Source organism: Lithobates pipiens, unplaced genomic scaffold (genome assembly GCF_037356315.1).
Source record: "Lithobates pipiens isolate NorthernLeopardFrog02 unplaced genomic scaffold, aLitPip1_a1.2 Scaffold_19, whole genome shotgun sequence".
Taxonomy (NCBI): Eukaryota; Metazoa; Chordata; class Amphibia; order Anura; family Ranidae; genus Lithobates; species Lithobates pipiens.
Window position 1 is genome coordinate 55,658,160 of NW_027507764.1, and position 249,619 is coordinate 55,907,778.

Below are 249,619 nucleotides of genomic sequence, written 5' to 3' on the forward strand. Positions count from 1 at the left end.
GTGTTTAAATTGTTCGACTGACAGCCATAGGTGTGCGCAGCCTACTGCATTAGGGAATGCACCCCAAAGCTCAAACACGCATGCCTTTCTCTGCAGGCTCAGCTACATGGACAGTGAATAAATGGGAAGTGCTGAATGGCTTCCTGTTCATTCACAAACTGAAGCATAGTAAACAGTTTACTATGCTTCGGTTATGAATGAACACAGTGAGTGTGTTCATTTAGAAAGGGAAGGGGCTGGTAAATTATTTACTAGCCCCTTCCCCTGCTCTCCAGCCTCAATGGAGGAGAGGAGGGAAGCCAGCAGCACTGCGGGGGCAGGTGGGGTCAACATGGGGAAGCCCAGGCAGTAGGGGGAATCTACACTGCACATAGTGATTAGGGTGTGCCCGGGTACACCTGGCACACCACCTGTGCACGCCTATGCTGACAGCACTGTACAGTGCAGAAAACGCCCTGGTTGGCTCACAGTGGTGTCTTTCCTTCTATGGTGTTGTATGGATGATTACAAAAAAGCTGGTGTAAGGACAAAATTCAGGTTCTTCTACAAGATGAATGTAAAATAGTAATTTATTAAATGGTGCTTTCATTTCTGCCTGTAGTTCAGCCTCTATATAAGTCCTTAGTACACGTTTTGGTCACTAGAATTACCCGTGTCCCTGTGCCCGGCCTGCAGCAATACGTTCAATGATGTATGACTGACATATAGAAGAGCTCCAGAATTTCATAGTAGATAAAGTATATGTTTCATATTCTACATAGATTTATATTCTTCATCTTTTATTTTCCAACAGCAAAATCCCCCGACCAGCCTATAAATATGGTGTACGTTCCGTCTCACCTCTACCACATGCTATTTGAGCTTTTTAAGGTAAGGCTGTAATGAGCAATGTTTATATAGGGCACAATATATTTTGAAGTAGATGTATGCTGTTTTTGATTTCTTCACTACTAAAGTGAACCTGTGATTTCCCCATACAGGGGGGAGATTTAGTTCCTTAGATCAATGGTTCTCATCCCTATCCTCAAGTACCCCCAACACGCCATGTTTGCAGGTTTTCCTTTATCTTACACAGCTACTTTAAATCCGAGTCAATGGCTTGGTATTTTGGACAGCTATTTTATCTAAGAAATTCCAAAAACATGGCCTGTTGGGGGTACTTGAGGACTGGTTTGAGAACCACTGCCTTAGCTGGCTCTTCTCCTCTTTGTAATTTTTTTTCCCCTTTCCATCTCTTCGTTCACTGGTCAGGAGTGAAACGGAAGACCTGTTAAAGCCCAGACTTAAAATTATCCCTTGCAGTGGGGCTGTGCCTGCTTTGCAAGGGTTAAAGTCATTCTAAAGACTAAAGTTATTATTATTTTTTTTTTAAATGCATGAAGGTAAAAAAAAGTCAGTATTTAGCCACCCCCCCCCCCAGCTCCCCCTAATGCTTACCTGAGCCCCATCTTGATCCAGCAATGGGCATGAGAGCATATGCTCTTCCAGCTCTCTGCCTCATCAATAGCTCAAAGACTGCAGCAGGAGCCATTTGCTCCTGCTGCTGTCAATTATTTTTTATTTCAGTTACTTATTGCGCCATAAATTTACGCAGCGCTTTACATATACATTGTACATTCACATCAGTTCACAAATACAACCAGTGATGAGGTAGCGCGGGGTGGGGCCCATTCAAGCAGCTTGCTATGGGGCCACTCAGCAAGGGGAGAGGAGCCAGGAATGCTGACGGGACCCCAGAAGAGAAGGATCGGGGGGTCCTGGGCTCAATCTAACGTGCACAAGAGTAACTGCTCTCCCGGCTCTCTGCCTCCTCATTGGCTCAGACATCAGTGGGAGCCATTGGCTCCCACTGCTGTCAATCACAACGAGTGTTGAAGGAGCAGGGGGTGGGGCCAAGCCCCATTCTGTGTGTCTTATGGACACAAAAGTGGAGCTCGGGAGCGAGTATGCACGGGTGTCCCAGTAGCAAGCAGCTTGCTATTGGGACAATCAGCCGGGGGGGGGGGGGCGGGTAGTCATGAGCGCAGCAGGGGGGACCCCAGAATAGGAGGATCTGAGCTTCTTTGTGAGAAATTATTACACAGAGCCATGTAAATGTGATTTTTCAATTCTAACTGAACTCAACTTAAAATAACTGTCTTAAACAATATAAAAATAAACAAGATAAAATACTTGTATGTATACAATGACATTTCTCATAGTACTCTCTACTGCAGCATTATAATAATTCACTATAACTACACAAACTTCATAAATCATATACCCCCATGTCCAACCTTAAATATAGCAATAATATACATATGCAAAAAAATCTGATTAAAAATGTGTATCATTAGAATGAGGTATCCTTATCCTGGTGTGTTGGCTTTTTAAATGATTTGGTTGGATTGGACCAGGTCTATGGCTAACCTTTGGGCTTGTGTGCTCAGTACATTTACTCCTGCATGCTGGGCCTATCTGTCAGCTGTCGGTGACATTTTCAAGATCCCTCCATATCACGTATCGTCCTTAGAGTAACGCCATCACAATTCACATGCCCTGTCCTGTATCTGGCTGCCTTCAGCTAAATTTAGTGCCTTGGCTTTCATACTTGGCATTTCATAGTGACACAGGCGGGCCAAACCGAGGACATTCAAGTTCAATGTGTTTTCGGAGCCCAGTGACTATATTTCTGGATGTTTCAAACATCATTCATTAAATTTATTTTTAATTTGACTTATCAGTCTCTTTGCAATCCCTTGTGCAGCAGCGCTCAGACCCGAGGTGAGAGGGGAGGTACTGGGAACCATTCAGGTTTATGTAACTATACGTAGAGGGTTCTTTACTGTAAGAGCGGTAAGGATGTGGAATTCCCTTCCACAGGCGGTGGTCTCAGCGGGGGGGCATTGATGGTTTCAAGAAAATATTAGATAAGCACCCGAACGACCACAACATACAGGGATATACAATGTAATACTGACATAAACGCACATATAGGTTGGACTTGATTCTTTTTTTTTCAACCTCTCATACAATATAACTACGTGCCTCGCATTCATATGCGTTCATAAAGAGCTTGCTGGCAGAAGGGTAAGGCAGAAAGATGACCACCATCAGTCTGCAGCTGCTGCTTCACTGTCCACTCACAGGCTTGGGAGCAGGGAGGTGACCTCGTTTTATTGGTGAACTTCATCAGTAAGGAGTTTGGTCACAAGGCTGGATGGACTGTGTAAAGCCGGCTATACACATATAGTGCTGAATGGAAAAAATAGAACAGATTCCTCCATCCATTCTACACAATGCGGACGGATGAATATCCAGTTTAACAGCAGGCCCCTCCAGTAAACCAAATACCTGAATGATGCCTGCATCTGATTGGCAGCAATTTTCCATCATACGCCTTCAATGTTTTTATTTTTATGGAAGGATGTCGGGTGGGAGGCGGCTGACAAGACCACCCACTGATGAACTGCTTGAGATTCACTTGGATTAAAACAGCTCCTATGTACAGTATATGCTTTTCAATAGTGTATTTAAAATGGAATTCCACCAAATTTTTAATTTTTATTTTTTTAAGTCAGCATCTACAAATACTGCAGCTGCTGACTTTTTAAAATAAGGTCACTTACCTGTCCAGGGCGCCCGCAATGTCTGCACCTGAAGCTGACCTGGCTCTCAGGTGGAGGCGCCACAATCCATTGGTAAGGGACCAAGGCTTCACTTCCTGGTTCCCTACTGCGCATGCGCATCTGGCACTGGGCGATTCCACTGGTCCCTGCTGTCTCCCGGGACCTGTGTGTCTCCCAGAAGACAGCGGCGTAAATACCTGCGGGTGGCACGGCTATCTATGCCCAGAAGTGGGAGCAAAATGCCTGTATTAGACAGGTATCCGCTCTCCCCCCCGAAAGGTGCCAAATGGGGGGGGGGGGGGGATTCCGAAAAGCGGAAGTTCTATTTTTTTAGCGGAACTCCGCTTTAAAGATGCATTTCAAAAATGGTATATTGTTACGTTGGTCCAGTTTCTTACAATGTAACCGTGTATATACCATGCCACTGAAATCACTACTCCAGTGATCTCAGCTTGCTTCCAGGTCCCATGCCAAGGCAGAGCCTAATGCATTTTGATCACAGGAGGTTGGCCACTTGCCTTGGATGCCATTTAGAGAATGTTTTGCAATTTCTGAAAGGATTCATTCAAAGAGTTGTGTTTCGAAGAGACAGAGCGTTCTCTGATTGGACGGGGTGGAGAGGCAAGGTGGTAACATCACGCTCTGCATCTCATCCAATCAGAGAACTCTTTGCTTTGTATCCTCTCAATGATGCCATTCTATGAATGGCACCTTGTGCAGAGCGGGTGACCTTCTGTGACACTGGACCTGGAAGCAAGTAGAGATCACTGGAGTAGCGGTGTGTGCTGTCAGTGATTTATTTTATTTATTTTTTTTTTTTTCCAGCTTCCGGGGCATTGGCCAGGTATGGTATATGCATGGTTGCACTGATCCAAGCTGGACCAATGTAACTATGTAAAAATTATACTGTTTGCCTGAAGATCTTGATTGGCATGTGCAAAGCACCGGTGTTTTTGAAACAAAATGCAGAATCTAGTAGTGTACATACAGTATAAAAAATGAACGGGACCCCTGAACAACTTTTTTTTTTTTTTTTTTTTTTTATATATATATATAAGTTAAAAATGGAGGTGACGGGGGCAAAACAAATTAAAACTCTTTCTAGATGTGCCCCGTGGAGTCTGTTTTCCATGAGCAACAGCAGTAGGTTTCCTGCTTCAGAATTTTTAATGCAGCTCCCCTGAATGCCGATGATGATAATAAATATTAAAGTATAATACAGGATTTATATAGCGCCAACAGTTTGCGCATCGCTTTACAACATGAGGGCAGACATTACAATTGCAATACAAGTCATTACATGGGAATATTTTTGTTTCTGCAGAACGCCATGCGAGCCACCGTGGAGAGCCATGAAAACAGTGTGTCCCTCCCACCTGTTAAAGTCAATATTGTTCTAGGAAATGAAGATCTGACGATTAAGGTAAGTGACTGCCTAGAAGAATGACACTAGACAAACACATTTGCTCTTTGTCCCCACGCATGGTGCATTATCAGTTCAGCTTTACTAATGACCAGATCCGTGAACAGATCTTTACTATGACAGATCACAAATAAGCTGTGTTACTTCTATATAACTTTACCTTCAGAATACTAACAGGCAGTTCTTTTAGACCCCTTTCACACTGGGGCGGTGGGCCAGTCGGCGGTAAAACGCCGCTATTTTTAGCCGCTATTCCCATTGCACTGCGTGGCTTGCGCATCCGCAGTAGGGAACCGGGAAGTGAAGCCGCAGAGCTTCACTTCTTGATTCTCTCACCGAGAATGGCGCCGGCAGCAGCCGAGAGCCGAGCGATGCCTCGGCTGCCGACATCGCTGGACTCCAGGAAAGGTAGTGCCCATTTATTAAAAGTCAGCAGCTGCAGTATTTGTAGCTGCTTTTTAAAAAAAAAAAAAAAAATGCAGAATTCCTGCTTTAAAGTCCAATTAAATCCATCAGATAATTGCATTCTAGGTTCATCAAAACAAAAGGTGGACAAAAATTTTAGTTTTGTTTCAGCAACAACTGCAGTAAAAAAAAATATCATAAATAAACTTTCTCCTGCCAGCATCTGCGGAGTAGGACCATTGGTTTCTGTACGTAATCGGTCACCTCTCTGCAGAGATCCACCTCATCCCTGCTGAATCAGACCTATAGCTCTACATTCAGCAAATCTCTTGCTACGTCTTCTGGTTGGAGGTGTCAGACCTGTGGAAAAAGACTACTGCTTACCCGCAGAGAGCAAGGATCCGTCTTGGCAGCATGCTGGCAGGGATCAGACTTTTCTACAGACTCTGACTGCTTTCTGAAGAAAACAAAACTGTCAGATTTGTAACATTTTGATTGGATGCACTTTGAATGTATTCAGCTTATTTTATGTAAATTGAAAGTTGATTGGTGCTAAAGCCCAGCTCCAGGATTTGCAGAGAATGAAGATTTTACCCCAGTGCCTCTTAAAAGAAAAAATACTCTCCAATTCGTTCAGCATTATTCTACATATGCTAGTCTCCATCCTTCTCCAGCTACTGCCCCTATAAGTTAAATGACTCCAAGCATTATTCAACCCACTTCCTGTGAGCCCTGCCGGGGGGGGGGGGGGGGGGGTGCGGAGACCAGAGAGGTGGAAAAGTTATGTATACCCAACTAGGATTCGGACCTAAGAAACAGGGGAATTGGTTTGAGGAATAACATGGGTACTTGCACCTCAGCACTATTGTTAATGGCTTGGGCCAGGTCAAGTCATGGATAAGACAGGTATATGATCTAGATCAGCCTTTCTCAACCTTTTCAACACAGAGGAACCCTTGAAATAGTTCTCCGGTCTCGGGAACCCCCGGCTAAAAATGTGAAATCTACAACTCATGATAAAATAGTGTGATGGTCAGTGGGAAGCATGGTCCTTACACTTGTGGTCATTGGGAAGAATTACCTCCTTACAGATGACTAAAAAGATCAATGGTGTCGGTGGGAACTTATCTGAGAGGCAGAAATTGCCCAATGCTGAAGGAACCCCTAGCAACCTCTGGAGGAACCTTGGTTGAGAATCACTGATCTAGATAATGCAAAGATATAGAAAATATCTAGCTCTAGATGGACAGAGATGTCTATCTATATATAATCTCTCTCTATCCTCTATCTCTCTATCCTGTCCTAATCCACTTCTAAATGCATTCTAGGGCCAATTTTTTTTTTTTATATATTTTTGCAAAACAGCCAATTGGGCTACCAAAATTTGGCTTGCAGATGGTGTCCTACTCCTGACTGGTCTGCAAGATGTAAGAGCTAACCACTAAAATACACTATATTGCCACAACTATTGGGATGCCTGCCTTTACACACACATGAACTTTATTGGTTCAATATTGAGTTAGCCCACCCTTTGCCACTATAACATTTTCAACTCTTCTGGGAAGGCTGTCCACAAGGTTTAGGAGTGTGTCTATGGGAATATTTGACCGTTCTTCCAGAAGCGCATTTGTGAGGTCAAGCAATGTTGGCTGAGAAGGCCTGGCTTGCAGTCTCTACTCTAACGCATCCCAAAGTTGTTCTATCGAGTTGAGGTCAGGACTCTGCTGGCCAGTCAAGTTCCGTCATCCACACTATATTGCCAAAAGTATTGGGCCACCCCTCCAAATCATTTGGTGGGGTGGGTTATATTGTGGGGTTGTTTTTCAGGCCAGTCAAGTTCCTCCAGCCCAAACTCACTCATCCATGTCTTTATGGACCTTGCTTTGTGTACTGGTGTGCAGTCATGCTGGAACAGGAAGGGGCCATCCCCAAACTGTTCCCACAAAGTTGGGAGCATGAAATTGTCCAAAATCTCTTGGTATGCTGACGCCTTAAGAGTTTTCTTCACTGGAACTAAGGACCCCAGCCCAATCCCTGAAAAACAACTCCACACCATAATCTCACCTCCACCAAATGATTTGGAGGGGTGGCCCAATACTTTTGGCAATATAGTGTGAATGAGTGAGTTTGGGGTGGAGGAACTTGACTGGCCTGCACCTCAACCCCATAGAATTGGGATGAATTTGAGCGGAGACTGTGAGGCAGGCCTTCTTGTCCAACGTCAGTGCCTTACCTCACAAATGCTCTTCTGGAAGAATGGTCAAACATTCCCATAGACACACTCCTAAACCTTGTGGACAGCCTTCCCAGAAGAGTTGAAGCTGTTATAGCGGAAAAGGGTGGGCCAACTCAATATTGAATCCTACGGACCAAGACTGGGATGTCATTAAAGTTCATGTAAAAGCAGATGTTCCAACCATACTTTTGACAATTATAGTCCTCCCCTCTCCTGCATGACATACAGGACACTATGCATGCCATGCACCAAAGACATGTTGGTTGATTAGGTTGCATTTGGTAAGAATTTGTATTTTATGATGATAAATATCTATAACAGATGTTCTGCTTGTTTTCCAGATCTCTGACAATGGAGGAGGAGTTCCTTTAAGAAAAATAGAGCGTCTTTTTAGCTATATGTATTCCACAGCCCCAATGCCCATGATGGACAATGCTCGTAACGCACCATTGGTGAGCGATGGTTATTTTGCTTTCTCCTCTCACACATTGATGATCCCGATTTGTTTATGTGGTTTGATGAATGAAGCTGTGATTGTGCAGAGCTATAGCAGAGCGCAGCTGCTCCAACTCCCTCCCAGAAGCATGCAGACTGTTCCAACACTAATGAATTGCCCTTTTGTTGACGAGGAACATTTAATAAGTATAAATTGTTTAGCTGGGATGTGGGCCGAGGACAGGTCATACGCTGCTGTGCTAGTGTGTAAGTCTTGAGCTGGCACGGGGGAATTGGTCCTATTTCTCAGCGATTAAATCCTCGGGATTATGCCTCATGTCACATGCCAATCCATCATGTAGGGAGGTCCTCCCCACCCGGTACAACATCCTGCCAGCTTCCCTCTTAGTTTTTAATGTATAACAAGGCAAACTCTTTTTTTATTTTTATTTTGGATAGAGTGGAAGTGAATTAGAACCCCTGTTAGGTTTTTATTGCTGTCTGTGTCCCCGTTAGGGAAATTCACCCTCTCTATTCGTCTGGTTTACCATTATCATTAAAAGAAAATCCCAAATTTTGGGTTGTCCCCAGAAAAGTAATAGAGGGGAGATCTTAAAGCGGTGTTCCGCCACAAAAAGAAAAAAAGTCAGCAGCTACACACACTGCAGCTTCTGGCTTTTAATAGTAGGACACTTGCCTATCCTGGAGTCCCGCAATGTCGGCACCGCAGCTGATGTTTCCATCAGCTGTCAGGTAAGAGAACCCGGCAATGTAGCCTTACGGCGACACGCTGGAAATCCTACTGCGCATGCGCAAAGCCCCGCTCCTCTCTCCTACTGGCCCGGCGACAGGAGGGGAGCCCCAGGGTCATGTCACGGGCCGCGGCCTGGACTCCCAGAAGTGGGAACATGTCACGGGCCGCGGACTGGACTCCCAGAAGTGGAAACAGGATACCGGTCAAAGAACTCCGCTTTAACGGGGACACTAGTTCTGGTGATTTGGGGGGCCCCCAAGGAATTCCCTTAATTTGCAGGGGTTTCTTTCCCTTTCCTGTTTGGCTATGCTACAGGAAGTGAAGGGAAATCTCCCCAATGGGACACAAATCATGGGGGAAAAAAAATATCTGACGGGGGTTATAACCCTCCCTTACTCTATCCAAAATGAAGAAAAGTTTATCCTATAGTTCTACTTTAAATGTTCCAGCCCTTGGCTCTTTCTGCACAGTGCTTCTCTCCCAAGCCTTGCCAATGGGATTGTCATTAATCTATATACTTTGAGATTGTGGTACAATTGTCTCAGATTTTTTTTTTTTTTTTTTTTTTGTGAAACCATCTCTCCCTGGATTTTGTCTCTGGTGGATGACCTATTTTTTATTTATTTTTGTCCTGGAGGTTGGAGGATTTACTCCAGGAGTCTCTGGCTGGAAGTTTTGGGCCGTGTCCGTTCTTCCTTTTGAGACAGAAAAAACACTTGCGCATAAGTAAGACAGCCAGGCTCTAGTGGGAGGTGGGGCCCCTGCTGCCTGATACTTTTGGAAGGATTGTCCTCCTTAGAGCCTAGTTCCTTTAACCAGCTTAAAGTGGAATTGCAGCCAACATCTTTTAGTTTTAGAGTAAGGACACTCCTGTGTCCCCCTTTATTCTATTCTCCTCACTTCCTGTCCTGGTGACGGGTCAGAGATCCAGTCAGGAAGGGAAGATAAATCTCTCCAACAGGAATACTGAAAAATTCCCCCATGACCACACAGGAAGTGGGATTTTCATTTTCTTGTGACCACACAGGAAATGAGGGTTTCTCCCAGCAGGGACATGGGATAGTAAAACATAAAAAATTCAGAGGTTTTTAGAGCGGCGTTTCTCAACCCTGTCCTCAAGTACCCCCAACAGGCCATGTTTTGGGAATTTCTTAGACCCCACTTTCACACTGCCGAGTCCATAGCGTCGGCGGTAAAACACCACTATTTTTAGCAGCGTTTTACCGTTGGATTTGCAGCGCATTTCGCCCGCTAGCGGGGCGCTTTTACCCCCCGCTAGTGGCCGTGAAAGGGTTAAAACCGCCCGCAATATGCCGCAGTAGCTGTGTTTTGCCGGCGGTAATGCAGCGCTGCCCCATTGATTTCAATGGGGAGCAGCGGTAAACACACGGCTCCTTCACCGATCCAAAGAAGCTGCTGGCAGGACTTTTCCTGACATCCTGCCAGTGCACCGCTGCAGTGTGAAAGCCCTCGGACTTTCACACTGGAGTGAATGGTGCAGCAGTTTGAGGGCGCATTGCAGGCGCTATTTCTAATGCTATAGCGCTTGCAAAATGCCCTCGGTGTGAAAGGGCTCTTAGTCAATGGCTTGGTATTTTGCAAAGCTATTTTGTCTGATTTTAAAGCACCGGTGCATGATAAAGGAAAACCTGCAAACATGGCCTGTTTTGGGAATGCTTGAGGTCGGGGTTGAGAACCACTGCTTTAGAGCACACAAGACCAGCAAAATAAGTTCTAGACTGGGTGCAAATTGCCCTTTTTGTTACGAAATAAAGGCAGATTTTAGACCTGTTTTTTTTCTAATCCTCTAGGCGGGCTTTGGATATGGTTTACCCATCTCTCGACTTTATGCCAAATATTTCCAAGGTGATTTAATGCTACATTCGATGGAAGGTTTTGGAACAGATGCTGTCATTTACTTAAAGGTAATTAGTATATTCAATGTGGTATATGCGTGTGTGTATATATCGTAGTTTGCTCTCCATAAGGCGGACCTGACCATAAGGCGGACCTGACCATAAGGCGGACCTAGGTTTTATAGGAGGAAAACGAGAAAAAAAATATTCTGACCCAAATAGTGTATTAAAATATTTTCCATTGCCACAAACGCAGCCTTGCCTGATGTCATCCCATCCGCTGACAGAGCAGCCGAATTCTGTGTTTTCTGTGTCTGGTAGAGCAAGGGGACCGCCCGGTGCCCACGGGGGGGGGGGGGGGGGGGGTTTAATGTCTTTCCCCTGCCTCTCCAAGTGGTGGTTGGGGGGGCTGTGGTGCCTGACTTATATTCACACCATAAGACGCAGAGACATTTTACTCCATATTTCGGGGGGGGGGGGGGGGGATGGTGTGTCTTATGGTCTGAAAAATACAGTAGATATGATATTACAACATTTTTAGGCAGGGGTGAAGAAAGGCTATAAAGTAAGAATGCTTTAAAAAATATATATACATTTTTCTTCCCCCCCCCTCTATCTATATCTCTCTATAGCTGAACTTTGGGATAATCCTTGTTCAAATATAAGAGTCATGTGCATTCTTGTATACATCTTGATGTGCTCTGTGTAAAAAGAAAACGATCTAATGTCTCGTACACGCAGTCGGATTTTCCGACAGGAAATGTTTGATGTGAGCTTGTTAGTAATTCCGACCATGTGTGTAGGCTCCATTGGACTTTTGTTATCGGAATTTCCGCCAACAAATGTTTGAGAGCAGATTCTCAAATTTTCCGATGACAAAACCTGTTGCCGGAAATTCTGAGCGTATGTACACAATTCCGACGCACAAGTCCACGCATGCTCGGAATCAAGCAGAAGAGCTGCACTGGCTATTGAACTTTTTTTTTTTACATCACCACGTTCTTGACGTTCGGAATTTCCGACAACATTTGTGTGTATGCAAGACAAGTATGAGCCAACATCCTTCGGAAAAAAATCCACAGTTTTGTTGTCGGAAAATCCTATCGTGTGTACAGGGCATAATCGTTTAAAACTTGTACTCCTATATTGAATTCTAATATTATTTTGAACTAGAGTTAGTTTGACCGCATTGTAATACTGATGGATTTGTCATTGAATTGTCACAGGCATTGTCCTCGGAATCCATCGAGCGGTTACCGGTTTTCAACAAGTCTGCCTGGAAACACTATAAGTTCTGCACAGAAGCGGACGACTGGTGTATTCCCAGCAGCGAGCCAAAGAACCTCGCCATTTAGAAAGTGCGCGGAGCTGAAGAAAGGGATCAAGCACTTAAATTGCCATGGACCACTACCTGCGGGTGTCAGAGAAGACAGAGGCAAACTGTACTGTGCTGGAGCTGGCCAGGGATGCAATAAGGAGAGACAGTAAATTGTCACAAGAGGATGAAAACATTTAACATAGTTGTTGTGTATTTTGTGCTCATTTCTGGTGCCTCATTGTCCAGAAGTCAGAATAGTAGCAGTGTGTACCACTGCATTCATATTCTCAAAGAAAACCACCTTTAAGAAAAAAAAAAAAAAAGCAGCAAAGAATCAAGTGCACGGTTTGTGCCATGAGATTTGACGGCATCCATTTTTATTGTCCTCTTTGGAAACCTTTTCGACAAGGAACGAGGTTTGGACAAACCACAGATCACTCTGAAGAAGCTACCCCTTCTTGAACTGATAGTCATTCCCCTTCCTGTCTTCCCTCAACTGTCAATAATTGTATATGCCAGCCTCTGTAAGAGCTGGAAGGAGAATTATTCACTATTGCCAAAATGAATATAGGGTTCTCAGGAAGTCGTTTTTTAGTTTTGTTTTTCTTGTATGTAGGGTTCCAGTTAGGTCACCACTGTGCGGTCATAGAATGATGTGGGATATGAAGATAAAAAAAGCATGGAGCAGTGTAATAAAAATTGAAATTTTTTCTTAGGTTGAAAAAGATATCACAAGTGTGTGTGCATTACGAAAATCCCTTTAAGTGTAGAACGTATGAGCAACCTAGAAAGTTTATTCAATGCACAATTTAATACACAATTGAGAATTGCCCTGGGTTAATAAATACGGCACCCATTCACTTAGCCCAGGGCTGGACAAATCCCAGGAACCAGGGAGCCAATCCTCCCTAAAAATACAGCTGGCGCCCAACTTTTGAGGTTTTCTCTAAGACTGCAATTCCCAACCTTTTTAGCCAAGGGGAAACCCTAAATGAGTTGCCAGGCCTTTGACGAACCCTTACTAAAACCAAATCTGAAGTCACTGGCCCCTTATATTGGTGGTCAGTAGGAATAATACAACACTTACAGACAACTAAAGATAATTGGTGTTTTGCTGGCTTTGCCAAGTGTTGTTGTTCTGGGAACTATGCAGGCTCCATCAAATGGCAGGTCAACCAGCCACAGCTCAAGGAACCCTTGGCAACCTCTGGATGAACCTTGGGGTTCCATGGAACTGTGGTTGAGAATGGTTGCTCTAAGGCAGGGGTCTCCAAACTTTCTAAACATAGGGGCCCGTATACTACCCCTCTGATTTTACAGGGGCTCTACTGTGGCCAGTGGGAGTAGAAAATGTCCTGGTGTCGGTAACACACCATCGCTGGCGTCTGTGAGAGGACTATTGCCCCATCGCTGGCGTCTGTGAGAGGAACAGTGCCCCAATATTGGTATCAGTAGGAGGAATAGTGCCCCATCACAAGTGCCAACGACAGGAATTATGCCTCGTTGTTGGTCGGAGGAATAGTACTCCAAGGGCCGGAAAAAGGCAAGCATAGGGCAGAAGTTTGGAGACCACTACTCTAAGTCCTCATTCACACAGGGTGTACTACTACCCATAGAAGGCTGTGTTTATCAGCACAAGTGGTCCTTGCATCCCCATGCAGGCCATTTATATTGACACAAAGAGGCTGCTCCAAATCTGATGACACGTGTGCGCACAGCCCCAAACATACACAGTCTGTGTTTGGGACCAGGTAACTGCATGCAATGCCTTTGTGTCCTGAGCGGGTAGACACAGACCTCCACGGCTTTAGTACACCCCATGTGAATGAGGCCTAATCATCAATGGAGTTGCCTCCCAAAAAAAAAAAAAAAAAAAAAATCCTACTGGTTTCTGTATTGGACAGACTGGCTCATGAATTCCATATTCATTTGTCCACCTCTGTCTTGGGCTGACCATACTTTATACAATTATCTTTTAGATTTACCAAAACCATATAATATGAGGTCAAACCTAAAACCTTTCAATATGTATGCAGTAAGGCAGGCCCTGGCACTACATAGTTGAAGGTAAAAAAAAGGAAATGGAATAAGAAAATTGTATAATGTATGGCCAGCTTTAGCCTTTTCATGTTTCTGATGTTCATAGAGACGGCCTACATCCACATGACAGATCTATATGAAAGGAAGTCATCTCTATGGTGCTAGGGCGTTCCTTATACTAGGTGCAGCAGGACACGCCTCATCTTTCGAACCTGTGTAGGATTAGAGGAGATGTTCACCTTGAAACTTTTCCCATTTTTGTGATGTTCTAAAATCCTATTTCTGAAATACCGCTATAAGCAAAGATACCTTATGTGAAAGTCTTGAATGTGTTCATCGCTGGACCTATAAGGGCTCATTCACATGGGTGCAGAGGCCCGTACAGCACGTGGTTTTATGTGCACGGGATTGGACGATGTTCTGTGCATTCTGTGTCCAGGGTTGTGCAAGTGTCCCCCTATGGATGTAAATGCTCAGGTGTGTGGGAAGTTATACAAAGATTCATAACACTGATTTTTAACAGGTAGCTAGCGCCAGCTGCATGGAACATCTGGCACATAAAAACACATGCTGTACTGGTCTCTGAATTGGTGTGAATGAGCCTAAGCCTCTCAATAGAATTACTTGAGCTGAAGATTCTGTATTGCAGTATGACTTCTCTTTGGTGTACTTAAAATGGAAGTAAACTAGACATGTGCAATATGTTTTAGTTCTGAATTCATTTTTTAACAAATTTTTACAAACTCGTTAACTTCCAAATTTCTGGATTTTCGGAGATCTGGGATTTCAGATTTTCAAATAAAGCAAAACTAATGAAATTGTAAAGTAAATCCTCCTATTGTTTTGAGCCAAGGAAGCTGCCATCTTGGCCTCTGTTTGATCTACAACTGCCATGATGCTGCACATGTGATCAGCTATGACACCACTGGCCATTGGATGGTTTGACAGTTTGGTTGAGAACCCGACCAATGGGAGGTTTACATTGCCAGCATGTGCCGGAAATGTAACTGTTTTTTTAAACTGTTAAATGGATGGGTTTACTTCCGCTTTAAAATACTTGGTACTGTTGCTGTTAAGAAAAGCAGTAAGCCTTTTGAAGCCTAGCATGACTTACTATGAATTTTATATATATATATATATATATATATATATATATATATATATATAATATATATTTTTGGCAGTCAAGTGACAGCACATTGATATGAAACCCTAATGGGTGCTCAATGTGTGCCCTCTCCAGCTGTTTGAGGAACTAGAAGTCCCACCATGCCCCTGCCTTTGGGAATCATGCTTGTAATGCCTCATGGGACTTGGTGAACAGCTGGAGGCCCACAGGTTGAGCACCCATGCATTGGTGGGGGAGTAGTGAGGCTCTTGGGATGTTGCCACTGCCTGTGATCCCGCCCCCCCCCCCCCCCCCCCCCCGTTCAGCACATTTATTTTATACTCCTTTCCTGGAGGACAAAAAAGAAAAATTCCCAATGTGCATGTGGGTATGATGACCACTCTCAAAGCTATTTCTTCACTTCCTGTATGATCTCCAGGTGGGGGAAGGAAGAGGGGCAGTCGCCACTGCAAAGGGCACAGACAGTGATAAACACCATACAGAGGTTCTAAGCTTTCCGGGAAAATAACATAATGACTAATAATGAACATTAGAATTTGTGCCTGGGGTTCTGCCTAGCTATCTTTAAAGAAAAAAAAAAAAACATTGCAACTTACCAGTCCTTAGGTGTGGTGGCTGCATGGCTAACGTCAAACGGGGACAGTAAAACCTGACGGTTGATCTACATTTTTATTGTCCTCTGACCGCCCACCTACAGAATTGCTTGGAGGATGCTCGGGTCCTTTAACGTTGCAGTGGCCATGATGGTGCTGCAAACTTAACTTGGCTTGATGCGCTTAGCAGGCATTCCGCTTATTAAAGGCGCCCATTGAAGTCAGTAGGACTGTGTCGCAACTGCATTCCAAGTGCTTTAATATGTAAAATCCTTTTATTTTATGTAAAATACTCCGGTGCAAATAACTTTTATATCAAGTGCAATAAAATGAATATCCTATATACCAAGTGTTGCTGCTGAGTGCAAAAAAATGATAAACTGCCATGCAGCATAAAGCACCTCTGATCATTCTTGGCAACAGCATTCCTCCTAAAACCATGCAACTATGGTGTAGAAAAATTTTGCAAAAAAAAAAAGAAAACCTGTATTGTATGTATTGATACTCCTATTATACTTCATGGTACTTGCACATATGAGTATTGACACGTGTGTGTGTGTGTGTGTGTGTTTGCGTGTATATGTGTGCTGATATTTACTTTTATTATTTTATATATATATACAATAGTTCGTAAATGTAAACTAGAATACCGTAAACAAAGTGTGTGTGTGTGTGTGTATATGTGTATATGTGTATATGTGTATATATATATATATATATATATATATATATATATATATATATATATAATAAAAAATTATTGACATTTTTTTTTAGATTGTAGGCTCTAATGAGCAAGGCACTTCCTCTTGTGCCAAATTGTAATGTAACTGTAATATCTGCCTTAATTTTGTTAAGCACTGCGCAAACTGTTGGCGCTATTTAGATCAAGTACATTATTAATTAAATATATATATATATATATACCGTATTTATCGGCATATAACACGCACATTCATTTTAAGGGGAAAGTTTCAGGAAAAAAATGTAATTTTAAATAAGGCAGCTAAAATTGTAGTATTGGTGTATAACACGCACGCGCTATTTGCACCCGATTTTCATGGTGAAAAAGTGAGTGTTATACGCCAATAAATAGTGTGTGTGTGTGTGTGTGTGTGTATGTATATTATTTTTTTTTTTTATAATATATTCATTTTTTTTACACATTATTTGCATGGTCTAGGGAGGAATATTGTTGCTAGTGGTAAGATTGCACATATAGTGAGTGGTGCTTTATGTTGCGTGGCAGTTTATTATTTAATAAAATGTAAAATTTTCATTGGTATTGTAAAAAAAAAATTTTTTAAAACGGGCAGTATCGCCTCATCGTGAACACCTATTGCCTCTGAAAGGTGATTTATTTTATTTTTTTTCTGGCTCTTTTTTTTTTCTTGATTGCTCACCCCCCCCCCCCCCCAAATGACCACACTCCCTGTACCATATCTATGGAGAAGCCGTGTTGTCACCCCTGGGCTTCTCTTCTGATTTGGACCATAAACAGAAAATGAATGCCGCCACCAAATGGAAGGACTTCTAAGCTGTGAAATTGTTGCATTTCTATTCTTTTATTTTAGGTGTACTTTAGAGACTTGTATAGGCATTTATACATCTGTTTGTTAATGTTAAGCAAGTCTACCAGCAGCTCTTTCCTATTAAGCAATCCTGTGCTTTGTGTTTAGCGGTTCTTTAAACTGTAGCTGAACATCGCTATTATATGGCTCTCGGTTCTTAGCTGGCTGAGAGTAACTTGGCTGTCGTAAGTTCATGGAGTGGATCAGTATTTGGAAAGTTGATATTAACGTGTATATATAATAGATCAATGTCACTTATAAGCTGTGATCGGAGTTTGAATAGACTCTTCCCTATACACTGTCCATATCTAGAGCAATCTGTGCCTCACCAGCAGTTGTAGAATACGTAAGCCCCATCATGTCTTTCCTCCAGCTAGCATGGCATGCTGAGAGTTGTAGTTCTGCAGCAGCTATAGAAATGTGGGTTGCTAATAATCACATCACTGTATTTTTCATTCAAATCTAGTTAAACAATGGAACCATTACAAAATTAATGTTACCCATTTCACAAAAAAGCCTTATACGTTTGTTCATTACCATTGTCGCTTCACAAGGCCTTTTTAGTGCCCCGCGATGCAACTTTACTTTTTCTTTTTTCTTATTTAAAAAAAATAAATAAATTTTTAATTTTATGACCAGATGTCATTGTTTTGTTTTATTTATTAAAGGTATTACATCCAGCATCCTTTGTCTGCCTCCATCTTGCATAACATAATTTTTTTTTTTTTTGGCTGATACAGTCACTGCGTTGTAAAGTTTGTTTTATGTTTTGTTATGCGATTTGTTAGGATGTTTTCAATAGAAAATAAAAGTTATCTTAACTTAAATCTAATTTGTCTTTTTTTGGTTTTTTTTTCATGGACAGTTAAATTATATATTTCTCAAAACTGTTACATTCCAAGCCATGCCGTGAATGGCAACGGTCACAGTTGCTCGTGCTCTCAACTGAGCTATCAAGCCATTAAGTGGCTGCTGTCATAACTGATCAAATGTGCAGCACCAGGGCAACTGCAGATCAGACATGGGCTGCAATGGCAGCTTCCATGGCTGTAAAAAGACAGGAGGGTTTAGTTTTTGTTTTTTTTTTACTTTAAAGAGTTTATTGAGGCCGGTAATAATACAATGTGAACAAGAGGGTTTAGTTTTAGTTCCACCTTAAAGTGTTACTAAACCCGGAACCTGCTTTCCCTATATCTGGTCTCTCACAGAACATGGAAATGCAATTATTTTAATAATTATAAGCTGCTAAATAACATTTTGCATCAGAAGTAAAGTCTTATGACCCCTATCAGTGTCTGGTTAAATCTTGTTGGAGGAGTTTTCATTCTCCTCTGACTGTCCTATGAGGCTGCAGGATCCCTGACCCTCTGTCTGGACATTGCCGATTGGCCCAGTGCTGATCACATGCACCCTCCCACGGAAAGAAAAACTCTAGCAATATACACCAAACTGAGCATGTGCAGCTTGTCCCCTACCCTCTGTATTATCTGGAGCTGAATTTAGGACACTGGAAGAAGGGGAGGATCAGAGAAGACAGGATCAAACAGCCTTTTTACACAATTTTGGAGGATTAACCCCTTAGGTTCCACAGTGCGTATAACAAGCATGCTTTGCTGCATATACAGACTGATTTTACTGTTGTCATTTTAGTAACCCTTTAAAGTCCTATTCCATGAAACTTTATAATTATCCTTTTGCAGCGGGGCTATGCCAGCACTGCTAAGGTTAAATATTTGTGTTTTTTATTTTTTTTTCCTAGGGAATAGAAATGTTTTACTTAACCTACCACTGGGGGGGGGGGGGGACATGGAAAATCGAATTGGGTGTCGCCGTGTCACAAACTCTCTACAAGTGGCTGTTCATCTCGCACATTTTAATTCACAAACTTAAAATGACACAAAACTGTTTTCAAATAAAAAAAAAACAAAAAACATCCCAGCATGTATTCTTAAAGCGCTTCTAAAGCATTTAAAAAAAAATAAAAAATTAAATAACAGTTTATATTTGCCTGTTCTGAACCTCTTCTGCTGGGGTCTCCCGCTGGCACTGTCTGCTGCTCCTCTTCTGTGTCTGCCCCCATAGCAAGCTGTGTGCTCTGGGGGCAGATGTGTGCAGGTTTGCTCCTAAGCTGGGCTGTGTGTGTCCATAGATTGATAATTGATACAGGACTCCGGTTTGGAGGGAGCGGCGTGGGCACAACAAGTGTCAAAACATTATCATTAACCACTTGCTGACTGCAATACATACATATGTTGTGGTATACCGGGATTATGCCTGAAGATAGCCATAAACCCGGTATTATTTTTTACAGCTGATGGCTGGCACGCCCATTAAAGCGACCTACCCATCCCCCGCCCCCTCGCCATTATTTTTTTCTCGGGCTTACCGCCAGTTTCCCCGAGATATGATCAGATGGTGCCGCTGGCTGCCCACATAGGTGATCAAAGAGTAGATCTTCTTTGATTGCCTCTATGACCTTGGAAGCCTGAAGTGACACCATAACGTCACTTGTGGTCCAGACTTGAGGTAAACACATTATTATTTTTTTTATTATTTTGATCATTTGCTTTTAACCACTTCAGCCCCGGAACATTTGGCTGGCCAAAGACCAGAGCCCTTTTTGCGATTCGGCACTGCGTCAATTGCGCGGTCGTGCGACGTGGCTCCCAAACAAAAATTTACATCCTTTTTTCCCCACAAATAGAGCTTTCTTTCGGTGGTATTTGATCACCTGTGCGGTTTTTATTTTTTGCTCTATAAACAAAGTGGCAAACATTTTTGAAAAAAAAACAATTTTTTTTGCTATAATAAATATCCCCAAAAAATATATAAAAAAACATTTATTTTTTCCTCAGTTTGGGCCGTTTGTATTCTTCTACATATTTTTGTTAAAAAAAAATGGCAATAAGCATTTGGTTTGCGCAAAAGTTATAGCGTCTACAAAATAGGGGATAGTTTTATGGCATTTTTATTAACCGCTTCAGCCCCGGAAGATTTTACCCCCTTCCTGACCAGACCACTTTTTGCGATTCGGCACTGCGTCGCTTTAACTGATAATTTGTGCGGTTGTGTGACGTGGCTCCCAAACAAAATTGACATCCTTTTTTTTTTTCCCACAAATAGAGCTTTCTTTTGGTGGTATTTGATCAACTGCGGTTTTTATTGTTTACGCTATAAACAAAAGAATAGCGCCAATTTTGAAAATTTTTTTACTTTTTGCTATAATAAATATCGGCAAAAAAATATATATCTTTTTTTTCCCCCTCAGTTTAGGCTGATGTGTATTCGGCTACATATTGTGTTTTTTTTTTTTTTTTTTTAGATTTGTAAAAAAATTAATAAATATGCGTATATTGATTGGTTTACGCAAAAGTTATAGTGTCTACAAAATAGGGGAAAGTTGTATGGCATTTTTATTTTTACTTTTTTACTAGTATTGTGACTGCGACATTATGGCAGACAGATCAAACACTTTTGGTGCTGTTTTGGAACCATTGTCATTTATACAGCGATCAGTGCAATTAAAAATGCATTGATTACTGAGTAAATGTGACTGGCAGTGAAGGGGGTTAACCACTAAGTGGCACTGTAGGGGTTAAGTGTGTCCTAGGGATGTGTTCTAACTGTGGGGGGGGGGGGGGGAAGGGCTACGTGTGACACGACACTGATCATCGCTCCCGATCACAGGGAAGGGTGATCAGTGTCATTATGCAGAAGGGGGGAATGCTTGTTTACATTAGCATTTCCCCGTTCTTCCTCACCATGAGACAACTGCGGGTATCCCCGCGGACATAGTCTGCGGGACCCGTGATCACATTCACGGAGCTCGCGACGGGCACCCGCACGCCGCTTCTTAAAGGGCAACGTACAGGTACCTGATTCTCCCTGTACGTTTCCTGCTGTAGTATATGTGCGTGAAGCAGTCAGCAAACTGTTAAAGGTAAAGAAGAGATTTGCGGTCTTTTTGACCCCAGATCTCTCCATAAAGAGGACCTGCCATCCTTATTTCTATTACAAGGGACATTTACATACATGGGAATAAAAGTGATCCAAACAAAAAAAAGAAGAAAATTACAGGGAGAGTGTAAAAATAAAAAGTAAAATAAATAAGAAAAAAAAATCTATTTTAAAGCACCCTCGTCCCTCTCGTGCGCATATGTAAAATGTATTCGCACCACACACATGAGGTATCCCGCGAACGATCGAGCGAGAGCAATAATTCTACTTTTCATAATAGTTCTAGTGCTAGACTTCCTCTGTAACTCCTAAACTCCTAATTTTTTTTAAGTACCGTAGTTTGTTGCCGTTACACGAGCGTGACAATTTTAAAGCATGACATGTTTGGTATCTATTTACTTGGTATAACGTCTTTCACGTTTTACAAAAAAATAAATAAATAGGATAAATATTGTGCATGCCATCCCCCATACAGTTAGTAGACACGCCCAAAGAACACAGTTCACCCCTTGATTGCCCCTGATGTAAACCTCTTCCCTGCCAGTGCCATTGGTACACTGTCTGTGCATATTTTTAGCACTGATTACTGTAATAATGTCACTGGTTCCCCAAAAAGTTTCAAAAATGTCAGGTGACCGATCTGTCTGCCGCAATGTTGCAGTCCCTCTAAAATCTGCGGATCACCGACATTAATAGTAAAAAAATAAAAAATAAAATGAATTAATAATAATAAAAATGCCATAAATCTATCCCCTATTTTGTAGATGCTATAACTTTTACACAACTTTTAATAAATTGATGAATAAATTCGATTTTTAAAATGTTTTTATTGAGGGGGGTTTTATAGCAGAAACATTTTTGGGGATTACAAGTAATTTTCTAGCAAAAAATATTGATTTAAACTTTTAAACAAAAAGTGCCAGAAAAAGCCTGGTCTTCAAGTGGTTAATGCAGGGAATGCATAAGACCCCTTGCACACTGGGGCGGTTTTCATGCACTTTAGAGCAAGAAATAGCCTCTGCAAAGCGCCTGAAAACCGCCTCCCATTCATTCTAGTGTGCTTTTTCACACTGGGGCGGTGCTCTTGCGGGACGTTCCGAAAAGTCCCACAAGCCGCATCTTTGGGGCAGGTTGGGAGTGCTCAGAAAACTCCCTGTCCATTGGAATGAATGGGCAGCGCTTTCAAAGCCCTACAACAGTGATGGCGAACCTTGGCACCCCAGATGTTTTGGAACTACATTTCCCATGATGATCCACTACACTGCAGAGTGTCTGAGCATCATGGGAAATGTAGTTCCAAAACATCTGGAGTGCCAAGGTTCGCCATCACTGCCCTACAAACATGAGTTTTTAACTTCTATTGGGGGGTAAAAGTGCCCCGCTAATGGGCGAAAAGCGGTGCAAAAGGGCTGCTTAAACAGCAATAAAGCGCCACTAAAATGAGGGGTGCTTTAGCGCTAACGGCCAACGCTTTCAGAGTGAAAGCAGCCTCAGGCTACTTTGATACTGGGGCATTGGGGGCATCAGCAGTAAAGAGTTGTTATTTTTAGCGGTGCTTTACTGTCATTTTTGCTGAGGTTTTCAGCCACTAGCAGGGTGCTTTCAACTCCTGCTAGCGGCCGAAAAAGAGTTAAAACTGCCCCCAAATCGCCGCTGCAGTGGTGCATTACTGGCGGTTCAGTGTTGCTGCCCATTGATTTCAATAGGCAGGGGTGCTTTAGGAGCGATGTATACACAGCTCCTACAGAGTTGCAAAGATGCGGCTTGCAGGACTTTTTTTAGCGTCTTGCCAGCGCACCGCTCCAGTATGAAAGCACTCGAGCTTTTACACTGGAGTGAGAGGAGAGGCTCTTTCAAGACGCTTTGCAGGCACTATTTCTCTTACGTTCACTGACTGACACAGCTCCTTTATTCCTGAACATTGGGTTGTTACGCCACCTTCAGGAGAGGATTAGGCAGAACATGTTAACATGTACAAAAAAAAACGTTCTAGTTCTGACCAAGGAGGCGGTCCCTTCAGCCACAATCCTCCAGCCTGCTGCCTGCAGCCTCAGTTTGCCTTTTGTGCAAGATTAAGATCCTGTGATCCGCTATCAACAGCCAGCTGGGTATCAGGCTGGATACCCTTATCTTTGTAGTCTCCCCAGCCTGGCAAGCGAGCGTGTGCAGACCAGAGCTCCGCACCGGGTTGGCCACGACATGCCCTCCATTCTCCAGGTGGCGGCCGGTGAGCGTAATGCTCCAGGGCACACAGATGACCAGGCTACTGATGTGTCAAAAACCATGAAACAGACTGAGACAGAAGTACAATCAAATCACACTTGTTTATTAATAAAAATAAAAAGGTAAATAGAAAAAGCGTAGTCAAGCATAGCCACAGTCCTGTAGCCAGATTGGGTAGTCAGCCAGTCCAAAGTTCATTAGACAGATCGGTAATCAGCCAGGCCGGAAGTCAGGGATCCAAGGAGAGCAACCGCAGGATAAGAAGCCAGGTGGGATGTCAGCAAGCCAGTCTTGAAACAAACAGCAGGAGATGGTTCCCTGTGATGTGACCAACGCGAAGGCAAATGAAAAAGTGAGCAGGAAGGCTTTAAACAGGCAGGTCAGACGAGCATCATCGGGAACAGCTGGTAACTGTGGAAAGAAAAGAGAACTGGCAATTAGCTGACAGCTGAGCGGCCAGCCTGGAGGAGGAAGGGCTAAGCCAGCCCTGACATGATGTCTGCGTCACAGTGTGCAGGGCCAGCAGCCTCCCCGTACTGAGCGGAGAGTGGGTCTGTGATGGAATGTTCCCCAGCTCGTCAGGGCTGGTAAGTACAGCTTTCCCTGTCTCGGTGGGGCTGAGCCGCTGGGCATTCCCTGGGAGGTCGATTCGGGGGTCCCTCTCCTCTCTCCCTGTCCCTATCTTCCCTCCCCCCTGTGGGGGATGCTGCATGGGCTGCTGAGCGGTGTGTGTGTGCCACATAGACAGGGGCCTGGTGGGGGGCTGCGCTGGGTGGCTGTGCCCTGGATGTCTGTTGTCACTCCCCTGGGTGTCTGGAGGTCTGTGTCTGCTGATCGCTGTAGCGCTGTTTGCTGCCATTTCCTCTACCTGTGTTTCACTGTCCCTCTCTGTATACAGTGTTCGGCGTCCATTTTTGGCGTGACCAGGGAGAAGCATGGTCAGTAACCATCTTTCTGTAGTTCAGCGGCCATTTTCCCTGTGATTATGCCCTTTGTACTAGACGCTCGGCAGCCATTTTGTTGTAGCCTAAGCACATTTTTCATGCCTCAGCGCTGTTCCCCGAGGCTCAGCACAGCACGGTTTTCTCTTACAAGCACCTGGGAGCTGACACAGGACACAGGCACACCTAGTTGTACAGCACAGAACTCAGACAGGGTGGTGAGTCCTGAGGTGGGAGCCCCTCTGCCTGCAACAGTTAGGAGGGTGGGACCACCACTGTCCTAAGTCCCCAACAGGTGGTAGACAGGGTAGGGTCAGCATGGCTTCAGAAACTGGTGTTTCTTCCCCCGAAATCCAGGCAATTGCAACGGTTCACCTGCAGACAGTGCAGTACCTCTGGACGCTTGTCGGCGGTCCTTAACATGTTCTTTGCCAAGATGGAGGCGGTGCGTGGGCGCAAGGGTGGTAAAAAGCAGCCCCTGCCCCCCCCCCCCGTCCTCCAGGGAGAGCTCTGACGCAGACTCGGGCCCCGCTGAGGCTGGTGACCCCTGCTCTGTTGTTTCAGATGACGCTGACCAGGACCAATCGGACAGTGAGGATGAGTCCCCGTCCGGGTCCGCGCGCGACAAAAGCGCTTGTTGGAGCACTTATCACAGCTGTGCGTGATACCCTGGAAATTCAGGACACAGCAGATTCCTCTGCTGAGGTAGCGGTCCCTGTTGGGTCCCGTAAGCCAGCCCGTACACCTAAGGTGTTTCCGTATCTGACTTATTTAGATAAGTTCATTTACAGAAATGGGGGTGACCGCAACCGACCTTTTTAGGTCCCAAAACGCATGTCAGTGCGTTCCCCCTTGAGGAGACCCTTCCTAAATAATCGTCGGCTCCTTCGGTTGTGGACCCAGGTTAAATAAAAGTAACCACGATCCCGGTAGAAGAGGTTCTTGTGTTTTAGGACCCCACGTTCCTTATTCACGGTTGGGGGGTCAGCAATACGACCAGTACTAACCACAGCACTTGTGTCGCAGACACTTACTGAATGGGCAAAACTTTTGCACCGCAAAATGGAGAAGCAGCAGGCGAATCCCGTCTGCGTGGAACTAGCAGACCAGTTAGTGCACAGTCGTAAGTACATTGGAACGTGGCTCTGGATACGTTTCCTCTGCTATCCAGGGTTTCAGTGTCAGCAGTGGTGCTGAGGCGCCTAATTTGGCAGAAAGGCTGGTCGGCGGACCAGGCAATTTAAAAAAGCTTTGACGGATTTACCCTTCCTCGGTGAGCGGCTCTTTGGAGCCTCGTTGGATGACATTATTGAGAATGTCACAGGTGGGACACAGGCCAGGAAGACTAAGGAGCCACGCCACAGGCAAAGGCCCTCATTTTCCACTCAAAAGAGGCTTTCCGTCAGTCCGGGACTTCGGCAAAATGCTCCCAGTCCAACAGGATGACCCTTGGGGACGAAAGCGTGAAAAGTGTTACCGCATGAAGGTTTGCACCCGCCCGTCATACAAGTGGGGAGGTCACCTTCAGGAGTTTGCAGCCCGGTGGGCCTCTCGCTATCTGGCCAATGGGTCTGCAAACTGATTTCCTTGGCTACAAGATAGAGTTCCTCTCTTGGCCAACAAACAGATCTTCCCTTCCAGCATACCCTTACTCCTGGCTCTCTGGGAGGCCCCATGGGGGCAGTATGGGACCTGCTAAACCCCAGGTTGATAGTGTCTGTTCCGGTGTCGGAAAGTTTCCAGGGGTTCTACTCCAATCTGTTTGTAATCCCCAAAGAAGGAAGGGGTATGTCCAATCTTGGACCTAAAAAGCCTCAATTGCTTTGTTTAAGTGCAGAGGCTCAGTGAGGAATCAGTTCGCTCAGTTGTCGCTGCACTCCATCAGGGGGACTCCCTGGCGTCTTTGGACATCCAGGATGCGTAACCGCAGGTATTTGGGTGGCTGTTGAACCTAAAAAGTCGGTGTTCATACCTATTCAGCGCTGGATTGCCTAGGCTTACTGCTGAACTCCATGAAAGCGAGAGTTTTCTCCCTTCAGACAAACTGCAGACTCTCAGAGCCGCGGTAAAACTATCGCTGAACTGCAGGTGGTCGTCGCTGCGTTTCTGCATGCGAGTTCTGGGCCTCATGGTGACCTCCTTTGAGGTGGTACCATACGCCCACTTTCCACCAGAGTCTTGCAGAAGGAGATGTAAACACAATGGGACATATCTCCATTATCCCTGGATCAGCAGATTCAGGTGAGCCAGTCAGACAGGGACTCCCTGCTCTGGTGGCTGAGGTCCCCGGGACTCCAGTCCGGGAAGTCATTCCTACCTCTGCATTGGGCTGTGATCACAACAGATGCCAGCCTGACCGGCTGGGTGGAGTACTGTCGACCCAGGGTCTCTGGTTGGGTGAGGAACCCAAGTTGCTGATCAGTATGCTCGTACTCCGAGCGATCAGGCTTGCCTCTCCACATAGTCGATGAGACTACGAGGGCGTACGATCAGGATCCAGTCAGACAACGCCACGGTGGTGGCATATGTCAACAATCAAGGAGGAACAAGTAGCTCGGCTGCAGCATGGGAGGTTGTTCACATCCTTCAGTGGACAGAGTGACAGGTACTGACCTTGTCGGCTATTACATCCTGGGAGGAAGAAACTGGCAGGCGGACTACCTAAGTCCCATATGCTGGGACCAGGAGAATGGGCATTGCATCCAGACATGTTCAGGCTATTGTGCCTGCGGTGGGGCAAACCAGATGTGGATCTCCTGGCTCCCGACTTAATCGGAAGGTCCGAGATTTGTATCCAGGATAAAAGAGATCCTTGGACAGATGCGTCAATCGCGCTGGCGGCTCCATGGGATCAGTACCGGCTGATCTACGACTTTCCTCTGCAAAAGCTACTACTACCACGTCTACTCCGAAGAGTGGAGGCCGAGGGGGTTCCAGTAATACTAATACCCCAGATTTGCCTTGGCGTCCCTGATGCGCCGACCTAGTACGCCTGGTTGCGAAGGCTCCCTGGCAACTGCCGTTGCGAGAGGACCTTCTGTGTCAAGGTCCGATTCTCCATCTTGTTTTACCATAGCTGGTTTTAATGTTATGGCTGTTGAGAGCCAGATCCTAAGATGCTATCGGACACTGTGATCTCAACTATGTTGAGAGCATGGAAATCTTCTCCTCGGAAGACATACCGTCGTACCTGGAAGGCATACATCTCTATGTGTGAGGGGAAAGGATGGCATCCGTGCACCTATTCAGTTTCCAGGATCCTGCTGTTTCTACAGCGAGGAGTAGACCAGAAGTTGGTTTCAAGCACCATCAAATATCAGCCCTGGCTGTCTTTTTTCAGCGACCCCTGGCATCTCACTTTCTAGTGAGCACTGTTGTTCAGGGGATCCGACTCATAGTTCCTCCAGTGCGTCCACCGTTACCCCGTGGGATCTGAACCTGGTGTTATCGGTGCTTCAGAAACTGCCATTTGAGAACATCAGAGGAATTGCCATTACATCGGCCAGGAGGGTTTCGAAACTAGAAGCCTTTTCTTGCAAGTCACCCTATATGGTTAACCATAAGGATAAGGGGGTGTTTTGCGTTCGCAACCTTCCTTTCTGCCGAAGGTGGTTTCGGCACTCCACATCAATGATGATATTTTGTTACCATCTCTGTGTCCTAAACCGACACATCCTAAGAGGTGGTCCTTTATTCCCTGGACATGATCAGGGCTACAAAGATATATTTGTCTGTCACGGCTCCTACGCCTTGAAGGGGCAGGTGCCCCCCTTTCCTGCCATGGCCCATTCCACCAGGACAATTGGGGCTTCTCGGGCTTCCGACATCGAGTGTCAGTCGCTCTGGTGTGTAAGGCGGTGATTTAGTCTTTCTACAGAGTGGATGTAAGCGCATCATCTGATGCCTGCTTGATCGCACGTTTTTTCTACAGAGTGGATGTAAGCGCATTGTCTGATGCCTGCTTGGCTGAAAGTTTGTGGGCGGCCATGATGATGATGTGGAGAAGTAATATGATGGTGGGCAGAGGAGGAGACTACTGTAAGGGGGACACTATCATGTCCGCAACCTCTGTCCACCTCCTGTAGTATGTCCGCAGCCTCTGTCCACCTCCTGTAGTATGTCCGCAGCCTCTGTCCACATCCTGTATCATGTCCGCAGAGGAGGTCAGTGACAGCGCCGCCAGGCCAGTCTGTAAGGGTGGGGTAAATACAATAATGTAAGGGGACACGGATATAAAGGTTACCCCCCTATATTAGTAATCCCCCCCTTACCTTAGTGTATTCACTCTGCGGAAGGTGCTCTCTGGTCACCATCCTGCAGACTCTGATGTAAGGGAGAACTCTGTGCTGGCTGGGTTATAGTATCCTGACCTTCATGTAAATTGAGAAATATGTTTTTTGACTTTTGTTTAACTTAAACACATTGCTAATAGCACTAGCTATGTGTTTATAGTTCAAATATTCATATTTGCAATGTTTAGCACTATAAACAGTCATTTTAGGTACTTTTTTGCAGTGCCAGTAAAGAATGTGGATCCGGCAGTAAATTTCATTAATTTTTGCCAGTAAAAAATTGGCGCTGTTTGTAAATTTTGGCGTTCTGCCAGTAAATTTCACTTCGGGGGGTTGACAACACTGTTACAGGGTAGCTATGTTTGTTCACCATTGTGCCCCTGTATGTTGGAATGTAGCCACCCTCTCCTGCTCGCTCCTGAAATGGACTATGGGATGTGGAGTGTGTATAGAGCAGTGCACGTGACCACAATCAACGTGCACTGATAAGTGCTCTACTTAATGACATTCCATTTATCAATAAGAGGGAGTTGCTTTAGGCAGGCCATACATGGGTCGAATTTTGAAAGAATTTTCTTTCGAAAATCCTACAAGAATTTACGTTCGAATTTTGCACCATTAGTGTGCTGCAGCAGCAGACGATTTTTGTGCTGCCATCGAATTTGAATATTTGGGCATGTTGGAAATTTTCTGACAAACAAACAATTTTCTAATCATGATGAGAGAATTAAATGAGAGAAATGAGAAATGTAATCCAAAAAGAAATGTGCATGTGCAAGTTAAGAAAATTCCCGTAAAGAAAAGAAGATTCCCAGCCACAAAAATTATTTTCTGTAGCAACAGGAGGTGAAATTAAAGGCTTGGTTGGCCGAATTTCGAAATCAAGGGTGGCACCATCAGATTACAAAACGCACAAAATTTCAGATTTATGAAAGAAAATTCTTTCGAAATTCGACCATGTACGGCCAGCCTAAAATGCTGGATGTACACTATACAAAAAAATCTGCCAAAATTCAGTGATTTAGACAGATTGTTTGTTTTTCAGCCAGTTAATGCGCACAAAATCAATAATCGTTGGGACGTTTTTGAGCCGAAAAAACGAAGGACAAGTTTGGAAATTTTCTGCCGAACAAACTATAAATTGAAAGGTTAATGTGTTTGCTGTCTGAACTGTTTGCACTAGGTATATGTAAAAAAAATGAACAAAAAATGCAATCATTTATGTCCACTGAACGATTTATCGGTCATTACATGCTATCGTTTGCGCTCACAGATTTTTGGTATAGTGTTTGGCCAGCATTAGTCAATGCTGAGGTTTGCACATGCTAATGTGGAAAATGCTACATCAGCACCACCAATAAACCTAATGGGTGTTTATGATGAATATTTTTATCAACACCCATTATTATGAGTCAGTTATGTTAAGTAGGCCAAACAACAAACCAACATTTCTACAAGGTGATGGATAAGTAGTTGGCAGTGAGTCATACAAGGGGTTGTGAACGCTTGGCAGGACTCAAAGTTCTATAATCACACAGCTGACCCTGTTTTTTTCTGACATTTGTTGTTTACAAGTAAAAATCTGTATTTTTTTTGCTAGAAAATTACGTAGAAATGCCAAACATTATATATATATATATATATATATATATATATATATATATATCTCAATTTATTTATTTTAGCAGAGACCCTAGAGAATGAAATGGTGGTCATTGCAATATTTTATGTCACAACATATTTGCGCAGCAATCTTTCAAAAGCAATTTTTTTTTAACCACTTGCCGCCCGCCCTATAGGCAATTGACGGTGGCAAAGTGGTTGCATAATCCTGACCGGACATCATATGACGTCCTCAGGATTATGAGCCGCTGCGCGCCCCCGGGGGTGCGCATCGCGGCGATCGTTGTTGCGGGGTGTCAGTCTCCGATCTCGGTAAAGAGTCTCCGTCCAATCACGGCTGATCACAGTGTAAATGGGAAGAGCCGGTGATCGGCTTTTCCTCACTCGCGTCTGTCAGACGCGAGTAGATCCTCTGACAGGGGGGGTCTGTGCTGATCGATTATCAGCACAGCCCCCCCAAGGATGCCCACACTGGACCACCAGGGACGCCACCAGACCACCAGGGAAAAGGCAATCCTCCCTAGACCACCAGGGATGCCAGTCAGCATAATGGATGCCAATCAGTGCCCATAATGGATGCCAATCCGTGCCCACAATGGGCATCACTGATTGGCATGCATTATTGTTTGGCACTGATTGGCATCCATTAGTACAGTATAACACCAATGCCGCCTATGAGTGCCCACCTGTGCCCACCTGTGCCGCCTATGAGTGCCCACCTGTGCTGCCTATGAGTGCCCACCTGTGCCGCCTATCAGTGCCCACCTATGCCCATCTGTGCCACCTATCCATGCCCATCTGTGCCACCCATCCATGCCAATCCGTGCCAGCTATCAGTGCCAATTTGTGCCACCTATCAGTGTCCATCCGTGTCGCCCATTCGTGTCGCCCATCAGTGCCGCCTATCAGTACCGCCTATCAGTGCCGCCTATCAGTGCCACATATCAGTGTCCATCAATGCCACCTCATCAGTGCCACATCATTGGTGCCCATCAGTGCCGCCTTATCAGTGCCCATCAGTGTAGCCCCATCAGTGCCCATCAGTGAAGGAGAAAACGTACTTATTTACAAAGTTTTGAAACTGAAACAAAAAAAAACATTTTCTTTTTCAAAATTTTCGGTATTTTTTTATTTGTAGCGCAAAAAATAAAAACTGTAGAGGTGATCAAATACCACCAAAAGAAAGCTCTATTTGTGGGAAAAAAATGATAACAATTTCATTTGGGTACAGTGTAGCATGACCGCGCAATTGTCATTCAAAGTGCGACAGCGCTGAAAGCTGAAAATTGGTCTGGGCAGGAAGGTGTTTAAGTGCCCGGTATTGAAGTGGTTAAAATACACTTGAATTTAAAAAAAAAAAAAGAAAAAAAGAAAAAGGTTAGTCCATTTTTTATATAATATAAAATATGATGTTATGATGTTACGCTGAGTAAATGGATACAATTTAAAATCATCAATGGAACTCAACATGAATTAAAGAAATTAATTAAAAATATCACATTTAATCAAAAGAAAAGCACAGAAGTAAAATCATTAATATCCAGCATAACAGTGAGGGATACACTTATTGTTCAGTCAGATAAAAATCCAATGTAGGAATAAAGCAAAAACAATAGTTCCTTCAGAAAACAAGGGGTTAACTCTCGGCTATAGATATATTAGCAGATAGTCAAAGCGTAGAGGACTCATAGCTCCATGTTGCAGTAACTTGGCAATTCACTTATCGCAGGCCGCTGTCCACTTAGAAAACATGTGGGCTATTTTAGACTCAGGTTGGGATGGCCAGGGATCAGACAGCGCCGCACCAAGACAGTTAACAGAGTACCTCTATTCGCGATTATCGGTGTCCTGTAGTATATGCCCGGGAGACATCGGGTTAGCGTCCCATGATGTCCGCCGTGTGGTGAAGAGGGGGAGAAGCCTAAGGCCGCGTACACACGCGGGGACTGTTCGCTGAAACTGTCCGCTGAAACCAAGTTTCAGCAGACAGTCCGCTCGTGTGTGGGCTTTCAGCGGACAGTTTCAGCGAACAGTCCGCTGAACAAGGTTTTTCAGAAATTCCGAAAAACTGTCCGCTGAAACCTTGTTTCAGCGGACAGTCCCCGCGTGTGTAGGCTTGTTCGTCAAACAAAGTTGCGCGCATGCTCAGAAAGGATTTTCACGCCGAAAGTTATAATGCAGTGTATAGGACGTCGTATTTTTCGTCCCGTCGTACGTGCCGTTCACGTCATCGCGCACGGTTTCAGCAAACTGTTCGTCCGTCGTGTGTGGCCATGTCCGTCCATGCTAATTTTGAGCGGACTGTTTGCCGAAACTGTTTGACGGACAAAGTTGGGCGAACAGTCCCCGCGTGTGTACGCGGCCTGAGTCGCCGGAAACGGGCGGAAAAGGCCGACCACTACCATTCGGAAAGAAGGAGCTGCCGTTCGGAAGGAGAGGGCGGTCAGTGAAGCTCAGTCAGTTGCCGTGACGACCATGACTGACATGTTTCATGCGCCTGCGCTTTGTCAAAGTCACGGGAGTCACTGGCAGGGTGGAATATAAAGCATAACCATCATTGGGGGGAGGACCGATCAGCTGTCTAAAGTGACCTTAGACTTAACCCCTTGTTAGATGCTTCATATACATATGAACCAAGCTGAATCTAAAAGGTTAAATTAATTGGTGAGAGAAAAAAACATATAAATTAGATTTAAGAAATTATATATTTTTCATGTAAGATATACTGGATAGTGGGTGGCTTAATAATATACAAAAAGATGAGGATACTATGATTGCTGTTAGAACGAAAAAGCTAGAGAGAGATGTATTGGACTACAAATCCGGCCACATTTACGAGTGGAAACGCCAGACGTTGGATCTATCAGATGGAAATAGGCCATCTGAGTGTGAAAACGCTAGGGGTTTCCACCAACCCTCAACTAACAATAAGGTGAAAAAATCCATACAGTTAGTTCAAAAGAAAAAAGGTGAAATGAGACAAACTAAAAAGAAAAACCCAGTGGAGAATAGAAGGAACAATAAACATAACAATAAACAAAGTAAACAACAGATGAAAAAACAAACGCATTATTAACATGGTGACCTGGTTTCATCTAATGTACAACCTATTCCTTGTGTCAATCCCATGATTTCGAGTGAAGCTAGTCTTTCACAATCACTATCGGTTCCTATGGGCTCTCCCCCAAACTCAAATACGATGTGAGCTGAGACAGATCTGTTATGTATCGATCCCTCAGTGCCACTATCCAATAGATATAGTCCTCTCTCTAGAGATTTGGACAAATATATAAAAGAAGGGGCCCAGGGCCGTCTTTAATATTGATTGGACCCTGGGCAAACATTTTCTTGCCCCCCCCCCCATACAATTTCGCTCTCCACCCACAATAAATAGCAACTAGACTTAATATCAGTTTACTGTATCAGATCATGCAGCGATTGCGATTGGTTGCTAGCGGTTACAGCACACATTACGGCTCACTGATTAGCTAGATGTTACAGCACATGATTCATGCATGATTCATGCTGGTTGATTGGTTGCTAGAGATTACTGTACAGTGATACTGCTCACTGATTGGTTGCTAGAGGTAACAGCACAACCTCCTCACTGCAGGGGGCATGCTATACATATGAATGCCGCCTTTATTTACATATCTATGCTGCCGGATGCAGCTATTTACATATGAATGCTACTGCTACTTATATATGAATGCTGGTTATTTACATGTAAACACAGGGTCTGCAGGTGAGTCATCTGTACACAACAAGAGGGCCGAGCTGGGCAGCATTAGTCCTAACACTTCACACTGAGATATTGGGACACAGCACAGGACTAAAACTTCAAGGGAGGAGGGAATTTAAACTGGGATAGTTGGCAAGTATAAGGCAGCTGCTTTGGGCCCTACAACAATTGCCCTGACTTAAAGACGACCCTGCTCTGCTCCAATGTCCACTCACTCGCCTCAAACAGAAAGTTCTACACTACCAGTCGATGATACTTTTTTTCCCAGATCTCCAAAAGGGAGGACTATCACAGAAAGAAAAAAGAAAACTAGACGAGGTAGAAGAGGTGGTAGACGTTTTGAGATCAAACAAAAAAGAGAGGATAGACACGAGGGAGGTGATAGTACTATAAAAATATTTAACCTATCTTCACATAATTTAACAGTGGCAGAATTATGTTTATTAAAGAAGGGTTTAGGTTTCTCTCCCTCGCCAGGCCTGAATAAATTTGGTCTGTTCAAGGACTTTGATAGGTTGTCTCCAATAAGGCCAAAAAAATTTAGTGCTGGAGTTTTGTGTTGCTGAGTAAATGGATACCTAACATTAAACGCTTTAAAATTGGGAACGCTCATGGAATGTCAACAAACTACGTTAGTTAAAAATCTCCATAGGCGACGCTTTAAATTTGTTTACAAGTTACCTGTTTAGAGTTACAGAGGGGGTCCTTCACTAGAATGATTGCTCTCGCTCTAATGATCGTGACGATACATCAGTGGTTTTAACACCGTTTACATATGCGGACACGACTTACGTTTGTGTTTGCTTCTGTGCGCGCGTGGAGCAAGTAAAAAAGCATCAATATAAATAAGCTAGCCGTATTACACGAGCACTCGCCCTTCTGGGCTCAAACAACGCAGAGTCAGGAGGGCCGCGCTGACGTCACCACGTTGTTTGATCCCGGAAGGACTGGTGTTCGTGTAAGCTGGCCTGCTTTTTTATATTGATGCTTTTTTACCTGCTCCTTGTGTAAGTGCATTACCATTTCTAATAAAGGTGCGGTTGGTTTTTACACTGTGGTGAGCCTTCTTCTTTTTGGGTCACTCTGGTTGCTCTGATGTCTATGACCATTGAAAACGGAGTCCCTTCTATATCCATATGAGAATATTGTGACCGATGCCTGGCCTCAGTGGTTGGAAGGAGTCTTCCTTGAACCGTTACCTGATTCTTTCTCTGGGAAAATGCCCTGGCTGACATGCTCCCTCTGCGTTTCTTCCGGGTATCGCGGCACCGGCGCTGTGAGTGGCCGGAGCCGCGATATCGTCACTCCCGCGCATGCGCGCGGGAGATTTCAGTCCGGCCGCTCGGACGCTGCCGGATTTTGACGGCGAGAAACCCCTTGTGCGCATGCGCCGCTGCAGTCAGCGGCGCATACCGAGGGGAATATCTCCTAAACCGTACAGGTTTAGGAGATATTTTTTTTTACCTACAGGTAAGCCTTATTATAGGCTTTCCTGTAGGTAAAAGTTAAAAATGTGGGTATACAACCACTTTAATTTATTTAAAGTGGATGTAAACCCGAAATGTTTTTTTTTTTATGTCATAATGTAGAGTAGAATATTTCCTATCATTTGAGCCCAGTCTTGCCACTAAGAGTTAATCCAGCTCTAAGCAATCCTCTTTTATTGTTCAGTCAGATAAATCTTGACAAAAAGAGAAAATCTTTGTCAAATCCTCCCCCTTGCCGTGAGTGACAGGTGATTTACATATCTCGTGCACTAGCCTAAGAAACATGCATTATGTTTTAATTCCCTCCCACTCCTTTCTTCAGCTGCTCTCCCAGGATTGGATGTTCCCCACCTCAGCATAATTGGGCATGCTGACGTCATGTGGGGACTTTTCTGGGTTTTGACTGGATGTTAGTGATCATAGCAGAAGTTCAGTGTAAGAAATACACAGGAGAAAATGCATGTTGACAAGGGGAGTGTAGAGGTGGGCGGGGATTCTACTGACATCACGACTCCACCCACTGAGCCCTGGAAAACAGACCCACCCACAGAATCTGCAGTTTTTCGGGTCTCATTGCAGACAAAGGGGAGACATTTGACAGATAAGTATACATGCAGGAGGCATGTATATCCTTCTAGATAAACAATTTTGCAGTAGTTTAGAAAGGATGAGAGTGGGTTTACATCCACTTTAACCACTTGCCGACCAGCGCACGACGATGTACGTCGACAGAATGGCACGGGCAGGCAAATGGGCGTACATGTACGTCCCTTTAAATTTGCCGCCCTGCCATCGGGAGCGCGCCGCCGCCGGCGCGCTCCCATGCTGGTCGGGACCCCCGTGAGTCTGGTCGCGGGACCCGCGGACTCGATCGCCGCGGGCATCCCCGCGATCGTCTCACGGAGCGGCCGAATGGAGAAGTGCCGTTGTAAACAACATTTCTCCATTCTGCCTAGCAACTAGTGACGCTGATCTCTGCTCCATGTGATTGGAGCAGAGATCAGTGTTCACTAAATGAAAGCCCAACCCCCCCACAGTTAGTAACACATCCCTAGGAACACTTAACCCCTACAATGCCACCCACTGGTTAACCCCTTCACTGCCAGTGTCATTTACACAGGAATCACTGCATTTATATAGCAGTGATTACTGTATAAATGACAATGGTCCCAAAAATGTGTCAAAAATGTCCGATGGGTCCCCCACAATGTCGCAGTCACAATAAAAATCGCTGATCGCCGCCATTACTAGTATAAAAATAAATAATAAAAAATTATTAAGAAAAATGCTATAAAACTATCCCTATTTTGTAAACGCTATAACTTTTGCGCAAACCAATCAATAATCGCTTATTGCGATTTTTTTTTACCAAAAATATGTAGAAGAATACGTACCGGCCTAAACTGAGGGAAAAAAATGTTTTTTTATATATTTTTGGGGGATATTTATTATAACAAAAAGTAAAAAATAATGCGTTTTTTTCAAAATTGTCGCTCTATTTTTGTTTATAGCGCAAAAAATAAAAACCGCAGAGGTGATCAAATACCACCATAAGAAAGCTCTATTTGTGGGAAAAAAAGGACGTCAATTTTGTTTGGGAGCCACGTCGCACGACCGCACAATTGTCAGTTAAACCGACGCAGTGCCGAAACGCAAAAAGTGGTCTGGTCTTTGACCAGCAAATTGGTCCGGTCTGAAAGTGGTTAATGTATTAGCGCAGCTACAATACTTGGGTATCTGTTTTCTGTTTGTATCTCATGGTAGAGCTGCTGCTTGACTGTGCACTGTTTAGTGCAGTATTTTTTCTATTTACCTCATAGCAAGCTGTTTGCTGTGGGGGCACTCGGTAGGAGGGAGGGGCCTGAGAAGAGGAGGATCTGGGCTGCTCTGTGCAAAGGCCGGTGGCTCCTGCTGCTGTCCATCAAATCCTGTGAGCAGGGAGTGGGGGGTGGGCCCAAGCCACGCTGTATGTGTCTATCAATGCACACAGCCTGGCTCGGGAAATAGCCTGCATGTGGGCCCCCCATAGGAAGCAGCTTCTTATGGTGGCACACGGAAAAGAGGAGGAGCCTGCGGGGGACCCCAGAAGAGGAGGTGCGGGGGTGTTCTGTGCAATACTATTGCACAGAGCAAGTAAGCTTAAAAAAAAAAAAAAGTTTGCCTTTACAACCCCTTTCACAACCTGAAAGTCACGCGACTTTGACATGACTTAGACACAACTTGAAGCAATGACTGTGTAATCTTGAGGTCTACGGACCTCAAGTCGCATCAAAGTCAGGCAAAGTAGTGCAGGGACTACTTTGAAGTCGCACAGATATGAACGGTACTCATTAAAAATTATGGGGTACGACTTATCATGCGACTTTTGCAGTGACAGGACAAGTCGCACAAGTGTGAAAGGGGCCTAAATCAGCTGCTGAAAGTGCGTAACAAAGAAAAGGCAATTTTTATTTTGAAAAGCCAGTATAAAAAAATAGTAGTGGTGAACAAAAAAAAAGCACTTGCGCGTTTAATACATGTTTGCATATTCATTCTATACAGTCATTGCATGGCGGGGATGTGTACTTTGTCTTCACAATTTGTACTAATATGTTTAATTTTTTTTCTTATCTCAGAATGTTGGTAAGTATGAGACTTGCCTGAATGGTGACCACCAGACTTACCTGGCAACAGAGGAGATGGGTCCTGACCAGGAGCATGCTACTGTATTAGTGATACTTAATGGAAGTCATATTTGTAATCTGCAGCTGGAAAGTTTGTCCATCTATTAGCTAAATTGATCATTAGAGGATAACTTAGTGTTCCACACGTATATTTAAAGTCTAACTCCACAAATGATTAACTAAGAATATAATTTTCTTTTTAACTAACCTGGCATGGAGCAGCTGTGAAACAAATGGGGGGGGGGGGGGGGATAAGAGATAGCAATCAGAGATTAGAAATCCTTCATTATTTATTCTGCTGACTGACTCAGGCCCAAATTAGGGAAGCCTAGTAAACCCCCTATTACTTTACTTCCATTGTTGGTTTTGTTAAATCTATTGGAAAATTGTATGTGTAGCACCCTCTAGTGTGTGCTAGACGTGAGTGTGGGAAAACCATACTCTGACTCACATTTAAGCTGGTTCTTAATTGGGTCAGGGTTTATTAGAGGACATGGCTGGATGACTCCTGGCAGCTCTCTGGTGCCTCCCCCTGGTCTAGAAGGTTGGAGAATCTTCTAGAACTAGAGAGTGGGGGTTAGGAGGAGCTGTCTTGAATATTTATGAGGCCTCAACCAATCCCCCAGGAGTGGGCTGGCAGGGGACTGAGTTCACCTCATAAATAGACATAGGCCATGCCAGCAGGGGCAGTCGCATAGAAGATGGAGATGCAATGTTGAGGAGGCTGTCGGTGGTCCTTGAGGTGAACCTCCTAGTCTGGGAGGGGTGGTGTCCTGCTTCAGTGCCTGGGCTCGGGTGCAGTAAGTATCCTGCTAAAAACACAAAGGGAAGAAGCTTTCCTGGAGGCACAGGAGCAAGAGAGGACAGATTGAGTAGTGGAACACTGTGGGGACTAACAAAGTAGCGAGACTGCCACATGTAGCTAGTCTCCCTTATTCTGATTCCGATTGTTGTAAAGCGATTTATCCCATATGAGACCTCTACGCCTGGCCTGTATAAGATTTAATCACAAGGACAATCCTCATCAGATAGCTTGAACTCACCAAATACCGATTCCATCCACAAAGGTGTTTTTATTCTGAACATCAGGTTACAGCAGATGACAGGATACAAACAGATGAATAGGTTGTAGTATTTATGTGGTCAAAAGATGATAGTGTCTGTAGCTTACTATGCAGAATACATGTGCCCCGCTACATGTGGCCTGTTAGCTGCATCCATGACACAGGAAGTACAAACTCAGGAAGAAGGGTGGAGCATTACATACAAAGGAAGTATGTCATAACATTAGGAAAGGGAACATGGGAAAACAAGTGCATTACCACAAAAAGTCACTAGATGGCAACATGTGAACTAAATATAAATGTCCATAGAAAATGGTTAAGAAAACAATCTATATAAATTCTATGCACTGTTGGGGTGGTATATCCCTTGAAGACAAGGGGGGGGGGGGGTGGCAAACAAATCTGTTGCTGGATCTGGAGTAGGGCTCCTAGAAGCTTTAAGAGGCTGTTGCTGACCCTCCTCCCCTCATCCTGCTGCTCCTCGCTCCAGCTTGCCGAGGGAAGAGGCAGGGCCGTTATTTCTCCTCCCGGTCCTACAGGCGTTGGTTCTCCTCCCAGCCGAATGGGAAGTGGGTCCTGAGACCCGATTGGCCGGGAGTCCTAAGACTCCTCCTTTAAGACTCCCTGGCCAATCGGGTCTCAGGACCCGTTTCCTGATTAGCTGGGAGGAGAAGTAGGAAGACATTAGAGATTATTAATTTGCTAATTGTCACACGACTGGGTGGGCTCAGGGTGCAGTGCTTTGCACCCGGAGCCCACCCTTTTTGAAGCCAATTAAAGCCTCAGGCTCTAGTCATCTGCTTTAAAAAAAAATTGAAATCCATGCATCTATCGCCCTGCATGTTGATTAGGGGTTGAAAATGTAAATGTATTTTATTGGGATTTTGTAATGGACCAACACTGGGTGACACATAATTGTGAAGTGGAAGGAAAATGATAAATGGTTTTCAAAATGTTTTAAAATGAAATATGTGAAAAGTGTGCCGTGCATTTGTATCCCGCCCCCTGAGTCAATACTTTTTAGAACCACCTTTCGCTGCAATTACAGCTGCAAGTCTTTTTGGCAATGTCTCTACCAGCTTTGCACATCTAGAGAGTGACATTTTTGCCCATTCTTCTTTGCATCAAAAGCTCAAGCTCTGTCAGATTGGACGGAGAGCGTCTGTGAACAACAATTTTCAAATGGATTTAGGTCTGGACTTTCTAAAACATGAATATGCTTTAATCGAAACCATCCCATTGTAGCTCTGGCTGTATGTTTAGGGTCATTGACCTGTTGGAAGGTGAACCTCCACTCCAGTCTCAAGTCTTTTGCAGTCTAACAGGTTGTCTTCTAATGCCATGTACACACGGCCAGACTTTTTCGACAGCAAAGGACGAACTAATCCATCTAACAATTCGTGCATGGGCTTCATCGGACCTTTGCTGTCGAAAAATCAGACAGACTTTAGATTTAAAACATGTTTCAAACCTTTCTGACGGACTTGAGTCCGGTCGTAAAATCCATTTGTCTGTATGCTAGTCAGACGGACAAAAACCGACGCTAGGGCAGCTATTGGCTACTGGCTATGAACTTAGTTATTCTAGTCTGGACGTACGTCATCACGGTTAAATCCATCGGACTTTGGTGTGATTGTGTATAGACAAGCCCGATTCGACGGAAGTCCGTCGAAACTCCGTTGAAAAGTCAGACGGAATTCAGTCCGTCGAAAAGTCCGGTTGTGTGTACACGGCATAAGATTTGTCTGTATTTGGCTCCATCCATCTTCCCATCAACTCTGACCAGCTTGTACCTGCTGATGAAAAGCATCCCCACAACATGATGTTACCTCCACCATTTTTCACGGTGGGGATGGTGTATTCAGAATGATGTGCAGTTAGTTTTACGGCACACATAGCATTATGTTTTTAGGCAAAACAGTCTCATCTGACCAGAGCACCTTCTTCCACATGTTTGTGCCCCCCAAAGTACTCATACTGCAATCGGGACTTCTTATGGCTTTCTTTCTACAATGGCTAGCTTCTTGCCACTCTTCCATAAAGGTCAGATTTGTGGAGTACACGACTAATAGTTGTCCTGTGGACAGATTTTCCCACCTGAGCTGTGGATCTCCGCAGCTCCTCCAGATTTACCATGGGGCTCTTGGCTGCTTCTCTGATTAATGCTCTCCTTGCCCGCCTGTCAGTTTAGGTGGACGGCCATGTCTTGGTAAGTTTGCAGTTGTGCCATACTCTTTCCATTTTGAGATGATGAATTGAACAGAGCTCCATGAGATGTTCAAAGCTTGGGATATTTTTTTATAACCTAACTTCGCTTTAAACTTCTCCACAACTTTATCCCTGACCTGTCTAGTGTGTTCCTTGGCCTTCGTGATACTGTTTGTTCACTAACGTTCTCTAAAGCCCCATACACACTATCAGTTTTTCTGCTGAGTTTTTCCTTCAGATTTACCAAAACCATATAATATGAGGTCAAACCTTAGGAGTTTCAATTTGTATCCAATCAGGCCGGCCCCTGCACTACATGGTTTTGGTAAACCTGAAGGAAAAACTTAGCAGAAAAACTGATAGTGTGTATGGGGCTGTACAAACTGAGGGCTTCACAGAACAGCTGTATTTATACTGAGATTAAATTACACACAGGTGAGACCGAATATTTTGTGTTTTGCTGCGGTCTGTAGCCGCATCAGAGCGTTTGCCCCTGTGTGGGTACTGTTGGCCCGTGTGTGAGCGATTTTCTGTACTATTAAAAAACTCAATAAAAACGATTTTGCAAAAAAAAAAATTACACACAGGTGGACTCTATTTACTAAGTAGGTGACTTCTGAAGGCAATTTGTTACACTATATTTGAGTTAAGTGTATCAGAGTAAAGAGCGTTGAATACAAATGCGCGCCACACTTTTCAGATATTTATTTGTAAAAAATGTTGAAACGCATTTATCATTTTCCTTCCACTTTACAATTATGCGCCACTTTGTGTTGGTCTATCACAAAAAAAACCCAATGAAATACATTTACGTTTTTGGTTGCAACATGACAAAATGTGGAGAACTTCAAGGGGTATGAATACTTTTTCAAACCACTGTACATGCAACTTCCAATGAGTTCAGACTAAAAAACTAATTCCAAACAGACCTGATCAGACAGCTCTTGTAAAGAGGTTCTAGTCCCATTTCTCAGCTTCTGTGATTTGCCAATTCTCATCCAATGACAATGTAATTTCGATTCCTCTATTACCTTGTTTATGATATTAATAGGGCTTGGTAGTTTAAAGTATCGTCCATAATTAGTTTGATGTGCGTAATATTTCATGTAATCTTTTGGAATAATAACGCATGGAAAATATTTAGCCAGCATTATGTGACAAACAAGTGTTATCATGACCTGCCTGCCTGAACAGATTGCTTGTTTTACTCGTCTATTATACGAAAAGAACATCGTCTTCCCTTCCAGAGTTCCAAGCATTGGCTCAATGATGGAAATATCAGCAAGTGACTCTTCTGGATAGGTTTTCCATGAAAAGAGCATACGTTCACAACTATAATTACGATAATAACCTGGAGAGGCTGATGACTAGGCCAGCTGTTGCTGACGGAAGGAGCTGAAGCCTTATTGTTTACTATCAGTGCACTGTACTTATTACCTTTACCCTACTGGGCAAATGTCCCTCTCTTTGGTCACTTCTATATTAGGTGTTCATATGGCAGTGCCGGGATTATATGAGCAGACTCGGGATTAATGGGTCACATCAGCTGAGATGCCTGAAATAAATGTGATGGTCAAGAGTACAGGAGATTTACATAGAGGGAATAATGATGCCAATTTAATAAAAAACAACAGGGGTCCTTGGAATATTCTTCAAAGATGGGAATGAACTGGACTGAAGGAAGTCATATTCCAGGTGCATGCAGGGACCAATTGGATCCTTCCTTTCACTCTCCTTGGTCTTCCTAGAACTAGAATCGTGAAAAGGAAACGAAATCAGTGGCATTGAAGTATGTTGTATATCTAAATTACAGAAAGTGTTTTTTAGTTTTGGAGCGGTAAAATTAAAATTCCGGTGCCGAAACTGAAACTTGAATTTCAGGATGCACTTGGGCCGAAAACTGAAACCCAAATGGACAGTTTAAAAAAAATAATCATTTAACCACTTGCCTACTGGGCACTTTCAACCCCTTTCTGCCTAGAACAATTTTCTGTTTCAGCGCTCTCACACTTTGAATGACAATTGTGCGGTCATGCAACACTGTACCCAAACAAAATTCTTATAATTTTTTTTTTTTGAGACAGATGGAGCTTTCTTTTGGTGCTATTTATTCTCCACTGAATTTTTTATTTTTTGCTAAACAAACGAAAAAAGACAAAGTATTAAAGAAAAAAGATTTTTTTTGTTTCTGTTTCTGTTATAATATTTTGTAAATAAGTATTTTTTTCTCCTTCACTGATGGGCACTGATAGGCAGCAGCAGCACTGATGGGCACTGATAAGGTGTCACTGATGGGCATTGATGAAGTGGCACTGATATTTGGCACTGATAGGCAGCAATGATAGGCAGCACTGATTCCCTCTACGTAATAGGCAGCACTGATAGGTGGCACTGATTGCCACTATCAGGCATCACTGATGGGCACTGATTGGCAGCATTGGTGGGCACAGTTTGGCACCACTGGTGGCCACTTCTAGGGCTGCACTGATTAACAAGACACTGATGATTAGTGCCCTGATTGTCAGTGAAGATGTCCCCTGTGTGGATTTGCCAGTTTTTGGCTCTCCACTCCTCATGCCCTGTCAGCGATTGGACACAGCTGATCACGTGGTAAATAGCCATCGTGATTGGCTTATTACCCTGATTTGTGATCAGGAATGGCTCCCACTGCTGTCTCTGTGTCTTGTGAGGCAGGAGAGAATGGACAGAGCTGTTTCTCTCAGGCGCCACGCTGGATACAGATTGGGCTCATGTAAGCATAGAGGGGGGCTTTAGGGGAGCTGTTCACAGAAGGTTTCTTACCTTAATGCAGGGCATGCATTAAGGTAAAAAACCTTCTACTTTTGCAATCACTTTTAAGGAGTATATTATGCACATAGAGTGCATTGGTCAAACTATGTCATATAAAGCCCAGCGTACAGAGTGCACTAGTCAGGATTATGAAAAGTACAACACATTACACAGTTCAGGAGTCTGGAGTGCTTAATGCATAGTGTGCAGGGCTCAGGAGTGTGTAATACACAGTGCAGGGATCAAGAGGGTTTATTATCCCCCCCCCCCCCCACAGTATAGATCTTCCACAACATCCTCAGTTACCCACCAATTCAATTCAGCCCCCCCCCCCCGCTCCCTAAATCCCCTCAGCACAAACTCCCTCCTCAGCTCACCCTATCAGTACAGACCACTGTAGACCTCTCCCCAAGCCCAAACCCTCAGTACAGACCCCACTTCTAGTACCTTCTCAGCACAGACCCCCAGTACAGATCACCCCTTCAGTACAGACCCCTTCCCCCTTTAAACTCATTTATCAGATGCTGGAGACCTGATGTATAGTGGTAGAGGAAAGTCATCCTAACGGTATGGATTTGACCCCAGCTGACAAGTAGCCTCCGTGGACTCAGCATATGTATCCTGGAAAAGTATTTACATATGAAAGAGCCAAACACTATAGCTTGTTAATATGCCAATTAAATTATAACCCTATTCATATGCAAATCCCACTGCAATTTGCATATGAATGCACAGTGGGCACAATGTACAGGGGAAGAGCCTTTCCAGGACAAATGGTTGAAGAGAGGTTGACCGCACTTCCGCTTAGCGAACCTTGATTCGTGAAACTCGTTAATCTTGCTATGCCTGCATAGAAGTCCATACCTGGGAGTGCGGTCAACCTTTATTGAACCATTAGCTATTATTCAGACTACAGAGTGGACCTGCCCCACAAGGTTGAAGGGAGCAATCATTCCCACCTGTAGCGGCACTAAGCTCTGTCTTTGTATCAGTTATCTTTCCAGGACAAAGTCCCTGTACACAGGGCAGCAGGACATGTGGGCCAGTCCCGCACAATCCGGAACTGTTTTGGAGGTATGTACCCATTATACATTAATTTTGAACAATCTTGTTTGTAAGTTGTGTTATTGTATATACTGTTTATAGGTATGGTCAGGGCTTTTTCTCAGCTGGCACTTGGTGGAATTCAGTCCCACCACTTTTGGCTCAGGCCCTCTGCTCCTTGCTCACCACTATCACTAGTAAATACAGAAGTCTGGCTTCTGTGTTTACAAGTGACAGCTTGTCTCCCAATGGCTCCCACAGATCTGATCTCCTGAGCGGCTCCCTCTGAGTGCAGGATGGAGACAAGGGGGATGCAGGTGCCCAGGATGCAGTGCGGATGCTGGAACTGCAGGAGGTACTAGAGCCAACTAGGTGCTTCAGTTTAATACAGCAACAAAAGTAAGACACATAAGAGATGGTGGAGTTTTTAAGGAGGGTGGAGAGAAGAGGGGGGCAGTGGAGGGGGAGGGTTGGATGCGGAGGTCAGACCTGAAGAGGGGTGAAAGTGTAATGTGGATGGGAGATGCAAAGGTAAGCAGCTGGGTAAGAAGGCTGAATTCTGCATTCTGTGTGTAGGGCACCCATGAACTCTGCACTATGTATGTAGCATACCCCTGAACTCTGCACTATGTAGGGAGCGCACCCCTGAACTCTGCACTATGTACGTAGTGCACCCCTGAACTCTGTACATAGCGCACCCCTACACTATGTATGTAGCGCAATCCTGAACTCTGCACTATCACCCCCCCAAACTCCACACTTTGTACGTAATGCACTCCTGGTATTTAATGCCCCTTTAAGACCCTCCCATATTTACTATTTGATGTGGTTTGGGGGAGGGTTGTATGCAGAGGTCAGACCTGAAGAGGGGTGAAAGTGTAATGTGGATGGGGGTGCAGAGGTAAGCAACTGGGTAAGAAGGCTGAACTCTGCAGCACACCCCTAAACTATTCACTATGTGCATAGCACACCCCTGAACTCTGCACTATGTACGTAGCAAACTCCTGTACTCTGCACTATGTACGTAGCGCACCCCTGAACTCTGTACATAGCACATCCCTGAACTCTGCACTATGTACATAGCACACCCCTGAACTCTTCACTATGTACATAGTGCACCCGTGAACTCAGCACTATGTATGTAGCACACTACTGAACTCTGCACTATGTATGTAGCGCACCCCTAAACTCTGTACATAGAACACCCCTGAACTCTGTACATAGCACCCCCCTGAACTCTTCACTATGTACATAGTGCACCCGTGAACTCAGCACTATGTATGTAGCACACTACTGAACTCTGCACTAACAACCCACCACGTAATGCACTCCTGGTATTTAATGCCCCTTTAAGACCCTCCCACTGTTAGTGAAATTTGTATGTGGGGGTTTTGAGGGGTCATGCTTGAGTTCCTGCACATATTTTCTGAGAAAAAAGGCCCTGGGTATAGTTTCCAAAATTTTACTCTGCTTTGTGTGTTGCCCGAATAAAATATTGTCCTTTCAGTCTCTATGTTTCAGGGAGCGTGGTACTGCCTACTGAGTCATTAACACCAACAACAGGGGAACCGAAACATCAGCGGCTCCTTTGGGTATAAAAAATGGACTACTATGGGTTTAATTTAACAAAATTCAGCCTTTTTAAACTGTTGCTTGGCTTATTTTGCATGCCAGGTGTTGAGGGCAGGATTCAGCCTTCACAGAGTGTTCTGCATGTGGGAGAAGAGATAGAGATAGACAATGGTGTATACTCAGCATGCGGTGGAGTGTGAAGCGTTAGTGACAGCTCCGCGCGCCGGCCTTTCAGTCTGCGGATCGCATCACTATAATTACTATCAACCCAGGATAACACATTATCACAGTCTACCTCCCCTTTAATCCAACAGCTGCTTGCCTGAAACTTTCAGCTGAAATACAAAACTTTCCCATGGCAGCTTTTTTTTTTTTTTTTTTTTAAACCTAGTTGCCAATGTTTGCTTTACTGAGTTACTGGGAACAAAAACCTTAGATATAACGACTAGACAGCCTTTATTTGTTAACCTATCCACAATTTAAGACATTTTAGGGCTCGCTCACACATGTGACAATGGATCTATTTTCAAAAGGTGGCTGAAACCTCAAAAGCCTGCGCCACCCTGCAACAACTATGTGCAGTTTATGCAGTTGCAGGGCAGTGGCAGCTAAGCCCTATTCACTTGAATGTGTCGCACCGGGAGGGCAGTACTGACACCAACAAGTAATGCAGTGTACACACGACCGGACTTTCCAACAGACTAAGTCCGACGGGACAATCCGATCGTGTGTGGGCTAGACCGACCGATTTTTATAAAAAAAATCAGACGGACCTAGAAATAGAACAAAAAAAACGGGAAAACTGTTCGTCTGTGTGCTAGTCCGACGGACCAAATACGACGCAAGGGCAGCTGTTGGCTACTTTCTATTGAACTTCCTTGTTTAGTCCTGTTTACGTCATCACGTTCAAAACGAACGGACTTTTGAATGGACTTAGTCCGGTTGTGTGTGGCCAAGTCCGTTCGTTCAAAAAGTCAGTTGGACCTCCGCCGAAAGTCCGTTGGGAAGACCGTCGGACCTAGTCTGTCAAAAAGTCCGGTCGTGTGTACGTGGCATAATACAGTGGCACATGTACAATTGGTTTGTTTTAAATGCCACTTATCACCATACCTCCTTAGACCCAGTATGTCCAGACATTATGGTCACAGAAGTTGAATCCAACCCAATTTTACTTCAGCTAATTGCAATACAGAGAATGTTTTGCCAGTCGTTTGGAGTGTATGATTAATATTATTGTAGCAAGGTCCCAGGCCTCCTTTGATCTAATGAGAACCTCCAGGACCAGAGGTAGCTCACATCCTTCTGTATGTAGTGGGTTGTGAGGCCTGGTGGGTGCAGAGTGGTTAAAGTTATTGGGCGGCAGACACTTTTTGAATGCAAAAGAAAGTTTATTTCTCTTAACAAACTTTTTGGGGCAGAGGGTTAGGGTCAGGACACCCTTAGGTAGTTGCAAGATTAATTGGCAGACTCAGAGACTTCAACAGGTAGATAGCCATGCAGGGAAAGGCATCCAGCAAGACACTACATTTGCATGTGCAGGAATGCTGTCTCCTATGGCAACAGTCTTTAACAGTTCCTAACACAAAAGTAACAGTTCTTTCACTTTCACTACAATTGCTCCCTGTAGTTCTTCAGCCCACTGAGCTCCCGGTCTCTCACTAGACCCACTGATTCACTGCCACTGAATCCGTTGAGCTCCTCTAATCTTTACGGTGGTTACTTCCTCAATCGTCACCCCCACTTCTCTGCTGGGTCCCTAGATGGGTACCCTTGATACCTCTCAATCTTCACCCCCGCTGGCCTCCTCAGTCCCTGGCTTGACACACAAGGCTGCTCTGCAAGCATCACCTCCACTGGCTGGGTCCCTGGCTTGATTCCCACTGAAGTTTTCCTGATTCTTCACCGTTCCCGGTTGGGTTGGTAAGAATGCTGCTCTGGTACTTGCTTAGGTTACTCACTGTGTTCCCTGGTAATTAGGCAGATTGTCACTTACTGGCGACAGCTTCCCCTCTACCTTTGACCATGACAGGTTCTCCGGCCCTCAGAACTGTCACTTTTGGTTGAACTGCAAGCCGTAGTCCCAACCCTTGGCTGCTCTCTTGCTTCTGGATAGGCCCTCAGACAGCCCAGCAGCCAGATGTGCCCGGGATAGGCCCAATCTCTGGCCTAGCAGCCCGAGCACCACACATCTACCCAGACAGCCGTCCAGGTGGCACAGAACCTAGCTCACCTGACTCCACCCGAATATATAAGCTCTCCCTATATCAGAGGGAGCAGTTGGGCCTGACCGTGGCTTGAGGAGCGATCTGTGAGTTGGGTCCTGGGGCAATCACCGAGGCAAGGGCAGCAGCCTCTGGCACAACTCTGGTGATGACAGGTGGGCTTGGGATACCACTCCCAGCTGGAATAGCGACGTTCCTGTCCCAATCCACCTGAAGGATCCGTGAGGGTTATTTCAACTGTCACGGTACTACTACAGTGAGCCCACAGAACAAGCAGATGACACAGTGCGTGGAGTCTAAGGGCCAGCCGGTATTCTGCCAGGGACCCCCTCACAAGGGTTTGGGCTTAGCTACGTGTTGACCCCGGGTTCACCCTGTTCGCTAGGGGAGTACCAGAAGACACAGTCAGACAAAGATGGATGACGCAAAGGAGAGTCGGATAATAAGCCAAGGTCAGGGTGAGCTGCAGACAACGTAATCAGGACAAGCTGAGTCGGTACACAAGAGATCAGATCACAAGAGGTCAGGTTAAAGCAGGTTACATAAACGGGGCTCAGAAACAAGCAATGTTCAAGCAACCAGAAGCTGGTCTGGAAGGAATTTAAATAGAGAAGCACATGGGGGGCTGGACAGGAAGTAGCAGGAAGGAATAATATAATTAAGCAACCTGTGGAGCCGGCGACACCCATAGCTGCAGAGTGCAGCAGAGCTGAACACAAGCTAGTGGAACAACAGGTGCCAGCCGGCCCACAGCAGTAAAGGTAAGACACAGATCAGCTCCGCAGCTGATCTGTGACAGGTTGAGTTGGGGAGATAACCTCAAACGATTGCTCTCCACAGCCTCCACGGACGATCCAAGGCCTCAACTGCATGTCAGGCCGGAACATCTCTCGCAGATCAGTCCCAGAGCCTTGTAGCCTCCAGCCATATACAGGGCAATCTTACCCCTTGGTGTATATACAATGTTTCTAGCAAAAAATACAGATTTTTACTTGTAAAGGAAAAATGTCAGAAAAAGGCCTGGTCTTCAAGGGCATCTTGAAGATACCGATACACGTACACCTACAAGGGTTGAACTGGATGGACTATTGTCTTTTTTTCAGCCTTACTGACTAGCTATATATATGTACCTACGTAGACCAGCTCTACCACACTGCCACCTAGTGGATACATATATTGTTTTGTGGTTAGTTTTGAAAGGCTGTTTTGCAATTCTGCTAGGGATATTAAATTAGCAGGCAAGCAAAATAAACATGTTATAAACATGTTATAAATATACTTTATTTACAGCAGGCAAGCAAAATAAACATGTTATAAATATACTTTATTTACAGCTGCATCACTCACACATATATAACTGGAGTTGGGGATATTAGATAGCAAACTCCTAAAGGCCTGATGTAAATGGTGCATTGAATCAAGCAGAAGAGCCGCACTGGCTATTGAACTTCAATTTTCTCAGCTCGTCATACGTCACCGCGTTCTTGACAGTCAGATTTTCCATCAACATTGTGTGACCGTGTGTATGCAAGACAAGTTTGAGCCAACATCCGTCGGAAAAAAATCCCACGGATTTTGTTGTCAGAATATGCGATTGTGTGTACACGGCATTAGACTTTAAACACTTCCCACTTGCCATATAGCAAAATGAAGGCCAGGAACTGGGCGTCATATGACATCCAGCAGAATAAGCCGATATCGCGCTCCCGCAGGGTGCACAGCGCTGCACTTGGTGGTGTGGTGTGTCAGTCTGACAAACTGCATCTCCCATCTAGGTAAAGAGCCTCTGACGTAGGCTCTTTACCATGTGATTAGCTGTGTCCAATCACAGCTGATGACAGTGTAAACAGGAAGAGCTGTTTATCGGCTTTTCCTCACATGCACTGACAGGCACGAGTAGAGGAGAGCCAATCGGCTGCTCCTCTCCTAACGGGGGGAGGGGCGGGGGTCTGCATTGATTATCAGTGCAGACCCATCGAGGATGCCCACTTCAGACCACCAGGGGTGCCAATCATTGCCTATTAGGATGGCACTCTGTGCCCATCAGTGATGCCTTCCAGTGCCTCCTGATTAGGGCTGCCTATCAATTGCATCTATCAGTGCCGCCCATCAGTACCCAGCAGTTCCACCTATAAGTGCCCACCAGTGCCACCTATGATTGCCCATCACTGCCACCTTTTAGTGCCCATCAGTGACCATCAGTGCCACCTCATCAGTGCTCGCCAGTGAAGAAAACGTACTTATACACTTTTTTTTTCTCTAAATATTCCTTTATCCCAAAAGTAAAAAAAAAGGCTTGCTGTAACTCATGGGTGCTCAAACTGTGACCCTCTAGCAGTTGTGGAACTACAAGTCCCATCATACCTCTGCCTTTGGGAGTCACGCTTGTAACTGTCAGTAGCTTGCTATGCCTCATGGGATAATGGCTTATAAAGTGTTAGATGGAGTACAACTTTGATTTGTAAAGCCTCGTACATGCAATCGGATTTTCCAACGGGAATTGTGTGATTACATACTGTTGGCCTAAAATCTGACCGTTTGTACGCTCCATCTGACAATTGTTGAATTTTCCGCAGACAAATGTCTGTTGTCGGATTTTACGAGCATGTGTACACAAGTCCTTCATACAAAAGTCCAAAGTACAAGCACGCATGCTAGGAAGCAAGGATGAGCCGGAAGTGGTCGATCTTGTAAACTAGCATTCGTAATGGAGAATTAACATTCGTGACGTGGCAAATTATGAAATCTAGAAATGCAGCGCACAATTTTCTTCTTTAATGGGACAATAATGAAGCAGCTTTGCTGGTGATACTGATGGAGTTATTGAAAACTAATTTTCAAAGGCTTTTTTTTTCTAGTGATATCAAGAATAATATTATTATGCTTTTTATTTTATTTTTGGTACAAGTTACCAGAACACCATTATCCTGTAGTTTTAAGATCAAAGATACAACTATGTTGGTGTCCCTTATTCATTTTACATTGTATTTTTTAAATGTAACTGCCTACTCCCAAACTGTCATTTGAAATTAAACACATAGCCAAGTATTATTCTACACATTTTTTTTATCGTGCATTAAAAAAAGAAAACAAAGAAAATTAGACATGCTATCTGCTAATAGAACTTAACAAAAAACTGCCTTCTATGCATCCAAAAAATAGAAAATATACCAAATCAAATCATTATTCAACCAAAAATAAAATAAAAACCTTATGCATGTGTCCTGCTTCTTCATATAGGGGGTCACCAATGCCAAGAGTTGGTGAAAGCAGGGGTCCACCATCTGGAGATAATTCCGAAAACCATTATTCTCCTGGAGCTCCCGCAGCAAAGGCATATGACATAATTGGTCACGACTGGTAAAGCAACCAATTTTTGGTCCAATAAATTCGAATCCTCCTGTTCCTGAACTGAACGTGGGTCTAAGCAATAACGCCAAGGCCAATAATAAATAACACTTTATCTCCTCCGATTCCGCAACATGGCTGGTTGACGAACGACCGCTCAGAAACAAACTGAAAACCGCAAAATGAAAAACGCAAATCAACACTCAAACTTCTGAAATTAGCAGAAGGAGCCCAAAGGGTGGCGCCTGACAATTGTGCACAGTTTGTATGCAAGACAAAATCCAGGCACACGCCTTTGGACAAAAGTCTGACGCTTTGCGGAAAATCCGATTATGTGTATGAGGATTTAGTCAAGTCCATCCAAATTCTACACCCTGTTTCAAATTATTATGCCAATGATATTTTTCTAATTTACCTAAATAATTGATGTAAACAACAGTCAGCATAATTCTAATGTTATCAACTATTAAGAGTACAATTCACATTTTATTGAACAAACATCCTAATGATAACAGTTTTTTTTTCTCAATAAAAAACTTACAATGCACTCTTCCAAATTATCAGTAAGTTTCAAAACACTTTATAGGTTGTAATTGTAAAGAAGTGAAAATTGTCATTTGTTGTGTTTGCAGCATATTTACTGAAATAAAAAGCTATTTCAATCAAACTTTGAACAACATTTTAACTTTTTAAACATTTTAACAGGTCACGTTACATTTTAACATAGGACCCCTTATTTGATAGCAGCTTCACAAGACTTGCATCCATTGAACTTGTGAGTTTTTGGACAGTTTCTGCTTGAATTTGTTTGCAAGATGTCAGAATAGCTTCCCAGAGCTGCTGTTTTGATGTAAACTGCCTCACACCCTCATAGATCTTTTGCTTGAGGTTCTCAATAGGATTGAGGTCAGGGGAGGATGGAGGCCACACCATGACTTTCTCTCCTTTTATCCCCATAGCACCCATTGATGCAGAGGTATTCTTTGCAGCATGAGATGGTGCATTGTCATGCATGAAGATGATTTTATTATGGAAAATGTTTAAAAATTAGTCTTCATGTATTTTTCTGCCCAATGCAGCAGTTTCTGCTTGTGAGCATTGGTTAGTGGTGGCTGAATGGAAGGTTGCAAGACTCTGGAGGACTCTACACCTTGATGTCTGTGGTACTCCAGAGGCACCAGCAGCTTCAAATATCTGTTTGCTGCTATGTAATGGTGTTTTAGCAGCTGTTCTCTTGATCCGATGCATGGATCTGGCAGAAATCTTCCTCAATGTGCCTTTATCTGCATGAAACCCGTCAAACTCTGAATCAGCCACAAATCTCTTATTAGTGCGATGATCACGCTTACGTTTTTGTGAAATATCTAATGTTTTTGTACCTCGTCCAAAGCATTGAACTTCACTCCTTTGGGCAGCAGAGAGATCCTTTTTCTCCTCCATATTGCTTGAAAATGGTGCTCTGCTTAATAATGTGGAACACCCTCCTTTAGTAGTTTTTACTTTAATTGGACTCACCTGGCAATCTAATTATCACAAGTGTCCGAGATTGTTTTTAGTGATCAAAAGAGCCCTGACACACAATGCCATCCATGAATTAAAGCAGTTCTTCACCCTAAAGGTGAAGTTCCGCTAATCTGATCCCTCCCCCCCTCCGGTGCCACAATCAGTACCTTTCAGGGGGGAAGGGGGTGCAGTTACCTGGATAATCCAGGTAACTGCACCCACTTCCGGGCAGACCGCCGCAGACCCCCCCCCCGTTGTGTTCTGGGAAACACACAGTTCCCAGAGACACAGCGGGGGACCATAAGAGATGCGCAGCGCGACTCGCGCATGCGTAGTAGGGAACCGGGTAGTGAAGCTGTAATGCTTCACTTCCCGATTCCCTGACAGAGGATGGCGGCCGGGGCAGCAGCGAGACGAGCGTTCGCTCGTCATCTGCCACCGACATCGCTGGACCCTGGGACAGGTAAGTGTGATTTTATTAAAAGTCAGCAGCTGCAATATTAGTAGCTGCTGGCTTTTAATATTTTTATTTTAGGTGCAGAACCGCTTTAAACTAAAAAACAAAATATTTAATCTTTGTGACACTGAAATAGAATTTGCATAATAATTTCGAACAGGGTGTAAATCTGGATACACACTATACAATTTTCTGTATTTTTTTTTCCTTCAGATTTACCAACCTGCTGATCCTCCCAGTAAAGCCTCATACACATCATCAGATTTTCTGCTGATTTTTCCCTTCAGATTTACCAAAACCATGTAATATGAGGTCAAACCTTAGGCGTTTAAATTTGTATGCAATCAGGCAGGCCCTTGTACTACATGGTTTTGGTAAATCTAAGCCCTGGTCCACACCTATGCATATTTTATTGCATTTTGAGTTTTGCAGAAACACACTACAGTCCATTTAACATGGTTTCCTATGGATGTAGTGCATTTTTTGGAAAGGGCTAGGGTTTTTTTTCTATTTTTTTGTTCCATAGACTTCAGTGGTTTTAAAGAGGTGTATTGAAATACGCAAAATGCACCTTCAATATGCAAACTGCAACCTGCACAAGTGTGAATCAGGCCTAAAGGAAATTGGACAACAAAAGTTGTATAGTGTGTATGGGGTCTAACACTACCCTCCCCCAGACTGACAATGCTACTGTCTAAAGGTGTCTCTGTTGCTTCTTCACCCAGAGTGGAGACACTTTGAGGCTCGATACACATCTATGCATGTTGCTTTTGAGCGTTCCCGCCATGCTTTTTTGCAGTGCTTACCGCATTTTTGGACACGTGTTTACTGTGATTTTTCCGCTATTTCCATTTTTTGTTTACACTGTATATAGCTGGTTGCCCAGGAGGGGTCGGGAACAACCGATGAGTCATCAGTTGTCAGCGGGCTTCCCGCTCAATGTAAAAAAAAAGAATTGCCTGCTAAAAAAAAATTGAGAGCAAAAACAGCATGGGGTCCCCCCCAGGTCCATACCAGGCCCTTGGTTCTAGTATGAATTCGGAGGGGACCCCCACACACCCAAAACATTTTTTTAAATGGAATGGGGGTCCCCCCAAAATCCATACCAGACCCTTATCCGAGCACGAAGCCCGGCAAGTCTAGAATGGGAGGGGATGAGCGAGCGTCCCCCCCAACCATACCAGGCTGCATGCCCTCAACATGGGGCTCTCCGCCTCCCACCCCAAAGCACCATTCCCCCTATGTTGATGGGGACAAGGGCCTCATCCCGACAACCCTTGCCTGGTGGTTGTCGGGGTTTGCGAGCGTGGAGCTGGAAGCTCCCTTTAACAAGGGGGTCCCCAGATCCCGGCCCCCTCCTATGTAAATGGGTATGGAGTACATTGTACCCCTACCTATTCACTAAAAAAAAAAAGTAGTGTAGTGTTAAAAAATACAGTAGACAGTTTTTGACAAGTCTTTTAATTAAAATCTTCTTCTTCTCCGCTTCTCCTCCCGTCTTCCTCCATCTTCTCCCGCATCTTCATCCTCCGGTCTTCTCTTTCTCCCCCTGCTTCTTCTTCCGCTCTTCTTCTTCCTCTGACGCGAGCCTCCTCCAATGCTGCGTCCCGCTGATCTGTGTCGGCGCCAATGTCCTGCATTTTTTAAATAAGGATGGGGGCGTGGCAATCGGATTGCGTCATTCTGAGGCGACACCCCCTTGTGATGTCACTGCCTGGGGGCATGATGGGTCCATGACATCACAGGGTGCATGGCCTCCGGATGAGGCAATCTGATTGCCACGCCCCCATCGTTATTTAAGAAATGCAGGACATCGGCGAGGAACCCAGGGTTAAAAAATGTCCCTGCATTTCTGCAAAATGCATCAAAAAATGCATTCGTGTGAATCAAGCCTCAGACAGAGAGTGTGTTACTGGCCAGATCTTCAGATGAAAATAAATGAAAGAGAAAGAGAAAACGAATGCAGCCATGACATCTAAGGACTGGTAGAATGCAATATATAAAATGTTTTTGTTTCTGGGTTTAATACTGCTTTATATAATGAGAACATTGGCACACTGTAACTCTGGAGTATAGCAAAACCGGATTTTGCAGCTTATTCATGCAGGGTTATAGGAGTGCGGATTTCATCATGCAGCGCTGTGAGAATCAAGGTTAATAACTGTTCTGGCAGTTTATACAAAGCAATGTTTGCTGAAGGATGTCCCGATGCTGAAACACTTTGTCCAGGTGTCGTAATCTAAAGAGCTAATCACGCTCCATATGCCAGCTGAAGAGAGTGCGATAACCTGCAAAAAGAGCTGAACAAACGTTTTCTAAAGTTTTTATCTTCTGGCATTGCTACGGGGAAGGTGGAGTTACAGCCGAGCCAACATTTTTTTATTTTTTTGGGAAACAGTCATGTTACTGTTACTTATCATTGGAAAACTTTATGCAAGGTTTAAATGCTGGATAAATCTATAGGTGGAGGAAAAGCTGTAATCCTTACCCTGTACCTTGCTCTGTCTGGTGGTTGCACTCTGACGTCACCATATACAATGCAGGACCAGCAGTCCTGCATTGTATGTGATGACGGAATGATGCTGAGGGCCCTAGACTTAAAGGATAAGTTCACCTTTGTTCACTTTTTGTTTTGTTTTTCTAAATTCCAGCTCCCCTGTGTACCAATAGAGCATTCTTGTACTTTTTTTGCAAAAATATCAACGCTTTCCATTAATTCTACATACACTAACTTTACTTGTCCTCATCCATGTTTCCAGCCATATCCATTAGTAATGTCTTACTTTCTGGTCAGACACAGGAAGTGAGTTGACCAGCTGATCTCATTAGCACACACCCTGCATCACCCAGCCATTCCCAGCTGCACGTTTTTTTAAATGAAATGCAATCAATCAGTGATCACTCTTCTCACTAAATACACAATATACAATCAGGTTGAATAGTGTATGGCCATCTTTATACAAGTACACAGAAGGGAGAGGACAGAAACACTCACCTGTCAAGCCCTGTTCACTACTCTGCATAGCGGGAACTAGCATTCCTACATGCGTTTTTTCTTTTGTTTTTTTTAGCCAAGAGAAAAAAAGTGAGGGAGCTCCAGCTGATTGACAGCCTCAGCTCTGTTCCTCTGTGCTGTGTCTCTGAGCTCTCCTCACTGAGCTCTGCAGAGTGTAACTTCAGTTCTACACCCCTTTTTTTTTTTTCTGACAGAGCAGACAAGCTTATAAGTTCTGTATTTTGAATGGATGTAGAGAAGAGAAGACTGCAAAATAACAGGTACAACTTACAGCACCTTAAAAAAAGTATTCATACCCCTTGAAATTTTTCACATTTTGTCATGTTTGTATTCAACCCCCCTAATATTTTGTAGAACCACTTTTCGCTGCAATTACAGCTGCACGTCTTTTTGGGGATGTCTCCACCAGCTTTGCACATCTAGAGAGGGACATTTTTGTCCATTCTTCTTTGCAAAATAGCTCAAGCTCTGTCAGATTGGATGGAGAGCATCTCTGAACAGCAATTTTCTGGTCCATATATTGTGCACGTTTACATTCATATACACGATTATACCCATACAAAATTCTTTTAATGCCATTCATTTAAATGCATGAGTACATATATGCAATTTTTTTGCACATACATGCATAAAATCTGCAGATCTGTGCAGCCCTGGGTGCAGCTGATCCCTACATTTTTTGTGTGCAGCTAAACGCAGGTCACATTTTTGCATGTAGACACAGCTGTGCGTATAAGCTCATAGGTTACTATTAGAGATGCACTAAAATTATAGCAGCCATGATTTCACTGTGCTTATGGTGTGTTTTTCATAGATCATATGGCTAAAAAAATGCATCAAAAACATATCACGGGTGCTTATTGATACATTCTTGCTGCGTTTTGAATGCATTTCAAGGTGCATTTTGGCAAGGTTTTTTTGGCATGTCCTCAGACCTAAATCCTGTTGAGCATCTGTGGGGCATCCTCAAATGGAAGGTGGAGGAGTGCAAGGTCTCTAACATCCACCAGCTCTGTGATGTCATCATGGAGGAGGGGAAGAGGACTCCAGTGGCAACCTGTGATGCTCTGGTGAACTCCATGCCCAAGAGGGTTAAGGCAGTGCTGGAAAATAATGGTGGCCACACAAAATATTGACACTTTGGACCCAATTTGGAAATTTTCACTTAGGGGTGTACTCACTTTTGTTGCCAGTAGTTTAGACATTAATGGCTGTGTGTTGAGTTATTTTGAGGAGACAGCAAATTGACACTGTTATACAAGCTGTACACTCACTACTTTACATTGTAGCAAAGTGTCATTTCTTCAGTGTTGTCACATGAAAAGTATATAATAAAATATTTACAATAATGTGAGGGGTGTACTCACTTTGTGAGATACTTTACATACATATGAGAGAGAGAGACGGGAGTGAGAGAGAGGGGTGAGAGAGAGGGGAGATGGGGGTTGAAAAAGAGAGGGGGGTAAGAGAGAGGGGGGTGAGAGATATGGGGTAAGTGAGAGGGGAGTAAGAGACAGAGAAGGTGAGAGAGAAAGGGGTGAGGGAAAGAGAGCGAGAGGGGGGATGAGAGCGAGAGGGAGGTGATGGAGAGAGGAAGGGGTATGAGAGAGGGGGTGGAAGTAGGAGGGGGGTGAGAGCGAGAGGGAGGTGATGGAGAGGAGAGGGGGGATGAGAGAGAGGCAAGTGATGGAGAGGAGAGAAGGGGTGGAGAGGAGAGAGTGGGTTGAGAGAGGGGGAGGTGATGGAGAGGAGAGAGGGAGGTGATGGAGAGGAGAGAGGGGGGAATGAGAGAGAGGGAGGTGATGGAGAGGAGAGATGGGGGGAATGAGAGAGAGGGAGGTGATGGAGAGGAGAGATGGGGAATGAGAGAGAGGGAGGTGATGGAGAGGAGAGATGGGGGAATGAGAGAGAGGGAGGTGATGGAGAGGAGAGATGGGGGAATGAGAGAGAGGGAGGTGATGGAGAGGAGAGATGGGGGAATGAGAGAGAGGGAGGTGATGGAGAGGAGAGATGGGGGAATGAGAGAGAGGGAGGTGATGGAGAGGAGAGATGGGGGAATGAGAGAGAGGGAGGTGATGGAGAGGAGAGATGGGGGAATGAGAGAGAGGGAGGTGATGGAGAGGAGAGATGGGGGAATGAGAGAGAGGGAGGTGATGGAGAGGAGAGATGGGGGAATGAGAGAGAGGGAGGTGATGGAGAGGAGAGATGGGGGAATGAGAGAGAGGGAGGTGATGGAGAGGAGAGATGGGGGAATGAGAGAGAGGGAGGTGATGGAGAGGAGAGATGGGGGAATGAGAGAGAGGGAGGTGATGGAGAGGAGAGATGGGGGAATGAGAGAGAGGGAGGTGATGGAGAGGAGAGATGGGGGAATGAGAGAGAGGGAGGTGATGGAGAGGAGAGATGGGGGAATGAGAGAGAGGGAGGTGATGGAGAGGAGAGATGGGGGAATGAGAGAGAGGGAGGTGATGGAGAGGAGAGAGGAGGGGGGTATGAGAGAGGGGGGTGGAAGAAAGGGGGGGGGGGTGAGAGAGGGCATGTTCAATATGCCTGTTACTCACAATTATGGCCCCAGGCTGGTCTCCCCTAGGCTCAGGCAGCTAGGATCTCCAGTTGCTGTGTCCTCTACATTTAAATCTGCCCTCGTCATTAAAAGAGCTTTCATAGCAGTGTGTGTGCAAGTCAGAGGGTGGGGGTGCAAGTCAGGGGGGTACACTGGATGGCGTTAGTGCAAGGGGCACACCCAGCACGCCCCCTGTGCACGCCTATGTGCAGGCCCAAGGTGAAGGTAAAAGCTGAAGTTGATTGTGCTTAAATTTTGCCTTCCCCGGTTCCTCCCTCTGCCCTCATCACTATGCTAATAAAATTAAATAAAAACATTCCGTTTTCCTTATATGTCATAGTTTAGGTGCCATGACATCACGACTGGGTCTCTGTGCTTCTCTATGCAAAGCAGACAGATCATGACTTGATATGAACAGCCCTGGGAGGAGCTGTTTATAGCTTCTTGAAAAAAATCACAGCACCTTGCCTCAGTACTTTCAAGAGCCCTAAGTTGTGATGCAAGCCAAGGAGTGACCCTTGGGTGGAGTTATGCAAATATCAAAAAGCCTTGATGGGCGGAGTCAGTCTGGAGGAGTGGGCGTTCCTAGGCAGACTGTATTTGCATGCACATACACCCACCTGGGATGATAAGCCATCATGATTAAAAGAACTGAAATCCAATGAACAAAATGAGTGGTCTGGGCAGTCAGGATGGAAAATAAGGAGCTGAATGATGCTGGACGTCCTCCAGCCTGTAAATGAAGCGGGCTCTATCTGACTTTCTGCAGCTTCTAAGAAAAACACAGTGTGCGGTGAAATCAGAGTTAGCAATGTCAGCCCAGGAGAGGAGCCGGTACAACTGTGCGGGATGGAAGGGAGGGCTGGAGTTCCTCTTTAATAGAAGCGTCCCTGCGGCTCGAGGAGGATGTATTTCTTGAGTGTGGCGGGCAGCGAAAGTTGCGGGACGGCCCGGTGGCATCTGTTCCGTAAAAACATGCGTATCGCACATCTGGCCAGGTGCATGAGAGTGCGCGGAGTGTTACTGCAGACCGCGAAAAGAGCGTCATAGAAAGAGCGATGTCTCTGCAATATAGAAACGTCAGAGATGTAATAAAAAACAATACACACACCTACGACAATCAGAGACGTGATCACTGACAATGACATGGGTGATACGCAAACACTCTTAAAGCAGTTGTGCTCTCAACCAAACTGTTAAACCATCCAATGGCTGGAGTCATAACTGATCACATGTGCAGCATTATGGTGGCTGAAGATTAACCACTTGTTTACAAGTTAAAATCAGTATTTTTTGATCGAAAATTGCTTAGAACCCCCAAACATTATATAGTATGTGTGTGTGTTTATTTGTATAAATTTTTTTTGCAGAGGTCCTAGAGAATAAAATGGCGGGCGTTACAATATTTTATGTCGCACTGTATGTATTTACAGTCTTTCACTTCAATGAATTAAAAAAACAAAACAGTAAAGTTAGCCCAATTTTTTTGCATAATGTGAAAGATCATGTTACACCAAGAAAAATTCTTACCTAACATGTCATGCTATAAAATTGCGCACACCCATAGAATTGAGTACTCAACCACTTTCAGACCGGACCGTTTTGCTGGCTTAAGACCAGAGCACTTTTTGCGATTCGGCACTGCGTCATTTTAACTGACAATTGCGTGGTCGTGCGACGTGGCTCCCAAACAAAATTGACATCCTTTTTTCCCACAAATAGAGCTTTCTTTTGGTGGTATCTGATCACTTCTGAGGTTTTTATTTTTTGCGCTAGAAACAAAAAAAGAGCCCCAATTTTGAAAAAAAAAAACGCATTATTTTTAACTTTTTGCTATAATAAATATCCCTCAACAATATATAAAAAAAACATTTTTTTTCCTCAGATTAGGCCGATATGTATTCTTCTACATATTTTTGGTAAAATAAATCGCAATAAGCGATTATTGATTGGTTTGCGCAAAATGTATAGCGTTTACAAAATGGGGGATAGTTTTATTGCATTTTTATTGATAATTTTTTTTTTTACCAGTAATGGCGGCGATCAGCAATTTTTATTGTAACTGCGACATTATGGCAGACACATCGGACATTTTCGACACATTTTTGGGACCATTGTCATTTATACAGCAATCACTGCTATACAAATGCACTGATTCCTGTGTAAATGACACAGGCAGTGAAGGGGTTAACCAGTGGGTGGCAGTGTAGGGGTTAAGTGTGTCCTAGGGGCATGTTACTAACTGTGGGGGGGTGTGGCTGTGTGTTAGTGAACACTGATCTCTGCACCAATCAAAGGGAGCAGAGATCAGTGTCACTTGTTGCTAGGCAGAACGGGGAGATGCTGTTTACTTCTGCATCTCCCCGTTCAGCCTCCCCATGAGACGATCGCGGGTATCCCCATGGCGATTGAGTCCAACATCCCTTGTGACAGTAATAGGCGGTGACAGGTACTTTTCATGGAGGGATCTGAGGTCTATAAGACCCCAAACCCCTCCTATGCACTTGAAAGAATACAAAACAGCAAAATCCACTTCCCGGTTGCTACATTTGAGACCTGATCAAAGCCAGCAAGTGGAGTCCGGGCAAATGGCGATAGGCGGCGGAAGGGGGGGGGGGTGGCGTCCGGTGTGGACATCACTCCAGAACAAGCCAAATGACAAACAGGTACGCGATTTGGCGGCTAGTGGTTAAACAGAGGCAAAGATGGAAGCTTCCTTGGCTGAAAACCATAGGAGGGTTTAGCTCCACTTTAATATTGCACAGTGTTGCTTGTGTATATGAGGCTCACACAAACTCAGATCACTTTTGGACGCAGCACATACACTGGTGAGCCATAACATTATGACCACTGACAGATAAAGTGAATAACATTGATCATCTTGTTACAATGACATCTGAAAGTGGATGGGATATATTAAGCAGCAAGTGAACATGTTGCCCCTGAAGTTGACTTGTTGAAAACAGAAAAAATGGGCAAGTGACAGTGGCGGTGCTTCCATTAAGGGCGCACGGGCGCCGCTCCCTCTATCCTGGCCACCCCCCTCTATGACTAATGGATAGATTCTTGGATTGCATTAATCTATCCATGGCCACCGCTGCCTCCCCCTATTCAGGCGTCCGGCCCCTTTTCGTATGCCGGGCGCCTGAATTCCAGCGGCGGGGGTGTATTTTTGAAGCACTTTATTAGAGGCATAGGCTCTGATAAGCTTCAAAATATGTGCACTCAGAATGTAAAGCATTGCACTCTGAGTCCAACCAGGTGTGTTAGAAAAGCAAATGAATATTCACTTATCTAACACTGAACTACCTCTTTGCCAATCAGGAAGCGCGGGTCTATTACCTGTCATCTGATTGGCTGAAAGGACAGGCTCTGCGATTGGACGCCTATCAGGAGGAGGGGAGGAGACGCATTGAGGACACAGGAGCCGCTGTATGACCCGCTGCCTGACCCGACACCACAATAGGGTAAGTGCCGGGAAGATGGCGAGCGGGCGGGGGGAGCAGCATTTAATAGGGCACAGTGGCAGCATTAGATGGACACAGTGGTACTTTTTGATGGGGCACAGTGGCAGCATTTGATGGGGCACAGTGGCAGCATCTGATGGGCACAGTGGCAGCATCTGATGGGCACAGTGGCAGCATCTGATGGGCACAGTGGCAGCATTTTATGGGCACAGTGGCAGCATTTGATTGGGCACAGTGGCAGCATTTGATTGGGCACAGTGGTTGCATTTGATGGAGCAGAGTGGCTGCATTTGATGTGGCACAGTGGCTGCATTTGATGTGGCACAGTGGCTGCATTTGATGTGGCACAGTGGCAACATTTGATGGGGCACAGTGGCAGCATTTGATGGGGCACAGTGGCAGCATTTGATGGGCACAGTGGCTGCATTTGATGGAGCAGAGTGGCTGCATTTGATGGAGCAGAGTGGCTGCATTTGATGGAGCAGAGTGGCTGCATTTGATGGAGCAGAGTGGCTGCATTTGATGGAGCAGAGTGGCTGCATTTGATGGAGCAGAGTGGCTGCATTTGATGGAGCAGAGTGGCTGCATTTGATGTGGCCCAGTGGCTGCATTTGATGGGGCACAGTGGCTGCATTTGATGGGGCACAGTGGCTGCATTTGATGGAGCAGAGTGGCTGCATTTGATGGAGCAGAGTGGCTGCATTTGATGGGGCACAGTGGCTGCATTTGATGTGGCACAGTGGCTGCATTTGATGTGGCACAGTGGCTGCATTTGATGTGGCACAGTGGCTGCATTTGATGTGGCACAGTGGCTGCATTTGATGTGGCACAGTGGCTGCATTTGATGTGGCACAGTGGCAGCATTTGATGGCATAGTGGCTGCGTTTGATAGCACAGTGAAAAAAAATTGAGCACCAGCCGCCACTGGGCAAGAGTAAGGATTTGAGTGACTTTGACAAGGACCAAATTGTAATGGCGAAACGACTGTGTCAGAGCAACTAAAAAACTGAATCTTTTTTATTATTATTACACAGGATTTATATAGTACCAACAGTTTGCGCAGCACTTTACAACAGGAGGGCAGACAGCACAGTTACAATACAATTCAATACAGGAGGAATCAGAGGGCCCTCTGCTCATCAGAGCTTACAATCTAGAAGGGAGGGTCAAGTGATACAAAAGGTAATAACTGTGGGGGATGAGCTGATGGAGAAAATAATAGTACAGTTGTTAGGTGAAGGCAGGATAGGCTTCTCTGAAGAGGAGGGTTTTCGGGGATGGGCTAAAAGTGGACAGAGCAGGAGATAGCAGGACAGATTGAGGTAGGGAATTCCTTAGGATAGGAGAGGCTTGGGAAAAGTCCTGGAGGAGAGCACAGAATGAGGTGACGAGGGACTTAGAGAGCAGGAGGTCTTGGGAGGAACAAAGAGAATAAATAGGTTGGTATTTTGAGACTAGGTTAGTGATGTAGCTGGGGGCAGAGTTGTGGATTGCTTTGTAATTTATTGTTAGTATTTTGAATTTAATTTGTTGGGTGAGTGGCAGCCAATGGAAGGATTGGCAGAGAGGGGTAGCAGACGCTAAGCTGATTCATGATGGACTGAAGGGGGGGGGGGGGGGGTAGCCTATGTAAAGATAATCCAATGAGGAGGGAGCTTCAGTAGTCGAGGTGAGGGGTGACCAGGGTTTAAGTTAGAAACTTTGTCTCATTGGTTAGGAAGGGGCGTATTTTGGAGATGTTGCGGAGGTTGAGGCGGCAGGCTTTGAACAGTGATTGGATGTGGGCCCGAAAGGACAGTTCAGATTTCAGGATTACACCTAGCACCCTGGCATGGGGTGATGGGTTGATGGATATGCCATTGATCTTGATGGAGGAGTCAGGAGAAGGGGCACTTCGGTGAGGAAATATTATGTGCTCTTGTGGGATGTTCCTGGTCTGCAGTGGTCGGGACCTACCAAAAGTGGTTAAAGGAAGGAAAACCTTTAACCAGCAACAGGATCATGGGTGGCCAAGGCTGGTTCATGCATGTGGGGAGCGAAGGCTGATCCAGGTAGTCCGATCCGATAGAAGAGCTACTGTAGCTCAAATTGCTGAAAAAAATAATGGTGGTTTTGATAGAAATCACAACTTGTGTATGGGGCTGCATAGCCGCAGACTGGTCAGGGGGCCATACGGTCAGCCTACAATGGGCACGTGAGCATCAGAACTGGACTATGGTGTAATGGAAGAAGGTGGCCTGGTGTGATAAATCATGGTTGCTTTCACATCATGCCTGCTTTTACATCAGGTGCATGTGCATCCCCTACCTGAGAAAGAGATGGCTCCAAGATGCACTATGGAAAGTCCGGTCCATGGAGGCCCCACCTCGCAACCTACAGGACTCAAAGGATCTACTATTGACATCTACTATTAACAGCGCCGCAAAGCGCACTCCCAGAAAAGAGGTCAGGGTCTCATCGAGAGCCCCGGGCTTGTAATAACGATCGGGACCCGAAACTCCCAATTCCTTGGAAGTTTGCTACAAAAGCACTGTGCAATGCAATGTCCTCCTTGGCTTACAATACTGCACTGACCCACTTATGGCCCATACACACAATCCAAAAATCAGATGTAAAATACTGCTTTCAACGCGATCGTACGATAATCGGATCGTTAGTACAGAGCCGACGAGAGCCGATCAGAACAGTTCATCCGATATTATCCGATCAGACAACACAAAAAATTTTCTCGCACGATACCAGATCGTACGATTTTAATTTAATCAGTACAGTTGTCGCCCAAAAATACAATACAAATACACTAAAAAAAATGACATCACTTCTGATTTTTTGATTCTGTTGTAGGAAAATTTTTGCAACTTTAGTAAACTCTTCAGGTTCGATATACCAATAGCATGCAAAAAAAACTGATGATCTGTGGTTCGATTTCCGGATCGAGTGTACGGGGAGTTTCTGATGTGCGGTATAGTATGGAAATGTAAAATGTATCCCAGGGCATGTTTTTCAATGGGCCTCCAGGCAGTTAATTAAATGAAGAATCAGCTCGGGCTGAAAAACACACCTTCACCAGTCAAGCTAGAGCTGTCCACTGCGGTATTTATTTTTGCCACAAGATGTCCTCAGTCCTTTGAGTTGCATGATGATCAGCCCAATGTCATTCACCCCAGAAGACATCATGACAGTGCCATTGTGTGTACTGATGTGTATTGGTGAGTGCTGCTTTTTGTATCTCCAAGGACTGCCCAGTGCTGGTAAAGATCTGGAGAAGAAATTAACCCAATTTGTTATTTGACCATCAGAAGGCATCTGAAAAAGGTAAGTAATTTTAACCATTTGCTGCCCACATAATGCACATGGGCTGCATGCAGGGCAGCCATCAGAAATTGTGGGGCCTCTTATACAGCTTTAGGCCTGGCCCCCCCCCCCCCCCCAGCCTGACCAACAACATTCCCCAGGGTTCCCGCCACTGGCCGCCCCACCAAATCTGCTCACTAGCCATCACACCAAGTCCTTCAGTGCCTCAGCCCCCTCACACCTGTACGCTCTCAGCCCCCTCACACCTGTATGCTCTCAGCCCCCCTCACACCTGTACGCTCTCAGCCCCCCTCACACCTATACGCTCTCAGCCCCCCTCACACCTGTACGCTCTCAGCCCCCCTCACACCTGTACGCTCTCAGCCCCCCTCACACCTGTACGCTCTCAGCCCCCCTCACACCTGTACGCTCTCAGCCCCCCTCACACCTGTACGCTCTCAGCCCCCCTCACACCTGTACGCTCTCAGCCCCCCTCACACCTGTACGCTCTCAGCCCCCCTCACACCTTTACGCTCTCAGCTCCCCTCACACCTGTACGCTCTCAGCTCCCCCTCACACCTGTACGCTCTCAGCTCCCCCTCACACCTGTACGCTCTCAGCCCCCTCACACCTGTACGCTCTCAGCCCCCTCACACCTGTACGCTCTCAGCCCCCTCACACCTGTACGCTCTCAGCTCCCCTCACACCTGTACGCTCTCAGCTCCCCCTCACACCTGTACGCTCTCAGCTCCCCCTCACACCTGTACGCTCTCAGCCCCCTCACACCTGTACGCTCTCAGCCCCCCTCACACCTGTACGCTCTCAGCCCCCCTCACACCTGTACGCTCTCAGCCCCCCTCACACCTGTACGCTCTCAGCCCCCCTCACACCTGTACGCTCTCAGCCCCCCTCACACCTGTACGCTCTCAGCCCCCTCACACCTGTACGCTCTCAGCCCCCCTCACACCTGTACGCTCTCAGCCCCCCTCACACCTGTACGCTCTCAGCCCCCCTCACACCTGTACGCTCTCATCCCCCCTCACACCTGTACGCTCTCAGCCCCCCTCACACCTGTACGCTCTCAGCCCCCCTCACACCTGTACGCTCTCAGCCCCCCTCACACCTTTACGCTCTCAGCTCCCCTCACACCTGTACGCTCTCAGCTCCCCTCACACCTGTACGCTCTCAGCCCCCCTCACACCTGTACGCTCTCAGCTCCCCCTCACACCTGTACGCTCTCAGCTCCCCCTCACACCTGTACGCTCTCAGCTCCCCCCCTCACACCTGTACGCTCTCAGCTCCCCCCCTCACACCTGTACGCTCTCAGCTCCCCCCCTCACACCTGTACGCTCTCAGCTCCCCCCCTCACACCTGTACGCTCTCAGCCCCCTCACACCTGTATGCTCTCAGCCCCCCTCACACCTGTATGCTCTCAGCCCCCCTCACACCTGTATGCTCTCAGTCCCCTCACACCTGTATGCTCTCAGTCCCCTCACACCTGTATGCTCTCAGTCCCCTCACACCTGTAGCTCTCAGCCCCCTCACACCTGTATGCTCTCAGCCCCTTCACACCTGTACGCTCTCAGCCCCCCTCACACCTGTACGCTCTCAGCCCCCTCACACCTGTATGCTCTCAGCCCCCTCACACCTTTACGCTCTCAGCTCCCCTCACACCTGTACGCTCTCAGCCCCCCTCACACCTGTACGCTCTCAGCCCCCTCACACCTGTACGCTCTCAGCCCCCCCTCAAACCTGTATGCTCTCAGCCCCCTCACACCTGTATGCTCTCAGCCCCCTCACACCTGTACGCTCTCAGCCCCCTCACACCTGTATGCTCTCAGCCCGCTCACACCTGTACGCTCTCAGCCCCCTCACACCTGTATGCTCTCAGCCCCCTCACACCTGTACGCTCTCAGCCCCCTCACACCTGTACGCTCTCAGCCCCCTCACACCTGTAACTCTCAGTCCCCCCTCAAACCTGTACGCTCTCAGCTCCCTAACACCTGTGTGCTCTCATCCCCCCTCACACCTGTACGCTCTCAGCCCTTCTCACACCTGTATTCTCTCAGCCCCCCCTCACACCTGTACGCTCTCAGTCCTCCTCACACCTGTACGCTGTTGCCCCCCTCACACCTGTATGCACTCACCCGCCCGTCACACCTGCCACTGACAGCTCCTGATCGCTGCTTATGATGGAAGGGGATCCCAATCATGTGACTGCTGTGAGAACCAATCACGGTGGTCATGTAGTCAGGAATTCGGCCTCTAGTGGGAGGCAATGGTGACAAGGTGTTTAAAAAAAAAGCATAAAATACCACTGGGGTTGGGGAACCTAAAGGGGTGCTTTGGAGGGGGAGGCCATGTTGGGCTTTAACTAGTAACCTTAATGCTGAAGTTTAACCCCTCCGGTCACCTGTACACATATATGCAGCCTCTCTGAAGTGGGTCTTCGTCCTTGAGGCCACGTATGTGGCCTCACGGTGCGCTGCACAGCTGCTCTGAGTCTCAAACGATCCGGAACTGGGAGGCCGGCTTCCCAATCACCAGATCACTGTAATAACCTCTGATTGACTATCACAGTGATTAGTTCCTGTGCGGGGTGCACTGTATTGTTTTTGCTCTGAATGGAGAGAAAGATGCATTGTATACACACACGATACATTATATATTGCATTGTATCCTTTTCTCCCTGCTAGAGGAGAAAAAAAAGTAAACAGAAACAAATGTGTGTACAAAAACAAATAGGTCAGTGTGTATAGGTAGGATAAAAAAAATAAAGCATTTTAAAAATGAATATCAGTGTCAGGGTGTTTCAGGTAATATAAGTAAAAAAAAAAAAAAGCGCTATTGTTTCTGGGCCTCACTAGGGATACAAACAACAAATATTATACACATACGTGGAATCGCTGCGATCGCCACACCATGCTTTTTTGTGCAGTGGGATTTATCTACTTGCCTACTGGCCACTTTTACCCCCTTCCTGCCCAGGCCAATGTTCATCTTTCAGCGCTGTCGTACTTTGACAATTGTGCGGTCATACAACACTGTACAGAAATTCAATTTTTATCATTTTTTTTCACACACATAGAGTTTTCTTTAGGTGGTATTTATTTACTATTGGATTTTTTTATTTTTTGCTAAACAAATGAAAAAAGACTGAATTTTTTGAAAAAACAAAAAACATTTTTCATAGTTTGTTATAAAATTTTGCAAACAGGTAATTTTTCTCCTTCACTGATATGCATTGATGAGGCGGCACTGATAGGTGGCACTGTTGGGCACTGACGAGGCGGTTCTGGTGGGCACTGATGAGGAGGCACTGATAGGCGGCACTGATGGGAGCGGTTAGGTGGCACTAATGGGTACTGATGAGCGGCACTGATGGGCACTGTTCGGTAGCACTGGTGGGTACTGATAGGCACTGGTATGTGGCCCTGATAGGCAGCACTGATAGGTGACACTGATAAGGAGGCACTGATGGCCACTGATTGGCAGCACTGATGGCCACTGATTGGCAGCACTGGTGGGCACTGATTGGCAGCACTGGTGGGCACTGTTGGGACTGCACTAATAGTCAGTGTCCTGATTATCAGGGCCAATGTCCCTTTAACACAAGCCTGTTATCAGTTCTCTTAGACCTTGTACACATGGTCGGACATTCCGACGGAAAATGTCTGATCGGACCATGTTGTCGGAAAATCCGACCGTGTGTGGGCTTCATCTGACTTTTTCCATCGGAATGTCCAACCAACAAAGTTTGAGAGCTGGATATAAATTTTTTCCGACAACATGCTCAGATCAAATTCCTAGACCAAATATATTGGCTACTAGCCTCAACGTAGTCCCGTCGTAACTAAATTACGTCATCACGTTATGAACGATCGGATTTTCCGACAACTTTGTCCGACCGTGTGTATGCAACACCAGTTTCGAACAAAATCCGACGGATTTTGTTGTCAGAATGTCCGACCGTGTGTACAAGGGCTAAGTCTCTCCTCACGCTGACAGCACGAGGAGAGAAAAAGAGAACAGATAACCGAATTTTGTTGACTTCCGTGATCCGCTGTCATTGGACACAGCTGATCACAAGGGCTGTAAAGGGCCATTACTACCCTCAGCCTCCCCTATACTGCATTCAGGCTCCCACATTACTGCTATGAGCCTCCCCTATTACTGTTCTCAACCCCCCCCATTACTGTCCTCACCCCCCCCCCCCTCACATAACCTACCCCTTCCTCTTCTACCTTACACAGATGGGGCGAAGCACAGCAGGTCTGGACTGAGGACGGAAGCTACAAGTTGGTGATTGGTTGTTAGGGCCACCTTTCATCCTAGCAACTAATAACCTGTTTGTTAATTCAGCAGCCCCGTCCACCATCCAGAGCTGTCCTGCCTTCCGCTCTCAGCTCTGTGGAAATTACAGCAGTGGTGGTGATGGTTGCTGGGCAGAAAAGCTCCTAGATGGCGGTCATTGACTTGGTCCGGATCCAAACCATGGTCTGCCATTGATGCCTGACCTAGATAATGCTGGATGTCCTCCAGCCAGGAAATAAGGTGGGCTTTGTCTGAGTTTCTGCAGCTTCTAATGCACATTGTGAAAAGCTTGAAGTGTGCAGTGAAATCAAAGTAAGCTATTTCAATCCAGCAGAGGAGCCGGTACAACTGTGAAAGACCAAAGGGAAGGCTGGAGATCAGGTTAAATATTTTATTACATATCTGAGATGAGGAGAGTTACTTTTATGTTTTTCCTGGTAGTAATAGTTATATTAATAGTGACTGTGCATTCTAGCTATAGGAGAGTCACTTGGCACCTTGGTTATATATACCAGACCTTTATAATTGGATATATGATATGGGGAAAGGGGATACTGCATACAGACAGCCCAGAGCCCACATTCTACAAACAACATAGTACGCTGTTACTGGGGGGTGCAGATCAGCAGTAATGGTCTTCCCTCAATAAAGACTGGTAACATGCACGGTATTATGTTTATCTCTTGATATAGAGCTAGAATAAATCATAAGTATCTAGTCATCAGATTCTATGATCCTGGGATTTCCTCTGAGAGGGTTGAAGGGTTGGTGCTTCTTCACATGTCTCTACAAGTCTGATCAATACATTCCTGACATGTCACAATATTCCGCTACTGTGTCATTTAAAAAAACAATTCTTCACCTTTTATCATTGATCCTGAACTTCACCACGATATAAAAAAATAAAAACATTCTAGTGATCTCATATATCAAAAGAGCACATATAGGGCAATATTAATCTACAACGCATAAATACAGTGGATATAAAAAGTTTACACACCCCATGTTAAAATGTCAGTTTCTGTGATGTAAAAACATGAGGCAAAGATATATCATTTCAGAACTTTTCCCACCTTTATATGGGACCTATAAACTGTACAACTCAGTTGAAAAACAAACTGAAATCTTTTAGGGGGCGGGGAGGAAAAATAAAAAACGAATAACTGGGGATGTAACTGTGTTCAGAATTAAGCAATTACGTTCAAACTCATGTTAAATAGGAGTCAGTACACACCTGCCATCACTTAAAGTGCTTCTGATTAACCCCAAATAAAGTTCAGCTGTTCTAGTAGGTCTTTCCTGACATTTTCTTAGTCGCATCCTACAGGATAAGCCATGATCCACAGAGAGCTTCCAAAGCATCAGAGGGATCTCATTGTTAAAAGGTATCAGTCAGGAGAAGGGTACAAACGAATTTCCAAGGCATTAGATAGACCATGGAATACAGTGAAGACAGTCATCATCAAGTGGAGAAAATATGGCACAACAGTGACATTACCAAGAACTGGACATCCCTCCAAAATTGATGAAAAGACGAGAAGAAAACTGGTCAAGGAGGCTGCCAAGAAGCCTACAGCAAATTTAAAGGAGCTGCAGGAATATCTGGCAAGTACTGGCTGTGTGGTACATGTGACAACAATCTCCCATATTCTTTATATGTCTGGGCTATGGGGTGGAGTGGCAAGATGGAAGCCTTTTCTTACCAAGAAAAGCATCCAAGCCTGGCTATATTTTGCAAAAACACACCTGAAGTCTCCCAAAAGCATGTGGGAAAATGTGTTATGGTCTGATGAAACCAAGGTTGAACTTTTTGGCCATAATGCCAAAAGATATGTGTCAGGTCACCTGATACCAGGTGACAGTTGCACTCCGTAGGAGTCGGAAGTGCACCACTAAGATAGTGGACCCTAGGACTGACTGCTGCACATAGTACCCAGGGAGGTTCAGGAAGCAGGTCTACTGGATCACTAACACAGATCCCAGTTGGAGCTAGAGCATAGATTCCCCAGGGCGTGGAGTCTAATAGCCAGCAGGTGTTCACCAGCACCTCTAGTGGTGAAGATGGACTGCGCTGCAGTCTGGCTCCAGGTTGCTGCCCCTAAGGTCTCACAGCTCAAAAAGGGATAAGGCAGAGGTCAGGGCAACTGGCAGACAGGAAAAACAGAGCACACGCCAAAAGATTCCGGGTCACAGGCAAGCAGGGGACACGGCAAAAGGTTAGGGTCACGAGCAAACAGGAATAGTGGAAAACACGCCAAGGTCGGTAACAGAGATAAGCGAAGAGCACATGGCAAGCAGGAAACAGGAAGCCAAACACACAATGAATAAAACAATGGTTGATCAGCACCGCTGGCCTGCAGTGCAAAGGTTAGTATAGGGTTCCCTGATATGGCCTGGGGTGGAGCCATGCTTAGAGGAGGGGTTATAAAAACAGCAAGGTGAGAGTGGCTGGCCTCTTAGTTCGAACACATGACAAAGAAAGATTACTGCATAACCATGACAATATGTTTGGCACAAAACAATACTGTACATCACCAAAAGAACACCATACCCACTGTGAAGCATGGTGGTGGCAGCATCATGCTTTGGAGCTGTTTTTCTTCAGCTGGAACAGGGGCCTTAGTCAAGGTAAGGATAGGAAAGCTAAACATGAAGAGGAACTTCATCTTTCAGCATGGCATCGACCCAAAGCATACTTCCAAATTAACAAAGGAATGGTTTCACCAGAAGAAGGTTAAAGTTTTGGAATGGGCCAGCCAGAGCCCAGACCTGAATCCCATTGAAAATGTGTGGGGTGATCTGAAGAGGGCTGTGCACAGGCGATGCCCTCGCAGCTTGACAGATTTAGAGTGTTTTTGCAAAGAAGAGTGGGCAAATATTGCCATGTCAAGATGTACCCTGCTATTTCTACTTCCCTCCACCTACAAGATTTCAGTTTGCTGTTTAACTGAGTTGTACAGTTTATAGGTCACATTAAAGGTGGAAAAAGTTCTGAAATGATTTATCTTTGTCTGATTTTTTTACATCACAGAAACCTGACATTTTAACATGTGGTGCGTAAACATTTTATATCCACTGTATATAAATAATGCTCATAATCAGATAATTAGATCACACATTACCAAGCTTTGTACATTGTATAAGATCAATACATGAAATAAAAGTTCAACCTTTGTGTAACAGTGTCTATATACATAAAACACGCGTACACATGACCAGAATTTCGGCCAGCACAAAACCGATGAGAGCTTTTCATCGGAAAATGCAACCGTGTGTATGCTCCATCAGAATTTAGCTGGCTGAATTCCCGCCAGCAAAAATTTGAGAGCATGCTCTCAATTTTCCAGACGGAAAAATTTTCTATCGGAAATTTCGATCGTGTGTATGCAATTCCGACACACAAAAACTCGCGCATGCTCAGATTCAACTGCGAGATGGAAGCTATTGGATACTGGGTATTGAACTTCCTTTTTCTAGTCCTGTCGTACATGTTGTACGTCACTGCGTTCTTAACGGTCGGAATTTGGTGTGACCATGTGCTTGAGCGAAATCCTGTCGAAATTCAGTTGGGAAAACCATCAGAGTCTTTTCTGACCAAAATTCCGATCGTGTGTACACAGCATTAGGGCTCATTTAGACATGCAAAGACATCTGAGCACCCATTAATGCACCTAATGCATTTGTCTCATGTTAAAAAATACTTGCCGGATGCCCTTTCTGTGCTGTTTTCTTATTGTATGGATTTTTGTACTTTCTCGGCTAGCAATGCTTTCTAAACGCATGTCAAATGCTCTGTAAATAACATTACAGGAGTGTTTATGACATGTTTGCAAAGCATTTACTTTGACAACAATAGAGGCATTTAGGAAGTGGCAAAGCCTGGCAAACGACGTGTTGCCTGTTTCACATGGGCTCCAGATTGTATAAGCAGTGTGAACAGCAAGCTTTAAGCTTTAAAAAAGCATTGTGGAGCTTTCGGCAAGCTTTGTTTAAGCTTTTAAAGTGACATTTGGCTCCAATTTGTAAATGTTAAACACAGCCCCTAATGGGGGTGTTGATTGCCACCTTAAACAAGCTGCTAGCAGGCTTCGGTGGGCTTTCAACAAGCTTCAAGAGGTTATAAAGCCTGCTAGCAGCTTGCTAAAGTAGTAATTGCCATTAGGATCTGCTTATAACCTGCTACATGTCAGGTAAGTTTTGCAGCGGGTGCGAAGCATTGCAACTGCTGCATATAAACACCCCCATCTATTGCCTTTTGCAGCTTAAGGGGGAGTGGTTGGGGTGGCAGCTCAACCATGCATTTTTACCACTCCCCAACCACACATCTAAAGGAGGCCTTCTTCTTTATCCTTTAATCCTCAGCTAACCGGCAAAGGCAAAAAAAAACTCACAATACTTTGTTCACCCAATAAAAACACACTTTTACTAAAAAATAAGTGATATTAAAGCCTTTGTTTTTTAAATACCAACATGTTATACTTACCTGCACTGTGTAATGGTTTTGAACCTGGATCCTCCTTTTCTCGGGTCCCTGGCTGGCGCTCCTGGTTCCTTTCTCCTGCCGGGTGCCCTCACAGCAAGCAGCTTGCTGTGGGGGCACCCAGGAAGGCACGCTCCCAAGCCGCAGCTCTGTGTGTCCATCCACACACGGAGCTGCGACTCAGTTCCACTCCCTCCTTCTACTGATTGGCTCCTGATTGGATCCCACTGTGATTGATAGCCAGTGGCCCAATGCCAAAAGCCAATCAGTTTGTGAGTGTGACTTCCCGTAGAGGCTGTGCTCTCGTGAACATCGCTGGATCGAGAGGGGGCTCAGGTAAGTATTAGAGGGGGCTGCTGCACACAGAATGTTTTTTACCTTCATACATAAAATGCATGAAAGTAAAAAAAATGCCTTTACAACCACTTTAAAATACACTCACATAAAAAGGTGCTCAGATAACACTTCCATAACCAGCATTAGACCTCTCAGCCCTCCCCTTGATAAAAACAATTTTGGACGAAACACGTCGGGAAGGAGCCACTGCATGTCTTTCCCAGATCCACCAGGATTGGATACCTGAGGTTTGGCTTAATTTTCTCTTTATGAGCATTATTTATATGTTCATACATATGAGCACTATTTGCACTTTATTTAGATATAAGACCACTAGGGTGCTTGTACACTAATTATAGCATCATTTGTTGTGTTTATTGAGGTGACAGATTTTTGGATCACAGATATACTGTAAAAAAAAAACATGCAGGTCTGTATTTTATTTAAACGAATAAAAGGAATGTTAAATACAGATAGTACACCTGTGCCTTGTGGAGGAGGTGTACGAATCCTAAAAATGGCTGCACAGAAAAGCAAATCCTTTTGGAAGCCATAAATACTAAATAGGGGCAAAAAGCTGCCATTCTATCAGAAAGTAAACAGGAAATGCTATATGATTTTTCTATAATATGGTATTAGGAATTATTATTCAGATTCACATGCATATTGAACCTAATATGGTATTTTATATAACTAGAGATCTCTAACAATATTGGTAATAATAATCAACACTGTACTAATATAACAAAAAAGACAGCATCTACAGTACATAATAATATATATTGTTATAGTTATTTATATACAATATATATATATATATATATATATATATATATACATATACATACTGTACATACATATATTATGCATATATATATATATATATATATATATATATTTTTTTTTATATATATATTTATATTTATTCATTATTTGCTTCCTTTCTTACCTCTAGGGCATCTTCAGGAATTGCTTTTATCCATTTGTGTGAGGCTGCGATGTGTTCATAGGCATTGACCATCACTTCTACGGCACTTGGGTACGAATGACACTCTTCCAAGACCTGGATATCAACCATTGGATTTATACAATATATATATTTTAGACTTGTGACGAATTAAATCAAATTATTAAAAAAAATATATATAAAAAAAACAGCCAATTGGGTATCAGTAAAAAAATGCATTAAAATTTCTACAGGAAATCAGATCAAATTTTGACACGTTACCTATTGTTTTAGCTGCATGGCAACAAGAGAATCCGTTCCTTTGGCACTACTTCTCCTGTAGGTCACAAGCAGGGCAGTCATCAGATATTTTGGGGCCCCTTGCACAGCTTTAGAGCCTTTAGCCACTTCAGCCCTGGAAGGATTTACCCCCGTTAATGACCAGGCCATTTTTTCCGATTCGGCACTGCGTTACTTTACCTGACAATTGCGTGGTCTTTCGATGCTATACCCAAACAACATTTATATATTTTTTTCCCCACAGATAGAGCTTTCTTTTGGTGGTATTTGATCACCTCTGTGTTTCTTGTTTTTTTTTTGTGCTATAAACAAAAAAAAAAGTAAATTTTGAAAAAAAAAATATAATATTTTTTATTTTCTGCTATAAAACATACCCAATAAAAAAAATTTAAAAATCAAATTTCTTCATCAATTTAGGCCAATATATATTCTGCTACATATTTTTGAGGAAAAAGACCCACCAATAAGCATATATTGATTGCTTTGTGCAAAAGTTATATAAAATAAGAGAAAGATTTATGGCATTTAATTTTTTTTACTAGTAATGTTGGCGATCTGCGATTTTTCACGGGACTTTAACTTTGCAGCGGACAGATCGGACACATAACTGACATCTTTAACATTTTTTTGGGAACTAGTGACTGGTTATTACAGTGATCAGTGCTAAAAATATACACTGTTATTGTACTAATGACACTGCCAGGGAAGGGGTTAGCATCAGGGGCCATCAAGGGGTCAACTGTTTTCCCTGGGTGTGTTTAAGAACTGTATGGGGGATGGGCTGCCTGGGATAACACAGAGATCTGTCTTCCTGCATAGCAGAAAGACAAGATCCTGTGTCATCCCCTGCCAGAACAGAGATCTGCCTTGTTTACTTTGGCACATCCCCTTTCTGTGTCTGTGGGGAACAATCGCGGATGGCCGGCAGACTCGTTGATTGGCTCCCTCGCTGGGCGATCGGCGTGTGTGCACGAACTGCCATACCGGTATAGCGATACTGAGCAGCTGAGACACCTTGCCGCAGTAAAACTGTAGAGGGTGGTTGGCAATCAGTTAACCGATTGACGATCGCCTCACGCCAATATAGGTTGGCAGAAGGGCAACATACAGGCAGAATCACGTACCTGTACGTTGCCCTTTAAAAAGGGCCGGCGGCAAGCTCCGTGAGTCGGGTCGCAGGTCCCGCGGACTTGATCGCAGCAGAGATACCCGCGATCGCCTCGCGGTGAGGAAGAACGGGCATCTCCCCATTCTGCCTAGTGACACTGTCACTGATCTCTGCTTCGTGTAATCGGAGCAGAGATCAGTGACGTGTCACACACAGCCACGCCCCCCATAGTTAGAAACACGCCTCTAGGACACACTTATCCCCTACACTACCACCTAGTGGTTAACCCCTTCACTGCCAGTGTCATTTATACAAGAATCACTGCATTTGTATAGCACTGATTGCTGTATAAATGACAATGCTCCCAAAAATGTGTCAGAAATGTCTGATGTGTCCGCAATAATGTCGCAGTCACCATAAAAAATCGCTGATCACCGCCATTTAAAAAAAAATATTAATAAAAATGCCATAAAACTATCCCCTATTTTGTAAATGCTATAACGTTTGAACAAACCAATCAATAATTGCTTATTGAGATTTTTTTTTTTTTTAAACAAAAATATGTAGAAGAATACGTATCGGCCTAAACTGAGGAAAAAAATATTTTTTTATATATTTTTGGGGGATATTTATTATAGCAAAAAGTAAAAAATAATGTGTTTTTTTTCAAAATTGTCACCTTTTTTTGTTTATAGCGCAAAAGAAAAAAAATACAGGGGTGATCAAATACCACCAAAAGAAAGTTCTATTTGTGGGAAAAAAAGGACGTCAATTTTGTTTGGGAGCCATGTCGCACGACCGCGCAATTGTCAGTTAAACCGACGCAGTGCCGAATCGCAAAAAGTGCTCTGGTCAGGAAAGGGGGTAAATTCTTCCGGGGCTGAAGTGGTTACAGCCACCCCCTCCACAGCCACCATGAGTGCTGAAGGGACAGAGCAGAGAGCTGATGACTGACAGTCACCACTCTCTGCTCACTGAAGACAGAGAACTGAGCAATCAGTAGTCTTTGATCGTTCAGTTCTTGGTCTTAGAGGCTGCGGGGGATAGATGCAGAATTATACCAATGCTGCACCCATCTAGGTGAGTATATATGTTTTTTTTTTGTTTTTTTTGCATTCCCAACTTCTATTTTAGAGCAAAGCTCCAGTCATTTATTTTATTTTATTTAGTTTTGAATGGAAATGGAAGATATGCAACAAGATGGACTTTTGAGGTACCCAACATCATATATAATCATTAAAACTATATATTTTAGTAAATAAGTTTAAAAAAAGTTATTATTAAAACATGTTGTGATGTGTATAGGCCATTTACAGTTTCGTCCTCTAAGCATATACATTGATTACCAAATATAATGTTAGTTGGTAGTAATTGAGGATATATGGTTAGAGGATAAAAAAAAAAGTTTTTTTTTAATATTTAAAAAAATTATAATTTTAATGATTGTATTTAGTGTTGGTGCTCTGTCCAACCTATTCATCCAAATCACCTACCCTGGTCTTTAAACAAGAATGTTTTTAATTTCACAGATTATAAACTCTTGAGGAGGGAATTATCTGAAATTCCTTACGATTAACATGATCTACTTTTCCACTTCACTCTCTAAGTGGTTACAAATGTTTTGGCACTCAGAGAGGAGCGACTTGATGTCTTCAAATGCTATTTCCAGTATGAAGACTGAAACGTCAAGAATCCCAGATTTATTTGACTTTTTTTTTTTTACTTATATACAGTATCTCACAAAAATAAGTACACCCCTTACATTTTTGTAAATATTTTATTATATTTTCATGTGACAACACTGAAGAAATGACACTTTGCTACAATGTAAAGTAGTGAGTGTACAGCTTGTATAACAGTGCGAATTTGCTGTCCCCTCAAAATAACTCAACACAGCCATTAATTTCTAAACCACTGGCAACAAAAGTGAGTACACCCCTATGTGAAAATTTCCAAATTGGGCCCAATTAGCCATTTTTCCTCCCCGGTGTCATGTGACTCATTAGTCTTACAAGGTCTCAGGTGTGAATGGGGAGCAGGTGTGTTAAATTTGGTGTTATCGCTCTCACTCTCCCATACTGGTCACTGGAACATGGCACCTCATGGCAAAGAACTCTCAGAGGATCTGAAATACCTATCTACATAAAGATGGCCGAGGCTATAAGATTGCCAAGACCCTGAAACTGAGCTGCAGCACAAAAAGTGTAGCTGCTGACTTGTACTAAACACACACTCACCTGTCCCACGGTCCAGCGATACGGTCCCCCAAAGCCTTGGTTCTCTTTCCCACCTCTCCCCGCCATCATGAATGTAAGCGCGTGCTGCGTGAGTTGCGCTGCGCATCCTGAATGGCCGGGCAATTTTCTGGGACCTGTGACGTGTCCCAGAAGATTGCAGGGAGGGAGGGGGAGTGGTAGCGCTCCGAACGGGAGTGGGAGATGGGTACCTGTCAAAACTAAGTACCCGCTCCCCCCCCCCACCCCAAAAAAATGATGTGCCAAAAGTGGCATGTCGGGGGGTCAGGACAAGTCCTTAAAAAGGGAAGTTCCACTTTTGGGTGGAACTCCGCTTTTAGTACTTTTGTAATTTGGCATTGTCCTCTGTCCTCCCCTTCTGTTTAGTACTAGTTCAGTCCTAGCTAGACCCTTTCTGTTTCTTCCATGTTCCCTCACAGAGACAGAATTTAGGGAAGTTATTGTCCTCTTACACTTGAATAATCTGAAAAAAACATCCTCTGTACTACAACTGTCTGAAGTAAAAGTGCATTGGATTTAAAGTTTGTGTCTTATTGAAGAGCTAAGCTGCCTGTGGATGGTGCCAAGTCAGCAGGTAAGCATATTGTCTGAACAGACTAGGTCTAAGGAGGTATGTCAATGCATAATGCAATATTCAAAACAGAACAGTTGGATACCTCCAAAAGTCCATCTCAAAACATATTTTCCAATTTATGTTTATACTTTGGATGTAGTGCCCTAAGGCCCCTTTCACACTGAGGTGTTTTTCAGGCGCTACAGCGCTAAAAATAGGGCCTGTATCGCGCCTGAAAAAAGGGGCTTCTTTCACTCCAGTGTGAAAGCTGGAAGGCTTTCACACTGAAGCGGTGCACTAGCAGGACAGTAAAAAAAAGTCCTATTCCGCTCCTACCCATTGAAATCAATGGGGCAGCGGCGCTTTGCAGGTGGTTTTAACCCTTTTTCGGACGATAGGAGGGGTTAAAACTGCCCTGCTAGCAGCCGAATACTGCCGCTTAAACTACGGTAAAGGGGCGCTAAAAATATCGCCGCTTTACCGCCGATGCCCGCACCGCCCCAGTGTGAAAGGTGCCTTACTCTTGCATCCGCTTGCAATTATATAGTTTTGGATAGGAAAGATAACATTTCTGTTTTTTATTTCTGTCTGTGACCTCACTTTACTAACATGTCTTTGTTTTTACATAATTACATAGTAGATGAGGTTGAAAAAAGACACAAGTCCATCAAGTCCAACCTATGTGTGTGATTATATGTCAGTATTACATTGTATATCCCTGTATGTTGCCGTCGTCCAGGTGCTTATCTAATAGTTTCTTGAAACTATCAATGCCCCCCGTTGAGACCACCACCTGTGGATGGGAATTCCACATCCTAACCGCTCTTACAGTAAAGAGCCCTCTACGTAGTTTAAGGTTAAACCTATTTTGCTTTAATTTCAATGAGTGGCCACGTGTCTTGTTAAACTCCCTTCTGCGAAAAAGTTTTATCCCTATTGTGAGGTCACCAGTACGGTATCAAGCGTCTCTTCTCCAGAGAGAATAAGTTCAGTGCTCGCAACCTTTCCTCATAATTAATATCCTCCAGAACCTTTATTAGCTTTGTTGCCCTTCTTTGTACTCGCTCCATTTCCAGTACATCCTTCCTGAGGACTGGTGCCCAGAACTGGACAGCATATTCCAGGTGCGGCCTGACCAGAGTCTTGTAGAGCAGGAGAATTATTGTTTTATCTCTGGAATTAATCTCCTTTTTAATGCCAATATTCTGTTTGCTTTGTTAGCAGCAGCTTGGCATTGCATGCCATTGCTGAGCCTATCATCTACTAGGACCCCCAGGTCATTTTCCATCCTAGATTCCCCCAGAGGTTCTCCTTCCAGTCTAAAGATTGCATTCATATTTTTGCCACCCAAATGCATTATTTTACATTTTTCTACATTGAACCTCATTTGCCATGTAGTTGCCCACCCCATTCATTTGTTCAGATCTTTTTTCAAGGTTTCCACATCCTGCAGAGAAGTTATTGCCCTGCTTAGCTTAGTATCGTCAAATACAGAGAGTTAACTGTTTACTCCATCCTCCAGGTCATTTATGAACAAGTTAAATAGGATTGGTCCCAGCACAGAACCCTGGGGGACCCCACTACCCACCCCTGACCATTCTGAGTACTCTCCATTTATCACCACCCTCTGAACTCACCCTTGTAGCCAGTTTTCAATCCATGTACTCACCCTATGATCCATGCCAACAGACTTTACTTTGTACAGTAAATGTTTATGAGGAACTGTGTTAAATGCTTTTGCAAAATCCAGATACGCCACATCTACGGGCCTTCCTTTATCTAGATGGCAACTCACATCATCATAGAAGGTTAATAGATTGGTTTGGCAAGAATGGTTCTTCATGTATCCATGCTGATTACTGCTAATGATACTGTTCTCATTACTAAAATCATGTATATAGTCCCTTATCATCCCCTCCAAGAGTTTACATACTATTGATGTTAGGCCAACTGGTCTGTAACTCCCAGGGGTGTATTTTGGGCCCTTTTTAAATATTGGTTCCACATTGGCTTTTCTCTAATCAGCTGGTACCATTCCGGTCAGTAGACTGTCAGTAAAAATTAGGAACAATGGTCTGGCAATTACTTGACTAAGTTCCCCAAGTAGCCTCAGGTGCAAGCCATCTTGTCCCGGTGATTTATTAATGTTAAGTTTCCCAAGTCTAATTTTAATTCTGTTAACCATGGAGGTGCTTCCTGTGATGTGTCATGAGGATAAACACTGCAGTTTTGGTTACTGAAGCCCCCCGATTTCCTTGTGAAGACTGAGGAGAAGAATAAATGCAATACCTTCACCATCTCCCCCTCCTTTGTAACCAGATGTCCTTCCTCATTCTTGATGGGGCCAATATGGTCTGCCCTCCCTTTTTTACTGTTTGCATACTTAAAGAATTTCTTGAGTTTTTTTTTGTTCTCCTCCACTATGTGTCTTTCATGTTCTATGTTAGCCGTCCTTATTGCAACTTACATTTTTTTTTGCATTCTTTATAAAGTCTGAATGCTGATGATGATCCCTCAACTTTGTATTTTTTGAAGGCCTTCTCCTTTTCTTTTATATGCATTTTTATATTGGAGCTAAGCCATCCAGGACTCTTGTTCACTCTTTTATATGTATTACCCAATGGGATGCATTGGTTAATGCCCTTATTTAATATTCTCTTAAAGCAAACTCATCTCTCCTCCGTGTTATTAATTCCTAAGATTGTATCCCAATTTATGCCTTCTAGCAAGGTTCGTAGTTTAGGGAAGTTGGCTCTTTTGAAATTCAGTGTCTTTGTATTCCCCTTATGTTTCCTATTTGTTTTATACTGAAGCCAATTGACCTGTGATCGTTGTTACCTAAATTGAACTGTATTTTCACATCCGTGATCAGGTCTGTATTGTTGGTAATCAGTATATCCCGTAACGCTTTATTTCTAGTTGGTGCGTCTACCATCTGACCGATAAAATAGGCATGCAAGACATTTAGGAACTGGCGAGCCTTAGATGAATGCGTGGTTCCCTCCGCCCAGTCTATGTCTGGATAGTTAAAATCCCTTATTATGATAACACTTCCCATCCTTGCTGCTAATCCAAATTTTTGTGTGTGTCCCCACTGGAGAGATTTCCCATCCATCCCCTGCAATGTTTGGCGTTGGTACAGATACACAAGGTGACACACACACACACACACACGTTAAAATGGCAATTAACCACCTTAAGTGGAGGGCCACCCTAAAAAACAAAACATTAAAATGTTCCAAAAATATTTTTTTAAAAAGTGATTTTTTTTTAAACTTACCAGAAATGCCTGTTGCTAGGCAGATCGTCCTAATCTGCCTCTTCCTACTCCGCGGTGATCTTCGCTGGTCTTCTCCTACGCACGTTGTCTTCTGGGGAATGGGGCGCGGTGTGTCCTGGGAACTGTGTGTCCCCCAGAACACAGCGTGCCCCATTCACAAAGCGCTGCGCGACTCGCGCATGCGCAGTAGGAAACGGACAGTGAAGCTGCAAGGCTCCACTGCCTGTTTCCCTTAGATAGAATGGCAGTGCTGGGACCAGAGAGCCGAGAGATGGGTCAGCCTCGGGAGGTCGACATCGCGGGCACCCAGGTAAGTACGCTTATTAAAAGTCCGCTACAGTGTTTGTTGCTGCTGACATTTAAGAAAAAAACATTTTCAGCTGGCCCTCCCCTTTAAGGACCAAGCCTCTTTCTGAGATTTGGTGTTTACAAGTTAAAAACATTTTTTTTTGTTAGAAAATTACTTAGAACCCCCAAAAATTATATATTTTTTATAACACCCTAGAGAATAAAATGGCGGTCGCTGAAATACTTTCTGTCGCACCGCATTTGCGCAGTGGTCCTTACAAGCGTACTTTTTTTGGAAAAAATACACTTTTTTTAATTAAAAAAATAGGACAACAGTAAAATTAGCCCAATTTATTTATTTTTTATTGTAAAAGATAAGGTTATGCTGAGTAAACTGATACCCAACATGTCATGCTTCTAAATTGTGCCTGCTCGTGGAATGGCGACAAAGTTTTACCCTTAAAATTCTCCATAAGTGAAGTTTAAAAAGTCTACAGGTTACCAGTTTTGTGTTACAGAAGAGGTCTAGGGCTAGAATTATTGCTCTCGCTCTAATGATCGCGGCAATACCTCACATGTGTGGTTTGAACACCATTTTCATATGTGGCGCTGCTCACGTATGCGCTCGCTTCCACGTGTGAACTCAGCGGGGCCGGGCATGTTTAAAAAAAAAAAATATTATTTATTTCACCTTTTATTTTTTATTTTTACACTGTTCTTTAAAAAAAAAATGGTGTCACTTTTAGTCCTATTACAAAGAATATAAACATCCCTTGACAGGACCTCCTAAATATGAGATCTGGGGTCAAAAAGACCTCAGATCTCATATTTACACATTTAAAATGCAATAAAAAAAAAAGAATGGAATGTCATTTTAAAAAAAAAAAATGTCCCTTTAAGAGCTATGGGCGGAAGTGACGCTTTGACGTAGCTTGCACCCTGCAGTGATATGGAGACGGGTGGGGGCCAACTTCTTCTCACTCATCACCATACCACAGATGTGACAGGACCGATCACTTCCACCGTTACCGGTGGCTTCGGTAAGAGGCGGAGGGCACCAGAGCGCGGCAGGAGAGCACCCCCCAATAAACGTGATCTTGTGGCGAATCAGCCACAGAGACCACTTTTATCTGAAAGCGGACTGCCCACTGAAGAAGAGGATACCGGGGATATGGTATCTAGCTGCTGCCATAACAACGATATCCCTCTTCAAAATACCACCATATAACAACGGTGGGCGGTCCATAAGTGGTTAAAGGTTAGTTTCCCACATCTGTGGCTTTTAAATTTCAATTAGTGTCTATAAATAGCCAATGAGTTTGTTCTCTCACGTGGATGCACTGAGCAGGCTAGATACTGAGCCATGGGGAGCATAAAAGAACTGTCAGAAAACCTGCGTAACAAGGCAATGTAACGTTATAAAGGTGGAAAAGGATATAAAAAGATATCCAAAGCTTTGAATGTACCAGTCAGTACTGCTCAATCACTCATTAAGAAGTAGAAAATTCGGGGATCTCTTGATAGCAAGCCAAGGTCAGGTAGACCAAGAAAGATTGCAGCAACAACTGCCAGAAGAAGAATTGTTCAGAATACAAGAAAAACCCACAGGTAACCTCAGGAGAAATACAGGCTGCTCTGGAAAAAGACAGTGTGGTTGTTTTTAAGGCGCACAATACGATACTTCTTGTCCTCAGAAGAGGCGTGATGTAATCTTCCAGTTAGGAACAAAGACAGCAATAAAAACCTGATAGAATTGCATTAGAAGTTCTATCTAATACAACATAAAGAGTTTTGTTTGTAGTTTAAAATGGTTTTCGATTCAATTGTTTAATATGGGGATCAGCAACCTGTCAATCACAATCTACCTGTTGACCGTAGATCGTGTTTGTGTTCCTTCTTCTTCTACTCTCAGGTGCCTCTCCCACAAGATGCAGAACAGCATAGGGAAGCAATGAGCTCTCCAGCTGTGAAAGCTATGAAAGCCAATTCTAGACAGTGGAGGCAATCCCCGTCCCTCAGCATTCCCCTTGGATAAGTGAGGCCGTAGGGCGGGGAATGCCTCTGCTGCATTCCACAGGAGCTTCCTTACGCCATTCTGCATCAGGAAACCACTTCCATGCCCTCCTGATCCCGCTGTCATTTTCCCTCCTGACCTCCAGTACTGTGCTCTCCTGACCTCCCTGTAGTGTGCCCTCCAGACCTCCCTGTAGTGTGCCCTCCAGACCTCCCTGTAATGTGCCCTCCTGAACCCCCAGTACCGTGCCCCCTGCCTCCTCAGTACCGCGCCCTCCTTACCGCCCAAGTACTGTTCCCTCTTGCCCCTCACCCAATATTTTCCCCTCCTGACCTCCCAGAACCATGCCCTCCAAAACCCCACTGTGGTGTGCCCTCCAAACCCTCCAGCCCCCCTGACCTCCCAGCCCTTCTGACCCCAGTATTGTGACCTTCTGACCCCCCCAGTATCATGTCCTCTTGACCCCCCAGTACAGTGCTCTCTTGACCCCCCCAGTACCATTCCCTCTCAACCCCCCATACTGTGCTTTCCCAACCTCCTTGCACACTACCTTGCTGATACCCTGTCCTCTGCCTTACTGATCCCCGTACACTGCTCTTCATACTACTCACCTCTGTAAAATGCTCTACTGACTACTAACCTCTGTACACTGCCCTACGTACTACCGACCTCTGTTTTACCTACTACTCACCCCTGGACACTGGCTTACATACTACTTACACTGGCCAGAACTTAGATCAGACAGCCGGGTTAGCACTGAGGCCAGCCAGGCCTGAAACTTATCAAGCAATTTAGCCTGCAGTTCCAGTGGTTCTGCCTTCATGATGAATATTAAAAATAATAAAAAATTTAGGCAAAAAAATTACCTTATGAAACTGTGGTGGGTATATCCTGGCGGCCCCGTGGTTCAGCAAAAGCTGGTAGCAGATCTCTGGCTGGCCAGCTGCTCGCACAGATGTCACTTTTAGCACATACTGCTGAGGGGCGCATCCATTGCAGTCCATAGCATTGGCCCGTGCTCCAGCCTCCAGCATCATATGCATTAAAATATGGTCGCAGTTCCATGCTGCTTTATGTAGGGGTGTTTTTAAATCGACATCTCTGGTATTGACCTCGGCATCATAATCCAGAAGCATCCTGCAGATCAAGTGATGTTTGTCGCTGTATTTCTGCTCTTTGATGTTCAGAGCCCAGTAGGCGGCAGTGGCCAAAGGGGTCTCTAGGTTAGAGTTGGGACTGTCCACCATGGCTCCGTGGTTGACATAGAAAGCAACCAATTCTGGAATTCCAACTCGGGCTGCGGTGTGTAGTGGTGTCTCTTCAGCATGGTCATTACTTTCCAAGTTTACATTGGCTCCTAAGGACAACAAAAAGTTTTTTGTATATAGCTTAATTTTAAATAAATAAATAAAAAACATGTCATACTTGCGTCCTCTGTGCAGTTGGTTTTGTGCAGAGTGGCACCAATCCTCCTCTTCTGGGGTCCCTCAGTGGTGCTAATAGTTCCTCTTGAGTGCCCAGTCGGAGAAGCGCTCTCCTTCGGGACACCCGTGCGGGCGTGCTCCTGAGTCCTGCTTCTGCGTCTATTGACAAAGAAAGCAGGACTCGGCCCTGCCCCCCTGACGCCACATCATTTGATTTGATTAACGGCAGAGGGAGCCAATGGCTGCACTGCTATCAATCCATCCAATCAGGACCCGAGATCCTGGCTTTTCCTGGTGTGCTTATTCCCGGCGCAAGAAGGTGTTTTTTAGGAGCACAATACGACACTACTTGAACAAAAATGAGCTGCATGTTTGAGTTGTCAGAAAGAAGCCTTTACTGTGACAAAGTCACAAAAAAGCCCGGTTACAATGTGCCCGACAACGCCTTGACACACCTCACCGGACTTTTTTGTGACATTGGTGCAATAAGGGTCTTCTTTCTCACAACTCAAACATTCAGCTCATTTTTGTTCAAGTATTGTTGTATTGTGCTCCCTAAAAGCAACCACAGCGTCTATTTCCAGAGCAGCCTGTTTTTCACGAGGTTACTTGTGGGTTTTCTTTGTAATCTGAACAATTCTTCTGGCTGCAATTATTTTTTTGGTCTACCTGACCTTGGCTTGGTATCAAGAGAGCCCCAAATTTTCCACTTCTTAATAAGTGACTGAATAGTACTGCAGTGCTATCCCCGTGAGGGCAACTTGCTAAATCTGTACCCCACTGGTTGCCCCGACCTTGCAAGTCCTCCGACACCTCTTACACTCTGGGTTCAGACATTTTGTAGTGACCAAGACAATCAGGCTACTTTCACACTGGGGCATTTTAGCGGCGCTATGCGGCTGCTAGCAGGGCAGTTTTAACCCCTGCTAGCGGTCAAATAAGGGTTAAAACCACCCTCAAAGCGCCGCTGCAGCTGCGCTTTGCAAGCGGGTTTGCAGTGCTGCCCCATTGTTTTCTATGGAAAGGGGTGCTTTAATACACCGCTCCTACAGCGCTCCAAAGATGCGGCTTGCAGGACTTTTTTGACCGGCCTGCAAGCGAACCGCTCCAGTGTGAATGCCCTCGGGGCTTTCACACTGGAGAGACAGCAGCGGCTATTCCAGGGTGCTTTGCAGGCGCCCCAGTGGGAAAGGGGCCTTAGAAACACACACAAAATTCAAGTGAAACAGTTGAACTTTTGTTTACTGACTCTGAAATGTTTGGCCTTACAGACACAGAAGGTGGCACACACAGATTAAAATGGCAATTAAAGGTTAATTTCCCACATCTGTGGCTTTTTAAATTGCAATTAATGTCTGTGTATAAATAGTCAATGAGTCAATTGAGCCATGGGGAGCGTAACAAGATAATGGAACTTTATGAAGATGGAAAAGGATATAAAAATATATGCAAAGCCTTGAATATGCCAGTGAGTAACACTGCTTCCCTCTAGTGCTCAGTAATGACTCTATGTCATCATATCCTGCCAGCAGGGTGATTAACACCAGGGAGTAAATCAAAGCATCTTGGAAGATGTAGTCCCAGGACCCAGGTTTCCCACTCAGGCCATACTGTAATTAGGGCCAGTGCTACCACTAGGCAAACTAGGCAGCCGCCTAGGGTGCACTGCTGCCTAGGGTGGCCAGCCACTGGTGTTGCTACTCTCTTCTCTCTGCAGCAAGCAACCAAGTCTCAGCATCAGCAGGCAACCGCCTCTCAGTTTGCACATAGTGTCAGAGGTGCAGCGGGGATGGAGGACTGTCTCTGTGTCTCAAGAAGAAAGTAAACATTCATTGATGGGCGCTGGTGAGGCTGCATTGATGGGCGCTGGTGAGGCTGCATTGATGGGCGCTGGTGAGGCTGCATTGATGGGCGCTGGTAGGCTGCATTGATGGGCGCTGGTAGGTTGCATTGATGGGGGCTGGTGAAGCTGCATTTGGTGGGCGCTGGTGGGCTGCATTTGATAAACCCTTCATTAAAAAGGTGGGGTACAGATGGGGTGGAGCAAGGGGGAGGTGGCAAAATGAGGTTTCACCCAGGATGTCAAAAATCCTTGCACCAGCCTTGGGATCGCTCTCGTGGGACACTGGCCTGGATCTGCAAGCAAGTGACTCAGTATCAGACTGTGCTCTGGCCAAAATGCGGCCTGTGCTAGAGACGGTCATCATGTGTGTGTACAGGGATATCCAGTGCCAACTACTTCTGATAGTCCAGCGACACCCTGGAGCCCGCTTTCATCACATCCACACCAGATCCAGCTGGGCCGCTGGATCCGTGTCTGAATGGACACATGGAGCTGCGGCTCAGCTTGGGTGCCCCCATAGAAAGCTGCTAGCTGTTGGGGCACTTGACAGGAGGGAGGGGCCAGGAGCACCGATGAGGGACCCATGAATAGGAGGATCTGGGCTGCTCTGTGCAAAACTATTTCACAGAGGAGGTAAAAAACCTAGACTTTAGTATCACTTTAAAGGTTAAACTGTTTGTGCTGAATTAAAGCGGTAGTAAACCGCAGATGACAAAAAAAAAAATCCCCTGCTAGGCAACGTTATAATGTGCTAGTAAGCATCACCTACTAGCACATTATGAGAGAGTTACCTCAAAATGAAGCCCTCCAGCACTGTGCAGTCACCACTGAGAGGGCTTCCATCTTCCCCTGGATTTCCTTCCAGGTTTGAGTGGCTGGGGATGTGATGACGCCACTCCCGTGCATGAGCACCGGAGCTGCCTTTAATTGCACGGGCTCTGAAGGTCTGATACTGTATGCTGGACCTTCAGAGCGCATGCACCAGTGCAAGTTTAGGAGATAGTCACAGTACCTACAGGCAAGCCTTATTATAGGCTTACCTGTAGGTACAAGTGGCAGAACAAACATTAGCAAGTGAAGCGTTTATCTTACTAGATCCTAATGCTTCTAATGCCTCAGTAAACAAAGTTCAACTGTTTCATTTGAATTATGTGTGTGTTTCTAATTGTCTTGGTCGCTACCAAAATGTCTGAACCCAGAGTGTAAGAGGTGTCGGAAGACTTGCAAGGTCAGGGCAACCAGTGGGGTACAGATTCAGTAAGTGGCGCTCACTGGGGTAGCGCTGCAGTACAGTTCAATCACTTATTAAGAAGTGGAAAATTCTTTCTCTTGATCTCTTGATACCAAGCCAAGGTCAGGTAGACCAAAAAAATAATTGCAGCCACCACTGCCAGAAGAATTGTTCAGGTTACAAAGAAAACCCTCAAGTAACCTCAGGTGAAAAAAAGGCTGCTCTGGAAATAGACGCTGTGGTTGCTTTTAGGGAGCACAATACAACAATACTTGAATAAAAATGAGCTGCATGTTTGAGTTGCCAGAAAGAAGCCTTTACTGTGCCAATACCACAAAAAAGTCCGATGAGGTGTGTCAAGGTGTTGTTTGGCTTATTGGTTTTGGTTTTGGCACAGTAAAGGCTTCTTTCTGCAACTCGAACATGCAGCTCATTTTTGTTCAAGTACTGTAGTATCGTATTGTGCTCCTTAAAAACAACCACACCATCTGTTTCCAGAGCAGCCTGTATTTCTCCTGAGGTTACCTGTGGATTTTTCTTTGTATCCTGAACAATTCTTCTGGCAGTTTTGGCTGCAATCTTTCTTGGTCTACCAGACCTTGGCTTGCTATCAAGAGATCCCTAATTCTTCCACCTCTTAATAAGTAATTGAACAGTACTGACTTGTATATTCAAGGCTTTGGATATCTTTTTATATCCTTTTCCATCGTTAGTGCCGTGTTACGCATGTCTTTTGACAGTTCTTTTCTGCTCCCCATAGTTCAGTATCTAGCCTGCTCAGGGCATCCACATGAGAGATAACAAACTCATTGACTATTTATACACAGTCACCTAATTGACATTTTAAGCTGTGTCACCTTGTGTGTCTGTACCAAGGCCAAACATTCCAGGGGATAGAAACTTTTAATCAGGGCCATTTGGCTGATTTCTGTTATCATGATGATTTAAAAAGGAGAAAAACAACTGTGATAATAAATGGCTTCATATGATCTCTATCCTTAAAAGATAGTGTTTTGGCATGATCAATCATATTTTCAATATCAATGCCAAAATGTCATGGTCTCTGCCAAGGTATGCAAACTTTTGAGGACAACTATATGTAATGGCTACAGTATATTTATTGGGACTGCTTCAGCCCCACTATTGTTGTTCGTTTTTTTATTTATTCATTTTATTATTCCGTAAGTTTTTTGGCTCTGCGTAACTTCTGCATATTTTCAGCTATTAAAGTGGTTGTAAACCCTTAGGCCGCGTACACACGGGCGGAATTTCCGTAATATTGTCCGTCCAACTTTGGTTTCAGCGGACAGTCCGCTCGTGAGTAGGCAAGTTGGACGGACTAAGTATGACGCATGCCCAGAAAGGATTTACACGGCCGAAGGTTGCATTGCAGTGTATTGGACGTCGTATTTCTAGTCCCGTCGTACGTGCTGTACACGTCATCGCGCAAGCTTTCAACGGGCTGTCTGTTCATCGTGTGTACGCGGCTTTACAAACCACTTTGACCTACGGGTAAGCCTAGATTAAGGCTTACCTGTAGGTCCAAGAAATATTTCCTAAACCTACATGGTTTAGGAGATATTTACTGAAAGACAGGCAACGCTCGTGGCGGCTCCATGCGCATGCGCAGGAGTGATGTCATGGCTGCTATGGCACTGTGAGTGCCTGGAGCAGCGATACCCGGAAGAAGATGGACGCTTTGTACTACAGGGGACAACGGTGACATCGCTGGCTCCTGTGTCAGGTAAGTGACACATAATGGGCTACTATGAGATGCATAGTAGCCCATTGTGCTTTACCTTTGCAGGGAGACAAAGAAGAAGTAAACCCATCAGGGTTTACATCCTCTTTAAATCCATTCAACTTTTAAAATGTTCAGCTCTTTCAGCTGATGATGTGACTTTTTCTCAAATTTTTTTCTACTATTAGACCCCTTTCACACCACACCGCCCATTGCGTCGGCGGTAAAACGCCGCTATTTTTAGCGGCGTTTTACCGCTGGTGATACAGCGCTGCCCCATTGATTTCAATGGGGAGCAGCGGTGGAGGAGCGGTAAACACACCGCTCCTTCACCACTCCAAAGAAGCTGCTGGCAGGACTTTTTTCTGACGTCCTGCCAGCGCACCGCTGTAGTGTGAAAGCCCTTGGGGCTTTCACACTACACATAATGGTGCAGCTTCTTTAGGGCGGATTGCAGGCGCTATTTCTAACGCTATTGCAAAACGCCTGCAAAACACCCTGGTGTGAAAGGGGTGTTTATACTTTTTAAAATAAAGACATAAAACACTTTTTTTAACATTGAAGTGAATGAGAGCATGGTTCAAATCCTTAAAATCTTCTTCCGCTCCCAGAAGTTTCAACTCCTTCATACTTTCACCTAGACGCCAAACAAACTTTAAAATGTTCACAAAATATTCAGCTAGCTGGCTATATATTTTCAGTTTGATATCTTTTCAGTTTGATATCTTTTACAGTTTTTGTGAAAAAGCTGTTTGTTTAGTGATCATTTCAGGAAATTTCATTAAATTTAGGGCATCCAGGCTTTTGTTGTCTGTTTTGTTTCCATGGTTACCAAAGCTTCTTATATACCAGGGATGTGCAATTAGTGGACCTCCAGCTGTTTCAGAACTACAAGTCCCATGAGGCATAGCAAGACTCTGACAGCCACAAGCATGACACCCAGAGGCAGAGGCATGATGGGATTTGTAGTTTTGCAACAGCTGAAAGTCCACTAATTGCATATCCCTGTTATACACGGTGATGGGCACTGGGGGGAGGCAGCTGGATCATCTCAGATTACAGAGCCCGGGGGAGAGCACAGACACACCATGTACTGATTTATAATAGAGGAGTATGATGGGGCAGTTTTGATAGGGCAATTCAGATAGGGAAGATTTGATGGTGGCAGTTTTGATGGGGCAATTCTGATGGGGGCAGTTTTGATGGTGGCAATATAATGGGCAGTTTTGATGGGGGCAATATGATGGGGCAGTTTTGATGCTATTTAGCATTCCCATTTTCTCCAAGAAATGCATTTTCTAGTGCCCTTTATGTCCCTACTCATTTTTTGACTCCAAGCTTTTAATGGTCATCAGAAACACATGCAGAGACATCTCTGTGCCTGCTTTAACTCTACAGGGTTTTAAATCCTACATTAAATACAGGTTCTCTTTAAAAAGGACCTATGCCTTATTAATGTTTTTTTATATATATTTATAAAAAAGAAAAGAGTGAACAATCTCATCAAAGGTCATACGCAGTCACTAAAGAGACTCAAACATCTCCATTGTACCTGACAGTTGGAAACTGTTTTTTCTGAGGCCTCAGTTGACATTATGCAGCTCGAAAAAGGACTTTTTATGCTGCTATGTAATGCTGTCTTATTCCCCTTTGTCCCAAGCCAAATATGATTTTTAAGGACATACTATATGGCCAATGTAATGTGGACACCCCTTTAAATTATTGAGTTTAGGTGCACAAAGCCATCCATAAAGGCTTGGTTTGAGGAGCCCTAGAAGAACTTTAATGTCCTGCACAGAGCCCTGAGCTCCACCCAATTGAACACCTTTGGGATGAATTGGAAAACCAACTGTTAGCCAGATCTTTTCATCCAACATTAGTACTTGACCTTCCAAATACTCTTCTGGGTGAATGGGCACAAATTTTCAAAATTCACTATTCCAAAACCTTGTGAATAGGGATGAGCCGAACACCCCCCTGTTCGGTTCGCACCAGAACCTGCGAACAGACCTAAACTTCGTGTGAACTTTAGAACCCTATTAAAGTCTATGGGACTCGAACGTTCACAATCTAAAGTGCTCATTTTAAAGGGTAATATGCAAGTTACTGTCCTAAAAAGTGTTTGGGGACCCGGGTCCTGCCCCAGGGGATATGGATCAATGCAAAAAAAAGTTTTAAAAACGGCCGTTTTTTCAGGAGCAGTGATTTTAATAATGATTAAAGTGAAACAATAAAAGTGTAATATTCCTTTAAATTTCGTAGCTGGGGGGTATCTATAGTATGCCTGTGAAGGGGCACATGTTTCTGGTGCTTAGAACTGTCGCTGCACAAAGTGTCATTTGTGCAGGAAAAAAAGTCTTTTAAAATCACTTGCGGCTATTGTCGGGTCCCGTAATACAGAGAACACTCAATGAGTGTTCTCTGTATTAGCCGACAATTCATTCATTCATTGATTAAAAAAAAAAAAAAAAAGCGTGGGGGTTCCCCTGAATTCAATTACCAGGCCCTTCAGGTCTGACATGGATATTAAGGGGAACCCCGTGTCAAATTTAAAAAAAAATTGACGTGGGGGTCCCCCCAAATATCCATACCAGACCCTTCAGGTCTGATATGGATATTAAGGGGAACCCCGCATCAAATTAAAAAAAAAAATTGACGTGGGGGTCCCCCTAAAAATCCATATCAGACCCTTTATCCGAGCACGCAACCTGGCAGGCCGCAGGAAAAGGGGGGGGGACGAGAGAGCGGCCCCCCCTCCCTCCTGAACCGTACCAGGTCACATACCCTCAACATTGGGAGGATGCTTTGGGGGTCTGTGACCCCTCAAAGCACCTTGTCCCCTTGTTGATAAGGACAAGGGCCTCATCCTCACAACCCTGGCCGTTGGTTGTGAGGGTCTGCGGGCGGGGGGCTTATCAGAATCTGGAAGCCCCCTTTAACAAGGGGACCCCCAGATCCCGGCCCCCCCCCTGTTTGAAATGGTAAGGGGGTACAAAAGTACCCCTACCATTTCACAAAGAAAGTGTCAAAATGGTTAAATAAGACAAACACACTTTTGAAAAATTCCTTTATTAAAAATGAAAAAAAAAAAAAAAGATTCCAGCGGTGCTAATCCACTCTTGCTATCCAGCGACGGATCTCCGGGGTCCAGCGATGGATGATCATATCCAGCGACGGGGGAATCTCTCAGTCCAGCGCTGTCCATACATCCATCTTCTGTCTCCTCTCCGGAGACACTGCAGAGAGCACAGCGCTGACGTTTCTTATATTGGGAGGGCGGGGCCACCCGTCACCTGACCCCGCCCCTCTGACGCTGCAGAGGGAAACCAGGGGTTCCCCAGTGACGTGTGGGTGACCCCGCCCCCTCTGATGTAACGCAGGTTTCCGTTACATCAGAGGGGGCGGGGTCACCCACACGTCACTGGGGAACCCCTGGCTTCCCTCTCCTACACCTACATATTACACTTTTATTGTTTCACTTTAATCATTATTAAAATCACTGCTCCTGAAAAAACGGCTGTTTTAAAAACTTTTTTTTGCATTGATCCATGTCCCCTGGGGCAGGACCCGGGTCCCCAAACACTTTTCAGGACAGTAATCTGCATATTACCCTTTAAAATGAGCACTTTAGATTTCTCCCATAGACTTGTATAGGGTGTTCCGGCTTTTCGAATTTGCTGCGAACAGCCCAAATTGTTCACTGTTCGCTGAACAGGCAATGTTCGAGTAGAACATGAGTTCGACTCGAACTCGAAGCTCATCCCTACTTGTGAAACTCCTTCCCAAAAGAGTGGAGGCTGTTATAGAGATAATGGAATGTCAACTCCCTGTCAGACCAGGTGACAGATGCACTCCGTAGGAACTGGAAGTGCACTGCAAAGATAGTGGACCCTAGGACTGACTGTTGCGGATTGTACCCAGGGAGGTTCAGGAAGTAGGTCTACTGGATCATTAACACAGATCCCAGTTGGAGCTAGAGCATAGATTCCCCAGGGCACGGAGTCTAAGAGCCAGCAGGTGTTCACCAGAGCTTCTAGTGATGAGGATGGACTGCACTGCATTTTGGCTCCAGGTCATGGCCCCTAGGATCTTACACCTCACGCTCACGGTAGACTACAGGAGAAGGAAACAGCAAGCTGGAACAACAAGGATAGTAAAGGGATAAGGCAGAGGTCAGGGCAACTAGCAGACAGGAACAACAGAGTAAACGCCAATGGTTCAGGGTCACAGGCAGACAGGGATAGTCAGGGACATGCCAAAAGGTCAGGGTCACGAGCAGACAGGAATAGTCGAGAACACGCCAAGATCGGTAACAGAGACAAATGTAGAGCACACGGCAAGCAGGAAACAGGAAGCCAAACACACAGTGAATACACAATGGTTGATCAGCACCTCTGGCTTGCAGTGCACAGGTTAATATAGTGTAAGTGGCTGGCCTCTTAGTCTGAACACACAAGGAGAGGTAAGCAGACAGAGGAAGATTACTGCATAACCATGACACTGCCTTTTAATGGCCATGGTTTTGGAATGGTATGTCCAACAAACTCATATAGGTGTGATTGCCAGGTATCTACACCTTTGGCCATATAGTATATGTCCTCTTTTTTCTCTTTTCTTTGCAGTGATCTGAGTAGTTTATATGTACTTTGGAAATGTTTATTGCCCTGTGTGTTGCCTAAGCATTTGCAGTCATTAGATTTGGAAATACTGACTCTTACCAGCCCACACCAGCTCTTTGGCGCACTTCACTGACTCCTTAGTCTTACAGTAATGTAGAGGAGCGTGTCCACTCATGGAGAAGGAATTCAGTTTCGCTCCATGGCTGATCAGGGCTTTGACACATTCTAGGTTAGCAACCTCACAGGCAATGTGTAATGGTGTCTTCCCGTTGGGTTTACTGTTGATAGAAGCGTTGTGTTCCAGCAGAACCAACAGACTCTCCAAGTGCCCCAGCATCACTGTAATGTGTAGACCTGTTGCCCATGATGATGCCAGTTTAAAACTGGGCAGCCAGTAATAGTGATGGACGAACTTCCGACGGGACGTTTCGCGAACGCGAAACGCGAACGGACACAAACGTTCGCGAAAACGACCGTTCGCCGCGGGCTCCATTGACTTCAATGGGAGGCGAATTTCGCAAACCTTTAGGTCGAATTTGCGGCCACGGGGTAATTATTAGGGGGTAGCACGTAGTCCCACCACCTGGACAATAGCATAATACATGTATGAGGTGAATTTGGGATCGATAACTACAAGCATTTTTTTTTTATTTGGGAAATTGTTCTGACAATTCAGGACTATGGAGCTAATGAAGGCAATGGAGGAGAGGGAAGGTCAGGGACCAGGGTAGGCAAACAAGAGGGTGCAGGAGATACAGAGCACTGACAGCAGCACCGTAATACAGAGCACTGACATCAGCACCGTGACATACAGCGCTGACAGCAGCTCCGTGACATACAGCGCTGACAGCAGCTCCGTGACATACAGCGCTGACAGCAGCTCCGTGACATACAGCGCTGACAGCAGCTCCGTGACATACAGCGCTGACAGCAGCTCCGTGACATACAGCGCTGACAGCAGCACCGTGACATACAGCGCTGACAGCAGCTCCGTGACATACAGCGCTGACAGCAGCTCCGTGACATACAGCGCTGACAGCAGCTCCGTGACATACAGCACTGACAGCAGCTCCGTGACATACAGCGCTGACAGCAGCTCCGTGACATACAGCGCTGACAGCAGCACCGTGACATACAGCGCTGACAGCAGCTCCGTGACATACAGCGCTGACAGCAGCTCCGTGACATACAGCGCTGACAGCAGCTCCGTGACATACAGCGCTGACAGCAGCTCCGTGACATACAGCGCTGACAGCAGCTCCGTGACATACAGCGCTGACAGCAGCTCCGTGACATACAGCGCTGACAGCAGCTCCGTGACATACAGCGCTGACAGCAGCTCCGTGACATACAGCGCTGACAGCAGCTCCGTGACATACAGCGCTGACAGCAGCTCCGTGACATACAGCGCTGACAGCAGCACCGTAAGCAGCCCCAGGAGGAAGTCAGCACAGCACAGGGATGGTGTGATCCCCTCATAATAAGAACCCCCAGGAGGAAGTCAGCACAGCACAGGGATGGTGGGAGCCCCTCATAATAAGAACACCCAGGAGGAAGTCAGCACAGCACAGGGATGGTGGGAACCCCTCATAATAAGCAGCCCCAGTAGAAATATGACACCGCTCAACCTCTTCAAAGAGGAGGGTAGGGGCATATAGTACGGTGTGCTTTTTTGGGTCAGGGAAGTGAGCCAAATGAATTAAGAAGGTCTGTGTGCTTGATTCCAAAAATTGTTTATAGACATATACATGGTCTACTGATCACATGTGTTGAATTCCTCCGAGATCCATGCCTCATTCATTTTTAGAAATGTGAGGTAGTTAACACTGTGGTGAGCTAGGCGAGTACGCTTATCGGTCACAATCCCCCCTGCTGCGCTGAACGTCCTTTCGGACAGGACACTGGATGAGGGGCAAGCCAACAGTTCGATTGCAAATTGGGCAAGCTCTGGCCAGAGGTCAAGCCTGCCCACCCAGTAGTCTAGGGGTTCATCACTCCTCAGAGCGTCCACATCGGCCGTTAACCCAATGTAGTCGGACACCTGACGGTCTAGGCGTTCCCTGATGCTGGATCCGGATGACACCTGTCGATGGGTCGGCTGAAAGAATGACCTCATATCCGAAGTCACCAACACATCTTCAAACCGGCCTCTTCTTGCAGGCGCTGTTGGATTGGTACCCGCAAATCCTTCTCTGGGAGTGGGAATTGCTCCTCTGCCAGCGCACGCAAAAGCAGAATGCAGCATTTCTCGAAGCAAGGCCTGGAAGTGCTGCATTCTGACAGCCCTCTGCGACGGCGGTAACATTTCCGCCATTTTGTGTTTGTACCGGGGGTCTAAGTACGTTGCCACCCAGTACTGGTCCTTGACCCTCATGCTTTTTATACGGGGGTCCCTATTAAAACACTGGAGCATGAAGGCCCCCATTTGCACTAAAGTGGAAGCGGTGTGGTGGCCTGGCTCCTGCTCATCATCCAGGATAATGTCGTCCTCTTCATTCTCCTCTCCCCATCCTCGCACAACAGGGATCCCAGAAAGGTTTAAAGCATGCTCTTCTTGCTCCTGCTCATCCGCCCCGGCACCATCCTCCTCTGACTCCTCATCAGACTCCTGTTGTTGACTTGTCTCAGATAGAGTAGCCCCCCCTGGGAATTCATCCAGCATTGCGACTTCCTCATCTTCCCGCTCCTGCTCCTCCACAGCCTGATCAATGACACGACGCAATGCACGCTCCAGAAAGAAGGCATAAGGTACCATGTCACTGATGGCGCCATGGCTGCGACTGACCAGTTTGGTGATCTCCTCAAATGGCCGCAGAAGTCTGCATGTGTCGCGCATGAGCAGCCACTGGCGCGGTGAAAAAAAACCCAGCTCCCCAGAACCGTTTCTTTCGCAGAGTTCATACAGGTAGACGTTAACTGCACGTTTCTGCTGGAGCAGCCTATCAAGCATATAGAAGGTTGAGTTCCATCGCGTCGGGCAATCGCAAATAAGACGTCTGACCGGCAGATGGTGTCGCCGCTGAATGTCAGCAAGGCGAGCCATGGCCGTGTAAGATCTTCTGAAATGGGCCGAGATTTTCCTTGCCTGCCGCAAGATGTCCTGGACCCCAGGGTATTTGACAAGGAATCGCTGCACGACCAAGTTTAAGACGTGTGCCATGCACGGCACGTGCGTGATTTTGCCCTGTTTCAATGCGCTAAGCAGATTGGCACCGTTGTCACACACCACTTTACCAACTGTCAAATTGAGCGGTGTTAGCCACTCATCTGCCTGTGAACGCAAAGCTGAAAGGAGTGCCGGGCCAGTGTGGCTCTTTGCTTCCAGGCACAACAGACGCAGCACGGCATGGCAACGTCTCACCTGGCATGTGGAATAGGTTCTGGGGAGCTTGGGCGGTGCAGTGGAAGAGACGCTAGCAGCGGAAAAGGAGGAGGCAGCTGAGGAGGAGAGGGAGGAGGATGGAGTAGGAGGAGGAGAAGAAGAGTCAGGCCTGCATGCAATCCGTGGCGGTAAAACCAAATCTACACGGGTGCCACGGGTTACATGCTTGACGGCCGTCAGAAGGTTCACCCAGTGGGCAGTAAAACTGATATACCTTCCCTGCCCGTGTTTGCTAGACCACGTGTCTGTGGTCAGATGTATCTTGGCACCGACACTGTGTGCCAGAGATACATTCACTTGCCGCTGAACATGGCCATATAGCTCTGGGATGCCCTTCTCTGAGAAATACTTCCTTCCTGGGACCTTCCATTGTGGTGTTCCAATGGCCACAAATTTGCGAAAGGCCTCCGAGTCCACCAGTTTATATGGCAGTAGTTGGCGGGCTATGAGTTCTGACAAGCCAGCCGCCAACCGTTGGGCAAGAGGGTTATCCGGCGTCATCATTTTTTTACGCTCAAACATTAGGCCCACGGAAGCCTGCCTTTTTGCAGAAAAATGTGAGCTTGGCGTGATGGAAGGTGGAGTGGAGGACAATTGTGAGGAGAGAGGAGAAGGAGAAGTAGAAGACGAGGCTGGACGGTGAGAGCCTGCAGTGTGGCTTTGTGTGTTCCGTTGCTCCCACTGGGCTCGGTGATGGCTGCTCATGTGCCTTCTTAAGGCGGTCGTCCCTAGGTGAGTATTGGGCTTACCGCGACTAACGCGTTGACTGCAAAGATTGCAGATGGCAACGCTATTGTCAGCAGCGGACACGTTAAAAAAAGCCCACACTGCGGAGCCATGTGCCGGTGTCCTGGGAGCGCCAGATGTGACCGTACATGGTCGATGACTCGCTCCTGATACATTTGCAGTCTGCTTTGTCCCTGCTGTGCAATGTAAGTCATTGCTGCTTCTCCTCCCTATCTGCTGGTCCATATCTCCCTCTGAACTCCCCTCCTCTTCCTCTCTTGTGGGCACCCACGTGACATCACTAGACACGTCATCATCAACGTCACCTTCCCCACCGCTATAAGTAGAGTAGGCAGCAACACCGGGGACCAACCTCCTCCTTGGGCTGATCTGGGTACTGGCGTCAGACTGCTGAGTAGCGCTTGTTGCTACCTCCTCTTCCTGATCCAATACCAAGAGTGGCTGCGCATCAGAAATGTCCTCTTGATATGGATCGGAAAATAATTCCAGTGACTCAAGCGGAAGGTATGTGGTGGTGGTGGTGGTGGTCGTGTTGTTGGTGGTAGTGTCTTTGGGGGTGCACATAGCAGAGAGTGAAGAAGAGGGTGCAGATCGAGAGGATGAGGAGGGTGCAGAAGAGTAAGGCTGAGCGAGCCACTCAACCAAGTCTGGTGCATCCTTTAAAGTAATTGAACGCACCTTCTGCAACTTCCCACTTTGGCTCAAGCCTGTTGCTCCTGCCCTACCCCTACCACCCCTGCGGAAGGGCCTGCCTCTTCCTCTGCATGTCATTTTTTAAATGACCCTGTGACAAAACTCTTAGTCCCTATACCGCTGAAGGACTGCTGCAGTATAGGTGAGCGGTCAGCAGTGGTGCACGTCAACCCTATCTATTGTGGACCGATAGCGGTCCTTACAGAACAGCAGACTGTACCGCACTCAAGCCTATGTACCGTAGCACCCTATACCAAGTTACCAGTCCTTATAAGAACTTTTGTGGACCAAGCAGGTTGTGTATTAGTGTTTAGCAGACTGTACGTCAGTCCCTATACCGCTGAAGGACTGCTGCAGTATAGGGCAGCGGTCAGCAGTGGTGCACGTCAACCCTATCTATTGTGGACCGATAGCGGTCCTTACAGAACAGCAGACTGTACCGCACTCAAGCCTATGTACCGTAGCACCCTATACCAAGTTACCAGTCCTTATAAGAACTTTTGTGGAACAAGCAGGTTGTGTGTTAGTGATTAGCAGACTGTACGTCAGTCCCTATACCGCTGAAGGACTGCTGCAGTATAGGTGAGCGGTCAGCAGTGGTGCACGTCAACCCTATCTATTGTGGACCGATAGCGGTCCTTACAGAACAGCAGACTGTACCGCACTCAAGCCTATGTACCGTAGCACCCTATACCAAGTTACCAGTCCTTATAAGAACTTTTGTGGACCAAGCAGGTTGTGTATTAGTGTTTAGCAGACTGTACGTCAGTCCCTATACCGCTGAAGGACTGCTGCAGTATAGGGCAGCGGTCAGCAGTGGTGCACGTCAACCCTATCTATTGTGGACCGATAGCGGTCCTTACAGAACAGCAGACTGTACCGCACTCAAGCCTATGTACCGTAGCACCCTATACCAAGTTACCAGTCCTTATAAGAACTTTTGTGGACCAAGCAGGTTGTGTATTAGTGTTTAGCAGACTGTACGTCAGTCCCTATACCGCTGAAGGACTGCTGCAGTATAGGGCAGCGGTCAGCAGTGGTGCACGTCAACCCTATCTATTGTGGACCGATAGCGGTCCTTACAGAACAGCAGACTGTACCGCACTCAAGCCTATGTACCGTAGCACCCTATACCAAGTTACCAGTCCTTATAAGAACTTTTGTGGAACAAGCAGGTTGTGTGTTAGTGATTAGCAGACTGTACGTCAGTCCCTATACCGCTGAAGGACTGCTGCAGTATAGGTGAGCGGTCAGCAGTGGTGCACGTCAACCCTATCTATTGTGGACCGATAGCGGTCCTTACAGAACAGCAGACTGTACCGCACTCAAGCCTATGTACCGTAGCACCCTATACCAAGTTACCAGTCCTTATAAGAACTTTTGTGGACCAAGCAGGTTGTGTATTAGTGTTTAGCAGACTGTACGTCAGTCCCTATACCGCTGAAGGACTGCTGCAGTATAGGGCAGCGGTCAGCAGTGGTGCACGTCAACCCTATCTATTGTGGACCGATAGCGGTCCTTACAGAACAGCAGACTGTACCGCACTCAAGCCTATGTACCGTAGCACCCTATACCAAGTTACCAGTCCTTATAAGAACTTTTGTGGACCAAGCAGGTTGTGTGTTAGTGTTTAGCAGACTGTACGTCAGTCCCTATACCGCTGAAGGACTGCTGCAGTATAGGGCAGCGGTCAGCAGTGGTGCACGTCAACCCTATCTATTGTGGACCGATAGCGGTCCTTACAGAACAGCAGACTGTACCGCACTCAAGCCTATGTACCGTAGCACCCTATACCAAGTTACCAGTCCTTATAAGAACTTTTGTGGAACAAGCAGGTTGTGTGTTAGTGATTAGCAGACTGTACGTCAGTCCCTATACCGCTGAAGGACTGCTGCAGTATAGGTGAGCGGTCAGCAGTGGTGCACGTCAACCCTATCTATTGTGGACCGATAGCGGTCCTTACAGAACAGCAGACTGTACCGCACTCAAGCCTATGTACCGTAGCACCCTATACCAAGTTACCAGTCCTTATAAGAACTTTTGTGGACCAAGCAGGTTGTGTATTAGTGTTTAGCAGACTGTACGTCAGTCCCTATACCGCTGAAGGACTGCTGCAGTATAGGGCAGCGGTCAGCAGTGGTGCACGTCAACCCTATCTATTGTGGACCGATAGCGGTCCTTACAGAACAGCAGACTGTACCGCACTCAAGCCTATGTACCGTAGCACCCTATACCAAGTTACCAGTCCTTATAAGAACTTTTGTGGACCAAGCAGGTTGTGTATTAGTGTTTAGCAGACTGTACGTCAGTCCCTATACCGCTGAAGGACTGCTGCAGTATAGGGCAGCGGTCAGCAGTGGTGCACGTCAACCCTATCTATTGTGGACCGATAGCGGTCCTTACAGAACAGCAGACTGTACCGCACTCAAGCCTATGTACCGTAGCACCCTATACCAAGTTACCAGTCCTTATAAGAACTTTTGTGGAACAAGCAGGTTGTGTGTTAGTGATTAGCAGACTGTACGTCAGTCCCTATACCGCTGAAGGACTGCTGCAGTATAGGGCAGCGGTCAGCAGTGGTGCACGTCAACCCTATCTATTGTGGACCGATAGCGGTCCTTACAGAACAGCAGACTGTACCGCACTCAAGCCTATGTACCGTAGCACCCTATACCAAGTTACCAGTCCTTATAAGAACTTTTGTGGAACAAGTGAGTTGTGAATGTTTAGCAGACTGCAGCAGAAGGGCAGCAGTCAAGTATAATATCCTTTCTATATTTGGAAGAAAGAATATTATACATGTACAAGCCTATTACTGTACCACTGATACCAGTCCTGAAAAGAACCTTTGTGGAACTAATAATAACAGCAAGTCTTTAAAATTACCCTCACTGCCTGACAACACTGCTTCCTTCCTGTCCCTATACAAATTGGCAAAAAAAGAGAACGATTAGTGGTTACTGGAACAGCTCTTTTGTGGACCTTGATAGTAACAGCTAATGATGATGATGATGATGATGATGATGAAAGACTAATCTGGCTGTCCCTGTAGCATACACCGTCCTTTCCCTTTCTCTAAACTAACAAAAGACACTCAGGCTGCTGCAAGAATCAGCAGCACAGCAAACCTATCAACACCTAACACCTATACCAGTCCTGAAAAGAACTTTTGTGTACCAAATAGCTAGTGGTTTATCTCTCCCTACTCCACACAGGAACCTGTCCCTATCTTAACAGAAGAAAGAATGTAAAATGGCCACCGGATCGGGTGTATTTATAGGTTAGGGGGAATGTACAAGTGTCCATGTGCTGTCATGTCTCAATTGGCTGTCCTGTATCACATGATAAACGTGTCACCAAAGGTTAAAGTTCTTGTATACATTAAACACGTAAGTCCGCCGCGGCGAACGACGGAAAAAGGCGTTCGAACGTGCGGACCGCGAATGTCGGAAATTCGCCGCGAAACGACCGCCGGGCGAACCGTTCGGCCATCACTAGCCAGTAACCTAATGATATCAAAGTTACACCATGTTATTTGGGATTACAGCAACAGAGCAGGCTTGAAAACATTTAGACATCCATTTTACTACTTTAACCACTTGCTTACTGGGCACTTAAACACCCTTCCTGCCCAGACCAATTTTCAGCTTTCGGTGCTCTCACACTTTGAATGACAATTACTCAGTCATGCAACACTGTACCCAAATTAATTTTTTGTCCTTTTTTTCCCACAAATAGAGCTTTCTTTTGGTGGTATTTGATCATCTCTGGGGTTTTTATTTTTTGCGCTATAAATGAAAATAGACTGAAAATTTTGAAAAAAAATGCATATTTCTTTGTTTCTGTGACAAAATTATGCAAATTATTAATTTTTCGTCATAAATTTTGGCCACAATTTATACTCCTACATATCTTTTGTAAAAATAACCCAAATTAGTGGATATTATTTGGTCTTTGAGAAAGTTAGAGAGTCTACAAGTTGTGGTGCGAATCGCACAAAATTGATCACATCTGATGTACTGGTGGACTATCTCATTTCTTGCGACCCGAACAAGTCAGAAAAGTACAAATACCCCCCAAATGACCCCTTTTTGGAAAGTAGACATTCCAAGGTATTTAGTAAGAGGCATAGTGAGCTTTTTGATGTTGTAATTTTTTCCAACAATTCTTTGCAAAATTAAGATTTTTTTTATTTTTTTTATTTTGTTCCACAAAATTGTCATTGTAATAGGTTATTTTTCTCACGTGGCATGTGTATACCACAAATGACACCCCCCTCCCCCAAAAAAATTCTGCTCCTCCTCCTGAGTATTACAATACCACATGTGTGGGACTTTTTCACAGCTTGGCCACATAGAGAGGTCCAACATGCAGGGAGCGCCGTCACATGTTCTAGGAGCATAAATTACACATCTAACTTGTTGACTACCTATTACACTTTTGAAGGCCCTGGAGCACCAGGACAATGACACGTGGCACTGATGACAGATGGCACTGATGACACATGGCACTAATACGTGGCACTGGTGACAGATGCACTAATACGTGGCACTGATGACAGATGGCACTAATAAGTGGCACTAATACGTGGCACCGATGACAGATGGCACTAATACGTGGTACCGATGACGCGTGACACTGATGACAGATGGCACTAATAAGTGCCATTGATGACATGTGACACTGACAACAGATGGCACGGGACACTGACAGGTGGCACTGATGACAAATGGCACTGATACGTGGCACTGATGACAGATGGCACTAATATGTGGCACTGATGACAAATGGCACTATGTGGCACTGATGACACATGGCACTGATGACAGATGGCACTTATACGTGGCACTGATGACAGATGGCACTGGGGACAAATGGCACTGACAACAGGTGGCACTGGGCACAGATAGCACTAACAGGTGGCACTGGGGGCAGGTGGCTCTGGGGAGGATGGCACTGGGGCGAGAATGGCACTGGGGCGAGGATGGCACTGGGCGAGGATGGCACTGGGCGAGGATGGCACTGGGGCGGATGGCACTGGGGGAGGATGGCACTGGGGCGGATGGCACTTTTTTTTCCTTTTTTTTTTTTTACTTACGGCCGCTGCAGCCGTTGATCTCTCCCTTCTCACACGCTGTCTGTGTGAGGAGGGAGAGCGGCGCTGAGAGATGATTTCATATGTTTACATGTCATGGAACACTAGTGTTCCACGTAAGATTTTGCAAGTGTGCCGTGGGAGTTTTGAAAGATATTTAAAATTGCTAGAGTTTTGAAACCTTCAACATATCAAAAAATTTAATGGTAAATCAAAGTCGCAAAAGTTAAAAAAGTAACATATATAAAAATGCAATCTCTGTCAGTCTGTCATTCATTGGTTCCCTTCGTAACGCGAGACTTGTGCGAGATCTCGGGAGAACTTGATCGCTCCAATCACTTTATAATAATAGAGACCGTTCCATTCCAACTTTGATGCTTATAAATAAAGTTTGTTCATTGTGTAGTGATGGAGAAATACTGTTGGAACTTTGAAAGAGAAACTGTTAAATGAAAAGCAAGGAGGCTAGCGAAAGTTCTCTGATCTGATTTGCTCTCGAAAGCAGACACATCCTTCACATTACATTTAAAATTAAATATATATGTAAAAACAAATAAGTTCTTCAGCACAACAAATTGTGCCGTGAAAATTTTTAGATCTTTTTGGTGCACCGCAAGACAAAAAAGGTTTGAGAAACACTGGCCTAAATTGATGAAGAAATTCAATTTTTTACATTTTTGTATTGGATATGCTTTATAGTAGAAAGCAAAAAATATAGTTTTTTGATTATAGCGCAAAAAAATAAAAACCGCAGAGGTGATCAAATCCCACCAAAATAAAGCTTTATTTGTGGGGAAAAAGGACATACATTTTATTTGGGTACAGTGTCATACGACCGCGCAATTGTCAGTTAAAGTAACGCAGTGCCCTAACACAAAAAATGGCCAGGTCATGAAGGGGGTAAATCTTCTGGAGCTGAAGTGGCTGAAGCAGAACTTAATTTTTTTAATTCTCTTAATAAACAGTGTTTTCTTCTGGAATCTTGTGGCCTTCTGTGGCATCCTCTGATCTTCTTCTTCTTTCTGCAGTGGAATTGGATGGTCTTCAGTACTACAAAGAACAAAGTTATCCTTACAATGCAGCATGAACATGGTGTGAGCCTGGGCTAACAGGAACAGGGTTGAATGATAATGATCATGATTTAATCCAGAAAAGACAGCAATAAAACATGACAGAGGTTCTAACACACCTGATGGCTGCAAGTTGTAAATATGAAATTACCATATCCAACATTATATACTTATTTGGTTAAAAAAAACATACGTATACAATTTAAAAATGTAATTCATTTTCATTCTGAAGATCAGAAAAATAATTAAAAGAAACCCATTCCGCTTAGTCTACAAAATTGCTTGTACAGAAATTAATAATATTTTAGAATCCGTAAAAAAAGAACAGTATTTGCTTTAACCTACACCTAACACATAAGCATTGCAGACATGTGTGGTAGAGATACAACATAGGTACCATGGTGCATTGGGGGGCCATTTATAAAAAAATGTAAATAAAGGGTAACTCCACTTTCATTGTAAAATAAAAATCATCAAAAAAATAATATAACGTATACAATTGCTACCCCTCCAGTGTCACATTTGGCACCTTTTGCACCCACTTCTGGGCATAGATCATTGCAGTGACCTATGCCACTTCCCATCCCCCCGCTGTCTGCTGGGAGACACACGGGTCCCAGAGACAGCAGGGACCATTCCCTTACCGAAGATGGTGGCGGCAGCATCTGAGGACCGAGGGATGGTTTGGCTTGGGTGCTGAAATTGCGGGCGCCCTTGACAGGGAAGTGTTCTCATTTTAAAAGTCAGCAGCTGCAGTATTTGTAGCTACTGACTTTTAAAAAAGAATTTGGCAGACTTCCGCTTTAAAATGACCTTTCCTTTTCAGTTTGCAGTGCTGTGACGTTCTGTAAAATGCAAAATGTCAACCTGGAGGCGTTCTATACACAGATGGTATACAGATCACCCCCAGATATGTTATTTCGTATGTGATTGGCTCATTGATTTCCCAAGAAGTCTGTACTAAGATACAACTCTGGTTTTGGGCATCCCCTGCAACAAAAATGTATAATTTTTGGTGACATACACCCAAAGGCAAAGCAAGTCGAAAGGGATGCAGTTGCTGCCACTTTCCTCATTAGACCCCTGCAGATGCAGCAGTTGATTAATAATTATAAAATCAACCCCCGGTGTAAAATAGGAAAGATGTGCAGTAACTAAGCTCCGCTTCTACCTCATCCTTTTGGACATCTTGACAATGCGAATTGTGCTTTCCTCCATATATACCGGTGGCTAAGCAGTCCTTCCACTGATCAGCATAATCCTTGATCCTCTGGATGGCTCCTGGAAAGCGGAAAAATGTACCACCTCAGGTCCGCACTTCCGCCACGGTGGCCATCTTGGCTACACTCTTTGCCACTTACTGCTCCTCCTGTGTAACGGCGAGCACTCAGATGGCACCTGCAGGCATGGGAGATGCAGAGCCCTCCTAGGCAGACCTTATGGCTGCTATACCATCAATTAAGGAGACATTGACTTCGAAAATCCGTGACTACGGATGTCAGTCTCTTAAGGCATGATATGGATAAATTTCGCTCCCAGCTGTCTGAGTGTAAGGATTGGTAGCCTGATCCCCAACCAGGTTACCAGAAATGGAGGCAGTTTGGACTATTGCGGTACAATAAGGACAATACAATGAATAATATAACAAGGTAATAATAATGAAAGATACAGATGATTTTATTGATGCCAGAAAACAAATCATCATTTACATATTAAAAACATGAGCGCAGTACACATGTATATCATCAATGAGTAGTCACAATACAACTGTTGATCACAGATATCAGTTTCCTCGACTAGTTTCGCGGACTTATACCGCTTCATCGGGAGGTTATCTGTGATTAGATCAAAAAAGCAAAAAAGTTATCAAAAAAGGAAAAAAATATAATAATAATAATGAAATTTTATGCAGCATCCCAATTAAGAAATTTGATTCAAAAAGGTTAAAAACGGGGAAAGAGCAACACAGCGTACCCATGCTCCAAACAGGCGTCAAGCTCACAGTGCTACCACCTGATAAATAGGGGATCAGGCTACCAATCCTTACACTATTTGATTTCTGGATGATGGTACAAATTCTATACTTTTATTTTTATTTTCTATTATTAGAGGTCACATTTAATGTTTCCCAGCTGTCTGAGGCTGAATCCCGCATTTCTCACGTGGAGGACACGGTTCACACTGACTCCAGGTAGTTGCTGATCCTGCAAAAGCAAGTACAATCTCTACACGTAAAAACTGTTGATACGGAGAATAGGCTCTGTCCCAATAATTTGTGGGTGGTGGGACTCCCTGAAAGGGTGCCAAACCTGCAGAAATCGCTGAAGGGTTCCTCGCCACACTGCTAAGCCTCACAGATCTCCCTTCTAAATTTGTTGTGGAGCGGGCTCACAGGATCCCTACTTTGCCACCTATACCCGGAGCCCCCTAGACCCTTTTTGATAAAGCTCCTGAATTACTAAGATAGGGACAGGCTGCTGGTGGCCGCTGGAAATGCACCTGAGCTAACCTTTGAAACGACCAAAGTCTCTCTGTATCCAGATTATTCCCCTGAAGTGCAGCAGTGTCGACGCTCCTGCCAGGGGCACCTGGCTTGATTCTCGCTGACCCTCTCTCAGATCTCCTTAGTGGATTACAATTCTGCCTGTTGCACATATTCTTGGAGAACGTGATCATGATGCATACCACATGTTCCAGAAACAAAGCACCTTTTCTACACGGCACAATGTTACCTTGATCCCCGTTTCGTTACCCTTCCTATTGCTGGAACTGACCCTGGTACTGTTGGAGTTTCCCCTGGATTTTGGTTCCACTGGCACCATCCCCGCCTGCACGGCTTTACAGAGACATGAAGTCCACACTTTTTCTGGCAAGTTTTGGGAGCAAACCCTGCATCTGTTTTTCTTATTTGTTTGTGGTTTTGATGTTTTTTTCTAAAGGTGCAGGGGTAAGTTATTTTACCAGAGAGTGGATACTTTCAGTTGTTACAATAACGTGTATGCTTCTACTGCTGCTCATGACTGTACTGTTCTATTGGCTCAAACAGGTGACAAATTTATTAATAGGTGCTGCACTGATGGCTGGTGTGATGGCTCTGGTCTGGATTTGCTCCTCCCTATCATTCCATGATGGCTAACACCGCTAAAGATTCTCTGACCATTCTGTCATAGAATGTTAGGGGGCTCAACTCCAAATACACAATCCACATATAGTACTATTACAGGAGACCCATTTGATAGGAAGTAAAATAATGTTTCTAAAAAAAACAGTGCAGAGAGCGTTTCGTGTGACCTAGTCCACGTATTCTCGTGGGGTGTCTATTCTAATCAGTAAGAACATACCGTGCACAATTCATGATGTTCATCTGGACCCTAATGGGAAATTTGTAATGCCAGTGCTAACTGTATGGAATTGTAAATATATTATTGTGAATGTGTACTTACCTCCTCCTAGTCAGATGCAACCCCTGTACTCATTGTTGGAGAGGATGGCTCCACATTGCATGTTTGTCTTTAACGCCACACTATCATGTTAATTGGACAGGCTGACACCCCCTACCAAGATTAACACGGATTTAGGCACCTGGGCGCAAGCTGCAGACTTTACTGAGGTATGGAGATGGTTGCACCCTCAGGACAGAACTTATTCCTGCTTTTCTAGCACCTTCAAGACCTCTTCACATATAGATCTGGCTTTTGCAAACACAGCCCTCCTTAATGAGGTCAACTAGGCAAACTAGGCAGCCACCTAGGGAGCCATGCTGCCTATGGTGGCTGGCCACTGGTTTTCCTGCTCTCTTCTCTCTGCAGCAAACAACTAAGCCTCAGCATCAGCAGGCAGCCGATGCAATGTTCGCACATAGTGTCGGAGGTGCAGCGGCTCCGGAGGACTGTGTCTGTGTCCTCACTCCCAAACGAATGGAAGCAAGCAAACGTTCATTTATGGGCACTGGTAGGCCTCATTTGATGGGCGCTGGTGAGGCTACATTTAATGGGCGCTGGTGTGACCTGTATATATGTCAGCCCCCTCACACACCTGCATATATGTCAGTGCCCCTCACACACCTGTATATATGTCAGTGCCCCTCACACACCTGTATATATGTCAGTGCCCCTCACACACCTGTATATATGTCAGCCCCCCACACACACCTGTATATATGTCAGCCTCCCCACACACACCTGTATATTTGTCAGCGCCCCCCCCCCCCCACACACCTGTATATATGTCAGACCCCCACACACCTGTTTATATGCCAGTGCACCCCACACACCTGTATATGTGTCAGCCCCCCCACACACACCTGTATGTATGTCAGCCCCCCCACATACACCTGTATATATGTCAGCCCCCCCCCACACACACCTGTATATATGTCAGCCCCCCCCCCCACACACCTGTATATATGTCAGTCCCCCACACACCTGTTTATATGTCAGTGCACCCCACACACCTGTATATATGTCAGCCCCCCCACACACCTGTATATATGTCAGTGCACCCCACACACCTGTATATATGTCAGCCCCCCCACACACACCTGTATATATGTCAGACCCCCCACACACACCTGTATATATGTCAGCGGCCCCCCACACACCTGTATATATATGTCAGCCCCCTCCCCACACACCCCTGTATATATGCCAGCCCCTCACATACACACACCTGTATATATGGCAGCCCCCCACATACACAAACCTGTAAACACACAAGGCTCTGGCCCCTCCCTGTACACAAACAGCCCCCCTCCCTTTCTCTCACAGCCCCTACTTGTAAAGAAGGTCTTCCTACCTAGTCCCAGGCCCTTTTCACAAAGCTGACATTTTGCTGAGTAGCACAGTACAGATCACACGAGGGGTGTACATACATATAGTAGCCAGAGGTGGCAGTAAAGAGCTCCATGTCTGAGCTCAATGACACGACAACAGCAGAAGCTGTGAGATCGTTTCTGTACTGCACAGCACGGCTCCCCTTCACCTGTCTTGCTTTCTTCTGGTCCAGACGAGCCCTTCAGTCCCTGGGACCCCTTACAGTTGTGATGACTGTATCCCCCTGATGGTGGCCCTGTGGATGCTGGTGGGCTGCATTTGATGGACACTTCATTAAAAAGGTGGGGTATAGATGGGCAGGGAAAAGGGGGTGGAGACAGGGGTGGAGCTGGGGTGGCGGCAAAATTAGGTTTCGCCTAGGGAGTCACAAATCCTTGCACCAGCCCTGGAACCGAATGACACAAATTAATAGACCCCAATAGACCCCACCTAAACCTAAACAATAGACCCCACCTAAACACCCGGTCATGGCATCACTAACTACTTCAATACCGGGCACTTAAACACCTTCCTGCCCAGACCAATTTTGAGCTTACAGCGCTGTCGTACTTTGAATGACAATTGCGCGGTCATGCTACACTGTTCCCCAATGAAATTTTTATAATTTTTTTCCCACAAATAGAGCTTTCTTTTGGTGGTATTTGATCACCTCTACGGTTTTTATTTTTTGCGCTACAAATAAAAAAATATCGAAAATTTTCTTTAAAAAAATGTTTTTTTTGTTTCAGTTTCAAAACTTTGTAAATAAGTAAGTTTTCTCCTTCACTGATGGGCACTGATGGGGCTACACTGATGGGCACTGATGGGCACCAATGAGGTGGCACCAATGAAGTGGCACTGATGAGGTGGCATTGATGGACGCTGATATGTGGCACTGATGGGCACTGATAGGCGGCACTGATGGGTGGCACTGATGGGCGACACGGATGGGCACTGATAGGTGGCACAAATTTGCACTGATAGCTGGCATGGATTGGCATGGATGGGCGGCATGGATGGGTATGGATAGGCGGTACAGATGGGCATGGATAGACGGCACTGATGGGCATGGATAGGTGGCACAGATGGGCATGGATGGGCACTGATAGGTGGCACAGATGGGCATCCTCGGGGGGGGTCTGCGCTGATAATCGATCAGCGCAGACCCCCCTGTCAGAGGAGCAGCCGATCGGCTCTCCTCTACTCGCGAGTGAGGAAAAGCCGATCACCGGCTTTTCCTATTTGCACTGTGATCAGCCATGATTGGACACGGCTGATCACGTGGTAAAGAGTCTCCGTCGGAGACTCTTTACCGAGATTGTACTTGCAGGGTGTCAGACTGGCCCCCCGCGAGATTGGGCGGTCATGCTGTGCACGTGAGAGGGGAGGAGCCTGACTGCGGCTTCCACGCGAGCGGATGGAGGAGGACCCGCCGTATCGATCGGAGCTGGGCGCGGTGTGAGAGCGCAGCGCTCCATAATGCAGCCAGCATCAACCCCTTCGCCTGCAATCGAACGCTGCACGCACGAGACTGAGTACTCCTCCAGCGGGACTCGGAGGCGTACCGCCGGCTGACGGAGCTGAGGACCTCGCTGGAGCGAACGGAGCCCCCGGATCTCCCCCTCCCCCCCCCGTACACCCGACGCTGAGATTTCCCTGTGAGCTGAAGAATCTGAATTCAAAGAAGACGACAAACAGGTTAGATCTAAGCATTGCTTATACCCTGAATGTTACTTCAAGGCCTGTTAAATACACAGCAGCAGTATAACAGGAGTAATACAGGTGAGCAGTGTTAATTGAAACCTGTAGAACTATGTTCCATGGAGCGGAAACGTGCATTTAAAATACGTGTACTCAGGAGAAATTAGCTGGATAAAGCGGATGGACTGGAAAACGAAGCTGAGTTCTTAATAAATAGTTTCCCTGAGAAGACAGGTTAAAATGTATAGGCTCAATAAGCCTTGAAAAGTTCTGCCGGGAACCTTGAAACACTTTTGAACTGAGTGTCTTTCCTGTTTTCCTGTTTTTTTTTTTTTTTTTTTTTTATTTTTTCCCTTTTGTTCCTACTGAGCATCACCTGTGTTTGAGGCCGGTATAGTACAGTCACTATGCTTAGCGCTAGAATGAGATGAGAAGCAGAGGATGATATTGACTATGTGTTGCACCTGTGTCTCCTTATTGAAGGTGAATCCGAAGGTTTCAAAAATAGTGCTGAGGAATTAGTACCTCTGGTCCCTTTTTCTTTCTCCATATCTCATTATCAAGGGAATACTTCAGTGTGACAAAGGTAAAAGCCTTTGCTCGATACTCTCTCTCTTTTTCTTTTTTTTTTTTTTTTTTTGGTGACATATTTTGGGCCATTATAGCCAAGACACGGACACATAAGGGGTATATTTAAGGACACGGAGAAGTACAGATAATCTCCCCTATTGTCGGTAGAGTGCACCAACGGCAGACCGTCAGTGAAGAATCCCTGGAAAAGAAAAGAAAAAAAAAGGGGGGTCTCAGACATTCCCCGATACTTATACAGTGACCACTAAGTGAAAGGGGAATCCTGGGGAGGAGAAAGATAAAGAGGGACAACATGAGGGGAAGAAACCCAAAAGTTAATGATCCCAAAAACCCAAGAGAGAGTCTAAATACAAGTACAATCCAGAAGTACCTTAAAGAAACCAGCCAAAAAAGTCCTGGTATAGAAAAAAAACAGCTGGGCACACGAGAGAAGAGGAAGGAGGCAGAAAGATTAGTTGGGTCACAGGCTGACACTTCCGGTGAGGAGTTGGATTTGGATTCGGATGGTAAGGGAAAGGAGCAGAGGGATATTTTCCAAATACCAACAAAAGGCGAAATACAGGAAATGTTCACGAGCTTGGAACATACAATCAAAGCAGAGATTTCAACCGTAAGGGCGGATATGGGACACCTGTTAAGGAGGATAGAAGAAACAGAGGAACTAACGGTTAAACAGGCTCAGGAAATAATAGACTTACAATTGCAAACTAGAAGGATGCAAGAGGCTCACAGGGATATCTTATATAGAATGGAGGAACAGGAGAACCAGAGCCGACGTCAAAATCTTAGGATCAGAGCCCTGCCAGAACAACAGGGAGAAGATCTAGGAGCAAAAATGGCAAAGATATTTAACCCTTTACTAGGTAGAGTGGAAGGAGAAGAATTAAAGATCGATCGAGCACACAGAGTGAGGAAACCTCCAGGACTAAGGGAAGAGGTACCAAGAGATGTGATCATAAAATTTCACCTCTATGAGGATAAAGCCAAGATATGGAGCAGACTAAGAGGACCGTCTCCAATACAATATGAGGGTACAATACTGCAAGTTTTCACAGATCTCTCTTCAGGAACCCTGGCACGGAGAAGACAACTAAAACCCCTATTGGAACAGTTGAGAAGCGCAAACATAAAGTACAAATGGGGGTTCCCGACAGCCCTGTTAGTCCAGAGAGAGGGAACGACTATCAAGCTAAAGTTCCTAGATGAACTAGAAGATTTTTGTAATAAACTGGGAATTCCACCTCCCAAGATCCCTCGAGATCCACGTGAAATTTAATGTGAAGGGACTCTATTCAATAAGGGGGTGGGGGTGGAGGGCGATGGTTGTTTTTTTTTTTTTTTTTTTTTTTGCTATGGCTCTGGTTTGAAATGGTCTTCCTTTTTTTTTTTTTTTTTGGTTTTTCGGGTTGGGGAGGGGGGGGGGAGGGAAAGCCCGGGGAGACAAGGGCAGGGGGGGGATTGACAGGAGGAAGGATCGGATGGGCTGATCCGGGCTCCACCACTCCTTGTTTGTATAGGGGGAATCCTTCTCCCAAGGGGTGGGGGGAGAAGGGATACAGAAGTGGAGGGTCGCAGTTGGAGTTACACCCTAGTAGGTATTGCTTGCAGAGGGGAGCTGTGCCCCCCAATGACAAGTAAAGGCCAGGATTGGGCCAGTGGGTGGGGAGGGGGGGGTGAGGAGGGGTGGGTGGGGAGGGGGGTTAGGTGGGAAAAGAAAAGCCTTGCAGAAGGGGGGAAAGAAAAAAAAGGGAAAATTATGGGTAGGGTAAAAATTTACAGAATAAATAGGCCATCAGACAACCTTGGATGACTGAGGTAAAGTTTTTGTCATACAATGTAAAAGGATTAAATTCTCCTAATAAAAGGTATAAAGTTTTAAAGGAACTGCAGCAATATAGTGCAGAAGTGGTATTCTTGCAGGAGACCCATCTAACCCAGGATACGAATACTAATTTATATTCAGATAGGTTCCCGATCTGGTTCTATGGGGACTCCCCAATAAGGAGGGCGAAGGGAGTGGCGATTGGATTTGAGAAACATACAAGATTTACATTGCTTGATAGGCTGACTGATCCTGAGGGTCGATATTTGTTCCTTAAGGGAGAACTAGGAAACAGGGTGTTTACGCTCGCAAATGTATACTGTCCAAATAAAAATCCAGTTGGATACTTGAAACAAATACTACGGAGACTAGCAGACTTTAAATCAGGAGATGTAATATTGGCAGGGGACTTAAATTTTTGTATGGATCCGGCCATGGACAGCACGTCCCGTGCAAGGGGGTCGAATGAGAGGAATCTGAAAATAATTAAGCATCGCCTGAAACAACACCAAATGATGGATGCTTGGAGGATCCAACATGAAAAAATAAAAGATTATACCTTTTTCTCCCCCGTGCACGGGACACACTCCAGGCTGGACTACATATTGGTGGATCACAGGCTGCTAGAAGAAGTCTCTGAAACAAGGATAGGAATAGTGTCGCTGTCAGATCACTCCCCAGTGATAATGAAGATGAGGATACCCGGAATTCATAGAAAACCTTTTACATGGAGATTAAATGAAAATTTTTTACAGGATAAAGAAACTGTAGAGATAATCCGGAAAGAAATAGAATTTTACTTCTTGATGAATAATATAGGGGAAATTTCGGGTGCCTCCCTATGGGAAGGACATAAAGCATACATCAGGGGTATCCTCATCTCCATAGGAGCAAAAAAGAAAAAAGATAGAATAGAGAAAAGGGAGAATCTGATAAAAGAAGTTTATAGATTAGAGCAAGAGCATAAAAAACATAAGGGTCAAAAGCAGGAACCATATCATCTACTGATCAACACGAGAGAGGAACTTAAGGACTTGATGGATCAGGAAGCAAGGAGGGCATGTGAGGGAAGAGCCAGAGAGAGATACTATGGGAAAAATAAAACAGGTAAACATCTAGCGAGACAGCTAAAAGGGAAGAGGGAGACTAACTTTATTGATAAAATTCAGGACAAGAATGGGAAGATGGTCCATACTACCAAGGAAATTGCGGGGGTATTCAGGCAATATTATGAAGCTCTATATAACGTAGGCCAAAAAGGGGGGCGAGGTAAAGGGGATGAGGAAATTATTAAAGAGTTTTTGTACGACCCCAAACTACCGCATTTACAAGAAAGTGATAGAGATAATATAGATAGACCTATCACAGAAGAGGAAATTCATAAAGCGTTAAAGGAGACGGCATCGGGTAAAAGTCCGGGACCCGACGGGTACACAACTTTTTACTATAAAAAATTTAAGGAGATATTAGTCCCCAGATTATGTAAATACATGAACGGTTTAGGTACAAAATACGAAATGAATGCAGAGGCCTTACAGGCCACCATCACGGTATTACCAAAGGAGGGAAAGGATCATTTGCTCTGCTCCAGTTATAGGCCGATAGCACTATTGAATGCTGATACAAAACTATTCGCAAAAATATTGGCGTCTAGATTGAAGGAAAAGATGAATGAACTAGTGCATCCAGACCAGGTCGGGTTTATTCCCGAAAGAGAAGGGAGGGATAATGGAGTAAGGGCATTGCTCCTCCTCCAGGCCCTAAAAAATAGTGGGACCCCAGGTCTATTCCTGTCTATAGATGCGGAGAAAGCATTTGACAGGGTAGACTGGGGACTCATGATAGAAACGTTAGAAGTAATGGGTGTGGGACCGAGAATGATCCAATGGATCCAAGTACTTTATAATCATCCGCAGGCCTCGGTAAAGATTAACGGTGAATCCTCTGCTCAATTTCAAATGGGAAACGGCACCAGACAGGGGTGCCCGTTATCCCCGCTCCTTTTTGCTTTATCTTTGGAACCATTACTGGCCGCTATCCGAAACAACCAGGACATAAAGGGGATTGAGATGGGAAGGGATGAACACAAACTCGCAGCCTATGCGGACGATGTGCTCTTTTTTATTACCAATCCTAGGATTACGATTCCGAACTTGCTGGGGACTTTGGAAAAATTCGGCAAAATATCGAATTTGAAAATAAACCTCAGCAAGTCCGAAGTCTTGAATGTTAATATTAGCATCCAGGAAGAGGAGAAACTCCAGGCAGAATTCCGCTTTCCCTGGCGTAAGGAAATTAAATATTTGGGTGTTTACCTCACGAATACGATCAGGAAAATATACATGAATAATTATATCCCATTACTTGATGAAATTAAAAGAGAAATAAAAAAAATCTCAACATGTCCCCTCTCCTGGTTAGGACGGATTAACGCGGTCAAAATGTTTCTGGTCCCAAAGATTATATATAAGTTTCAAATGTTGCCCATCCCGCTCTCTCAGGCCTACTTCAGAACACTGAAAAATATAATCTCTAAATATATATGGCAATTTAAAAAGCCGAGAATTAGCTGGGCGGTATTAAGCAGGGGGAAAAGACAAGGGGGACTGGCAGCCCCGGATCTAAAAAGATACTACAATGCGGTAGTTTTGTCACGAGTAGTGGAATGGGCGAAAGAGGTGAATGAAAAGAGATGGGTGAGTTTAGAAAAGGTAATGAGTCAAGCACTTTTAGGACGTATAATTTGGAACCCTCCACAGTATAGGACAATAGGATCCGACGCACACGAGATAACACGTTTAGCATTTAAGATATGGGATCGCACACACTCACAAAATAATTGGGGGTATAATTCACCGTTGATTTTTCTCAAGGAAAACGATTACTTCACACCGGGAAAACAGGAAGTAGGGGGCAACTGGATAATAAAAGGAAATGCACAATTAAAAGACATATTAGTTAATGGTAGATTAATTCCATTTCAAGCACTGAGCGTAGACACTGAACTTATGAAGATCGATGCATGGCGGTTCCTCCAGTTAAGTCACTTTATCTCAAATCTCCCTCAGCCAATTCGAAGTGAAGAGGATCTGAGACCTCTAGAGCGGTTATGCCTGAGAGAAAAATCGAAAAAAAATATAACTCGAATATATAAGATTCTCTCAGAGGGAGACGAGCGGGAGGCCCCGCCATACATCGAAAAGTGGGAAAAGGACTTGGGGTCACAATGTAGCACTCAAACTCGTAAGCAGATATTCAAATTAACTCACACCGGGGTAGTAGATAATAAGCTGATAGAGACAAATTACAAATGTTTATCAAGGTGGTACGCTACTCCTGACAAAACGGCCAAATTTGTGGCAGCGCAATCTGCGGATTGCTGGCGTGGGTGTAAAAAAACTGGGACTATGGCCCATATTTGGTGGGACTGTCCCATTATTAAAAAATATTGGAGGAAGATCATAGAGATAATAAAGATTGTAACTAAAAAGGAAATAAGAGAAGATCCTTGGACGATTCTATTTCATGGGACAGATGAACCCATAAAGCTATACAAAACCTCGTTAATCCCCATTCTTCTAGATACTGCCAAGAATTTAATCCCAAAAAAATGGAGAGAGACCGAAAGTCCTAAAATATCGGAATGGATTTTTCATGTAAATTAAATACAAAAAATTGAATACTATAAGGAAGGGGACGAAGATCTAACAGCAGAAGTGGGAGGCCTAGATAAATGGACTCCATGGGAAGAATTTAAAAACTCTTGGAGATATGTAGAGGAAATTACACAATAAATATAAGGGAAAGAAAGGGCGAAGGGGAGAAGGAAAAAGGGGGAGAAGGGGAAGAAAAAGGGGAAAAAAAAAAAAAAAGAGAAAAATAGGAGGATGGGAAAAACTAATACCCGGCCAGAAATAATAGATACAACCATGGTACCCATAAGTAATCTGCAAGGCAAGGGGGGGGGGGGGCGGGTGAAGGCAGAGGGGTATTTAACGTTTGGATGGTATAGTTATAAGTTATAAAGAAATTAAGAAATGTTTGTATTTAGGTGTAATAAGGTTTTTCTTTTTCTCTTTTTTGTAAAATGTTTTATACACTCTTTGTTGGGAAAATAGTATATATAAAAAATTTGAGATAAATAAAGAATAATAAAAAAAAGACTGACACCCCGCAACAACGATCGCCGCGGGGGCGCGCAGCGGCTCAAAATCCTGATCACGTCATATGATGCCCGGTCAGGATTTTGAAACTACTATGCCGCCGTGTTTCTGCTATAGGGCGGGCAGCAAGTGGCTAATTCACCTTGTGTCCTGGTCACTAATGTTTGAGCCTAGATACACCTGAGCAGACCCCACTCTCCTCACCGAGGAAGTAGTTTAGTAGTATTCTTTCTTAAGCTTTTTTGACTTATGTTATGTATGTTGTTTTTTGCCTGGAGACCTTTTGGTCTCGCTCCTGTGTGGGTTACAGTTGTACATTTATTTCAGCAAGAAACTAATAAAAAAGATAAAAAAATAAATAAAAAAAAAGATAATGATAAAATCACCCCCATAGAGATTCACTTGGCACATGGACACAGAGAAACGAATGGGTATTTCTTCAGAATAACAAAAGGTGGGAATCTGCAACAAAGTTTGTTAAAATCCTTGTAATGCACACAGATCACCCAGAGGGGAGTGTGTTTTTCTCAACAAGATAAGTTACCGTACTCTTTAAAAATAAAAAAAAGTAAAATAAAAAAAATGTTAAATAATTACACCTCGGTGTGCTAAACCAATGCAGCAGCCTTGCAGAACATTTCGACGCACAGTAACACACTGCTCTGTGTAGTGTATGGACTCAGACAAATAAGTGCAGGTCTAATTCCAGGTATGCTGTGGTTCATTGGCTGCCCATTTAAATAAACGGCTATTAAAAGGCATGCCAAACTTTTTGATAATGTGTTTTTCCTTGAAAAAAATCTACACTCACCGGCCACTTTATTAGGTATACCTGTTCAATTGTTTGGTAACACAAATTGCTAGTCAGGGAATCACATGGCAGCAACTCAATGCATTTAGGCATCTAGATGTGGTGAAGACGATTTGCAGAAGTTAAAACCGAACATCTGAATTGGAAAGAAAGGGGATTTAAGTGACTTTGAACGTGGCATGGTTGTTGGTGCCAGATGGGCTGGTCTGAGTATTTCAAAAACTGCTGATCTACTGGGATTTTCACACACAACCATCTCTAAGGTGTACAGAGAACAGTCTGAAAAAGATAAAATATCCAGTGAGTGGCAGTTGTGTGGAGGAAAATGCCTTGTTTATGTCAGAGGTCAGAGGAGAATGGGCAGACTGGTTCCAGATGATAGAAAGGCAACAGTAACACAAATAACCTCTCGTTACAACCAAGATATGCAGAATACAATCTCTGAATGCAAAACACATCGATCCTTGAAGCAGATGGGCTACAGCAGCAGAAGACCACACCGGGTGCCACTTCTGTCAACTAAGAACTGGAAACTGAGGCTACAATTTGCACAGGATCACCAATATTGGACAATAGAAGATTGGGAAAACATTGCCTGGTCTGATGAGTCTTGAGTTCAGCTGTGACATTCAGATGGTCGGGTCAGAATTTGGTGTAAACATGAAAGCATGGATCCATCCTGCCTTGTATCAACGGTTAAGGCTGCTGGTGGTGTAATGGTGTGGGGGGGATATTTTCTTGGCACACTTTGGGCCCCTTAGTACCAATTGAGCATCGTTTAACCGCCAAGGCCTACCTGAGTATTGTTGCTGACCATGCCCATCCCTTTATGGCTACAGTGTCCCCATCTTCTGATGGCTCCTTCCAGCAGGATAATGCACCATGTCACAAAGCTCCAATCATCTCACCACTGGACAATGAGGTCACTGTTCTCCAATGGCCTCCACACTTACCACATCTCATCCTATAGAGCCCCTTTGGCATGTGGTGGAATAGGAAATTCGCATCACGGATGTGCAGCCGACAAATCTGCAGAACCTGCGTGATGCTATCATGTCACTATGGAGCAAAATCTCTGAGGGACGTTTCCAATGTCTTGTTGAGTCTACGCCACGAAGAATGAAGGCAAAAGGGGGTCCAACCCGGTACTAGCAAGGTGTAGCTAATAAAGTGGCTGGTGAATGTATAAGGATAATCTTCAAAAAAATACATGAATAATGCATATACAACATTGTATGTATATATATAAAAAGTTGTATCATTATATTACATTTGTTTGTGTGGTGTGAGCTTGTTGAGTATTTTTTCAGTGTTAGCAGCTGATGCAATAGCTGGCAAAGCTTCATGTATAATAACAATGGTCTGCATTATATAATACGTGGTGTGAGTGCCGAGTCATCCTACCATAATAAATCTCTGACATCCAACCTTGGCACATCACCAGTACAACTCTACCCATAGCAAACGCATATTCAGTTCTGCCTCGGTCCAATGCAACAGTGCTCTTATATGACCGTGACCTATTCAGCAGCAGTTTACAAACCATATTAATTCCTTCCCATCCCAGTGGAGCTAACTATGTATAGACCACAGGTCAGCGGAGCAAATATGCTTCTCAAATATAAGGGAAAACCAAAGTAAAAAAGGGGACAGCATAAATATGCAGATGTAATAATGCTATGATGGCCATTGAACCAAGGATCCCAGCACTGGCCTCCAAGCAGGGCCATTTTAATTTTTATTTTTATTTTTTTAAAGCTGAACTCCAGGTAGATATTAAAACAAAATAAAACACAGTTTTTGTATAAAAACAAAAAAACAAAAACAAAAAAAGTTAAATTTAAATCAAATTAAATAAATAAAAAAAAATCTACATACAGCTAATATAAGTGCCTGAATCTGTGTTCATTATAACTCAGTCACACCCTACAAAGCAGCATTAAGACTGAGAAAGGGAAGGTATGCACTAGGAGCCAATCAGTCTTTGTTGCATGTATACAGTATACGCTGGCAGGAAAATTACTGATTGGAGGAGGGAGCAGAGTTCATGACGTTTTGGTGTGTTGCTTCCCTTTCATTGTCCAGGCAACGGCCGCAACAGGCAGGGGGTGGAGCAGTGGTACCACAGTATTTCTTAACTATAAAGCTGCATTCGCGCTTTTTTGGGTGTTTTTTCAGGAGTTTGTATGGGCGTTTTTTTTTTTGTACAGCATTTGGCATATTTTTTGAGAAAAATGTTTCATCATTTGTTGGTATGTTTTCTTGCTTTTTATCCACTTTTATTTATTTCTTATTATTTATGTATTTGTTAACTTTTTTTTTTGGAAGAGGTTGGGGTTTAAAGTTATAGGGGTTCATTTATTTGATTTGTTAGGGTTAGGATTAGGGGTTAATATTAGGTTTAGTGGTTGGGGGTTAGTTTTTTTTAAATTCATTTAATTTTAATAGTATTCATTTTTTATTTATTTATGATTATTATTATTTATGTATTTTATGTATTTATTATATATTAATATTTATTTTTATTTAATTATTGCATTTGAGCAGAAAAATCATACTAAAACACTGATACATGCAAATTAAGCATTTGCATGCGTTTAACGCTTAAAATGATTGTAAAGGTTTTTTTTTTAACCACTTCAGTCCCGGAAGGATTTGAACCCTTAATGACCAGGCCATTTTTTGCTATACGGCACTGCGTTGCTTTAACTGACAATTGCGTGGTCATGTGATGCTGTACCCAAACAAAATTGATGTCCTTTTTTTACCCACAAATAGAGCTTTCTTTTGGTCATATTTGATCACCTCTGTGGTTTTTATTTTTTGCTCTATAGACAAAAAAAGACCAACAATTTAAAACATTTTTTTTTTTTTTTACTTTCTGCTATAATACATATCCAAAAAAAAAATATTAAAAAAACTAATTTCTTCCTCAGTTTAGGCCAATATATATTCGTCTACATATTTTTGGTAAAAAATAAATCATAATATTGATTGGTGTGTGCAAAAGTTATCGCATCTACAAACTACGGAATAGTTTTAGGGGCTTTAATTTTTAAATGATTGTTTTTACTGCTAATGGCGGTGATCTGTGATTTTTAGCAGTACTGCGACATTGCGGTGGATAAATCTGACCCCAAATTACACTTTTTGGGGAACAGTGACATTATTACATTGATCAGTGCTAAAAAAAGGCACTGATCAATGTAAAAATTACACTGGCAGGGAAGAGGCTAACACTAGGGGAGTGATCAAGGGGTTAAGTGTGTTCCCCCAGCGCGTTCTAACTGTAGGGGGGTGGATTGCCAGGAACAGGACAGAGATCACTGTTCAAGATCACTGGGAACAGAAGATCTCCGACATGTCACTAGGCAGAACAGGGGAATCACCTTGTTTACAGGCAGTTCCCCGTTCCACCTCTCCTCACCGCAATTGCGAGTCGCCGGTGGACAGCGGGCACGCTCCCTGCACGGACCGACGTACAGGTATGTTGATTTGTGTAGGAGAGTCGACCTGCCGCATTATATCTGCGTGAGCTGGTCAGCTAGTGGTTAAATAACAAACATGTCTATTCTTACCTGCTCTGTGCAAGGGTTTTGCATAGAGCGTCCCGATCCTCTTTTTCTGGGGTGCCCCGGCAGCGCTCCTGGCTCCTCCTCTTCATCGGGTGCCCCCACAGGGAGCCACTTTCCCTGGGGGCACCAGAGTGGGTGCGCTCACGAGTCTCTGTGATGCGTCCATTGACAGAGAAGCAGGAGCCAATAGCTCTCGCTGCCATCAATCTATCCAATGAGGACCCGAGACATCGGCTGGAGCTGCTGGGCTCGTGCACATTGCTGGAACAATCGGGTTCAGGTAAGAAAAAGGGGGGGGGGGGCTTTGGGTGGAGCTGCAGCATAGAAGGGTTTTCACCTTAATGCATAGAATGAATAGGTGCATTAAGGTGAAACAACTATGAGTCTTTACAACCCCTTTAAAAAAACACACCAATCTGGCTGATTGGAGCTACAAAAGAAGCTCCAGAACTTTTTTAAGCTTCAGGCATTTGGCTTCAGGCTACTTGGAGTGGAGATGTGAATTATCTCCATAAAGAATAATAGATTTTATTTTCCTCCAGCGTTTTGGAGCTTCGAGCTACAAAATGCTGAGGTGTGAATGGGGCCTAACAGAGAATTTGGTGTTACCCTCCTGGCTGTGTTATTTGTTAGAGGTGAACAAAGTGGCCAGACAGAATTGTAAATACTGGAAGATTAGACAGTTCACATGGGTGTATTTTAACTGCACTGTTCGTGGGGAATTCCTTGGGGAGTAAACTCCCATGTATGCTTTTTACCTATAGCATAGCTCCCAACTGTCCCTGATTTGGAGCAATGTCCCTCTGTCCCTCATTCCACTTAATTTGTCCCTCATTTTGGTCTGATCTATTTAGATGTATATAAAATTTACTTTTTATCTATCAAAAAGTGTTTTCCAGCACTAGACCTTTCATCTGATTTCTAAATTGCTGCATTTGTAAATTCCAAAAGCCAATATAAAGGAATAGTAGTGGTAAAAAAGCACTTGTGGATTTAACCAATCTTTTTTTTTCTGTACAATTCCCGTTTAAGAAGGCGTGACAGGATGTGTGTCCTCTGCCTGTATACTGATAGTTGTCCCTCATTCCCATCTCAAAAAGTTGGGAGGTATGCCTATAGGCAAGCCTACAATAAGGCTTGCCTATAGGTACAGTAAACATCTCCGAAACATGCACTGTTTAGGAAATATTTGGTTTAGATGCAGCTGGTGATGTCACCGGCAATGTTCCTTCAGAGCCATGCCGTAAACTGCATGGGTGGGACATCATCGCTGGCTCGGGCAATCAGATAGCCGAAGCCCGCAAACCTTTAAAGAAGACGGGTGAAGATGGAAGTTCCTTCAGCTGTGACAGCGGTGACAGCGGTGACAGCAGGACGCTATAAGTCTGATGAACATTATGACTTAAACTGCCCGGGTGCCCAATTTTTTTTTTCCTTGGATGCGGTTTACTACCGCTTAAAAGAGACACCTTGCTCATGCAGTGTCTCTGCAATGGCCACCCCTGACCCTACCAAGCATTTCCAGATATGGATCCTGCACCCCTTTGACAGGCCTTGCAGCCAATTACTATGCTTGAACTCTGGCACATAATCTATGGAGTGATGATACCCTCCCCCCCAGGATCACCGAAACCACTTATTTCAGTACTATCTGTGGCAGAATAAGCAAAAGTGGTGAGAACAGGCAAGGTGAGCATAAGCCCTTGTACACACGGTCGGAGATTCCGACAACCAAATCCGTCGGAGTTATTCCGACAACCAAATCCGTCGGAGTTATTCCGACAACCAAATCCGTTGGAGTTATTCCGACAGATTAATTCCGGACGAGGTCTGGAAGTGATGTTGCATACACACGGTCAGACTAAGTTGTCGGAAAATCCGATTGTACATAACGTGATGACGTTATTTCGTTACAACGGGATTACGTTCAGGCTAGTAGCCAATAGCTTTGGTCTAGGAATTTGATCTGAGCATGCCCGATAGGAGCATTTTGTCGGAAAATATTTCCGGCAAGTTGGAAAAGTTGGTCCGTTGGATATTCCGACGGAAACAGTCCGATGCAGACCACACACAGCCGGGATATCCGACAAAACGCTCCGATAGGAAACATTCAGACGGAGACTCCGACCGTGTGTACAAGGGCTTAGAGGGTTGGGGTGACTTCTATGTGGAGATGCTGTCACTTTGCCCTGCATGGCCTAGCTGACATTGTCTCTTTATGGGCCCCTGGGTTTGAGCCCAGGACCTTAGGATTGAACTCAGTGCTGCAAGATAACATTACTGTGTTAATGTATACCTGCTTTGTAAGAAGCCAAAATAAGTTTCTCATCTTCCACTTCAAACACTGTGTCCATGTCTATGTTGTCTTCATTGAGCATATTTTCCACAGCTACGTAGTCATTTGACTGCAGAGCCTTCAGGAAACTTTCTTTCAGTCTCTTGTTGGAGAGGTACCGAGGGTACTTCTTCCCACCATCTGGATCCATATCTGCCTGCTGCCGATGTATGCAATCACAGTCAGATTTAATGCACGGGCATGACGTCCTCTCTGTGTTGAATGCTAAGTCACTGACAATTTCAAGACTGACTTTGGGTAATTCTATCGTCTAGCCATGGCTACACCATCTATTTATACACAGCCTGCAATCTCAGAGGAACTAATTATAGATGACACTGAACTATCGGCCTGTCAACAATATCAATAAAGGGCTTCTCAGTCGACCAATAATATGGATCTATTATCTGAGGATTTTGCGACTAAATGTCGACTGGACTATAATAAATCCTGAGGAGAGAATGTGGAACGTAACTCAGATAAGCAGAAAAGGATGATCTGCCTGTCCAGGGCTGGCTGCAACCACAACCATTTAAGTGACATTTTTTATTATGGATAGAGGATAAAAGAAATACATTTATTGTACAGATGAAACATTTCTTGCAATTTTGAAGCCATGAGAAATAAATGTTTTGTTTTTTTGAGTAGTGTTACAAATTGAAAGTAGTTTTTTTTACACTGGGAAGGTGAAATGCAGTATATATAAAAGTATTACACTTAAAATAAAAGTACCGCTTATTGAGTAAATAAACTAAACTTGCTTTTTAAAATTGTATGTTTTATTACAAATCGAATAACAAGATCTGCATATATTAAGAACATTTCAACTATACATGAGAACAGGTAAACCCCCCTCCCCCCTTCCCTCATAATAATATAACAACTTCCTGCCAATATGCATTTCCTGACAGACTCCATGGCAGCAATGTGTGGGTTAAATCCCGCCTCCACTACTCTACCCTATAGGACACTACCACCATAAATCTTTGCTCCCTGCCCCTGGCGTGTTCTTTTTTTGCCCTCCTCCGAAGGACCCAGAGGTGGTCTTTCTACCTGAAGATCTGTCATTCCCATGATCGAGGTTGGCCGATCTGCGACTCTAGGTCTGGAAAGTCGCATTACTCCGCTAAGCCCTAGCTATTAGCAGGGTATGGAGTGGGCAGCGGAAGAGGCGCTGAGAAGAAGCCCGTGTCCTGGCCACCGGCAGGCAGGCTGCGCACCGGTCAGATAGCCAGCTATTAGCAGGTGGCCTGTTTTGCCCCCTGAAAAGTCCGGTGTCATCTTATCTTACCTTCGGCCTGGTGATCGATAATGGTGGGAGTGGTGAGAGGTTCTATTGTTCTTCATGGCTGCAGTTTGTGTTATTTTCCTTATCTGTTCATGTCTTTTCTGTTTGTTTCCTGTGCAGGCATGGCGGCTGGTTCTTCCTGCGTTCCAGCCGCCGTTTCACTTCAGGTTTTGCTTTCTCGGCCGTACTGCGCATTTGCGAGTGCAGTACGAGATCGAGGCCTGGTTTCGCGCATGCACAATAGCGGCAAAATGACGCTATTCGCACATGCGCACGGGCGCAGCGGTGACATCACAGGGGTGGGCTATTTAAACTGGGGAATTAGTCTGCAAGCCTTGGGAATGGTTGCGGGCTATTGCGGTGACTTCCCCTTGCCTCTGTGTTGCAACTACTGGTAAGTGGCATTCTGGGACAGGTGAGTTATCCCTTCCCTGTCCCTTGCACTGATCCCTTGTCATCTTTTCAGCGTGTATGGATATCGCTGAGGACATGGATTCTCTGCCGCCTGTCTGTGGCCAGCCCTCTCATAAAAGGTATTTTGAATGTTGTCTTTCCACCTGAGGGTCCGGTGGTTAGGGGGGTGTGTATCTGGTCTGTTATCTTTTTTCCTGATGTCTTGTTTCTTGTGGTTTCTTTCCTTGTTCCTATTTCAGCCCTTCAAGGTCAGAACAGCATCACAGCTCTCACAGAGGGAGCGACTCTTCCAAGTCGCATCACCAGCACTCCTCATCCAGACCAGACCTTCTGTCTCAGGGGTCGAGATTACACCACCTATGTATCATAAAAAATTGGAATACTTAGTAATGAGAAACCCAAAGGTCACTCTCGAAGAATTTGATGTAGTAATGTCATTTTAGAAGAGGCGGTGTGTCGTGGTTGGGCTCAGCTCTACATGTTACCCTTATTCAAAAATGTTTCTTCAGGAGCCTAGGTCTTCCGCTCCCCATTTATTGACCAGCCACAGGTTAGGGGTGGGGAGGTGGCCATTTTTTTTTTTTTGCTTGGCAGAAGTAAAGTAAAATCAAGTCTCCGACTTAGCTTTGCTCTGCATCCTTTTGCAGGTAAAACAACTCAACTATGTATTTAGCTGTTTGCATGGAGTTCAGTTTTTAACCACTTAAAGTTGAGGGCCACCCTGAAAAAAAATACATTAAAAATTAGAAAAAAAATCTGAAAAAAAATGAAAACGTTTTTTTTTTTAACTTACCAGAAATGCCTGTTGCTAGGCACATCGTCCTAATCTGCCTCTTCCTCCTCCGCGGGGAATCTTCTGTCTTCTCTCCTCCGTGCGGCGTCTTCTGGGTAATGGGTCGCGCTGTGTTCTAGGACACACAGTTGCCCCATTCACAGAGCGCTGCGCGACTCGCGCATGCGCATTAGGAAACGGGCAGTGAAGCCGCAAGGCTCCACTGCCTGTTTCCCTTAGCCAAAAGGGCGGCCCCGGGACCCGAGAGCCGAGGGACGGGTCAGCCGAGGGCGGGCGCCCTGGACAGGTAAGTGTGCTTATTAAAAGTCAGCAGCTACAGTGTTTGCAGCTGCTGACTTTTACATTTTTTTTTTTAAACCGGCCCTCCTCTTTAAGCACAGAACCTCTTTTTGAGATTTGTTGTTTACAAGTTAAAACCAGGTTTTTTTGCTAGAAAATTACTTAGAACCCCCAAACATTTTTTTCTAACACCCTAGAGAATAAAATGGCGGTCGTTGCAATACTTTCTGTCATACTGTATTTGTGCAGCGGTCTTACAAGCGCACTTTTTTTGGAAAAAATTAACTTTTTTGAATTAAAAAATAAGACAACAGTAAAGTTAGCCCATTTTTTTTTTTTTATATTGTGAAAGATAATGTTATGCCGAGTAAATTGATACCCAATATGTCACACTTCAAAATTGCGCCCGCTCGTGGAATGGTGACAAGCTTTTACCCTTAAAAATCTCCATAGGCGACGTTTAAAAAATTCTACAGTTTGCATGTTTTAAGTTACAGAGGAGGTCTAGGGCTATAATTATTACTCTCGCTCTACCAATCGGGGCGATACCTCACATGTGTGGTTTGAACAGCGTTTTCATATGCAGGTGCTACTCACGTATGCGTTCGCTTCTGCACACAAGCTCGGCGGAACGGGGCGCGTTTAAAAAAAAATGTTCTTATTTATTTTAACTTTTATTTTACACTGTTTAAAAAAAAAAATTGTGTCACTTTTATTCCTATTACAAGGAATGTAAACATCCCTTGTAATAGAAAAAAGCATAACAGGACCTCTTAAATATGAGATCTGGGGTCAAAAAGACCTCAGATATCATATTTACACTTAAATGCAAAAAAAAAAAAAAATAAGTTATTTAAAAAATAAGAACTATGGGCGGAAGTGACGTTTTGACGTCGCTTCCGCCCTGCATTGTTATGGATTGGGGCGATCTTCCCTTCGCTTGTCTCCATGCCCAGCCAAGGTGAAGATCTGATTGCCTCCCAACGGCTCTGGTAAGCGGCGAAGGGCACTGGAGCGCAGAGGGGGGGGGGCCCTCTCCCGCCACAGATAAAAGTGATATTGCAGCGAAGCCGCCGCCGCAGAGGCCATTCTTATCGCAAACCGGACCACCAGCTAAAGAGGATACCGGGGTTATGGCAGCAGCTAGCCAACAATACATCGTCGTGCGGTGATCCGAAAGTGGTTTTAAGACAGTTTACATAAATCTTGTCTTTTTTTACATGACCCGTGTAGCCCAGATATACACTCAGCTGAAATAGCCCCTTTACTCCTACCCCTTTTCCCTTAATAATAGACCACACAGTTCTCGTGGAGTAAACTGGCCACAACAGTCTTTATTAAACCAACCAAAATAAAACTCCAAATTACTTTAATAATAAATACCCTTAAATAACATATATAACCAAGAAACAACATGTTTCACCAGATTGATTGGTCAGTGACAGAGCTAAACTCCTTCTTCCCATATACCTATAAATATATATATTCGTATATATCTATATATACACCCAGGGGGGCACTGCGGGACTTTTTCCATAACCTCATAGGCCTCCAGCTGTACCGCTCGGAGACAACCACCGTTCCCGCAGTGCAACAACACCAGTATTCATCAAAACTTTTGATGTACACACCGGAGGGGCCATCTACAGACGAGCCCCCCACCCACTTTTTCCACCTCTATAACTGCTACCGTCACTGACCAATAAATAACTACCGCCAACCCCAGCTGTCATGACGACCCTTGCTCCCGAACCTGCAATGACAAACAAACATTAACACAGCCTACAGTAACAACAACCTATAAAGGGAGGGTGGGTGGGAAAAAACTGCTTCCTCGTGTCTTCCTCCTTCCGCGCTGCCCATTCCCGGCTCCGCCCCCTTTATTTAAATGGCCGCTCCCCTTCCTTCGGCCCCGCCTCTCCCTTCTAAATCCCACCCCTTCGTGTGTCACTAGACACACGGTCATGCCCGGCCCTCCTCTATCCTTCCCTGTGGTCCGTCCCGCTCCGGTCCTCTCTCTCTTTACACACATTTTTATAAAAATGCATTGAAGACTAAGCCTGAATGTTTAGATCTTTGGATAAACACACTTTAAGCTTTCATTACTGTTGCATTAGTTTTATTATTTTATGATACTGTAACATGGTCATCAGTCCAGACAAAACATTCACACCCTGCAGATATATAAACTAACATTTCTACACAGTAACCTGATCCAACATTCCAAATGAACTATTTGATTCTGATAAGTCTTGAACACACAGTCCATGCTGCAATGCTATCACTCCCAGTATACAAACAGGACTGAAAGCTTATCAACATCCTGCTCTCATGCCATCTGCTTGCATTATTCTACTTACGATGTACCCAAGTGCTTAACTACAGAAACATGGAGAAGGAGACACTGTCTTCTTTACAGTCAGTTTTTACTTTCACTTTTTACTGTTATGCTGGATGTTAAGTTGTGCTACACCCACCCCAGCCATTAGGGGAGGAGCTATAGTCAGGAAAACCTATGCACGTCTATACAGAACGCTGAGGATCATGGCAATTGAAGTCCAGGACATCAATCATAGAATGGGACCCATGGACCCTTACACTACAGTTCCCAGAGGACACTGAGGAGGAGAGGGAGTGGTGGAATGGCTTTTAACAGACTCTACTAGAAGTGTCTTCCTTTTGGCAACATAGGAGTCCATGTGAGCACATCAGTCTTCTTGCACACATTTCTGCAGATAGCGGGGCGCTTTTAACCCCAAAGAAGAGGTTAAAAACTCCTGCGTTGTGTCGCTTCCGAAGTGCTTTTGAGGCGATTCAGAAGCGCTGCCATCTCATTGCAGTGGCAGGGGCGTTTTGGGAGCGCTCCCAAACTGCCTCAAAGATGCTGTTTGCAGGACTTTTTCTAGTGTCCTGCAAGCGCACCGCCGGGTGTGAAAGCACCTGTTGCAGAGAATAGGAGGCTATTTCTAGCTCTAAAACACCAGAAAACTGCCTCAGTGTAAAAGGGGTCTAATGTTCCGTACACACGGTCGGACATTCCGACAACAAAATCCGTCTGATTTTTTCTGACGGATTTTGGCCGAAAACTTGTCTTGCATACACACGGTCACACAAAGTTGTCGGAAAATCCAATCGTTCGGGAACGAGGTGATGTCCTACACGTACGACGGGACTACGTAGAGGCCAGTAGCCAATAGCTTTCGTCTCCAAATTTTTTCTGAGAATGCGTGGCACTTTGTGCATCGGAAGTCTCTACACACAATCGGAAAAAGTCCGATTGGATTTTGTTGTCGGAAAATTTTATATCCAGATCTCAAACTTTTTCCGTCAGAATGTCCGACGGAAAAAGTCTGATTGAGCCCACATACGATCGAATTTCCGACCGTGTTTTTTGGGCATAACCGTCATCATCGCTGTTATCAGCAATCATAGCGTCAAAAAAAAAAAAAAACCTGAACGCCTCCCCAGAGAAGTACAGTGTCACTATGGTAACACTGCACTACTGTGGTTGCCGCATGTAAAAAAAATGATAAAAAAAAAATGTACATATAAAAAAAAAAAAAAATTTTAAACTACAATTTCAAAATATTCACCATGCCTCAGACTGTCTACTTTCCAAAAAAGGGGTAATATGGGGAGGGGGTGTTGTACTGTACTGGCATTTCAGGGCCTTAAAGAGGAGTTCCCCTTAAAAAAAAAAAGAATTAAAAGTCAGCAGCTACAAATACTGCAGCTGCTGACTTTTAATAATCGGTGCCAGCAATGCAACTGTGGGCACCCAGCTGTGGCTTCACAGCCGGGCACCCACTGCGCATGCGCAAGCAGCGCCGTGCCCCGTGATTGGCCACGCAGTCATCTCAGACCTGTCACATGTCCCAGATGACTGACAGGAGGGAGGGGGCGGTGCTGAGCCCTTCCTGCACCGAGGGGAAGTGACGTTAGGAGCCCAGACACTGAAGGAGGCAGACTACGAGGGACCGCCTAGCAACAGACATTTAAAGGTGAGTTAAAAAAAAATCCCAAATGTTTTTATTTTTTAGGAATTTTAAGTTTTTTTTGTTTTTTGTTTTTTGTGTGGAACACCACTTTAAGAAATGAGATAGGACCTAGTACATCAGGATTGATCAATTTTTATGTATAGAGATATACCATAGTTCTACTCTATAACAAAATATTATACACTGATTGGGGTTATTTTTTACCAAAGAAATGTAGCAATATTGTTTTGACCCAAATGCATGAAGAAAAATGACTTATTTGTAAAATAAAATTTATTTGCAAAGTTTTCGGTCTTTTTTCATTTATTCAGCAAAAATAAATAAAAAACCCAATGCTGATCAAATACTACCAAAGAAAGCTCAAACTGTTTTAAAAAAAAAGTAATAAAAATGTTATTTGTGTACAGTGTGGCATGACTGTGCAATTGTCAAAGTGCGACGGCGCTGAAAGCTAAAAATTGGCCTGGGCAGGAAGAGGGTAAAAGTGTCTGGTATTGAAGTGGTTAAAAACACACTAATCTGCAACACATTGATGTGAACCAAGCCTCATGGGAAAGAATCGGATTTCTATTTGAAATGCGTTTCCATGCAGGAAAGTTCTGTAGGATAACAGATGAGTGTAAAAAAAAAAAGACGCAAACTTCATTGCATCCCTAAACAATGTAACAACTACACCATGCAACGCAAACAAGGTCAGCAGCCCAGAGAAATGAGAGAATGGTGTATAAAGTTCCTGGCTTGTGGGCTCCGCCCCCTCCAGCCCTCCTAGCTCTTCCTTTGTAGGGTGCAGCACATAACAGCACTGCAGGCATGGGGAAACTGCTGAAAATCACACTCTTTGGGGTCTTCCTGGCTTTTCTAGGAGAAAGGATAGTGCATTTCACGTAAGTTCCCGTATTACCTTTACAGATAAAGATTAGGCGTTGGTGGCTGGCAGGCTGAAAAGTTTTGAAATGTGTTTTTGCACCGTACAAAGATCTGATCTCTGCGTTTCCTAACAGCTTCATGGAGCAACTCAGAACATTTAAAGGGGCAGCGCTCCTAAAACTTGGCGGCGTGAGTTTCCCAGGGGGGTGCAATCTGCTTTACTCGTCACAAGGGGGGGTCGTGTTCTTCATGCTGGGTTTTTATTTTATTTATTTTTTAATTGGAAAAGAGAGTGTGACTACAGAAAAAGGGGAGGGGAGAGGGATTCAAGTCGGTCTAAACTCCTGCACGCTAACCCTCGGTTCACGCTTCTGCGACCTGAAAGTTGTGAATATGCGTTTGATGCGACTATGCCCCCATACGTTTGATAGTAGCTGTCCTTCATCCTCATCTGAAAATGTGGGGAGGTATGGATTATCCCTTGTTTTTTTTTTGAGAACAAATTGGGCCTTTATTTGGTGGTAAATGGTATTGGATGTCTCCTGTGTGTGGGTTTTTTTTATTTTATTTATTTTTTGTTTGTTTTTTTAATTAAAAGTGAAACTGGCCCAAAATAGTAAAAAAAAAGAAAAGCAACAGTATATTTCTTCCTACTAACCTATCACCAACAAACTAAATTAAATTCTCCTCCTGATGATCACAGCCATACCACATGTGCATGTTATTTCTACCCGTAGTACGGCCCCGAAACAATTATGCACTTTTTTTTTTTTATCCTACCTAAAACACTGATCCTAATAAAAAAAAAAAAAAAAAAAAAAAACTGTTTAAAAATAAAATACTGAACTTGGCCTTTGATTAGAGTTGCCACCTCATTCGTTTAAACCTAAACACCTTTTGAATTACACGGGTTCTGAGGCTAATTAAATGCAGATAAGGCACCAAGTGAGTTTAATTACCACCTTAAAGAGGAAGTAAACCCTGATGAGTTTACTTCCAAAGCATAATGGACTACTATGCATCGCATAGTAGTCCATTATGTGTCACTTACCTGACACAGGAGCCAGCGAAGTCGCCGCTGTCCCTTGTAGTCCGCCGCATCCATCTTGTTGGTGGGGTGGGGTGACGTCACTCTCGCGCATGCGCACGGGAGCCGACACGCGCGGCAGCTCCGTCGCTGAGAATGCCGCGCTCAGTGCGCCTGTGCGCCGCTGTCTATGGCGCATGCACCATAGACAGCGGTGCCCGTTTTCGGGCAAATATCTCCTAAACCATATAGGTTTAGGAGATATTGCTTGGACCTACAGGTAAGCCTTAATCTAGGCTTACCTGTAGGTCAAAGTGGTTTTTAAGGGTTTACAACCACTTTAATCAGCCACAGAACCTGTGTAATTAATATGTGTTCAGGTTTAAAGGGATGAGGTGGCAAATCTACCTTTTGACCCTGATCTTGGCCCAAACACTAATCCTGTCACTGACCTAGATCAAACCTTGGTCTCTAATTTTTTACTTTTTTTGTATTTATTTTTATTTTATTTTATTTTTCCTCTGCTAGGAGAGATGATGTATCTCTCTCCTCCATTAAAGAGGAAGTAAACCCTGATGGGTAGGGATGAGCTCAGGCGTGTTCGCATGGACCACGTGCAGAGCCCGCCAGGAAGTCGGCGCAGCGCTGCGCTAATTACAGGCCCTGAGACATTGCACCGATGTGCGGCTGCAGAGATCGGGCAGTGTCTCACCGCCTGTGATTAGCGAAGCGCTGACTTCCTGGCAGGCTGTGCACGTGGTCCATGCGAACACGCCGGAGCTCATCCTTACTGATAGGTTTTACTTCCGCTTTTATTCCCCTGCAAAGTAAAAGCATAATAGGCTAGTAGTATGCATTGCATACTAGGCCATTATGTTGCACTTAGCTGCAAACGAAGCCCGCAATGTCCCCGCTGGTGGCCGCATCCGTCTTCACCCCTGTTCCGGGGCCATGGACTCTGATTGTCTGGAGTCGCATGATGTCACTCCTGTGGCACGGTCATGCCCTTTCTTTAGGGCCCATGCACCAATGATGTCGGCACACGCATATATAGTAAATATCTCCTAAACCGTGCAGGTTTAGGAGATATTGCCAGTACCTCTAGGTAAGCTTTATTATAGACTTACTGGTAGGTAAAAGTGGTGTGTAAAGGTTTACAACCACTTTAAGGCTGGGTTCACGCTGCTGTGCGTCCCTGTTCACCCTTTCAGGTCCGATTGCGGTCTGAATTTTTCGCTCAATTCCAACCTGAATCGAACCAAAACACGCTCAGGACTCCTGTGCAACTCGCTCTGCAGCCATCCCAGAGCTGTGTGAACCGGCTCCATTGAAAGCCAGTCACCAGTAGCGGCCCGTCCTTTAGGGGCGGATGGGTGTCGCCCTCTCCATCCATGCATCCGGCCCCCTAATCTACATACAGGGCGCCGGATGCATGGATTCCAATGTAAGCTTCAAAAAAGGGTGGGCTCCGGGCGCAGAGCAGAATGAATATTCACTATTGGAACATTAATTCTCCTCCCAGCCATTCAAGAAGCAGGTCGTGAGACCCGTTTCCTGATTGGCCGAAAGAAGCGATCTTATTGGCCAAGGGGTAGGAGGAGGAAATGGGCACACGGTGGGGATTGCCAATCAGAGGCTTTTGCAGCAATCAGGAGATGGGGGTCCCGGGGCTCATGTGCTGGGAGCGCCCCCTGCGGCATGATTCCACCACAAAGGCAGATGCATAAATATGTGTCCCCACGGAAACAAACACAACAGTCTAGTTGGGCTGCATATTTGTGTTACGGTGGTGTCAAGGGGTTAAGACCGCTCTCATGCAACTTGGTGTCTCACAAGTCGGATCCCAAGTCGCCGCAGTGTGAACCGAGCCTTCAGCGGAAAGTTTTAGCACACAGCTAGTATGAACGAGCCAAGATTAACAAGTAAACAGGTCATTTGGGATTAATACCACTTTCAAATTGAACCATTTTGCTCAAGTGATAGTGCAGTTTACCTACTCTTAGATGTGATGGCGGCATTCGTTTTCTTTTATTTTCACATGGTGATCTGGCCAGCAATTTCATTTTTATTTTTTTTACAGAACCAGCTGTCCAGCACATGTACCAGTTAGAGGGATGAATAAAAACTATTTACCACTGACTAAATCTTGTAGTCCATCTAACACTCCCCTCCCCCCAGACTGACAATGCTGCTGTTTTAAAGGTGTCTGTTGCCCGCTGTAAAGTGATCTGTGTTGGATCCCTCTTCAGAAGGCTTTTGGCAATGCCTCCTCACTGCTGCTCTAGCCACTGTAAATGTCGCGCTACCATTCTGTGAACGCATGCATTGCATGTGGTTGTGGCTTGACTTGCATTGGCCTCGTTCAGTGGGGTAACGCCTGCCAAATGTGGTATGCTTTTTAACCTCATTGCAGCAGCCGCACGCAAATACGCCGGTCACATGATCATAAACCCCGCCCCGCCTCCCAGCATCCTAAACCCCTTAAGGCCTTGTGTACGCTGCTGCTGGTAAACAGATGTTCAGAGGCAGTTGATGCTTTTTTCAGCTGCCACTGAACACATCCAATGTTATCTTATGTGTACATGTACACAGGTTAGTTTACGGTCGTTTTTAGGCAGTTGAGTTTAGGGGCTTTTTTTGGAACTCAAAAAAATGAGTTCAGACGCCAAAGTTTAGAGGCATTTCAAGCGCTAAACACTTCTAACCGTGGCAACTCGCATTTAGCTGCGCTTCGTTTACAGGTGTTTTTCATTTTTGGCTATTTAAAAAAAAAAAATTATTCAAACGCTTCTAAATGCAAACGCAGCAAAACGCAACTAGACGCGGCATATAAACGTGGCAGATTGGCTGTTTTAAAAGTGGGCTACTATATGTCAAGTTGAATCGTTCAGGAGAGGTTGTAAAAACGTCCCGTGTACATGAAGCCTAAGAATTGTAGAGGCAGAAGGTTTTTTTTATTTTAATGCATTCTACGCATTAAGATAAAAACGTCTGTGTGCAGCAGCCCCCCTAGGCCCCCTTAAAGGGGTTGTAAACCCTCGTGGTTTTTTCACCTTAATGCAGCTTTTGCATTAAGGTGAAAAAACTTCTGGCAGTCACCAGCCCCCCAGCCCCCCTGTTTTACTTACCTGAGCCCCTACATTCACTTGGCGGAGACGCATTCTCCCTCTCTGCACAGTGTCCCATCTCTTGATTGGATAGATTGATAGCAGCACAGCCATTGGCTACTGCTGCTGTCAATCAAATCCAACGACGCGGGGGCGAGGACGAGTCCGGCATTTGTGTCTATAGATGCGAAGGCTGGACTCGGGAGCGCGCCCGCAAGGTAACCCCCCGGGGAAGAGCTTCTCTCAGGGGCTGATCTGATTCAGGGAGGAGATGCGAGCGCCGCCGGGGGACCCCAAAAGAGGCGGTTCGGGGCCACACTGTGCAAAACGAACTGCACAGTGGAGGTATATATGTCTGTCTGTTTTAAAAAATTAAATAAAAAGATGAAGCCTTACAATCACTTTAATACTTACCTGAGCCCCATCTCTATCCAGCAATGTACACGAGTGCCTGGGCCGTCCCTTGCTCTCCCTCCTGATTGGCTGAGACACAGTAGCTGCACCATTGGCTCCCGCTGCTGTCAGCCAACCAGGAGAGCGAGGGGGCGGGCTGAACCATGGCTCTGTGTCTGAATGGACACAAGGAGCTGCGGCTTGGCTCAGGTGCCCCCATAGCAAGCTGCGAGGGACCCAAGAAGAGGAGGATCTGGGCTGCTCTGTGCAAAACCAAATGCTCAGAGCAGGAAAGTATTATATGTTTATTTAAAAAAAAAAAAAAAAAAAAGGGCCGGCTCGAAGGGGTTCATTTTGGCCATACAAGAACTTCATGAATCAACAGATACAGTGTGGAGTGATAATGATATCAATCTGTGCTGGTATGGACACCGGCATTTATATATGGCAGGGCAGAGATAAAAGGTTAAAACATTTTCCTGTGGAAAGCCGTGGTGAGGATGGGGATGTATTTTGCAGATGTTGCAGGAAGTCGGGTCAAGAAGGTTGATGTGACTGCAATTCAGATTTTTTTTTGGCTGCTTAATAAAATTTCCAAAGGAACGAATTCTATGAAAATTCATCTGGGCACACCGCCGGCTTGCAGACACTTCCTCTGTGGTTGTCTCTGCTTGTTGTAAGACTTCTTCCTCCACCAATACACCCAACAAGGTGGACACATCAACTGCCACTAACCACAGCTGGTCAACATGTGCTTGATCTTTAAAGTGGAACTCCACCTTTTTCATCACCTCTCCACCCACCCTTCCCTTACGCCTGAACAGCCCCCCCCCCAACATTTTTTCTATTAACCCCTTCTTGACGGAAGGTAAAACTAAGCTTAATGCCTGAACAGTTTTACAACTTTAACTAATGTTAGGTGAGCCTTACAAGGATCCAAATTTGGTTCCGTAGGATTTCCATCCAAGAAGAAGTTGATCTACTGATTGATTTCTATTCAGACATCCTGCCAGTATATTCTGATGGGCGCTGCATGCTATAGATGAGGCATCACTAAATGGGGGGGGCCAGGAGCCAAACCAAGTTAATGTCCTATTTGCACCATTTAGGAGCCGGCTCCCCCCCCCAAGCCTCAGCCACTGTCATTGTCAGCAGAGCAAGGAGCCGGAGGCTGTACAGTGCTGAGCGGTGGGTGGGGGCAGGCTTTCAAGTTACCAAGCAGGTGATTGGGCGCTAGGACACAGGGTGGTCCTAGCAAACCAATCATCCGCTTATTAGAAAATTTAACTCCTACAGCTTCCGCCGCTCAGGGCTGAGGGCACTGCTGTGAAGGGTAAACTGTGATATAGAAGGGGGGGACAGAGGATCTGATGAATGGGATTGTGATTTAAGAGGAGCGGGGCTGTGATGTGAAGGATGTAAGTTATCACACAAACGTGCGATTTGGACCTTCTTTGGAAGAGACTGTTACTGATCGGACCTCCATTTAATTTTAATTCAGTACCCTGCTATTAGGGTTGCCACCACATCCCTTTAAACCCAAACACATAGTAATTACACGGGTTCTGAGGCTAATTTAATGCAGATAAGGCACCAAAGTGAGTGTAATTACCACCTTATTCAGCCACAGAACCTGTGTAATTAATGTGTTCAGTTTTAGGCTGGGTTCACACTGCTGCGGGGGGAGATCCGGATGTGATTCGCACCGCAAATCACATCCGATCTCCGTAGCGATGCGAGTTCAGCCATACAGATAGTATGGCTGAATTCGCATCGCTCCCGCAGCAAACTCGCACGGGACCCTTTTTTTTGGTCCGCAACAGAATCGGATCGCATGGGGGTTCACACCATGTGATCCGATTCCTGTGCGAGTCGGCAGATCGCACTGCGATATGCGGACGGATCTGGGGGTGTCATTAACATATCATTGACACTCCCAGCCGTCCGCATAGGGCAGTGTGAACTGCCGGCGGGAGTAATGCGATGCGGGAAAATGCCGCGGATTCGCGGCGTTCCCGCATCGCAGCGGTGTGAACCCGGCCTTAAAGGGGTGAGGAGGGTACCCTACCTGCTATAGACCAGTGTTTCTCAACTCCAGGCCTCAAGGCGCCCCACCAGGTCATGATTTCAGGATTTCCCTCAGATGAAACGGCTGTGGTAATTACTAAGGCAGTGAAACTGATCTAATCACCTGTGCAAAATAATGGCAAACCTGAAAACATGACCTGTTGGGGCACCTGGAGGACTGGAGTTGAGAAACTATAGTCTATAGCCCTGATCTGTGTATTCTGATGGTGGGGGAGTCTCCCCACTGTCTGAATACAATGACACAGCAGGAGGATTCCCCCGTCCACCTCAAATGTGTAGATGGGGAAATCGTGTTTTATTTTTTTTTATTAACCCATGCATGGCCAGCTTTAGTAAAACATATCATCGTAAGTGTATCTCAGCTGGATTAAACCGCATTTTTTTTTATTTTTTTTTTCCCCAGAACAGACTGGGCTTTCATTTGGTGGTAACGGCAATTTCGGGCCTCCCAGTTCCTGATCATTAGTATGAGACCCAGGCCTCTTGGTGACGGCTCGGTCTCTGTGTTGAGAATGAGCTGTGTGGTGCGCTCTCAGCACAAACAGCAGCGAATATACAGCATGTGACACTTTGAATAAAGACCTACCTCCAGGAGGTGGTGTATATGCGTGTGCTCATAGGGAAGAGCTTTAAAAGAAAATCCTATACTTACCCGTTTTCTAGTTGCTCCACTGATGTCACTCCAATGATGTCAGTAGTGGGTGGGTACTCCTCCAGGATTAAAGCAACACTGATGTATGATATGTGAGCAGCGCTCAATCCTGGTGTACTGTGAACCCAGCCTCTGTGATGATTCATATAAATGACAGGCCGGGCTCACCGGAAATGGGCAGAATGGGGTGTGTGTGTGTCATTCTGCCAAGGCAAGGACAGCACTGGGAGGGTGGAGACTGGAGAGGGTAGGTACAATAATGAAAAATGTTATATATATATATATATATATATATATATATATATATATATATATATATATATATATATATATATATATATTCGTATTTTTAAAGGATCCAAAAACAACCCAAAACAAATTCTCCTGCTCCTGATGAGTAGAACGATATCGCATATGAATATAAATGGTGCACTATTTATTTTTATTTTTTTAACCACTTCCCACCCGGCCAATGCACATATACGGCCGGGTGGGAGCCGCCTACTCCTGATATGACGTTCAGGAACGTCATTCAGGAGTAGCGGGATCGCGCGCAGCGGCGCGATCCCGATGCGCCTGTGTCACCCGGACACGGCGCATCTCAGATCGGCAGGAGGGCTCTGTGATTGGCCCTCCTGATCACATGACGGCCGTGTCCAATCACGGCCGTCATGTGATGTAAACAAACAGCCGGTTGCTAGGCAATCGGCTCCTCCTCTCCTCACACAGAAGTCATCGCTGAGGAGAGGAGAGCAGATCGCTGCAGCCGGCTGCTGATCAGTGAGTATGAGCTGCTTTTTGCAGCTTTTTACTCACTGATCACCAGTCTAGTGTACACAGTAAACACACCACACAGTAAACACATCACACAGTATAAACACAATGTCCCCACACATGTCCCCAAAACATACATGTCCCCAAATAATAAAAACACATGTCCCTAATAATAAAAACATGTCCCCCACATATGTCCCACTAAAATCACATGTCCCAATGATTATCTGCACACATATGTACGTGATCACCTGCACACATATGTACATGATCATTTGCGTACATATGTCCGTGATCACACAAACCAATTATTATACACTTAACGGATTTTTTTTTACCAAAAACATGTAGCAGAATACATTTTGGCTTAAATTTATGACAAAATTTGATTTTATTGGATTTTTATTGAAGTAGAAAAAAGAAAATATTGTTTTTTTTTTCCAAATTTCCGCTTTTTTGCGCTTATATCGCAAAAAATAAAAAACTGAGTCGTGAATAAATACCACCATAATAAAGCTCTATTTGTGCGAACAAAATGATAAAAATTTCATTTGGGTACAGTGTAGCATGACCGCGCAATTGTCACTGAAAGTGCTAGAGCGCTGAAAGCTGAAAATTGGGCTGGGAAGGAAGGGGGCGAAAGTGCCCTGTATTGAAGTGGTTAATCCTACCTAAAATGCACCAACTAAATAAATTAAAAAAAAAAGACCAATTTTATCTAAAATACACTGACTCTGGCCTAAAACTTTTTTTTTTTTTTACATTTTTTTGTTTTGTTTTGTTTGCTTCAGTTAGGATGGGGTTAGAAACCCTGCCTGGTGTGCTTACTTCCGTGTTCCCCCTTAAACTGCACCATCCGTGCTTATGACCATTGTCTCTGGCACAGAAAGTGATCAGAAAATCCAAAATTAGTTGTCACTGAAATAGGAAGTGAGAATAAATGTAGCTATGGGGGACACCTGTTTTGGTAACATATATATACTTGCCTTAAGCCCCATACACACTATTAGATTTTCTGTAGATTATTTTTGTCTTCAGATTTCCCAAAACCATGTAGTAGAAGGCCCTGCCTGATTGCATACACATTTTAAACTCCTAAGGTTTGACCTCATATTATGTGGTTTTGGTAAATCTGAAGACAAAAATCTGCAGAAAATCGAATAGTGTGTATGGGGTCTTGCTTTTGTTCCGCTTCTCTGTTCGATTGCCAAGAAAAAAGTTGCGCATGCTACAAGTCAGGTGCTACACTCGTATATCAAAGCGAGTTTCCCCATAGGAGTCAATGGAAACTCAGATAATTCGTTCCACAGTGACTGCTGTTGTATGCAGTACTGCATGTGGACAGAGGAGGCAGGGCGCCAGACACACTCGCAGGCCGATCGGAGTGGCTCGGAAACACTCAGGAACGTCTGCTGGCGCCCCCCGCACCTCTGGCCAAATGCGGTACTGCACACCCCAGGGGCTTGAATCCTGCTCGTTGTGCTAGACAATGCTCGCAAACCGAGTCAGGACTTTTAATAAAAAATGTCTCGTATACGGCTCAATCTCCACAACTGTCTTTTATTCTCCCTTATCATTGGGCTTTGTCTAAAATTGGCCCTTATATTGTGTAAAGGGCTGCATAAATTGGCAGCGCTGTATAAGTGCCTTAAATAATAATGTCTATAGTATTCAAGGATATTACTGTTAACACGTAGTTGAAAGATGTACTTTGTTATTGTTGACTAACACATTAACAGTAATATGCTTGAATACTATAGACATATTGAAATGGGTGTTAATATTGTTATCGCCCTACAGGAATCTGTTGGTTTAGTGTATGCAACTTTTATGGAAAATTGTCCCTGGTGTGCCACTTACAGATTTTTAGTATAAAGTGCCAAGGTTCAAAGTGCCAAGTGCCCCAACCCATAGCCGGCAACCAAACAGTCCTCCCTTCACTGCTGTGTGTACATTGTGTTGCATGTTGCTCCTTGCTCTGTTTTATTACAGTATGTACATAGGATTTGTATATTACTTTCTCTGTATAAGCAGACGGAGTTCCTGACAAACAGACAAATATTGCACAAAGAACTTTGTTGGCAGCTGTTATAAAGTTGCACAACAGGTCTACACACATTTCAGGCGCGGATAGTGGTGCAGAGTTTAAAGAAGTATTAAACCCAAAAGCAAACATTTCTTTTATTGCAGCTTACCAACTCTTAGATGGGATGGCTGCATTAGTTTCCTATTTTTAGACTTTTTATTTTATTTTCAGCTGGTAATGCGGCCAGTAAGTCTGTCGTTTTTCAAAAACACAAGCTTTCCAGCAATTACAGAGATGAGACAAACCACTTAAAGTGGAGGGCCACCCTGAAAAAAAAATATACATTAGAAAAAAAAAATGAAGATATTTTTTTTTTTTTAACTTACCAGAAATGCCTGTTGCTAGGCACATCATCCTAATCTGCCTCTTCCTCCTCCGCGGAGATCTTCTGTCTTCTCTCCTCCATGCTGCATCTTCTGGGTAATGGGTCGCGCTGTGTTCTGGGAACTGTGTCCCCAGAACACAGCGCGCCCCATTCACAAAGTGCTGCGCGACTCACGCATGCGCAGTAGGAAACGGGCAGTGAAGCCGCAAGGCTCCACTGCCTGTTTCCCTTAGCCAAAATGGCGGCGCCGGGACCCGAGAGCCGAGGGACGGGTCAGCCTCGGGCGGCCGACATCGTGGGCGCCCTGGACAGGTAAGTGTGCTTATTAAGTCAGCAGGTACAGTGCTTGCAGCTGCTGACTTTAAAAAAAAAAAAACATTTTTATTTTTAAACCGGCCCTCCTCTTTAACGCTGGTAGAAGTGCTTACAGTCATCCCTTTTTATTTTATTTTTTTTAAATGTAAAACTAAAGCTGGCCATACACCTATAGATTATCTGCAGATTTTCTATGTTTAGATGGAAAAAGTGCAACAGATTCTCCATGTTCGCTAAACTGTGTGGATGGAGGAATCTCCCACTTTTTCCATCTAACCATAGAAAATCTTCAGATAATCTATAGGTGTATGGCTAGCTTTAATCCCAAAAAAGGAAAAAAAAACTGATTATCAAGTATTAGCAGGAGTTCAGCTTCAGTTTTTAGTGTATTCAAATCTGCTAGTACATCTAACACCCCCCCCCCCCCTGTTGAAGTCACGTGATGGTGACGTAACGCGTAGGGCACAGGGACACCGGAAGTGACGTTTAGGTCTCAAGCTCGTTTTTACATTGCACATTACTGATACTAAATGTGAGTACTTTTTATTGCTGTTATCTATCAATAAATATCTACCTAAGCAATGCATACTACACCATAGAGCAGTGATTATCAACTAGGGTTCCTCCAGAGGTTGCTAGGGGTTCCTTCAGCATTGGGCCATTTCTGCCTCTCGAATAAGTTCCCACCGACACCATTGATCTTTTTAGCCATCTGTAAGGAGGTAAATCTTCCCAATGACCACAAGTGTAATGACCATTCTTCCCACTGACCATCACACTAATGTATCATGAGTTATAGATTTCTAATTTTTAGCAGGGGTTCCCCAAGACTCAAACTATTTCAAGGGTTCCTCTGTGTTGAAGAGGTTGAGAAAGGCTGCCATAGAGGCTCTGTGTCTCCGAAAACTTTCCCATACATGTCCGGTTTTGAGGCATCTGAGCGGCCCTTATCACTTTACCTGAATGAAAGGAAGCACTTTTTAAGCTCTGCATACACCAGGAACCCCTGGAAAGAAGGAAAGCACAGGAAACATTCCCCACCTGAATGATTAACCCCCCCCTCTCTATCTCTGAATGCTGCTTACCTAAGGTAAGAAGATAGTACACCTACAGGTGTTACTTACACTGAAGACCAACAATCACTGAAGTCACAGTGTTATCTGCTGCTGCTACAAAGCACCTTCACACTGCACCTTGCACTTTGGATCCAGAAGAATTTTTTCTGTGATTCATCAGCACTATTTTACACCTTCGTCATTGTTTATATGGACTCTCTTTGAACCTGTTACATTTTGTATATCCACTCATTTTATTTGAAAAGTATTTTTTATATTTCATTCACTACAGTCACTTGTTTAGGACTTTACTGTAGTTACTGCGGTATTTATGTTAATTTGCACTTTATTGGATTTATTGTGTTTTTACACAAAGTGGACTTTATTTTGAAGATATCATACAGTCGGGTACATAAATATTGGGACATCAACACAATTCTAATCTTTTTGGCTCTATACACCACCACAATGGATTTGAAATGAAACAAACAAGATTTGCTTTAACTGCAGACTTTCAGCTTTAATTTGAGTGTATTTACATCTAAATCAGGTGAACGGTGTAGGACTTACAACGGTTTGTATATGTGCCTCCCACTTTTTAGGGGACCAAAAGTAATGGGACAATTGGCTGCTCAGCTGGTCCATGGCCAGGTGTGTGTTTATTCCCTCATTATCCCATTTACAAGGAGCACATATAAGGTCCAGAGTTCATTTCAAGTGTGCTATTTGCATTTGGAATCTGTTGCTGTCAACTCTCAATACGAGATCCAAAGAGCTGTCACTATCAGTGAAGCAAGCCATCATTAGGCTGAAAAAACAAAACAAACCCATCAGAGAGATAGCAAAATATTAGGTGTGGCCAAATCAACTGTTTGGAACATTCTTAAAAAAGAACGCATCGGTGAGCTTAGCAACACCAAAAGACCCGGAAAACAACTGTGTTGGATGACCGAAGAATTCTTTCCCTGGTGAAGAAAACGCCCTTCATAAAAGTTGGCCAGATCAAGAACACTCTCCAGGAGGTAGGTGTATGTGTGTCAAAGTCAACAACCAAGAGAAGACTTCACCAGAGTGAATACAGAGGGTTCACCGCAAGATGTAAACCATTGGTAAGACCCAAAAACAGGAAGGCCAGATTAGAGTTTGCCAAACAACATCTAAAAAAAGCTTTCACAGTTCTGGAACAACATCCTATGGACAGACGTGACCAAGATCAACTTGTACCAGAGTGATGAGAAGAGTATGGATTGGAAAGGAACTGCTCATGATCCAAAGCATACCACCTCATCAGTGAAGCATGGTGGTGGTAGTGTCATGGCGTGGGCACGTATGGCTGCCAATGGAACAGGTTCTCTTGTATTTATTGATGATGTGACTGCTGACAAAAGCAGCAGGATGAATTCTGAAGTGTTTCGGGCAATATTATCTGCTCATATTCAGCAAAATGCTTCAGAACTCATTGGATGCGCTTCACAGTGCAGATGGACAATGACCCGAAGCATACTGTGGGAAAGAAGTGGAATGTTATGCAATGGCCAAGTCAGTCACTTTACCTGAATCTGATTGAGCGTGCATTTCACTTGCTGAAGACCAAACTGAAGTGAACAAGCTGGAACTGACGAGAGTTGCAGTAGAGGCCTGGCAGAGCATCACCAGGGATGAAACCCAGCCTCTGGTGATGTCTATGTGTTCCAGACTTCAGGCTGTAATTGACTGCAAAGGATTTGCAACCAAGTATTAAAAAGTGAAAGTTTGATGGGTGATTGTTAACCTGTCCCATTACTTTTGGTCCCTTAAAAAGTGGAAGGCACAAATACAAACTGTTGTAATTCCTGCACCGTTCACCTGATTTGGATGTAAATACCCTCAAATTAAAGCTGAAAGTTTGCTGTTAAAGCACATCTTGTTTTTCATTTCAAATCCCATTATAGTGTATAGAGCCAAAAATATTTGAATTGTGTAGCTGTCCCAATATTTATGGACCTGACTGTATCTCATGAATTTTTAGAAATATTGTAACCTTTTAGTGTTTTAATCGGGAGCCCAACACCAACCATTGATTTTGTATATACATCTAACACCCCCTCCCCTCCAGACTGACAATGCTGCAAGGTGCCCCCTCCTTCATCCGGAGTGGAGATGCTCTAATACAGGAAGTGTGTTACTGGCCAGATCACCAGGAGAAAACAGAAAAAAAGCCTAACAAAAGAAAACCAATGCAGCCACCACATCTAATGATTGGTAGGCTGCAATATATATTACATTTTTCGTTTTGGGCTTAAAACTGCTTTAAGGGCCTGTTCACACCAGAATGCAATGAAAAACGCACAAATAAAGTCACTGTTCACATTTGCATGCATTTTGCACTGTTGTGTTACATTTTTTTTTCGAGCTGCATTTGTTTCCGTTACACACATTTGTTTGCGTTGCAAAAAAATGCAGCCTGCTCCACTTTTTAATAAATGCACGCAACTACAGTGTACAGCTCCATTCACACTTGTATGGCTCCAAAGATGCGCCATCTTTGGTGCAACTTTGGATGGGTGCAATTTAGATATGACTTTGGCTTTCGCCAGTGATAATGGACAAGTGTTGCACACAAGTTGCATTGTATAACATTCAGGTATGACTTTCATGCAACTTCTGAAGGTAAACATTGAAGTCTATGGCCCTCAAGTTGCATGAAAGTCAGACCAAAGTAGTGCATTCACTACTTTGAAGTTGCTGCAACTTTAAGTTGCACATATATGAATGGTTATCATTGGAAAACATGGGGAACGCTTGTCATGCAACTTTGATGTCCAAAGTTGCATGACAATTTGCACAAGTGTGAATAGAGCCTAATGGTGTGAGCTACACTCACTGAGAATCGTTCATTTTATTGTCATTGCCTTTGGAATATGTTTTGACAGCATCTATTGTGAACAGGCCCCTAACCCTTTCACTGCATGAACCATTTTTGGACACCTGTTCAATGAACACTGTATTTATTGGCATATAACATGCACTTTTTCACCCTGAAAATCGGGTGCAAATAGTGTGTGTGTGTGTCTGTGTGTGTTATATGCCGATACTGCAATTAGGACTGCCTAGAAGGGAAGGGGAAGGGACGAGCGTCGTCAGATTATACTGGGAGAAACTCAGTGGCCTCTGTAATAGGAAGTCCAGTCTCCTGGGCCAGCATTGGACTAGTGTTCTGTCTATCATAAAAGCCGGTCCAGGAGGCGGGACTTTGTATTAAAGAGGCCGCCGAGTAAGCAGGATATTCTCGCTGTATGTAATCTGACAGCGCTCATCCCACCCCCTTCCTGTCCCCTCAGAGGCAGCAGTAATCTGAGGTGAGGCTGCAGATGGGCACTGATCAGGCGGCATTGATGGCAATGGTGAGGTAGTAGATGGGCACTGATCAGGCTTCATTGATGGCAATGGTGAGGCAGTAGATGGGCACTGATCAGTCTGCATTGATGGACACTGACCCTTATTTTGCTTCAAAGTTCTTTATTTAAAATTATTATTTTTTTCCTGAAACTTCCCTCTTAAAATGAAGGCGCATGTTATACTACTGTGCATGTTATATGCCAATAAATACGGTAATTAGACTCGCTTGTAGTTGAATTCTTGTTAATTGGGATTTGCTCCTAAGACTTTCATTGGTGTATTCATTTTTACAACACAGTCTTGAATGAATTTCTTATACTTGATTATTTTGAATACTTTTTTTTTTTTTTTTGTGTGTGCAAATGAACAAATCTTGGTTATGGCTCATGTTGGCGCTTCAATCATCATGGCACCATGATTGATATGGTGTCGGTTATTGAAGCGCATTGTTTCTATTGTTACATTCTAAAATATAATGAAGTGGTTCAACTCGCCATAATGCAGAATCAGTGGGAGCCCTGGGCGTGTCCCACTTGCCCCTTTCTGCTGCCACCAGATGCAGCATGTCACTTGCCACCGTGGATTGTCACCTTCCACCATTTGCAGACTGTCACTTTCCACGTCATCGGCCACCAGATGTGGGTTGTCACTTGCCAACTGATATGGATTGTCACTTGCCATGCCAGCCAATGCCACCAAATGTGCATTGACGCTGCATTGGTGGCAGGCTGGCAGCACTGGTATATTTAGTGAGGGCAGGAGAATGGTGATGCAGGGCGGCAGTGAGAGATGTCATATTGCTGCTCCCCGCCGCACCTCCGACAATGAAGCAAGGGCATCTGGATGCAAAGTGGAGCTCCACCAATGACGGGAAGCACGTGACTTGCACTCCACTGTGCTGTGAGGGCGGAAGAGCGCTGATGTGTGGTGGGCAGTGAGAGCTGTCATCTCCCTGCTGCACCTTGCTCCCACACTGAAGAGGCCCGACTATGAAGAGCGCTAATGTGAAGCGGGCGGAGAGAGCATCATCTCTGCTTGTCCGTCCGCTCACTTCTCTCCACTCCTCCGCCTGCCTCATTCAGCCAGCCTGCCCGCCACAGCAGCCGTGGCCATGACCTGCTTGTTAGGCAGGGACCCTGTGGCAAGAGACTCAGGGCTATGGGCCCCAGATTCGGGGCTATAGCCCTAATAGCCACCCCCTAGCCACGCCCCTGTGTGGGAGTATTTTGTAGTATATCGTTCCATAGAAAATGTTGATTGAGAAAGAGAAAACCTTTACTTTCCTGACAAATCTGGGGTCTGATGAGGGGATCCTGTTATGGGGTGGTTCTGTGATGAGGGAACCCTGTTATTGGGGGGTTCTGTGATGAGGGGATCCTGTTATGGGGGGGTTCTGTGATGAGGGGTTTCCTGTTATGGGGGGGGTTTCTGTGACGAGGGGTTCCTGTATTGGGGCGAGGGCTCTGTGAGGAGGGGACCCTGTATTGGGGCAAGGGCTCTGTGAGGAGGGGACCCTGTATTGGGGCGAGGGCTCTGTGAGGAGGGGACCCTGTATTGGGGCAAGGGCTCTGTGAGGAGGGGACCCTGTATTGGGGCAAGGGCTCTGTGAGGAGGGGACCCTGTATTGGGGCAAGGGCTCTGTGAGGAGGGGACCCTGTATTGGGGCGAGGGCTCTGTGACGAGGGGACCCTGTATTGGGGCGAGGGCTCTGTGACGAGGGGACCCTGTATTGGGGCGAGGGCTCTGTGACGAGGGGACCCTGTATTGGGGCGAGGGCTCTGTGACGAGGGGACCCTGTATTGGGGCGAGGGCTCTGTGACGAGGGGACCCTGTATTGGGGCGAGGGCTCTGTGACGAGGGGACCCTGTATTGGGGGGCGGGCTCTGTGACGAGGGGACCCTGTATTGGGGGGCGGGCTCTGTGACGAGGGGACCCTGTATTGGGGGGGTGGGCTCTGTGACGAGGGGACCCTGTATTGGGGGGGCTTCTGTGACGTGGGGGGACTATGATGAGGAGAGTCTGATATGGGGGGGGGGTTGTGAGGGAATGGTCTTTAATGGGACCCTGTATTGGGGTGGTTCTGTGATGAGGGAACCCTGTTATTGGGGGGGGGGGGGGGGGGGTTCTGTGATGAGGGGAGTTTGTGGTTTGGAATTGAATCATAATGGTAGGTCATATACTTTTGCATATAGACAAGATGCTGTTGCATGTAAATCTGACTTCCTGATAAATGTAATTTTAGTTTTAATTATCATGATACAAAATCATGGATGTGGGGGGCCTTTTGGTGGGTGTGGGTTTTATTTATTTTTTTCTAGTGGGGGAGGGGTGGGGGGCGTCAGCATTTCATTCTTGGGCCAGCCTTGCTTACAGGCCCAAAACCCAATGAGGTTCAGCTGATTTGTAGCAGTGCAGGGATATATTTGTCACATATGTTTTATTTTTTATTTTTTTCCAGCGATCGCATCAACCTGGTCAGAGACGTAGAACCTGTTGAGCTTCCAAACTGCCAGCTTCTGGCCGGCATCGGTATGTAACTGACATTTTATGACATACTGCACTAACATCATTTCACAAACCCTCAGGAACGATCCTACATGTGTTTGTTATTTTTACTTCATGATCATTCTCTCATCAAAATGGTCAGTTAAGAATAATAAATATTGTGTTGATTGTGATTGTTTTTTCCGCTCGAAATGACCATTTAGGGATTTATATATCAATGAATTGCACAAATCTTTACTGTCATTTACATTTTGCATTCATTTCCTAGGGTAGTCGGTGCCATCTAGTGGCAATAATACAGTATTTTTTGTGATTGCGATATTTCAGGAAAATATCCCTTATTATTGCCATTAGATGTTGACGAACATAGGAAATAAAAGGATTAAGCACATTATGGTTACAATGAAAAAGATGAGTGACACATTTGCACACCAAATTATTTTTTTTTTCTTATACGTAGGCCCCCTAAAGTAGCAGTCCCCAGCCTTACGAAAAACAACACATCCCCTGACCAGATGGGGTCAGATCGGGGGTCGATATGACCTCCATAGGAGTCTCCGTACAGCCATGCCGCCTTCTTTCCAGCTTCCACACAGGGGCAGATACAGAGTCTAGTCTCGGGAGGGCCACTGCCAGAAAATAAGGTGTTGCTTACAGAACTGTATTTAACGTATCCTACAGACCTGATTGGACAGAGGGGGAGCCAATCAGCGGGTCCGGCGAACGCTATGTCTGCCAGCCACCCGCGATCGCTCCCCACAGAGATAGAACAGCGGTCTGCCGATGTAAACAAGGCAGACCGCTTTTCAGCCAGAGATGAACAGAGTTATCTTGTGTTCCTGCTAACCAGGCACATGGGTCTCTGTTTATCTAGTGAATCCACCCCCCCCCCCCCACACACAGTTAGCAAGCACCCCCTAGGGACGCACTTAACCCTTTGATCGCCCCTGATGTTGACCTCTTCCCGGCCAGTGTCATTGGTACAGTGACAGTGCATTTTCTTTTAACACTGATCACTTTATTGGTGTTATTGGTCCCCAAAAAGTGTCAGGTGTTCGATTTGTCTGCCATAATGTCACAGTCCCGCTAAAAATTGCTGCCATTACTAGTAAAAACTAAATAAGTAAAATGTCGTAAATCTATCCCCTATTTTGTAGATGTGATAATCTTTGTGTAAACCAACTTATTAGGATTTTTTTATTTATTTTTTATTTATTTTTTTTTTATTGATTTTTTTTACCAAAAAATATGTAGAGGAATATATATATTGACCTAAAACTGATGAAGATTTTTATTGATTTTTTTTTATAGCAGAATTATTAACTGAAATCTGGTCTGGTCAATGGTGTACTGTATTTGTACATATATATATATATATATATATATAATATAAAATCCCACATAAATCTACCAACATATTACAACACTAACTGTACCCCACTGATTTCAAATCTTGGGAACACCGAGCTCCTGAGCTGAACTATTTCCAATCATTATGCTGCTAGCATTAATAAATAGATTGGAAGGAATATCATTATTTTATTCTTCCTTTTATTTTTTTTTATTTTTATTTTTTTTACATTTCTTGTTACTTCCTGGTTTGTGGCCTAGGCAAATGATGTCCTACATCCCAGGAGTCTTCATGGACATTTATCTCTTTCCATAGGGAGGAGGGGCTTTCTCAGCTAAGCACACCCTCCTGCCTGCAAGCCATAGCTAAGGGCAGGTGGATTCCTGGAAGTGAATGCTACACGAATCATCTTCCATTACTACAGATGGCTGTGGCTAGAAATACTAGGGGGATGTTTCTCAGTGATTTATCAACAAAGTACAGCATGGAGTCATGGATGGGCGAGTTTGCTTTCAATATTAAAAATTAATTGAATAGGATTTTCAGTTTGTGGGGCTCAGATACAGTTTAGCTTGCTTCAAAAATATTAAATGTATTTTTTAAATTAACATAAGGAATATTTTAGTAACTTTGGGTTTACATCTGATACATTCTTAAGTTGTTAACATATATTTTTGTATCATCAGAGTAGAAAATAAAGGGAGCTCTATTACATTCGATGGTGTGTGGTCAACCCTGCAGCACTCTTGTGGTTTCTGGCCCGGTTGCACTCTTGCGGTTAACAGTAATTGACTTTTCCCTCCTCCTGAAGGATTCCATACCAGTCTTGTGGTCAACTATAACTGTAGATACATCTTTGTTGGTGAATATAGTTCCCTATAAAGATATACAGTATGCAGTGAACTTGCTGAAGGACATTAGGGGATCAGAGCCACCTAAGCATTTAGTTGTGTGACTGGATGAGGCCACAGCACAGATTTTTTGCAAAAAAATCACCCACACCTCTTTTACCATCTATGGATTCATGGGAGCAGGATTATCAGGATGGGGGTGGTAAACTCTATAAGTCTCCACTCCATCTGAGCTTCTGAGGGAAGGAGATAAAAGCCGGCAACTCGTTATTGCAGATAGAGTACACGTTAATCCTAGCCATGACTAAGGCTAATAGCCGAAACACGTAAGCTGTATTTCCTGTATTCCATCTGCAATAAAATTTCTACATTTGGTAGAACAATTTCCCAGCTTTCATCTCCTTTCCTCATGTTGTGTTCGGCTGTCGGGAAGACGGCACAAGCCAGTGCACCGTCTGCTTGCCTTCAGGTGTTTTCTCTACACCATCTTGATTTCTGATGATTATTATGTCATGTATTCCTATTTTACAGAGTATGGATCTGAAGACATTGAGATTCTTCCCAATGGGTTGGCATTTATCAGTTCTGTAAGTACTTTCCAAAACTTGGTCATCTGAATGTAGTTGTTTCAACATGTAACTGGGGGCAAAAAACATAAATGCAAACTACTCACTAGGGGGAGAACCGCTGGGGGGAATCGAGGATGGAGAAAGATCTGGGGGTTCTAGTGGATGAACGACTGAGCAATGGCATGCCATTTCAAGCTGCAGCTACCAAAGTCTGCAGAATATTAGCATGCATAAAAAAGGATATACTCCAGGGATAAAACTATATTCCTACCACTTTATATAACTCTGGGTAGGCCATATCTTGAGTATTCTGTCCAGTTCTGGTCACCAGTTCTCAGAAGGGATGTGCTGGAACTGGAGAGAGTCCAAAGAAGGGCAAGAAAACTAATGAGGGGATTGGAGGACCTCAATTACAAAGAATGACTACAAGCACTAAATTCTCGTTGGAGAAACAACGCATGAGAGGAGATATGATAGGGATTTACAAATACCTCAATGGCGATCCCAGCATAGGAAAAAAACGATTGAGTCTCAAGGAGTGTAAGAGGACACGGGGGCCACACAATGAGATTGGAGGAGAAGCGGTTTAACCTTAACCACTTGCTTGCTTAACCACTTGCTTACTGGGCACTTAAACCCCCCTCCTGCCCAGACCAATTTTCAGCTTTCAGCGCTGATGCACTTTGAATGACAATTGCGCGGCCATACAACACTGTACCCAAATGACATTTTTATCATTTTTTTCCCCACAAATAGAGCTTTCTTTTGGTGGTATTTAATTACAGTTGAGAGTTTTATTTTTTTCTAAACAAACAAAAAAAGATGCAAAATAAAAAAAATAAAAAATCATGTTTAATAGTTTGTTATAAAATTTTGCAAACAGGTAATTTTTCTCCTTCATTGAAATGCGCTGATGAGGCGGCACTGGTGGGCGGCACTGGTGGGCATTGATGGGCGGCACTGGTGGGCACTGATAGGCACAGTTAAGGCGACACTAATAGGCACAGATAAGGTGGCACCGATAGGCACAGATAAGGCAGTACTGATGGGCACTGATGGGCACTGATAGGTGGCACGGATGGGTGACACTAAGGGGCACTGATAGGTACCACGGATAGATGGGACTGATGGGCACTGATAGGTGGCTCTGAAGGGTGGCACTGCTAGGCACTGATGGGCGGCACTGATGGGCACTGGTAGATGACACTGATGGGCACGGATATGTGGCACTGAGGTGCAGCAATGTTGTTGAGGCAGATTGTGGGCACTGATAGGTGGCACTGTGGGCACTGATGTATGGCACTGCTGTGTGGCATTATGGGCATTGGTGGGTGGCACTGCTGGGTGGCACTTTTTTAATTCTCTGGGGGTTACTGGCAGGGGGCAGGTGGGCACTGATACACTGGCCGTGATCGGGACTGATATCCCGATCACGGCCGCCGGTGATCGGCTTTTTTTTTCTCTCCTCGCGCTCAGCATGAGGAGGAAAAATAGCCGATTACCGGCTCTGTTTTGTCACATGATCAGCTGTCATTGGCTGACAGCTGATCACGTGGTAAGGGGTCGGAACGACCCCTTGCTCGGATCGGTGATCAGGCGAGTCTCATTGACTCGCCGATCACAGAGCACGCCGCGCGCGCCCCCAGGCCGCTCGTGCACGGGACAACGTCAATAGACGTAGTCCCGGCAAAGGAGGTCCGCGCTGTAGCCGTCATTCGGCTATAGCGCGGATCTCAAGAGGTTAAACTGCGCAGGGGGTTTTTCACCGTCAGGGCAATAAGAATGTGGAACTCAACTTCAGCACTTGGTGGTGGGTGTGGGGAGTATGGATATTTTTAAGAGACTCTTGGATGTGCATCTTAAAGAACACACCATACAGGGATATGGGAAATAATTATAGACACTGACACACATCTACCTACACAGGTTGAACTTGGATGGACTATTGTCTTCAACCTTGCCTACTATAAAACATATTCGTAAAGTAGAATAAGTAGATATGAGAATAGATTTTGTAAAGCACTGAGCAAACTGTTGGCGCTGTATAAATCCCTTATTTAATCACAATATTAAAATCCTTGCAGCAAATGCGCGATAGCGAAATAGGAAAGAATGGGATTTGTACTTTAAATGCATTTTCATGCAGTAAAACATAGGTGTCTTATTTGAAGCCTACACAGGGCTGTGGTTAGCACTTCTGCATTGGGTCCTTGGTTTGAATCCTGGTCAGGAGACCATCTGCATGGAGTTTGCTCCTTTCTCCTTAGGTTTCCTCTGGCTTACTCTAAAGTCATGCTGGTAGGTTAATTGGCTCCTGTCTAAAATGGACTTGTGTATGTATGAATGTGAAATTGGGACCTTAGATTGTAAACGCTTTGAGGGCAGGGACTGATGTAAATGTGCATAATGAAAAGTGCTGAATAAGTTGTGGGCACTGTATAAATACCTGTAATGAATAAATACAAAAGTGCATGGTACATTTAGACCCCTTTCACACCGAGGGCGTTTTGCAGGCGCTATAGCGTTAAAAATAGCTCCTGCAATCCGCCCTCAAACAGCTGCTCCATTGTCTCCAGTGTGAAAGCTCGAGGGCTTTCACGCTAGAGTGGTGTGCTGGCAGGACGTCAGGGGAAGTCCTGCCAGCAGCTTCTTTGGAGCAGTGAAGGAGCGATGTGTTTTACTACTCCTCCACCGCTGCTCCCCATTGAAATCAATGGGGCAGCGCAGCTATACCGCCGGCAAAACACCGATATTGCAGGTGGTTTTAACCCTTTCTCGCCTGCTAACGGAGGTTAAAATTGCCCCACTAGCAGCTGAAATGCACCGCAAATCCAATGGTAAAAATCCGACGGTATGGGCGGCACAGTGTGAAAGGGGTGTTTACGGTCAGCCATTATCAACCAGGGTTCTGTGGAAACCTAGGGTTTCTTAACCTCCCCGGGGGTATGATTAGTTCTGATTTTAGGTGCTGAAAGCGGTACAATTATTTTGCATGGAAATTTGGCATTTTATATTGTAGTCCTGTAATTCTTAGGAATAACTCTCTTAAATCTGTTCAAACCAGAGTCTAGCAGACATCCCGGGTATGATAAAGTTTAAAATATAATAAATAATAATAAAAATTATTCAATAATGTAATCCAATCCAAAAACACTGAAATTTGCTCATTTGCAGAATTGTCGCTGTCATTAGATTTAGTGTTTTGATGATGAATTTCCCCACAAATCGCTATCGCTCAATTCTGCAAGTGATTATAATTTATTATCACTGTTTTCTAGCTGGTCTAAAATCACTTTTGACATAAAGGGACAGTTTTTGGTTGCTTCAAATCTCCAAATTCTAGGCAGAAAAAAAACTGTATTTATAATATAAAAGTGCATGCAGGGCACTGCACAGACCACTAGGGACAAAGGGGGTGTGTAATTTTTTTATACAGTACTGTAATCTGTAAGATTACAGTGCTGTGTGTGCTGTGTGTGTTTTATGTGTTTTTTCCTTTTTTGAATTTGGCGCCGATCTCCGCTCCTGTGCACCGTAACGTTGCAGGGAACGGAGCTCAGCGTCATTCGGGCACTGTGTGAATCGAGTGGAGGACAGCTCGCACACACAGCGCGGAGTACATCGCTGGATCCAGGGGACAAGGTAAATAATTTCTCCCTGTGTCCTCCCTGTATCCAGCGATGTGATCCCGAGTCTGGCTCAGGGTTACTGCTTATGTTGCCAAAATCCCAACCCGAGCCAGACTCGGGATTACCGCTAGGGAGGTTAAGGTTGCTTGGGGTTCCTTGACCTGTGGATGATTGACCTCCCGTAGATGATGCCTGCATAGTTCTGGATCTAACAGCACAACACCAAAGATCATTTAGCTGTATGTGGGGGAATTCTGACCTTCATTGTATAGGGCAGTCTCCCCATTGACCATCAATGTAAGGGGAGTTTTTTCAATGACTGTATTTATAAGAAAAAAATCCATGCTGTGATAAGAGCGTAGCTGCTAGTAAAAGTGTTTGATCTACAAAAACCAAAAATATTTAAATCTATACAGCACCACACATATACCGGTAAGTGAATACAAACCAATAAATTGTATCCAAGTGTAATTAAACTTTAATTTAATGTCCCACATTTTTTTTTAAAGGCAGGCGAAAGTCCCAGAAAATACTTTTGGTGAAGAAATGGGAAGATTAGTACACAAGTCACCAGACACCACCACCTTGTAGAATGAACACTCGCCAAATATCTATGCTGCAATGAATACTGCATCAACAGCATATGTTTCAATTAGGGGATCCTTTCAGGGCGCATATACATCAGCCTCAAACCACCTCCTCTGAATGGCATCCAAGTTCAGTCCCAACAATGGCAAATAAAGCTCACCAGGAGCCAATGTATATCGGTAATAGTGTAGTATTTTATTAAAAAATTTGGCATCAGCATGACATATTTATAAAACAATAAAAATTGGTTAATAGAATTATTGGAACTTGCACCAAAAGCCGCTGTCGACCCGGAATCATGCACTGGCGTGATGTTGGTGCTGAGTGGCTGGCGCGTTTCGTCCAATCGGACATTCTCCGATTCTTTTTTTTCTCAATGACCCTTGCTGAATTTATTTTAGCAGGGGTTCACTAAGGTTTCAAAATTATTTTAAAGGTTCGTTTGGGGTTTGAAAGGTTGAGAAAGGCTGCTGTACTATTTGACAGTAAGCTGTAGCAATAGTGGCATGCAGGTATGACAGCCCTAGGTTACAGATTTAATAATGTCTAGTGTTTAAAATTCTTTTTATTATTTTTTTTTCATTTTTTTTTAGGGTTTGAAGTACCCCGGTATGTTCAGTTTTGCACCCAGTAGACCTGGAGAAATCTTTCTCTTAGATCTGAACGACGAACACCTTCGACCATCCTCACTGCGTATAAGCAGAGGTTTTGACATCTCTTCCTTCAGCCCTCATGGACTCAGCATATACATTGATGAAACCGGTAAGTGCCGCTATAGTGCTTGATTTTATTTTTATTTTTTTGTGCTTTGCTTACTACTCTACTTCTGACATCTGCTGTGAGCCAGCAGATTCGTGTTTCGTTTGTGGACACACTCATGCACTTGAGTTAACCCTTTCAGAATCAAAGTCTCTGTAATCAGGGTCTGGAGGTTCTTTCCACACCCAAAGTCTCTCTGAACCTCCAAATTCTGGGTCCCAATGGTCTTGCCAATCCAGAGAGTACTGTAAATCATTCCGCTCCTGTCCACAGAACCCCTCACCCTGCATGGGTGAGAACCCCTGAGTACTACAAAAGGTCTATCATCTCCCTTAAAGAGGTAGTAAACCACTGCAAAAAAAACTTTCCTCTGCAAGACAAATGCATACTAGCACATTATACAAGACTTCCCTTAGAACAAATCCCTCCAGCGATGCGCTGTCAGGGCTTCCATCTTGATCTGGTCTTCCTTCCGGGTTTGCGGCCTCCGGCTACATCAGTGGCCAAGGCCACATTGACATCACTCCTGCGCATGTGTGCAGGAGCACTTGTTTACGGCACGAGTCCATGCCAGACCTTCAGAGTGCATGCGCTGGTCACCGGCCACATGCAGTGTGACTATCCCCTAAACCATGCAAGTTTAGGAGATATTCATGGAACCTACAGGTACGCCTTATTATAAGCTTTCCTGTAGGTACAAGTCCAAAAAAGCTACGTTTGCTACCACTTTAAATGGGTCACAACCAAAATAATAGGGAAACCTACCTTCCATCCAGGACCCATTCCTGGCGTCTTGTATAGTAGATTTCTGCCAAAGTTCACAACCATGATGTCCCAGGAGGAAATCATTCCAGGGCGAAAATTGCATTACAACGCATAATGAAAAGACACCGGCTTAACTGTTTCCTTTTTACTGAAAAGCTGCACGTTTCATACAATAAAAGCTTACAAACAATAAAAATGTTCCTGTATACATCTCATCCCTTCAGAGGGAGTATTTTATAGTCCAGGTAATCTTGTCTACACGAGTAACACCAACTCACACCCTCATTGTCCCCCTTCTTCCTTCCAGATGACACGGTGTACCTGTTTGTAGTAAATCATCCTCACATCTCTAAGTCTACGGTGGAGATATTTAAATTTGTAGAGGATGAAAACGTTCTGCTGCACCTGAAGACCATTAAACACGCGTCCCTATACAAGTAAGAAGAATTATGCACAATTCTGAAGATTTATAAAGCGTCTTATTGTACGATCTATACTGTATCAAAAGTGCTTGCATGGTAAAACCCCATAAAAAAGGGTAAAAATTTACAGCCTACGAGTCCATAAATGTGGTGGCTGCCTTCGTTTTTTTTTTTCTTTTCTCTAGCTTTTTTGTCCTTTTTTTTTTAAATTATTGCCTTGTGATCCTGCCAGCAACACACCGCCTGTCCTGAGGTGACCACACTCACTTATCGCACTGTATCTATGGAAGAGCAGCGTTGTCACCCTAGACCACTTACCTGATTTGGACAACAAACTCTGCCTCTCCTCATCCCCATTACATTACATTTTTTGGCACGATCAACAGGAACTTTTCTGTCTTTGCCTAAAAAGAAAACCGAATGCAGCTGCCGCATTTAAGAGCTGGTAGGCTGCGATATATTACATTTATGTTCATATGTTTAGATGTGCTTTAACCACTTCAATACAGGGCATTTTCACCCCCTTCCTGCCCAAGCCATTTTTCAGCTTTCAGCGCTGTCACATTTTGAACAACAATTCCGCGGTCATACAATACGGTATCCAGATGACATCTTTATCATTTTGTCCCCACAAATAGAGCTTTCTTTCGGTGGTATTTGATCACCTCTGTGGTTTTTATTTTTTGTGCTATAAACAAAAGAAGGGTGACAAGTTTGAAAAAAATATATATATATTTTTACTTTTTTGCTATAAATATCCCAATTTTTTTTTTTTTTAACAAATTTTTTCCTCCGTTTTTAGGCCGATACGTATTCTTCTACATATATTTGGTAAAAAAATTGCAATAAGCGTATATATTGATTGGTTTGCGCAAAAGTTATAGCGCCTACAAAATAGAGGATAGATTTATAGCATTTTTATTATTATTATTACTTTTTTTTAATTTATTTTTTACTAGTAATGGCAGTGATCTGAGATTTTTATCGTGACTGCGATATTGCGGCGGACATATCGGACACTTTTGACACGTTTTTGGGACCATTAACATTTATACAGTTATCCGTACTATAAAAATGCACGGATTACTGTATAAATGTGACTGGCAGGGAAGGGGTTAACCACTATGGGGTGATCAAGGGGTTACTATGTTCCCTGGGAGTGATTCTAACTGTAGGGGGAGGGGATTGACAAGGGAGGAGACCAATTGGTGTTTCTCTGTACTGAGAACACACCATCGGTCTCCTCTCATCTGACAGGATGTGGATCTGTGCGTTTACATACACAGATCCAAGGTCCTGCTGTGTTACTGGGCAATCGCGGATGCCTGTGCGGCCGCCGGGCACGCGCATCGAGTCCCCAGTGACACGGCCAGCGCACGCACCTCCTGGTGGGCCGAAAAGGCGAGGGAGTCCTATGATGCCCTCCCGCCACGAGAGCTGCGCCGCCTGGCCATCAATTGGCGGTCGGCAAGCAGTTAAAGCAGTGGCTCTCAACCTCAGTCCGGTCAGGCTTTCCTTTACTTTGCACAGCTGCTTTAAACCAATATCAATGACATGGTATTGATGAGAGCTATTTTATCTAAGGGAAGTTTTGGATAGAGTAAGGGAGGGTTATGTATCCCATTGCGGAGATTTGCCTTCACTTCCTGTCCCATAGCCACAACAGGAAGTGAGAGGAAATCCCTTCAAATTAAGATCAATAGAACTAGTGTCCCCATTGGAAGATTTCCCCTCTATTACTTTTCTGGGGACAAACCAAAATTTGGGTTTTTTCTATTGCTTTCATTGATGATTATAAATGGAAATATTCTAGAGGGTGATTCGTCCTGGCAGCTGTTCTAACCCCTCTCCACTCTATCCACAGCGTAAAAAAACGTTTTGCCCTTAGTTTAACAATAATCCTTATGCTGCTAGTCAGGGTGGATAAGGATCAATGATTTAAAAATAAAAATAAAAATAAAAAACCATCTCAATTAGGATGGTGCCATTGAGGGCAATTGCCGCCAATTTGACATGTCAAATAGCATGTCACAACGCTCCAGTGTGAATTCGGGGCATCGGTATTTTTTATTATTATTATTATTATTATTATTATTATTATTATTATTATTATATATTTTTTTTTTATTATTTAATATAATATAGTAAGCTCTGCAAGCTGAGATAACAAGCACTGCATTGGTGCATTCACATAGTTCAGGAATATTCCTTTATCCTATTGTTTTTCAAATCTCTGTACACTACAAACTGATTAAATCGGTTCTGATATCGCTGTTTTACTAACCTGACAGCTTATTATTCTAAATAGGAAACCTTAATTTTGTTTGTAAATATTAAAAAGTCTAACTACCATCAAGAATAAGTCCTTACATTTAAAGAGCACTTGTCATCTCAGATCCATCATGGCAGCGCCTGTTAGCGGGTATCCACTCACCTGTTGCTGCCATGTCACTGCCACATCACCAGCTGTCCCATTATAGTGAATGAGACTATCAGTGAGTCAACAGCGGCTCAGAGGAGGAGCCACTTGCAGGACAGAGATGACAATTGACAGTTCACTGCAGGACAGAGATAACAGCCCTTTAAAAACTATGATGTAAATCGAGTGCATTTTAAATGAAATCCACCCTGCTGCTAGTATTCGGAAATGGATAAGAAGGTATAATATATTTAATTGGCCTAGGCCAAAATTACGTCGTATATCCCAGTCTTTTTTTTATTTTTTTTTTTTACTTTCATCTGGAAGAGCTTTCTCAGCTAAGCACACCTTCCTGGCTGCATGCCTGAGCTAAGGGCAGATGGATTCCAGGACGTAAATGCTACTTGAATCATCTGCCCTCGCTCAAGAAGGCCACAGCTAGAAATGCTGGGGGGGGGGGGGGATGTTTGTGCTTCCTGGGTGTCAGAATATAACAGTTTTTTCACTGCATGGTCTCAGGCCGTGATAGGCTGAAAATATGTCCAACATAAAAATCTCCATAGAACCACAAGGCTAATAAGAGGAGTGGCCAAAGTTAGCCAATATATAATATATGAAATTATAACCACCAAACATAACATGTGTGACACAACAAATTGTTACATGAGGATTCTGGTATTATTATTATTATTATTATTATTATTATTATTATTCTGTGTTGCGCTCAACCAATACAAATGAATAGCAGATAAAGTGACTGTGCATAGGACCTTATCTTAGGTAAACCTAAACAAACATAGAATAAAGTGACTGCATAGGATCTTACTGAAAGTAAACCATAAAAAGTTTTCCATATAAATATATAATAGAATGCAGTAGATTCTAATATGGATAAAACTAAAAGTGCAATCATATTTCAATCCCCTGTACAAGATAAGTGTAGAGTCTCTTTTAAATTCCTAAAGACTGATTACACCAACAAGCACCTTCACCCAGAGTGATAGATGGAACACTTGCTTACAGATTCCCCATGATCCCCTGTTTAGGGTGGTCATAAAGGGCTTTTTTGGGTGTTAATCGTGGACCCCAAATATCCCCAGTGGACACTCCTCAATTTGTCAGCAACGCCAACATTCAAGCGGTACCAGCAAGATTCTGAACCAGATTGCTCATGTAAAGCAAACAGAGGCCTCTACCTAGTCTAAAAAAGCTAATCAAATGTTTAATGAATGAGAAAACGCACTTGAATATAGTTAAATGCAATGCGCATATAGGGAAAACACTTAGCTGGCATGTAGATTTCCTGGAATGCGAGGTATATAGAGAGAGATAGGTGTGTGTATATTTTCTCTGCCTCTCTCTCTCCCCGATTTTTAATGTGTGTTTATTTTTTTTATTTTTTTTTTCGATTAATTATACAGATCCAACTACTTTTAGTTGATTTCTAGTCGGTGGTAAATGTGTATAGACTATAGTCAGTCAGAGTTCACACAAATACGTTTTTAAATTCAAACTGTAGCACTGACATAAGTCATATATATATATATATATATATATATATATATATATATATATATATATATATATATATATATATATATATATATATATATATATATATATATATATATATATATATATATATATATATAAAAATAAATAAATAAATTATTATTATTTTTTCACAGTAGTGTGACAATCCCTCCACCTCCGGTCTAACTAATCACTCTCCCCTTATGGCATGGACCCCTGTGCAAAAATGCAAGTGATTATCAAAAGGGTTAACACGGGCCATAAACTTCTCTTACGTCTCCGTAGATCTCAGCAAGGACGCCAAGTCATGGGAAGAAAGAAAAGATCTAAGTGCTCACCGCTTAAATATAAGATTTAATTTTTGTGTTCAAACACAAACTACTCACATAAAGATGATAAAAACACAGCATGTAAAGCCGACAATCGTGTTAGTTCCGTAGGGCAACAGTGGGTGACCTAATTCGTAGCTCCTTTCCCGTACGTGTTACATCCAATCAGAACTTTGACGTCACCGGACTCCTCCCCCTTCCCTTCGTTAGCAGACGGAGGCACTTGGGGAGGAGACCAGTGACGATTATGTCCGTGACGTCACCGGATCTCCGATGGAACTTCCTGAAGACCCGGAAGCTGGCGTCGAGGTGAGTACCGATCAAAACAATTTTGATAGATCAAAAAAATTGATTAATGTGTAATATTGCTAATGGATAGTAGTAATATATATTTTTAGAACATTTGTGTCTGTATATAGTTTTTTGTATTTATATACTGTATATATCTGTATTTTTGTTGTAATATTATTATTATTCTCTAACATTGATGTAATCATGTTGCAGTGTGAATGACCTTGTTGCTGTCGGACCTGAAAGCTTTTATGCCACTAATGATCATTACTTTACGGATTTCATCTTGAGATTTGTGGAAATGGTCCTTGGTTTAAGGTGGACAAATGTCGTGTATTACAGTCCTAGTGACATCAGAGAAGTGGCAACAGGGTTTTATAGCGCCAACGGGATTGCCATGTCAAATGATGAAAGGTATGTAACACCTTGTACATGGTTATGCTGCCTCAGTGGCATTAAATTGATAGATCTAAGGTAAGATCTGTTTAATCCAGTCTGATCATGTGATCATGCAGCTCTGATTCCTCCTTGTAAGGGAGCCGTGACTTCACCCATAGGCTCCTGTTGCCCAGCCATTGTCGGCTCTTCCTCCTCTCTCCTGCAGCAGCTGCTCACTGACAGAGGGAAGCCAGAGCTGCAGGATCACATGACCGGACTGGACTGGAATGAATTAAAAAGAGTATACCGGATAGGTAGGAGAAGGGGGGAGTAGGAAACCTTTTTAAGAATAATTAGTCTTAAGCTTTTCTTCCAGTTTAATGCTTGGTGAGTTGTACCAGTTTTGAGCCCTTAGGTTTACCCATTACATTTAGGCTCTGAAGAAGAAAAATCCCTGAGCCCCCAAAATGTGTTTAAACCAGTAGTAATTGAAAACATTTTTGGACTCTCAGACTTCTTGTTTGGCACTCTCTCATTAGAATTTTGAATCCTCAAATCTGGGCCCCTTGTTTGAGGAACACTCCCTTGTTTGGCCTCACCAGAGCCATTGTGCCTTATTACAATCTGACCGATCTTCTGATAATTTGAATTCAGCACCTCATCTGTACTTGTTACTGAAGAATCTAAGGCTCTATTAATATTTGTGAGGCTGCTACTGAAGAATAGGGATGAGCCGAACACCCCCGTTTGGTTCGCCCCAGAACATGCAAAGAGGCAAAAAATGTGTGCGAACACCATTAAAGGCTTATATGTATGGTATTGTCATAAATAGGGTTTGGGGACTTGGGTCCTGCCCCAGGGGACATGCATCAATGCAAAAAAAAAACTGCCGTCTTTTCAGGAGCAGTGATTTTAATAATGTTTAAAGTAAAACAATAAAAGTGTAATATTCCTTTAAATTTCGTACCTGGGGGGTGTCTATAGTATGACTGTAAAGTGGCGCATGTTTCCTGTGTTTAGAACAGTCTGACAGCAAAATGACATTTCTAAAGGGAAAAAAAAAGTAATTTAAAACTACTCGCTGCTACATTGAATTGTTGGTCCACAATACACATAAAAGTTCACTGATAAAAATGGCATGGGGATTTCCCCACAGGGGAACCCCGAACCCTCCCCCCCCCGAACCGTACCAGGCCACATGCCCTCAACATTGGGAGGGTGCTTTGAGGTAGCCCCTCAAAGCATCTTGTCCCCATGTTGATGGGCAGAAGGGCCTCATACCCACAACCCTTGCCCAGTGGTTGTGGGCGGTCTGCGGGTGGGGGGGCTTATCGGAATCTGGAAGTCCCCTTTAACAAGGGGACTCCCAGATCCCGTCCCCCCGCCCTGGGTGAACTGGTAATGGGGTACCCCTACCATTTCACAAAAAAAGTGACAAAAAGGTTAAAGACAAAAGACAGTTTTTGACAAGTCCTTTATTAAATTCTTCTTCTTTGCGCTTCTTCTTTCATCTTCCTTCTTCTGGTCTTCCTTTGGTGGTCTTCTTCTTCTCCATCCTCTTCTTCTCCATCCTCTTCTTCTCCATCTTCTTCTTCTCCATCTTCTTCTTCCTTTGCTCTTCTCGTCCCGCATCTAGCTCCGGCTTCTTCTCTGCAATGTCCACACGATCCGCCTCTGTGGAAGTCTTCAGCAGTGTGACTCTTTGCTTCTTCTGACACTTCTTAAATAACGGAGGGCGGGACCACCCGGTGAAGCACGGGCATTTCCCTATGGCTTTCCCCGTGATGTCAGAGGGGGGCGGGGTCACCCGTTTACGTAAACAATCAATCAAACAAACAATACCCCATGATGACAACATGAGAGAAGTTTTGTTTGAAATCTTTTGCAAATGTATTAAATGAAAAAATCCTATGTACATAAGCATTCACAGCCTTTGCCATGACACTCAAAATTGAGCTCAGGTGTATCCTGTTTTCCACTGCTCATCCTTGAGCTGTTTCTACAACTCGATTGGTGTCCACCTGTGGTAAATTCAGTTGATTAGGCATTGTTTGTAAAGGCACCCACCTTTCTATATAAGGTCTCACAGTTAACAGTGCATGTCAGAGCACAAACCAAGCCATGAAGTCCAAGGAATTGTCTGTAGACCTCGGAGACAGGATTGTATGGAGGCACAGATCTAGGGAAGGGTACAGAAATATTTCTACAGCATTAAAGGTCCCGATGAGCACAGTGGCCTCCATATAAATGGAAGAAGTTGAAAACCACCAGGACTCTTCCTAGAGCGGGCTGCCTGGCCAAACTGAACGATCAGGGGAGAAGAGCCTTAGTCAGGGAGGTGACCAAGAACCTGATGGTCACTCTGACAGTGATTCTCAGTGGAGAGAGGAGAACCTTCCAGAAAAACAACCATCTCTGCAGCACCCCACTAATCGGACCTGTATGGCAGAGTGTCCAGACGGAAGCCACTCCTCAGTAAAAGGCACATAACAGCCCATCTGGACTTTGCCAAAAGGCGAAAACAAATTGTGTAATGAGGGGCGCTGAAAATTAAACACTAATAATACCTAGCTGTTTTTTAAGATTTAATATAGGGCTCTAGGCGCTACCTCTAAAAGATATATATTTAGTGGGCTAAGCCCGTAATTTATAGAAATTCTCCAAATCCTCTATAATGGCCGCGATCAGTGGGTCACCTCCACTGGGGAAAAAAGACTCCGAAATCTCTCCAGTATTCAAATTGGACTATCTAGTCTTAGACCAGCTACAATATCCAGATTGAAGTACTAGGATTTTATACGGTATACCCCTATATTGGGTATATATGCAGTAAGTGCTAAAAAATAATAACCCAAAGAGAGAGAAACCAAAAAAGACCACAGAAAAAGCTCAATAGCAATTAATAAAATAAAAATAAAAAATAACTGTGTAAATCGAATGTTGAATATATAGATCCTCTTATTCAACATTAGATTTACACAGTTATTTTTTATTTTTATTTTATTAGATTTCTTTATATTTGTTTATCTGATTATTTTACTTGGATTAGTCTGTACTTTAAAGTTCCCCCTCTAGTGTTTACAATTATGTACCACATGCCATTGGTCTAAAATATCCCATCATTAAGTAATGCTCTTTATTAACAGGGTGTATGTAGAGAACACAGGATAATTGCTATTGAGCTTTTTCTGTGGGGTTTTTTTTTTCTCTCTTTGGGTTATTATTATTTTTTAGCACTTACTGCATATATACCCAATATAGGGGTATACTGTATAAAATCCTAGTACTTCAAGCTGGATATTGTAGCTTGTCTAAGACTAGATAGTCCAATTTGAATACTGGAGAGATTTCGGGGGAGCTTGAGAGGTCCTGCAAAGAAGAATGGGAGAAACTGCCCAAAAATAGGTGTGCCAAGCTTGTAGCATCATACTCAAAAAGACTCAAGGCTGTAATTGGTGCCAAAGGTGCTTCAACAAAGTATTGAGCAAAGCCTGTGAATAATGTACATGGGATTTATATTTTTAATAAATTTGCAAAGATTTCAAACAAACTTCTTTCATGTTGTCATTATGGGGTATTATTTGTAGAATTTTGTGGAAAAGAATTTGATCCATTATGAAATAAGGCTGTAACATAAAATGTGGAAAAAGTGAAGAGCTGTGAATACTGTATAGACCAGCCTTTCTCAACCTTTTGAACACAGAGGAACCCTTGAAATAGCTCTCCGTTCTCGGGAGAAACCCCTGCTAATAATTAGAAATGTACAACTCATGATACATTAGTGTAATGGTCAGTGGGAAGAATGGTCCTTACACTTGTGGTGATTGGGAAGAATTACCTCCTTACAGATAGCTAAAAAGATCAATGGTGTCGGTGGGAACTTATCTGCGAGGCAGAAATTGGCCAATGCTAAAGGAACCCCTAGCAACCTTTGCAGGAACCCTGGTTGAGAATCACTGGTATAGACTGTATAGTTTCTGTTAGGCCTCGTTCATATTGGAGGCCTGTAAAATCAGACGGTTGAGCTGCAGTTTGGCGGTAGGCAATACCCCCACCAAACATGATCTATTAAGCCAGCCATAGATGGTTCAGCAGGGACCAGCTAAGATTCCATCCATCTCTGGGCAGGCTGATTGTACCCAAGTCGCTCCATGGATCGACTTTGGTACAACCAGTATGTCAGATTTTCTAGCATGTGGTAGGGATGTCATCCATTTTTGTTTCTGTCATAAAAAAAAGTCTGGAAAATGTTGCTGTTTTGGGCTATTCTGTACCCCCAACTCTCTCCCCAAGTTTACTTGGCAAATACACTATGCAACGGAAGTCCAAATGTTACAGTAGTCCTAGGATCCATGTGTATATAACCAGGGGCATGGCCCATCCTGCCCACGTGTAGCGAGTTGCATGCACACCAGCTCTAACGTGGGTGTGCTGGCTCATGGCCTCTTGGCTAATGCAAGGGTGCTGATGCCAACTAACTCACACCAGCCAAGTGTGTGTGTGTGTGTGTGTGTGTGTATTAACGTATATTACTGACACTGGGTAAGCGACTTGAAGTGTACGTGAGCTCCTTTGCTTGTAGTGGCCAGTGCTGTGCCTTTTTGCCAGCTACCCTGTATGCTAGCCCGCTATAGTTCTTGATTTGCCTATGGCTGACCTGAATTGCCTGACCTTGCTCATTTCATTTACCCCTGTGGCCAGATCTGCCTTTTTCCTGATATTCTCTTGTGCCTCCTGATCTCAGCCTGGATACCTACAACCTTTGCCTGCCTCGACCTTTTTCCTGGACATATGCCCTGTACACACGGTCAGAATTTCCGATGAAAATGTGCGATCGGATCGTGTTGTCAGAAAATCCGATCGTGCGTGGGCTCAATCGGACTTTTTCTGTCAGAATTTCCGACACACAAAGTTTAAGAGCAGGATCTAAAATTTTCGATCCGATCGATCGTGTGTAGACAATTCCGATTGACAAAGTGCCACGCATGCTCAAAATAAATTAAGAGACCACAGCTATTGGCTACTGGCCCATTTTCTAGTCCTGACGTACGTGTTGTACGTCACCTCGATAAGAATGATCAGATTTTCCGACAACTTTGTCCGACCGCGTGCATGCAAGACAAGTTTGGCACAAAATCCGTCGGGGAAAAAATACGATGGATTTTGTTGTCGGAATGTCCGACCGTGTGTACAGCACAATAGACGACTTACTCTTACATGCTGCCTGCCTCCTCCAGCAATTTCACACCTTGTCTCCACTTTGTAGCCACCCTGTTCCTGTGTTCCCTCCTTGGTGGGGCAATCCCTGAGGGCTGCAACTTGGTTACACCTAGCAGCAAAGCAACCTGAGGGAAAATGGGGTCTCCGGCCCATCATTCTTTGCAAGTTGCTCTGGTGAAGAAGAAGAATCAAGTGATTTACTGTAAGTTGTCATTAGGGCTGCATCTTGGGAGAGCCAGCATCACCTACCAGGGGTGTCATTCCTAAGACAATTGTTGCCTTTGTCCAGGAATAACGGACAATTAGAGAGGTAGGGGTATAAGACACTATGTAGCAGTAGGAGCACCCATCATAATCCAGCAGCTTCCATGGAGGTTAGAGTACACCATGTTTAAATAAACCTTTTCAGTCCAAACTTTCATCATTATTTTATCCTTTACTTATATCTCTGCAGGTTCATATATGTTGCTGACGTTTCTGGGAAAGCGATTAACGTGTTGGAGAAACATGCAAATTGGTCTCTATCACCAGTAAAGGTAATAACCAGGGCTTTTTTTCAGCAGGAACGCAGTTCCGGCACCTGCTGCACTGAATGTATGTAATGGCAAGAGGTGCTTGGGGTGTACTAGAGGTTCTATTGATGCTAATTGCTGGGGAATCAATTGTTGCTGCAGGATATTTAATTTTTGCAGTGAGGGTCTATTGTTGCTGGGGAAGGATCTATTTGCTGCTGGGGGTGGGTCTTATGTTGCTGGGGGCAGTCAGTTGTTGCTGGAAGGTATCTACTTTTGAGACAGGGGTCTATTGTTGCTGGCTGCTAGATGGTCTATTGATGCTGGCTGTTGGGAGTCTAACATTGCTGGGGTGGGTCTATTGTTGCTGGAAGGTCCATTGTTGCTGGCTACAGGGAATCTATTTTACTGTCTTTCTTGTCATTAACAAATTCCATACAAATTACTACAAATTACTTAGCACCACAAAATTATTCTTTGCTCTGTATTCTCTAAAAAGGGCAGTACTGGGAGGTGAGGTAGGGGTGGGACCAAGGAACAGTGCTTAGAGGTGAGTACGGGGCAGAGACAAAGGGTGAGTCGGAAGGGACGAGTTCTTGCACCCATGGGCATCCGCAGAACTTTTTTCAGGGGGGGCATCATTTTAGGGTCACCCATGCGCCACCCCTTTTCGACAATGTCATTATCACATTGTCATGGTAAGGGACTGCAGATATAGTACAGTCCCTAGGATAAGTAATGGATAATGGCCAACAGGCCCTCTTACCAGACTCAGAGAAACTACAGCAGTGATCCCTCCGGCTGGATGATCGCTCACTCTGGGTTCCCTGGGGGCGACTGGTCAGTAGTGTAGCATGTCTGTACCCTGGTAGTGGCTCAGTCTTTCTCTCTCTGGCGCTGGGCAGTGTAGCGCTCTCTCTCTGGTGGCGCTGGGCAGTGTAGCTCTCTCTCTGGTGGTGCTGGGCAGCGTGGCTCTCTGGTAACATTGGGCAGCGTGGCTCTCTCTCTCTGGCTTCCGCCCAGCACACTCCTCGTTCTTTGTCCTATAACACTCTCCCTCCCATTTTTTTCCAGGTTTTCCAGTCTCTCAATCTCTCTTTTGATCGAGCCGTAGCCTCCTCCCTGTGGAAAATGTGGCCGCCAATCTTTGGGACTACATGTCCCATGATGCTCTCTTCTCCTAGTCTCCTTTGATTTGCCCTCGCTTATGGCCAATAGGGAAGGACCGGAGCGGGCAGGAACCTGGGTGGGGAACTGGTGAGAGCTGCCATCTCTTCTCCCTGACGAGAGAAAGGGGGAGTGAGCGATGGAAACCTCTGACAGCCCGCAGCTCGCCTTTCTGCTGTGACAGCGCTGACGAGTTCTCTGTTGGGCTAAGCAGGGAAAAGAGCCAAAGTCGCACTACACTGATGGGGGGGGGGGGGGGGCCTTGATAGCACCTTGATGGTGTCACCCCACTGGTGGGTGGCACCTGGGTGCGGGCTGCCTGCACCCTGATAGCGATGCAACTGTGCTGAATTTAAGATCTGATCGCTGATTCCAGGGGGGGCACTTGACCCCCCCCTTGCCCCTACCTGCCGACGCCCATGCCTGCACCTGTCCTCTGAGAAAAAAAGCCCTGGCAATAACTATTAGTAAACCCTAACACTGCAGTGCTCACACTAAACCATACCTGTAACCCTAACACTAATCCTCCCTTTTGGGGTAGATTTAGACATGTTTTCAAATCTCTTGCCTCGTAAGCCCGATCCATGTTTAGCTCTAACTCCAGAGGCTATGAATAAGCGATGCAACGCCTCTTTACCGCCTTTCTTAACCCCATTTTTTTAAATATATATATATATATATATATATATATATCTGACGCGCTGCTGTTGCAGGGTGTTTGCAGCAATTTCCCATGAATTAATGTGTTGCCTTTGGTAGGGGACAAGCACTACATTGTCACTACATGCCATGTGAATGCATTTTGCAGGCGTCAAGCATCGCGGCCACAGCATGTAATCATCCCCATCCGCTGTCTATTGCAATTTAAGTGGGGCTGGCTCCTCTCTAGCCATGTCTAACCATAATACCCTCTCTGTAACCCTAACGTTACCCCTTTCTGTGACACTAACCATCCCTGTAACCCCAACATTTACCCTCCTTGTAACGCTATCCCTTCCTGTAACTCTAACACTACCCCTCCACATAACCCTATAAACCCCACACTTGTCCTCCCTGTAACCCTAATACCAACCCTACCTGTAAATCTCATGCTAACTCTCCCCATAACCCTAACAGTAATCCTCCTTCGAATCTTCATACTAGCTCACCCCATAAATGTAAAGGATATGTAAATGTTAGTTTAAAAAATAAATAAAAAAATTATACTTGCCACCTCTGTGCAGTTGGTTTTGCACGGTGGCCCCGATCCTCATCTTCTGGGGTCCCTCAGCTTTGGAGAGCCGCTCCCCGTTGTGCGGGTGCATTCCCATGTCCTGCTGCGTCCATGGGCACAGACTTGGCCCCGCCCCCTCAGCTCCCACGTTGTTTGGATTTGATTGACAGCAGCGGGAACCAATGGCTGTGCTGCTATCAGTCTATCCAATCAGGACCTGAAACAGCAGCTGGAGCTGGTGTGCTCATCCCTGTCACTGGAAAGATCGGGTTCAGGTAAGTAAAAGGGAGGCTCTGGGGGGAGGTTTTCCCTTAATGCATTAAGGTGAAACATTTTGAGGGTTTACAATCCCTTTTAAAGTGGAATTCCAGCCTACACCCTAATTAGCCTTAAAAATGCCCCCCCCCCCCCCATTCCTAATGCCTATTCTTACAAACTAGCCATTGTTGGAGTGCTCTCTCCTCTCCCCTGCAGCCACCACTGGCTGGCACGGGATCGAGTGGGCTGAAAATAGGTAAGTATATACATCTTTATTAAACCAGGTGTTAAGCATGGGTGTTAGGAGTTTTTTTTTTCTGTTTTATATTGGACAACTACCAGATGAGTTTTGTTGATTCGTCTGTTATAATTTTCATTGTATCATTTGCACTTCTCATATGGAGTAAATTAATGAATTGGAGCGGAGACTGCAATCCAGGCCTTCTTGTCCAACATCAGTACCTGACTTCACAAATGCTCTTCTGGCAGAATGATCAAACAGACACACTCCTAAACCTTGTGGACGGCCTTCCCAGAAGAGTTGAAGCTGTTATAGCTGCAAAGGGTGGGCCAACTCAATATAGAACCCTACAGACTAAGACTGGGATACCATTAAAGTTCATGTGTGTGTAAAGGCAGGCGTCCCAATACTTTTGTGTGTGCTGTATATATGTATGTATATATAATTTTTTTTTATTCTGTTTTGCTTGACTTCCATGTCAGATGCTCCAATTGGACGCATTGGTGGATAATCTGTCAGTGGACCCGGTCACTGGTGATATTTGGACAGGAGCCCATCCGAATGGATTTAAATTGTTTAAGTACAGTGCAGAAGATCCACCAGGCTCAGAGGTGAGTGTCACATGTTCTAATAGGAGGGAACGTTATTCTTGAGGTCTAAAGAATTGGTTTGCTAAATGTAATGCTGATTTATGACGAGGTGGAGTAGTTTGCTCTATTATCTAATGGTAACTGGGGTCAAACCAAGGATAGTTTTTGACCTGCAGTGACAAGAAAAAAATCCTCAAACTAATTTTAAACGGTGTATGTAGTTTTTGCTTGGGGAAAAATCGTTCATGTTGTAATGCACATGTTCGAGACACAAAAGAAACCTGTTTAATAGATCTGGAATTCCATTCAACTAGCAGGTTTGTATGAAAAGTTAAAGTGGACGGTCAGTCCTCCTGTGTACTAGCATTGCCCTCTCCCAGGGCTGCCATTATAGCACGTGTGCAGATGTTCTGCATGGCTCTCCTTTGGCACATCTATGCACATGCAGGTGGTTTCCCACGCATGCGCAAAGACAGTTACATTTGGTGACTTTCCAAACCGCCATGTTTGCACATGTGCAGAAAGTCACCTATGTGAATGCAAAGAGTCGGGGAAACCCAAGTGTGCGCAGATGTATCGCAGGGCTCGCTCAGAACCTTGCGGCACATCTGCCTACATGCGGGGCGGTGGAGGGGGCTGTAATTCTCGCCTAGGTAAGAAATGCGGTAGTGCATCACAAATGTCACGAAATTTTATAAAAATGTCCGGCTTTAAGAGAAGAAAAGGCAAGCGGTGGGGCAACACGACGTGTGCATTAGGGCAAAGGTCCATTTCTAAATCGGTGGACTCCATGAAGGAACCATCAAAAGTTCTGATTTTTCAGAATTTCCTTAAAGCGGAACTTTACTTATAACAATTTTTAATGATGTTCTTTAGCAAGGAACATATATTCCACGTTAATTATGCTACCAAAATCAGTGTGTGCTGTAAATAGCCTCCAGCATTGCTTCTAGTCTTGCTGGTGGTTGCCATTTTGCTGAAGCCCAGAACCTCTGAACAGCAGTAAATCATAAAGCAGAGCTAAACCCATCAATGTAACAGTTTTCATCAAACAGTTACACCCTCTGGCGGGCAGCGGTAATCTGATAGAACACAGTCATTCCAGGAATGTAAGGTAAGTGACATTTCAACCCAAAAATACTTACTGTGCATATGCGCTATGCGTTCCAAGATGCATTCCATGGTGTAATGCAGGGATAATGCAATTAGCGGACCTCCAGCTGTTGCAGAACTAAAAGTCCTATGAGGCCTAGCAAGACTGACAGCCACAAGCATGACACCCAGAGGCAGAGGCATGATGGGACTTGTAGTTTTGCAACAGCTGGAGGTCCGCTAATTGCATATCCCTGGTGTAATGCCTTCCAAACACATGATCTGATGGTTAGTGGTAATCTGGTAGAACACCCATGCAGACATCTTACTACACCCAGCTACATCTGGAATTTCAGAGTAATTTTAGCAATAAATTGAGCGTATATAAATATATACCGGTATATAGTATATTGATTTCTGTAATGCTGTTTTGATGTTTAGAATTTTGAAAGAAGCTGGACTCCAGCATTAGGAAGGTGGCAGAGGCCATTTTGGTACACCCTGTTCTGGTTAGCGCTAAACCTTTTTTAGCCTTTCAAATTTAACCACTTAAAGGGGAGGTCCACCCTTACCAGAAATGGCTGTTGCTAGGCAGATCGTCCTAGTCTGCCTCTTCCTATTGCACAGTGATCTTCGGTCTTCTCCTCCTCGCGTTGTCTTCTGGTGAATGGGGCGCGGTGTGTTGTGAGAACTGTGTGTGTGTGTGTGTCCCACAACACAGCGCCTCACGACTCGCGCATGTGCAGTAGAAAACAGGCAGTGAAGCCGCAAGGCTCCACTGCCTGTTTACCTTACTTTGAATGGTGGCGCCGGGACCTGAGAGACGGGTCGGCCTCGGGCGGCCGACATCGCGGGCACCCTAGAAAGGTAAGTGCTTATTAAGTCAGCAGCTACAGTGTTTGTACCTGTTGACCTTTAAATGTTTTTTTTTTTTTTTTTTCGCTGGCCCACCACTTTAAGGACCAGCCGCCATTGTTGTAAGTCACTACTTTGACTTTAAATACCGTTGTTATGGCAGCAGCTAGCTGCCATAACCCAGGTATTTTTAAAAATGGCCTGTGGTCCTCTTTCTGATAAAAGTGGTCTCAGTGGTGGTTTTCCTGCGAGATAATTATAATCGATAGTGGGAGAGGGCCCCCCGCCATGCTTTGGTAGTCTCTGCTGCTTACCGGAGCCGTCGGTAGCAGCAGAGCTGATCGGTTTCTTGCCATTCACTGCCTGGATGTTGAGTGAGGGAATTGTGGCCCCCGCATAGCATTGGAGCATCGACTTGCGAACCACTCCTACTTACGAACAGGGCGCTGCAGGGACCCTCTGCTGTTCTGCGCGGACTATCTGCCGTTCTGCGCATGGGCGGCCAGCCGCAGAGCCTCGGAAAATGTCGGAAATGTCCGTAATTTGCCACGCATGCATGGCCAATTTGCAAACATTTCCGGATTACAAACAGGAGAAAAGTCCCTAACAGGTTCTTAACCCGGGGACCCCCTGTATATTTATATACACTCCCTTTTATTGCTGAAATTACTCTGAAATTCCAGATGTAGCTGGGTGTAGTAGGATGTCCGCATGGGTGTTCTATCAGATTACCCCTACTCGTCAGATCATGAAGTGTTTGGAATGCATAGTATATGCGCAGTAAGTATATATATTTTTTTGGTCGGAAACGTCACTTCTGTGACGCAATTGATGGGTAGCAGTAATCTGATAGAACACCGGGATTGCTAACTGTCACATTTGCTTGTCCTCAACCAAACTGGCAAACCATCAAATGGCTAGTATCATAACTGACCGCATGTGCATCACTATTGTAGTTGCAGATCAAACAGAAGCAGCTTTCTTGGCTGTAAAGGAAAGGAGAGTTTAATTTAACTTTAAGGCTGTCAGCAGATCGGCCTCTACAAATTCAGCAGTGTCTAAAAATGGAGAGCAACTGAGCATGTGCAGAGCGGGGTGAGACAGTGTATTGCTGGATTTTAAACAGTATAAACCCTTTATTTTTAATGTTTTACATCGCTATACCTGCAAAAGGGGCCAGCCTGAAGTCGTCTAACGGAACTTCATTTTCTGACTAAAATTCCACTTTAAGAACGTATGACTGAAATGCTAATGGGATGTGGCCATCTTTAGGATGTAGCATGGTATACGATTAGGGTTGCCACTTGTCCAGGATTCACCCGGACAGTCCAGGTTTTGAATCGTGTGTCCGGATTTCAAGCGAATTGAAACCCGGACACATTGTTTAGACCGGGCTGGGGCTCCCCAAAATAATCGCACACAAATCTATTGCCATCCGGGAGCTGTGGGCAGCTGTCTGGGAGCAAGTTTGTCATCACTAGGGGGCAGGGTGATGATGTCAGCAAAAGCAATTACTCCTCTCCTTGGGGCACCCAAAGGTGTCCTAGGCCGCTAAAGTGTTCGGGTTTGGCTTGAAGAAAAGGTGGCAACCCTATATGCAATGCCTCTAGTATGTGCACTGTGTTGTAAGCTTACGCTTGACTCGCCAATCAAAAGTATTGCATGGCTGCTTACTCACACTTGTGCGCCCATTGACATTGTTGCATCTGTTTTTGTCATTTGTAGGTGATCCGTGTCCAGAACATTCATTCTGACAACCCAGTCGTGACCACCGTATACGCCAACGATGGCTCAGTGCTTCAGGCCTCGACTTGTGCCGCCGTGTGGGAGAAGAATCTACTGGTGGGCACAATATTCCACAAAGCTCTCCACTGCAAATTGGAGTAATCGGACCAAAACGCGCCAAAACTGTGAAATGCACTTCATTTTTTTTTTTTTATTGGTCAAGCCCTGCAGGTGGCTATAGGAGTTCCAACTCTCTCGAGTGACCAAAGAAAGCCCAGCACCACCGCAAGCTGCATTAAGTTGAAAACACTGTGGGGTTGGAGTCGGTGTTCGTTTGTTTTACAAAAAAAAAAATAATTCCTTTTGTGTTCACCTGGAAATACTTATGAGTGTGGGAAAATCCTTTCTGGGGCAACTGCCAACTATTAACCACACTGTGCAACATTTATGTCACCAAACTATGTAGGGGCTCATTTACACATGAGGCAGCCCTTGTCGCCCCTCTGAGAAGCGATTCGCAGTGGATTGCTTTTTTTTAGAAGGTGGTTGACAGAGGACATGTCACCTCTTCACCTCCTGTTTAACCCTTTTTCACGTCGACTGCCTCCAATCCCTTTTAATATTTTGATAATCAGGTCATGTGACTGCTGTGATTGGCGGTCATGTGATCGTAAACCTCCCAATCGCAAGTATGCAATAGAAGCTTACCGATTCCCCATCAGCCACCATGTTGGAAGCGTGCTTACAGCACGTTGAGTGGTTTACACAGGGCCACATATATGCGGCTGCTTTGCATAAGGGCCCACCTGCCGTGAGGCCTCATATATGCGTACGGCTTGCATGAAGAGGTCAAAGCCACAAAAGCCCACACCACTGTGCCACAGACCACAAAAGCCTGTGCCACTATGCCACAACCACAAAAGCCTGTGCCACAACCACAAAAGCCTGTGCCACAACCACAAAAGCCTGTGCCACAAACCACAAAAGCCTGCGCTACTGTGCCACAAACCACAAAAGCCTGCGCTACTGTGCCACAAACCACAAAAGCCTATGCCACAAACCACAAAAGCCTGCGCCACTGTGCCACAAACCACAAAAGCCCGCGCCACTGTGCCACAAACCACAAAAGACCGCGCCACTGTGCCACAAACCACAAAAGACCGCGCCACTGTGTCACAAACCACAAAAGCCCGCGCCACTGTGTCACAAACCACAAAAGACCGCGCCACTGTGCCACAAACCACAAAAGACCGCGCCACTGTGCCACAAACCACAAAAGCCCGCGCCACTGTGCCACAAACCACAAAAGCCCGCGCCACTGTGCCACAAACCACAAAAGCCCGCGCCACTGTGCCACAAACCACAAAAGCCCGCGCCACTGTGCCACAAACCACAAAAGCCCGCGCCACTGTGCCACAAACCACAAAAGCCCGCGCCACTGTGCCACAAACCACAAAAGCCCGCGCCACTGTGCCACAAACCACAAAAGCCCGCGCCACTGTGCCACAAGCCACAAAAGCCCGCGCCACTGTGCCACAAGCCACAAAAGCCCGGGCCACTGTGCCACAAGCCACAAAAGCCCGGGCCACTGTGCCACAAGCCACAAAAGCCCGCGCCACTGTGCCACAAACCACAAAAGCCCGCGCCACTGTGCCACAAAAGCCCGCGCCACTGTGCCACAAACCACAAAAGCCTGTGCCACAACCGCAAAAACCTGCACCACTGTGCCACAACTGCAAAAGCCTGTGCCGCAACCGCAAAAGCCTTCACCACTGTGCCACAACCACAAAAGCCTGCTCCGTTGTGCTGCAACCTCATGCAATGCAGCATGCCGTTGCAGTGCTGTCCCATTTATTTGAATGGATCACATTATTTGTTGGTACTGTCTGCCAAATACAACCGGTGGTATTATTTTTTTTTCCACACCTGTGAAACAAAGTATCTCAAATGCGGCATGTCCACAAGCCCATCCGTCTGCCTTTTGCAGTTTAAGGGAGGTGGTATATCCTCACTCAACAGTCTATTTTTACCACCCCCCGGCCACAAGTGTAAACCTAGCCTCAATCACATGGGTGTACTACAACATAGTTGGGATGCAGCAGCTGCACGGAAGCAGTTCTTGCTCCCAGTTTGGCATCTGTGCGTCTGCGAGTGCACAGCCCCAAACACACACTGGAGTTGATTTTACTAATCGCAAACAGACTGTGCACTTTGCAAAGTTGCAATTGCAGTTGTAATTGTGATAAAGCTTCACTTTGGAAAGAGTACCGAATCACGTGCAAGGAAAATTAAAAAAACAGCATTTTTGCTTGCACATGATTGGATGATGGAAGTCAGCAGAACTCGCTTACTGAGCTCTGGAGCAACCTCAGTTTTGCAAAGTGCACAGTCTATTTGCCTTTAGTAAATCAACCCCAGTGTCTGTGTTTGGTGCGGTGCACCTCCATAGGTTTCAAACTTGGAACAGCGTCTGTGTCTGTGCAGCTGCTGCATCCCAATTGACATGAATGGGTTTGCCTGCACAGGGATGCACGGCACGCCTTCTCTGTAGTACGCTGGTGAGAATGAGGCCTGGGCTGTATATACACACATTTACAAAAACCAACTTGGTGCTGCAGTTCATTCAGAGGGCCTTGTTTACATGTGCAGAGGCATTCACCACCCTTTTGAAAAGTGATCTTTGGAAGAACGCTTTTTGGAGGCATTTCAATGCCTCGTGTCAATTTTGGAGGCTTCTGATAGGCATCTAGAATGTGGTATGTTGCTGAATGCGCAGATCACTGTGCAAGTTTGGCAATGCCGAGATGAATGAACTTCCACGCATCGGTGGGAGTGACATCATCTCAGCCCGGCCAATGATGATAGCTGGCGAGTTTGTACCTGGAAGCCGGCCACCCAAAAATGTCAGAGGCCAGCTGGGAGCTCAGGATGCTGCATTGCTGAAGTGAAGGTATAGCTCCAGTGTGGACTCTTTCACTTGAATGGGAATGCTACCAAATGCTACGGGTTGCATAATTTTCACTGCACCTCAACCATGGTGATGTGTTCTAACCTGCCCGTTGGCCATGTTGACTTGTGGCTCAGCAATTGGAGGGTGGAAAAAAAAGTTGCTCAACCACTCCCTTTTTTTTTTTTTTTTTTTAACCACCCCTGGGCCACTAATGTATACAAGGTAGAATGCAGCTCTGTTATCTGTGTCCACTGAAAAAGTGCTGCAGTGTGCACCATCCTTTGACCTTGTTGGAGGGTAATGGAGGAGCTGGGGTGCAAGTTTATTCTCCAGAGACTGTGCAAATATCTGCTATTGGCAGGGCTGGCTTCTGAATCATTGAATGATGTTGAACTTATTTTTGTAAACTTGCTGATGTTTTATATCTTGCGATTTTGTTGTTTCTATAAAATGTGACCAGAATTAAAGAGTCTTGTTGGTTGGCCTTGACTACAAATCGCCTGCTTCGTTCATTCATTCATTGAACTAATGATTGTTTTGTTATGTGCTGACAGATGACACTTTTATTGAACTACACAGTAAATCAATAATACAAAGATCAATATGCAAATGGCCCCTTTGACACAGGGCGGACTGCGGCTGCGATCCGCTTGCTCATCACGTGATCTCTCTGCTGATCCCCGCTTAGCAGGCGGATGACCAATCCATGTCCGCTCCGTTCATGCTGAGCAAACACAGACCGCTCTCCTCTATGGGCGGCTGGATGTAAACTGACTGCCTGTCTATTAACACCTGAATCATATACGTTGGAGGAAAGAGGAAAGGATCCCCATCAGTCTCATTTTAGAGGATCGTATTGGATCGGATGTAGGCGGGTGTAACCGGACACATGTCCGTTCACACCCGCCGCTCCATAGAGAAGAATGGAGGTTACAATTGGCTCCGCCTGAAAAATGGACAGGCAGACCCAATCGGAACATCAGTGTGAAAGAAGCCAAAGGCAGGAGCCCCTAGCAGAATTCATGTTTTTATTTACCAATCTACCAATCAAACGATTGGTTGCTTCAGGGGACAACACTCATCTCTCTCTTTTTTTTTTTTTTTTTATTGCTGTGCATACGTCTCAAGGACACCATATGTGATGACCACTCTTGTCATGACCCTAAGGCAGTACAGCCAGCCCTCCTGTACTGGGCCTGGGCCCCCATCAGCTCAAAAGGGGGGGCCCGGGCACCTACTGAGTAGAAGGGCCAGCTGTACTGTCATATTGCAGACACTGATCATCTTCTGCCTCCCCCCTGCAGCGGTACCAACTTCTCCTCTTTCTCCCTCCAGCTGCACTGCAGGGGGATTGGTTCTAGTTGCGTGATCTATCCTTCCTAGCAATGCTGTTGAGCACTGTGCATGATTGGCTATTCACGGCACTGGTGTTGGGGACCACTGTGCATGACCCGTAGTTTTTGGCACTGTTGGATGGGACTGGTGGAGATAGCCTATGGTTTGTGGTGGTGTAGGGCATCCATGTGGCTGACCGGTCTTTTAAGGCAATGGTGGTGAGGACCACTGTGCATGATTGGTCCTTCATGGCACCTGTGTTGGGGACTACTGTGCATGACCAGTCCTTCTTGGCACTGTTGGATGTGACATGTAAATTTATAGATGGGCAACTCCTATCCTCATATTGATTAGTGGTTCCAAATATTAATAAATACTTCAGTAGGGAACAGACACAAAATATACACTCCACATCTTTCCAAATAACTGTTCTGCTTTATTATGATGCAATTGAAGGTTTTTATACACATGATTATGTAGGTATCACATTAATATTACAATTGTACTTTTATGGTAACAAGGGGCGTAACATTGGCAGACTAATTATAATCAGGACTCGAAAGAATGCAAACATTTACTGAAAACATTATTAGTGCCGTGTGCGGGGCATTTTGCAATACATATAAAATAGAATACAATTATAAACAGAACTTACAAATTTCCTTTACAGTCTCCTCTCTTTTGATCACTAACCATACCTGCTATCACCTTTGAACCTGGAACCTCCACATGCTTAGGTGGAGGTACTGTTGTCCTGGCCAAAGAGGCAAAAACCCCATTGCTGGGAGAATATAATAGCTGAGCAGCTTTTTCATTACAAAATGAGTAAATTTTATATTGTGAACGATAATGTTACGCAGAGTAAATTGATGCCCAACATGTCACGCTTCAAAATTGCGCCCGCTTATGGAATGGCGACAAACCTTTTACCCTTAAATCTCCATAAGTGACATTAAAAAAATTCTAGAGGTTGCAAATTTTGAGTTACAGAAGAGGTCTAGGGCTAGAACTATTGCTCTTCGCTATACCAATCGTGGCGATATGTGTGGTTTGAACACCGTTTTCATATGCGGGCCCTGCTCGCATGTCTGCTCATATGTGTTCGCTTCTGCACGCGAGCTCGGCACGTTAGAATTTTTTTTTTTCTTATTTATTTTACCTTTATTTTTACACTGTTCTTTAAAGAAAAAAGTCACTTTTATTCCTATTACAAGGAATGCAAACATCCCTTGTAATGGAAAAAAAGCACGTCAGGACCTCAAATATGAGATCTGGGGTCAACAAGACCTCAGATCTCATATTTACACTAAAATGCAATAAAAAAAAATGTAAATGTCATTTAATAAAACGTTTCTCTAAGAGCTATGAGCGGAAGTGGCATTTTGAGGTGCAATGGTATGGAGACGGGTGGGGGCCATCTTCCCCTCACTCGTCTCCATACCAAGCCAGGGAGAGTAGAGTACCCGATCGCCTCCGCTGCTACCGACGGCTCTGTTAAGCGGTAGAGGGCACCGGAGAATGGCGGAGGCCCCTCTTCCGCCGCTGATAAGTGATCTTGCGGTGAATCTGCAGCAGAGACCACTTTTATCTGAAACTGGACCGCTCCCCGGAAGAATATACCAGGGTTATGGCAGCTAGCTTCTGCCAAAACGACAATATCCCTCTTCAAAGTGCTGACATAGATCAGCGTGAGCCTGTTCGGAAGTGCTTATGATCTACCAGATCCTTCTCCACTATGGATTCCCCCAGTTGTACTCCCCATAGTATGTATGACGCATGCATATTCTCAGCCCCAAGTGCATAACTTTACATTTATCTACATTAAACCTCATCTGCCACAGTCGCCCAATGAAACATGAAACAGAGCATTGAGGTGGCTTATAAATTGGAGACATCCTGTAAGGACATTATTCCACGGCATAGTTTGGTGTCATCTGCAAATACTGAAATTATACTTTTAATCCCGGACCCAATATCATTTATAAAGAGAAAATGCAGGGGTCCCAATAGTCATCCTTTGGATACACCACTGATGACCTTAGACCATTCAGAGTAAGAATCATTTACTACTACTCTCTGAATTCAGTATTTTAGCCAGTTTTCTGTCCATTTACAAATTGATCTTTCCAAGCCTGTAGACTTGACTTTACACATTGGCTGCTCTAAGCAAGAAGACTGTGAATCAATAGACAGATTTGTCACACGGCTAAGATAAAAATCTGTGAGTATGGCTCTCTGAGAGATGAACTTATTCGTGATAAAATAGTTTTGGATATCACCAGTGAAAGCACACGCCGCCACATGTTGAGGAAACAGGATTTAGATCTACAAACAGCAATTGAGATATGTCGCACTGCAGAACTTACTGACAAACATAGGCAAGCTATGGAGCAGGATAAACTGATTGACAATATCAATGCAGCCTCTAACCAACAGCAAAGCTTCAAAAACCACCAGCATAAGTTTCAGCACAAGAGTCACCTACACAACTCACCTGGGAGGAAGCCTGCATCATGCAAGTATTGCGGCAATGTGCATATACGAGAGAAAAGTGTGATGCATATGGGAAAATCTGTACCGCATGTGGTAAACCAAATAACTTTGCAAGATTGTGTCTCTTCAGTAAAATGGAAGCAAGGAAGCTTCACACAATTGAGCAAACGACAGATCCGGAGGATTCACACCTGCTTAGCACTGATATGGTTTACTCCTCAGAATGCATTGGTGCTGTAAACACAAAGGGCAAAAAATGGTTTGTAGACCTCAGATTACACAATATAATCCAACCCTGCCAGCTGGACTCGGGTGCAACATGTGATGTCATTAGTATAAAGTATAAAGATTTAGTTTGGTGCCTAGTAGCACCAAACTAAAGTTGTATTCAGGGCAACTAATGGAATCATTGGGGCTATTCCAAACAGAATGCAGCATACGTGATTGTATACACAAACTGAACTTTGAGATTGTTGATGCCGATCAGAAACCTCTATTATCGGGTTCAACATGTGAGCGCCTTGGACTGATGCTGTTCACCATTCCTGCTGAGCTACATAATGTTGATAATCAGCCTGCAAAATCTCTGACTAGGCCACTGACAAAACAGCAAATTCTTCATGCCTATAGTGATGTGTTTGAGGGATAGTGTCTGTTCCAGGAGAGGTTCGTTTTGAACTTGATCCTACCATTCAACCTGTACAATGTGCCCCATGCAATGTCCCTATCGCCATTAAGCCACAGGTTAAAGCTCAACTAGATAAATATGAAGCTGAAGGACATCTAACTTCAGTAACCGAGCCTACAGATTGGATCAGTAACATGGTTGTTATCAGCCTGAGACGATCAGAATATGCATTGATCCCAAGTTTCTGAATATGAATGAATGAATTAAATACTTGTATAGCGCACAATGTGAACTGAATCGCCTCTAGGCGCTGTGGCGAGCTTTGATCATCTGCTAAAAGAGGAAGGTCTTGAGTTTTTTCCTAAAAGCCAGGTGATTTTCGTCCAGGCGGATGTTGATTGGTGGAGCATTCCATAGCCGAGGCCCTTGGACAGCGAATCTCCGATCACCCTTGGATTTATACCGGGCTTTGGGCACGAGGAGGAGGTTTTTGTTTGCTGATCGAAGACTGCGGTTTGGTGTGTAATTATTTATTTTCTCCATTAGGTATTGCGGAGCTTCTCTATGCACGCATTTGTGGGTGAGGCAAAGGGTCTTGAACGTGATCCGATTTTTTACGGTTAGCCAATGTAAGCTCCTCAGCGAAGGAGCGATGGATTCCCAGGGTTATTTTCCTGTTATCAGCCTTGCCGCCGTGTTTTGGATCAGTTGTAATCACGCAAGTTGATATTGTGGTAATCCTATGTAAAGCGAGTTTGCGTAGTCCAGTCGTGAATTAATGATTGTTCCAACTACCACTGCTTTGTCATTCTTTGGGATAAAAGGGATGAGTCTGCAAAGCATGCGCAGCAGATGGTGAGATCCACTGACTACAGATCCTATTTGCACATCCATTGACATTTGTGCATCTAAAATAACCCCGAGACTCTTCGCTTTGGTCTTTGGGGAGATAGTCTGCCCAAAGACGGTTGGTGGAGACCAGGAGGTTGCGGGCTTATGATTTGGGTGTAAGATAAGAAGCTCTGTCTTTGATTCGTTCAGCTGGAGGGAGTTGGTGGTCATCCAGTCCTCTATTGATTTGAGGCAGTTTTCAAGTTGTTGTTTGTGATCTTTTTTTCCATTTGTCTGGAAATAAAGTTGCGTGTCGTCAGCGTAAGAGTGGAAGCAGAGATCTGAGCATCTGATGATTTGAAGGAGTGGGCGAATGTAAATGTTGAAGAGAACGGGTGACAAAGGAGAGCCTTGAGGGACTCCGCAGGTGACTGCCCGAGTTTCGGAGAGGAATTTTCCTAGTTTCACTGTCTGTGACCGATTTCCTAGGAAGGACGCAAACCATGAACCGTGAATTTGGCCCTGAAATGGTCACACTACTTAATGCCAACACTTTATTTGGCGCAAACTACCTAAAGCATGTGTCTGCACACTTGTTGATGCTAGAGATGCCTTTTTACAGTGCAAACTGGATGAAAAGAGTAGCTACATGACCACGTTCTGGACTCCTCGGGGCAGAAAGAGATGGCTCAAACTACCACTTGGAGTCTCTGTAGCACCTGTGGTATACCAGTGAAAGCAGCATGAACTATTAGGTGGTCTTCATGGGATTGAGCCAATAGCTGATGACATTCTTATAGTTGGCTGCGGTAATACAAATGAGGAGGCTGAGTATGACCATGATGAAAAGTTAATGGCGCTACTGGATCGTTGTAGGCAGGTGATGCTGAGGCTTTGTGTAAAGAAATTGCAGTTCAAGGTGGAAGAAGTCCATTTCCATGGACACATCCTATCTTCAGAAGGCTTAAAAGCTGACCCGGATAAGATTAAAGCCATTGTGGACATGCCACAGCCTGCTGATCCCAAAGCGGTACAGAGATTTATTGGCTTTGTTACATACCTAGCGAAATTCCTGCCACATTTATCTGAGGTGTGTGAGACATTAAGGCAACTTCTGAACAAAGATGCAGTTTGGCACTGGCTTCCCAAGCATGACCGGGCAGTAGAGGATATAAAACGCTTGGTCTCCTCTGCCCCAGTGTTGAAATACTATGATGTCGCAAAGCCTGTTACGATACAAAGTGACTCCAGTAAAAATGGTCTAGGTTGTTGCCTTTTGCAGAAAGGTCAGCCAGTTGCATATGCGTCCAGAGCTCTTTCATCAGCTGAGCAAAATTATGCTCAAATTGAGAAGGAATGTTTAAGCATTGTATTTGCCGGCCAGCGTTTTCCATCTTTATTTTTATGGACGGGATTCAATTACAGCTGAAACTAATCACAAACCTCCGATAGCCATATTCAAAAAGCCCCTTTTGTGTGCTCCCAAGCGTTTGCAGAGCATGATGCTTACATTGCAGCATTACAACCTTAATGTCTACAAGCCAGGATGTGAAATGTATATCAGTGATACCCTGAGCAGAGCTACGTAAGATAATGTGGCACCTGGAGGTGAGCATAGTACAATTTGTCTGCTGGAACAGGAACAAAATTTCTTTGCCTATATCAATCAAGCGGACTATCTTAATGTCACAAATCAGCGACTGCATCAAGTCATACAACACACTGACAGTGATGCAGCTTTACAAGCTTTGAAGTCTATTGTTTTGAGTGGGTGGCCAGATGAAAAAGAGGCTGTACCTGGAATTGTAAGGGAATACTGGTCCTTTAGAGATGAGATCAGCATACAAAATGGTATCTTGCACAAAGGTCCCAGGGTCATCGTGCCAAAGTCACTGAGAGCAGAGATGTTATTACGCATACACTCCAGCCATATTGGTGGTGAAGCATGCTACAGACAAGCTTGTGATACTCTTTACTGGCCCAACATGCATGGTGAAATCAAGGACTTTGTTGTAATTGGGCATATTCATTAAAGGTGGGACAATTACTGACAAAGAAACCATGATGTCACATGAGATACCTACACGTCCGTGGCAGATTATCAGTATGGACTTGTTCAACTATGCAGGCAAGGAATACCTGCTATTAGTCGATCGTTTATTTAGACTTCTGGGAAATAGACCTACTTCACTGACCCCCCCCCAATTGATCGGTCTTAACTGGGGTTCCCCAAAACCAGAAAATGATTTTAAAGGTTCCTCTGGGGTAAAATTTCAGAAAGCCTGCACCAGGTGGTGCCCGATACAAATTTTTTATTTTTTGCTGTTTCTAATACAATGGGGTGTTTCTCCGCCATCACAAATGCAGCCAAGCTATTGCTTTGCACAAAATTATATGATTAAGGGGGACTTCTGATCAGGGCCGTCTTACTGAGCGGGCACCCCTGGGTGCTGTCTAGGGGCCCCAGGTAAACATGGGGCCCCCATCAGGGCCGGTTCTCCTGCAATAAATTATCTTGTGGGATCCAGCAGTGTGGAGATTAGCTGGAAGGAAGGAATGTGTCTGCTGTCTGGTCTCTGCACAGTGGCACTTCACGGACAATGGACAACTAGCAGCGGGACAGCTGAGCGGGCACCAGTTCTACTTCTGCCTTCCAGCTGGACTGTCAGTGTCACCTGTTTGCTGAATGTCTCCGCCTCCACGGCCCACCCACATCCCAGCCAGGACCCCGTGACTGGAAGCTGGGTGGGTGCACAGTGGACTATCCTGCCTGTGCCGATCCTGCAGTGTCACTTAATATCTCACTCCTGTGAGTGAGATTTTGGATACAGCAGGATTCAGAGTGAACAGCATAGGCCCATACCTCCCAACATTTCGAGATGGGAACACCTACTAACAAACATGTAGGCATAGGACATGCCTACTGTCACGCCCCTTGTAGGGGACATAACCAAAAAAAAGTTAATAAAATCCACAAGGGCTTTTTTATACCATTTAATATTCCTTTATATTGGCTTTTAAAATTAACAAATGCAGCAATTTAGAGATTGGAAGGTTTTGCACCGGGAAACACTTTTTTAAAGATAAAAAGTGCCTTTTTTATATACAACTATATGGATCAGACCAAAATGAGGGGCAATTGAGGAGGAATGAAGAACAGAGGGACATTGCTCCAAATCAGGGACAGCTGTGAGCTATATAGGCCCTCAGGATGCTGAAGACCCCTTGTATAGGGCCCAATCCCCGCTGTGCCCACACTAGCAGCCCCACACCCTGATGTACACACATAGCATGGTACTAGATAGGTGTGTGTGAAGCTGCAGCAGGCAAAAACTTAAATTGGAGGACACTAGCGACTGCAAAATTGGTGAGTCCACTGTCCTAACTTGACAAATGCATAAGTCCCTCTCCTTTGCTGCTCTGAGTCTCGTTACTCTTACTATAAAAGACTGCCACTCCTCTGAAAAGCAACTGCACATGGATTGCTTTTCAGAGGTATTTGATAGGAGGTGAGGAGGCTATATGTCTCCTCTTCACCAACAGTTTTAACCCCCTAAATGCTGCATCACCTCCACCACAACCACATGCATTGCACATAGTTGTTGGAGGGTTGCAGCACAGACATTTTTGTTTGCATGAGTTGCGTTTGGTGACCAGTAGTGCCCGTCAAATGCAACTGGTGATATAATTCTTGCCACAGTCACGGAAAAAAAAGCATCGTGTCTCCAGCATGTGCACACCCCAAGATGCTGCCTTTTCAGCAAAGCCCTGGTTCACACTGGTGCGTTTTTTAAATAGTGCTACTTCAATGTGATTTTAAAGTCGCAGATCAGTGTGATTTGCACCACTGATTTCATTACAGCTTGCAACTTAATTTTAACAGAATTCTATGCAAGTCCCAATGAAATCTGGAAAAAGTAGCGCAGGGACCTTTTTTTTATAATCGCTGTGACATGAGTCGCGGTAATATGAATGGTTCCATTGCCAGCAACGGGGTGCGACTTACCATGTGATCTGCACCTGTCAAATCCCAAAACGAATCACACCCATGTGAACAAGTACTAAGGGTTTAGTGACCCCAGCTGCTGCATTACAACATGCTGTGCTTTTTTTTTCTTAAACAAACTTTATTGCAATGTCAAACTGACATTTCATAAAGTTCAACTGGTCGCAGTGCCATGAATGCAGTGGTGTGAACTGGACATACCAGAGACAAGGCATTTTGCCTTGTCATGTGGTGGGACTGTGCTGGAATAACCACCCACCACAGTCCCACTGTATCTGGTATGACTACATCTTAACCGCTTGCAACCCACCAGCCGTAGTTTTATTAAGGGTAGTAATTATTTTGTGCCATTTTTATTTGTATAGTAAAGCACAGAGATGTAACTACAACCTTCAGGGCCCCAGTGCAAGAAACCATGAAGGGCTCCCCTAAACCCCTGGGCTTCCAGTTCTGGGAGGGCATCCTTGGACATCCTCCCAGAACCCTGTTTCCCACGTGCCCCCTGGGGTGCACATCCAACGTTCTCTGTGACTGCTGTGTCCTTTGGACACAGCTGATCACAGATCACAGTAAAGGACCAATCATAGTGGCCCTTTTCCATGTGATCAGGTGATCAGATGTAAACAGTATTGCCAGTTATATCAGCAGTCCTTTCCTCACATGCTTTGTCTGTGCGAGGAAAGGAGAGCCATTAACTTCAAGACTGTCTTTACACTGCCCTGATTATCAGTGCATCCCCACCTGTGCCATCTGTCTGTGCCCATCAGCGCCACCTATCAATGTTCATCAATGCCGCCTATCAGTGCTCATCAATGTACATCAGCACTGCCTATCAGTGCTAATCAATGCCTCCTATCAGTGCTCATCAATGCATGTCAGTGTGGCCTATCAGTGCTACCTATCAGTGCTCATCAATGCAGCCTATCAGTGCCTCCTCAGCAGGATTCTGCGCTAAGGGCATCTCTAAGGGCATCCTATGTATGTATTTTTTAAAGATTGAATAAGTGGTTTATACCGTGGGCCAATTGTGGCCCGCGTTCCCGGTTTAATGTGGCCCGCCCTGGTAATTTGGATATATACCATATTTATCGGCACTGCCTCAGAGGGGACAAGGAGGGGGCGGGACAAGCGCCATCAGATTATATACAGGAGAATCTCCTGTTTACTCGGTGGCCTATCTGTCTATCATAGGAGATGGGACTTTGTATTAAAGAGGCCGCATAGTAAACAGGAGATTCTCCTGTATGTAATCTGTTGGCGCTCGTCCTGTGCCCCTCCCATTCCCTTTCGAGGCTGCAGATGGGCATCGATCAGGCTGCACTGATGGCAATGGTAAGGCTGCATTCATGGCAATGGTAAAGTTGCATTCATGGCAATGGTAAAGTTGCATTCATGGCAATGGTAAAGTTGCATTCATGGCAATGGTAAGGCTGCATTCATGGCAATGGTAAAGTTGCATTCATGGCAATGATAAGGCTGCATTCATACAATGGCGAGGCTTCATTGATTGCAATGGCGAGGCTGCATTGATTGCAATGGCGAGGCTGCATTGATGGCAATGGCGTGGCTGCATTGATGGCAATGGCTCAGGGATTCGTTGAGGCCCCAAAAGAGATATATATCCAAATAACACGCCCAAGCTCATCTTTTCTTCACACACAGACACAAAGACAAGAGAATTCTTGTTGGGCAGTGTAATAGTGCTTGGACAAACACACTTAGACTGAATTTTGAAAAAAGTTTGAAAAAAGTTTGGACTTTTGAAAAATGTTTTCAGATCGCTTTTGTGCAATTACCATATATTTTGGATTTACTTACCATATCTTTGGACTTTCATGTGTTGATGCTAAGAAGTTCAATAAACACCTTGGAAAAAAATGAAAATGGAAGTGGTGGCCTAGTGGAGGAGCTGTCTGCTTGGTGGTGGTGGTGGTAAAGGTTCTCCATGGTGCATGCACCTGGCAATCTGGGCTCCCATATTTTATGGGCCTCGGGTGTTCATCAGGACCTCCTGTGGATTAGGCCTAGAACCACTGTAGACCTCTCATAAGTATGTGACTATAGCTGGCCATAGATGGTCCAGCAGGTTGAATGAATAAAAACTGACTTGATTCCCCCATGGACACACTCAAGGTCTTTGTATTCTGACAACGGTGGGACTTCCATGCTGTCAGAATACGCTGATCAGGACAATAGTTCAGCACTGATTGAGAGGAAATTTTCCAGCATGGCAGTTATACAGAATTGAAATTTGACCAGTACCAGACAAATTTTTATACATCTAGGGGCAGATTAAGTGTTTCCCGCCATGGCCCGAGGGCCTGATGTATGGAAAAATCTAAAAAGAAGTGATGAATCAAAGCATGGCCGCTGATGGGGGGGAGACAGCCAGCTCTTCCGTACCAGACCTGGGACTCACTGGGTCAGCAACGGGGCCAGGGTTCAGCTGGGAACCAGGAAAAGTTTGTTTAGTAGGGGGCACTGTCCAATGCCCCTAGCATTTCAGGACCTGTCAGGTAGGCTGTATGGGAACCCCATGATTTCTAATGGTGGCCCTGAATGGTTGCTGAGGTTCCAGATCCACCCATAAATTAAAATTAAACTGTAGAGTAGGAATCGTCTTAAAAACCCATTGCACATGGGTACTACATCTGAATATTATTATTATTATTCTACAAGATTTATATAGCGCCGGCAGTTTGCGCATCGCTTTACATCATGAGGGCAGACAGTAGAATTACAATACAATTCAATAGAGGAGGAATCAAAGGGCCCTGCTTGTTAGAGCTTGCAGTCTAGGAGGGAGGGTCAAGTGATAGGAAAGGGTAATAACTGTGGGGGATGAGCTGATGAAGAAAATAAAAGAACAGTTCTTAGGTGGAAGCAGGGTAGGCTTCTCCGAAGAAAAACGTTTTCAGGGATCGCCTACAAGTAGATACGTGGCAGGGTATGCCAGAGGATGGGAGAGGCTCGGGAGAAGTCCTGGAGGCGAATATGGGAGGAAGTGATGAGGGAGCTAGAGAGCAGGAGGTCTTGGGAGGAATGAAGAGAACGATTAGGTTGGTATTTTGAGGCTAGACTAGAGATATAGCTGGAGGCACAGTTGTGGATGGCTTTGTAAGTTATTAGTATTTTGAATTTAATTAGTTGGTTGGTTGAGTGGCAGCCAATGGAGGGATTGGCAGAGAGGAGTAGCAGAGGCTGATCGGTTTGTAAGGTGGATGAGTTTGGCAGCTGTATTCATGATGGACTGAAGGGGGATAGTTATTTAAAATTAAGCCAATGAGGAGGGAGTCACAGTAGTCGAGGTGAGAGATAACCAGGGAGTGAATCGGGAGCTTCGTGGTTTTATTGATTAGGAATGGACGTAGTTTAGAGATGTTGTGGAGGTTGAGGCGGAAAGCTTTGGAAAGGGATTGGATGTGGAGCTGAAATGAGAGTTCAGAGTCCAGGATAACACCGAGCACCCTGACATGTGGGGATGAGTGGATGGTTGTACCATTGCTCTTGGCAGATAAGTCAGGGGAAGAGGCACGTGGGGGAGGAAATATTATAAGCTCAGTTTTGAACAAGTTGAGTTTGAGGAAGTGGTGTGACATCCATACAGATATGGCTGTTAGTAAGTTAGTGACGCATGAGGAGACTGATGGAGTGAGTTGAGGGATGGAGAGATAGATTTGGTTGTTGTCAGCGTAGAAATAATATTGAAAGCCGTGTGAGGCAATCAGCTGACCCAGGGAAGAGGTGTAGATTGAAAATAAGAGAGGTCCAAGAACAGAACCTTGGGGGACTCCGGGCAGAGAAGGGAAGAGGAGAGGAGGAAGTAGAATTGTAAGTAACACTGAAGGTAGGATAAGAGCCACTGAAGAGCGCAGTCATGGAGACTGAGGGAGTAAAGTATTTTTGAGGAGGAGATGGTCAACCATATCAAAGGCAGGTCCAGAAGTAGGAGTACAGAATAGTGTTCATTGTTTTTTGCGGTTAGTAAGTCAATTGTGAGTTTTAGAAGAGCAGTTTCTGTGGACTGGTGAGGGTGAAATCCAGACTGAAGGGGATGAAGAAGGTTATTCTTTATGAGGTGGTCACTCAGTTGTAGACCAGGCATTCAATGAGTTTAGAGGAAAAGGGGAGCAAGGAGATGGATTGTCGGGATTGGCAGGGTCCAAGGACAGCTTTTTAAGTATAGGGGAGAACAGTGCATGTTTTAGAGCATTGGGGAAGATGGCAGAAGAGAAAGGGAGAGATTGAAGATGTGAGTTAGAGAGTGTAGGATAGAGTCAGAGGGTGACCGTAGTATTTGAGAGGGATTAGGGTCTGTTGGTTAGGGGGGCACTGGAAATGAGTTTGTCTATAGTAGCAGGTTTGAATATGGTTATCCACAGAGCTTTCTCGGACCTGAACAAACTAGCCAACATAAATAAAACACATTTTTGAAATTGTTCTTCTTTGTGAGACAGAATTTCTTTTGAGAAGTGTAAAGTCCTTGGAGGGAATCTGCAGACAAGCTCAGGGAAGGACAAGAGAATCTACATGCAGTGTGCAATGAGTATTGGAAATATTACCATAAGCTTTCAGCTTCTTGTGCAAATCCCCCCTCTAGTGGTCAGTGGTAACATTGCAGCAGTGTAAATATAGCCAAGTGAAGGATCTGTCATATACAATGTGTTGACCTTTATCTTTTGCAGCATGCTGCATTTCCACATGCATTTTCAGTCTGTCCAAGGCAACAATCAGACGTTATTTTTTTCTGACTTTCGTGTATGGTAACATATCTCACTACCATACCTCCCAACTTTTGAAATTAAGAATGAGGGACATTTAGGACTGATTCTCACCTATGCATTTTAATGCTTTTTGAATTTTGCAGATTTGCACTACATAACGCGTTCCATAGGAAACCATGTTAAATGGACTGTAGTGGAAATCTGCAAAATGCACTAAAAATGCATAGGTGTGAAACAGACCTTAGAGGGGAGATTGACCGTGGTGAAAAGTGGCTGTGTTTTAAAAGTGGGCGTGGTCAATTTGATGGCCTTCATTGAAATGCGCTGATGAGGTGGCGCTGGTGGGCACTGATAGGCACAGTTAAGGCGGCACTAATAGGCGCAGATAAGGTGGCACCGAAGGCACAGATAAGGCAGTACTGATGGGCACAGATAAGGCAGCACTGATGGGTAAAGATGGGCCCAGATAAGATGGCACTGATGGGTTGCACGGATGGGTGGCATGGACGGGCACTGATAGGTACCACTAATAGATGGGACTGATGGGCACTGATAGGTGGCACTGATAGGTGGCTCTGATAGGTGGCATTGCTGGGCACTGATGGGCGTCACTGATGGGCACTGGTAGATGACAATGATGGGCACGTATATTTGGCACTGAGGTGCAGCACTGTTGTTGAGGCAGACTGTGGGCACTGATAGGTGGCACTGGGTGGCACAGGGTGGCACTGATGGGTGGCACTTTTATCCAATCTTTAGGTGGCACTGGCAGGGGGCAGGTGGGCACTGATGAGCTAACTCCAGCTCGCCGTGATCGGAACTGAAGTCCCTCTCACGGGCGCCGGTGATCGGCTTTTTTTTTTCTCCTCACGCTGTCTGCTCGAGGAGGAAAAATAGCCAATTACCAGCTCTGTTGTGACCACATGATCAGCTGTCATTGGCTGACAGCTGATCACGTGGTAAGGGGTCGGGATCGACCCCTTGCTCTGATCTGTGATCAGGCGAGTCCCAGACTCGCTGATCACAGAGCGCGCCCCTCAGGGGGCGCGCAGGCCACTCGTGCACGTCGTCCCGGCAAAGCAGGTCCGCGCTGTAGCCGTCATTTGGCTATAGCGCGGATCTTAAGCGGTTAAAGCAGGTAGTGAATAGGCGATACAACACCTCTTTATCACCTGTCAAATGTTCCCTGAAAAGCGATCCAAATGCAGATCACTCTTCAGAGACCAAACTGTAAACAAACACTTAATTATCTTTTTTTTTTTCTTTCGTTTTACAGTTTTTAGAATTTATTATTATTATTTTTTTATATATTTAACAGCACTAATGTTTGGGCTTTGAAATATCAGGGGTCTAAAAACAGTCAAATTCTTGAGACAGATAAAGGGGCTGAGGACAGAGATTCCTTAGTCCCTTTCTCTGCAGCCTCAGTTGCACTGGTCAGTTAATGAACAGAAGGCTCTTTTGTTCATTCACACTGAAGCATAGTAAATGATTTACTATGCTTCAGTTATGGATGAACACAGGAGTGATCTGTACCAGTCTCTCAATGTATTCAGCAAAAGAAAGGGCTGGAAAATATGACATATCTGCCAGCCCCTCTGCTCTTCATCCTGAATCCAATCCTCCTGTGCCCCTCTGCAGCTGGCAGAAGGGAGAGGAGGAGAGCCACCAATGTTGCATTAAGGGGCACACAGGGTAATTGGAGTGGTGGGGGAGGCACGCAGGGGGGTGGAGTGGTGGGTCTGGGTGTCAGACACTGTAGATTGCCCATGCCAAGCAGTCGGTGGAAGAGAGAAGAGGAGAGCCAGTTGCACTGCAGAGGGGTCAGATCCATGCAGGGGGATTACTGGAGCCCAGTGCCAGAACTCCTTCCCGCACTGGGCTCTTGGATTTAGCCTGGATCTGAGGGATGCCAGGATTTCAATGAAATCTTGGGACAATCCTGCCCATTCTGGGATGGTTGGGAGGTATGCAGAGAGCAATGTGCTGTCAGTAGGGTGGAAAAGTGGCCGGGATTGCATAGGCGTGCGCAGGGGGTGTGCCAGGTGTGCCTGGGCACACCCTAATCACTATGGGGTTGATTTACTAAAACCAGAGAGTACAAAATCTGGTGCAACTGTGCATGGTAGTCAATCAGCTACTAACTCTGGCTTGTTCAATCAAGCTTTGGCAAAAAAAAAAAAATGGAAAGTGATTGGTTTCTATGTAGAGCTGCAACAGATTTTGTACTCTCCAGTTTTAGTAAATCAACACCTATGTGTGGTGTCAATTCCCCCTACTGCCCAGCCCCCCCCCCTGTTGTCCCCCCTCCCTACACTGCAGTGCTGCTGGCTTCCCTCCTCTCCCCCCGGCTGCTGTGAGGTATGCTTCAGGGTGGAGAGCGGAGGAAGGGGCCAGTAAATATGTAATTTACTGGCCTCTTCCTTTTCTAAACGAACATCGTGAACACACTCACTCACTGTGTCCATTCATAAGGGAAGCATAGTAAACCTTGTTTACTATACTTCCGTTTGAAAATGAACAGGAAGCCGCTCAGCACAGATTCACTGTCACATGCAGCTAAGGCTGCAGAGAAAGACGTGCGTGTTTGAGCTTTGGGGTACACTCCCTAATGCATACTTATGCCAGGGTGTTTATCAGGGAGGGAGCAAGATGGACAAAGAGTGTTGTCAGTGGAGGGTGAGGGAGCCTGCTTCCCACTGGCCTCCAATGTAAGAGGTCTGCTTCCCACTGGCCGCCAATGTAAGAGGTCTGCTTCCCACTGGCCGCCAATGTAAGAGGTCTGCTTCCCACTGGCCGCCAATGTAAGAGGTCTGCTTCCCACTGGCCGCCAATGTAAGAGGTCTGCTTCCCACTGGCTGCCAATGTAAGAGGTCTGCTTCCCACTGGCCTCCAATGTAAGAGGTCTGCTTCCCACTGGCCAGTGGCCACCAATGTAAGAGGTCTGCTTCCCACTGGCCACCAATGTAAGAGGTCTGCTTCCCACTGGCCACCAATGTAAGAGGTCTGCTTCCCACTGGCCACCAATGTAAGAGGTCTGCTTCCCACTGGCCACCAATGTAAGAGGTCTGCTTCCCACTGGCCACCAATGTAAGAGGTCTGCTTCCCACTGGCCGCCAATGTAAGAGGTCTGTTTCCCACTGGCCGCCAATGTAAGAGGTCTGCTTCCCACTGGCCACCAATGTAAGAGGTCTGCTTCCCACTGGTCACCAATGTAAGAGGTCTGCTTCCCACTGGCCGCCAATGTAAGAGGTCTGCTTCCCACTGGCCTCCAATTTAAGAGGTCTGCTTCCCACTGGCCTCCAATGTAAGAGGTCTGCTTCCCACTGGCCAGTGGCCACCAATGTAAGAGGTCTGCTTCCCACTGGCCACCAATGTAAGAGGTCTGCTTCCCACTGGTCACCAATGTAAGAGGTCTGCTTCCCACTGGCCGCCAATGTAAGAGGTCTGTTTCCCACTGGCCGTGTATGTAAGAGGTCTGCTTCCCACTGGCCACCAATGTAAGAGGTCTGCTTCCCACTAGCCACCAATGTAAGAGGTCTGCTTCCCACTGCCCTCCAATGTAAGAGGTCTGCTTCCCACTGGCCACCAATGTAAGAGGTCTGCTTCCCACTGTCCACCAATGTAAGAGGTCTGCTTCCCACTGCCCTCCAATGTAAGAGGTCTGCTTCCCACTGGCCACCAATGTAAGAGGTCTGCTTCCCACTAGCCACCAATGTAAGAGGTCTGCTTCCCACTGGCCACCAATGTAAGAGGTCTGCTTCCCACTGCCCTCCAATGTAAGAGGTCTGCTTCCCACTGGCCACCAATGTAAGAGGTCTGCTTCCCACTTGCCACCAATGTAAGAGGTCTGCTTCCCACTGCCCTCCAATGTAAGGGGCCTGCTTCCCCCACTAGCCAGGAATGGCTCCTCACACCTTTTGAGTGACCCCATAGCATAGTCGTGTTTTGTGCCTACTTTGTGCTTAAATTTGTCCCTCGGTCGTGTCTCTCATAAAAGTGGAAGGTATGTGGTTATAGGTGCCTTAAGGCAGTGTTTCTCAACTCCAGTCCTCAAGGCGCCCCAACAGGTCATGTTTTCAGGCTTTCCATTATTTTGCACAGGTGATTTGATCAGTTTCAATGCCTTAGTAATTACCACAGCTGTATTATCTGAGGGAAATCCTGAAAACATGACCGGTTGGGGCGCCTTGAGGACTGGTGTTGAGAAACACCGCCTTAAGGTATATGTATACCCTAATATTGAACTTATTATTTGCTTCACTTTGATCTGTTTAATATACTAGCATTATATACATTTTAATAGGGTTGATAAGTGCAAAAACACCTGTTCATCTTGTCAGAAATTCAGATACGTCTTGTGTCTTCATTTGGTGACAAGAAAAATGTAGATAGGAGGAGAGAGCAGAATGACAGAGAGATGAGCTCATCATTGTACTACTTCTCCTTATACTGTCCAGTCACAAGCTGTGACTGGTTCTGGGATGACCTGGGTTCAGAGGAACTGGGTTGAATGATGCTGGCCATCAGACTGAGGACATCTAGTGGCAGAAAATTAGGAGTTTTGACTTGCCTTTTAAAATAATTTTCTTAGAGGTTATCTAAACCCAAGAACACAAATTTTTTTTTTTTTCTTTGGTTTAACCACTTCAGCTCCGGAATATTTATATCCCCTTCATGACCAGGCCATTTTTTACGATACGGCACTGTGCTACTGTAACTGAGAATTGCGCGGTCATGCGATGCTGTACTCAAATAAAATTGATGTCCTTTTGTTCCCCACAAATAGAGCTTTATTTTGGTGGTATTTGATCATCTCTACATTTTTTATTTTTTGCGCTATAAAAAATAAACAATATTTTTTTAGTTTCTGCTGAAAAACACATCCAATAAAAAATTTATAAAATAAAATGTATTCATCAATTTAGGCGAATATGTATATTCTGTTACATTGGGTAAAATATCCCAATAAGTGAATATTGATTAGTTTGCGCAAAAGTTATAGCGTCTACAAACTATGGGATATTTTTATTTATTTTTTACTAGTAATGGCGGCAATCAGCGACTTATAGTGGAGCTGCAACATTGTGACCACTGATATATATATATGTATGTATATGTATATGTATGTATATATATATATATATATATATATATATATATATATATATATATATATATACTGGCCACCAATGTAAGAGGTCTGCTTCCCACTGGCCACCAATGTAAGGGGCGTCGGGCTCCTGAAGAGCATGCGCTATGTATTGTAAATGTAGTTTTTTCCTAAGGCCATAGTTGGGTTTTGGGGTTTATTTCAGTAAATGATAGTTTTGGCATCAGTTTGGCTGGACTGTACTATGTTCTGCCTGGTCATAGGTATAGGTGTCCCCTTTGACAGGCATTGGAACGCAGTCTGGTTGGACGCATTGGGTACCAATCTCTCTCTTGGAGCCAATCAGTGGGTGCGTTGTCTCGCTGTGTATTCCGGCAGAGGGTACTTAAGGTGCTGAGATCATGTGGTTCTGGGTTTTTCGGTCCAGAAGTATGTGCTAACTCTTTGGTCCTGATCCTCCTGACCAGCCCCCAGAGGCCCTCATGGCCTGGGGTGAGGATCCATCCATTTCCGAGTCTCGGGGCTGGCTAGTCGGAGGCACAGTAACTGGAAGGAGGGTTCCGAGGTGGTCCGGTGCCGTCTCAGATTTGGAGAGGCCCAGCAACTGGAAACACAAACCAGGGGAGGACTCTTCAGAAGAGGGCCATGCACGAGGCTGGCTGCTCGGTAAGAGCCTGGAAGCTAAGCTGAAAGGACACCAAGTGAATCCGCATTCTTATGGTATCGCCGGACCGGCTGCAAGATACTGGTACCATAAGAGAGTTCCTAATTTCATCCTTCAGTTACAACTAAGTTCTGTGAGAGACTTTCTGATCTGCTTTAAAGTTCTACAACCAAGTCTGTGGCAGAGACTTTGCTAAACTTAAATTGCCTGTCGGCTGCTAAATTCACTAAAAGGGGATTTATCCGATAAATGAAATATCCAGTTGCGAATGGCTGTTCCCTGGATCACCTAGAGAGAGACATTTCAAGTGTCAGCAGTTCCAAGAGTACCCGAGCTTTCCTACCCATACCCTCTATTCCCGAATGAGAGACTGAGTTCTGTTTAAGGTTTTTTTTTGCAAACAAAAATTCCTAAAAAGGATTCAAGTGTTGGCCTCTACAGTTTATTGGGCCATCAACCTCGGGAACTCCCTAGACGAGCACAAGGTGGAGAAGGTAACGGTAAGCCCAAACAAAACCAGCCGCTCCTTCGGGGGTCAGTGCAACATATATATATATATATATATATATATATATATATATATATACATATATATATAAAAATGTGACAGAAGTTAAACCCTTCCATAACTCTTATCTAAAACGCAAGAAAGTTCTACTGTTCTTTCTCTGTCCAATCACAGACTGAGGGTGAGGTGAATTAGCAGTATTGTTTTAAATGCAACAGAGGAAAGTCAGGTCACTGATCTGGCTGTGCTTTCTGGTAGGGCTCTGTGCCTTTCAAAACTGGCTGGACAGAAATGACTGTTGGCTGGTAAAACAGCTCTCATATACAGTACATATTTCAAAGGTGTATATAATGGTCTGCTAGAAGTTGAGCTCCCATTCATAATAAAAGTCCAATTTAATGCAGCTCCTTCAATTGTACCAACACACGGGGCGGACTGTGACCACAGCTGGGGAAAGGGGTGAGAGGGGAGTTGTTTACCTGAAGTAAGATTTAAAACCTAATATCTCATTCCTTTAAGGCCCTTACCTTGCATGAAGTTCCTTTGTGCTAGGGGCCCTGCTGATCCACTCCTATTTAAGTTGGAAAAAAAACTTGTTTAGCAGGTTTGTGTAGAAGGAATGAATTCCAAAAGAATTGCATCTCAGGTAGTTGTACTGTACAATTCCATAGGCTTTCCATATACTTTGTTACAGCTACAAAATATTTTAAAACATAAATTATTTGCTACTCTTTTGTGCCATTTTGAATATTATCTGCAGATATTTCCACCATCTTATGACAGCTTTGACAATTGCCAGCTTTTCCTGGTTCAGTTCCCATGTTTGATCCGCCAAAGGATTTGTATTTCTGTCGATCCAGTTCTGAGATTTTCATAGTTCTGTCACACAGCACAGCCAGGTGGATCGCACCACAGATAACATGTTTTTAAGACCAAGATCTATTTTTCAGTATGTGGCATCATGCTTCACTGTACAGTCTTCTTAGGCAAATGATATCTCTCTACCTCCACAGGAGCCACTTGATATGATGTGTTGTCTGTTCTGCCATGACTCTTTAAGCTGCTCAGCGCCAACTGACACCTGTACAACCTAAACATTAGTATGCTACCACATCTGTGTAGTATATAACAGAAAATAGGCCACAATAAACTTGGTAATAGAATAATTTGAGGTATTATGGCAAGGAAAGTTAGACAATGCGTGTCAAAGTGTCGAAGTTATCTTCCTTTTGAGGGTGTGGGGATCTTCCCAGAGAAGAATCACAATGTTCTGTACACATTGTTAATGGGAATTGATCATTCTGTGAAAAAGGTGACAGGGAGGAATCCCAATTGTGATGCAGAGGTTGTGCCAACTACTTCTGTATCCATGACGATGCGCTCTAGCTCGTTGTCTTGGCTGCTTGCTTACAGAACAGAGGTATCCCGGACGAGCCCCCAAATGTAGCTTTATCCCCGCAGGAGTCCGTGGAAAGGATGGGTTCTCTGTTCTGCCAAGATTTTTTTTTAGCTGCTCGGTCCTCACTGACACACTGTGCAACTTTAACATTAGTATGCCACCACTCTATAATAATACACAGAGAATAGGCCAGAAGCAACTGCAGCTTAATTAGGCATGTTATGGCATGGTAAGTTAGACAATACATGAATCAGTAAACCGGCAACTGAACACGTTTAACGATGATGTACTGGTTAAGGTGAACCCTGGCCTATACTGTGGCAATTAGCTAATTGCAATAATGTTATGCCAAATTTCAACTGGTAATAACAGGGGGTAATATAAGGGCATTATTTAACCCAAAGAAATGCCCTTGATTGCACTTTAGGCATACTGCTCTAATATTACATCAGTAAAAAACTGCCCACTGCCCCTACCTACAACTGGCCTTTACAGCAAGGAGCACATGCAAGAGCACGCATGCAAAACATAACAAAATTTACCCTTTCGAATAATTCACGTTAAAAACAGAGGGTCTTTTTGCGCACATTTTCAAATGTATGCATAAGCCTCAGTGCCTATGTAAAGGCTTCTCTGTGTACTAGGGTCCTAACTCATAATGTTCAAAGTCTCCAAAGGAGGCATATACAGTAGCTGTGCATAGATTAAGGGCAGGTTTGCCTGGAGGGAGCTTATCCCTCCTTAGAGACACAAGGACACATGGGAAGCCCAGCAAGAGCACAATGGCAGATGAAGGCATCCAGTGCGTCCCCTCATCAAATTAAACTAACTGTAAAAAAAAAAGTGGCAACCACCCCAAACTATAACTAGCCTTTGCAGCAAGGTGCACATGGAAGTGCTTTCTAACCCTAGTCATGAATTCCGAGTTGTACTACGTCCCTCCTGTCGAGGTGGATCTGAAAACAGCTATGAAGATGGCCGATTCAAAGCTGCAGCTTGTCTTGGCTGTGAACACTATTCAGAGATGAGCAACTGCAAGAGGAATGCAGTGAGGGGGGCTTATCAGCCTCGGCATCCCTCTTGCTGTTGCCTGTCTCCTGAAGCTACAGGCATCATTCAGATATCTTCATTTTTCTGCCGACAATTCCCTGCACCGTAAAAACAATCATAGTGGTTGTTCAGCCGCTTGATTGTTTTTGCAGACTGCGGGATGGGACTCCCACCCTCCTGCCGCCCTCTGTTGATTTTTTATTTTTTTAGTTTTTTCAATATCTTTTATTATTATTAAATTTAAGCACAAAAAAAAAATACAGTTTAATAACATACATTTCATCATTGTTTCTCTACAACTAGATACAAATTACCTCAAAGCTCTGTTGATTCTACTGGCTCACCCGTGCGATTGGCGAGCCGGAGAATGAATCAGCTGGTGACGGGCATTTACCATAGAGCTGACCGATGGTCCCCGGTCATCTCTATGACCTCGGGAGGCCAGGAGCGACGTTATGACGTCACACCCGGCCTCTGCAGTTGTAAACATTGCTGTTGCCTTAGCTCGTAAGCCCAGATCGCTTTTTTTCTATTATTTTAGGCTTTTCAGCATAGAGGCAAGATCTGGGAACTTATAGGCCCCAGATCTCGCTGTAAAGAAGACCTGTCGTTACAAGGGATGTTACGAGGGACTATTACCAGGGATGTTTTACGGGGGGTGTTTACATTTCTTGTAATAGGAATAAAAGTGCTAAAAAATAATGTAAAGAGAGAGATCAGAAAATGAAAGTAAAATAAACAATAAAAATTATTTTTTTAATCGCCCCACCCCCCGCCCATCCCCGCGTGCTCACTCGCGGAAGCAAACGCATACGTATGTCACGTAAACGGTGTTCACCACACATGTAAGGTATCACAGCAAACGTTAGAACGAGAGCATTAATTCTAGCCCAAGACCTCCTCTGTAACTCTAAATATATGAAAAAAAAACAGGGAGAGGGGTACAGAGGCTGGAAAGAAAACACAAAGGATCTAAAAGGATTCTTCAGAGAGGAACACCCAGTTAATGAAAAGATTACATAGAATTCTTTATTGAAAAACAATTCCACCCACAATAAATATGAATAAATACCAAAATACCTCCACCACAAAATCTAAAATTATGCTAACGTTATCATTCAACAGGTGATTACTACAAACAGCACCCCTCATTCATTCATTCGTTCTCCTACTAATCTAAACTCTAAATAGTTAAAGCGGAGTTCCGCCTTTTTTTTTTTTTAAGTCAGCAGCTACAAATACTGCAGCTGCTGACTTTTAAAATATGGACACTTACTTGTCCAGGGCGCCCGCAATGTCAGCACCCAAAGCCGATCTATGCCTCGGCTGTTGGGTGCTGCTGCCGCCACCTTCCTAGGTAAGGGAATTAGGAAGTGAAGCCTCGAGGCTTCACTTCCCCGTTCCCTACTGCGTGTGCGCGACTTGTGCTTCTTTATCCCACTGATCCCTGCTGTTTTTTGGGACCTGTGTGTCTCCCAGAATACAGCAGGTGGGAAGTGGCATAGATACCTGGGGGTGGCTCTGGTATCTATTCCAGGAAGTGGGAGCAAAATACCTGTATTAGACAAGTATCTGGTCCCCCCTCCCCCGAAAGGTGCCAAATGTGACACCGGAGGGGGGAGGAACTGGAAAAGTGGAAGTTCCATTTTTGTGTGGAACTCCGCTTTAACCTGTAAAAAAATGTAAAACGTTGCCTATGGAGATTTTTAAGTACCGAAGTTCCACGAGTGTGCACAATTTTAAAACATGACATGTTAGGTATCTATGTATTCGGCATAACACTTCAAATCGCTTATGACACTGCTGTTATCTCCAATATAGGTGTATAGGTGATACAATATTGTGATTCTTTGTTTTATGCATTCAATACATTTTAAGGTTTTACACTATTGGAGCATTTATGTTTTACATGCCACATACATCTATCTACGGGTTGGAATTCTATGAAGCGGTGTGAGGAATAATAGCCCCGCTTGGCTTATATTGGAGATTGCAGCGGTGTCATAAGCGATTGGAAGTGCAATAGTTCTACCTGATATGCTCTGGATGGTTTACCATTATTACAGGCTTTCCCAAATCCTCTGTAACGGCGGATCATGGGATTCTGGTAAGAAGTCATTTTTTACACAGCGGTGGTGGATCCAGGACATTTTTCTTCATATCAGCATTGAAGATCCATTTACCTGTGCATGAACTTTTTCTTTCTTTATGAATTTGCACGGATGGATGTCACATATGTGTTTGGACATTATATAATCACTTATTGATGTATATTCTTTTCTTTTTACAAGTTTTGTACTTCCAGTCACTTGATTTAGTTACATTTTTGTCTGTCTTTCATATATACCTGGAATTCTACATTAAACATCTGATTCTAATTCTTCTCTACTCTATCCAAACCTAGATAAAATGCTTTGCATGGAGCTGGGCCTTAGGAATGTTACTATGTTTAAAATGTTATTATTTTTTCTTTTTTCTTTTTTACTTTGTATTTTGAAACTTCGAAATAAATATCTAAAAGTGACATTCTACGTGTCTTGTGTGACACCAGTTATGCCTCCAGGGAACTGTCACTGTCACAGCCTCTGAGGCCCTGCCCCCAGTGATTGTCACAGCTCTCATCAAGCACAGTGCAGGCAAGATCTCTCTTATTACAGCACTGACATGGGGACCATGCTGAAATTAACCCTTCTCGGGGTCACCCTGGGATTTCTGGGGGAACGTGTCTACCAGTTTTGGTAAGTCACATTCTTTCCCTCTGTACTGTATGGAAGAGAATACTTTTCTACAAAAACAAACGTAACAATCTGTTACTTTTTAACTTTAGAAACCTTTGTTCTATATAGATCTATATATATAGCATAGTATGTACCTGATCCCTGCTTAGGCAGCCTATAGCCTTTCACTTGCTGAGGTACTACAAATCCCAGCAGTTACAAAACTTAACAGTGGGATTGACACCTTTCTGTAGTCATATCAGCACATTTCCAGCACCTGATCATGACTTGATGATATATTTATTTTTTGAAACATTATCTGGCATTGTTCTTCTAAAGTTCTCTGTCACCGAATTTCATCGTTATACAATAATATACTCAAACAACATTCTTCCAACTGCTGTATCTGTACACGAAGGGGTGGGCAACCCTGGGGAGGTGAGGATGTACGTGAGCAGCATGGAAGGAATAAAAAAATCAGCAGGGCACAGCTTGTTTGTTTGTTTTTGTTTTTTTTGTTTTTTCTTAAAATAGATAAACATTAAAGAGTTAAAGAAGGTTTGAAGATTTCAAGGGTTTCAAAAGTTCAAGTAAGTAATGCAAGCTCTCAGGTCAATAGTATGTAATGCAGAGTTCAGCGGTCATTAGTAAGTGACAGAGACTGCAGAGGTCATTAGTATAATGCAGAGTTTAAATCTTAGTGCTAAGTAATGAAGAGTGCAGAGGTCAGTCGTATTTGACACACAGTGCAGAGGTTATTAGTATGTAACGCAGAGTTCACAGGTTTGTGGCATGTGACGTAGCGTGCGAAGATCAGGAATAGGTAATGTAGAATGCAGAGGTCAGTGGTATGTATAGTAACTGATACAAAGGACAGGATTAGGTAATGTAGAGTGTAGGGGGTCCGCAGTAAGTATTGCAGAGCGCAGGGGTATAAAGTATGTACATAATGCAGAATACAGGGGTCCGTAGTAAGTAACAGAGAGTGCAGATGTCCGTATAAAGTAACACAGAGGTCAGAACTCAATAGTAAGTAGCTCAGAGTACAGGGGTCAGTGATAAGTAGCACAAAGGTAAGTAGTTCAGAGTGCAGGGGACAGTAGTAAGTAGCTCAGAGTGCAAGGGTCAGTGATAAGTAGCACAGAGGTAAGTAGTTCAGAGTGCAGGGGACAGTAGTAAGTAGCTCAGAGTGAAAGGGTCAGTGATAAGTAGCACAGAGGTCAGTATTAAGTAGCTCAGAGTGCAAGGATCAGTGATAAGTAGCACAGAGGTCAGTAGTAAGTAGCTCAGAGTGCAGGGGGTAGTGATATGTAGCACAGAGGTCAGTAGTTAGTAGCTCAGAGTGCAGGGGTCAGTGATAAGTACCCCAGAGATCAGTAGTAAGTAGCACAGAGGTCAGTAGTAAGTAGCTCATAGTGCAGGAGTCAGTAGTAACTAGCTCAGAGTTCAGGACTCTGTGATACATAACACAGAGGTCAGTAGTAAGTAGCACAGAGTGCAGGGGTCAGTAGTAAGTAGCTCAGTGTGCAGGGGTCAGTGATGAGTAGCACAGAGGTCAGTAGTAAGTAGCACAGAGTGCAGGGGTCAGTAGTAAGTAACATGGACGTCAGTACTGAGCAACACAGAGGGAATAGGTTGGTACCACAGGACAAAAACCCCCCTCCCTCTGTAAAAATGCACTTACCATGCAACGTATCAGAGTGAAGAAAGTCTTCCTCCCAGTTCCCAGCTGAGGAGGAGCCTAGGTCTTCCCTTGGCTCTGCATTCACGTTGCTGGTCTGATCGGAGGTTGGAAAGATGACGGGCAGGGTTGAGACCTGGTGGCACAGCAAAGTATCTATCTACCAGTTCCATAGCCATGACCGATGTGTACCGGGGTAGCAGCACTCACTTTCCCGATCACCATTCGAGGCTTTGGGCTGGTTGCTGCCCTTCGTTTAAACACACAAATCAAAAAAAAAGGCCTAGTGAAGTAATACAGCTCTAGTACCCCTAGTGATAGTAAATAAAAACCTTTGGCTTATTTACCAAAAGGGTTGTACACCCTTTTGCAGATTGTATGCCCCATTGCAGAGAGTTGACCCCTAGAAACATGGAGGTACCTGCAGAGATAGGATTGACTGACATTTCACCTCAGGGTGTAGATATTTTAGCTAATCATGGGAAATGTGAACAGATGGGCGCCAATCAATTTTAGGTGAAACAAAAAAGTAGTTGTTTTCACAATATATCAGAGAGAGGGTTCGGGCTGCAAATGTTCCATGAGAAAGCAAAACTCAGTAATATGGCCTTTTAGTTGAACTCAACACTCCTGTATTTAGAATCCTTCTATAGACAATGTACTCAGCAACCACGTTTCTTTAGGAGAGGCAACCAGCACCAACTGGACCTCCATCCTAATCCCAATCTTCTGTAGGTGAGTCAAGCAGCCTTCATAGGGCTCCATCTGCTTTCAGACTTGCCAGCTTCCATATCCAGACACAATCAGGCCTCTTTAGGCAGACAGACCTCAACAAGTAGTTCCAAACATATGCACCCTCCCCGTGCCACAGCCTGGTGGAAAGAGAGCTCAACTGATCCCAAATATGTATACCCTTTCCCATAATGCACCACTGGTAAAGAAACTCCTAGTGGTTGGTTGGCAAAAGATATGAATATTTGGAGGAAGGCATGTAGTGACGTCACCACGTGATCTGAATAGGAAGACGGGCTCCGTTTGTTTGTGCCGACTGGCATTTATTTTACGTATGATACTACTTTTTAACTGTAAGTGCAATACTTTGTTTAAATAAATCTGGAATTTTAGACTTTATTACACTATGGGCAGTATTTTTCTCTCCTCCTGAGCATCCATTGGTCACACATGGTCATTTTAGTGGGATAGAGGGAATGGTCATTACCATCCGATATCGCTGCCATTGTGGTCACCTGCAAGTTTAAAGGCCTAGGCTAGGCTATAGCCACCTGCCTTTAAGAAGCTTCCCGACTGGTGCACGACAATGTACGTCGGCAGAATGGCACAGACAGGCAAATGGGCGTACAGGTACGTCCCTTTGAATTTGCCGCCATGCCATCGCGTGCACGCCACCAGTCGGGACTCCCATGAGTCCGATCGTGGGTCCCGTGGACTTGATCGCCGTGGGGATACCCGTGATCGTCTCACGGGGAGGAAGAACGGGGAGATGCTGATGTAAACAGCATCTCCCCGTTTTCCCTAGCAACAAGTGACACTGATCTCTGCTCCCTGTGATTGGCGCAGATATCAGTGATCTGTAAAAAAACAGCCCCGCCCCCACAGTTAGAAACACGCCCCTAGGACACACTTAACCCCTACACTGCCACCTAGTGGTTAACTCCTTCACTGCCAGTGTCATTACACAGGAATCAGTGCATTTATATAGCCACTGATTGCTGTATAAATGACAGTGGTCCCAAAAATGTGTCAAAAATGTCCGATTTGTCTGCCATATTGTCGCAGTCACAATAAAAATCGCAGATTGCCGCCATTACTAGTAAAAAAAAAAATATTAATGAAAATGCCATAAAACTATCCCCTATTTTGTAAACACTATAACTTTTGAGCAAACCAATCAATAATCCTTTATTGCGCTTTTTTTTATTTATTTTTTACCAAAAATATGTAGAAGAATACATATCGGCCTAAACTGAGGAAAAACAAAGTTTTTGTTATATATTGTTTGGGGATATTTATTATAGCAAAAATAATGCGTTCTTTTCAAAATTGTGACTGTTTTTTTGTTTATAGTGCAAAAAATAAAAACCACAGAGGTGATCAAATACCACCAAAAGAAAGCTCTATTTGTGGGAAAAAAAAGGATGTCAATTTTGTTTGGGAGCCATGTCGCATGAGTGCGCAATTGCCAGTTAAATCGACGTAGTGCCAAATCGCAAAAAGTGCTCTGGTCTTAAGCCAGCAAAATGGTCCAGTCTGAAAGTGGTTAAAGCTTGCCATCTGGTAAGCAGAATCTATGGCTACAATGGTCGGGCACTCTGTCTGTGCACATTGCAGTGTTTTTTCCAAGCGACTTTCAGTTTCTATATGGTTAATTGACTGTTTTCCATATAAGTATGCCAGTTTCTGTGGACTCGATACATTGAGACTTTGTAGCGCAGCTTTTTCCAATTTTATATGACTATACATAATCTGGACCCACTGTGTGATCTCACACTAATGCCAGAGGTGACACCTACCGACATAAGGGAGAACTGACAACTAGGCTGAGTTTAGGGGAAGCTGAACAAGACAAGCTATACACTGACATCGGCTGGCAATAGCCATTATTTATAGACACTCCTGCTTACAGCAGCATTATATGTTTGTTGTATTGATTTTAAGGTATAAACTTGTTTTTCGTTTTGGATAAATTGTAGAGGGCTTAGTACCCCTGTTAGGTTTTTATTGCTCTCTCTGCCCCCATTATGGAAATTCACCCTCATTATTTGTCCTATTTACCGTATCACCGATAGTCAAAGTGGAAAGAAAATCCCAAATTATTATTGCAATAAGTTGGGAAAATGTAGGCCACACTTTGGAGGCAACTAGGCATTTACACCAAATATCAAAGACTTTTCTAGTATCTTCAGAGAGTATCACTGCGAGGATTCCTCTCTCATGCACTAACTGGGAAGCGTTGACTTAGCAAACTTTGTCACTACTAAATGTGAAATGGTCCTAGAATGCGGAACAGCTTCTACTCGAAAACCAGGAGTAGTGTCTTTTAAAAAATAAACAGAAATACAAATGGTGCGCTATTTCCTTATATAAATCCCCATAGCCACGTAGTACAAAATTGTGTTACAAGTAATGTGAATTCAATATTAAATTGACCCGTGCATTATTGCACAAAATGTGAATCCAATATTAAAGTGACTGGTGCATTGGAAACCAACAGAGAAAATTCTTTAATTGAATTTCTAAGGATCCCAAGTGTCCAAAATGTCAATATACCAATGAATATAAAATTAATACAAAAGACTGTGTATGTGATGCTATTGGTCAAACACACAAAGTTTGTATCCATTTTTTATTCATTGGTATATAAACTTTGTCACTAGCTTGATCCTTCCCTCTGAGGCTACATATCAAGGAGTTAAAGTGGGTCTAAAGGCAGAAGATCGGGGCTGCTCTGTGTAAACAATTGCAAAGAGTAGGTAAGTATAACATGTTTATTTATTTATTATAACCTTTACAATCCGTTTAAGTTTAGAGTAGTATGACACAACACTTTAATTGCAATTGGCTGCAGCAGGACAATTTTAAATAGCAAGGGTAGGCCTAAATTTACTAGACAAAATAGGGTGTAGACTGGGGCTTTGTAGCTTCTCCTTTGCTGTTTACTCTCTATTTCTATGGAGCAATGGAGTACATATCCCATGGTACCTTGCTGATTCCTGTACTGATTGTGCCTCCTGAAACTCCTCCTCTTGGCACTCTCTGTAGTTCAGAAGGCAGGCTCTGTAAAATGTGTCACACAGCAGCACAGAATTTTAGGAAATATATGCGTGAGAATTTTCAAAAAGTTTAGAAATAACTAAAATACAATATGGAAATTAATATATCATTTCTACATTTTGACCATAATTATGCTTTGATTTTTGCAGCCATAAAACTGGCTTTTTCAAAGACGTAGAACTTATTGACCTTCCCAACTGTCAGCTAGTGAAAGGAATTGGTATGTATGTGATAGGTCATATACGTATTTTTTTTTCTTGGGTAAGGGGGGAAGTTACCATATTATGTATAAGCCAAATAATTCTAGCACTTTTGATATTATATGCACTCTAATGCTATTACCAGTCTTTCTCTATAGAGAGCAGTGATGCAATTAAAAGATCGATCATTATAATATTTTTTTACAGTTTTGTTCCCTATGGAATATATATATATATATACTTTAAAGTGCATCAAAAAGTGCAGCGCAATCAAAATCAAATAAATAACAAAATCCAAATCAGGTTATCTCATGTTGTGATAACCAAAATGTCTACATGAAAGCCCCATTGGTAAAATGCCACCGTAGTGTAAGTTGTATCCAATGGTGCCCACCACCTTTAGGCAAAGTTCCTGCTCACCTCCAATATCTGACCCCACCACAGAGTCAAAACAGCCTTAGTGTCCTCCACTTAAGATGATATTGGATGGTACTGGCACACTCCCTCTGGTAGCACCCCTGAATCTCAGTTCTCCACCTCTACCTCTCCATGATCATATAATATATAATAAAACCTGCAGAAGAAGCTCATGAAGTGGTCATAATGCATACAGGGGGAAGAGCCGTTGCCATTGACCTACTTTCACCAATTTGTATCAGTGTGGTGAGCTGATGATATGAATTTTTCACTGAGTTTTTTGTGAGTGTTTTTATCCCTAGTTCATTTAATAAACATATATGTAGCAGAGAGCACTATGGTTTCTCCATTTCCGTTTTTATGATATATTATATGATCCACGAGTGAGAGGTGGAGGACTGAGATTCAGGGTACTACCAGAGGGATTGTTCCAGTATCACCTAGTATCATCTTAAGGACACTAAGGCTGTTTTAACTCTGTGGTGGGGTCAGATATTGGAGGTGAGGAGGAATTTTCCCTAAAGGTGGTGGGCACCAAACACGTTGGATACTGTCAGAAAGGTAAACAGAGTAAACATAGTCAAAACATAGCCAGAGTTTAAGAAAGGATAGTCAGACAAGCCAAAAATGTCAGGGAGCCAGAGATGAGCGTAGTAGAACAGCAAACAGGATCTGGAGCCAGAAGGAATATAAGCCAAGCAAGTCTTTAAAGTGGTTGTAAACCCTTACAAACCCCTTTGACCTACAGGTAAGCCTAGATTAAGGCTTACCTGTAGGTCCAAGAAATATCTCCTAAACCTACACGGTTTAGGAGATATTTACTAAGAGACAGTCACAGCTGTCTACAGCGCATGCACCTTAGACAGCAGCGCGCAGGCGCACTATCGCCGTTAGCAGCATGCCGCTGCTAACGGCGATATGCCGTTAGTGGCGGCTCCCATGCGCATGTGCGGGAGTGACGTCATCGCTGCTCTGGTGCTGTGAGTGGCCCGGAGCAGCGATACCCAGAAGAAGATGGACGCTCCGGACTACAGGGGACAGCAGTGACATCGCTTGCTCCTGTGTCAGGTAAGTGACACATAATGGGCTACTATGCGATACATAGTAGCCCATTATGCTTTACCTTTGCAGGGAGACAAAGAGGAAGTAAACCCATCAGGGTTTACTTCCTCTTTAACAGGAACACAGGAGAGCGTCTCTAGAGATATGACCAAGGCAAAGGCAGAGATGATCTGGACTGGATGGCTTAAGTAGGCAGTAGGCAGGACTGACGAGCAGGATATCATCAACAGGTTAGTCACTGTGGAGAGATAGGAGCTGGCAATTAGCCGACAGCTGAGTGACCAGCTTTGAGAAGGAAGGGCTGAGCCCAGCCCTGACAGATACAACTATTGACTATCACTACATTACGGTGACATTTTTTATGAATGTGACTTTGATGTAGACATTTTGGTTATCACAGCATGATATAACCTGATTTGGATTTTGTGATTCATTTGATTTTGATTGTGCTGCATTTTTTTGATGCACTTTATTATTGGTTGGTGAATGAACACACTTTGATAGTGTTAGCAGCAGTCATAGCTTCGTTTTAATTAAGCACAATATATTTATTTGAAGGATTTTTACTATAGTTTAATAATTGTGTGTGCTGATGATATATAATTTTGTATACACATATAGTACTTTGTCCCATGTTTCTAAGTTCTTTCTACTTGTGAGGTCTGACCTGCCTCTTCCCTTCTTGCAAGGGCTAATCGGATAACAGCTATGAAGGAGACGGCTTGTTCATAGCTGCAGCTTGTTTTTCGGCTGTGAGCATTTTGCCTTTGAAAGCTGTTGCTGGTCTCAGTACATTTCTGACAGCCGGGATAAGCTGCAGCTATGAATCAGCCGTCTCCTTCATAGCTGTTGTCTGGCAGAACATTGTGTTTGCCTGGAATATACATTTAATTTGGCATAATTAGACATTTTAGGAAACCTGTAGTGAGGAAATAAAGCCGGTGCCAGTATTGACTTCTAAAAGTAGTTATTCTTTGACTTTCAAGGTGATCTGTATGCCAACTCGTATTTCTAGAAATAGGCCAGACATGACAACCCATGAATGGATGGATGACATTCTTAATAACAATGGTTACAACATATTTTTTTTATACAGAATATGGCTCGGAAGATATTCATCTTCTTCCCAATGGACTCGCATTCATCAGCTCTGTAAGAATGATATTTGCTATTTCTAGATTGAAGCTGCCCCAGCTAATCTATTAGTAGTCATTTCCAGGTATGTTCTAATAGGTTATATCTCTTTGAAGGGCCTTAAACACCCAGCGCTAAAGAGTTTTGCACCCAACAAACCTGCAGAAATATTGCTGGTGGATCTGAACAACGATGTCCTTCACCCAAAACAACTACAGCTCAGTAAAGACATAGATGCGTCTTCATTTAATCCTCATGGGCTCAGTGTATACATTGATGAGAGAGGTAAGGAACTACAACTAAAATCTATTCTCCCTTCACTCCATCTACCCAGTCTACGGATTTTGGCTGTTTAGGCATTTGGCAGAAATAGTTATTTTGGCAAAAATTATTTCACTGTAACATTTTTTACATAGGCAACATTTTGTTGAAGCGGAAACTCTCAGCTTTGCTCATTGAGCTGTTTAGGCAGAATTTTCATTAAAAAAATAATCTTTTCATCGTGTTTTTTATGTATTTAATTATCATTTGTGTACTTTCACTTTAAAGCGTAACTAAAGCTTAATTCTCTTCTGTTCTACCGTACTTACCTGCCAGCAAAGTAATTTTTTTTCTTTTTTTTTTTATTGTTAGAAATTCTATATATAGACCTACTGACAGACAGTGTGCAGTCTATGTCGGCTTTGCTGCTCAACTGCAGACAGTATACAGGAAACTTTATTATACAGAGAAAATACATAGCGTTCTATCATAGATGCAGCTACAGACTGATGCCGTGTACACACAATCGGAATTTCGGCCAGCCAAAGACCGATGAGAGCTTTTGATCGGAAAATGCGACCGTGTGTATGCTCCATCGGAAATTTAGCTTGCCAAATTACAGCCAGCAAAAATTTGAGAGCATGTTCTCAATTTTGTGTGTGTGCAATTCCGACACGCAAAAACTCACGCATGCTCAGATTCAACTACGAGATGGAAGCTATTGGCTACTGGGTATTGAACTTCCCTTTTCTAGACCTGTCCTATGTGTTGTACGCCTGTGGAAGGGAATTCCACATCCTTGCCGCTCTTACAGTAAAGAACCCTCTACGTAGTTTAAGGTTAAACCTCTTTTCTTCTAATTTTAATGAGTGGCCATGATACTTATTAAACTCCCTTCCACAAAAAAAGTTTTATCCCTATTGTGGGGTCACCAGTACGGTATTTGTAAATTGAAACCATATCCCCTCTCAAGTGTCTCTTCTCCAGAGAGAATAAGTTCAGTGCTCGCAACCTTTCCTCATAACTAACATCCTCCAGACCCTTTATCCGCTTTGTTGCCCTTTTTTGTACTCGCTCCACTTCCAGTATATACTTCCTGAGGACTGGTGCCCAGAACTGGACAGCATACTCCAGGTCATAGGCCGGACCAGAGTCTTGTCGAGCAGGAGAATTATCAAACTATCTCTGGAGTTGATCCCCTTTTTAATGCATGCCAATATTCTGTTTGCTTTGTTAGCAGCAGCTTGGCATTGCATGCCATTGCTGAGCCTATCACCTACTTGGACCCCCAGGTCCTTTTCCATCCTAGATTCCCCCAGAGGTTCTCCCCCCAGTGTATAGATTGAATCCATATTTTTGCCACCCAAATGCATTATTTTACATTTTTCCACATTAAACCTCATTTGCCATGTAGTTGCCCACCCAATTCATTAGTTTAGATCTTCTTCCAAGGTTTCCACATCTGGCAGAGAAGTTATTGCCCTGCCTAGCTTAGCATCGTCTGCAAATACAGAGATGGAACTGTTTACCCCATCCTCCAGGTCATTTATGAACAAATTAAACAGGATTGGTCCCAGCACAGAACCCTGGGGGACCCCACTACCCACCCAAAGTCCACCCCTGCCCATACGTCACATCTGTAAGATGGAATGGAGCCAGGTGCCAAGTTAATGTAACTTGCACATGCATGGAAGTTACATCATCAGTGGCCGGAAGGGCCTGGTATGGATTGGGGGGACCTTACGTTTAAAAAAAATATATATTGTTGTATTGCCAGCAATTTTTAAATGTCATTTTTTTCTTAATAAATGTCAGTTTTGCTGCAGCAGGTTCTAAACACAGTACAGCTGAACCACTTTACAGGCAGACAGAGGGGACTTACACCCCATACACACGATCAGACTTTCCAACAACAAAACCGTGAGTTTTGTTCGAAGGGTATTGGCTCCATCTTGTCTTGTATACACACAGTCACACAAACGTTGGCCAACAATTACGAACTTCGTGACGTACAAGACGAGCCGATAAAAAGGAAGTTCAATAGTCATGTGATCTCTCCATTACGAACGCTAGTTTTACAATATCGAGCGCTTTGGGCTCGCACTTGATTCTGAGCATGTGTGGACTTTTGTGCGATGGACTTGTGTACACACGATCGGGAAAGCCCAACAACAAAAATGTGTTGGTGGAAAATTTGAGAACCTGATAGCCAACATGGCGGAAAGTCCGACAGCAAATGTTTGCTGGAGCCTACACACGGTGGGACTTTCCGATAACAAGCTCACATCCAACATTTGTTGTCAGAAAATCCGATTGTGTGTACGCATCATACATCTTTACTAGGATTCTGGGTTTCGGTCCGAATGTTGGAGAGTTCTGGTGCAAACCAACCCGGGGGGGTCCAAACTTTGCTCCTGTCACTTCTACCACCTGTCTCCTTGGACCCAGAGAAAGACAGCAGCCGCTCAGAGAATAAGGCTCTGGTGCTTGTGCCTAGCGACTGAGCTCCTCTACTGAGGCTGCATCATACCAGCCACTCAGGACAGGATCCAACAGCAAGTGGAGGTCACTGGAGTAGTGATGTTTAATTCTGTGATTTCCACGTTCCAGAGGCATCGGCCGGGTATGATATATACAGCTCGAGCTTGACCAATTGAACTATATAAAAATATACCACACATGGAACTCATATTTAAGTTCCGCTTTAAAGTCGAACTGAACTCCCAAAGTAAAGACTTGCTATGTTTTTAGGAACATTCTGAAATGCTGATTGTGCAAAGCCCTGCCTTTGCCAAGATGGCAGCATCCACACAGAGACTAAACAAGACATTGTAAACAGTAATGGGGAAAGATCAGAGCTCCGCAGGCAATACTGGTGATTGGTCCTTTGCCCTCTGCATGCTGTTATTTGGGCACAGCTTCCAGAGTCATGCAACCCAGACTATATGTATAAAGGTGTACTTGCAATGCAGCAAAGATAAGCTTCACCATGATGATCTAATAGGCACAAAGCCATAAAGTTTCAGTACGAATATCAATGTTCAAAGCTAAAGGCCATCAGTCAGTCACTGGAATCTAGGACAAAGTATAAGGTTGAAGCAACTTCTCTCTGTGTTTGCTGATAAGAGCATGCAAACTCATCCCTGACTCTTCTTGACTAATCATTACAAACAGAAACTAATGTAAAGTTGCTGCTTGTAGTAAGCAATCATAATACTTGTTTATGTCCTCTTATGTCCCGTACACACGAGCTGATTTTCCGTCGGAAAAAACTTGGATGGTTTTTCCTGACGGAATTCCGCTCAAGCTTGCCTTGCATACACAGTCACACAAAAGTTCTCTGAACTTTCGACCGTCAAGAACGCGGTGACATATAACACTACGACGAGCCGAGAAAATGGAGTTCAATGCTTCCGAGCATGCGTCAAATTGTTTCCGAGCATGCGTAGGAATTTTGCGCATCGGAATTGCTACAGACAAACACATTTTCGGATAGGAACTTTTTCCGATTGAAAAATAGAGAACCTGCTCTCAATCTTTTGCTGTCTGAAATTCTGGCAGCAAAAGTCTGATGGAGCGTACACATGGTCAGAATTTCTGACCAAAAGCTCCCATCCGACTTTTGCTGTCAGAATTTCTGAACGTATGTATGCGGCTTAAGAACTGAACAATGAGGGCTAATCAGTTGCTATTGACAAATATTCAAATACTAATTCTCTCATTAATATTAACAATGGGGCACTATTCCTACGACTGACACCAATGGTGGGGCACTATTCCTCCCACAGATACAAATGACGGGACACTATTCCTCCACTGACATCAATGATAGGGCAATATCCCTCATACTGATACCAACAATAGGGCACCATTCCTACCACTGATACCGATGATGGGGCACTATTTCTCCCACTGATACCAATGATGGGGCACAATTCCTCTCACTGTTACCAATGATGGGGCATTATTCCTCCCACTGATACCAATTGTAGCAGCCTGTGTCGCCACTAATTACAGCAGCATGTGTCGCCACCAATTGCAGCAGCATGTGTCGCCACCAATTGCCGCAGCATGTGTCGCCACCAATTGCAGCAGCATGTGTCGCCACCAATTGCAGCAGCATGTGTCGCCACCAATTGCAGCAGCATGTGTCGCCACCAATTGCAGCAGCATGTGTCACCACCAATTGCAGCAGCATGTGTCACCACCAATTGCAGCAGCATGTGTCACCATCAAATGAGACAGTCAGCCTGTGTCACATCAAACCCCCCTCCCCCCGTTACTTACCTTGCTGTGTGTTGTCCTCTCCAGCGGTGTCTTCTTCCACAGCACCGATGGAGAGGTCCGTCCTCTCATACTTCCTGTTTCCTCTCTCCTGAGCGCAATTGGAGAGAGAAAACAGAAAGTGACATCAAACTCAGATGTCAATCAAACCGCCCGCACTGCTAAACTCCCGCAAATGAAGCGCCACGTCTGCAATCTCGTGATTGCATAGACGTGGCGCTTCCCATGGGTGCACTGTGTCCGGTGTCGCACTGTGTCTGGCGTCCGAACACAATGCACTTAAGGACCTTTTTTTTGTATTTTTTTTTTAAAGGGCCAGCTTTAAAAAAAATATATATTTTGTGGTATTTAATCACCGCTGGGGTTTTTATTTTTTACGCTACAAATATATATATATATATATATATATATATATATATATATATATATATATATATATATTTTTTTTTTTTAAAAGGCATTTTTGTTAGTTTTTGTTATAAAATGTTGCAAATAAGTAATTTCTCATGGTCGCGCTGCGAGCACTCATTCTGAGGGACATTCCCGAACGTCCACTCAGAACGAGGAAATTACCACACGGCCATTTATGTGCACTGGCTGGGTGGTAGGTGGTTAGAGCGGTATTAAACCCAAAGCCACAAATGTAATATATTGCAGCTTACCAATCATTAGAAGTGATGGCTGGATAGGTTTTATTTTTTTTTAGGCTTTTTTCCCTCTGTTTTCATGTGGTGATCTGGCCAGTAACACTTCTCTTGTATTGAGGTACCCCCACTCTGGTTGAAGGAGCACAGAGGGCACAGCAGACAGCAGCATTGTTAATCTTGTGTGAGGGGAGTGTTATGGCACATACACACGGTCGGACTTTCCGGCAGAAGAATTCAGACGGAATCTTTTCATCAGATATTCTGAATATGTGTGGGCTTCATCTGACTTTTTTTAATGAAAATGACGGACCTAGAAATAGAACATGTTTTAAATCTTTTTCTGACGGAATCAATTCCTATTGGGAAAACCGCTCGTCTGAATGCTGCAGACCAAAAATGATGCATGCTCTGAAGCAAGTACGAGATGGCAGCTACTGGCTACTGGCTATTGAACTTCCTTTTTCTAGTCCCATCGTACGTGTTTTACATCACCGCGTTCTAGAGGGACGGACTTTGGTGTGATCATGTGTAGGCAAGACGGTTTCAGTGGAACTCCATTTGAAAAAACGTCAGTTTATTCTGATGGAAAAAACGTCAGTTTATTCCGACGGAAAAAACAGTCATGTGTACGTGGCATTAGATGGACTAACAGATTTAGATACAGTAAGAAATTGAGGCCAAAATCCAGCTCACACTGCAGTTACAGCAACAGTCACTTTTTCTTGTAGAATAAAGGTTTTTCATGAATGAATAAAAGCTGATCATTGGAATCACCACTGTCAGTGGTATATGGTTTGTCTCAACTCTCTTAGCTGATACGTTTGTAGGAGAACTTGTTCTGTTGAATCCAACAGACTTCCTGGTCAGATCATCAGATGGCGATAAAAAAAAGAAAGAAAGAAAGAAGAAAATGAATGCAGCCATCACATCAAAAAATTTATAAGATGCAATATAAAACATGTGCTTTTGAGTTTAATACCTGTGTTGTGCCGCCCCCTACAGGGAGGTGGAATACCTCAAATGGTACACATTGCACGCTTCCAGTAGGTAGAGTCAGGGGGGAATTAATTTACAGACCAAAGGATTTGCAGACCTGTGAATATTTTTGTTATTTATAACACAGTATATATTGGTTGGTCAGGACTCAGGTGTTGGTCTTTATAAAACTTAGCTGACTTCTAATTTTCTTTCTTTTAGATGGCACTGTCTACCTTTTTGTTGTGAATCATCCAATTCCTGAATATAATAGCTGTATTGAAATATTTAAATTTGATGAGAAGCAGAAACATCTCCTACATCTGAAGACCATTAAACATCCATTATTGCAGAGGTACTGACAGTGATCCAAAATGACAGCAACGTTCCGAGCAAGGCTGTATGAGAAAAAAAAGAGGGCCCACTGAGTATATTTATTTATTCTGTTATTTGTACTGTATGTGCCATCCCTAGGGCCTGGACTTACTATATCTATTAAGGGGTGCACAGTTCTTTAAAGGGTAACCCCACTTTCGTGGGAAAAAAGAATAGCATATAAAAAAAAACAATATAGCATATACAATTGCGACTCAAGTCATAGGCCCCCTTTCACACCTACGGATCGTTCATTTCATCAGTTCAGTCACATCAAAATGGATAAAGTATTTATCAATTTTCCATCTGTGCTCATTAGTTTTTCATTCACTTTTCATTCTTTTTTTTTTACAAAAAAAAGTGACTGAACTGAACTTCAACCAATGAGTCATCAGCTGTCAGTTCCTTGCTGACAGCTGAATATAGAAAAAAAAATTGCCGGGAAAAAAATCCCCCCCAAGTCCATACCAGGTCCTTCAGGGCTGGAATGAATTCGGAGGGGACCCCCATGCCAAAATCCATACCATACGCTCATCCGAGCATGTAGCCCAGCAGGTCAGGAAAGGGAGGGAACAAGCGAGCGGGGCTCTGCGCCCACCCACCCCAAAGCACCTTGACCCCATGTTGATAGGGACAAGGGCTTCTTCCCGACAACCCTGGCTGGTGGTTGTTGAGGTCTGCAGGCGGGGGGCCCCCAGATCCCACCCCCCCCATGTGAATGGGTATTGGGTTTATCGTACCCATTCACCCCAAAAAGCAGTTAAATGTAAAAAAAAACAAGAGTCAGTTTTTGACAAGTCCTTTATTAAAAAAATTGCTCTGAGCTGTCTTCTCCCCGAGCTGTCTTCTCCCCGAGCTGTCTTCTCCCGGAGCTGTCTTCTCCCGGAGCTGTCTTCTTCCGCGCCGCTGTCTTTTTCCTCGCTGCTGGTTACCCGCTAAAAACAAAAAAGCTGCTCTTCTCCTGAGGTTGTCTTCCTCCGTTGTGTTGTACCCTACTGTCTGACATCTCTTATATAGCTATGGGGCATGGCCATCCGATGATGTCACCCGGAGAGCCCGCCCCTTGTGATGTCATCAGATGGGGCTAAAAAAAAACTCAAAAACTTGCTGACAAAAAGAAATCACGAATAGAATGGCGTGGTGTGCCCCCCAAGTCCATACCAGGCCCTTCAGGTCTGGTATGGTATCGGTGTGGACCCCATGCCGTTCTTTTCATAATTTCTTTTTGCCGGCAATTTTTTTTTTACATTTAGCTGTCAGCTGATGTCAGTTGTTAAGGATGCAGTGTCCGGCTTCCCGGCCCCCTCCTTAGAAACCAGATAATATACAGTGTGTTTAAAGAGGGGGGAAAAGGGGGTTTAAAAACGGATGTCAGTGGATCAGATGCAAGCGGATGTCGTCCGCTAACATCAGTTTTTTGCCCGTTCTGTTTTTTGGACGGATGAAACATAGAGGTTTCATCCATTCAAAAAAAAAAATAAACAGATGTTGATGGAAGCGGATGAAAACAGATGCAAATGAGTGATCATCCATTGTCATCCGTTTTTTCCATAGAAATGCATTGATGTCCGTTTTTCATCTGTCAATGGATGGATGAAAAATGGATGAATGGTCCGTATGCGTGAAAGGGCTCATATTGTAATTAAATGTTATTAAAAATCTATGCATCCTGTGTAGGCAAACATGTGTACGCTTAAAGTGGAACTCCACCCTTAAGGGAAAGTTCTGCTTTAAGGCCTCCTCCTCGCTCCTCTTTCACATTTGGCAAATTTATTGGGAGGGGGGAGAGGTCCCAGAAGACTGCGGAACCATTCACAATGTGCAGCGCGGCTCACAGTTAAGATTATGGCGCTGGGGACTGAAGACGGTCTTAGGCGCCCCAACGGGTGGGCACAGCTCTGGATCCTGCAATAGGTAAATGTCTGCTTATTAGAAGTCAGCAGCTACAGTTTTTATAGCTGCTGACTTTAAATTTTCAATAAAACGACTGGAGCTCCTCTTTAAGCATGCTTATGTGAACAAGGCCTAAAAACAACTTGTAAATAAAAAGTATAAACTAAGCAAACTAAAATATGAAACAGCAGCTTGAATCTCTATGTACAATCTTGAGTAATCAGTAAATCCACCGATGTGCATGGCTCAGTACTTCAGGTACAATCCCTCCACCTACTGGACAGGAACTCACTGCATCAAAATAATTTTTTGGGCTGGTCCTTTGGATCATCAATGAGTGACCAGTGGTGCTGTGTACACCTTGCTCATTTACCTGAAAGGGGATTGTATCTGAGGGTCAACTTTTTTTGAAGGGGGTTTACTGATTCTGATAAGCCCACTTCTGGAATACCCCCATAACCCTGCCTAGGGGGTTGTGGACTTCTACGGGATGGGGAGTTATCAGAATCTGGAAACCTCCTCTAAAATAAGTGGTCCCCAGATACTGCCCCCCCCCATACCCCCACATAAATAAGTAAAGCCCCTGTTTTCATCAATATGGGGATAAGCCAGTCCCCCCTGGCAAAGTGCCTTACCCATGTTGAGTGAATGTGGTCTTGTGTGGTTCTGCAAGGGAGAGAACACATACCTGCTGGCTTTCTCACTTTTTCCTATGCAACCCTGCAGCATGCTTGGATATGGGTGTGGTTTTGAGGGGGAACCCCATGCTTTTTTTTCTTCTATTTTTTGTGTAGGGGTCACCCTACACCCTAAATTTGTAAACTTCAGCTGACATTCAAAAAACAAAAATGACACCAAGTCTGCAAAATATTGTTGTCACCAAAGGTAACTTCAGATGAGCTCTGATGCATGTCTGCTTTTTTTTTATCCAACACACTACCTCAAGATAGTGTTGTGGTGTGAACAGGGCACATAGAACTCAATTCTTTCTGTGTGCCCAGGTGTGAAGCCTGTGTTGCTCTATGCAGATCATCACAGCTCAACTGAACTGATGTAAACGAGCCCTTAACAGTGAGTGGGCAGCAAAAAAAAAAACCCGTAATCAGACAAGTCAACCCCTAAAACAAAGTGAAACCAGGATCAAAAACACACAGAAGTGTTTCTGATGATAACAAACACCTCATAGTGCTTGCTCTTGGTCAGCCATTCTCAACTAGGGTTCCTCCAAGGGTTGGTAGGTTGAGCTGTGGCTGATTGACCTCACATTTTATGGTAGCTGCATAGTCCCAGGGTTAACTTAACTTGGTACAGCCAATTACATGAAGGCAATGATCTTTTTTAGATGTCTGTAGGGGGGTGTATTTTGACGACCACTGTTATGCCCCGTACACACGATCGGACTTTCCGACAACAAAACTGTGAATTTTTTGTTCGAAGTGTATTGGCTCCAACTTGTCTTGCATACACACGGTCACACAAATGTTGTCTCCATTACGAACGCTAGTTTTACAAGACCGAGCGCTTCCAGCTCGTACTTGATTCCGAGCATGTATTGACTTTTGTGCGACGGACTTGTGTACACACAATCAAAAATTTCGACAACAAATGTTGGATAGAGCATACACATGGTCAGACTTTTCTCCAACAAGCTCACATCCAACATTTGTTATCAGAAAATCCGATCGTGTGTATGCGGCACTAGCCCTTGTACACACGGTCGGACATTCCGACGGAAAATGTCCGATCGGACCGGATAATCCCACTGTGTGTGGGCTCCATCGGACTGTTTCCATCGGAATATCCAACGGACAAAGTTTTAGAGCTGGGCTATAAAACTTTCCGACAACATGATCCGATCGGACTTTGTCCGATTGTGTGTAGAGAATTCTGATCGGACAAAGTGCCACACATGCTCAGATCAAATTCCTAGACCAAAGCTATTGGTTACTAGCCTGAACGTAGTCCCGTTGTAACGAAATAACATTGTCACGTTACGTACGATCGGATTTTCCGACAACTTTGTCCGACCGCGTGTATGCAGCACAACGACGGATTTTGTTGTCGGTATGTCCGACCGTGTGTACAAGGGCCTAGAGTTGCATTCTACCTGCTGACTAACAATGTAAGGGGCATTTTTTTCACTGACCACCAATTAAATGACTTTAGCAAGGGTTCCCCGGACCTGAAAATTATTTTAAGGGTTCTTCTGGAGTAAAGAAGGATGAAAAGGGCTGTGCTGGGCCTTTACATTCAGTGTTTCCTTTAAGAAAAGTCTGGTCATTTTTTTTTTTACAGTGTGAATGATATTGTTGCTGTTGGACCGGAGAGCTTTTACGCCACCAATGATTATTACTTTGAGAGTGTACCTATGAAAATTGTAGAGGGTTTCCTTGGATTACAATGGACAAATGTGGTATATTACAGTCCCAGGAATGTCCGAGAAGTGGCCCCGGGACTCTACAGTGGCAATGGAATTGCCATATCAAATGATAAAAAGTATGTAATCTCTTATTATTTCATCAGTATAAGTGTAAGTGTGTAATCTCTTGTTATTAGTCGAAATGACTTAAAGTGGGAGTAAACTCCCTTGGTTGATAGCTACTTATAGGTAAACCTATAATATGGGTTACCTACTGGCAATGTAAATCTCTTCTAAACGTGCGTCATTTAGGAGATATTTACTGTACACCACTGGACATCACTGGTGCATGGACTCTGAGGGAACGGCCATCCGGGCTGTTCATTCAGAGCCCTATGCCGTGAACTTTGACTCCTGTGCTCATGCGCTGGAGTGACATCATTGCGACTGCAGCCAGTCACACAGCCGGAGTCCACGAACCCGGAAGGAAGACGGGTGAAGATGGAAGTTCCCACAGCTCTGACATCTCAACGCTGGAAGGACTTTGTTTTAAGGTATGTTTGTAAGCCCCTCCTAGATTGTGAGTTCTAACGAGCAGGACCCTCTGATTCCCCCTGTCTTGAATTGTATTGTATTGTAATGTCTACCCTAATGTTGTAAAGCCCTGCGTAAACTGTGGGCGCTATATAAATCCTGTATAATAATAATAATAACATAATGTGCTAGTATGTAATGCATACTAGTACATTATGACATTAGTTTTCAGGGACTCCAAAAAAAGAAAAACATCCAGCAGTTTACTACCGTTTTAAATATATATTATATTATCTGTCTCTACCAGTACTGACCAATACCCATAACAGTTTGGGCAATTTGAAAAAATTCAGTTCAAGTATTTGTGTCCATGTTTTCTGTAAATGGGAGCCGGCTGCCTCTAAAAAGAAATCATTTTTTATTATAGTAAAACAGACATAGCTTAAGCTTTGATAATTATGTGGGTTCAGCTCCTACCTGATTCTGGTGACAATTTTTCAGTTCTAGTGGCACAACGAGACAACACTGATTAAGATCATGGAAATGTACTCAGCCGTGGCGACAAACTGCATTAAAGTTGAATTAAAATGTAACCAAAGAGAAAACAAGGTGATGTCAAGGTGTGCTTTATGAAGGGGCAGTGTACGTTTCCTCCAATCAGCTCTTAGAGCTCTCCTCACTGAGCTCTGCGGTGTGTATTTTTAGTTCTCCACCCACAAGCTTTAACATTTCTGGACTTTAAACATGTGTAGAGAAGAGAAGACTGCAGATAAACAGGTATAACTTATGGAGAAGGATTTGTTTCATCTCTGTGTATCACCTGGGGCCAGTTAATTTACTGGGTTTATATGAGGGTTTGCAGCCACTTTAATGTAAAAATTGGAGATTAGGTTTAACCAACTCTCCCTTCCCATCTCCAAGACAACAACTGTTGGGGACAGTGCTTGAGAGGAGGTGAGTATAGTAGAAACCGGCTTTCTTATTTTACTTACTGTTGAGGGGGGAGTCTTAAAAAAAAATTGCCTGGAGTAGTGTTTTAAGTAAAATTTATAATCTTTACTGTTTATTGACATATATATTTATGCTTATCTTTTAAGATTTATCTATGCTGTCGACATCATGGCTCACGCAATCAATGTCTATGAGAAACATGACAACTGGTCCCTAACCCTTGTAAAGGTAATCACGTTTTATACTGTTCAGTGTTTTCAACTGGTGGTGTTCTCTCTCTCCCTCTTTTTTTCCTTCTTTCTTTTTCTTTCTTTATGCTCTCTCTCTATTTTTTTACTCTTCTCTCTCCCCCCTCATCCATTCTATCTTCTTTGTCTGATCTCTCTCTCTTTCATTCTTTCTCTTCTCTCTATTTCTCTTCGCTCTCTATCTTCTCTTGCGCTTTCTTTTTTCTCTCACTCTCTTTCTCTTCTCTCTATTTCTCTTCTCTTCACTTTCTTTCTTCTCTCTCTCTCCCTCTCTCTTTCTTTCTTTCTTTCTCCTCTTTCTCTTTCTTCTATCCTTCTTTCTCTCTTTCTCGTTTTCTTTCATTCTATTTACTTTTTCTTCTCTCTTTCTTTCACTTCTCTCTCTTTCTCTTCTCTCTATCACTTTCTTTCTATTCTCTCACTTTCTTTCTCCCTCTCTTTTCTCTATTTCTTCCCCTTCTATCTCGCTTTCTTTCTTTTCTATCTCTCTTTCTTTCTCTTCTTTCTATACCCCTCTGTCTTCTCTTTCTTTCTCTTCTCTCCCTTTCTCCTTTCTCTTCTCTCTCTTTCATTTTTCCTCTTCTCTCTCTTTCTCCTCTCTCTCTCTTCTCTTCTCTCTTTTTCTCTTCTCTCTCTTTTTCTTCTCTCTCGCTTTCTTTCTTCTTTCTTCCCTCTCTCTCTTCTTTTTTTCTTCTCTCTCTTCTTTCTTTCTTCTCTATCTTCTTTCTTTCTTCCCCCTCTTCTCTCTCACTTTCTTTCTTCTCTATCTTTCTCTTCTCTCTCATTTTCTTCTCTCTCTCTCTTGCTTTCTTCACACTCTCTTTCTTTCTCTTCTGTCCCTCTCTTCTTTCTCTTCTCTCTCTTTATCCTCTCTCTTCTCTCTCGCTTTCTTCTCTCACTCTCTCTCTTCTCTCTCGCTTTTTTTCCTCTCTCTTTCTCTTCTCTCACTTTCTTTCTTCTCTCTTAACAAAATAGAAATTAAATGTACAAAAGAGACATCCAAATCAAATCAATATTTGGTGTGACTTCCCTTTGGCTTCAAAACAGCATCAACTCTTCTAGGTACACTTGCACACAGTTTTTAGAAACTTCCCAGCTTTGTTGCTCCAAACACCTTGGAGAAGAACTAACCTCAGATCTTCTGTGCTTGTAGGCTGCCTCATATCCTTCTGTCTCTTTATGTAATCCCAGACAGGCTCCATGATGGTGAGATCAGGGCTCAGTGGGGGCCAAACCATCACTACCAGGACTTCTTTACACTGAAAATAGTTCTTAATGACATTGGCTGTATTGTTGGGGTCATTGTCCTGCTGCAATAAATTTGGGACCAATCACATGCCTCCCTGATGGTATGGCATGATCTACGGTATGGCATATGGCAGTATCTGTCTGTATTTCTCAGCATTATGGCCACCATTGATCCTGACCAAATCTCTAACTCCATTAGCAGAAATGCAGCCCCAAACTTCCAAGGAACCTCCATCATGCTTCACTGTTGCCTGCAGACACTTATTATTGTACCGCTCTCCAGCCCTTAACCAACAAACTGCCTCCTGCTACAGCCAAATATTTCAAAGTTTGGCTCATCAATCCAGAGCACCTGATGCCATTTTTCTGCACCCCAGTTCTTGTGTTTTCCTGTGTTGAACTGGGGTGCAGAAAAATGGCAGCAGGTGCTCTGGGCCAATTAGTCAAAATGTGAAATATTTGGCTGTACCAGAATGCAGTTTGTTCACTGGAGGGCTGGAGAGCGGTACAATAATGCAAGTGATGGGTTGGCCCCCACAGAGCCCTGATCTCAACATCATCGAGTCTCTCTGGGATTACATGAAAAGACAGAAGGATTTGAGGAAGCCTACATCCACAGAAGATCTGTGGTTAGTTCTCCAAAATGTTTGGAACAACCGACCTGCCGAATTCCTTCAAAACTGCGTGCAAGTGTACCTAGAAGAAGTGATGCTTTTTTAAAGGAAAAAAACAAACAAATATTGATTTCATTTGGATTTCTTATCTGTTCATTTACTTTCCATTTTGTTAATTGATAAAAAAAAAACTTTTAACACTTCTGTTTCTGAAAGCATTCTTCATTTACAGCATTTTTTTTTTTTTTAACGTAACTAAAACTTTGAAAAGTACTGTATTTTCCCTGTTCTCTCCTCTTCTCTTCTATAGAAGTGAAGTCAGAGATGAGAGTGGAGGGTCTCTGGAAGTGTGAGTGTAGCTCACTGATCAGTACTGATACTTATAATAGCAGGAAATGGACTTCACACTTCAAGGCATCCTGGTCACCCAACTGGTAGAGTCTACTCTACCAAAGTTTGTAGATCTGTCTTTGTCACCCTGATGCCATTTCCCGGCTCTGGGCACTCAGTCTGTGCACACTCAAAGTCTGCCTTATGCCCCATACACACGAGCGGATTTTCCATCGGAAAAATCTTGAATGTTTTTTTCCGACGGAATTCCGCTCAAGCTTGGCTTGCATACACACGGTCACACATATAGTTCTCTGAACTTTCGACCGTCAATAACGTGGTAACATACAACACTACAGCCGAGCCGAGAAAATGAAGTTCAGTGCTTTCCAAGCATGCGTCAAATTGTTTCTGAGCATGCGTAGGAATTTTGCGCGTCGGAATTGCTACAGACGATCACATTTTCGGATAGGAACTTTTTCCGACCGAAAAATAGAGAACCTGCTCTCAATCTTTTGCTGGTGGGAATTCCGCCAGCAAAAGTCCGATGGAGCGTACACACAGTCGCATTTTCCGACCAGAAGCTCTCATCTGACTTTTGCTGGCGGGATTTCTGATCGTGTGTACGCAGCATAAGGCATCTTAAACCATCTCTAGGTATATGGCCAGTTTGTGGTCTCTCTGTAGTGAATGGTGAGTAGTTAGTTGCTGGGAGTTTATTTCATTTCTCCATTACCTTGCATATTTTTCTTTGGAATTGTGCATTTTGTCCTTTATTGGAGATTTTGTCAGGTCACACAGTTTAGTCTGGTCCTTGTTTGTCAGTAAGACTTTAGCAGGTGGTCCTAGTATGATAGCCCCCTCTCATGTAATCCAAGCAATAAAGAGAAACTGCCCAGCTCCACCCGGCAAGCATTGTTGGAGGTGCTTCAATGGACCTGAAGGAGATACTTGCAGAATTTCAGATGGATATTTCTGTTGGGCTGGAGTCCTACTTGGGTTGTTTCTTTCTCTCCAGCAGTGGCTGGTCCATAAGGGGCGCATGGGCACCGACCCCCCCCCTAATCTTTATGCGCCAGCCCCTAATCTCCATGCGGGGTGTCGGACACACAGAGTTCTATGAGGTTTTTTTATTTTTTTAAGCACATTATTAAATTGGAGGCCCTAATTGGCTTCCAAAAGGTTGGGCTCTGGGCACAGAGCACTGTGCCCTGAGCCAACCCACTTGTGACATTAGCGAATCAACATTTGCTCTTGTCTTTCTGCTTCTCCTCCCAGCCAATCAGGACAAGGAAGCGTGTCCTAAAACGGGATTGGCCGGGAGGAGAAGGGACCGGATTGGCCAAGAGGAGAAGCTGCCAAAGCTGCCCATGACCTGGATGGGGTAAGTGTAGGGCTGGCGAGCGAGTGGGCAGGGTTTTTGATTGCTGCCCCCCCACCGAAAATGGACCACCAGCCACCACAGTTTCTCTCCCTTTCATATGACTCTTTTTATCATTCTCTCCCTCTTTGTTACTCTCCTGTATGTTCATGGATATAAAATACACTATTATATTTCCTTCTTTTTTTTTTTTTCCCACCAGGCAGTTGATGTAGATACTTGCCTAGATAACCTGTTTGTGGATCCAGTTACAGGGGATATCTGGACAGGAGCACATCCAAATGCATATAAGGTGTTCTTTTACAAAGATGAAGATCCCCCTTTATCAGAGGTTAGTGAATAAATTATAATATATTAAAGAGTTTACTCCCTCTTCATGCACGAACATGTTAAATGTTCAAGTTCAACAATCCTCCCCCCTCCCCTTGGAGCACTGCTGCACTCTTTAAAATATATATATATATCTATATATATATATATATATATATATATATATATATATACATATTTATCATTTATTTTAAAACATCCTTATTAGAAAAAAAATGCACTTACATTTCCATGTGCCATAAGTTGGCAGCAGCTGTAATCACCTGTAAAGTTCCAATCGTTGCCGCTCGTCTCTGTGAGCTGTCGTTGCGTTCCACCAGAGTCGGACGTGACATCAGCAAGACCCGCGAGTTCCGCCACTGCTAAGACAGGAAGTCAGGAAGTCACTTCATCAGGAAGCCCATGTTAAATGTTCAAGTTCAACAATTCTTGAAGCACCCCTGCACTCTGGACACATGATATCCTAGATCCTCTCCTGTACCCGGCAATGGGTGGGTCCTGAATGTTGCAATTTTGTAATGACTGTATTGCAGCATTCTTCTCTGAGTCCAGGGTGACTTGCCCTCAAGGGGCAGGTTCTTGACACCATGGGCTCAGAGTGAGTTCTATGATGTTGGACATCATTCAGCCCGGATGAGGAGTGGTACTAGATCACAGAGTGGTGAGTCTGTAGGGGACAGCACTGGTGATAAGGTAAGTGTTATTCCGCGTACATACGACCAGACTTTTTTCGAGGGACTAGGTCGGATGGTCTTTTCGATGGACTTTCGGCGGAGTCTTTCCGAATGAACGGACTTGGCCACACACAATCACACCAAAGTCCGACGGATTCAAACGTGATGACGTACGACTGGTCTAGAATAAGGAAGTTCATAGCCAGTAGCCTATAGCTGCCCTAGCGTCGGTTTTTGTCCGTCAGACTAGCATACACACAAATGGATTTCTCGGTCCGGCGGAGTTCCGATGGCAAAATGTAAAACATGTTCTATTTCTAAAGTCCGACGGCAAGCAAAGGTCCGATGGAGCCCACACACGATCGAATTGTCTGACGGACTCGTTCCGTCGGACCTTTGCTGTCAAAAAGTCCGGTCGTGTGTATGTGGCATTACCGTGGGAGCTACCTTTTTTTATTTTCACTACTGCAAGGTGTTGCAATGTCCCTTTTTAATGAAGCTATAGTTGTGCTTTAAAACCTGACGCCACACATTTTTAAAGATTTTGATAATATATGGGGGAGAGTTAAAGTATAACTATGGGCAAAAATATAACCTACAGTATATGATGCAGTCTTTCAATAGCATTAGCACAGCAGTGTTTGTCTCATTTATTCAGGTCATAGTATATCTAGTAGTAGTTTGTCACATTTACTGTAGCTGGATATGTTTTATAGTGCTATAGGTGTTTCATAGTTTACCAAGACACTTCTTTTGTTTCCTAGAGTTTCAGGAAGATTTATATTCACACCTTAGGGCACCACAAAATGGTAAATGGTGATTGTCCAAACAGTAGGATGGTACTGTGGGTGTCAAAATTCTGGTGCCATCCTGTCCTAGTTACATAACCCAATTGTTGGTGTCAGGAAGTCTGCATATGTGTTAGTTCCTCAATTTACATGGATAAAAATGTAAATTGTTAAATCACTAACTTTCAAGGCACTCCTGAGATATCTGTGTTCTTTGTCTTTTGACTTTCTGGTTGTTGTTACCATCTCAGTCCAATGTTTTGCAATGCTCTAATTACCCCCAGTTTGTGTTCCAGTGGGTGAAGGAAGTCAAAAAGCAAATACTAGTCTGTGTGGGTGGGTTTCCTTTAGACCTCCAATGTACAAGTCACTCCCCTCCCTCGATGTATGTGTCCACTAGACATGTGCAATTCCTTTAGTTATAAAACAAAATTCAGCCAAAAATGTCTGAATCAAAATAGCAATGAATTTCATTGAATCTGAAATAAATGATAACAAAACTAATTATCAGAATTTGAATTTGAAAATTAATTTGAATTTGAAAATTAATTCAAATTCAAAATGGAAAGATATTGCAATAAATACAGTAAGGTATAAAGGTGAAATAAGATGGTGATTCTTACTTAGGCTGCTTTATAGGAGAGAAACAAACTCTCATGTTGATGGGGACAAGGGCCTCTTCCCCAGAACCCTGGCCTGGTGAATGCGGGGGTGTGGGGGGTGACTTATTGGAATCCTCTTTAACTCTTTTAACCCCTTTGGGTCTGGTATGGATTTTAAGGGGAACTCCACGCCACAATTTACCCTATCACTTATTACATTACTGGCTACTATTCTATCACCCGTAGTTGGCAACACAGTATGTACACCATATGCAGAAATTTGTCAACTAGGTACCTGGATCATATTGCAAGAGCATTTTTCAATCAACCAGTATCAATTTTCTTTCCCTCCCTGTGGCCCGAAGTCTTTGGGCCATTCTTGTAACACTGGATGGTCCTCTTCATCTTTGTCCCACCCCGGAGTTGTCCAGTCCATACTGACATAGTTAGTAGTGCAGATGTGGTGATCTCAGTGCCACTCTTTGCACCAATACAGTGTGATTGAAAGGTACTGTGGTGTGGCCTCCTCAGGAGTGGGGACATGACACACAGTAGAGTTATCAGTTTTGTAGACTCAGTTAAATTGGATGTCATCCAACTCAGAAAATTAAAATGCTGCCCAGAGTTGGGCTTTAAAATAACATCAATACAAACATTCACCCAAAGCATGACAATCTTTATTAAACATCTGTCTCTGGCAGTGTGTAGTTACCCTATAACAGTGGTCTCCAAACTACGACCCTTTGCTTGTTTTTATCCAGCTCTTGGAGCACTATTTTCATCCACTAATACCAACAATGGGTCATAATCCCCCCTCCCCCACTGACACCAGAAAAGTGAAGTAACGAAATTCTTCCCAATGACACCAAAGATGGGGCACAATTCCTCCCAATGACACCAACAATGGGGACCAATGCTACCAACAATGAGGCACAATTCCACCCCCCATGACACCAACAATGGGGCCCAATGACACCAACAATGGGGCCCATTGACTCCATCAATTGGGGACTAATGTCATCACCAAAGTGACACAATTCCTCCCAATGAAACCAAAGATGGGGCACAATTCCTCCCAATGACACCAACAATGGGGCCCAATGACACCAACAATGGGGCACAATTCCTCCCAATTACACCAACGATGGGGTGCTATTCCTCTCACTGACACCAAAGAAGGTGCATTGTTTGTTTATTCTCACTGACATCTGGAGCTTTTCTACAATGCCCACAATCCAGTTTCCCTTAAGTCTGAAGGACAGTAAGCTGGCCCTTTGTTTAGAAGGTTTGGAGACCTGGTTTCTCTAGCATTCAGTCATTCTAAAACACTAAAAGAAAGAATGTGACTGTGTGTATATTTAATTACTTTTTTAGACTCTTTCATTTATAAGGTCCTAATGAGGAGTTTATGCTGCATTTATAACTGAGAAGCAGAATGAAGAAATAATAGAAGCTCTATTGATTTTGCAGGTGATCCGTATACAGAAGATTCACTCAGATCACCCGATAGTAACCCGGGTTTACGTCAATAACGGCTCAGTGATTCAGGGGTCATCTGTAGCTGCAGTGTACAAGAAGAAGCTGATTATAGGGACCGTATTCCACAAAGCTCTGTACTGTCAGCTGGATTAATGAACCACCAGGACCTGAAGAGACTATCCAACATAGATAACAAAATATATTTTTTGGAAAATAATTTTCTTTGTGTTGCAGAAATCATTTTGAGAAGTGGACAGTTCTTGGGGGGAATATGAAGAGACAGACCCAGAGAAGGGCAATAGAATCTACATGCAGTGTGCAATGTGTATCGGAATGTTACTATTAGCTTGCCGTTTCTTGTGCAAATCCCCCTTATAGTGGTCAGTGGTAACATTTCACCAATGTCTAAAGTATGGCTAAAAGCTCCTGTCTAAACAGGTACCAAATCCAGTTACTATGTGATGTGATGGAGGAGGGGAAGAGGACTCCTGTGGCAACCTGTGAAGCTCTGGTGAACTCCATGCCCAAGAGGGTTAAGGCAGTGCTGGAAAATAATGGTGGCCACACAAAATATTGACACTTTAGGCCCAATTTGGACATTTTTACTTAGGGGTGTACTCACTTTTGTTGCTAGTGGTATAGACATTAATGGCTGTGTGTTGAGTAATTTTGAGGGGACAGCAAATTTACACTGTTATACAAGCTGTACACTCACTACTTTACATTGTAGCAAAGTGTCATTTCTTCAGTGTTGTCACATGAAAAGATAGAATAAAATATTTACAAAAATGTGAGGGGTATACTCACTTTCATGACTTTTGCTTATATATATATATATATATATATATATATATATATATATATATATATATATATATATAACCATCTTCCGACATTCGAACTTCATATAGAATGAATTTGAATAGAAAAGGTTAGAATATAATATTATATATTATATTTTATTCTATTTTGTTTTATTGTTTTTGTAGTCTATTCTTTTCTATTCAAATATTTTCTATTCAAATTCATTCTATACGAAATTCGAACTCCCAAAATTCAAATTACATATAGAATGAAATCGAATTTGAATAGAATAGAAAATAATAGAAAAGAATAGACTTGAAAAACAATAGAACAGAATAGATAAAATATGATACATATTATATTTTATTCTATTCTGTTCTATTGTTTTTCTATTTTATTCTTTTCTATTATTTTCTGTTCTAATCTTTTCTATTCAAATTAATTTTATACGAAATTCGAATTTCAGAAGCCATCTTCCGAAATTTCCGAATGTTGTATAAAATTTATTTGAATTAGAATAGAAAAGATTAGAATAGAAAATAATACTCACACTCACACACTCACCATGCCTGGTAAGCCCCTCTACAAGGAGGGATGTCAGCTCTCTCTAACCCCCGAGGTCATCATTAGGCCTCTGGGGCCCCGGGACCTTGCTACAAATAAAATAAATCTTTTTATCTCCTTGCGTTTCTTTATGTATTTAATTGCTATTTGTTTGGCTTTAGTTCTCCTCTCTTGTGCAGAGAAAAACTCTTTACTTACCTGCTAAAAAATCTTTTTTAATCTGTGGCACATATGCAGTAAAGTATACGGTCCCCGACAGTACCCAGCATCTGTAATGCCCTGTACACAAGGTCGGACATTCCGACCACAAAATCCATCAGATTTTTTCCAATGGATTTTGGCCGAAACTTGTGTTGCATACACACGGGCACACAAAGTTGTCAGAAAATCTGATCGTTCAGAACGAGGTGACTTAAATCACGTATGACGGGACTATAAAGAGGCCAGTAGCCAATAGCTTTCGTCTTGTAATTTATTCTGAGCATGCGTGGCACTTTGTTCGTCGGAATTCTCTACACATGATCGGACAAAGTCCAATCGGATTTTGTTGTCGGAAAATTTTAGATCCAGCTCTCAAACCTTTTCCATCAGAAATTCCAACGGAAAGAGCCCACACATGATCGGATTTTCCGACAACATAATCTGATCGAACCTTTTCCGTCTGAATTTCCGACCATGTGTGTATGGGTTATAAGATGATGGGAAAGAAGAGGGTTGCCAAGATGATGTAGCTCCAACATGCATGTAAATTACATCATCAGCGCCGACCAAATGCAAAATGTAAGGTGTCAGAACCAGAAGAAGAGTGGAAGAGTATAGCAGAGGCAGGGACAGAGGAGGAGAGCACACCCACAGGTAAGTGTTCATACTTTGTTTTTTCTTTCTGTTATGCCTGACGGAAAAGGTCCGATCGGATTATATTGTCGGAAAATCCAATCGTGTGTGGGCTCTATCGGACTTTTTCTGTCGGAAATTCCGACAGAAGAAATTTGAATACAGGATCTCAAATTTTCCGACAAAAAAATCCGATCTGACTTTTTCTGATTGTTTGTAGAGAATTTTAATCGAACAAAGTGCAATGCATGCTTAGATCAAATTAAGAGACTAAAGCTATTGGCTACTAGCCTCAACGTCATCACGTTCTGATCGGATTTTCCGTCAACTTTGTCCGACAGCATGTATGCAACACCAGTTTCGGACAAAGTCCATCGGAAAAAGTCAGACGGCTTTTGTGGTCGGAATGTCCAACTGTGTGTACAGGGCATAAGAATAAAAGTAAAATAATGAGGGTAATGAAGGACAGAAGTTTGAGAGAAAAAAAAATATCTACAGCTTTAGTCACATCGTTCACCCGTAATGAACTATACCCCTTGCTGTGTAGTCAGACAGATGCTGGAGAAATCTTCACTGCAAGGAAGCCCTGTCCTCTTCCTGCCTCTGAACCTCAGAGGCTGCAATGTTTAACAGCTTGAAAAATGTGTCCAATGAGGACATGCCCTGTCCTTCCTCCTCCATTGAGAAAAGTACTTTCATTAATTAAGCTGCTTGTAACATGATATGTGAATCGGGTAGAGAATCCTGTGACTGATCAGACTCTTCCTCATTCACAGATCATGTTAGGGGTGTACATACAGGGGTCACGATTGAGAAGTCGCGATTGGAGGAATCGGTTCCTCTACATGCCCCAGAAGCCTGGCCTGGTGAATGCGGGGGTGTGGGGGGTGACTTATTGGAATCCTCTTTAACTCTTTTAACCCCTTCGGGTCTGGTATGGATTTTAAGGGGAACTCCACGCCACAATTTACCCTATCACTTATTACATTTCTGGCTACTATTCTATCACCCGTAGTTGGCAACACAGTAAGTACACCATATGCAGAACTCTAAATTTGTCAACTAGGTACCTGGATCATATTGCAAGAGCACCTTTCAATCAACCAGTATCAATTTCCCTTCCCTCCCTGTGGCCTGAAGTCTTTGGGCCATTCTTGTGACACTGGAGGGTCCTCTTCATCTTTGTCCCTTGGATTCCCATCTTGAGCACTGGCATGCCCTGCCTGATACTGCGCATGTGTGCGCGCATGCACACACCTGCGCGCGCAGATGCACCAGAAGTGTTCTGGCTGAGGTCACTATTCATCTTCTTCTGTCACCATCTTGGGTACTGGCTATCCCTTCCTGACAGTGTGTGGATGGTGTCAGTAGGGTAGTGAACGTGTCAGTAGAGCAGCAAACAGTGTCAGTAGGGCAGTGGACAGTGTGTGGACGGTGTCAGTAGGGTAGTGAACGTGCCAGTAAGGCAGAGTTTGGTGTCAGTAGGGCAGTGGACAGTGTGTGGACGGTGTCAGTAGTGTAGTGAACGTGCCAGTAGGGCAGAGCTTGTTGTCAGTAGAGCAGTGGTCAATGAGAGTCAGTAGAGCAGTTCGGCTCTGGGCAGGTGAGTATGTTTTTTAGAGAATCCAGCAAAACATCCATGGAGGATTTCATTTCTGCTTTCCGCAGTGGAACTGAACTCACAAAGTAAAGATTTGTTGGAACATTTATTATTGTTTATTGTGCAAAGTCCTGCCTCCACCAAGATGGCAGCACCCCTGCAGAGACAGTGTGAATTAAGTCCTGGTTAGTCAGCAATGGAGGAAAAAAGATCTGCAGCCACAGGCAATACTGGGGACTAGTCCTTTGCCCTCTGTCTGCCTTTATTTTGGTTCAGTTTCTTTTTTAAGCATAACTAGTTACTTTATGTTATACAACCTGGATTCTATGCATAACAATGTATTTGCAATGGATCAAAGATAAGCTGCATCATTTACAATGAATGATCTAATGGGCGTAAAGCCATCAAATCAGTACAAATATCAATGTTCAAAGCTAAAGGTCATCAGTTCATCCCTGGAATCTAGGACAAAGTATGGAGTTGTGAAACATCTGTGTTTGCTGATAAGAGCATGCAAACTCATCCCTACTACAGCCCAGTGACCTTTCCAACTGTTTGTTGTATCCCCCACTAATATTAATACATTTCCTCTTCTCCTCAACTCATCTAAATTAATCACAACAAACAGAAACCAATAAAGAGCTTCTGCTTGTAGTAATTCTTGTTTAAATGTTCTAAAAATTGAACAGTAAAGAATAATTGGTTGTTATTGACAAATATTCCATGTTGTAGCCCTATTTGCATTTAGCCAACCCTTGGGGCACTATTCCTCCCACTGAGACGAGGCACCAATCCTCCCATTGATACCAACAATGGAGCATAATTCTCCTGTTAACACCGACAATGGGGCATTAGTCCTCTTACTGACACCAAGAATGGGGCATTAGTCCTCCCACTAACACCAATAATGGGGCACTAGTCCTCCCACTAACTCCAACAGTGGGGCATTAGTCCTCCCACTGACCCCAACAATGGGCTACTATTTCTCCCACTGATACCCACGATGGGCCACTATGCATCTTACTACTAACCACAGGAGCTATATAATTTTTTACTCCCACTAACCACAAAGCCTGAAGAATTATTTACCCCCACTGGCCAGAATCGGGACCCTCAGAAATCTGAAGAACAATGAACTGGCCCATTGTTTATAAAGTTTGGAGTCCTTTGCTCTAATCCTTTGCCTGTCTTATACCACCATCATAGCATTTTCAGAAACAGCTACTTGAAAAAATAACCCCCAAAAAAATTATGAGAAAAATATGTACAATACTATTTCTAATATTTCTTTGGAAGTCAGTACGCTGTCTGTGTCTGTGAGATTTGTCCTGTCTGTTAGTCCTGGAAATAAAAGTGAAAGCAAATCCAAAATTTGAGTGGTCACCAGAACAGCAATAGAGGAAAACTTCCAATGGGGACTCTGATCCTGGTGACCACCAGACATTTCTTTAACTTTGTTGTGGCTATGGGACAGGAAGTGAAGGGCAATCTACCCAATGTGACACAGCTAAAAAAAACCTGATAGGGGTTATAACCCTCCCTTTACTCTAGCCAAAACGAAAAAACAGCTTTGCTTTTAGTTCCCTTTTAATGCAGATGTCTGTACAAATAAAAAATCTAAAAACCTCACCCTTTATCCCAGCTATGAATTAATTAGAAAAACAATTAAATTATTATTTTGGCAGATTGTCGTCCAAAAATATGATTGGACACTTTGCCATGGATCTTAAAAATACTCATCAAATCCAGATATATAATTTCCCTTTCTATACCCGATAGGTGGTGCACCAGTGGTAGAATTATCAGGGTCGCAGCAGTCGCACTTGCAACTGGGCCCTGGAGTTCTGCCACTGCAGGGGGGCTCATTTGTATGTCTGAGGGGCCCATGGGCCCCCCACCTGTCTACCAGTGTGAGGGGCCTCCGCACTTCCGCCAGTGTGAAGGGACCTGCCCGTCTGCCAGTGTGAAGGGACCCGCTCGCACGTCTGCCACTGTGAGGGGGCCCGTCTGCCTGTCTGCCAGTGTGAGGGGGCCCGCCTGCCTGTCTGCCAGTGTGAGGGGGCCCGCCTGCCTGTCTGCCAGCGTGAGGGGGCTCGCCTGCCTATCTGCCAGTGTGAGGGGTTTGCCCGCTGACCCATGAGGGGAGAGAAGGCAGAGCTGAGATTCTGGACCGCCCCGCCTATCCAGAGAATGTAGGGAGGCGGGGCACCCAAAAAAGAAAGTCCAATCAAGTGAAAGGGGAGGAGCTCTAACCTCTGTGACTGTGAGGAGTCCCCATGAGGCAAAGACATCCCCGAAGGCACAACGGAATTCTGAGGGGGAATCGATTGATTGAAGTAAGTGACAAATTGGCAGTGCAATTGATTCCAATCTCCATGACCTCTGCCTCTTACTGATCCCATCCCCCCACTACCACGACAGATCTCATCCCTACCCTCCCATCACCTCTACAACAGAGGTGATGGTGGCATAGGGATGAGATTGGTGGTGGGGGGATGGGATCAGTAAGAGGCAGAGGTGGTGGTGGGAGAGGATGGCACCACCAGTGCCACCCTCCCTCAACACCACCGCTGCCACCCTCCCTCAACACCACCGCGGCCACCCCTCAACACCGCTGCCACTCCCCCTCATCATCACTGCTACCACCCTCCTCAACACCACAGCTGCCACCATCCCTCAAAACCACCGCTGCCACCCCTCAACACTGCTGCCACCCCCCTCAACATCACTGCTACCACCTTCCTCAACACCACCGCTGCCACCCTCCCTCAACACCACTGCTGTCACCCTCCCTCAACACCACCGCTTAAACCCTCCCTCAACTACACCGCTGCCACCCCTCAACACTGTTCCCACCCCCCCTCAACATCACTGCTTCCACCCTCCTCAACAACACCGTTGCCACCCCCCTCAACACCACTACCGCTACCCTCTTCAACACCACCCATGCCACCCCCCTCACCATAGCTGCTGCCAACCTCCTCAACACCATCTTTGCCACTTTCTTTGTGTAGTGAAAAACAATAACAAATATAACACATTTAGTGGGTTTATTGAAAGTTCATTCTCCCAAAGTCGTAAATCTGTCTTATCGGGACAAGGAAGGTTTGGTCTAACACAGCTGGGTGCCAGACTGTCTCTACACAGGTGTTTTTAATTGGACAAAACCCATCATAAATCACTTTAATGAACATATAGGAAATTTCCTGTTGTGCACAAGTCTACCAGAAACAATGCCGTCTTCTCGGGGCTGAAGCTCATTTAAAATGGTCTGTAAAGTGGAAAATTATTCAGTAGGTTAGATGAATCAAAATTTTACATTATTTTTGGCAACCATGGGAGCTATGTCCTCCAGACTAAAGAAGATAGGGGCCTTACAACTTGTTATCAGAGCTCATTTCAAAAGCCTGCATTTCTGATGGTATGGGGGTGCATTAGTGCGTATGGAATTGGCAGCTTGCACATCTGAAAAGGCACCATCAATGCTGAAAGAGATATCCAGGTTTTGAAGCAGCATATGCTTAGGCAAGAATGGGACAACATTCCTCTCTCAAAACTCCAGCAAATGGACTCCTCACTTCCCAGACATTTACAGAACGTTGTTAAAAGAAGGGATGCAATTATTTGAGATAAGCTTTTTTTTTTTTACAGTGTGAATAATATTGTTGCTGTTGGACCGAAGAGCTTTTACACCACCAATGATTATTACTTTGAGAGTATTCTTATTAAACTTGGGGATGTCTGAGAAGTGGCATCAGGACTCTACAGTAGCAACGGAATTGCCATTTCAAATGTTAAAAGTTATGAATTATCTTATTACCTTATTAGTATGTATGTGCACAATCTCTTGTTATCAGTCAAAATGACTTAAATTAATTGTAAAGGTTCAGATATTTTTTTTAAAATAACAACCATGTTATACTTACCTGCTCTGTGCAATGGTTTTGCACCGAGCAGCCCCGATCCTCCTCTTCTTCAAGCTGCTTGCTCTGGGGGCCCTTGTGTGGGCTCGATCACGAGCTAGCTCTGTGTGTCTATAGGTATACACAGTGCAGCTCAACCCTATACCCTGCTCTATCCTTACAGGCTGTGATTGACAGCAGCGGGAGCCAATGGCTGAGCCTAGGAGGAGAGAAAGAGAGCAGCACTGCTGATCTCAGGCACAGCACTGAATCAACATCGGCTCGGGTATGTATTTGGGAGGTAAGGGGGAGCTGCATAATAATAACGTTTTTTTACCTTAATGCAGAGAATGCATTAAGGTAAAAAAAAAACTTTAACCTTTACAACCACTTTAAAGAAAAATTGTATTTATTGTGTCCAACATTGACAAATATCCATACAATTACAGACAATTCATGAAATACCCCATTCATGAAATTTGAGCACATATACAGTGGGGGAAATAAATATTTGATCCCCTGCAGATTTTGACCACTTACAAAGAAATTAAGAGTCTATCATTTTTATCATAGGTGTATTTTAAATGATAGAGATAGAATAAACCAAAAATCAAGAAAAAACACATAAAACAAATGCTATAAATTAAGTTGCAGTTCAGTGAGGGAAATAAGTATTTGATCCCCAAGCAAAACATGACTTAGTACTTGGTGGATAAATGACAAAAATAATATGATAAAAATAATAGACCCTTCATTTATTTGTAAGTGGGCAAACTTACAAAATCTGCAAGGATCAAATACTTATTTCCCCCACTGTATATGTGCTTAGCTCAAATTTCACGAATGGGGTTTTTCATTACAGTTCTGAGCATAAGTTTACATACCCTGGCAGGATTTATGATTTCCTGGCCATTTTTCAGAGAATATGAATGATAACTCAAAAATCCATTCCTCTTGGCAAACAGCCTCCAGTTCCTGTAAACTCTTGGACTGTCTTGCATGAACTCCCCAGAGTGGCTGAATGATGTGGAGGTTAGGAGACTGAGATGGCCACTCCAGAACCTTCACTTTATTCTGCTGTAGCCAATGGCAGGTAGACTTGGCCTTGTGTTCTGGATCATTGTCATGTTGGAATGTCCAAGTACGTCCCATGCATAGCTTCCTGGCTGATGAATGCAAATGCGCAAATGTTCCTCCAGTGATTTTTGATAACATACTGTATTCACCTTTCCATCAATTTTGACCAAATTTCCTGTGCCTTTGTAGCTCATACATCCCCAAAACATCAGCGATCCTCCTCTGTACCTTTCATCATAGGCCTTCTTGGCTCCTCTCCAAATGAATGTAGCATTTATGGTTGTGGCCAAAAAGCTAAATTTTGGTCTTATCACTCCAAATGACTTTGTGCCAGAAGGTTTGTGGCTTGGCTTTCTTCTGGCAATTCGAACCCAAATGCAGCCCATCTTTGTCTCTTTATTGTGCATCCTGAAACAGCCAGACACCATATGTTTTCAGAGAGTCCTGTATTTCACCTAAAGTTATTTGTGGATTTTTCTTTGCATCCAAACAATTTTCCTGGCAGTTGTGGCTGACATTTTTGTTGGTCTACCTGACCGTGGTTTGGTTTCAACAGTACCCACCATTTTCCACTTCTTGATTAGAGTTTGAACACTGCTGATTGGTATTTTCAATTCCTTAAATATCTTTTTATATCCCTTTCCTGTTTTATAGAGTTCAACTACTCTTTCCCCGAGATCCTTTGACAATTCTTTTGCTTTCCCTATGACTCAGAATCCAGAAACGTCAGTGCACCACCGGATGAAAGATGCAAGGGTCTGTCAGAAATCCAGAAACTCATTGACCTTTTATACACACACTAATTACAAGCAGAGAGATCACAGGTGAGGATGCTTACTTTTAATAGCCATTCAAACCCCTTTGTGTCAACTTGTGTGTATGTTATCAGGCCAAAATCACCAGTGTATGTAACGTTTGATTATGGTCATTTGGTTTGTGTTGTCATTCATATTCTCTGAAAAATGGCAGAGGAATCATAAATTCTGCCAGGGTATGTAAACTTATGAGCACAACTGTATATGTAGTGTTTACATATCTCTCTCCAAAGCGCTAAGTGTTGTTTCTCTCTGGTGCTCCATTCTTCTGTTATCAGCATGGGCCACTTCTGACAAATTCTCAGACACATGAAATAACATGAGCTAAAATTTGTGTCGGGGAGGGTGCTTAGAGGGAGATAAGCGCTGAGCTTGTCTTCTTGGAATGCAGCCCTGCATGTCCCTTCATTTCTCTGCCTGTGTGTGTGTGTGCGTGGGGGGGGGGGGGGGGGGTCCCTTTCCTCCAATCAGCTCTCACACAGTGTAAGTGCAGTCTCTCCACCCACCCCCGTGTACTGCTGAAATATGAAGAAAGACTTAACAAGTTATGCAAGGGGAGGACAGCAGCAATACAAGTAAAACTTATGTAGGAGGATTTGTTTCATCTCTGTGTATCATCTGAGGCCAGTCATTTTATTGGGTATATGTGAGGGTTCACAAGCACTTTAAAGCGGGATTCCACTCTTTTTTTATTTTTTTATTACCTGTCTCACTGGTGGGCGAGTGCTACCTTCGATTGGCATCCACGTCCGGCGTTTATTTGACCCCCGGCGCGACAAATCTTTTCCTCAGGATGACTTATAAAAACCTGCTCTGGCGTTTTCCATTTTAACTGTGGGCGTCTGAAGCCCACAGGCATTTACTTCCTGGTATATGATGACGTCTGGCTCCCAGCATGCTCCGCTCCATCTTGCACATGCTCAGTGAGAGCAGTGACAAGGAAAGAAAAACTTTCATTGTCCCCCATGGATTCTTGGGAAATTTCCCAGGGACCATTGCGAGGACGATAGCCACGCCTACTCCCACGGGAGGACAACCCGGAAGTCAGCTGAAACATCAGAAATAAAAGGTAAGTAAATAATATTTTTTTTTTTCAGGGTTCGTTTAGGTAAGTATGCTATCTGTTGATTTTAATAACATGAACTTTCATTTTTAGGTACCAAACCACTTTAAGCTACTTTTTTTAACACCTGGGAGAATTTTTACAAAAAAAAAAAAAAAAATGAGTACAGAGTTGGACTTAAGAAAACAAAAACAAAAAAAAAACATTAATGCAAACTTTATACCCAGAGAACAGATAATCTTTATAACCTTTATTAAATCGTTGTCTCTGATAGTCCTTGTTGCCCTACAACGTTATACATTCTAGAACACTGAAAAAAAGAATGTGACTCTGTTTGTATTTATTTTCATTTTTTTTTGGTCTCATTCATAAATGAAACCCTTGTTTATGCTGCATTTATGACTGAGAAGTCCAATGGGGAAATAACGTACGCTGTATTGATTTTGCTGGTTATCCATATACAGAAGATTCACTCAGATCATCCAATAGTGACCTGGGTTTATGTCAATAATGGCTCAGTGATTCAGGGGTCATCTGTAGCTGCAGTGTACTAGAAGAAGCTGATTATAGGGACAGTGTTCCACAAAGCTCTGTACTGTCAGCTGAATTGAGGAGCCACCAGGACTTGGACGAATTATTCGGGAAAATACACGTTTGGAGAAAGCTTTTCTTTGTGTTGCATCATTTATTTTGAGAAGTGGAAAGTGATTGAGTGGAATTTGCACAGACAGCATGGTTGCCAACCGCCAGTAAATTTACTGACGGTTTGTAAAAATCTGTGATTTTATTTTTACAACTGCCAGTAAATATTGGGGGCTGATAATGTCATGCTGTGTTGACTATTTAAGTGTAAATCAAGCAAATTACATTGCTATAGATATTGTCAGTGTTTCCATATCATGTTTATACTGTTAAAATATTCACTGTTAGTTTTCAATAGGAGTTCTGTAATTTCTCAGGTTGCCAGTAAAAAATGTGCTCCGCCAGTAAATTTTCCATGTTTTGTAAAATGCTGCGGGAGGCTGGCAACCCTGATAGACAGACTCGGGGAATGACAATGGAATCTACATGGAGTGAGCAATGTGTATGGGAATGTTACTATTAGCTTGCAGCTTTTTCTGCAAATTCCCCCTCTAGTGGTCAGCAGTAACATTGCACCAATGTGTAAAAGTAAAATTAAAAGCTCCTGCATGACAGTCTAAAGAAGTATCAAATCCAGTTCCTATGTGATGCACAAGTTGCCTCATAAGCCAGGTAAACAAAGAAATTGCTTTGATGCAAGTAAGATCAATAGGTCCATATATACCTTGATACAGTATATTAAAGTGGTTGTAAAGGCTCAAGTTTTTTTTACCTTCATATATTCTATGCATAAAGATAAAACAAAATCCTCTGTACAGCAGCCCCCCCCCCCCCTCCAGCCCCACCTATTACTTAAGCCTAATCTACCTCCAGCGATGTGCATGAGAACCACGGCTCCCTGGGGACTCTCCCTCCTTATTGGCTGAGACAGCAGCTGGAGCCATTGGCTCCAGCTGTTGTCAATCATAGCCAGTGAGCCAATAAGGAGAAAGAGGGGGCAGGTCTGAGCCGTGGCTCTGTGTGTGAATGGACACTCAGAGCCGCGGCTCATGAACCAGCCTGCCTGGGTGCCCCCATTGCAAGCTGCTTCCTCTAGGGGTATTTGTCAGGAGGGAGGAGCCGAGAGCACCAGCAAGGGACCCAAGAAGAGGAAGTTTAACATGTTTGTTATTTAAAAAAACAAAACATTTAATATCATTTTAATTAGTGTTACATAGTAAGTGAGGTTGAA

At 44.2% G+C, this 249,619-nt stretch overlaps 4 protein-coding genes across 5 annotated transcripts in view; 3 read left to right on the top strand and 1 right to left on the bottom strand.

Moving 5' to 3' along the window:
* The window catches only part of PDK4 (pyruvate dehydrogenase kinase 4), a 45,943-nt gene extending 27,748 nt beyond the window's left edge, over window positions 1-18,195 (top strand). For both annotated transcript variants that reach the window (XM_077490752.1, XM_077490753.1), the window contains exons 8-12: window positions 794-870; window positions 4,933-5,031; window positions 8,014-8,124; window positions 10,673-10,786; window positions 11,944-18,195. In XM_077490752.1, coding sequence (XP_077346878.1) covers window positions 794-870; window positions 4,933-5,031; window positions 8,014-8,124; window positions 10,673-10,786; window positions 11,944-12,072 — 530 coding nt within the window. In that variant the 3' untranslated portion in view covers window positions 12,073-18,195. The remainder of the gene's footprint in view (window positions 1-793; window positions 871-4,932; window positions 5,032-8,013; window positions 8,125-10,672; window positions 10,787-11,943) is intronic.
* A 42,752-nt stretch (window positions 18,196-60,947) lies between these two features.
* Window positions 60,948-128,614, bottom strand: ASB4 (ankyrin repeat and SOCS box containing 4). The gene is made up of 5 exons (XM_077490754.1): window positions 128,330-128,614; window positions 97,673-97,971; window positions 87,582-88,072; window positions 76,921-77,034; window positions 60,948-61,144 (listed from the first exon to the last, which is right to left on the bottom strand). Exons 1-5 carry the CDS (start codon window positions 128,518-128,520, stop codon window positions 60,956-60,958), a joined length of 1,284 nt encoding a protein of 427 aa, XP_077346880.1. The 5' UTR covers window positions 128,521-128,614; the 3' UTR covers window positions 60,948-60,955.
* Window positions 128,615-135,866: 7,252 nt separating this feature from the next.
* Window positions 135,867-183,916, top strand: LOC143995973 (serum paraoxonase/arylesterase 2-like). Its single transcript, XM_077490755.1, has 9 exons — window positions 135,867-136,025; window positions 153,667-153,737; window positions 156,447-156,502; window positions 161,295-161,463; window positions 162,533-162,662; window positions 167,433-167,633; window positions 173,272-173,353; window positions 176,691-176,819; window positions 180,471-183,916. Exons 1-9 carry the CDS (start codon window positions 135,952-135,954, stop codon window positions 180,630-180,632), a joined length of 1,074 nt encoding a protein of 357 aa, XP_077346881.1. The 5' UTR covers window positions 135,867-135,951; the 3' UTR covers window positions 180,633-183,916.
* Window positions 183,917-208,762: 24,846 nt separating this feature from the next.
* Window positions 208,763-237,941, top strand: LOC143995974 (serum paraoxonase/arylesterase 2-like). Its single transcript, XM_077490756.1, has 9 exons — window positions 208,763-208,909; window positions 214,511-214,581; window positions 217,137-217,192; window positions 217,291-217,459; window positions 223,564-223,696; window positions 227,905-228,105; window positions 229,600-229,681; window positions 233,477-233,605; window positions 237,139-237,941. The coding sequence occupies exons 1-9, from the start codon at window positions 208,836-208,838 to the stop codon at window positions 237,298-237,300; spliced, it is 1,077 nt and encodes a 358-aa protein (XP_077346882.1). The 5' UTR covers window positions 208,763-208,835; the 3' UTR covers window positions 237,301-237,941.
* Window positions 237,942-249,619: the final 11,678 nt, after the last annotated feature.

Bases quoted from the DNA above. Each gene is read 5' to 3' on its own strand.
- ASB4 (XM_077490754.1), bottom strand. From the start codon at position 128,520: ATGGATCCAGATGGTGGGAAGAAGTACCCTCGGTACCTCTCCAACAAG. The intron at 97,972-128,329 runs TATACATTAACA...CGTCCATCACTA, and splicing joins TTGGCTTCTTACAAAGCAGG to TTACTGGCTGCCCAGTTTTA. The intron at 61,145-76,920 runs GTAAGAAAGGAA...TCTATATTGCAG, and splicing joins TTCCTGAAGATGCCCTAGAG to AGACATCGCTCTTTCTATGA.
- LOC143995973 (XM_077490755.1), top strand. From the start codon at position 135,952: ATGGGGAAACTGCTGAAAATCACACTCTTTGGGGTCTTCCTGGCTTTT. The intron at 136,026-153,666 runs GTAAGTTCCCGT...ATTTTTTTCCAG, and splicing joins GAAAGGATAGTGCATTTCAC to CGATCGCATCAACCTGGTCA. The intron at 153,738-156,446 runs GTATGTAACTGA...CCTATTTTACAG, and splicing joins CCAGCTTCTGGCCGGCATCG to AGTATGGATCTGAAGACATT.
- LOC143995974 (XM_077490756.1), top strand. From the start codon at position 208,836: ATGGGGACCATGCTGAAATTAACCCTTCTCGGGGTCACCCTGGGATTT. The intron at 223,697-227,904 runs GTACTGACAGTG...TTTTTTTTACAG, and splicing joins AAACATCCATTATTGCAGAG to TGTGAATGATATTGTTGCTG. The intron at 229,682-233,476 runs GTAATCACGTTT...TTTTCCCACCAG, and splicing joins GGTCCCTAACCCTTGTAAAG to GCAGTTGATGTAGATACTTG.